A 284,956-nucleotide genomic window follows, 5' to 3' on the forward strand; every position below is an offset into this window, starting at 1 on the left:
AAATATAACACAAGATCCATGAAAAAATAGAGACGGATGTGTGTTTCTTTTTTTTAAAAAAAAACTTTGATATTGAAAAATTATTAGCTTATCAAAATAGGCTTTTTTTTATTATTATTATTCGAGCTTGAAAAAAGAAAAGAAAAGAAATTGAAAGTGACCTATAGGGATCTAAAAATCTTGAGAACTATTTAAATTTAAAGAAAATAGTATGATTAAAGAGGGGATTAGATTAGATTAGATTGAAGACCCCACCCACAATTAATAATTAAACAGCCTGCCTGCTTGTCTTAAGCAGTTATATGCCTATTTTCCCAATTCATATCACTATTAAATATATATATATATATATATATATATATATTTATAAACCAAATAATAATAATAATAATAATAATAATAATAATAATAATAATAATAATAATAATAATAATAATAATAATAATAATAATAATAATAATAATAATAATAATTGATATTTAAAAATATAGAAGAAGAAGAAGAAGAAAAAGAGGGAAAATGAAAAGGATATATTTGTTAGTGAATAGATTATTAATTAAGATTGGAGCCCACGCGGTTGTAATAAAGTTTGGCATTTCCATCATATTCTTAGGCTTCCAAATACCCCACACCACCACCCCCTTCCTTCCACTTAATTACACACTCAACTTCCATTCCTTTTTTCTAAACCCTAAACCCCCTCCATTTCCCCCCCACCCTCTTCCATACTTTTATAATTACTTCTACTTATTACATAAATTAACAAACATATGTATTGATGTTAATTGAGTTTTTTTTTCAATGCAATATTAATTATTACACTCTTTTATTCTAGATAAAAGTTTTAATTAATAAACTAACCAAAAAAGGTATTATGATCTAAACCTAATTATAATTAAAATTAAACTTAACTTCAATGTTAACGTCAATCTCATCTTGTTCCAACAATTATTTTCAATGTAAACAACAAATATGAAGCTTCAATGTTTGTTGACTTTGAAATGAAAATTTAAAAGTTGAGGAAAATCCAACTCCTTTGTAATTTCTCTTCTACTTCATTGTTCGTTTGGTACCATTTGTAATCGAAAATTAAAAAAGAACTATATCACAAATAAACTACGCTAGTTGTTTGGTATGAACGACATATATTTGATTTAGTTCGATTATGCACTTTTCTTTCCTTCTTTTGTTGGGTTCAATTTTTTTTTTTTTTTTATAGCAAAAGTTGAGAGACATTGATGATGACTAGAGAAAGAACAGTTGAAAAGGGAAACTAAGGGAAGTTCCTGATGTCTAGAAAGAATTTGCAAGAGGGAGATTAAAAAATTCATATCATGGAAATTTGAAATGAAAAGATAAAAAATAATGAGGGAGATCGAGAAAATAGAAATCAATTGAAAAATGAAAATCAACTCACTTCCACTAAAAAACGATGGTGTTTTTATTGAGTTGTGACTTGTGAATCGTTGATACTCAATAACAATGGCCAAATAAGAGATTATTGAAGAGCTCCATACCAATGACCATGAGAATGAGGTTCAAAGGGAAAAGAAAAGATGTGAAATTCAATTGGTAGAGGTGAAATTCAAAACCAAACTAAATAAAAAAAAAAAAAAAAGAATTTCTTATTATTTTAAATAGAAGTGAACCGAATATTTAGTAAAATTCGAATTTTTAGTATTCTCAATTTAATTCGACTTGGTTCACTTTAATTAGTTGGTTTTAATACTACTCAACCCATACATTTATAATGATATATATATATATATATTATAATTTTAAAAACTTAGTTGTGACAAAAACATTATATTATAATAATTTGATAAGATGAGAATGTGATGGAAGATTAATTACAACATCACAACCACTAAGAAAAGAAAAGAAAAGAAAAGAAAAGAAAAGAAAAGAAAAGAAAAGAAAAGAAAAGAAAAGAAAAGAAAAGAGAGTATAATATGCATTATGCAACACAGAAGGGTAGTAAAAAGAGGAATCTAAAGTTTCTTTAATAATGTGGGATATAAGGATTAAAATGATAATGTTATGTACAAAAGAGAGATAGCATTAGCACACACTAAAGTCTTTAAGGAAATAAATTAAAATTAAAATTAAAATAAAGAAGAAGGGGTCAAAAAGATTAATGACATTTGATTCTTTTGGTAATATATTATATTATATTATATATTAATTATCAAATAAATAAACCACTTTTGTTTTTGCTTTTAAAAAGGGAGTGTTTCAATATTCAACAATCTCCAAAGACTCTCATTAATTAAATTTCTCCTTTAGTGGTTTGGATTCACATTTGGTTCCCACTTTTTTCTTTTCTCTTTTAATATCTTAAAATTGAATCAATGAATAGTAATATTATTGTAATTAAAGAAATTAAAAATGGATCACGAAAGAATCTTCAAAATAGAAATGGGGTTGGAGGTTGGACATTATGTCTCATTCTTTAATTTAAAACTTTGGTTTTGTACTAAATTATGGTTGATATACACCATAATTAATGATTATGTTGGTTAATGCAATCACTTGTAAACCAAGCTAACCCCCCACCCCCTTTCCTATTTCTATGTTTTTCTCCTTTTCCCCCTTTTTCTTTTTCCCCCCTCTAAATTCGTTCATTTCCTCTCCATTTTTAAGTTAACAATGGTTTGCAAATAAACATTTTCTTTTCCATAACTAGAGATAGAATTCTATAACTTAAGTTCCAAGAGGAAAACATCATTTTAAAATAGTCAGATACATCATTTTCTATCAAACAAACTTTTGATTGTATAATAAGCTCGTCCGATCTTCTCTAGTTTGGTTTCTAGTAACCCTTTTCTATTCTTAATTAAAATGTTTATCCTATGACGACTGGAAAATGATCACGCCATTTTTTTTTCTTTAAACAAAATAGTCTACTGTAGTTAGATTTCAAATATATTTCAATGCATGTGTTATTGTTGTTTTCATTTATATTTTCTTTCAATTTAATTATCCTTATTTTTTTTCAAATTAATGATTGCTCTAGAACAACTAACAATAAGAACAAGGAAACTATTCAATCACGTTGTATTTGAAAAAAACAAAACAAAAATTTGTTCTAGAAAAGACAAATGAAAAGAAATAGAAATTTCTTTAAAAAATATATATGTGAAAATAAAATAGTGGAAGAAGAAAAATGAATTGAAAATGAATAGTTGAAATAGGCGTTTCGTAGGGATTTGCTAAGACAACATAACATAGTGTTGCTATTACAAAAAAGTTATTAGACACATCGTGTCTTTGCCTTAAGATAATTACGTCTTTTTATGGGACATAAAGTAGAGACCAATCCCATTTTATTTTATTTTTATTTCTTCTCTCTCCCTAAGAAAAATTAACCTATTGAAAGTCTATTCATATTTTTGAAATAAAAATTCAAAGTTAAACGACATTTTATAGAAAAATGGTTTAAAACGATAAAATTATTGAAAATATTTATAAATATAGTAAAATAAGGTATAGTCTATGACATATAAGCTATGATATTTTGTTATATTTATAAACATTTGTCTAGTAACTTATGTCACTTAAATGAAATCACCACCACGGAAAGGAATGACAACAATATTTATCTAGTAACTTATATTACTTAAACTTAGCATGCAATACTATATGAGTCAAGCGACATTAGTAATATGGTGGGTGTTTAAACACACTTTATTGATAACAATTTCCATACAACGCGTACATGGTTTACAAGATAACCTACTACAAACTTAAACATGACAGTGCAACACACTAGTCTAGGCGAACACATACTCAACGCCTAATATGTCTCTCACTCACATGTACACATAGAGTTAGCTTAGAATTAGAAACAACATTGATGGTTTAAGAACGATACAACAAATAACTTATATTAACAAATAATAAACTTAATTATTCAAAGATACTTTGAAACTCATAATTATGCAACATGCTTTGATTGTAATGCATAACTTAAAGAAATAATAGATTTACACAAATATTTCTTTTTAAGAAAGGTCACTCACAACACAAATGCGTAGGTTTTTCTTTAGATTTTCTTATCCTCTTATCAGTTTCTTGTTGCCTAACCAGCATGTGAAAACACCTAACTCTTCAGATTCCATCCTCCTCTTAATAATAGCACACTTCCTTTGCTCAACTTTCTTCCTACAACTTATGAAGGTTTTAATCCTATCTATACTAATCCATAACATTAATTAGTCATCTTAAAACTTCCCAACTTTGGTTCTTACTCAAAATGCCTAACAGTACTTTGCGGTTTGGCTTTCAACTTCGATCCATCATATCCCTTCAACGCAAGAGTTCTTGCCGCCTACTTCCAAAGCTTACAACGCTTATCTTCTCCTTTCCTTGGCAGGTATGTTACAAATTCTAGATGCCTGGCCCAACTTTCAGAATGTTTAACTCTTATGCAACACACTCGACCTTGGTGACAACTCATTCCAAAGCACAAGTGCCACAATTTTGCTATATTCTAAAACAACTTGGTTTTTTATAACATAATTCAATTAACTAAAAAGATGAATACACGACTCGTTTTCGACCAAATGACTTTTCAATCTCCATGTCCATTCCAATTATATATAAGAGGACAATTTTCATAATCATATCACAAAAATTTCTTACATTCACAATTGAAATTTTGAAAAGTTGTGTATATTTAAAAAAAAGTTTACATATATTTTGGTACACAAATTTGAATAAATGTATAGGAACAAACATAAGAATAATTAGATTGCATCTAACTTTAACCAAAGTCTTAGGGTAGGGAGATAATAGGCTAATAGTTAGGGTCCCACTTTAATAAACAAAATTATCATTAGGGATCTTTTTTTTGCATATATAACCCATCATGCTCTTCATATTGTTAACTAAATTTGAAAAAAAATACATTAATTTGATCATTTAAAATGCAACTACCTATTTCTTTATTAATGTTTTATTTAAAGAAACAATAATAATAACCAATAATGAAAATATTTTTATCATAACACCACAACTTCCTACTTTTCATATGAATTGTGGTCTCTCTCTCTATATATATATCCTTTAGAATGACTTAGTTAAATATGTTTGAAACTAAACCAAAATCAATAGTTTTTTCTTTTTTTTTTTTTTCTAAAGTTCATGACTTGACATGGAATGAAAATGATTTCTTTTTTAATTTTACAGAATGTGAGGAAAAAATAAATGTCAATCATTGTTGTGTCGTGTCGATCCACTGCCTTGAAAGTAAAATTCAACACGGCCTCAATACTAAATTGCATATACCAATTGCTCTCCAAGTTGTGTAGGTGTTGAGAGATACTCAACGACTCTTGATGCTCTCTTGATAGTAACTCTCGACACTCTAATCTTTGCATTGGGAGAGACTCAATCTCTTGCTGATTGTGTGAAGCTACATCTCTTTGTTTAATTGATTTTCTAATTCTATTTTAATTTCAAAAAACAAACATTGCCAACATTTCATTTTGATGTACAAAAAACAATTCACTCACAAAGTGTATATGTCAATTGCTCATGACAAAATATTTATAGTATTGAATATCATGTTAAAATTCCTATGTCATATATAAACACTTGAAATATTGTTGAACCTTAAACTATAGGAAAACCAAACCCAAGGTAAAAATCAATTTGAGAAAGCTCAACAAGTTTTAAAAAGGTACAAATTACCAACAAAAATATTTTCACTATATTTGAATTTTTTTTTTTAAAAAATTGTATTGAGATTTGAAATAAATCAAGAACATCATTATCCAAATTTACAATAACTTAACTCTCTATCACATGTATCATGTGATAATTTGTGTCTCATTAAATATTCAAAATATATTCATCAAGTATGTATAAGATATCGAAGATTAAAACTAATTAACGAAACTTCAACAAAATTATACATTTGTGGGACAACTTACTAGCCAAAATATATCATCAATAGGCTTGCAATTGAAATCTAAACGTCGATTTATATCACAACTACATCTGGAGAATCATTGTTTCACATTCAAATTATATGAACAAATCATCAAAATATCATCACTAACTTGGAAAGAAAAAGAAAACTACTATTGTATTTGATAATCAACAATCACAAAACCCATCACATATGCACATTTGACGATCAAAGTATAAAATCTCAAATCAAAGTTTTAAGTCAATTAGTAATGTTATCTCTCTTCAAGTCATGTCAACATCCCACTTTAAAAATAAGTGCATAATTATTTCTAGATTCCAAATATCCAAATATTTTCTTTTCATCTTGTCTCAAAATTTCTTCCAGACAAATTCTTTATTATCATCGATAACACAAACCAACGATCCAATTAAACTCATCAAAAAATAAATAATTACTTTAAGTTATATTTTAGAATCTTCAATTGATTTTTAAAATTGAATTTTTAAGAAAATTTGACTGTCGTCTCCATCATTCAAATTGACAGAAGATGAAAAGTTAACATGCTCAAATATTGTTTTTCCAAATTTCTGATCGAATCATCCCCTTAATTGGATGATTTAATCGAACAGATCACATATCAAAATTTAATTTCTTTAAATCACTTCCTAATTTGCAATGGAATTTTGCTTAATTTTAGATAAATTGGTAGCAATCTAAAATACAAAGAATCAATATTTCTAACGATCTTCACAATAACACATGAAACTTGATGAAGACAAAGGAATTGAAGGAGTTACCTATGAAATTCTCTCATTTTTGACTCAATTAAAGATGATTGATGGGTGGTGTTTACATTAACTCTACATATTCAAGAGAGCATTGAGATAAAGAGAAATAAGTCATAGACTTTTTCACCAATTTTTCGTAAGCCCCCACTTGAAACCATCTTTCCACCACCACCTAAGTTTGCTTAATTATTCTCAATTCCTTGTGAACAGTGACGTTGTGGCGATGGCGATGGCTACATCGCTACGACAAACGCCACCCAACTGAGAAGACTTGCCTCTTCTTCGCCGGAGATCACTTTACATATGCTTCGAATTTGATTGACATTCACTATAAATTTGAAAAAAAAAAACTTTTCTTTCAAATCGTCAATCGATTTTGTGTAGAGTTTTTATCGGACCATCGTGGAATTAAAATTAGATGCGATATAATTTAAAATCCATTTTTGGACCGATTATTTTGACTTCTGATTGTAATATCAAATTCATTCTAATCCTACAGTTTTCAATCCAAATATATCCTCTACCGTTTTGATGGTATATGATCTCAAGCTCTTTGTTCCACTGTGCATCTTCAAGTATTTCAATACCACTTTTGATTCTGAGTAATTTAATTACATCTCCAAACAACTTTTATATGATTTTAAAAGAGTTTTGGAGAGATGGGTGAATTCTGTGAAGACAAGGACATTTATTTTTGATTTGTAATTGGAATAGCAATGGGATGGGAAGTGTTATAATTAAGAAGGTCTCAATCTAAAACATCACCTTTTCTTCCCTTTAGGAAAAAAGAAAATGTAGGTGGGAAAGTTTGGTTACCAGCTTCTTTCTCTGACCACTCAAAGTTGCTCTCTTCTTGACTTTCTCTCTCTAGAAACCACATATATTTTCAATTCACAAATGACAATGAAACCTCTAATTAATCTCTCAAACTTTGTGGGGTTTTCCCATTTTTTCTTAGTCTTCACTCACTATCCCCATTGCACATGCCTTTGCATTACACCCCCTTATATTTAGTCAGAAATGGATGCATCAAAAATATCCCACATGCAACCTTTTTATATAATTTAATTTAATTTCACTAAAACATTATTGTACATAATTATTCTTAATTAATATATCCTCAAATAAATTTCAGTGTCAAATTCAAAAGTGTTTAAATTAAACTCCCCTATATATATATATATATATATATATATATATATATATATATATATATATATATATATAATAGAAAGTAAAAGGGTTAGGCAAGAATGTTACACTCATTATACTATAGAAGCAATAACTATATTTAACATTTAATGATTTGACTCTAAATTTTGAAAATTTGATTAATAAATTAATTCTAAGAGGTGAGTGAGATTAGATTAAATTAAATTAGGGAGACAAATATATTGCATGGAAGACCGGTGATTTGATCGATTATTCAAAAGGAAAGAAAATTTTAATTAACTTTTTGTGTTCAAATAAAAACAAAAAAACTCTTGAAATTCTAAGAAAAAGTTAAAGAATCTTTACCTAATATTAGCTTTCAATTCTTTACATTATACGACTTCCTGTTTAAAGTTGTTGTGCAATGGCCCAAAACCAAAATTATTATTATTATTAACTAAATAACAACCATTTGTATTTTTTTTTTTTTAATTAAACTCGTAAGATTTTAAATGGGTATATTTATTTTTAGATTAATTATAATTTTAACTTTTTCTTTTTATCTATTTAGCCTAAAAAAAACTCTCAAAATGAAAAAAATTAATCTACAAACTTTGAACTATTCAATCTTTTGAAGAAAGAAAAAAATACCATCCAAGAAGTTATGAGATGGAAGCATAGTGTAGAGCATATAGTGCCTTATCCACTAAATAAGTTTGGTTACATATACATATTCTCTATTTTAGATTTATAGTAACATTTTTTATTGCAAGATTTACGGTATAATTAATTATAATAGAATGAAGATTTGGCGTAACTATAAATATATGACATGGTCAAAGATGACAATGAAAAATTATTGCATGGAAAGAGAGTTTGTATTTGTATACAATTGGTCATTAGGGATTGTGAATATGTACAAAATTTGAGTTTGATCAATTACCCAAACAGTCACCTTTTTTTTTTTTTTGTCTTGCTTAAGTAGAATTTAGAGGAGAAATGTCATTAAACAAAAATACTTAACTTAGAAATAATTCATTGTCGGAATAGAAGAAATAGATCGTGGTGTTGAATTTTCGCAAAGTATTAAATTAGGTCTCTTTTAAAAGATTAAAAAGATTTCGATTTTAGAGTTTAGTTTAGTAGTGAGAGATTTTTTTGTGGAAAGTTTTTATCTTTTTTCCACTCTTAGTTCCTTCTTTTCAAATTACATGAAAAAAAATGAAAAACAAAACAAAACAAAAAACATTAAATGAAAGAAGGAGATAAATAAAAACAAGCTCGGCTGGTTTTATTATGAAGGCAGGCAGCCCACGTGGAAGAAAATTCAAAGATTAGATTTTTTTTTTTTTTTCTTTTAAAAGAAACACACAAGAAGAAAGAAAGAAATTATGTAGTTATAAAACAACACAATTAATAATAATTATTGATTAGAAGGTTTTGGGTATTTTCTAATGGGCTCTTGTGTGGCTAATACTCATTCAACTTGCAGTAAAAAGCAGAGTCATAATCAACCAAAGGTTTTAACATCTTAATTGAGATTACAAATTTAAGACCATAAGAAAGATGAGCTGTTTTTTTCTTTTTCATTCTCAAACTCTCTAATTGGAAATTACTTATATATGGAATTTGTTAACGGATCTTTGTAGGATTCTTTGTGTATGAATCATAGGATGTTAGGAATTGGCTTCTGTTAGGTTCTTGGCGGTTTCTGCTTTTTCTTCTTCACAAAAAGCAACAAATCTGTCAAAAGAAAACAGTGTCATTATATACATTTCTTATAAGAACTTCAACAACTGCCAGTCTGAAACCACATCTCTCTCTCTCTCTCTCCGTCTACTTTTTCTTCTCTCTCAAATTTGTGGAGTTCAGTTATGGAAAACCAACGTAGTGCTCTTCTGAGTTGGGCTTACTTTTTCCAAGGAAAGGTAAAAAAGCTTCTTCTTTTCTCACTATTTCTAGAATTTGGCTTCTGGGTTTGTTTCCAATTGTCATTTCTTAGGTGGTTGTGTGTGCTTTGAAACAGAATATTGAAGAATTAAGGCATTCGCTTTTCTGTGCGACTCTCGAGTTGGAACAAACGAGAGTTGCAGTTCAAGAGGAGCTAAGAAAGAGAGATGAACAGTTGATTCATCTCAAGGATCTTTTCAGCAAAGCCATTAGAGAGAGAGATGAAGCTAACGAAAAGTTTCAGAAGTTACTCATTGAGAAGCTTTTACTACAGCAGCAGCAGCAGAGAACAGACCCTCATTCAGGAATTTCCAGCATTGAAGATGAACCAAAGAAAGGGATTGATTCTATCAATGGCTTTTCCTTGTCGGATTGTGAAGAAAGCATTGTCTCTTCTCCTGCCATTGACCCAATTCCGCCACCACAGTTTCCTCCAGCTGTACCGCCACCGCACATCCAGGTGGAATTGGTTCCAGAGAAGCCATTGCCTGAGAAAGGCAAGCTCTTGGAAGCAGTGATGAAAGCAGGTCCTTTGCTTCAGACTCTACTTGTGGCTGGACCTCTGCCCGAGTGGAGACATCCACCACCACCACTCGAATCCTTCGAAATCCCACCGGTGACAATTCCATCGACACCTCCGTCGCAGATGCTCCGAGATTCTCCAGTTACCTTCAACGGCAGTAGCCACATTACCAATTGTGGAAACAGGAAAAGGGCCTTCTTGGAAGGCTCTGATTCTCCAACAGAGACGAAGTGTCAAAGGCTTGCTCCTTGCTGACCGCTACAAAGACAAAGGACAGCAAAAACATAATCATAGTCTAATATTAGTAAAGAGCTAATCAAGATGAAAAGAGAATTGGTTTAGTGGCTGATTTTAGTGGTTGTACAGAGGTTTATGTTATAGGTAAGAAACTCTCTTTCTACGTATGAGGAAGCTAAAACAGAGGAAGTCTCCCTCTACTTTCCCCCGTTCTGTCATCACTCTGACTGAGTTGCCTAGAGTGAAGTTTTTATGGCCACCCTTTTACTTCACACTCATCCTTTTCTTTTTCAAACTCCTGTGAAACGGAGTCAAATTTTTCCAGAATTGTTTTTAGCTATATTCTATTCCAATTCTGAGATTTCTCCTGTCTGATTTACTTTTCTAAAATTTCAGCAAAAACACATAATAAAACAAACCCACAAAACAAATTCTGTTCGCAAAAGTGTTGCAGGTTCAATTATAAAAACCATTATCAATAATTTGCTGGTGTATGTATCTCATGAACAACTTCAATATTACCTGTGCCTAACATGTATATCTAAATACATTAGAGGTGAATAAACATAGTGTCTGATCTTTGAGTTCCCAAATCTTCGGGACTACCTTGGGAGTACAGTGTGGGGGTTTATATAATAAAAAGAAATTTTACGTTCTAATTACAATGGTATGACGCATCTAGAGAGTTTCATCCATTTGCAAATGCAGAAAAGGAAGATATAAATTTACTTCAAAATCTTTGCCAGTTGACCTCAAATTGCTATACAAGAAACACAACAGCACAACCCCATGTGAAAGCAGGGCTGTTTCTACCCAAGTCAACAGGGAAGACTAAACAGTATACGTAGTTTGGCCTCTGATCATGACTGCTTTGATCAAACATTCATACCGGAGAACGCTTAGGTTCTTTGGTTATCGCTTCAGTCAGAGCTTCTCGAAGTTGAGAGCACATGTAGACAAAAGTCCAGGCTCGTCATGGAAAGGCCTAAAATCCAAAGATAACCTTGAGATGATATTATTACAAGAATACCAAACGGATCTTAACACTCATCTATTTGCAATTGTAGTGTCCCCTAGAAAGAAACATAATATACCATTCATAACGATTAAAGGTGATACAAGAAACAGCTCACGTAATATTAAGTTATATAATGTACAAGTGTCAAGAAATTCATTTCACATTTTTGTCTACATTGTTAAAGATGATTTCAGAATAGATGTGGGCCCATGAAGCTCTTAGCTCAACAGCAGGAAAACATTTTTATGCAATTACAAGGAGTATCGAGATTGGCTTAGCTAAAATCTGATCGTTTGAACCTGAAGCATACCCCCCAAGGCCCAAGCAAACATGACATGTGCGATGGCACCATGACCAAAGTCACCAGACAATGTAATTTGCCATTTGCCAATAATTATCCGATTGAAAACCGACCAAGCAACACTTTTAGGAGTTAAACTTCAATACTTAGTCGTCTTCATTGTCATCTTGATTGTTCTGGTGGTTGTGTTTCTGAGCATTATACATGTCGGCAACCTAATTTTAAAAAAGGAATTTGAGTTAGAAGTATTACACAACAGTATTGAAAATTTCATGGAACTAAAGCATATACTCCTTCAGAATTAAAAGAATCATAGATATGTTTTAAATATTTGGGATGCTTCAGTTTTCCTCTGGCTCGGAGATCTTGATTTTTCCTTTTTCCTATTTTTCCCCAACCATTCATCTATTGTCACTTGGACACCACTGGATAAGCTCTTTTTTTTTTTTTTTTTTTTTAATTTCCTTAGGTTTTTGAGAGGCTTTCTCCTTTCTACCCTTACGAGTTACTTGCCATTTCCTCCCACCAATTCCATCAATGCATCTTTTGCTCTTTCAGTTGGTTATTTTATCCATTGATAATTGTATCAAGGAAAATATGAATGAGGGTACGCAATAAGATTTACCTGCTCTGATGATGAGGCTTCCTCTGGATTTTTGTCTTTCCTCACACGAACAAGACGTGGAAATCGGAGAGAAATTCCCTTCAAACAGAAAATCAGAAAATCATGAATGGCTAAGAAAAAAAGGGCCTAAAGAAAGAATTGAAGAATAATGAGGGAGAACATTGCAAAGAGAAACTTGCTGGATACAACCTTGTCAGAGTCCACAATGCCGACTCCTGCACGATAAACTGGGCTAATAGTCAAGTCTGCTGCTTTAACCTCCCAAACCTGAAAGATGATCATTAGGAAAGGATAAATAAGAAGAGAACTCCAGTGACATTCAACTTCAACCATGCAAGTCCCAATTAAATTCGTTGACTTTAAGATATCTTTCAAAAGTCCTTTTAGTTCTTTCCATGCTATTTTCAGAATTCTCTTGTTGCAAAGAGGGAGAGGGTGCAACAAATACCTTAAATTCACGACAGGCACAATACCAAAAAGGGGGGTACGAAAACTCTGCACCACCCTCAAATAACACCATTGAAAGGGAATGAATTTTCAACCCAAACATATAGCATGATCTCAAGTGGAATTAGGCAACAGTAGTAAGAAAAGAGTCAAAAGTGAGATTTCAGGAAAGAACATTATTACCTCAGTTGGCTCAAACCAAACATCTGGATTGATTGCATCCCCATACCGATAATACGACTAAAATTGAAAAGAAAATGTTTAATTAAAAAGTAGAATCATATGGAAAATCCCATTATTCAAATATAACAGGAATTATACGGCAGACCTTTGGTTGAGGGATGACTTTAGAACGGAGACTAGCAGAACGTTCCTCAAGCATTGCTTCAGAAAAACCAGTTCCTACCGATCATCCAAACTCAATATTAGATAGCTGAAAATTTAAAAAAAAATGAACAAGCACTGACAGCTTCAATGGAACAACAAAGTTAAAGCATTCCTTATCCTTACCTATCTTACAAATACTTTGAAATTCTTCATTGTCATTATCATAACAGGCAAGGAGAAATGCACCATAGACACCTACAAATATATACAGGGGGTTATGCCAGAATAACAGAAGTTCATATATGCACCGAGTCCAGAAAATATACATACTTGTGCACCGATAGCTTGGATTCACAGAAAGAGAGCTATTTCATTTTAACTAATTAAAAGTCACATAGAATTAATGGGAATATATGCTAAAACTGCTTTCTAATTATAGTTATTAGTACCTGTACGTTTCCCACGGCCATGGAAAGCAGCAATTGGTACCAAATCAAGTGAATCCCCTATGCTGCAGTGTACAGGCATGCATAGGCATCCATAAAGCTCGATTGTGATTATCATACAACATTTATACACAGTACATGAAGCCCATACCTGTCAATGTAATCCTTCTTCAGTTTTAGCCAGTTATGAGACCTCTTGGAAGGCTCATAAGTGGCATCCCGGTTCAGTGTTTTGATGATTAAACCCTCACAGCTGCAAACTAAGATAATTAATAGAACTCGGGAAGAATAAAATAATCATACAAGAAAGCAAGAGAAAACACAATAAGATAAAGTTAAAAGTTATGAAACAAATACAAATGTTCAGTGTGTGAAATTTGAGAAGTAAAACACTCAAAATTACAGCTGGAATAATCACCCCTGAACTCAACCAGCAAATCAAAGTCTCACAATATTAAATATTTGCAACTGTAACTATTTCCTTATATAGTTCTGTTTGCCTTTACTATTCCCGAGGCATTTAACTCCATCATTGAAAGTTTTCCTTGTTTAAATATTTGCAACTGTAACTATTTCACAACAAGAATCTCCATTGTATATAGCAGTAACCGGTATAGTAATGATTGCCTGGACCTTTTCATTTTCTCAACTTGTTTCGTGTAAGTAGTATAGCTATATTTCCCATTTTGCAATGGAAAAATTCCAATAAGAAAGAACGCGGTACTGCATTTCCGTAATACAACTGATGAATTTCTTGACAATGCATGGTAATTTTAGCTTGAAATAATTTTAGTCACTTATCACTGATGTTTCAGTTTTTGACATCAGGTCCACTATACAGAAGAATGACATTTACATAAAGTACTATAGACCTAGTAGACCAGCGACCAGGAAAAGGGAACACACCTTTGATCAACCGATGCATCAAGGAACTTTTGTATTTCCTCGAGATCATTTGTTATTATTGCTGTGGCAAATTGAAAATATCCAGATTCTTCAATAAATGAATCGTAGAGAAGCTGCAAAGTACAAAACCTGAGATATAAATGATACAGCCATTTGCAGAGACCAAAACAAAGCATGTTAAAGCAAAAGGAATGTCTCATGATCTCAAGGCCGTGTTGTGATACAACTTAGATTGCAATATTGCAATCTTAGACAAAGCCGAACCTCTCTACAAGAGAGCAACGTGCATCCATTAGTTAATCGAATCATTCATGTTCCAAAAGTATTGTTCCAAACAAAGATAATGTTGAATGCTAAAAACCTGTGAGGCTAGATAAAGTGGTGAAAATTCCATATAACAAGAAATGGAACTTTAGTCATCAAAATCAATCCTTAATATCCTTAGTATAAAAAAATCATAAATAAATAAATAAACATAAAATGAATATAAAACACAGCAAAGCAGAAATGTTGGTAATCATCAATGTAAACTGTGAAACACGCATGCATGCATACAAGAAGAAACAAGAGAGATAAAAAATTTGTAACCATCAATTGAAGTTGGACAGCATGCATGCCTGCACACACGCAATGAAGGGAATAAATCTGAAACTGACAAAAATAGCAAAAATTCTACCTCTCGACGCGCATTAAGTTCTCTCTGGATAAGTGGTTGACCATCAAGATAGAGTAAATCAAAAGCAAATACACACACTTCAACCTTAATATCACTCACGGCCACATTCTTACGAGCTCGAGTACTCAGAATCTGTCACAAAGTTCAGAGGTCAGTGTTACACCCTAATCTATAGAAGGTAGAGAGGATGGCAAGCAATGTGATGAGAAGAAGATATCTACTATAAGTAGTTTTAAAATAGTTCTCCTCGGAAGAAAATTTTGAGATAGCTGGTTGTGGTGAAACTTAAAGTAAAAAGAAAATCAAAATTAAATAAAAATAAATAACTAAAAATCGCAAGTTTCCAGAAAAAGAGGATGATGAATGTGTCTAGAAGATCTATATTTTAGTAGCAAAGAAAGTGCTTTCAGACATTCTTGCACAATCGTTTCAATCGTCCCAAGTTCTGGCAGTTTCATGTGATCTTAATCCAATTTTTATGGCATAACAGGCAACAGCAACAGAGATATTCAAAAACCAAAAATAGATATTAAAAAGGGACCACTCCATATTTAAGATTAAAAAGACAACCAAAGACAAGCATATTCCACCATACGAAAACAACCCAATAACATATTGTACCTGAAAAGGTAGAATCTTTTGTTTTCCACGATCATAAGCAACAAGTTCACAATCCAAGATAAATGATCTTACAGATGGTTTCTTTATCCTGAAATACGCAGTAAATTCAAATCTTAATGGAATGCTCTAATAAAATATGAAATGTTTTAAAAAGCATAATGAATGCAGAAATGGGTGGTTGGAGAATCAAGATCAAAGTATTGCAACATATCCGACTTTCTGTAACTGGTTTCAACATAAAAAAGCAAAACAAAACAATGAAGGATGAAAATAAAGGACGAAATCAAAAAACACACTGAAGTGAGCCTTCAAGAGTTTCATTCAGCATTTCAAAGAAGAATAGGAAGTCCAAAACATATTATGTCAAGGTTCTAAACTGGCATCAGACATAAAAGGCCATTTGACTCATATAATTAAAAATGAACTGAAACTGCCAAGTCAGTCTACCTTGATACTGTTAGAACAACATCAGGGAACTTCCCAGTGTTCCGTTCAGCATTTCGACTGTATATCTCAACTGAACCATCTTCCATGTAATGTATCTGCATAGTGAGAGAGAAGACATTCCATGAGAATATTTAAGTAGCAGCAGAAAACCACATTTTTCAAGTTGTTCGTTCACTCACCTGGGCACGTTCCCCATCGTATTTGTATTCACAAGTAAATTCCAAACCCTGGAATTTATTTAAGATCTCAGACACTCCTTTTGTTGGTTTTGCCAGCATGGGTCCAATTGGAATTCCCGGTGTAAAGTTGCATGCTTTTGAAAGATTCCACACACCACCACTAAGAAGAGCAGGGACAAGTTTGTCATAAACTGGAAGTATAGAAAACACCTGCTTTACAATCTTAGAAGCCTGATGCAAACATAACGTTAGAACCTTCCAATTGATAAGAGAACATCATAGAGCACAGAAAATGGTGCTATGCAAGTAAAACAGAAGCCAAGCCAAGCTGTGTAGGTGTAGTTGAAAATGTGATACTTTAATGATAATAGCTTAGAGTCTCGGGACTAAAATAATGAAATTGTCCAAAAAGATTGTAGTGATAAAACGAAAGGATTTGTTCCCACAAACAAGGAGTACATGAAGTCACCTCTTCTAGAGGGGATTGAATATTCGGAGGTGGTGTTGAGTGCTTTTCAGCATATACAGCTGCTTGTCCTAATGCAGCTAAAAGAGTCTGCTCAGCAAGTCCAATTCGCAATTTTGTCTGCATGATACATGGCAAAAATTGGCAATAGAGAAAAGGAACAAAACATTACTTTTTAATTAAAAGAAGGTGACATTAATTCTAAGAAAGCTGAGACATAACCTGCAGCAATCTAATCAGATATAAAGGTTCACAGTCAGTGGCAGCAACAAGCAGTGACTTGATATGATTCTTTTTCTTCTCCTGACTATCCTTGCCAGATTCCTGAGAACAATTCAAACAGGTTGAAAAGAAAGTCTTTTAGAAAAAATGACTTTGAGACCATAAATTTACGGCGCAAAAAATGTATAGTAATTGAAGTCATTTTGTAATGCGATAATATTACAAAACAACAACAAGATTGCGATAATATTAGAAAAAATGCATAGTTTTTTAACTTAGGAAGAAGCTGAATTTACTAGATGGTAACTCCACACCACATAGTAATAGTTCATAGTCAAACTTTTTTCATTTTTATAGAAACAACTGGTTTCATTGACAAACAATGAAAGGATACAAGGACATCAAAAAAGACAAGCCCCAAAAGAGATCTCCACTAAATAAAGGGTTGTCAACTAGGTCGAACTAACCACAACCTAGTTTACTGGTTATACAATAAGCAACTGAAATCACAAGCATTACACACCTTAGCAATCAGTCGAAATGTGTCAAATACTTTGGCAATAGTTAAAGCATCGGGCTTTCGCATCATAGATTGAGATGAACGGCTTGCTTTAGCAACAAGACCCAAATCTCCCAATTCCTGTCAAACAACTGACACATTAAAATATAAAATGTTTGTCGTTCAAATAGCACGCAACTACAAACTCCTAATACACTAGGAAACAATGAATTGTCACATTCTTGAAACCCTTTGAAAACATTTTAAGTCTGATAAAAGAAAAGAAAAGAAAAGAAAAAGACTTTATCATTCATTCTTTTTCATTACAAACTCTGCAGAGCACGTTACGATGAATATAAATCCAATAATATGAATACGTAATAAATATGGAGGGCGAAGTCCAAAGGCCCCCTTACCTTGTACTGTTTTTTGACCTGTGCCTCTGTCCTCCCAAATGCCTCAGAAAGAGCTTTGATAATAGAAGCATCCCCAATCCCCAACTCAAGCCCTTCATGAGCTGGAGCAATCTTATTCGCCAAAAGATACACAGTGGCTACCAAGTCGTCGGGTGTAGTATCCATGACGGTCCTCAGCATGTTGCAGACTATATCGGTGATAGTAATCCTACTGGACTCCTCCGAAATCATATCGAAACCCAAACAAAGAAACAAAAAAGGAACACGTTCACCCTCTTTCCAACAAGCAACATTCTTCGAGTTGAAATCCTTAGCCTTCTTTTTCAATTCTGCAATAGAGCTCTTCAATTTCGCTGTTCTTTCTTGAACACTAGACGCACAAGTCTTGTTCCCAAACGGCCCAATCTTGGCTCCAACACCGCCACCATTATCCTGACCCAGCTTCGTTTCTCCCAAATCGACAACATCCAAATGAGTACCTCCATGATCGTCCAAATTTGGAATTGAACTGCCGCACTGCGATTCAACAGGCGGCGTTGACTCAAGAGCAAGGACAGAGCTAGGTTTCAGAGGAGGATCTAATGAATCAAGGGCTTTACGCTTCTTGGGAGAAGAATTAGCAGGCTTCTTCTTGGCAGCGGCACGAGCACCAGACATAAGAGCATCGAAGGCGGAAGGACGAGAAGACATTGGTGAAACCAAATTCTGAGATATGGGTTTGAAAGAGAAGGAAGGATTGTTGGAGAAAATGAGTTTCTTGAATTGGGGATGAGGCAATGTGATGGGGCGTAGATAGAAACATGAACGCAGAGAAAGCATCAAATTGCAGGTATCGAAAAGGAGAAGAAAGGTTTCAGCAAAGAGGAGAACAAGGCAATGGGGAAGAGATGAAAGAACTGAGAAATGGCGGGAAGGGTTTTGGGTTTCGGGTTTTCATTCGCCTTTTTTGTTTCTTCACTCGAACGGTATCGGAATCGATGCTTTGCTTATTCCGATATTGCCAGAGTGCCGATGATGGGCCGTAAATGGGCCTGCTTTTATACGAGCTATTCTTCTGAGTAAATGAGTCATTGAGGAATTCAAGCTCGAAGACAAAGAGAACCGGGCTTTTCCAATAAGCCTTTACTAAGGCTGGTAAAGGTCTGGCAGAGAGTATCAAGCGATGGTTAAGAAGCTGAAAGATAAAGATCTCTTTCCTTGCGCTCCTTCTAAGTGGCAGAATAAGGAATGAGCTGGAATGGAAGTGGTTGACACGAGAGCTCCTCTAAGTGTTCCAATCGGCGGAGCGACTCTCGGCCGAACTTTCAACATGCTTGGAGAGCCTATTGATAATTTGGGTCCTGCAGATACTCGCACATCAACAAAAGATGTGTTGCGAATATAGCAATTATATTCAAAATAATTAAGTATATAGTAATATTTTAAAAAAATTGCAAATATAGCAAAATCTGTCAGAATCTATCAATGATAGGAGTCTATCACTAATAGACCATGTAGCAAATATTGGTCTATTACTTATAAAACATAAGAGTCTATCAACGATAAAAGTCTCACTAGACTTTGCTATATTTGCAATTTTTAAAAAATATTACTACATATTAAATAATTATTCTAAAAATTGTTACCTATTATAATTACCCTTAAATAACTAAGGATATAACAAAAGTTTTTAAAAAATTGCAAATATGACAAATTTTAACTCCAATCCAAACTAAAAGAGGAAAATGTCCCGGCAGATACACTTCACGCTTCTGTCGCTTCGTATTTCGATTTCAAACATACTTCACGCTTCAGTCTTCACGTTTTCCTTCCACCTTCCAGTTTCTTCTCCTTTCTTTGTATTCCAATTTGGTTTTCCGTTGTCGGTGCCTTCGTTTTCCGCTTCGCTTCACGTTCTCGACTTCATCATCTACAGACTTCTTTGCTTTTCGTTATTCTCCACTTCAATTGTAAGTTATTTGTTTTTCTTTTGAAATCATAAGTTATTTTCGTAAGGTGTCTTTGTTTTCCGTTTAGTCGTAACTTGTTTGAAATAGATTTTTTTTTTCTTTTTCTATTTATTTGAAATCGATTTCTTCATTTTATGTTTGGTTCTGCTCTGTTTTTCAGTTTGTGTGTTGTTACTTAGGGTTTAGGGTCTAATAGTGATATATATATCACTGATAGACTCGAAGGATGTTTAGTTTGTTTGCGTTGAAATGTTATTAGATGATTTAGTTTAATGTAAATTTTTATGTGTTGTTTATGTTCTATCAGTGATATGTTTCTATTAACTTGAAAAGGATGTTTAACTTGTTTGTGTTAGATTGGTATTAGATGTTTTAGCTTAATCTGCATTTATTATTCGTTATTGCTTATGGTCTATCAATGATATGTTTCAATCCTTGATAGACTTAGAAGATGTTTAGCTTGTTTGACATGGGAAGTTAGTAGAAGCTCTAGTTTAATGTGCATTTTTTTTTGGTGATGTTTAAAGTCTATTCGTGATATGTTTCTATCACTGATTGATAGATTCGGAGGATGTTTAATTTGTTTGTGTTGGAATGCTTAATTTGTTTCTATCTTGATAGACTTTGAGGATGCTTAACTTGTTGATTTTGGATGTTAGTAGAGGCTTTAGTTTAATGTGCATTTTTTATGTAATGTTGCTTAGGGAATTGTTTTTGTCGATTTTTTTAAATAAGAGAAAATACATGGATATTCATACCACTGCTGATTAAGAAAAATATATACTCAGAAAAAGCTTTACATCAAGAGAAAATGCAAACTCGTTGATGAAGTAGTTAAAATATTGTCAAGAGAATGCCACAAACTTAGGAAACAACATTCTTAAAAACTTGGAAGATATTCTCTTTATTTACAAAACAATTAAAAAGAAACTAAAATATAATTAAACATAACAAGTTGAAAAACACATATGAGAAGAGTGCTATTGAATAAATTGAAGTCCACACCGTTGAATTTGCATGATTAATACATTTGAATTCAATAATTCAATGAAATTAGTTTTAGAAGTAAAATGTTTTAATATCAACCTTTTCTTGTTTACATATACTCTGACCCAATCATATAGTGAGAGAAAACTTATCCATCAAACACAATTTGGAACGTTGATACAGTGTTTGTCACAAAAGCTCAAATAATTGAGTTAACAAGAAAATCCATCTGGCAAGTAGGAATTTTTGCATCTAAATGTTACTTACTTCCCGGTGAATGTAATCCTCTTCCTATTTGTAAACATCTTTTCACCTAACCCTTTTATTTATAGGGTCCCTTTTGACATGGATTGAGGTGGAGTCGGGTAGCCAAAAGCCATGCCAATTTGTCGTGTGGCTCATTGCTCCATTGTCGCTCTTATTCTGTTACACTTTTGTCACTAGGTCTCAAAGTATCATATTACAACTTTTCTTTACGTAAAAAAAAAAAGATAATATTATTGATCAAACGATTCTTAAAATTAAAATATAAATCGTAAACAATAGATTTTTCCATGAAAATATGAAAATAAAATTATTTTAAAAAGAAGAACAAGACACGGACGTAACAAACATTTTTCATCATCAATGCCAAGGATACAATCATGAAGAAGCCAAGAGCACGTACTTCTTCAACTGAGTGTTGACTCCCACGCTAACGAAGCAAGTATGTATGTATGATGATGCGTAGTTCTACAAATAAAAACAATAATTATAACTAAAATCTACCATTCAGTGTAAAAGGAAAAACGTCTAATAATTATACAACTCAGTTTTTACATGTCAAAAAAAAAACATTTAAAATAGATACAACTACTAATTCAATAATATTTAAACAAAACAGAAGCAAAAAAAAAGTTAACTATCCAAGCTGTCAAACGAATAATTAGAATTTAGAATGTACTAAAAAACAATATCTAAAACAAATAATTCTTTCTCTTTGCTTTTTTTTTAAAAGAGTAAAATGATTAAGTAGGAGTTGCCCCAGTTGTGGGGTGCAAAAGAAAAACAAGGAATAAGAAAATAATATATATATATATATATATATATATATATATATAATATGTGTGTGTGTGTATTAAATAATTTTCTTGTTGTCTTTCCAATAACAAATGATTTTGTTTTAAAGAAATCAAATGAAAATTTGACTATATATGTTTTGAAGAAATCAAAATATCTGCTCGGCCATGCTTCTATTTGTATGTGATTGTTATTCTTATAAATAAATAAATGAATATTGACCAAGTGATTACAAGAAACAAAAGGATAAATATTGTCAAACAAACACAACGTTTCTTCATATTGTTAAGATTTTATGGGTTGTGGGTCAATAAAGTTGTATTTATATTCTATATGATAATTATGAAAAACTATTGTTATAGTGAACATGGATAAATATTTGACTTACCTTATTAACATATCCTTATTTTTAATCAATGATAGAGGATAATTTAACAAGGGTGATTAGATTAATCATTATTGAAGTTTTGGAGTAAATTTCATCAATAAAAATTTTAAATTACAAAATTAATTTTCAAGAGATAAGTACTTCCTAAATATATTTTTTTAAAAAATATTAATAAATTTTGATCACAAGTTAGACATTTTATTAATTTAAATGAATGATGGACGAAACTGAAATGGTCATCTAATCAAATTGTGCCATATGTGACGCTTATGCTAGAAAATTGAATAGAAGCAGAAAAGTACGCAACAACAAACCACCGCAAACAACACTGAAATTTCAAAGAGAGCGAAATGGGATGACCCACGATTTTGAGCGTATTTAATGAGGTGAATCTACAAGAAGGTTGGTTCCTTGGAGGAAAGGGTGCACCCAAATTCAAGGCGATCGTGCCCCCTGCCGTATCCACCATGTTGTTCATTGCCCTGCCTCTTTCCTGACAATTATTCCATTATGTCCAGCAATTGTGTTGGGAAAGCTTTGTTAACACAATTATTCAGTGACTCGACTTGCGCCGCCGCTGCTCCATCTGGGTTTGTTGCTCTTGTTCCCTCTTTTTATTTTCGAGCAAAAACGATGCTCTCAACGTGTTTGTGAAAAGTCCTCTTCATACTTCACAATCCTTTTGTCTTTTCTTTTGGTGATTTTCGAGCAAAGTGGGTGTGCATACTTTTTTAATCATTTGATTTGGCATTGCAAGTTTTCAGATTCAAGTGTTTTGGGGTCTTTTACCCGTATTTTGTTGGTTTCATAGAATCCATCCGAAGTACATCCATACCCATATGGTCATTTTTTTAAAGCATTGCATAGAAAAACTCATCATTTTCTTTCGGATCCAAAGGTAGAAACAAAACAAGTATAATTTAAAAGTGTACTTATGGTAATGGAGTTGAATTTTAACACTCTCAACAGTCAACTACTCCTGTCATAGTTTTGACGCTGGTGGAGTGGAGTAGACTGGTTGTTTCAAGTTTAAATTTTTACCGACAGTACAGTAGGTGCCAAGGAGAAGTCCAAAGCTACTGGACATTTGTACAGAAAAAAAGAATGGATTTTTGTATATACATATTTTTTTCCAAGGCGATTGAGATTTAAGAAGAGGCAACTAGGCAAGGTAAGCTAGCTACCTAATGGCGTTCCACAGAATCAGCCAAAAAAGAGAAAAGGAACGTAGAAAAAGAAGCAAAAAGGTAAGACCCCAGAAAATGAGGTGAGGCGTAAGATCTTCTGGTTTCGTTTCCGTCGCGTCCCTCTCAGTCCCATGTCACCACGTCTCTCTCTATCTGTAAAGTCGACGTCTTATATGATCCCAATTTTCTAAGCTGTCTCTGTACCATTGAGCAATAAACGCGGGCGAGCTTTCCTTCTTCTTCTTCTTCTTCTTCTTCTTCCTCCTATTCTCAGTCAATTTTACGCTCTACTTGTTCTCTTCGCATCAAAGATTCTTATTCTTTTCCTTTTATGATTGGCCTCTTTTCACTTTGGCTGCATCTTACTTGGAGTTTGCTCTTCCTCCGTTCTTAGATCTGGCAATGACACTTTCCAATTTGTTCTGCCATTTGTATTCTTAAAGCCCTCTTCTTCACGCATCCGAGGCTGACTGATCGCGACTTGTTTCATACAGGGTTTCTGTGATACTGTTCCAAAGGAAGCTAAAATCTTCAAATCTGCTAGATTGGTAGCCGCTTTGACGAGGGATTGATGAATATTGAGGTGCCATGGAGATGAGAATGAAGAAGTACAACCAACTCAGTCCCGAGAGGGCTAAGGTGTGGACTGAGAAATCGCCCAAATATCTACAGGTTCGGAAGGTGCCTGTAATTTACTATCTATGCAGAAATAGGCAGCTGGAGCATCCTCATTTCATGGAAGTTCCACTCTCATCCTCTGAGGGACTATACTTGAGAGGTATTGCCAAATCGAAATGTATAAGAATATGTTATGCCCTTCCTGTCCCAATGGATTTATATGCTTTAAAGTAGTTTTTGCCCAGATGTGATTAACAGGCTTAACGTTCTCAGAGGAAGAGGCATGGCTACCTTATACTCTTGGTCTTGTAAGAGGTAAATTATTTACAATATTAACGTTTACTTTCGCTTCTCTTTGGAGTATGATAAACGTTGGAGAGAAATAATCTGAAAACTCAGATGTTTCAGTTTCTGAAATGTTGAAATATAGCAGTATTCTTATAGTGCAATGTGTTGGGCCTAACTGTGCAGAAGCTACAAGAATGGATTTGTTTGGCATGATCTCTGTGAAGATGACCTAATTCTTCCGGCTCACGGAAATGAGTACGTTCTCAAAGGCTCCGAGCTGTTTGAAGAGTCCACTTCTAGTAAAGGTTAGTAAAAAAAAATTAAGGTAAAAGGTTTTGAAGACATACATAATCGGGGGTTTAAATTCACATCTGACATAACTTGAGAAACTAAACCGGGAAAGAAACTCACGGGTGATTATTTTGTTCTATTTCTCGTGGTAAAAAAGTGTTGAAAGAAAATTGAAAGTTAGATGTGTTTCACAGACCATTTCAGCTCCATTGGCAATGTGAATATTCAGCCACTGAAGCAATTACCTGATCCAGCATCTTCCCAGAGTCAGGACGATTCTTCATCGTCATCAAGCATGACCGGAAAAGAAATGAAAAATTCTCAAGAAGATGACCTCTCGCTGTCTGTCCTTCGGCCTGGTTCATCAAGCATGTCTCCAGATTCTGGAGGTGGAAAGAATTCATGGGGTGGTTGTCTTAGCTTGACAGAATACAAGGTGTACAAGACTGATGGCTTGTCTGATGCATCGACTCAGACTGAAGAAAATATTAGCAGACCTAAAACACGAGAAACTTGTACAAGGGGAGTTTCAACGGATGATGGGTCCCTAGAACTAGATTGTAGCCAGATTCTTAACAATGCGGCTTCAAATCAAAAGAAAAACTACGATGCTCCTCAGGATTCAGTTTCTCCGCCCACATTGTCCTCTAGTGCTTCCTCCTCAGGTGGGAAAACTGAAACGTTAGAGTCTCTTATCAGAGCTGATGCCAGTAAAATCAACAGCTTTAGGATTCTTGAAGAAGAAGAAATTCGGATGCCAACCAATGCAAGACTCAAGGCTACAAATGTGTTAATGCAACTTATATCCTGTGGATCAATATCAGTCAAGGATCACAGTTTCGGACTCATTCCATCGTACAAGCCAAGGTTTTCTCACACCAAGTTTCCCTCTCCATTATTCTCTACTACAGTGATGTTGGGAGAACTCAACTGCCTGTCTGAGAATCCTAGGATGATGGGCTTGAGGTTGGAAGACAAGGAATATTTCAGTGGTAGCTTGATCGAGACTAAAATGCTGCAAGCGGATGGGCTGTCAACTCTAAAACGATCATCTTCATACAATGCTGACAGGTTCTTTTATGTTCATATATTTTACTAATGTTAAATATTCTAACATCCACAAATTTGAAGCAATTTATTATTTTTATTTGTCTTCAATTCTCCTCATATACTTTGTGCCTTTCATGGCTTATGTGATAACAATGATCAAGCTTGCTCAATTAAGGCAGTGACATAATTGGAGAAAAATAACCGTTACCATGATTTAGTGGACAGGGGACCTAATTGTTCAGTGTAACATGCTGAAGACTAGTTGTTTTGATTGATGGAACCCTTGATCCATGCCTGCACTATTTTCTGTCGGCTTATTTTCTTTGTCCAATTTAATAGGATGTTAAAAAGTATAAAATTTGTATGCTACAATTTTGTGCTGTATAAAGCTTAAAGTTTGAAGAGAGATTATGCAGACTTAGCTAGCCAAGACTGGTGAACCAGCATCTCTGTCATGTTCTTTTACATTTTGAAGTAGTGCATAATAGATAGGGGAAAAATTCTCGTGTCTTCTTACTGTTACTTTTTGACCTTGTTTCTCATGTTAATGTTAGTAGATCCTTTGAAGCTTCATCTCTGTTTAATGATTAAGATCTCACTGTTATGGCTGCTTTCACCTGCTTCTCTGCTCTGCCCATAAAATGAAGATTTTGGGACTTATCTAATTGGCTTTAGTTGATCAGATGACGAATGTGAAAATTTACATGGATATCACCATCATAGCTTGCCACAATAGAATATGAACCTTTTGTATCTTTCAAATAGACGTTTGTACTTCATGTTTTGTGTGTATATGTATGCCAGCAGCTAGATTTGGTTGCCACCATTATATTTTATGTATATCGGTGTTTACTTATTTTGTCTTGTACAATACACATTAAAAGTCAGTTTATGGGATATGCGTGGTTATTTCTTCACAATATTTGCAGTCCAAGTTAGTTATGACTTACATAAGCTAATACTACAGGACATGTAAGCAATTGAGTTCAACTGAAGACAAGGATCAGGCAACCTCTAGTCGCTCCAAGTGCATTCCCCGGGCTATTAAAGCTTCACTAAGCAAGCAGACACGCAACGAGCCAATGAAGTCTCCTTCTTCTGATAGACCAAGAACTTCTTCTGATGGCGTTGATAGCTCTCGGAACATAAGCCCTACTACCTCCAATGATAGCAGCAAAAGGATTACAGAGCCTTTCTCCGGAAGGAAACAGTCTAAGAAGCTAGATTCCTTTCGAGAAGAGGAAGAGGATGTGATCAAGATCGAAGAAAGTTGAGTGCAGATTCACAATTTTCTTGATAGATTCTGAAGGTGGCGCTCTTTAGCCACCACGTTGGTGCAATCTTTGTTGACATTTAGTTCAATTCTTTTTTCACAGGCTTGCTTCAGGAGCTCGGGTTATAATCTGGTCGAAATCGACTTGCAATACCACGGATGTTGGCAGTACTTAGAGCACATTATGAACAACCAATGGATGCCTCATCTTTCGGCCAAGTTGAAAAAGCTCGTTCCCTCCAAGATCTTACTTTTGATCAGATCTACATCGAAATTCAATTGATGTTGATAATTTGTTGGTGGGGCCTTGGTGATTCTGTATATCTCTCAAGTGTAAAAAGGGGGAAAACCAACAGTCTTCAGCTAGAAGAGGGGCGCGCAGTTTGGCCTTGGACCAAGTCAGAGATTTTTTGAGTTGGTTGGCTTTTGCTTGTCAGGTCAGCTAAATATTAAATGATAAAATTGTAACTTTGCTTTAAACTACAGTTACCATCCCTTCTTTTGATGATCCCTTCTTTAGCTTTAGAATAGTTCCTGCAGGCAGAATCTGTAACAAAAAAAAAGAAAAAAAAAAGGCTAGGGAAGAGTGTCACCCCTTTTAATATATTATTTATAATTATTTACTTCTCTCTGGAAGCCTAAAACAAGTCAACTCGATTCCGTAAAAATGCCTGGAAATGGTTTGAATGAAACGAGTTACGAATCCTTTAAGAAACATTGGTTTGCTCTCTTCAAAGCAATAAGAGACATGAGTCTCCTCAAAAGCCTCATTTGGGTTATTTTAGGAGATACCCTTTTAAATGTTTTATCTAGAATGGAGAAATCTGTTCCTTCCTAGAACAAAAGAAACTTGGCTTCACGTGTGAGAAGCCTTGGAAACCGTGAGGGTTTTAGGTCTAAATTTAAGCCTGAGTAGATTTTCAGCTCTGGCTCTGCTTTGTGTGTCTGTTTGTATGAATTATGAAAGCTTTTTTCTTCTGAATTGAGTAGTGATAGTTGCAATAGGCATTCTGTCCTTTACTGTATTTAAGGCTAAAGTATAAAGGTAAAAAGATGCATTATTTGAACAGAGATTTAAATGCAAAATACATAGGGCTCATACAAAGTGTAAACGACAGCTATGTCAGGATAATGGAAACTGCGTAGACCGTAGAACTTTTTTTTAGCTAACACTATATTGTCGTACTGCACTCAAAAAACCTTTTGAATGTTAATATTTCAAATCTTTTGTGTTGTAATTTGAGTTGATTTTTCAGTTTCACTCTTCCTGTTTTATTATTATTATTATTATTATTATTATTATTATTATTATTATTATTATTTAATTGATTTTTTTATTTTGCTTCTCTGTCGTTGCATTTCTCTTTTTCTTGACAATAATGAAAGTAAGATAGAGAGAAGGAAAAAGTTTGAAAGAGTGAAATAATAATAATAATAACAATAATTTTGTAGGGTCGATAGACATAATAAATGTTTCACGGTACCAATTATAGTTATCACTTTATTGTAATGAATGGAAGGAAAATACTTAACTTGCCACTTGCTGCAACCCATTACACCTATCTATCTCGATACAACATTATTATGTGACAATTCTCTTTTCTTTTTTCAAAAAATGGTTTTAATTTAATCTTTTTTAATAAAAGAGGCAGAGTATTGGATTTGGTATATAAGTTAAGTTAGTTTTCATCTCTTCATGTACATCTCGTCTTCTCCCTGCTCTCTAATTTTTGAATGGATAAAACACCGTGAGAATATAATGATGATGGTGCATTCTTTTTTTAAAAAAAAAGAAAGAAAGAAAGAGAGGAATGATGATGTTAGCAATTGGAGCCAATTTCCTACTTCAATTAGAAAATTGGCAATTTTCCATTTCACACCAACAATTGAGCTCATAGGATCACCAAACTTATAATAATCGTAAAAGTTGAGCCAACAAATAATAAAATTTGAATATTGAACTTATATAATAAATGCTATTTATACAATTACATAAGTTTGAGGTTTTAATGATAGAATTTGGATGAGTTTGAGAGCTTAACATTTAATTTTGAAAGTTGGAGGATTTAATTACAAATATCATTATTCTTTATGAGTGGTTTCAATTTGTTATTAAAAAAGGTATTGTATTTAGTACTTCATTGTGCAGATGAGCTAGGTTAAGGAGATTCGAAAACTGTTTGTGGTTTTTGTAATCTATTATAACAACGGGGTTGTGTGTCTCCACAAACCTTTTAACACGAACTTATTAGACCTAACATAATGACACAACATATACATCTTTCTTGTTAGGTTGTTGTACTTAACATAGTACAACATTTACATCTTTTTCTTTAGGCCGTTGTGCATACATCATAAAAATGTCTCTTAAGAGGTGTGGAAAGAAAATATCATTTTATAACATGAAAATAGTTTGTAAATACAATAAAATTTAGGATATGCTCTCATGATCTAGTGATAGATTATATAGTTATATTAAGTTGTTAATAAGAGTTTATTAGTTATAAGACCAACCCCGTGCAAGTTTTGTTATATTTGTTATTTGCAATTTTTTAAAATTGTTGATACACAATTAGGGGTGTTTGGGGCAAAGATTATTCAATATTACAATAACCATATTTTTTTACGATAAATATTGTTTTGTACTTCCCAATTAACTATAATCAACATTATTTCAAAATTCTCCATTTATAGTATTTACTATTTGTTACAATTTTTACTAATTTACGTTCCTCATTTTTTTTTATATTGTTTACTATTTTCTTCTCAAACTAAACTAGTTAATACTTCAAACATACTATTATAACCTAAACTAAAATAATCTTCAATTTAAACACAAACTATTATAATTTAAATATAAAAACTTAAGGCTATAATAATTAACTTTTTGCTCCGACCGATCTCTAATTAAAGGCTCTAAGTGCTATCCATTGTAGATATAGGCAGTGAGAGAGAGACATGTCTCTTTGAATTGGTTGAACAGTTATACGATGCTTTCAAAGAAAAAGTAATAAGGAATAAACATGTCTCTATGGATTTAATCTCTACCCAATCAACAATCGTAGAGAACATGACAAAGTTGTCCAACCACATGCTACTGTCGTCTTTCTCATTCATTCTAAGATCATTTTTGGTTGTATAAAAAATGTTCTTTTTCTAAATAATAAATCCAAACATTAAATAAGTTTCCAATAATTAAATGATAAAGTTGATTTTTAAACAATAATATGCACAAGAAATTTTAAGATAAATACTATTTTAATCACTATATATTGAGTTTTGAGAAAATATAATATATAAATTTGTTTCCAAAGTTTATGATAAATATGCTAATAGATAATAAAAAGATTTTGAAAAAAAAAACTAAAAATAAACAAACAAACACTAATTAAAAGACTTAAACCTAATTTTATTGGTAATAAAATCTCTCTCAAACATTCCTTATTTAGTTGTTCCAATATATTTAAAACTTTTCAATTATATTCTCTTATTGAATGTGGGACATATCCACATTATATCTTGATAATTTGGCCTAACATGCTAGAAAAACATAAAAGAACAAAAACACAAAAGCCAAATGGAACCTTAAACCATTTAAGTCCAACAAAATTTCTATATACACACATGCCAGGTGGAATAATGTAGAACCATATGACCAAAACCTATCAGGTGCAGTAGTCTTATTATGGTTAACTCTCCTATAACCATTGGATTTTAGAGCTCATTTTTATTGAAGCAACGAATGTAGTTATGGGAAGGGCAACCACATCATGGCGAGCAAGACCAAGAATTTCTTGGTAGAACTCAATGACATAACTATATAATCTATAGAACAGATCCTAATCAAGTAAAGATCTTATCGAGAATTTCTTTCTTTGAATCTTCTTTTGGTAGAAAAGTCTAACTCACTATCTCAGGAACAGTTGTGGATGAGCAAGAAGCAGTACGTCTTCTTCCAATTGTTTGTTTGGTGTTGTAGGAGTTGCAATCCAAGCATTTATGAGCTACCACATGGAATTGAACTTCACCTTCTGCACCACAGTCATTACATAGAATCCACACCTGCTTGTATTTATGCAGAGTAATGTCATGACCAAGATTTATAATTCCCTCTCTCCATTTGCCTAAAGATTCACCAGTTGGTACATTTTCTTCATACTTCATGAGATGTTTTTTATAGCATTTTGACCTCTAATCTTCATTTTTGAATTTCATTTCAATCAGAATCAGTATGCTCTAATGTTTTGTTTTCAGATTTAAGCAATAGCATGAAAGAGAAATTGATTCTATTCTTTAAATCTCTTAAGAACAAGTAGAATGTTAAAACTAGAAAGTTGAGAGCATTGTTGAAAGGGTGTTACCTTCTTGTTTTTATATATATCAGGCATCGGAGTTGAAGCAATCTGCATTTATAGTTTAAGAAAAGAAATCAAGATATTGATGAATGATTTCTTAGTTCACATTATGCTGTGAGGAAATTATGAAAATAAGTAATATAATATGATTTACCACTTTATCAAGCTTTACCCACAACCTAGACATGTCACAGATTGACTTTGAGCAGACGGGGCAAGAGTACCTGAATGAAAATAAAACACATTGTAACCACTATTATAAATCATCTTCTACACAATCATAGACAAAGATATTTATACTTCTTGACCTTGCACCCGGATCATTTCAAACGAGATCAAGGGAAACGACTCATAAAAGTTCGATTATGGTTTCATTTTCAACTGCTTTTGGAGTGTCGTATGCAAATTTTTGTGGAGCTCCATCGTAATATCCTAAGGTTAAAAGCATTTGAAGTGTGATGTACTTACTGGAAATGCGATTCCATCTCCTTTGCACATTCCAAATGTATGGTATGGCCACAAGGTAAGACACTGATGTCTTTTGTTGTGTCAAATAGAAACTGCATTGAAGAATTTGGACATATTGAATCAATTATTGTTCGACCTATAGGCATTAACAAAAGATAATTGTGCATCAACTTTCCTTACCTCAAAGCATACAGGGCAGCTATGATGCATTGCTCGCTCGATGCAACGATGACCATCTTTCATTAATTTTGAATAGCAACATCCTGCGACAAACATTGCAAGAAGGCAGATGTTATTTTTGACCTTCTTATAACTATTTTATTCGTTTAGCTGTTCAGTTTTTGAGTTTGAGTTTTGTCCATCACTCACCACATGTCTTACAGTGGAAGAAATTTTCCTTCCCTCCAGTCCTACAAAATAGAATAAAGATAACATACTGATAAGCATAATCATTATTATCGTTATTATCATATTTTAAGAAGAAAGTTCTTGAATTTAAGTTCATTTCACAGAGTTTGAAGAACTCATACCTACAGATTCCACATTCATCACAATGATATTGACTTTTTGAAACCTGAAAGGGATCAAACTGAAGCAATTAGAAAGCAAACGTAGCCTCAAGGTTGACTAGGAGAATGTTTCTCAGCGAGTCAAAATTTCAGCAGAAACATGAAATACTACAGTTGATGATTAGAAGGCTCTTAAGAACGGTTTTTTAAGCGTTTAAAAAAATGTTTTGCATAAACATTGCTTTTAAGCAATTCGAGAGGCATTCCCAATATGTCCTCACTCACGTCATCATCAAAGAATCTGCATATGCTGCAGAAGTACTTCCCAAAACAGACTCCACAGTTCGAGCAGTACTGCTGAACCTGCTTGAAATAAAAAAGAATTCAACAAGTTAATCGTAATTATACCCATTTAAAGTTGTTTCTTAGTGTGTTTCAATTACAATGTCATTCTCAAGGAACTCACATCTTGTTCTGTATCACACAAGGAACAAATAACCTGCATGGTGCAATAAAAGACAACATACAATCAGTTAGTAGAAGAGATAAGATTCAACAGTTTCTTCAAGTAGTCTAGTCTAGCTTAAAGAACATTAGGACAACAATGCCAACCCCACATACTCTAAAATGATTAGATATTGTCCACTTTGGACGGGTGTTAAAATGGACTACTTTTCAAGTTTGTACAAAAGGCACAAAGACTCATATAAAGGCATGCATTATGCACAACTGATGAAACTTTATGGTGGCGCTTTTTTTGTTTTGAAAAGTAACAGGTTTGCTTCAGAAGTAAGTTATGGTTCTATGGAAATACCATCTACGTAAGTAATGTTCAAGCTTTTCTAAAAGTTCAATAATGCCAAAACTACCACCCACCAGAAATAAAGTCGCTTTTTCAAATTTCCCCAACTCAGATTGATTAAAGATCTACAATGCCATCTAGTGCAGATCGAATCATTGAACATAGAAATCAAATCAAGAACAGACCTGGTGGAAAGAAAATTAAAGTTCTCATTTCATAACCTTTTGGTTTTTTATTTTTGGTTTGAAAATTATGTTTAAAAACATTGACTATTTCTACTTATATGGAGTTCTCACAAAATTCAAGCAAAAAAAAAGTTATATATTTTTAAAATTTTAGCTATGAATTCAAATATTTCTGTAAGAACGTAAAAATTTTAAGAAATTATAAACAAATTTTTAAAAAACCAAAAACTAAAAAGTAAGACCTTGTTGGATAAACTACTCACGTTTTAGTATTTGGTTCTTTTAAATTTAAGCTAATAAAGGCCAATTCCACATAATATTTTTCCCCTAAAAACCAAGCCAAAGTTTTGAAAACTAAATAAAGTAAGCTTTCCATAACTTATTTTTGTTTCTAGAATTTAACTAAGAATTAAACAATTCTTTAGAAGTAAATCTGAGAACCAGAGTACAAAATCCAGGAGAAAACAAGCAGACATTTATAAACAGGAAACCAAAAACAAAATTGTTACCAACGAGACTTAAATGGATATCAAAACGAAACCTAAAATTTTGAAGAACATAAAATGAGAGTAAAGAAAACCTTCTGAATTTGATGGCGAGGAACATCATGTGGATCAAGAGTTTCCAATTCAAGTGAGTTCTAATCAAATCAACAGAAGAATAAGAAGATAAAAAGAAAACTCCAACACCAAAATCAATTACCAAAACATAATAAAAACAACCAACACTTAAAAAAAGAATAATAATAATAAAACCTTAGCTTCATTATGACAATGCCTACAATCAAAGACCTCATCACAACAGGGCGCTCTAATCTTACATCTCCTTCGATAATGCAAGCACCTAAACCACAAAAAATCTAAATTTGAGAAATTAAACAAGAGATAAAACCCAAATTGAAAACCCAAAACGTAGATCTCAACATTTTTCAAACAGAAATAGAAACAAACCCGAAATTCCCAGATTCCCGATCCTCTGCATATGTATTATGGGGTTCTGAAACTGTAGATTCAATGGATGATGATGATGATGAAGAAGAAGAAGAAGAAGAAGAAGAAGAAGATAATGAAGCCTGAATATGAATGTCCATTGTATTATGAAGCGGAGAGAAAATTGGTTGGCTTATGTTATACAAAGATTTGTAGTGCGGAGAGGAGCTGGGGTGGGGTTTAAACCGTCAGCAAGGGTACTTTCGGGATTTCGCTGTTACTTTTCTACGCGCCGGTGAATGTACCGAGACGATGAAAACGATATTATTATTTTTTCATTCTTGATGTTTGTACGATTTAAAATTGTTGTACGATGTCGATAAACACTCATATCCAAAGTTTCAAACATCTATAAATTTAAAGTTTCAAATATCCATAAAGTTTAACATTTTAAACATTATCCATAAATATTAGATAAATAATAAAATATCTATAATATAAATATAAATAAATATATATAAAAATTATTAATTCGGGTTGGGTTGGGTTGACCCGAATTTTTCAACCCCCAACTCGAGACCCAACCCAACCCGAAAAAAACCAAAATTTTTAACCCAACCCAACCCACATTTTAAACTAACCCAACCCAACCCATATAATATGGGTTGGGTAGTTCAGGTTATTGGGTTGTTCGGGTTATTCTTACACCCCTAATAACTTTCCTTTCCTTGGGTAAGTCAACGGGTGTCGTTTCGGACCTTTTAAAACGACTTCTACTAGAGTCATCAACTAAAACCTTTGTGTTTTCGTTTAGGTTGATCCGTTGAGCGTGGATTCGATCGAGGGGCATAACCGAGTATCAGGTAAGGGTTTTCCTACTACTGGACCTCGGATCGAGGCCGAAAACGTAGTAATCCACAGGGGATTACACGTTAGTGACTGTACTGAATAACTGTATGTGTGTTGACTGTTAAGCACTGTTATTATATTTTGTCTGATGTAAAGGTACTGTGACTGCTAACTGTAGATTGGGATTTTATGTTGATGGACCTTGAAGTTACGGTTCAGTATGTAGTAATCATTGGTCTGGATGTTGATCATGGAGTTTGGACGGGGAAGGACAGTGAGTCCGGTTTTGGTTGGTTAGTTGATTGGGTCTAGGGTTTTCCCTAATGGTGTGCGAATTGGTGATGCGTATAGCAACTGAGGGTGTAGTTGTTTAAACCTATACTATCTGACTGACAAAACCTATGGCGGAATTGTAATATGAATGCCGTTGGGGTGTGACTGTTGTAGACGGTTTAGTATGGACTGAGGGGTAACGGTTAGCTTCATCTATGGGGTAGTGTGCCTTACGGATATGTGCATCCTTCGGGAGCACTAGACTGATATGTGCATCCTTCGGGAGTACTAGACTGATGTGTGCATCCTTCGGGAGCACAAGACTGATATGTGCATCCTTCGGGAGCACTAGACTGATATGTGCATCCTTCGGGAGCACTAGACTGATATGTGCATCTTTCGGGAGCACTAGACTGATATGTGCATCCTTCGGGAGCACTAGACTGATATGTGCGTTCTACGGAACCACTAGACTGTTATGTAGGGTACCCCCGAATAGGAAGTTAACTGTTGTCCCCTAACGGGCCCAGTAGTGGGTCCCTTACTAGGTATGTTTATACTCACCCTTTTCTCTTCTTTAACTTTTCAGGTAAGGGCACAGCGAGGGGCAGACCGACGAGAGGCAGGAAGGACGCGTGAAGGCCATATGGACGCGTATGGTTTTCTTATCGCTTCCGCTATGTATTTTGTCAGAATATTTGACTTGTGATTTTGAACTGATAACTTGAGTTTTTATTTGAGACTTTTATGATTGATTTAAAATAGGGCCCGAAACTGTCTTTTTGTAATGTTTCTAATGCTTTTAATGAATCGTAACTGGTCCGTTTTAAATTTTATGTTGAATGGTCGAGTTTTGGTATTTGGTAGTGACCTCAGCTTAGTCCGGAAAGTTGGGTCGTTACAGTTGGTATCAGAGCCTAAGTTTTAGGTTCTGTAGACTGGCTTATAATGTGAGTGTGTTTTGTGTCCTTATGGCTGAAATGATCCTTGCCGCTCGTCAGGTACGCTCCCATGAAAGTATATGTATAACTCTACATGCATTACCTTACCTAAGTTAAACTGCAAATCCAATTACCATTTATTGACGAAAGGGATCGTTGGTGGTTGTTAGGGAAATGCCGCCCAGGAGAGGTGCACGTAGGGGTGGCCGAGGAGGCCGAGGAAGGGGAGTAGGACGCGTTCAGCCTGAGGTGCAGCCTGTAGCCCAAGCCCCTGACCCGGCTGCGCCAGTTACTCATGCGGACCTAGCCGCCATGGAGCAGAGGTTTAGACTCTTAAAGGGAATTGAATTCGATCAAGCTATCCATAAATTAGGTTTTTGAGTCTCACAATCAAAGAATTAGAATCTTATCTTTCATGATCGAAATGAAAAGAAATCGGGTAGAACGATGAACTAAGATCATAACCCGGTCATTCGAACTTCCTGCGGTAAGGAATGAAGACTTGAACTTTGCACTCTCTCCGAAGGATTCATCCTTATCTCTTATATAAGAGTCGCTTGGCTTTGCCCCATACTAATGTTAGTTAGACTTTTCAAAAAAGAAACTCCTCTTTTTGTTGCACTCCTTAACTTATAGGAGGCAAAGATTATAAGGGGTCTAGATGCTCAATGCAATATGAGTTGTCGTAGCGAGATGGGCCACTTGGGTTAAGAGTAGGATTCTTCAAAAATAAGGGTCAAAGAATATTGAGAAGTTAGCCCCAAAGAAGCAGAAGCCTCCGTCAGAGTCTGTGGTTGTGGCAGTAGTATTTCTTGTTAAGGTTTCGAAAGTTTGTTGTAAGAGCTTTAGGTGCTTTAGTAATTACAGCTGTCAACTCCTTCTAAACTCCTATGGAGCCTTATTCATTGATTATAGTACTTCTTCTTTCTTAATGATTGGCATGACAGAATGAAAGAGAATATAGGCGTTAAGGTTAGCCTATAAAATCCAATTAGAAAAATCCAAAACGGAGACAGCTTTCGACACCTATCGAGAGAGCCGAGGGATGAGTTCTTATGTTGTCGATTGAAAGAGATCATAGTGCTTAGGAAGAAGGATACAAGAAAGCTACTTTCGACCAATAGCGAACTCTCTTCTAACCTCTTTCGCAAGATCTCATAGTCACTGAACCTATGAAAGATCTCATTTCGATTGATCTTCCTCAAATTCTTCTCGTCCTCCCTCTAAAAAAATCGAGCTCCTACATAACCTCTCCTTCTCATTCTAACTCCACTCATGAATTATGGCTCTTTTGATTCTTCTTTCGTCCTATTCATTCCTCTTGGGATAGCTGCTTCCCCTTCCCCTCGAAGTCAAGCATATAAATACCTCGAAAGCTTATCTTGCACTTTTCTATCTCCTTCCCAGTCTTCTCAATTTCTGAGAGCCTTTGGTCTCTTCTTAATTTCATCATCTTTCTATGGATAGTCAGACTGATTTATGAAATATAACATTTTCTTCCGTGGGTCTCGTCAACTCCTTATGGAGCCTCCACCTTTGTACAAGTCGTCGATACCGCACGGCCTATATCGTTTATCTCCTTTGTTTATAGTGGTAGGGAGTCCCTAGCCTGGGGAGTTTGTCCCTCAACCTCACTAAGTCAACTCTCTCTCTCTCCTTTAATTGAATCTTGGATTGACTCCTAACCGCAGAATGCGTGCCTTTTTCCTTTTCCCTTTTTCTTCAAGTTCGGGATCTCCTCTTTAAATCCGCCGATACATGAGAGTGACTTCTTAGTCTTTCTCTGACCTTTCGGTGAAAAGAAATCAATGACTAATTAAGCTACCACGGACCGGGAGTGATTACTAACTCAATTTCCTTTGTCTATGTGCTTACTGAAAAGGTCAAGTAATCTAAGTGATCTCTCTCGTGGCCTCGCCCTTTCTCCCCCAATCTCAGGTGGGGTTCCCCTTCCTGGAGAATTCCTATGAAACTAAAATTGCCACACTACGAATTAAACTTCCTCAGCGACATCTCATTCCAAAGTTGCTACTTCTGCCGCGGATGAAACTGGAAAGAGAGCTCCTCCTTTTCTTTTTATATACCTCTAAGCCTCTGAATCTTTGATATACTTCTAAGCCTCTGAATCCAAGAAGGAAGTTTGAAGCGATTTGGCTTTCTTCCAGTAAAATCAAAGTCTTTTCCACCTTCCTTTTTTAGGCTTTCTTCTTTTGATTAATAGATTAGGCAACCACTTCCCTTGGGCAATAGCTGCACCATTTTTTCCACTTGAAATGCAATTAAAGCGAGGGGTGCCCCATATTCTATGCAGTACTAAAAAAAAAAAAGCTTCTCTCTCCTTTTAGTCGAGACCTCTACACTCGAGCCTTGAAGGAGGAAGACCGGACAAGGTATTTCTATAAAGGCATCCACGGATCACAAGATTATGTATTTCTACAACATATCCTATTTTGATCTTCTTTTTCTTTTCAGTCTCAGCGAATTTCTTCTTTGCACTGTAACGGGATCCCACTACTAGGTATATGAAGAATGGCTTTTTGGTTCAAATTCGCTCCTTGCTGCGCACCTAGGCTTTCTCCCTATATACTAGACTTCCAATAGGATAGTCGGACTCGTTTATGGAATTGAATTCTGATGATAGGCTTTCCTTCCGCGAAGTGGGGTTGAACTGAAACTTTCTTCATCTAAATCTTTCTTTCTAATTGATAGGCTTTCTCCCTTAAGTAGGTTTAGAAGGAGCATTCCACTGGTCATACTCTTGATCTCTACAAAAGAAAGAGAGATTCTCAGATTTTTAGGGGGCTATCCTTAATAACCTTCTCTTTGGGGAAGGAAGTACCAATCCTTGAATCAAAGCAGATAGAAAGAAATCCACTATCTTAGCAGCTTCAAAAGGGTTGTCATAAGGGAGAAAAGGAAACTCCTTACCCCTTCCCTACTTCACTTCTTGGCTTGAAGCACCTTTTTAGTTGTCTAAAAGTGGAAGTGTCTGAGTGCTCTCCCGAGAGGATGCTTTAAGATTGGCTTGAGGCTCTGCTTCCTTCTATTCTCCCTACGATGCCTCATATTAGAGACATCGTTTTCAGTTCATTGTCAGGTACCCATTCTTTCCTGCAAATCAGAGTTAGTGGTTGAAAGGATACCAGTAATAGGCCAGTTTCCTACCGTTGACCGATACTAGATTTCTGCATAAGATCAATAAGCGAGGATATTCCATACAAGGGTATCTCAGAAGAATAGTTTTTGGGGAAGTAGGACGCTTAAAGAATTTGAGAGGAGGTCTCGATTGAAAGGAGAGAAGCACTCTACTTCAAAGAAAATACGAGTTTGCTTTCCATAATCACTGAGATCTTTGGTCATGAGGTTTACAGAGTGAAGTTTCAGAACTCTACCATCCATGGAAGAAACCCTGCCTATTTATAGGGCTAGCAAGGTAAGCAGATGACATATTCAAGAGTCTAGTGAGAGAGTCCAACTAACTAGCGGTGGATCCATTGTACAGAAAAGAAAGGGAGAAAATGGCGGAATGCACCCAAGATCAAGAATTCGGTTGGAGCTCTAGATGTCGTCTGGAAACAAAGGTACCCTGTGGACAAGGAGAATAGGCACACCATCGTCCCAAGGCAGACTAAAGAAAGGCAATTGAAAGGCGTGAGAGATTAAATAGGAAACAGAAAGTAAAATCCTAAAGATACAATCTCTTACCCACGCAACTCATCCAGTGATTTTAATATGTACAATTGACATCATAAAGATACAATCCTTTAAGATGAGACATGATTATAAGTGTATGTATATGTATGTATTTGTCGAGTTCAACAAACACCACTGATATCGTTCATAACCAATCATGTATGGTTGAGAAAGAAAAAATTTGTACATATCATATCAATTTGTATTTAAGTTTTCTTTCTTTAAATTGTTAAATAGTATTTTAAAACATTAAATTTAAACTTTAACATTTTCAACTTTGCCATGTTGATTACAAGTAGCTCTAAACCTATCAAATTTCGAAAAGTAGAGTAAGCAAAAACCATTTAAACTTGTTTTTTTAGACTAAAATAATACATTTTAAAAACTTGGAATTAAACTATACTTTATATTAAAAGGGATCTTTTCAAAAATATAAAAAAAACGGCAAATATTTACACTCTATAGAACAATTCCAAAAACGAAAAAAGCTCAGGGTCCCATCGTGTAAAATACCAAAAATGCCTCGTCAACCACACCGTCAATAACGCGCGCTTAATATATTTGCGATCGTTTAGATTTGGTTATTGTTTGATACGCGATCGTTTAGATATGGATCGTTTAGATATGGTTCAATATATACGCGATCGTTTACATATGACTATAATTTATACACGATCGTTTACATATGGTTACAACGCGATCGTTTAGATATGGCTACAATTTATACGCGACGTTTAGATATGGCTACAATTTATCTTTTCAATTTCATCGTTTAATTTTGTTATAGGATCGTTTACTTTTTTTAAACGATCGTTTACATTTGGCTACTCCAATCTAAATGATTTTTTTCAAGATTCTTTATACCCGATCTTTTAGATTTTGCTATTTTATTGTACACAATCTTATACATAGTCGTTTAGATTTGGTTACCAAAATGTAAACGCGTAAAAAAAAGACGATGGAAAGAAATCGCAAAGAGGAAAAGTAGAAAGACGATGGAAAAAAATCGAAGCGAAAAAACGACGAGGAAAAGAAGAAAAACAATAGAAATATTAAACGACATAAATAAAGAATTGAAAAATAAGAAAAATGATAGAAAGAAAGACGAAATCGCAGGGAACACGGTGAAGACGAAATAATAAGAAGAAGACGAATGGCAAGGAAGAAAAAAAATGGAAAAACAAATCTAAAATATTTAAAAAATGATTACCTTTAAACTTTGTGAGAGGAATAGTAAATAATTTACGGTCTGTTATATAAGTTTTCCATATTAAAACATAATTTTCCAAAATAAAGATTACGAAAACCGGTGGGATTTTAAATACAAGTTCGCGCGCTAGGGCTGAAGCCCTAGCCGCATCCCCGCTATTTTCCCCCCATCTCTCTCAAATCTTCTTTGTCGCTCACCCATTTGCGATTCTTTCTCCTTAATTTCCAGGTTACTGAAGGATTCGAAGCGGTTTTCCATCCCTGTTTGGTCATTTTCAAGTTTCTATTCCATGGGTTCTTTTCAAGGGTACATTCTCTCTACTTTTGAGCTTGTTTTTGAGTATTTCGGTTATTTTGGAGTAGAATAGATGGGTAGGAATTTTTTTTTTGTGGATTTTTGCATTAGACATTTCGAATTTGAATTGGGAGGTAGATTGGCGTGACCTTTCTTGAGTTCATATGCGATTTGGGGCTGTTTCCTTTGTTTTTTGGGTTGTGCTTGTATGATGAGTTCCAAAACTAAAAGAGCTCGATCCGCACTTTCATCTGAAGGGGCTTTCAATCGCCATAAATTTATTAGCAAGGATGCTGCCGATGGGTATAAGAAACATGTTGTTAAGAGTAGTGTTATACCGGAAAGGGGCTTGGCTCCGTGCGAAGTTCATCAACCCCAACTATATCAGAATATTATGCAACGGGGTTGGTCTGATTTTGTGAAACAGCCTGAGCCAGCAGTGGTTTCCATTGTTCGCGAATTCTATGCTAATATGGTTGAGGGCAGTTCTCGATCGTTTGTACGTGGTCGTCAGGTTTCCTTCGACTATGGCACAATCAATCGGTACTATCACTTACCTAACTTTGAGCGTGATGAATATGCTATCTATGCCAGTGAACATGTGGATGTTCACCAGATCATTCGTGAGCTCTGCCAACCTGGAGCTGAATGGATTATTAATCCGGGCGAGCCGATTAGATTTAAATCATCAAACTTGACTGTTAGTAACCAAGTGTGGCACAAATTTATCTGTGCTAAGTTACTTCCTGTGGCTCATACGAGTAGTGTCACGAAGGAGAGAGCGATTCTTCTTTACGCTATTGCCACTAAGAGGTCTGTGGATGTTGGTAAAGTCATTCACAAGTCCTTATGCAACATCCGTAAGAGTGGCATGACTGGAGGACTTGGTCATTCATCTCTAATTACGGCCTTGTGTAGGAATGAAGGCGTCGTGTGGAACGAAAAGGAGGAGTTGGTTGACCCTAAGCCCATCATGGATAAGAATTTTATTATGGGAATTCCTGGTTGGAGTTTTGAGACCATGGGTGCAGGCCACTGTGATGAGACTGCTGGTGCAAGCCACTGCAATAAGACGCCTGATGCAGGCCACCATGATGAGCCAAGTGACCAGGATGAGGCAGAACCCATTCGAGAGGTACGGCAAACCCTGACCATTGATCTTCCTAGGCAGACACAAAGGCCTCTATCCCTTGATGAGCAAATTCAACGGTTGGAACGTCGTGTTCGCAGCTACCATAGGCGCTCAGAGGAAAGATTCGATCATCTCTACAAGTGTTTGTTTGCTCTGCATGATCGTGGAGTCATGCATGTGTTTCCCCCTCGCATGCAACCATACGTATCTTCAGATGATGATTCCTGAGACTTCTTTTCTTACAGGGCAGTGTTTTTTACCCCTAGTCATGTTGTTTGTACTCTTTATTTTGTAATTACTTTTATCTGTTCTTACTCCATTAAAGGTAGTGTAAAGTTTGAACATGGTTAGCTCTATTGTGCATGAAATTTAGTTATCACTAATACAGATTTGTTGAATGCAATTTTTGATATCTTGGATATTTTGATATTGATGCTGCATTATTTCATTATTTTTGTGATTATGGCAGAATTTATTCTTGATTCAGGTTGGATTTAAATTTTTCCTTGGACCCCCTTGCCATATTGTGGATAGTCTTGCTTGCCTACTTTTGGTTTAGAAAGCTTAGAACTGCGTTATATTGTCTAACTTTCGTTATGACTTTGAAATGCTTTAGAAACTGATTAGAAGGTTGATTGAAATGATAGTGATGTACACTTCAGAGAGTTGCTTTATTAATTCTCTATATCTCTTGATGTTGCTGTGCCATTTGCGAGTGAAGTGTCATATAGATAAATCTCTATATCTTTATTGTTAGTGAGGTATATATTGTCTTTCTCCCCTCGTCTCTCTGTTTCAATCAATCATTTGCAAAACAGAAGTTAGAAAGATCAATTTTGTTCAAGTACATCAAGAGAGTTTGTAACTTTCCTCTGCCAACATATTTTCATTTCAGCCACTATATGACCTATATTCTTACTTTTTCTCACTAATATACCTTAGCTTTGATTTTCAATAGAAAAACATTAATATACTTTGATTTAAAAAGGATGATGATGCAATTTTGACTCAATTATATTAGGTTCTATGTTTCATTGAATGTTTTGATGATTTTTGTTTGAAAAATTCCAGCATGGTAAACATGATAGATCGAAAAATTGAGTTAATCGAACTATCGGTGATCAGTCAAAGATAAGAAAAAGTTCAATCGATGTTAGATTAAAAAAATCTAAACTGTAACATTTTGAAAATTATCAAAGACTTAAATGACCAATGGTCAGTTTGTACTTTTTCATGGTCGAAGTTGATTTCGTCGAAAAATTGACTTCAACTAATCGATGTCCATCCCTATGAACGCATGTAAGAGTAATTATATAGAAGTAGATGAAATCAAGTAAGGAGGAGATGGAAATTCAAGCTCAAGTTTGAGGGAGTAGCATTGTGACTGTCACATGAACCAAGCAGCCCCTATAGGTAACACTGAACGTAACACCTTGGGTATGTTTGGCCATGGAGTATGTGGTGGCCCAATGGGGCCGGGGAGGAACACCATACAATCTATTGCAAGATTGATGACGCTTTGAAGGTCAAAAGGGTATGGTGGAAACATATCATCTCTATGTTTTGAAAGCTTTTCATTGCCATTTATGCCAACCCAGATATAAAGCTTGTGTCCTAGAGGATTTTCATTTATCATAATGACATTACTTTTTAGGATCTTATCGAAGGAAATTAATGGTCGAGTTTTTTTACTTTCACTGATACATTGATTTATGTAGGATCTCATTGCTTGGACATCTTAAAGGCACATGAAACTAATCCTGAATGGTTAGTGACACAGAGAAAGACTGAGATTGGTATCATTAAAGGATGGATCTGCACGTGTTTTTGTAGATTTTGCAGATTTTGAAAAGTACAAACAATAATAGAAAACACTCTCGAATGTGATTGAAGACATTCTAGTTTGTATATAATTCGTTTTCTCCATTACAGTGTCCATACAAAAGGAAATAAAAAATATGATGAACTTGCAATATGAGCTATCGTTTGAGAATTTGAACTTGTAACCGCCCATTGTAGAATGAGAAAAATAATAATGCTCTTGCTGTATTTTATATGATCCACACCGTGATCTTCTCGCTTCCGATTAAGAAAGTCGACGTTTTCGCACTACTACGGTTATATATGCCTTTTCATTTTCTTTAAACATTTGATGACACTATTCTAGTGATGATTGAACTTTTCTTGTGAAGATTGAACTTTAAGGAATTCAATATTTACTAAAGATTGAAATTTCACATGTAAAAGACACATTGTTGAAGAGAGAGAGAGAGAGAGGAGAGGAGAAAAAATGAAACATTTCTGACCTTCCATGGAAAGGTCCTAACGCTTGGCAGTCTAACCCTTTTATTTCTTTAGAAAAATATTTAAGTTCATCACAGAAGGGAGCTACACTAATTTGTTTGATCATTATCAGTTATGTGGCATATTCACCATCCATTTTTAAACATTTTAGTTTTCTTTCTTGGTTGTGTGTGATAAAATTGAGATTTATAGAGATGAATACATCTCATTATCCTTCTCTTCATGGAAAACGTTGAAGTAAAAATAATGCTTATGGGTCTTCTACATTATTTAAATATTTCAATATAGATTGCCAACTAAGACAGAGGCATACATTTCAAAATTAGTTTATAATTAAATCATACAATTAGAAGATTTTACATGCAACACAAATGTCATAATAAAACAAAGTCTTTATATATACTCTTTAAATAAATTTGTAATATGAACCCGACGGTATTTTCGAAGTACCCAAGCTTATCAAAATATGTAATGCACTCAAAGTTTTTAGGTCAAATGGATATTAGTGAAGACCTACTTAATATTATCCCTCTCAATGTTCGTCTACTATTGTGGAGTTTTAAAGGTTGTTAACCTTTTGTTCGATAGTTATAAAGATCTTACCTAAATTTCGTGTTTCTTCTATGAGAATACATTTTATGTCCATCGAGACAATTCTAAGTTATTTGTTTCTCTTATTTCTATTGTTGTTTTGATATAATTCTTTAGTTGATGTTATTTGTTTCTTAAAAAATTATTGTAGTAAACTCCATTGACATGATTGATGACAATCTAGACATCAATAAATCAAAACTTAAATATAATTAAATTACAAGGATAATGGTATTTTAAATGAATGTTTGAAAATAAAAATTAAAAAAAAAAATCATATTCAACACATTTATTTTTAAATGATTTTTTCTAAATGGATAACTTTTTTTTTGTTAGAACTTGAATTTAAATTACTATATTAATTTAATAAGTTGGGAATATGTTAACATTCACTTTAAATAATTAATAAGAAAGTTCCATGCAATTTTAAAATTCCAAAGCTTTTCAATTTCTCTTTTATTAATTATTCAATTAAAAGAGGTTGAAGATGAAGAGAACTTGTCTGGAAGATTAAAGAAATTCACATGGTAATACCTTTGAGTTTCTTTTATGTATTTTTTATTAATAAATGATATTAATTCAATTATTAGTTTTACAATTTAAAATTAATTATCAATGGTATATTTTGTTAATATATATATGAACTAAAGAATGAAACTAATTGTTCAAAACTTCCAAATATTTTTCGTGAATTCTAGCTTTTTAATATAAAAATAATAATAATAATATATAAAAACAAATTATCGAGAAGATAAAACGGTTGAAAATATTTACAAATATAGTAAAATTTTATAAATATAGATACTAATAAATCATTAAATCCTATAACAACCAATGATGAATAATCATATAACAACTAATGATGAATAGATTATGAAATTTTACTATAAATTTCAATTATAATCACAAAATTATATTGTGTTATTATTTACTTTCTACTTATATTTTTTTAGAAAATGTCAAAGTTTTAAGAATGAGTTTGAAGTAGTTTTCAAAATAGGGTAAATATTTTGTTAATTTTTCTATTTTTGTCAATTTCCCTTTTAAATTTTTGGTTTTAGAATTTCACTACTAATAATTTTTGTATTTTTTAAAAAAGATTTTTTATAAATATTTTAAACCATAAAATTGTTAAAAATATTTATAAATATAATAAAATATCAATATATTTGATAGATCGAGATAGACTACGATATACTATTACGATATACTATTATTTGTATCTATTTATATCATGATAGAACAATTGATTGTAATTTATACATGATGTTTTACAATATCTTTAAATATTTTGATTCGTTTCATTCTATTTAAAAATAACCTAAAATTAAAATTTATAAAAGAAAAAATTTCATTGGAGAAATTGTTATGGATACAATATATATATATATATATATATATATATATATAAAAGACAAAGCCATTATTAAAGACCGTTTTCTTAGACTCATTAAGAAATCGTAATTTCGGTTGGAGTTCATGAAAGAGAACTTCCACACAAATCCAATAGCAAAGCGTCAACGGCATACAATGCGTACGACTATGTATTTATTTCCCATTTTTAATTTCAAATACAAACAAACGATTGCTGAAGGTGAAGAAACTTCAGCTTCGATTTTGGTTTCTGTTTGTTTCTCCGGAAAAACATATATTCAATCTTTTCATTTTCTTCATATTTAAGGGCCCGTTTGATAACGTTCCTGTTTCTCGTTTCCTGTTTCTGTTTCTAATTTTTAAGAAACGAATTTGTTTGATAAAGTTTCCTGTTTCTTGTTCTCAAAATAATAAGGAACGTTTCTATTTTATCTAAGAATTTGTGGGAACAAAAAAAACAAGTTTCTCTCGTTTCGTTCCCATCTTTATTTCTTTTTGTTTCTCTTTTCCTCTTCCACTCGTCTTCTCCATTCTCTCCGGCTAGGCATCTCCCTTCTCCGTTTTGTCTTCTCTCCGGCTAGGTTTTCTCTTCGGTTTTGTCTTCTCTCCGGCTAGCTGTTCTCTTCGGTTTTGTCTTCTCTCGTCTAAGAAAAACGACTACAGATTTCTCTAAAAACCGCAACTTTTTGTGCTGGCGAATGCCCTTTACTCCTGCAGGCTTCGGCGTTTAGCAGTATCTATTGGGGTAAATCTTCTGGTATTCTGGGTTGGTTCTTCATTTTAAGTTCTTTAATTATTTTGCTTCCCGCCTTTCAAATTGTGTTTTATTGCCGTTATGGTAGCTAGTAAAGAATAGAGGATCATGATTCTTGGGCTATGTTCTTTAATTTCTGTATGTTTGTTCCTTCTTTATCTATTGGGGATGTTTTTAATGTTTACGAATTCGAGTATTATTGTTTTCAATTCTCTCCTGACATTGTCTTGTTTGATAAAATATTTGCTTATTAATATGCATGGTAGGTGTTTGATATAATGCCGCTTTGAATTGTTTTGCTTTCTGTCTTTGGCTTTCTTTTCAAGTTCAAACTCTTAGCATACTTTCTATCATACCTTTTTGAGAGTTGGGATGAGTTTAGGTATTTGATTTTTTTGTGGGCTTTTCCAAATCCTTGCCCATTGATCTTCGTTTCACTACAAGATGCTAGAGTCCTGCAATTGGATAATCTTCTCCTGTTGTTAGTTATTTTATGGGAAAATTAATGTTTGGACTGCAGATTGCAAGAAATGCTGTCTTTATGGTTTTTCTAAATTTAGTGAACTCGAATGAAACAATTTCTCTTCTCATGCTGAACATGATATATCAAATTCCCATTTCTGATGCTGATTTAGTACAAAAGTTCGAATGCTGTTGAATTAGATTTACCCGAGTTACATGTATTGGTTGCATAGAGATTTAATACTCAGTAAAACTTCAGTCCTGTCTTTGCCCACCAACTGAGATTTGAATTCAATTAGTCATGATTGAAACCAATAGCATACATCCAGCTGCTCTGTTTTCACCTTGGTTTGTTCAGTTCAAAGGAAAATTTTGGTGAAAACAGAAGTTGTTGAAAATGGATAGATCCTCCTGGTATGCTTAACAAGCCAGTATGGAATATGAATGCATCTACTAACTTCATTCTCTGTATAAAATATGAATGTTTAACATATGATATTTAACAGTACAGCTTCCAATTTCATCCAAAGACTTTTCTCTATCACTCCCATTTTTCCATCAACATCGTAATTAAATTGAAGGGAACCTAAAAGTCAAGAAGTTGGGAAGTCTCTTTGTAGTGTTGATATTTGGTCCACATGTATGGTTTTTGTTTTTTAGAAAACTGAAAAACATTACTTATTTGTGATGTATGTAAACATAGTGTTATTGTACAATGATTCCATGGAAATGTTAGAGAAGAGAACTGAATATAGAATTTGATTTCGAGACAAGAATGTTCAGTCTTCTTGACCAATATATCTAATTTGTTACTAATAGAACTTAAGTTATGATTTCTGCCATGACTTAATAATTTCATCATGAATGTTCATGAAACAGTATTTACAAAAATATATAAAAATCTATTAACTTGTCAATCTCAAAGCTTAATTACATAAATATATGTTGTTTAAACTATATATTAATTCTATTATGTTTTCTTTTGCTTTTGCAATTAGCCATGTTTGAACTGAACTGATATATGTTGTTTAAACTATAAACATTCTGTTTGTTTATTTTAATTTTGCCACTAATTTTTGGATTTGTCATTATGTAGAAAGGATGTCACAAAAATCAACTGAACAACTTTGTGTCGATGACGTTGTTGAGATTGATGAATTAAAAGGTGAGGGACCATGGTCAAATAAAAGTGAAACTTTGTTTGTAGACTTAATGGATGAAGAGGTTGCAAAAGGCAATCGACCAACTACAACATTTACAAAGACTAGTTGGAATTATATGAGAAGCCAACTAATTGCTAGTGCAGGATATAATTATTCTCACGATCAATTGAAAAATAAGTTTAACAAATTAAGACAAATGTACAAAGACTTCAAAAAGATATTGAGTGATATGACAGGAAATGGTTGGGATCCATTATTAGGTACCATCAATCTTGAAGAGGAGCAATGGAATGAGCTTTTTAAGGTATAATAGTTGCAGTTTTTTTCAATTGCTAATCATCTTTAGGCGAATAAGAGAGCTAAACAGTTTTCATTTTCTATAGGTGAATAAGAGAGCTAAAAAGTTTAGAAAAAGTGGTTGCCCACATTATGAAAAGCTCGTAAGGATTTTTGGAGATACTACTGCAACAGGTGTAAATGCTTGCCCATCAACAAGACTTATTTCAGATTCTGAAGATGAAAATGAAAATGATGTTGCAAGCAACACAAACGTTGGTGTTGAAGAGAATAATAAAGGAAAAAGCAAAAAACGATTTCGAAGAAAGAAAGACGAATTTGGCAGTTTCTTCTCATCATTCTTAGATGTATATGCGGAGAATGCAAAGAGAAAGAATGACATCCTTGAGAAAAGATCTTTTGGTTGTACATCTAGTCAAGTTGATGAGAGTCAAACATCAAACAAAAAAGATGATCTCCATGAAGAGTTGATGGAATGTTTAGACATTTTAAATACAATGGAGGATGTTGATGGAGAGGCTTATTCCAAAATACTGAAACTCTTGCACGGAGATCTTGCTTGGAGAAAGCTATTTTTGCGCATGCCCGATTCAAGGAAGAGAGATTTCATAAATAGTCTTTAGATGTCACTTAGGGATGTTTTAGGATTATGTCATTTACTTTTTAATATTAGACTTAAACATGGATTTTGTATGTTTGACTTTGAATTGATATGGACTTCAATTGACTTTATGGTTTGTGTTGTTTTTTAACATGGCTACGTTTGATGTATTGAGATGGATTATGTCATAAATAGTCTTTGATTTGTACATTTTTTGTGTTTGATTTAGGGATATACTAGTGAATTGATATGGACTTGATTCAAGATAATCATTCTGATGACGGTTTTGATTCTGACGACGATGATGATGGTATTTGCATCCTTTTTACTTTATTCTACATGAGCTTCAACAGGATACAATATTCAAAACAACCATGTAGAACCTCTGCACTGAGAGGACATGATTATGTGATTGAGTTGTTAAATGGAAACGATAGTAGATGTTTTGATTGTTTTAGAATGAAAAGAATTACATTCATAAGGTTTTGTGAAGATTTAAAATCAAAGACAAATCTGAAATCATCTAGGTATCTTACCGTTCAAGAAAAAGTTGCTATATTCTTATTAATCATATCACATAATGAAAGCAATCGTATAGCAGCAGAAAGATTTCAACATTCGGGTCATACTATTTCTCTAGCTTTTAACAAGGTTTTGAGGAAAGTTTGCAAGCTTGGTGGAGAAATTATTCGTCCACCCAATATGGACACTGTAGCAACGGAGATCGTATCAAATTCAAAATATTACCCTTTCTTTAAGGTAATGCCTTAACGTTTTGATTTATTTTCAGAAATATAATGTTTAGAAATATATTTATGTTTTTTTATTATCCTTTAGGATTGTATTGGTGCTATTGATGGCACTCATGTTGCTGCAAGCATTCCCCAAAATGAACAAATACCGTTTCGTGGAAGAAAAACTAACACAACATGGAATATAATGTGTGTTTGTTCATTTGATATGTTATTCACGTATGTCATGTCTGGTTGGGAAGGATCGGCCAATGATTCTCGTATACTCCAAGAATGTATCAAGAATCCCGAGAATAAATTTCCTATGCCTAAGAGAGGTAAGTAATTATGTGTTTTTCAAAACTTTAATTCCATATTTGAGTTTATGATAATTTTTTATTTGCTTTATTACATGCAGATCAATACTATCTTGTCGACTCAGGATATTCAAATATGCCAGGATTTTTAGCACCATTTCGAGGTCAAAGATATCATTTACGAGATTTTAGAGAAAGGAGACATCGCCCTCGAGGTAGAGAAGAAGTGTTTAATTATCGACATTCTTCACTGCGAAATGTCATCGAACGTTGTTTTGGTGTGCTGAAGGCTCGATTTCCTATTCTTAAGCAAATGCCTCCGTACCCGATCAAGACACAAAAATATATACCGATAGCATGTTGCACAGTTCACAATTATATTAGATTGAATGATCGTGAAGATGATCTTTTCAATGACTTTAGCAATGAATTAATGATCGTTGAAGATACACATAATTTTTCGGCCAATTTGCAGAGGGATATAATTGAATTAGATGTGAGTCGACAGCATTTACGAGAAATGGCCCGAGCGAGAGATGATATTGCAAATCAAATTTGGGCAACATTTGAAGGATAGATACAATTTTATGTTTATGTTATTTCTTTTATTTGTGCACTAGGACTTTTTGTATTAAATGATATAAAGTACTTTTGATAATTTTCATTTTTATGTTTAATGCAGGACATAAATTTTAACTTAATGTTTAATTGAATTACATGTGAATAAAATAAAAATAAATCTTGAAGATGAGCAATCAAACAAAACTATTAAACAATAAATAATAAAAACAGGAAACAAGAAACAGTTACCAAACACATTTTCTGTTTCTGTTTCTTTTTTTAAAGAAACAAGAAACAGAAACAGTTATCAAACATATTCCTGTTTCTTGTTCTAAAGAAAGAAGAAACAGGGAACAAGAAACAGAAAACAGGAAACAGGAAACAGGGAACAGAAATGTTACCAAACGGGCCCTTACATTTTGGAAGAAAAGGACTCACTTCCAAGTTTTACTCTCTCTTAATGTGGTCTCTTCCCCATCCATTGTTTTCCAACTAAAACCTCCAAATTTCTCTTTTGTGTATCAATCCTTTTCAAGTCGTAATTAATTGGAATTTGTCCCTTAAAAGACTCTTTATGTTTCAATAAAGAAGATAATCAAAATTTTATGAATAAAGAAAAATCCTTGCTTTTATTATATATCATCAATGCAAATGTTCGTCCCATATATAATAAAGGTTGGGATGAAAAGCCCCTATTCTAAACACACCCACATATGATTACAACCATTTGTAACAAACTATTTCTAGAAGTCTACGTTACATAAAATGAGCCATAGATAGAAAAGAAACACAAGACTAATATCAAAACTAATGGGCTGCCTTAACACTCCCTACAAACCAATGGCTGATGTATCAATAACTGTGAGTTTATTCTTTAACCTGTGAAATGATGTAGTTGACAATGGTTTGGTAAGAATGTCTACAATCTATTGAGAAGCTGGGAGATGATAAATTGAGATTTTCTTCTTTTGGACTAAATCTCGAACAAAATAAATATCAAGCTCAACATGTTTTGTTTTTTAATGTAAAATGGGGTTAGCACTTAAGTGAACAACACTAAGGTTATCACACCACAAAACTGGAGGTTGAGATAAGGTGATACCTAAGTCACAAAGAAGTAAATGAATCCATACTAATTAAGTAGCAAGAAGAGCAAGATACCTATACTCTGCTTCGGTACTCAATCTGGAATTAATAGATTGTTTCTTAGATCCCCAAGAGACCAAATTATTACCAAAATAGACACAGTAACCATATGTGGACTTCTTATTATCAGGATCAGATGCCCAGTCAGCATCAACAAAACCAACAATAGATAAGTTTGTAGAACATCAAAGGCATAGATAAGACACCTGTGAGATATCTCAAAATTCTTTTAACGAGTTTCCAATGTGGAAGTTTAGGAGAATGCATAAATTGACATGCTTTATTTACACTTAGATATTTCAAGATGTGTAAGAGTAGCATACTGTAAAGCTCCAACAGTACTACGGTACAAGTATACATCATGAAAATTTTCACCTTGATGAGCAAATACTAACTGTCCACTTACCATTGAAGTTGAAATAGGTTTTGCTTCAATCATTTTCGTCTTCTGCAATAGATCAGTAATATATTTTACTTGGGATAAGAACATACCTCCATTTGTAGGATACGATACCTCTACTCCAAGGAAATAACTAAGGGCTCCAAGGTCTTTAAGAGCAAATGCCTTGTTCAAAGCTTTAATTAGATCATTTAAAATCTTTTCAGAATCTCCCATAATGATAAAACATCAACATAGACCAAAATATAACAACATGAAGTAGAATTGATACGAATTAAGAGAGATGAGTCTGCTTTGGATGTCCGAAAGCCTAAGTTATGTAAACTAGAACTTAGCTTTTCATACCATGCTCGGGATGCTTGTTTTAGTCCATAAATAGCTTTTTGTAGATGACAAACAAGAGGACGAGAAGCTTTTGTTTCAAAACCATAAGGTTGTTCCATGTATACATCTTCTTCTAATTTACCATGTAAAAAGGCATTATTAACATCAAGTTGTTTAATAACCCATCCTTTCATAAAAGCTATTGTTAACAGCATACAAATTGTAACTAGTTTCACTACAGGGCTGAAGGTTTCATTGTAATCAATGTTTGGTGTTTGATGAAACCCTTTTGCGACTAACCGAGCTTTATACCTAGCAATTGATCCATTAGAATTTATTTTAATTTTTAAAAATCATTTAGACCCAACAGTTTTTTGATCATTTTGTTTCTGAGTGAGATTCCAAGTATTATTTTTCTTTAAAGCTAGAAATTCTTCATCCATAGCCTTCCTCCAATGAGGATGAATTAAAGCTTCTTTAGCATTAGTAGGTTCATGCTCAGTATAGTCAATTTAAAAAGACTTTATGTTTGAAAATACCACTTTTGCTTCGAGTTACCATTGGGTGAGTACTAAGACTTGAAGATTGAATGACATTGTCAACACTCTCTTCGGTTTATAATGGTATTGCATCATACCTTTCGCTGGTTGACTCTTCTCTTGTTTGAGTCGAAGTACTTGTCTCTAAATGATACATTATAGTAGTGTTATCAGTATTATCAGTAAATATTTCAGTATTGTGCCTTACTGCATTATGATTCAGAACTGGTTTATGGATGATGGATTGGACCAGAGGATTGAAGACATTATTTGTTGATGAAGGAATGCAATGCGATGAGAAAGAGGCTTAAGGAAAGGAATTTTCATAAAAAATAACATGTCTAGATATATAGATGCGACCATCTTGTGAGAGACATTTATAACCTTTATGAGAAGAGTTGTATCCAAGGAAAGTACAAGGTTTGGACCTGTAAGACAATTTGTGAGATTGATATGGTCTAATAAGAGGTTAACATTTACAGCCAAATACTTTTAGGGAAGGATAATTAGGTTTCCGACCAAATAACTTCTCCAATGGACTAAGTTGGTTGAGTATATGTGTGGGCAGACGATTGATAAGATACACACTGGTAGAGAAAGCTTCATCCTAAAAGGATAATGGTAAGGTGACTTGAGAAAGAAGAGTGAGACCCATGTCCATAATATGTTTGTGTTTTCTCTCAACAATTCCGTTTTGTTGTGACGTGTGAGGGCGTTAGTCTATGTTCAATGCCATGGTTGTTTAGATAAGGTATAAAAGTTTTGAATTCACTACCCCCATCAGTTTGAAGACTCATGATTGATCTACCAAGTTGTTTTTCCATGAGAGTTTTGAATTTTTGAAAAGCCGTGAATGCATCAGATTTGGATTGAAGAAATAAATCCAAGTATATCTACTATATGTATCAACAAAACTAATATAGTATCAAAACCATTCCTAGAAGTGTCAAAAACAAGGCCCCAAATATCACAAACAATGAGTTGTAAAGGATAGGTATATTGAGTATTGGAATTTGGAAAGGGAAGAGCATAAAGTTTGCCTAAAGCACATGATTCACATAAACTCATTTTATTTATATTAATATTGGCATGATGGACATGTTTCAAAGCATTTCGTATAATATTCGGGTGTGGATGGCCTAATCGCTTATGCCATACATCAGTAGTATTCACATGATACTTAGATAAAGTAGTAGTTAAAGCACTAGGATTAGTATCAGTAGCAGACTTCAGGGAACTTTGATGAGAGGATTTGAGATTGAACTGATATAAACCATCACAGAGATGTCCTTGGAGAAGTATTTGGCCAATTTCCTGATCCTTCACATAGCAAATAGTGGGATGAAATTCAAAATTGACATTGTTGTCTTTTGCAAATTGGGGCGACACTTATCAGATTCTTTGTAATGGAAGGAACATGAAGAAGATTTTTAAGAACTAAAGCCTTTGATGGAACAATTGAAGAGTTAAATTGCAATGAACCATAATGGAGTATTGGCAAACCTGAACCATTTGCTGCATAAATCTGATGTCCTCCACCATATTCAGATCCAGTTGATAAATTACTTAGGTTCTGAGTCAAATGATTTGTTGCTCCCAAGTCAGGATACCAATTACTATCAATGTTCATATCATAAGAAGCAACCATCACACTCATATGTGGATTATAAAAAGCATTAGTATATGAAAAATTAGATGAGTTAGCAGAATAACCTGAATTATGATTCTTTGGAGTATATCGAAAGTAACATCTATCAACAATATGTCCAAATTTTGTGCAAATTTGACACAAAGTCTTGTTTCTATTTCCTCTTCCTCCTCTATTAGATCTACCTTCCAACACGGTTTCTCTAATGATATTGAGAATTATTGCTTGTATACTGGAGATTGTTCGGACTTCCTTTGTGTGTAACCTCACCTTTTTTTTCCAATGATTGAATGTCTCTGTTTTGTGTAGTTACATTTACAGTAGGTAGGGAGACATCACTTGTAATCTTGCTTTCAATATGTGATTCTTGAGTCAATAAAAGTGACATAATATTTTGAACAAAAGGAGAATTAGTACGAGCAGAAATAACCGATATCATAGACTGGTATTCAGTTCCCAATCCAGCTAAAATGTACGGTATCTGATCATCAGTTGATATAGGTTTATTATTGAGGCTAAAGCATCAACACATTGTTGAATTTTAAGATAATATTCCTTTAAAAACATGACTCCCTTTTTTATAATATGAAGTTTATTTTTGAACTACATTGTTTGAGCTAAGTATTGAGAAGAGTAGATACCTTGTAGAGTTTTCCAGATGTACAATTAAGCATTTGATTCAAGATATCTTCATCCATTGAACCAAGAAGCCATGACGATATCAATCTGTCTTGCCTTTTCCAGATTTTATATTCAGGGTTCAAAATGCTTACCGTATGGGCAGATGAGCTTCCAGTTGCAGTCAATGTGTGGTTTGAAGGTGGGTTGATGTATTTTGTGGGTGATTCAGCGGTCGATTCCAAATATGATTCAAGATCATAAGCTTCAACCGCAGTAAGGATCTAAAATTTCCATAGTAGAAAATTGTCATCCCCGAGTTTCACAAGAGATATTTTCAATCCAGAGCCAAAAATTTTTGAGATGGATGATGGATCTCTGGATACATCTTCGCCAAGGATGGAGGAATCATTGCTGTTGCTCATTCTTTTCAATTGCGATGAGAACAGATTTCAGTCGAAGAAAAGAAAAAGGGGAAAAAAATAAAGATTTAAGGTCGTTTTACGTGATTATAATTTATGAATAAGGAAAAACCCTTGCTTTTATTATATATCATCAATCCAAATGTTCATCCAATATATAGTAAAAGCTGGAATGAAAAACCCCTATTCTAAACACACCCACATATGATTACAACAATTTGTAACACTCTTTCTAGAAGCCTACATTACATAAAATGGGTCATAGATAGAAAAGGAACACAAGACTAATATCAAAACTAATGGACTCAAGATATGAGCTTACTTTCTAATATTTGAGGTGTGCATATAAAAATTGAGAGCATTAGATCTTGAATCATAGTTGTATCGATGACATAGATGAATAAAAAACGAAGTAGACATGGGCCTTGCTCCTCAAAATGGGCCGGTCTAGAACTTTTTGGGCCGAATTAATAAACAATAAACAATAAACAAATGGGTTAAGGTTAAGGAAGGTTTAGGAATTAATTAGATTAATTAAAAGCCGTGAGTCAGAGGATGGAGAAGGGTTAATTGGGTTATGGCTTGTGGAGACATATGCCGAAAACGGTATTTCCACGTGGGAATAGTGTGTCAAACACGATTAATTAAGTTAATCAATAAATAATTAAACTCCCACAAGAAGCTCAACATTTACGACACAAAAATTTAGAAGCTTTTGATTAGAAAAAAGAGAGAAAAGGAATGGGTTTTTTACGCCGAAATTGAATGACCGGCGGCCAATAAAAAGCACAAAATGATGCACCGCATGATGAAACCCATACCCATACCCATACCAAATTCATTTCATTTCCCTTCAAGATTCTCTTTTTAAGTCAAAACTTCGACATCACAGGTGGCACTCCTTTTTCTTTTTTTTTTTTTTTTAATTTATTTTTATTATTTTAACTCATTTTTCCTTTTCTAATTTTATTACTCTCTCTTTATATTATTATATTTCTAATCACAATTTCAAGTTTTGTCAACTAAACTATATCTAAATTGTTAATACATTTCAACATCCCATACATATTATGTACATATCCATGCATATGTAGATATTAACTATGATTGGGATATGACACACAACTCAACCGTTTATCTTTTCAATCTTTGCATAACTTAATTAAGATATGGATCTTAATTAAAAGATGAAAGGTTTGATCTCACCTTCAAAAAAAGAGAACTTTTTAATCCTACGTAAGTTATACAAACACAAGTTTACAAAAGATACTTAGGTGTCATATTTGTAGTGTTTTTATGGACTTTTTCAAATATAGTAAATAAACTGAAATATTTATAAACTATAGCAAAATTTTGAATTCTATCAATAGTATAAACTGATAAACTTCTATCACTGTTTATCAATGTCTATGACAAAAGCAAAGCATCTCAGTGTTTATCAACGTCTATTATTGATAGAATATGAAATTTTATTATATTTTGTCAAATTTGTCATTTTGACAATTTCTCTTTAATAAATAACACAATTTCTGTCATATTCTATTTATATATAATTCTTATATTGTCAAAATAAAATATATTTTAGAACAACAGTGATAGAAGAATTCAATCAAAAACTTTATTATTCATTAACACATGATATATTAACGTTACTTGCTCATTTTAAAAGAATATAATCAATATTAAAATGGTAGAATTGTAAAACTATTCTAACGATATTCTTACTATAAAATACATTTTTAAACGTAAAAATTTACCACCTCTATTATATTTTGGTTGGATAAGCATTACGTGAAACTAATAATTTTACCAACGAAACTTTCATTTTTTTTTTTATAAAAAAATCAACTTCGACTTCCAACTAAGATATCTATTGATAATTATTCGTGCATAAAGTTTAATTGTCCATCTTACTTGTTAGTTTGACCATTTGAAGAATTCTACACACCTAACAATTGAATGGAATAACCATTAATTTCAAATGTAATCTTAATAAATGGTTTTTGAAATTTAATTGTAATTTATTACCAACAATATTTTTTTAACTAAATTTAAAAGATGGTGTTAAATGATACAATCAAAGAAAACTTTAAAGATTAAATCGGGGAATTGCAAAAAATAATAAATTTGACAAAAGTACTTACAAAATATAGTAAAATTTCAAATTCTATTGATGGGTGATATCGATAGACAGTAATAAAAGTTTATCAGCATCTATCATTGATATAATATCTAAAATTTTGCTGTATTTTATAAATATTTTAGTTTATTTTATTATATTTGAAAATGTTTCAATTAAATTAATATAATTAAAATTTGTTTTTATCAATAAAACTTTAAATTCTTGTTAAATAATTTATTATTATTTATTATTTATTTTTACTATGAAGGCATATATTTAGACTTGCAAGTTGTGAAATTGATAAATTCATACACATTCAAAATAATACCCGAACTTACCTTATACATATTGTTGAACCAACCCATTAAAAAGTAATAGATTTAAAAGAAAAAAAAAAGTTAATTTTCATTAATATAACCAACCACCCAAATATTTACGGTTCTTGTAGTAAAATAAAAAAGTCTATGAAATCAACCATTTTTTAAAAAAATGTTTCAAGTTTGCTTTTCTTTTCCATCTCTTTCTTCTTCTTCTCTTCTCTTCTTCCAATTTTTCTTTTATATTTCTTTGAAATCATGATTTTTTAGATTTAGCCGATCTTGTACCTAATATCTTTAAAAAAAATCATTTAGATTTGGCTAAATCTAAGACCGGGTAACCGTGTCAAATCTAAATGATTTTGTAGCTAAATCTAAACGATCTAACAAAATCTAAAAACAAAAATCGTGTGGTAGCCCCTTGTTGATTGGATATTTTTTGTATTTTTTATTATGGATCAGTGACTTTTTTCGTTTTCGAAATTGGTGTAAATATTTTGTCGGTTTGGTATATTTTTAAAAAAAACCCTAAAAAAAAACTATAGCATATTTGATTAATTTAATTTGCACCTACATAAGCCTTCCTCGAATTAAACCTTCCCAAGAACAAATCACACAAATTATATAATTATTCCATGTTTTTATTAAAAAGAAAATTAGTCTAAATTTTAAAAATTTGACATAGTTAATTAATTATTTAACATAACCATCCATTTATAGAGAAGCAAAATGACGAAAGCTAAGTTGACCTTTAGTTAACAACTTAATTAAGTATTATCTTTGAAGATGGAATTGATACTCATTTGTATTTATTTGTTATTATAGATCTAATCATTTCATTAAATTTTAATATTTTCTAATCAACTAATCAGTATGAGTTTATATGATTGGTTGAAAAAACACATGTCTTTCCTTCCCAATTTACCTTTAACTTAACTATCATCCGTTCACATTGTGGTAAATATGAAACTTTATATTGATAAAAGACATGGAAAATCAATCCACAACCTTGATGACACCATTATGTTATAGGGTTAGCCGGTTAGGGAAGTTATCCAGTTTGATTAAACAAGGTGCACGTAATTAGTTGAATTTAACGATACCGGAAAAAAAAACATGTTTTAAGTTGTTTCTAATCAACTGAATTCCTTGTTTTAAAATGAACTATTGTATGTGTTAAATTACAATATCAGTTCCAAACTTCTAGATGAGTATTTATTCATTATGTTGTTTAAACAAAAAAACTTGTTTTTAAAATTAGAAAGAAAATTTGAAAATTAAAGGAAAGAAGTTTTCTTAAAAATACATTTTGTTTTTCAAAAACAGAAAACAAAATCAGCTACCAAACATATATGATTTATGTTCTTAATAAATAAAAATGTAAAAAACAGAAAAAACAAAAACAAAAACAAAAAATTGAGGTGGTTACGAAACGAGAACTAAATTTTACACCTTATGAGTATTTTGTCTCTAACATTTTATAAAGTGTCTAATACATCGTTAAGAATTCGGTTTTGTTTCCAATAAACACTAAACGTTTATTTTTGTGTCGAATATGTCATTGTGTTGTTGACGAGTTTTTAACTTCACTAACTTACAATACACAAAGTTTAAAAGTGAGAATCATATCAAATATAAAATTAGGAAATAATTAAAGTAAACTTATCTCTACTGCATCACCCCCCAAACCCAAATTGGAAAGTTTCATATACTAAACTGGTATTTATTTAATTAATTCATTCAGCATAACATGTCATGAGTCTCTAATTTAATTAATATAGATTCCCCATTGTCTGTCTCCTGTTTATAAATTAGCCCAATAATCACTTTATCTTGATCCATCAAAAGATCAATTTACTAATTATAAAGTTTTGAAATGGAGCAATTTGGGAGGCATTTAATGACGGACATCAACGATCAATTTGAGCTCCAAGATTTCATCCATGGCGACAACTTTGATCGATATGTGAATCTGATTCGTGGAGGGAACGAAACTCCGATATTCAATAATAACTTTGATCTCGATTTTGTGAACGGTTGCTTGATCGAGGATCGTGTGGTGGATCAAAGCTTGGAATACATTGTAGATTCGAATATGGTGATGAATTCTGATCCAAATTCTCTGTTTAGTACATTGGAGAGTTTCAATAGCATCATGAAAGAAGTTGAAAACGAAGACGAAGACGAAGACGAGGACGAAAACGAGTCTGTAGAGAACTCTTCTTCAACAACTTCAAAGAAACCTAAGGCAGATAGAACAAGAACTTTGATTTCTGAAAGAAGAAGAAGAGGAAGAATGAAGGAAAAGCTTTATGCATTGCGTTCATTGGTTCCAAATATAACTAAGGTATCATCAATTAATACTTACATTCATAATAATCAATAAGCTTAAACAATACTTTTTAATTCTTTTTTTTTTTTTTAATTATTTACTTTTTCTTTTTAAGAAAAAAGAAATCAAAGAATTAAGCGAGGAATATTGTGTAGACGGATAATAAAATTGGATTACTAATAATTAGTGATCATGAAATAGTTAAAATCATTTTTCTCATGTTCAAAATTGTGAGGAACAATCAACCTACTCGTATCTTCACAATGATATGATATTGTCTACTTTTAGTATACTCCATCATGACTTTACTTTTCACTTAATCCTAAAAGGCTACATATCGATGAAGATAGTTGTTATCACTTATATATCAATAATCATTCTTTCATTTAATTGACGTGGAATTTTAGTTGCAATCTCAATAAAAATGATGTACGCATATAACCATTCAAAATCGAGTTTGGAATGAAATGAATGAAATAATAAAAGATTGAATGAATGATATGGAAAAAATGCAGATGGACAAAGCTTCCATTGTTGGAGATGCAGTGTTATATGTGAAAGAGCTACAAATGCAAGCCAAGAAGCTCAAAGCAGAGATATCAGTTTTGGAATCCTCAATCAATGAAACACAAAAAATTCATAGAGATCAAACCAAAAAGAAAATCATTCAAACTTCATATTCTGACCAATTCCTCCCCACCAAAATAATTCAGGTACATTTTTCAAGTTTGTAAGACAGAAATTTTTTCATGTTTTGTATTGAAGTTCTTGAAGCAAAGCGGGGTACTAATATAGAATTTGGGATGTATTTTCTTTTAAAGCTGGATGTGTTTCAAGTAGAGGAAAGAGGGTTTTATTTGAGGCTAGTTTGCAAGATGGGTGAAAGAGTGGCCATGTCTCTTTACAAAGTTCTTGAATCTCTCACCAACTTCATTATTCAAAGCTCCAATTTGGCTTCTGCTTCTGACAGATTCATTCTCACTGCTACAATTAATGTAATTACTTTTAACTCAAACAAATGATTGAGTCGGTTTGATATGACTTTTCAAATGTTCAAAAACGGTTTTTGAACACTTAAAAATCATTCCAATTGAATAGAGTGCTTATAATCTGTTTTATTTTGTAGGTGAGAGATTGTGAGGTGGACATGAATTTGCCAAATCTGAAGCTTTGGCTAACTGGGGCACTTCTTAACCATGGATTTGAGTTTTAATCACATCTTTCTCCATTTTTTCCATCTCTGTTTAACCCTTTAAACTGAGAATGTAACTATATTAATTGGCAACTTTGTATTTGAATTTTGAAATGGAGGGAGTTACAATGCATCGATGTGTACTTTCTCTTAAAAGATGTATTTTCTCAGAGATTTGACTTCTTAAATAATAAACTTTTTATTGAATGCACTCAATCCCAACTATTGTACATTTCCATTGTGCCACAGAAAAATACAAGACAATCAATCGTTTCTTTCTCCAAAGTTGAAGATTAAATTTTTGTTCTCACCATTGTTGAATTAAAATTTAAAAAGAAAAAAAAAACCATTACCTACCTATGCTTGATTTTGTATAAAGTACTCCAACATACAAGTTTGATAAAAGCTACACAATTTATACATCCCAATATAATAACTTCAAGAGCTAAATGAGAACACTTAATATCAACATCTCTTGTTTTTGTTGAATTTGAACTCCCAGATTCAACATGCAGTTGCAGTGAGGTCAGGAATTGTTGGTCAACAGCATGGGGTTGGGGAATTTTCGAGGAACATTGTTGGAATGGTCATTGCACAGTTGTGTTCCTTCGTGATGGAAGTTCATTATTTGGGAGGAGGAATCAACAGCAATGGGGAATGGTTCAGCTTTAGAAACATCTTTAAATTAACACAGTTGCGGGGTGAGTAATTGAGTATCCAACCTCTAGAGACGAAGGTCATGTCAATACCATTGAACCAAACTCACTTTGGCTCACTTAATTCAGAGGTTCTTCAGTTCTGTCACAACTCACAAGTAAAACTAACGACGATCAGATGCAATATGGAAAACCAATCCTTACCGGTTCTGGAATTGTATAATCCATCAGTGAAATTGATCCCACATGTCCGCTCCCCTCTTTGCTAATGTGTCAAGGATCAACTGTCAAGACTCTGGTAACAGTAGATTGATGGATCAATACAAAATCCTCCCTGCAATTGAATCATGATTTATGATGATAATGGAGAGTAGACCAGAGATATTAAACATGACTTTTGTCCAACAAAAAATTGCATTGCTCAAACGACACCAAAAGTATGGTTAAAGCATAAAACCCCCAACAACTCATTGACCACTCCGGCTAATCATACTTATAAATGATAGTTCATCACATTTATATGAATATTATCAACCAATGAGAAGCCACTTTCTACCAGGCCAGGAAGGAACTATCAATTGGAATAACTTAACAATAACATTGACAGATAGTTCAAAATTTCCAATAAAAGCAGGACCCAATCACCATATACACAAAACCCGCAAAATGCAATACCTGGAGGCTGGAAACATCTTAATAGGCTGGTCTCATCCAGTCTGGAAGAAGCAGCTCACAGTCACTGGGTATTTATTGTATGCGTACCATTGCGATAACCACCAAAGAGGAAGTATCCAGATAGACACTTCACATTTTACATCCCCAGTCATTGCTTGAGATATCTGTTGGTGACAAATCCAAGCAAAGAGTCCCACGTTAGAAAAGCTTAAATCATGTTATTAATGTCAAGTAAACTATTTCTAGTCACATAGATATATATCCTAAATTATGCAGGAGCAATACATGCAGATAACAGGAAGTCAGAAACACTAGGAGGAAATGAACAATCCGGTATAATACTTGGGTGAGCTTGTGAGTAAATAAAATAATATGAAAAAAAAAATCTAATTACCAATTTAGCATGAAAACATGCCTTACCAACACTTTGATGAACCTGGTAAAACATGCGTGCATCTCTTTTTTATTGAATGACTGAAACCCTTCACAGATGCAGGTCATACAGATCAAGCTTCCAATGTTTAAAAAAATTCTGATTATGTTTGAGATCCCTCATCTAGATTGCCAGACTTTGACAGGATCTGCAATGTTGTGCCCCCAATAATCCATGCAGTCGCTTCAGGTTGATGTTGAAGAGGGTTAAGAGGGTGAAAACTTCCATCCTCAAGTTGCACCCCATAGACAAATGGAAGCCGAAGTGTCAGAAAACTCTCGGGGGGCAAGACCACTTGGCATCCAAATGTGAACTGTAGTTTCTGCTGCCTTCCTGGAACAGAAAGGGGCAGACACGACTCCTGCAAGTAGAAGATCAGTCAAGGGTGTAATTGCACCAAATAACAACAATATACCATGGTGGCTGAGGAATGAAGCATGCGAAAAACTAATTACGATCGAGCTTGACTACAGAAACAAAATATTTAGAGAACTCTTCAAGAATCACTCGCGTAAAACTAGGAAAAAAAAATGCAATACAGCATGTTGTAACTAGAAGCAACTATAGTTTGGCTTCTTTTAATTGGAAGGGTAGATAAGAGAAGCTAGTTGCTGTAGCTCTACAAGGCCAAGGTTTTTTATGGCAAAAATTTGATGGGTTGTTGAAATTTAATATTATTAATTAGCAAAGCAAGTGTGGGTGAATTCCGGGAGAAATTTTGGTCTTTTTGTTGGTTTTTTATTTTTATCTTTTGTTAGAATTAGTGGGCTTTGCCCAAGGAAAGATTTACCCTAACTTCCTTTCTTTTTTTATCATAAGTTTGTTGTCTATTTATTTTTCCCTTTGTATCTTTTGTTGATATGAACGAATAATAAGAAAGTCAGATCGTGGTTTTTCTCCCGATACTTGTGTTTCCACGTAACTTAGTGTCTATTTTCTTTTACCACTTTTAATATGGTATCAAGAGCAGGGTAAAGAAGAAAGCCTAGACACGATTATTGATGAAACCCAAATAGAGACAAACAAGACAGCCGCCACCGCCATGGAAAAGTTGCTCCACCAGCTTCAGGGGCCGCCGGTGATCTGAACGAGCCCACCCTCAGAGCCAGCCTAGTGGAGGGAATGAGCTGCACGCGCCACACAGCCGACCTACTCCCAACCGTGGTCCTCTGTCCAGACGCAGCACCTTTTTGGTCAGCTGCACATCCACGTACCACTGCGGCCTTCATTTCACATGCTGCCCTCTTTTCGTGCACCATTGCATTTTGACCCTTTACAGCAGCCGCACTTCCGTGGTACCAAGATTAATCGACTCCATAATGAATTAGGGTTTGAAGTTGGTGAATCTTCGACACAATCCAAACACTGACTTGTCGATGTATTTCAAGAACTCGGTAACTTTGTTCCCTACTTTATCCTCAAATTATATAACTAGTTCTCTGGTACCATCTACAGGTGTCTTTCCAGAAGAGAAGCTGAATGACCAGAACTATTTTTCCTCATTTTCTTTCCCTTTTTATCATAAGCTTGTTGTCTATTTATTTTCCCTTTTGTGTCTTTTGTTGATATGAGAAAATAATAAGAAAGTCAGATCATGGTTTTTCTCCCAAGGTTTCCATGTAGCTCTGTGTCTATTTTCTTTTACCGCTTTTAATATATTTTAATATATATATAAAATAATTTTACATAACATTATTGTTTCTTTTGCCACCAATTCCTTATAGAAATAAATGCAACTCACAAGTCCTCACAGATGAATCTTCCCCGAGTGTATTCTTTGTAAATGCAGTGGTAGAGTATGGATCGGCCTCAGCCCTACCTTAGTGACCATTCACAATGAAATTTTGGTAATACCTGCTAGTCATTTTCACTTTGGCCATTCCATCAAGAATCTTAGATGGTTCAGAGCTGCTTTTGTGCGGTCAAAGGTTCAAGAAAAAAGCAAAGGTGCTTTAACTTAATGATAGTAGGTCTCTCTTGTGGGAAGTGTGGTTAGAGAGATATAGAGTCGGAGACGCTTTAAAAGGAGGAAAAGGTCTAGCAAAATATTTGGCATGGGACAATTTTTCTGGCCTTCTCTTGGGAAGTCTCATCTAATTCTTTCTAATAACTACTCCTTATCCTCCATTCAATTGGAGAGTCCTTTTGTAACTCCTTTGACTTTTTGTAAGGGCAGTTACACTCCTCTGTAAACATTATGGTTTTCAGTTAAATTTTATATTTCTGAGTGAAAGAATGTATTACAGAATATGGAATTCAGTCAACAAAGATTCAAAACATCTTTAAAGAGCTTTGGAAACTTCAAAATTTCTGAAGGGCCAATCTGGCTGCTATTCTGGAAGCGTACAGCTTGAATCAAAATCCTTTCCAAAGTCCTTGTCAATGGGAGTAAAGGAGTTTTTTCCTTGTAAAGCCAAGATTAATCCCATCAATGGTTTCCTAGGGAAAATGCTGATCTTCTCCTATAAAAAATTCGGAGCTAAAGTCACTAGATAAAGTGAAGTTTTTACTTCGGCACTATATGGGAAAACCAGTGCACTGCACAAGGTTCAAAAAGCAATTCTGACTCCAACCTTTAGCCAAATAGGAATTCTTTTCATTAAGGAGTGAGAAAGTCAAACCCACATTTTCGTTTATTGTTCCTTCACTTTGTGGCACAAATTACCTACTGAACCACTTCAAGCTGCCCAGGAGTCATCCAGCAAGTATGGAGCCTTCTTTCATCTCCTGCTTGGCAACATTTTCAGAAGGTTTAATACTTGTGGTCAGTTTTACCGCTGTGGTTTGAGAATTATTCTAAAGAGGAACAAAAGAAGTTCTCAGAAATCGATGTGCCGGAGGGGGGGGGGGGATGTGAAGGATCTTGCTTTCTTCTAATCACGAGATGGTATACTCAGTACTAAGAATTTTGTAATTTCTTTCATTTTCGGTCCATCCCAACTTGAGAGACTTTTTATGATAACCTTGGTTCCGTTACTTCTATACGAGTTGAGATTTCTTCGTCTCCTCTCTCTCGTACTTTCCTCCCAATAATAATTGCTGCATATCACAACAAGAGGGGGGGAAACTCCGATAAAGCAGTGACCAAAGCTGTAACAAATGCTTATTACTCAGTGGACAGACCATTGCAAGTTGATAGATTTGATAAGAGAAAATATAGAGAGAAACATATTTTCCATCCCGATTAATTTTGTAATGCTCAAGCCAAGTCGAACCCAAAGAGAAAAGCAAGGGCCTACTTGAAGTATAGTTAAAAAATGGGAACTTCTTTTTTTTTTTTTAAAGAACAATTTTTTTCATTGAGAAAAAATAAAAGAACGGGAACATGTTAAGATGTGGTAATAAGAAACTCTTTTCTCCTTGTCTTTTATAATCATAAATCAAAGAAGTGAGTGAATTTCGATCACATTGGAAGGCACCGCTTTCCCCCCTCTCAACTCCTAAAATCAGACATTAAAGAATGAAACAAACAAGAAATTTCACAGATCAACTAAATCTATTTTGGACTCTAATATAAATAATACATAGCTCAACATTTCAAGTTCCATCCTAAAATAATTAGGAATGCACATTCATAGAAAATCGGGACAAACCTCAAATTGTATCACTGGATGGGTAGCCAAAACTATTGGGAAGGGAGGTGTCACCTGGCATCACATTTCATGAGTTATTTTTTGGTTATTGATTAATCAAAAGAAAGCAGAATGATAAATAAGATGCTTATTTAGAACATGCTAGAAACTAAAATTATGAAAATTATACATTTCATCATGGAATGTGAATAGTCAAGAGCTTAGTATGCCATAGTTCAAAGTTTAAAAAGGTGAATAAAACAATAGACTCAATATTTATTTTCTCAAAAAAAGTAATTTCACGATGGAATTTACAAAGAGGGGAGAGGATCAAAACCCACTTCAGCTCTATCTAAGAATTTACAAATCGGTAGCATGTGTTTGGAAGTGCTTTTGAAATGATAAACGTACTCGAGCCATTCTTAAAAGCATTTCTCCCTAACAGAGTAACATAAAGTGCTTTGGGGAAAAGCAGAAAAATTGTAGTGCTTTCTGTCAAATGTCTCGTAAAGAGTGCTTTTAAGAATGTTAAACTGAACGTCAAACTGATAAATAATTGAGCATGTTAGAAAGCACATTTCGAAAGGCTGTTGCATCTTGCTCTTGCACTCCAAAGAACACCTTGGGCTGATGTTCTATTTCTATGACATTGACAATGCACCCAAACTTAACAGAATATTTTTAGCTTATTGCCTATTTAAAAATAAAGTCCACGTATATATGTAATGTTGATATACTATTAAGTTATGGTAATTCAATATAGTATTACTTTTACCACCTATACTCAAAAATATTTAAGCCAAATATTTTGAGGATAAATCAATCCTAATGAAAGCAATGATTTTAAGAATAAATTCTAAAAAGAAAATCAGTAAAAAAAAATTAAAAGGATTACTTGAGAGGGTGAAATAAATACATGAGATGTTATTTATTAACTTCTAGATGATTATTGTGTTTAGTACTACTTGGTTATTTATTTTCGTGCCTATTATCAATATTCCTTCAATTAAAATCAAGGCTTATCCCTCACGCTGCCTCGAGGTTTACGTTTAATCCTACAAAAGAAAGCCTTGCGACCATTTTAGGCTTAAAAAATACTAGCAATAATAGACGACCAGGATAAAAAGAACCAAGATAAGAATGCAAAAACAATAATCTCCTACAGCTTTTCCGCAGGTTCCCCAATGGTTTCAAAGAATCTTCTGTTCTTAGTCAAATCAATCAAAGGACACCAAAAATCAAAACCAATTTAAAGTTTATCGCATCATCAAAGAAAGCAGAAACTGGAAAAGAATAACACTGCTACAATAATACTTAAGAGAGAACTAAAGGCATTAGAGGGGAAAAAGAAAAAAAAAATTATAAAAGAATGGCATACCATGAAAATCCTTTGAAGTTGAGATATTGTGCCAGAGAACTTAACATTTGGGGGATCTTTTTCATTCTTTGAGAGCTTGCAATGTGGGCAGTTCATGAAAATTGGTAGGTCTCGGTTCAACATGGAGAAACCAGATCCATTGTCCTCACTGCCAATAGACTTAACACCTTTTTCTAGGTCCTTCATAGAATTGGAGACTGTTGCACTAACAGATGTCAGATTGTTTGCTGTCATTCTTCTAATGTTGTTTGACTGGTCATCTGAATACATGTTACCACCACTAACTGCATCCTTTAACTTATCTAAACTTCTTTCCTTACTTGAGCCAGTAGCATTTGCTACACTAACACTATCACGAGCTTTACCATGACGATCGTTTTTACCATATTTCAGAGGATCAACCATATTGCATTCAGCACCTTGTGCAGGAGTATGAGATTCTTTAATTGTGGCAAAAGACGATCCAAGTTCCTTAAGATGGTCAGGATTTAGTAGGAAGCGGTGCCCATGAGGGCACTCATGTTCAAAGCCAATATATACAAGTGTTTGCTTCAGAAGAGGGTTTTTAGTTTTTTCAAGACTATTAGCATTCATTGGAACTACATTAGTACCTACCTGTAGAAAGGCATCGCTATCTGAATGCTCATTGTTGCTAATCTCATTTGAGTTTTTTGAAAGCTTAATAACATTTTCCAAGTTCCTTGAGCCAAGGTTATCAACAGTAACATAGCCTCGTTCGTGACTATTAACAACCTTACTTTGCTTGATACGCTTATCAATATCTGATGAAGAATGTTTCCTCTGCTGGAGAGGTGGAAATCGAACATCTACACCTGACGATCCAGCCACAACCTCAGAAAAAGGTTTCCGTAGGGTAAAGTTGGGAAGGATTCTACCGCTTGTGCTTTTTTTATCTTCAGCTTTAGTGTTACCTGTGAAATTTCTTTCATTATTGATTCCAGGCTGTAAATCCCTAGCCTTCAGTTGTGCTACATCTGCCATCTTCGTGTTTACATTTACATTAGGTTCAACCTTAGGGTCTACGAGTGACTTAATTAAGGAACCATGCAACATTATATTATCTGTAAAATCGATTGGAGTCTTCCTGATTCGAGTACTAATTTTCCATTTGAGTAGGAACTTTTGAGTCAGACAAAATCCACTCTGGAGCAAACCTTTTGAAGGATCGTAGTACTTTGCACCACCAACTCGAATCAGAGTCCATGATGATGGTTGAATGGGTCCTGTCATGCTTACTCCTGGGAACTGTACAACTGGAAGAAAATTGTCACAGTCAGCAAAACGGTTGAAAGTAACATTTGCTGATTCAAAATCAAAAGGATCGGATCGTAGTCGTCGTGAACGGCCACAAGCACAAGCATGTAGGAAGACATATCCACTTGAATGATTTTTTGGCATGGTTTCTAAAGGCGAATCTCCATTCTCAGTGCTATGTCTCTGATGCATACATGGTTTTCCAGTCAGACTAATGGCATCACATAGTTGCCTCCCAGAATTCCAAATAGATTTGCATTCTTCCTCCAACCTTTTTGCGAAATGTTGCACTGCAGGTCCCTTAACCATTGAATGGAAAGCAAGTAAAGCCTTCTCCAGGTGGGCTTCATGCTGTGATGTAGGGTAACACGCAGGTAATTCTCTTAGATAAACCTCCTTTGCAGCTGGTAATGCTCTTTCACACCATGAAGTTGAAAACTTCATATTTAAACCTTTACCACTTTCCAACCAAGATACAGCAATATCTAAAGGATCCATACCCTTCAAAGCATTTCCCTCAATCGATGCAGAATGAATGTGCCGATGACGTGGTTTTCGTTTACTAATTTCCACTTCATCTATGCAACCACCTTTTGCAGAGAGAATTCCCTGGAGAATTTGTTGACTTGAAGACAACCAAATTTCCATACTTGGAAGTTCAGGAGTAGTAAAGGTTTTTCCAGATGCGACTGATGCCGCAGCTGCAGCAGCTGCAACAGCAACCATGCCAACCCCACCAGCTGAACCACTGCTTGCACTATGAACCATCCCACCTCTACCCCTTAGAATATCAGACTGTCGATAAATAAATTCCTTCAGAGACACTATATCCTCTTTGCTAGCACTTTGGCCAAGACTTTCAAGAAGAAGAGAATCAGAAGTAGTTTTTCCATTCAAAACATCTTCCACAAGGCTCGTGGCGAACTCCAGAGACTCGGCTGTATTATTTGCAGACCTATCCACCAGAACAACAGCTTTTGATGCATCAAGTGAAAACAAAGGTGCAGAACTTGAGGCGCCTCCACCTCTAGACCCAGCATGACTGGTGTCAGAACCAGTAAGCGTTCGACATTTCTTGATTAGAAAACGAATTTGTGCTTCAAGAGATGATTGCAATTTCTTCCTGAAACCACCTTCTGATTTGCTCACAGGACGGGCAAGCACAACTACAGATCCAGAACCTTTAACTGGCACATTTGGCCTAGATATACTGTCTGAACTTGGAGACTGATTAAGTGATGTTGTTTCTATTCCCTCCACATTGGAACTAATCATTGGGCCATCTAAGAAGTCATCAACGAAAATAAAAAGTATGACTGGAGTACACTGCCCAGGAAACAATGAGGTATAAGAACCTAAACCCGACATTACAGAGATGCCAGAGGCATTGCGTGTTAAGATAGAACCACTTCTAATTGGAGAAGAATTATTAGACACAGGTGCTGAAGCAACAGACCGTGAGGCAGATGAAGACTGCAGCCTAGATGGCAATGGTGGTGTAGCCCGAGATTTTACAAATGGAGTTAAAACATGCTTAGCAGATTGTAAAGCTCTAAACTTTTTCAAAATACTAGTATCAAACCGCGACCCCTCCTGAATATATATGATTACATGGCAAACCTGTACCAGTAATTGAGATAAATCATAACAATTCGAGGATACAGACAAACAATCCAATTCAAACGATCTTGAAGAAAAGAAATGAGAAATCGAAAAGCACTCACAGAGAACATAAAAAGCATTCCCTGAAGATCGCCAAAATCATGCTCTTGAATCTCCGAATCATAACCTGCTTCGGCATCAAACACGGAGCTCCTGTGGGAAGAAAATTGCAAAAAGAGAATGCCCCTTTCCTCCTCGTGGTAATAACTAATTCTTCGCCGCTTGAACCATTCTCGAACTTCCTCTTTCTCGACATCTAATTTCTTATCCAATTTACCGGACCCAAAGACATTGGAATCAATAACCCGATTGATGAGTTGAATCGAATCATCAGGTCTCCTTCCAATGAAACCGACGACAACGACAGTGTCGGAAAAGCGAGGAAGGGATGGCGAAGGCAAGGAAGGAGAAAACGAAGTAGAGGGTTCCGGTAAAGCAGAATGAGGAGGGAGAGGAGTTGGGGAAGGTGAAGAGGAAGAGGAAGTGGGAGTTGATAATGGTGGCGGCCGGATAAGTACTCGGACAGAGGAGGAATTGGGTACGTCCATGGATGAGAGAAAATTTTGAGCTTTCAGATGCAACTGAAAACTGCTTCACTGCTTTCACTTCCGATGACCGCCGAGGCGGGGAAACTTATTTTTTTCCTTTGCCCTTTTTGCCTCCTCAATATTTTCCTTTTACATTTCCTTTCCAAATTTATTTTTCTATGTTTTGATTTATGTTTTGTTATATTTTGATTTACTTTGCGCTATTTTATTATATTTTGATTTATTTTGTTATATTTGAAAACAAGATATTCATTATATACTGTAAATCTTACTTTATTATTGTTTAAATGTCGTTTTGGTAATTCAAAATTAAGTTAAATAAACACAATATTTTAAATATTATTTTAGTAAAATAATTTTTAGGTTGGAGAATGGCAAAAGAAACAAAGGATTGAAAGACTGAACCCATATTTGAGGATAGAAGTCAAAGCCAATGTCAATAAGTGAAACTCACTTGGACCAAAATACCATTATTTTAGTTTTATATTTTTAATTGTTCAGTCTTAGTTTCCATACTTTCAATGCATATTAAACTTATAGTTCATTATTCTTTTTCAATAAATCTTAACATTTTACTACAAATTTTTAAAATGTTTCACATACTTTATTTTTTTACATGAAAATTATTGTTATTGTTTAATCCATTTCAATAAAATTAAAATTTGAAAAGCTAAATTCAAGAATTATCGATAGACAATTACAATTTTGTCCCATTAAAATTATCAAATTGAAGTGGCTACACAATGGAATGGTAAATCCTTTATTCTTGTATTGGTGTGATTTGGATTGAGATATGAAACATTATAATCTAAAAAGGAACATGTTTAAACCGAACATCACGTATTTTGTCTTTCAAAATTTCGTAAGTTTGTAGGTTTTTTTTTTTTTTTTTGTCATTTTTATATAGTTACAATTATTTAAGTCAGATCGGATAAATTTTGTTATACACCAATAGGAAACTAAAAATTCCACAAGGAGTATGAATGACCTCCTACGGGAGCATTAATGAAAATGACCAAGGGTTAAAAAATGGTAAGAAAAATGTTCTTCACTAATGACAATTCCTCGTGAAAGTACTAACATGTTCTTAAAATGCTTGCAAGCATATATGTCACCAAGAATTCTCATTCATTCCTCTGGCTTCTTTCTCTCATTTCTCATCAACATTAATATGACACACTTTTTCCTTCTTCTTTTTGTATGTGTTTATAATCTTACTCATTCCTTATTCTCATTGTCACTCAACGATTCCAACAAGCAATATGGGAACAAACGAAGGAAGAAGAGAAAAATACACTAAGAAGAAGAGATGAACAAAGTTGCATTAGAACAAGGCGTAGAATATCAAAGAATTCAAAATAAAAAGGAAAAAAAGATTACTAGACGAGAGAGAACGAGACTAAGAGAAAAGAATTAGAATAATTTCGGTAATTTTAAATTGGACGTCGAAAGCAAATGACAAAAACAATTTTTTTTTCAAAAACATAGCTCAAATTTCATTTAGATCTTTCATCCCAAATGGCATAATTTCTCTAATTTCACATACACCACAAATATAATGATGACTGATTAAACGAAGTAAATTACAATAGGACTAAATATATAATTAAACTTCTTAAATTGAGTTTGAGATAAAACCTTTGAAGCCACGAGGGGTCGGGTCGGGGGCGAAAGAGACATGCCATATAAGCAGTTGGTTGCTGTAAAGTGGCACACGCATATCTACTGGAAGCCTCCATTTCCAATCTCCCATTATCCCATTATCATCGGCAGTTCCCCATAGCTAATGCAAGCAGTTCTTGCAGCTATGGCCGCACAATCCCTTCTCTCTGTTTCCCTTTCCAACTACATCGCATTGCCCCCATTCTCCAATTCTTCCTCTTCTCTTTCTCTCACCTCTTCTTTCCATGGCGCCTCTCTCAAACTCCCTCGCCACTCCCTCTCCCTCGCCGCCTCCGTTGCCCCCAAACCCCTTGCCGTCGTTGCCGCCTCCAAGAAAGCTGTCGCTGTCCTCAAGGGAACTTCCGACGTTGAAGGCGTTGTCACGCTCACCCAAGAAGACGATGGTCTGTACACTTCTTACCGATTAGTCTTTGGTTTACCCTAGCTGAGACTTGAGGAGGGTCTGAATCAATATTTAGTAATTTGCTTGTTTTTGGCTGTTTGAATTAAATGGGTGCAGGAATTGGAGTAGAAGTGGGTTTTTTTAAGCGTCTGGGTTATGAGATTGATATTGGCTTTGATTGAAATGTGATAAGTATAAAGTGGGTTCTTAACTTTTTGCCTGCATTTCGTTGTTCTTGACATTTTTTTTGTCCTGATGTATTGACACGCACATAAGTTGACTTTTAACTTCAGGAGCATGATTGTATTGATTTTATGACGTTTCCTTTCTCCTAGGATCTGTTGTAACTTTGTTTATTATATGACCAAAGAACTTGCGATGAGTCTTCCCCGTCCGAAAATTTCAATTTATAAGGCACAATATTAGTAATAGTAACAAAGGTAATACAATGAAGATGATAATGGTAATGATAGTAGTAGTACTAATACTGTGATGCTGAAAAATGTTGTATTGTTTCTAGGTCCAACATCAGTCAATGTGCGTATTACCGGGCTCACCCCAGGTCCTCATGGATTCCATCTTGTAAGTAACTGCACTGAGGCTGCCATCATCCATGGGCTTTGTTGCAAATTCAACCAGCTAGTTGAATTTCTGAAATGTTGTTTTAATCAATATCCCTTTGTATTTCTTTGTGTAGCATGAATTTGGAGACACAACAAATGGATGCATTTCTACAGGTAGTGCATGATCCCATGTTCATTTTTGAGCTAGATCTAGCATCAAGAAGTTCTTGCCAGTGCGGTTGTATTTTTGTACAATGTTTCTCATTTGTTGTTATTTATTATTTTCAACTGTAGGAGCACATTTCAATCCTAACAAGTTAACGCATGGTGCTCCTGAGGACGAAATCCGACATGCGGGTGACCTGGGAAACATAATTGCCAATGCTGATGGTATATGCTTTTCTTCTTTCCTCTTTGAAAGATGCTTCATTTTATGTTTCATAGATTCATAGCTTCTAATTCACCGTTCAATGTTTTTTGATATACAGGAGTAGCAGAGGCAACCATTGTAGATAACCAGGTGCGACTTTGAGTATTGTTTCTATTATTTCATCCATATATGTCATCAATCATCATCACAACTCACGTACTCAGAACTATTAATGTCTTTCACCATGAATGGACATAAGTAATAACTATTAATGCTGGTAGTGTCAGTGCTGCTGGTAGAGCCCTGTATGTATATTGTACATGCATATCTATCCATTCAGACTGCAGCTACCTTAGTATTAACAAATTTAAAACAAAATAATGTTCAAGCCTTTATTTTAGATCTGCCCCTCTAACATACCCAGTTATTAATTCTTTTATCTGTAGATTCCTCTTAGCGGCCCCAATTCTGTAGTTGGAAGAGCCTTTGTGGTACATGAGCTTGCGGATGATCTAGGAAAAGGTATGTTCCATTCATTGTTTCCGTTTAATTACATGTTTGACACATCCTGTTCTCTTGTCATTTGATCAACCTACTTAATCGATTTATCGAACAGAGATACCGACTAAGAGAATTAAATTAAATTAATTTCTTTTCTTGTTACCTTATCTTCTTTAAACTAAACTGATTAAGCTATTAGTACTATTAATTCAATTATGGAAAAAGAGATTTTAATTCTCTTTATAGATAGAGCCTATTAGCCATTGATAGCGACATTTGCATTATTTAACTGAAGTTTTCTTTCTTCCACTATCAAATTTAAATTTTTCTTCTGAATTTTTCTGGTTATGATTATGTAGGAGGTCATGAACTCAGTTTAACCACTGGCAATGCGGGTGGAAGATTGGCATGTGGTACGCAGACTTAAAGATCTTTTTTCCTCTCACAAGAGTCCATAGTTCCTTTTTTATCCACAACTTACATCTATATTTCTAAGATAGCTTAATTTGTTCAATTTAAATAAGTGATAAACATGGGTGAATAAACTTCATTGAGCACTTCCTCACAAATTTCATTCATATCTCGTATCATCCTAACCTCTGCTCAAAGATGCAAGGAGATCCATAGCTTCATTTAAAATATTTATTCCTGGTCTTTCTCATATCTGTTCTGCTGTTGAGTGTTAGGCATACCTCATGCCATGTATGTGATTTGTTAAACTAATTTCCTTTGAATTCTGATTGTACTCTGCTGAAAGATGCGTGAAGATTTATAACTTTATTTATAATTCTTAATCCAGGGCTTTCTCATATCTATTTTGTTTTAATGCATACCTCAGGCCATGTGTGTGATTTGCTAAACTAAGTTACCTTTGTATACCGATTGACCTCGGCTCAAAGATGCACGAAGATTTATAACTTTATTTAAAAAATTTAGTCCAGGGCTTTCTCATATCTATTTTGTTTTTATGTATACCTCAGGCCATGTGTGTGATTTGCTAAACTAAGTTATATTTGCATACTGATTGACCTTTGCTTAAAGAGATGCACGAAGATTCATAACTCTATTTAAAATTCTTTGTCCAGGGATTTCTTATATCCATTTTGTTGTTACATATACCTCATGCCATGTGTGTGATTTCTTAAACTAATTTATCTATGCTCAAAGATGCATGAAGATTCATAACTTTTATCTAGAATTCTTAGACTAGGCTTTCTTATATCCATTTTGCTGTCACGCCATGTGTGTGATTTGCTAAACCAAGCTACCTTCGTACTGATTGACTTCTGCTCAAAGATGCAAGGAGATCCATAGCTTTATTTAAAATTATTAGTTCAGGGCTTTCTCATATTCATTTTGCTGTTATCTATACCTCATGCCATGTGTGTGCATTTTAAGTTGCAAGGCAGGTAAGTGAGTAAAGTATATTTCAATTATCAAGCCCTTCGTTTAGGTAGATATGTGGTCTAAAATTATCTGCGCTGGCTATTGTTCTGCTCTGATAGCCTGGCATGACACTTTTCCACCTTTTTCTAGAAGACGTACTTTTGAATAGAAGCTAGAACCTACTCAAGTTTAAAGAGTTCTGCAGAATGAATCAGCATAATTCATGTATAACTGCTAATCTATTGCTTTGCTCGAGTGCCATTGACTGCTAATCTATTGCTTTGCTCGAGTGCCATTGACTGGCAAGAGTAAAATCCAGAAATTCCCTTTTAGCTTCTAAGATGTCTAAATATTGTTCACTTGGTAAAATATCAACCAGAATTTGTGCTAAACTGCTAATTGCTGATGCAACAGATTCTCAATCTTGTGAAAATCTTTGCAGGTGTTGTCGGTCTGACTCCTGTGTGATGGTGACAAACGAACTGTGTAGCCTATGAGGTCGGTACAAGGTATATGGAGGCACTATTATATTGTCAACGACTTCTCCACAGTCTCGAGTTTCTTTTCTTTTGTTCAGCACATAAATTGTAGTCTTGGGAAGACAGTTTCTTTACATACTTATTGATATCTGTTACTGTGCTTTCCATTAGCTGAATAAAATTGACTTGCTACTTGAGCTAATGTGTTTGAATAAAGATGTGTTAACTTTAGAGACTTGTGAAGAGATATGATGTTGACAATCCCTTTCACTTTGGTTGGATATCACACACCACAATCCTTTCCTCCATGTTTGAAATCTTTTAGAACTATAATTATTGAAATAACTAATTGCAATCCAATTTGAAGTTTAGTGTATGGATCCACTTGCAATTTAATTTCATGTGGATTCCAAGTACTTGGCTCCAAGTTCATTACATGTGAAGGTGGCAATCCTTTGTTGTGGATGAGACACGTGGAAGGTGTTTTTGATGGCAATGTAATTCTTGTTGGAAAAGCCAAACAAAACCATAACCTGCACTACCAAGCAACCTAAAATCCCATTTACATTACAAAAAAACAAAAATCTTAATAATAATAACAATAATTCAAGCAACCTGACCCTAATTAGGCAACCACTCATGTCCCCTTCATTTGTTCATAAACATTCAAACACTTTTTGTAGAACCAAAAAGCCCTTTGAATATGATTAAGACCTGTCTCCTTTTCCTTTTTGTTTCTACTCTCTTCTTCTTAATTTGTCAGTAGGATTAATCCAAACATACTCTTAATTTTGTGCAACTCGGTTCTAATAGACTTTAAGTACAAATTTAAGCATACTTTAACCAATCAAGATATCAACAGGATTTTGTAGAAGATTAGAAAATGAAGTAAAAAAAAAAAAAAAAAAAAGTGGAAGGAGAGGAGTAAACCGAAAGAAAGAAGAGAAGAGTATAGAAAATAGGTATGAGTTGCAAAGAAGAGGAAATGGAGTGTTTTTAAGTGAAATGGTTGCTTCAACATAATATGTGGTTGGAGTTACACTTCACGAGGGGGGCATGGAGTTAGATTCACGAACTGAAAGACAACCAAAGCCTAACTTTAGGCTTGCAGTTGGCTTCCAGTCATTTTCTTGCACGAATATTGCTATCATTACTCTATTTTTTCATACCATTCATTCTTTTTTTCTTATTAAAACAATGTTAATTTTTTATTTTTTTTAAAAAAGGATCACTCAAAGTTCTTTTTCAGTGTATATAAGTTGAGCAATTAGGAACAAAAAATCATTTTGGATTGATAGAAAAAAAAAGTGAATTATCGGTAATTTTAGATAGTCAAACTAAAGAAGGTTGAGGTTAAAATATAATTTTAGTCTAACTTTTAAGTTTGTCGACATTCAGTTTCTATATGTTTAAATATTCAATTTTTGTTTCCTAAATTTAGTTCATAACTACTATTTTTTTTTTATTACAGTATTAAAAAAAACATGAAAATTACATAAATAAATTTTGATACTTAAAAATATGGAAAGTAAAATTGAACCAATTTAAAAAAATAATAATTTAAACTATTTACAAAATATAGTAAACTTTTCAAATAAACGATAGAGAGTTTGATGCATTTTGATATATTTTGTAAATAACTTCGATATTTTACTATTTTTGTAATATAATTTGTGACGAATAATAGACGTAAATATAATTTGGATGTAATGCTTGGAATTTGTTATAACTGCCCCAATCTACTTCTCAAACTCATCAATATGACCTTCCTATCACACCCATACCACTAAGAATAGAGAGTAAAGGAATTGAATGGCATAAAGTGTTAAATTCAACTTTCTCATTTATACAAAAAACATAAATTAATTATATTATCAATTATATGAAAGCGCATTATTGATTTTCTTAGTCCGAAATTGGTACATGTTTTACTCTACTCTCAACAAATCTTCTACTAGTTTACCATATCAAAGGTCGATAGTTTCACCTTTCACTTTAACAATTATTAAAACAATTAAGAAAATTAAATAAAAAGAGGAAAAAAATGTATATCAACAAACTCCAAAGTCCTAAGAGTGTAGGATCATGAATTAGTTGGCTAAATAAAATTAAAATCAAAGTGATAAAACCATGAATTGGTGGGAGAGGTTTTCTTTGACTAATTCATTAGAGACATATAAGCATGAAAATCAATTAAATTGTCTTTCGTAAATCAAAATTTAATTAAGATCAATAAAAAGAGGGTTAGTTTAGGTTTAGTGATAATTAAATAAAAAAAAAAAAAAAAGTTTCAAATTAAGTAGTTGAGATCTAGTTAGAAGGACAAAAGAAAGTGGCTTGCACAATACTCTCCTTATTTGGCTATCTTATAAGATAAGACAATGGCTTTTGAGTAAAGTTATGAAGCATTTTGAAAAATGGGTCTCTCTCCTTTTATAAATATACACACATACTAATATATATAGAAATTAATATATATATATATTTACATTATTGAATTGGTTAAGTGTCTATAGATAAATGATTATAAAATTGGGTATGACTTTGTTACAAAATTTGGTCCTTTTTTTTAGAGTAAGCAAAGTCTCTATCCATATGCTTCAAAAATAAGATAGAAAAGTATACAACCACTTTTTTCTTTTTTCATATATCTCTCTAATAAAGATTAAGAAAAGAAAAAAAAAATGATTTTTTCATACTTTGGGATTATATTAAATTAAATGTCTACATGCATGTTTATAACTTTAGTTACTATCAAGCAACAACTGAGAATAACTTAGTCAAAAGGTCAAATTAATCACATCATCTTTGGTTAGTTTTTCAATTATATTTGGTATAGCTAACTTATAACAATTATAGTTTACTTATTTTCTTTTTTAATTAGATCAAAATTAAAAAATACATATCAAAAGTGATTACAATTAATATGCAGATTCAAAAAAAAAAAAATGAAATGAAACTTTAACTTACTCCTAAGCTAATTAACTATTTTGATATTATGATCGCTTGTAGTATATATATTATATAAAGAACATAAAGTTGTGAGAGCTCGACTTTAACTAAATCTATCTATATGTACGTACAAATACCAGTTAAGTTAAGTTCATTTTTATTACCATGTTGTATACCATTTAAAAGTTCATAAATTTAGAAAGGTTTAAACATAGAATTAGTTAGTGTTATGTTTGGGTTTGTATTTGACTGCAGTGAGTAAATCAATGAAGTTAATTATTGTATAGTACAATTAACTATATATATACCTAAACATTATGAAAAATCAAAAGTAATTTAGTTTAGTGATAACTTGGACATAATTCAATTGGTTAATAATTACCTACGCTTTTCAATATATTTTAAAAGAAATTAATTATATTTTAGAAAATATGTAGTAATTACTAATTAAAAAACAACTGTTTTATTACAAATTAGCAAAATTTGTAACTTACCCAAAATTAATCGAGTATCGATTATCATTTTAAGTGTGAAAACGTATTCAGAACTAAAAAAGAATTAGAGTATGTAGGCTATATTTATATATATAATGTTTTATATATATATATATATAGTGAGTAGTGAGTTAAGTGACAGCCAATCAAGAGAAAAATATTTATTTAGTGAGAGAATAGAAAAGGAAGTGGGTAGGCATATAGTTCAAGTTGGAAGAATGGATTTAGTGACAATTCACAAATACACTGACCTCACAACTTACAAAACTTGGAACCCATCAATATGAACAACCACTTCCCATTTTACACCAACATTAATTACAATCAAATCCATACATTTTTCAAATCCTAATTAATCTCTTTTAATCAAAATATTTACAATATTTAGTCTTTTTATCTGTTATTTATATATACATATATTTCACATTATATTATTATTGTTATTATTATTATTAGTTTGTAGAAAATGACTCATACCTCATCTCAGCTTAGGGTCCCCTCCCCAATAATGGTTATTTGATGCTTAATTAATGACCCCCCCTCTTTTTCATACTTATGTGGCTTTTGAGTTTTAAAAATTTATATGATATTACCATTTTTAAAATTATTATTATAATTAATCAAACTAAACCATGATATATACTATTTTCACATTATAAAAACTATAACAATGCGTTTGGAGCAACATTTTCGTTGAGTGGAACGAATTAGCTATTATAGTCTATTTATCGTCGATTAAGATTCTTAGTTTTTATAACTCACACTTAGTATAGAGAAAGCTATTTGAAAACACTTGTAGTAAAGATGGAGTTATTATAATTAAATCATAATAGTTTGTGTTTGAAACGTAGATTATTTAAGTTTGTGTTATAATAGCATGTGTTTGTGATATATATTATTTTAGTTTAAAAAGAAAATAGGGAATATTGTAGCAAAAATAAAACAATGATAAATGAGATTTTTAAATGTTTTTCATAGCTAATTGAAAATTTTAAAATAGTGTTTATTGTAATTAAAAAGTGATTATTACAGTCTTGCGGCCACTTGTTACTTACGATGTTTACCATTTTGTTTACAATGTGTTACTAACATCAATGTCTCATTGAGAGATTATACATTAGTATGTTTTCATAATTGATTAAATTCATTCAAGAAAAGAAAAGCTATATCTGAATCTAATTTTCAAAATGGAAATTATAAGATTTGCTTTGTAACTATTGAAATTTATGTTGGTTTAATTGCTTCATAAATTTTCAGTCATGAATTTTAATCCATTTCTAAAAAAAATAATAATTTTGAAAAATTAATGAAATTAGATAACAAAACATAAATAGTTGTTTAATTTGCAAGTTTATTTTCAAAAATTCAGAAATAAAAAATCGAATTGGTGTTACCAAAACGTCAATTAACGATTAAACCTTTTTCTTTTTTCCTTATATACACACATTTTTTTTAGATCTTTATAATTTTACCCACTTTTCATTTTCCTTTACGAAGAAAAATAAAATAAACAAATAATCAAATCATCTTTGCAAATCCACACAAACGATGGTTCCAAATATTCACGAGATGAAAGAGAAAAAAAAAAAGATAAAGATTCAAAATAAGAATAAAATTAAATATGATTTTGACCTCTCAAATTTTATCCAAATTCTATTTTCGAAACCATCTTTTTAAAAGTTGATTGAGTTTTATTATTCTACTTTTAATTTTGATCATTGAAATTTTATCAAACACTAATTAATCTAAAATTATCATAAAAAAAATAAGGCTTTGGTATTAGAACCACTCTTTATTATTAAATTCACTACAAAGAGAACACCTTCTCTATTTTCTGCCAATCCCATACCCCTTCTAATTTCACATCTTAATTAGGTATTTCAAATTTCATTAACTTAAAATTTTATATTAAATCAAAATTACCCATTATTTATTATCAAATAAGATTTTTTTTATATATATATAAAAAAAAAAACCATTTGATTAATTAGTTTAATCTTGTGGTTTAGTTTGGTATTAGTTCAATTCATTGCAACTGTTTTGACTTTTTTTAGAAACCAAACCCCATAATTGTTTCTGTTTATTTATTTATTCATTTATTACAACATATCATCACAAGAACTAGGAAATTTGACTACTAACCCAATTTAATTATAAGCTTGAAGGTTTCAGAACTTGAGTACGTTTAAGAAAAGTTTAGGATTGAACCCTTCAAAAGAATATAAATCATATGTACATAGTAATTTTTATTTCATTTATGTGCTTAATTATGATTTAGAAATATTAGTATATTGTCGTCCCACGAGCTGTTAGCTAGATCATGAATATATAACTTACAAGTGAAGACGACAACTATCTTTATTCTATTAGTATAAGATTTTTTGGAGTGATAATATACAAATTAAAAGCAAAGTCACGAGATTAATTTATACCTAAAATGGAAAATGTCATCAATATAATCCTTGAGAATTTAGTGGGTTGTCGTGTGTGATTAACCAACATCAAATAAAGATGTAGTGAAGCCTAACTCCAAAACAGTCACATAAGCAGTGTGCTCTAATAAAAAGAAGTTAGCCTAGATAATAATGTGTAGGTGAGATAGATGACTATTCAAAGAGATTCATTCGATAGAATTAATCGAGACTATTGGATATGTCACCACCATTAGGTTTAAACCCAAAGTTAACATTGAAAATATTTTATCCCTAACCTTAATTAAGAGTCCTATATCTTTATTTAGATAGAGTCAAAACAGATACTCTCGGGATTGCTTAATTGAAGTACATAAATCTAGGAAATGGAGAAAAATCTCTCATTTAGAACTTTATTAATCCAAAGTAACAAAAGCCTTAAAGCTATTGGTTGAGTTGGGTGAGCTTTGATTCTAACCCACTCAAAGTAACCCTCATTTGGCTGTTAGGCTTTGTGAGTTCTCTAATCATTTTTATATATATAGATATAGATATATATATTTATATAATTTTCCTATTTTCCCACAACCACCCAATTTATTTGGTTTACCATCCTCCATATTTCAGGCACATCCTCCCCAAAAAAATTTAAAACATATTTAAAAAAATTATTAAAAATATACAAAAACACACTCTTGGAATATGTATGTATAAATTGTTGCCTAATTTTCCATATATTATATAAATTTGAGTAAGTAGTGGTACTAAGGTGGAGCAGCTTAAAGTCAAGTATGAATTGAATTTGTATTTATGTACAACGCATCCATATTATACCATTGGGGGAAGACTTAATTAAATTAATTGGTGCCGTCTAATCATAGGGTTATGCTATCAAATAATGAAATCAAACCACATATATTTCATTTTATTTAATTAACTTATCTATTAATTACATCGATTTGATAAATAAACTAAGTGCGTAGAGGCGACTAACTTATTTTTTAGACGTAAGAGAAAGTATAAGATGAGAAGTCAATTCTAAAAGTAAAGTTTTGAACGTTGCACCATTCTAAATGAATAATGAGATATACAAGAAGCCAATTACTAGAGATGCCAATAAAGGATGGATAAAGAAATTGGACCATTGTGGTTTAATTGACCCGCCATGAATTTATAGGTCAACGTTGAGGTCAACTTGTCTCATATACGAACATTTTAACCATTCTTCTAAAAGGAGACGAAGGAAACGATCTAGATTTAGTCTCTTTATGTATATAGTATCAAGTATTACTGTATCGGTGTGTATGTAACAAACATTATACCAAAATGTCTTATCTTTCGACTGTTTTGCAAGTGACCATTTTCCTAAAATACAAATTTATCGTGATAAAGTCCAGTAAATTTCTTTAACTAGATTTTGCCTAGGGATAATTACTATGAATATTAAGATAGTTTGGTAATTCAATTGCCGAATCTTAAGGGTATGTATACTAAATAAACAAAACCAACTAATAATACTTTATTATATCAACTCCACTGGAGACTAATAAATATTTGGCTTTGTATTATTATTTATATTACGCTAATTAATCTATGTGTCAGACAATTATTGGTCAATAATTTGTTTTCAAAATTTTGATTAAGATAATTAGTTAGTTGGCGGTTTGAAAAGAAATTTGTTGCGTCCAAATTGGGAGTTGGGTCGACCCGGCCCAGCAAGAATCGGGTTCACATTAAGCTTCAAGCAAAGGTGGAAAAAAGTAATTGAAATATTATATATTTATATATATTTGTATGTACGTATGTATTTATATATTGCTTGAAAATTAATTTATGACATCATGCCTCTCATCTATAAAAGTATAAATCATAATATAAAACTTTAAATCGTGGGGGTTTCCTGTCCTAAAGTGAAATAGGCAATGGTTTAAATATGTCATTTTCTTTTTCTTTTTCTTTACTTTCTCTCTCTCAAGCATTTATTAATGACTATATCTTATTCTGTAACTTGTTTTGTACATTGTGTGAGCTTAATTTAAAAATGAAAGAGAAAAAAAGAAAAGAAAACTAATTAAATCATATCTACATTACTATCATTCTTCATTAAATTGGTAAAATTTGAGGAGTGTTGGACATGAAATTGATTTTTTTTTAAGAATAGTAAATTATTTTCAAAGTATTTATAAATATAATACAATATCAAAACGATACGTAAATATGAAAATTTAGAATCAATTTTTTGGAGTTTATTAATGATAAATCATTTTGTTAATAGAGGTATATCAACGGTAAAAATCTATCGTAACAATATATTAACTCTTTAAAAAAAATATTAAACCAACTTAATTATTAGTTATAAAAGTATTGTTCGTTACAATTACCTTATTTCTATTCATGAGGCTATCATGAAATACTTTTTAGGAAGTAAACAACTCCAACTCGTCCAACCTTAAACGACTCTCTTAATTAAACTCATTAACATATGAAATTTGCTTAGTTAATTAATTTCTCTTTATACTAAATGAATGAATATAGCATATACTTTACTTTAATATAGAGATTGAAAAAGAATAGGGAGAGTCTCCTCGCGGAAGTATATATTAATATACAATTCATCTACTTTAGAAAAACTTGATAGCACAATTGAGAAGGAAGGCAATGAAAATGAAACAAAGTCGAAAAGCTTATGAATAAATGTGAATTAGGGTTAGGTTATTGAAAGTTGAAGGCAGTACCAAAAGAAGAAGAAAGAGCATTGTAATATTATTATCACGAAGTCACATACGTATGGAACTCATTGAAACACACACACACACAAACACAAACACAAGAGAGAGCTCACAACCAAAGTCTCTCAAGCAATTTTTCTAAAAGAATAGTAATTAAAAAGGATGAGGTGGCGCATATAAAGGGCGTGAGAAAGCAGAAATTAAAAGTCATAAACACAAACCCCTTTAAACTCATCCCAACTAGCTTTTCTTGTTTCTTCGCCAATTTAGGTTGCCACTTCAAGCAACTAATTAAATTAATTAACACATTATAAAGATTTGTAGGTACCAAAATAAAATTACTTTGCTACATCTACTTATATATATATATATATATATATATATATATATATATATTATATAGTTGTTTCCATTAGTGTTATAAGTTGTTTTTTTAGCTTTTCTTTAGTTGAATTGAATTGGGAAAAAAAAAATATTTACACATTTTATCGAATTGGACGAAGATGAGTACAAATCGGAAATACCAAATTCTAAATACTATTTATCAATTATTTTTAGTTCTTTTATAATTTAAAAGAAAAAAGAAAAAAGAAAAAAGAAAAAAGAAAAAAGAAAAGTCACTACATACTGTTAACATTACATGGAACTCTTTTTTCTCTCACGAGTGGGCGGCTTTCAACCCTTCATTACTAATATTATAAATATTATATATACACACACACACCATTTCCTACTCTCTCACTCCTTACCTCTCTCTCTCTCTCTCTCTCTCTCTCTCTCTCTCTCTCTCTCTCTCTCTTACTTTTCTCACTTCAATCCTCACAAAAGTTTTGATTTTGATTGCTTTCATGGAAACCCCAGACGAGTTTATGCCTTCAAACCATCAAATCCATTCTATTCTTTCCCTTAAACGCCGCCGCCGTAACAAGCGTTTACGCCTCCTTTCTTCCCCTCCCGATACCACTTCTTCCTCCTCTTGCGGCGGCACCGACGAATTCCCCGCCCCTTCCTCTTCCATCTCCGGCGGCGACACCAATAATAACAATAATAGTCTCCTTCTTCATCATCATCATCATGACGATTATCATGAAATCAGTACTGAAGAGGAAGAAGATATGGCTAATTGCTTGATTCTTTTAGCTCAAGGAGATTCCGCCCACCGCCGCCCAACCCAAAATTTTCCACACCCTCTCAAAATTAATCCCAAGACATCATTCAATTTTGAGATGGCTAAAACCACCGCTGGATTTTATGTTTACGAGTGTAAGACTTGTAATCGGACTTTCCCTTCCTTTCAAGCCCTCGGCGGCCACCGCGCTAGCCATAAGAAGCCTAAGACCACGATGGTCACCGCCCTGGAGGATCAACCAGAAGAGCCACAATTGATCAAAATTGCGGCATCTCCCGTACAAATTCCAACCAAAACGGTGACTGCAGGAACGAATTATCAAACCCACAAGGGCGGAAAAGTACACGAGTGCTCTATATGTGGATTGGAATTCACTTCAGGTCAAGCATTGGGAGGACATATGAGGAGACATAGAGCTACAACAACCGCCATGTCAAGCGCACAACAAGTAGTCGTGGCTACGAACACGGAGGAGGATAACAATAATACTAATCATCATCGTCATCGTAGTAATTCCGATGAGAGGAAGGAAAGAAACATTCTAGAATTGGATCTGAATTTACCGGCGCCGGAGGAAGATCTCCGAGAGACAAAGTTTCAATTTACGGCAACTCCACAAACAATCGTCTTCTCATCACCAACACTTGTTGATTGTCATTATTGAAGAGAAAAAAAAAAAAAAGGAAGCAACCAACAACGATCCGGCCGGCCAAATATTGGGGGGGGGGGGGGGGGGGGGGTTAAATTGTGAATTGTGTTTTTTCATTTTTTTTATCTTAAATTTTCTTTTTAATTACATTTACTTATTATTATTATTATATATAGTGATTAAATATATTCTTTGAAGCTATATATATATATATATATATATATATAAAAGAAAAAAGAAATATTTGGTTATCTACCCATTGAAATTGAGTAAGAGTATGGTTAGTTGGGTGTGTCTTCTTATTTGGTTACCTCTTTTTCATTCATGAAAAGTGGGTGATTTTTTATCTCACTTTTTTTTTTACCTATTTTAAAAAAAATTAACAAAAAAGATTAAATCTTTTTTAAGAAAACAGTAAATAGTGAAAGAAAAAAAAAATTGTGATCAGATGGGGGTTAGGGTTTGGCAGCTCCACCACCAGATTTAAAAGCAGTGTCTTTTGCATATGCTTTGCTTCGCTTCTACATATGACTCTCACTCTTTTCTCTTTTAATTTTTTTGCTCTCTCTCTCATATTAAATGACAAAAAAAATACATGGATGGCAGGCTGAGTTGGTAACTAAGCTATGCCAAATGGATCCACCTGTCTGTCTGTCTGTCTGTCTCTCTCTCTCTCTCTCTCTCTCTCTTGGTGGGTTTTTCTTTTTTTTAAAAAAAAATGAAAAAAAGAGAAAAGAAGAAGAAGAAGAAGAAGAAGAGAATAGTACAGCTCAATTTTAGTTCTAAGCCTAACAGTTACACCTAAGTGAAGTGACCAACTGTATTATCCTATCCCTTATTATAGAAGGAAAAGCTACTTTTAAAACAAAACATAGGGAAAAGGGATGTGTTGGGTCCCACTTCCTCCTCCTTGGTGGGACCCTACTCCTTATGTCCCCTTCGTCATTCCCGATAAACACTCTCTCAACCTCTTTTCACCACATTGCCAATTGGGCTTGGATTGGATAAGTGGGCCTCCTCTCAGGTCCATTCCTTTTTGGGCCCACACCTTCTTCTATTTCTCTTTTTATTCTTTTTATTCCTTTTATTCTTTTATTTTATGGTTGGGTTTTGCCTTTGCCACGTATTTAGGTCTTTATCTACTTACTCCTTCCACCAACATTGGAGCACTGATTTTAGTATGCCTTTTTACTATTTTATCCATGTCCACACTGTGTTCTCATTTCTATTTTCTGTTTTATATTTCTTCAAAATTGAATTATGTGGGGGACGTGCATGCCATGAACACTACCAGAACTACTCGACTTGAGCCTACGTCAATTTGTTTAGATATCTACATTGTATCAACACATACATTTCTAAAGATAACATTGAATTTTCCTATCTCATGTATTGCTAAAACTAATAAAACGCATAAAGAGATATTGTTGTATATACTAGAATTAATCTCAAAGTATTAGTAGATATAACATAATGTAGTAAAATTTAGATCTAGCTCTTTGAAGTCTATCTACGATGGAGAAACCTCAATCCTTATCAAGCAATTGACTCTTTGCGTTGGATTTGTTGAAGCCATGCATTGCGAATAAACAATTGGTAGAACTTTGCAACTTGTTAGTGAACCCTTTAGAGCTAGCTAAGCTTTGGGTCTAATCGATGGGTAGAAATTGATCTTGCAACCTCGATCTTGTCTTGTCTTGTCTTGTCTTATGTACTTTGTGTTTTTCGCTAACTAAACTTGATCCCACCAGCCATATCATTGATAGGAGTTTTTGTTGCTAATAAATTTTGTTATATTTGTAAGTTATTTAAAAGTTTTACTGCATAATATACCTAATTATTTGTAGAAGCTTGTTCACAAGGTTGAAATGCAGTCAGGATTACTACGATAATGAGATCGTGAAGAGAATTGAGTTGAAAACAGTGAGAAAAGAACGTAATATGAGTTAGATTACAAATGGAATCAAAGTTCTCAATCTAAACATGACTTTGATAATACAACTCATTACAAACTCATTATATTCCAACGTCTCTCGCATCATACTCTTAAAAGTGTCATCCAATGCAATTATCCAAACATAAAATAAAACTTATTAACATTAGTGTTTGTATTCATCTCACTCATTTCGCATAAAAAAAATCAAATAATGTATCATATATGTCAAAGGAATGGAATGAAAGAGAAAGAGTTTAGCATTGATTCTCTTTGCATTTAAACACAAAGTTGTTATCCATAGGTTCATTATAACTCAATGCTCAATTATTTTGCAAAACCTATTGTGAGGATGATTGGACAAACATCTAATACAACTTTTATAGGTTGAGCTTTTGAATTAATTTCATTCACAGACTTAGGTGAAAGTTAGGAAAGCCTAACATATATATGTATGAATTGCATTTGTTTAGGGATTATTTTTTTATGGGTCCAAATAAAAGAAGAAGGTTCATGATTGGCACATGTTGTATCAACACCCTAAGCCCCCATCTTATCAAATAATATCAAAACTTTAAGTACTATGTAGATTTTACAGAACATAAAGGAAGGGTCACTATTTTAGAAGAACATGATTTGATATTGACATTATTATATATATATATATATATATAGGTGAAAACATTAGGTTGTTAAAAGGAAAAACATATGGCAGACTTAATAACAAATGAGAAGATGACAAGTGGACACTTTGAAGTTGTAACATCTGACAAAGAAAATTAAAATGCTTGGTCTGCTTGGGCTGGCAAATGCAATATTGGAACAATATTTAATGTTATATCGAGTAACACCAACTTTTTAGTTTCTTTCGGTATTTTTCACATTTATCAAAAAACTTAATCTTTTTCTTAAGAAATTTATAGTAATATTATGGGGAAAAAAAACCATACTCCCATTATTCATTACTTGACACAACGGTAACATTTAAAAATTATATAAAAAATCTCTCAAATCAATAGATCATTTAATAACGAGTCAATAATGTACAAAAAGTATTGATACTAGGATAGTACTAGTTTTTATCTCATCTCTTCGATACTTCATATCCACTTTGTAATTAACTCCATCTAAATTTTCAAATCTAATGTTTTATAATTAACAAAAAGATACTCAATGTTATAACTTACAAACTTGAACATATCAATCTCATACTTATTACTTAGTTACTACTGTCTCCTAAAATTTTTAACATATAATATTTAGAAAATAAAAAGAGGAAAATATAGTAAAACAGAAGTAATTAAAAGTAGAACCGACAAAAGAGAGCGGTTAAAATAAAGAAAGAGGAAGAGGAATAGATAAGTGGCTAAAAAGCAAATGGGTACAATCCGACCGACAACAGCTATGTTTTGCCGTCTAATTGTTTCAATATTTGGCCATCTCCTCCCAAAATCCAACCCAATAACTTTACATCTTTTTAAAAAATTTGGTTTAAAAAAGTGCATTTTTGTTAACAATGGTTTATATATTTTTCTAATTCATCTTTTTATTATATCAATTTAATTCTCAAAGTGAGCGATGATTGTATTAATTTAAACTTTAAATTTTTATATATGTATCAATCTAAATTCTCAACTTTCATAAATGTGCTTAAGTAAAATATAATGATGGTTTAAATTGATAGATGTATTTATGTTTTTAAGGTATTGTAAATGTTTAGGATTTAAATTGATACATTTATTAGTTTTGGGTTTAGATTGATACAACAATTCTCAACATTTTAAGTTTAAATTGATAAAATTATTAGTTCAATATTTAAATTGATATAGCGAAAATTTTTCTTTTTATTTTTTTAATATCATACTACCAACTTTAAGCAACCATCATTGGTTTAAGATTAAATATTGTTTTGATGTTTTATGTTCTTAACTATATTTTATCTCTACTTTTTCATAACTTTTAGTTTGGTTTCTTTATTTTCGATTTATTAACTATGTATAACGTACTTGTATTTTATAAAAAATGGTTGATTTTTGGGGCGACCGGGGATATAACATTTGAGTTTAAATTAATTAAGGATATAGCAAAAAATAAAAAAAATTGCAAATATGACAAATTTTAAATACAATCCCAAGTAAAAGACGAAAATGCCCTTGTAAGTAGATACATTTCACGCTTCGTACACTTCGTATTCCGATTTCGTCGGTCTTCACGTTTTCCTTCCATCTTCCACTTTCTTCTCCTTTCTTCGTATTCCGATTTGGTTTTCTCTTGCCGGTGCCTTCGTTTTCCGCTTTGCTTCACGTTCTCGACTTCATCATCTACAGACTTCTCTGCTTTTCGTTATTCTCCACTTCAATTGTAAGTTATTTGTTTTTCTTTTGAAATAATAAGTTGTTTTCATAAGGTATCTTTGTTTTCCGTTTAGTTGTAACCTGTTTGAAATAGATTTCTTTTTCTTTTTCTATTTGTTTGAAATCGATTTCTTCATTTTATGTTTGGTTCTGCTTTGTTTTTTAGTTTATGTGTTGTTACTTAGGGTTTAGGGTCTATCAGTGATATATAATATCACTGATAGACTTGAAGGATGTTTAGTTTGTTTGCATTGGAATGTTATTAGATAATTTAGTTTAATGTAAATTTTTATGTGTTGTCGTTTAGGTTCTATCAGTCATATGTTTCTATCAACTTAAAAAGGATGTTTAACTTGTTTGTGTTGGTTTGGTATTAGATGTTTTAGCTTAATCTGCATTTATTATCCGTTATTGCTTATGGTCTATCAGTAATATAGTCTATCGATGATATGTTCTATTAGTGATATGGTCTATCAATGATATGGTTTATCAATGATATGTTTCAATCCTTGATAGACTTAGAAGATGTTTAGCTTGTTTGACTTGGGAAGTTAGTAGAAGTCTAGTTTAATGTGTTTTTTTTTTTTTTTTTGTGATGTTGCTTAAAGTCTATGAGTGATATGTTTCTATCACTGATTGATAGATTTGGAGGATGTTTAACTTGTTTGTGCTGGAATGTTTAACTTGAATCTTGATAGACTTTAAGGATGCTTAACTTGTTTGCGCTAAGGTGTGTTAGTAAATGTTTTATAGTTTATGTGCATTTATTTCTGCGATGTTTCTTAAAAACTATCAATGATATGTTCTATCATTGATAGATTTGGAATATGTTTAGGGATGTTTAGTAGATACTTTTGTTTAATGTGCATTTTTTATGTGATGTTGCTTAAAGGTCTTTCGGTGATTGATTTCTATCACTTAGACTTAGAGGATGTTTAGCTTGCTTGCAATGGGATGCTAGTAGATACTTTAGTTTAATATGTATTTTTTATGTGTTGTTGCTTAGGGTCTATTGGTGATCACTAGTAGACTTGGAAGATATTTAGATTGCTTGCATTATGATATATATATTTATAAACTTTCATTCAATATTATCATTTCAGGTTGTTCAAGAAAAGAAAAAAAGATGAAAACTATGGAAATAGCGAAGAATGTTAAAAATGTTAGGCCGAAGATACAACTTAACCGATCAAAGAGAATGTTGGTGATTGCAGAAGACTAGAAAATTGCAAGAGACCTATTGATTTGTCCCTAGTTTGATTGCAACTCTCTCATCGAGTAAATGGATATTGTTGTATATTAGTTTTGTGAATATTTCATGATAGAAAAGATCAACGATAGACTTCACATTTTATTTGATTTTGTTATATTGATATAGAAAAGGTTGGACCACAAGTTGAACATTGCAAGTTATGCCTTTTATATTCTTAAATAGTTGTGACTTTTTAATTGATGTTAAAATCTATTAATAATAGACAGATAGACCATAACGGTGAAAGAATTGATTTTACATATTAATATAGAAAAATGTTGGATCACAGGTGGAATAATCATTGTAAGTTATGTGCCTTTGTGTTCCCATTGAGAAATTAGAATTATACATGTTGAATAATTGCAAATTATTATTAATGAGTGCATTTTATTGAGGAAAAGTTTTGTTAATATACATGTTGAAGTCTATCATTAATAGAAGCTATCAACGATAAACTTCATAGTAAAGTCTATAAGCAATAGAACTATCAACTAAATTAAACTCCATTATGACATTACTACTTTATAATAAAGTAACATGTATAGACTTGAAATGTATTGATAAAAAAAAGTGGCTTATTATCGAAAGGTTTGAGTCAAACAAATAGAAAGTATTTCCTTCTAACAAAAGAAAAAAAAAAAAAAGGCAACAACATAATGTCACATAATTGTAAAAATAATGGAAGTGTGCACGTTCTACGGTTGTGACCAGCACGACAACAATAACTACATTTTGAGTGACTTTTCTTTTCATCAATCAATCTTTTTTTTTTTTCATGGTCCTTTTGCTTGACCCTTGCAAACTAGAGGTAGTGTTACACTCATAACATTGAATAATCATAATTCTGAATTCCTGCAAAAAAAAAAAAAAAAAAAAACAAAAAACAAAAATATACCATTATCATCCTAGTGTGTAACACTCATTGCATTAATAAAAGATAAAGTCTGTCACTGACCGACTAATATCAGTGATGGACTAGGATACAAGTTTATCATTGATAGACTAGTATCAATGATAACTTAGAATTAATATCAGTAATGTAGGATACAAGTCTATCACTGATAGTCTAATATTAGATGTAGGATACAAGTTTATCACTGATAGACTAATATTAGATGTAGGATACAAATCTATCGCTGATAGACTAATATCACCATGCTCATACTACCTAGTCTAACTAACAGTGATAACTTGTATTCTTTTAACCTAAAACGTAAAATTGATAGAAAAATTCATAATATGTTCAATTCTACAAAGCCTCAAACCGATGAAATCCAATACAAGTAAACAAACACATTTTTTTATATAAAAATACTAGTAAATCATCAAATTGAATTGAACAAAATCAACCTACAAAGATGAAACTAGATCAAATTGTAAAAATTGGATGACGTCGAATGAAAAATTTAGGGAAGAATCACATCTGAAAACAAATATCTAACTGAGATGATGAACATAAATTGGATGAAAAAACTGGAAAACAAATCTCACATTTTTAAAGAAAATTTGATTACATACTAAAAAATTAATATCAAAACCATAACATTGACCTACCGAAGTAGACGCAAACGGAAAATTGTAGAAAATTGCTACTCGTCGAAAATCTTTGAAGGCTAAAAATTGTTGAACGCAGGACGACGATTGGTCGTTGGAGGCGAGAATGGAACGAAAAATCGACCAATTGAAAGTGAAGATAAAATTAGAAAAAGAAAAGAGAGAGGACGAATTGTGAAAGTCATAAAAAATTGATCAGATTTGAGAGAATAAAAAAATGATATATATATCAAGATCGTGGAGGAGAGAAAATCAAGCCATATATTTTTGACCTAAAATAGGGGTATTTTAGGGATATATTAAAAAGAAATAAAAGATTTGCTATTTTTGCAAATAGTTTATAAGGTTGCTATATCCTTTATATTTTATGCCGAGAGAGATATCCATTATAAATCCCCTTGATTTTTTTGTTTAGTCCATGCTCCTAAAAGTGTGTGTGAGAATATTTAGTCCAAAATAACATGTAAACTTTAGTTTAAGAATAAAGTATGGTTTGAGACGTTATATATATTTAAATAGTTATAGAATTATTTACGATTAACGTTCACTGAGTTGCTGTGGTGTAGTGGTTATCACGTCAGTCTTACACACTGAAGGGTCCCCAGTTCGATCCTGGGCAGCAACACTTTTTTCTGAAATGGATTCTTCAAAATATAGAATGAATAAGTTACATCTTTTCTTTAAAAGAGAATGTAAGATAGAACTAAGTGAAGATGAATCGATAAAGTCGTGTTTTAAATTTATTTGTCTAATTACAAGACCAACTTATAGGGATGGATATATGGTCAAGGCAAAAAAATAAGATTTTTAATAAACCATAGTTATAATTAGGTTCAAATTTTAAATATTTCAGGGGTGAATGTATAATACTTTTAACTATATATAAATTACAATTTGGAGATAACAATATTAACAAGGAATATAAGTTTATAGATTCTCAGAAAAACTCTATTTTGATATGATTCACCAACCTTTTGGTTTCCATTGTCCAATTGACAAATCTCTAACTTTCATAAAAAGTAAAAAAAAAATTGTTAATCTAATAATATTATTAATTTACATTAATATCCTAAGTTTATTGATATATATCCATGAAAATAAAACCCCAATGCCTCTATAAGACACCAATATTTCTATAATCTACAAAGATTTGATTTGTATATCAAGTGAACTACTCTATTGTTTCTCCATAAATGAGAAGAACAAGAATTCACGCAGTCTTCTTCTACATTGAAATAAAACAACAGATACATTTGGGAAACGAAGCAAAGATTCAAAAGAAATCACTTCTTGGTGTAAGTTTGATGGTCGGGTCCAACGTCTCGGGAGCCAGTGTTGATATAAGGACCTCGAAAAGTGGCCTGTGGTGGAAGCGGCTTTGTCGGATCTATAACTGGTTTTTTTGAAGACCTGAATCGTAATCCTTTTCAATGTTAACTTCTCCAAATTCATCCATTCATTAAAGGAATGAAACTGTCATTTACTTACGCCATGTAAAAGGGAAATGCTAATCCAGCAGATGCAAAGGCTATCAGCCCAACGGCAACAATCAAATTCCGACGCCGTGTCATCAAGTTTTCTATGAGAGAACTGAAAAGAAATCTACAGAATGAGTAACAATTTCCAAGTAATCCAATCTAATCTCACTTTTCACGGTAATTCTAATTTATTGGCCAAAGAGGCAAAGAAATGAATTCATCATTCAATTTGGATAACTTCAAGAAAGAGAAAAAGAGCTACCACCCCTACACATAAATGGCCCTAATCATTGAAATAGTGTTCTTGCTTGTTTGAATAATCCTCGATACAGAAGAAATAGTTCAGGAATTACTAAATATTCCCCTACAGGAGTGCATCCAAAAAGATGATTTGATTGCATACCAAGGAGTCAAAAACTAATAGCAATATAAAGGTCTATTTGGATTGAGTTTTTAGGTACTAAAAAAAAGTGTTGATAAGTGCAAAGGAAGTATGTTTAGGCGATTAAAAAGTTGATACAAAAGAAGTATTTTTAAGCGATTAAAAAGTTGATTCAAACAGACCCTAACTCTACAATGGGCAAGTTAACAAAACAAATAAATTGGCAAATTTACTAGATTGCTTACCTCTTTTTTGCTTTAATAAATAACAGTTATTTTGATTTTGAAAAGTTCAACAAAAAGGCCTCAAGTGCATATCATCAGCTAAAAAGAAAAGGGAAAGAACAAAACACAGGAGCCAAGACAGTAAGGAAAAAGAATAGAAACATTTAGATGTATAACTGGAAAGGCAGATAGCAATTGATATTCTGTAAACTTAACCTACAAAGAACTTTATCATACAAGAACCACCAACCACCTTGAGTTGACAAGAAGCAGGAAATGCTTTACAGAAATCAAACCAAAATTTCTCGCCCACACACCTCAATATGAATGATTTGAAACAAGCGTGTCAGATACTCTAACTTCGAGAATATTGTGAACACAACGAGGATATCATAATGAACAAATTCCATAATTAATCTACCCAACATGAGATGGGATTATGTGAAATGACAACTTCTGAAATCCTGATACATTCTCAATTAATGACCAAGAAAGCTAAATAAGAACCTACAAGTACTAGAAAATCATAGCACTTCAGCAGCTAATCTTAAACTGAGAAACTTAAGCCTCAATCTCCATGGACACATACGCAAATCCAGATACAAAAGAACAGATGTTCGAACACAAAGCAGCAATTTGTTCCGCTAACTAACGCAAATTACAAATATTTGCCTAGTTTGTCCACATAATTGATCATGAAATTCATACATTTAGCAGGTATAAAATCTATCCATGGGGCGAAAAAACATTAAAATCGAATGAAACAAATGGCAATTAAAGCAACACCAAAGGAATCGAGAATGAATAAAAAAAACGTAAAGTAGAAAGAAAACCGTAGATGAAAAGTAGAAGAAGATGCGGAGGTTACCGAAGGAATCGAGGTTGAGAGTGATAAGCGAATGAAGTGAAGAGGAGGTTCTTGAAAGAGAAAACAATGGGAACTGATACGGAAAAATGAAAATTGTTGATCCAAGGGGTTCAGCCCTAAGCCATCCCAAGCCCCTGGAAATTAAATTCTGAAATACGGGTGTAAAAACTCGAACCGGTTGGTTGGGTTTGGTTCGGTCGGTTCGGTTCGGATTGGATCAACTTTCATTGAAGGATCAATTTTCATTAAAGTTCGAATAGAAGAAGAAGATCCCTCCCCTCTCTCTCTCTCTATGATCCTGTGAAGAAGAAGAAGAAAAACATAAGAGTGCACAATCGAGAAAAACAAACTCGACCGATACCCAATTTATTTTTTTCTCAATAAATTTTATTAGACCAACATAACAATGAAAAAAAGATATTTTCTAATAGATCTCAAACTATTCAAAAATAAAAAAATTGTTGTAACTCGTAAATAGTTTGACTCATTCTTCTATATATTTAAAAAGATCTCTTCTTTAACATTAAATAAATAAATAATATGTTTTTGATCCAGGTGTTTAGTCCAAAAAATTAGAACATAGTGAAGGAGAAATCATACAAAATGACCCAAAAATAAAAACACGTCACTTTTTCTAATTGAAATTTGTTGGAATCAAGACCTTACACATTTACCTATGATTTTTCTTAAAATACTCACTTTCCCAATTGATTTTAAATGTAACTAAGGTTTGAAAATTAATCTGAGAATTCAACAAAAAAAAAAAATATAACATAGCCTTGCTTTGAGATAATACTAAAATTCAATTTTAATTATTATCCTTCCAATATATCTTAAATACGGTTGACTTTTTTGTTTAAAAGAATTGTAAATTAATAAATTTCTATAAATTTTGAAACATATTTTATTTTTAGAAAGAATTTGGAAACATATTTATCTTGCATATAAATTATTATTATTATTATTAATTAATCAACTTTGACCAGACTTCAGATTTATTAAAAGTAAGGTAAATAAAATTTAATGTTTGAAAATATATAAGCTAAAATGGAACACATCTCTAAGTATAAAAATTAAAATAATCAAATTTAGAAGCATGAGTAGAGATTTGTAAACTCCAGCCTAAAGAAATTTGTAAATCTTCCAAGTAAAAAACATCAATTTTAGACCAGAATTTCACTGACTTCCTAGATTTTATAACTCCTCCCTTCTTACCATTCAACTTCTTATCCCAGTCATCTCTAAAATCCTAGGGTTTAATAATAATAATAATAATATGGGACTACCCAACTTGAAATTAGAGGTTTCATTCCAATCTCCTCATATTATTAAAATAATAATAAAAGAGAAATAAAAATAAAATGAGGATTGGGGCGGGAAATTTTGTTGGCCATACCATTGACCGGCTCACCCCAAATTTATGACTAAAAAATCTTTACCAGTCATTCACACTCTCGCCAGAACGAAACCCCACCGAAACTCCGATCCAATTTCCATCATGTCAACGCCCCACCGGTCACTCCCGTCCAACGCTTCTCCCGAAACCCTAACCCTAACCCTAACACTAACCCAACCCAACAATCAAACCGATCAACTTCATTTCACCGACGAAGACGAAATCAATCTCCTGAAGTCCTACCTCCAAATCTCCAGATCCGAAAACCCCACAAAGAATTCTCTCCCCACTCTCGATTCTCCGGCCTTCGACCGCCTTCAGACCGCCGTCGGCCCCAAATTCTCACACTCCGTCATCGCCGATAAGCTCCACCGCCTCAAACTCCTGTACCACAAATTCGCAAGAACAAAGTCCTTCATCAAAACTCCTCACCAACGTCAGATCCTCGACCTCGGCCGCAGCATCTGGGGAAAATCCCCCACACCTATAACAAGAAAACCACAGGTAATTTCACCTTCAAGGATACTTTCACGAAGAATCAAACAGAGATCAAGCACTAGAAAAGAAGGGGTTGGGGTGGATATTGATCTGAAGAACTTTCCTGTTCTTGTGGCTGAATTTTCTCAGCAGTTTCCGGGGAATGGGGTGTGGAGAGAAGGGCTGAGGAGAATGGAGGAGAAGAATTTGAAGGATATGAATGAGAAATGGGTTTTGTTGCATATTGAAGGGGCTGAGCTTAAGGCAAGAAGGGCTGCTTTATTAAAGCAGCAACTTAAGAACTACAGAGACTAATGAAGATGTGAATTAGAATTATGATTTCTTTTCTGATTTGTACAATACATAGTTACAGAAAGAGAGCATTTTCTTATTGTCAATGTTGTTGTGTTGTTCCTTGTCTTCGATTATGAAGTTATGGTAGAACTTAGAATAGGTGCACTTGTATTGTATGATTGTATTGTTATTAAATCAGCAAGGTAAAGATTTTTTACCAATGCAAAATGTTGCCAAGAGATTTAAGTTTGAGATTTTTTTTTCTTTTTTCAAGGCTCTAACACAGGTTCCTAATTAGAATTTCAACTCAAAGTAATTATGCTCTTAATAAAAAAGTTTGATTGGTGCTACTAATTTTCACTAATTCAACCAATAATTTTATTGGGTGATTTGCAAAATGAAAACCAAACCTAATATCTTCGGAATCCTGTCATTCTGGTAACAAAAAATGGCTCGTGCAGAATGTTCTTATTTACAATTCATTAATTGAACTGATAGCATTCATTTAAGGTAAAAAATGGTAAAGCCAGGATGTCCTATTTGAGATGAAGATGAAGAATAAAAGAACAATGCTGCAGCAAGTAAATTAGGAAAGCATACTAAATCAAGATTTGGAGGAGATCTAACCTTTTCAATACTCAGGCCGTTGAGATTTATTTATACCGTTCCAATCTCTTTGGCCTAAATCATAAACCAAAGAATTTAAAACAAAATTCACACCATCCAAATGATAGATGTATGTGGCAGAAAGCAGTTCGCTAAAGTGGTACAAATTCTCAAGACTGGATGTTGCAAAAATGAAGAACTAGCATACACCCGTAAAAGAAAAGGAGCAAGTTCATGATTCATAATCAATAAAATCCATCGTTTGTTCTAAAAACCATAGAATTTGGAAGTCACACAGCCATAAAAACAATTCACCTCTGCACAGAAAGTTAAGGATCAAGATCCATAAAACCCATGTTTGCTTCTAAATTCAAGAAATTGCAGTGTCCAGCAAAGATACAGGGCGTATGCATATATATAAGCCTCCTCTACAAACATACAGAGTTCAAGTAAACATAGAAACTCCTGCCGATTTTCTAAGCAAGAGAATTGACCACAGACACCAGGATATTTCATTTTAACACCATTATATGCTTATGACTGAATATTAACTCCTTTCTTTCTGGATAGTAGCACTTCACAAAATCAGTAAAACGAAGCAATCATTTAGCAGCAAGCGCATTTAACGAAGCAATCATTTAGCAGCAAGCGCATTTTGTTGAGTGCGATTCTCCTGCTGCTGTTGGTAGTTCAGGGGCCTCCTGAATAGCATGATATGCGGTTCGGGACGATGAATAGCATAGTGCACCCACCCACGACTCTGCTGAACTCCAATTGCACGCCATTCATTCTGCACATAAGATTAAAGGGCTAAAAGTATAACAAAATGCTTCCATGAAACGAGTAGTAAAACAGATTTGAAAAGCATCCTTTTGTTTCGAACAATGATAACTTGAGTTCAAGACGAAAGCCAAGAAACTCATAAGACATCGATGGTATGATAATGCTCCTATGCTTATGCCCAACAGAAGCGTCCATTGCTCACTAATTGCATAGAGAGAATTGCAAGATTGGAAAACCAGAAGGGGTCTAGTCTAATGAATAAGTCATAAGCCCTGGATTCTCAATCCTTTTTCATACAACTTCTATGCGAAATACTCATAAGCATGGTTACAACTTCATGCAACCATCAGCCAAATCAAAGAGAGAATATCAAGACCATATGAAAATATAAAAGATTAAAAATAGGGGAAAAAACTGTCCACGGAATAATAACTATTTCTTAAGGTCTCAAGAGTGATACCTAAACCTGATATAAGAATTCAACTACTGAACTAAGTTTCTTCCTAATCAATAAGAGAACACTTCCGTTCGTATCAAAATCGAAACACATAAATTTGAAACTAAGAAAACAAAATCGCTTACTTCCGAGAGCAGACGATTCTTAGGAAGCAACTTTGCGACTTCGGGTGGGAGAACCACGTGCCTGCACCAATCAATCCATATAGACATTGAAGACAAAGAACGAACGCTTCCAAATCCAAACAATTCTTCAAGACTGCGAGTAACAATGGAGTTGGAAACTGAGAGTAAGAACACAATACCTGTACTCATAAATGTCGTCGAAGTACTTCTCAGAGTACTGAATCTGACCCATCTATCACTGAGTGATCTTCGTCTTCCAGAGAGAATTACAATACAACGAAGCGGATTCAATGGTTTTGATCGCGGAAATGAAGCAACGTACGAACAGTGAACTGAAGGCTCAACTAGGGCTCCAGGATCCGACGAAATGGTATATTATTTATATAAATACGCTCGATATGAAGTAAATGAAATTCAAAGTTGGCCAATCATTTGTAGCCACGTGTATCGCAGTAAGGAATTTTCTTTTTCTTTTCAATTTATAGTATTATAGCTGATGGAAAGTAAACGGAACTCAAATTTTCTTCCCTTCCTTAATAGCTTCTAAATATGTTCGTATACAACTTTTAAAAGTTTAATTTTGAATGTTGTACTCACTTTCAAATTAAATTTTTTTTTCATTTTGAAAACTATTGTTTTCCAATAATAGATCTTTTTTTTCGACCAATTAATAATGATTTCTCTACAGATATTATCAAGAGGAGAACATAATACCAAGTAACATAACTTTGTAAAAGCTGAAAGTTCACCTGGATTAAAAAAGAAATATGATTTCTCCATTGAAAAAACCTTGAATTAAGAAGCCCTAATGAGCAAACTAATTTCACACTAACGCTTAAGTCAGTTTTTCAATTTAATTTTATTGCAGTTAACTTAGCAGATTTTAACTTGAAGATAAATGACATGTCTTCCATAAGTTGGAAGGTTCAATTCCCCCTATCACGAATGAATTACTATTTAAATATTAAATTTGAACCAACAAGAGTAACCCATTCATCTTACTAACAGAACATCCTTTTAGGACAATAATTTAAAACAATGGCAAGCAGAACGTTTTCTACACATTTGACATTGATATTAAACTACCAACCCAACATTTATAACTGCTATATTCAATTTCCCTCTTCTTCTACCCACAATCATGTTCAAATCTAAAACATCCATGATCACAAATTCAAAGAATTATACCCTCTGGATGCAAAAAAAAAAAAAAAAAAAAAAAAAAAAAAAAAAAAAAAAAAAAAACACAAATAAAGTCGTAGCAAAATACACTAAGGATTTTAAAGCCGAGGACAAAATTTTGGAAAGCTTCCTTTACCCAAACACTTTCTTTCGCCACAAGCCTTCACCAAACTACGTACCTTTTCTGTTTTCCCTTCTTTTCTCCTTCTGTACACTAGCAAAAAGATTTGGTTAACCCTATCATATTTATCAGGGTTGTATGACCATTTTTCTGTACACCCAACAAAAAAAAGAGAGAAAAAGCAACACCCCTCCCCTTCCCTCCCTATGTATAGATTTCATCAGGGCAAGTGGGGTTGCTTCATTTGCTTTCCACTGCAAAAGAATATCATCCAGTGTCAGATACCTAAGTTCTACTATGTTTCATCTTCAGCTCCCTGGGTTTGCTGTACTATTAATTACACGATATTTCGGTACTGCTTTTCGCAACATCGACGTCCCTTGGAAGACCATCATTTGGTAATGTCTCTTGAACTCCATTACCTTCAACAAAAATACACAAGTTTGTCAACACACCACTCCATGCTTTTTTGCTTCATAACACGCAATTTTCTATTGTGAAGATTAATGTATACCTCTTCAGGAGGCAACTTGCTAAAACCAAACTTGTTGATCCACAACGACTCTGCTTCGTCTGCAGCTGGAAGAACTAGATTCTTTACGTTCAAAAATCCTAAGAACCTCTCGATGCATGCATACAAAGATTGGAAGTAGCCCTGGAATAGTCTTCTTAATGAGCTACGCAGGTTCATTTCTCAATGAAAGAGGAAAATCTTTTTCAATGTGAAGAACAGATGATAGCTACCTGTCCTTGAAAGTTGGTTTCTGTCGCTACTAAAGGAAGCTCCGCTACTTCAGCCCCAAATATTCGAAATATTCCAGCAGACACAACAGATTCACTACAAGAAAAGACAAAGATTAACTTCAAGTGATAAGATTCCAAAAATAAAACGCAAACTTCAGAAATTCTTACTTCACTGTTAGAACTGCACAGTATATCCCACCAAATTCTTGACCCCGGATGTTCCTCCTGCACGGCATAGAAGTGCAGAAGATTACTCTCAACAATCACTATATTTCACAACTTCATAGCAAGATGCAGAAACCAATCATTGAGAGAATTAGAAGGGGAAAACAATGAGTACAATTCTTTACCCATAAAGCATTGACGGAATGAAGTCTCTCCCAGAGGCTGAGTCAACAATCGGATCAAAACAATCCTGGATTTATGGGCAAAAAACAAAATAGTTGGCAAGCAGAAGTAAAAGGAATAAAGAGGCCCACAAAACAATTCATATTTATCAGTGCGGCTAAAATTGATAAACTATAGCTTCCCTTTCTAAAGGATGATTGCTAATGATAGTCACTCACATGGAAAATAGAAACCGCCTTCGAAAGCAATGATCTAGTTTCATCAGAAGACAGCATTTTCCAATTGAGGACCCGCCATCTTATTTCAAGACCTTTTATGTTTGCTGAACCCTGGTCTTCAATCTTTTTCTGAACAGAGACCAAAATAGACTCAGGCAGCTTCTCTCCTCCTAAAACCACCAACTTCTCCAGGGCACAATGTATCCTGTTACACTCCAGACAACAAAACCATTTTCCTTGAGGAAGTTCCTGCAAGAACAGTTGTATCGAGATTTTAAACGTCAGATCACAACATTTACCACTCAAAAAGAAAACTGCAGAGAAAGATGGAATAGGGGGACACCTTCAGATCTTCCATGTTGTTTTCCTTCAAGCAACCAACATGAAACTCCTTCTCACACTGGAAAAACATTGCCATTTGGTACTTCACAGTTAGCGAACAGTGGTAAAAAAGATTCTTTTCATTATTAACAAAAAATTGCTGAACAAAATAAACCTTCGAAGAATAATACCTGATCACAGAGAATAACAGTTCGAGGACCAAACCCTGACTTGCTAAAGTCGTGGCATCTACAACAATTGAGATTACCATTTAGAACATTTTAAGAAACATTAAGAAATAAAAACCAAATATGTAACAAATATTGAGGTGCAAAATGTGAAAAATAAGGCTCCTCCGAAGGAAGAAATATACCTGCATAATGCACATCCACCAACTTCCACTTCCATAGTTTTGACAATTCGAATGCATCTCGTTGTTATCTCTTCAATAGGATCAACACCAGCAACCCTTCCAGCGGCAACAGCATTGGCATTGTGCTCCACAAATTTTTCCTTTTGGAACAAATTCTGGCAATATTTGCAGTACCAGGTACCAGTAGGGATACATGGTAAAGGAACACAATCTGAATTGGCCAAGCACAAAACATCAAATGTAAATGTATATTGTTAGAAATAATGGGCTTCGGTCATGTTGAAAGTCCAAGAGAAGTTACACAATTTACTTTACCCTATTTTTATTATGTTAATTAGGTAAGTGCTCTTTATAAATACTTCCTCTTTGTACCTTTATAAGTATTAGAAAATAATAGAATTATTAGAACCTATTTTTTCTCCCTTTACTAAAGTTTCCACGTAAAATTGTGTTTGTTCTTCATCTCTACTTACATTATCTTGTGATTTTCTTCCTTATCTTGTGATCTATACATACTATAGGAGGAATCTCAAAAAAGAAGTCGAGTCTTCTACTATTCAGACGGCTCCAATCAAGGATTTGAAATCAATAAAAGATCAAGATATGACTTATTCCATTAACTCACATAGTAATAACAGAATGAGTGAGAATGACAAGTTCGAGAAGAATTCAACTGACTCGCGTACTTATAGTAAGGTAAGTGAGAATGACGATTTCGAGACAGCTGTTCTTGAAGATATGGATGAGCAGGACAATATTGATGGGACCATTATAGACAAAGAGAACAGAATTGATGAGAATGAAGTTGTTGCAGAACATATTGAAAACGAAACTAAGTCGACCATTCAAAAAATACCAGTAAGTATAATCCATCTCTTGATCTTCTTATTGCACTAAGGAACAGTATTGTCCCGTACATAGCATTCCATCTCTAATTATCTATCATACGAGAATCTATCACCACATTTTAAAGCTTTTATTCCATCTCTAATTATCTATCATACGAGAATCTATCACCACATTTTAAAGCTTTTACTACCAGCCTTGACTCTACCATAATACCCAAAAGTAACCACCTTACCTTAGAGTGTATGGAGTGGAAACTGCTGTCATAGAAGAAATAAGAGCCCTAGAAAGGAAGAAGACCTGGGATCTCTGCACACACTCTAAGGGACACAAGATTTTCGGATGCAAATGGGTTTTTACATTCAATTACAGAGCAGATGATACCCTTGACAGACATAAGGCCAAGCTAGTTGCAAAAAGATTCACTCAGACTCGAGAGATTGACTATTCAGAGACTCTTTCTCCTATAGCAAATTTGATCACTATTAGAGTTTTGTTGTCTGTTACAATGAATAAGGATTGACTTGTATATCAACTTGAAGCTCAATTTAATAATCAGGTTTGGAAACTTCAAAAGTCTTTATACAGGCTAAAACAATCACCAAGAGCGTGGTTTGACAGATTTACCACTTTCATCTAGTCTCAGAAGTATAATCAGGAGCACTTCAATCACACCTTGTTCACCAAAGTCTTAGGACAAGAAAAATTGTAATATTGATTGTCTATGTCGATGACATTGTGCTATTTGGGGATGACACTAATGAAATCATTCAACTAAAGAAGAAGATGGTGTTTTAGTTTAAAATCAAAGACTTGGAGAATCTGAAGTACTTTCTCATAATGGAGATTGCTAGATGTAGAGAAGGCAACTCAGTGTCTCAAAGAAAGTACACCCTTGATTTATTAGCTAAGACAGGTATGCTAGGATGTCGTCCTGTTGATACACCCATTGAGTTCAATGTTAAACTCGAAACTTCAGGTTATAGGGTTCCTGTTGATAAAAATAAATATCAACACCTGGTAGAAAAGCTGATTTATTTATCTCACACTAAGCCTGACATCTCCTATGTTGTGAGCACCGTCAGTCAGTCCAGGTGGCACCTTATGAGGACCACATGGAGACTCTAAGGTATTTAAAAGCAACCGCTAGTAAATGTCTTAAATTCAAGAAGATTGACAGAAGATGTGTTGAAGCTTATACTGATTCTAACTGGTAGGATCTATTGTTGATAGAAAGTGCACCTCAAAATACTGTACTTTTGTGTGGGGCAATCTTGTGCTTGAAAAAGTAAGAAGCAAGTAATTATGAGTAGAAACAATGCTAAAGTTGAATACAAGGCTTCGAGTTTGGGGATCTATGAGGAGATCTAGCTCCAAAAGGTATTGTCTGATCTTTGTCAAGACTATGAGGTGCCTATGAATCTTTTCTCCGATAACAAGGCAGCCATTAGCATTGCTAATAACCTCATCCAACATGACAGAACTAAAAATGTGGAGATTGAAAAACATTTTATCAAAGAGAAGCTTGACAATGGTAGCATCTACATTCCTTACATACCCTCAAGCCAACATATTGTTGATATCCTGAGAAAGGGGCTCCTCAGACAAAGCTTTAATTTGTTTGTTAGCAAGTTGGGTCTTTGATGTTTACGTTCCAACTTGAGGGGGAGTGTTAGAAATAATGGACTTAGGTCATGTTGAAAGCCCAAGGGTAGTTACGTAATTTACTTTGCCATATTTTTATTCTATTAATTAGGCTCATGTTGCCTATAAATACTTTCCCTTTGCATATTTATGAGTATTACAAAATAATAAAATTATCAGCCCCTAGTTTTTCTCCCTGTACTAGGGCTTCCACATAAAATTGTGTTTGTTCTTCGCTTCTACTTTCAATATATATACTTGCCGCATGGGGAATAACTATATTCTACATTACCAAGTGTTGTAATGCATAAATGCAACAGCAGTACATTATTTTGAGCATGAGATTCATATTCATGAAAGAGTAATCAGTCAACAAATATACCGACAGAGGATGAGAGAGAGATCTCAAAAATTCGTGAGCAAACTACCATAAAGATACGACATTGTTAATAGGAAGAGTAATCACCTCTATGGAAAGACCTTGGACAGCCATCACAACACAGCAGATCCCCTCCATCTGCACAAATGCTACACAAGTCATCGTTATCAGTCAACGAGAACTTCCGGCCTTTTGATAGAGAGATGGACAACTCATGCAAAGACACCCCATTTGATGTGTAAATGTGCAAATATCTGCAAAGGAGGGTACACTATGCCAAGTCAATGTAAAACCAATTATATACACTAAACTACACTATATTGTAAACAAAACTTTTGTTTCATTCAAAATATTTCTGTTTTTCATGTACAATGAGGTTTGAAAATTACTAAAAGCACAAGATGGGTAAGATACATAATTACTTAAAAGTTGGCTTGGAGACATTATTATTTCTCTTAGTCTTCTTTATTTCTTTTCAATTTTTAGAACATAACATTTGTTAGCTATTTTTTATAAGAACATAGACGTTTGGGAACTATTTCTTCATTCTCGTTTCTCAATCCTAAAAAACACTCCAAATACTATATACAACTGTTAGAAAACAACAAAATCTAGTTTCTTCTTCTCATTCCAATTGTCAATATAAAGAAAACATTATCTCACCATTTCTCACCTGTAAATTGCATAAATAATGTTTTTATAATATAACTACAACAGTAAAGGTTAGAATATTTTATATTTAAAATTTAATTATCATGAAGGCTTAGAATAGAGTTAACAAACAGTTTTTTCTTAGTTTTCTATTAAAAAACCAAGAAACAACTAACAATGTATGTCTGTTTCCCTTTTTAAATGAGAGAAAAAAAAGAGTAATTTGAAACAAGAAAAGAGATCGTGAACACAGTGGTCCTCTATAAGAACGTGATGTTGTCCTTTCACTATTTTAATCATATAAAAAATGCAGGATAAACTACATCAAAATGAACTAGACAAATACTCACGGTTTCCGCCTTGATGCCCAACCAGCATGAGCTTCAAATTGTGAGGGACTAACCTACTCATTAAGCAGAAGCCAAATCAAAACTCTAGTAAACCTTGACGATCAGAAATGTTTCAGCAGAAGAAAACTACCTCAGAGTTGCAGCAGCTACAAAAGATACCAAATCCCTTTTTATACCCAACCAACAATTTCTGCAAAATAAGAATAAGATGAAAAAAGAATTAGATGAACTATTCATAAAATGAAAATTATTAGTAAGAACTAATTGGTCACTAGTCTATAATTAAAAATAAATAAATGATGAAAAGAAATATGAAATACCTGCCCACGGGCATAGTATGCAACTTCAGTTCCATCAGGTAATATATCTTCCTCAAACACTAACTTATGCAATCTTAGATCCCTGTTTAAAGAATATCAGGAAATGTCGATGAGATAAACTATAACGAAAAGGAAATAAATAGAGCACATCCAAGTGGCACAAGAATTTAGTAAGGAACAAATCACTAACTTTCTAGTTATTCTTCCATGACTTTTACCACGAGTCGAAACACTCTTCGATATAGCATCAGATGACTTGGGAAGTACATTTGGTTTTGGAGTTCTGCCAAAAACAGACATAAGAAATATAATTTTAGAATACATCAGAGCAAGAAGTACAATAGCGGTTCAAGATAAAATATGCTACATTTTGAATTTTGATTCCAGAAACCAATAAATCATAAAACATAATGAGATGATCCACCCAAAGCTCTTTCCTGTAATAGTGTGATAAGGATAGTAAATCTATTGCCTAGAAATACATGCAATAGAGTATGATTTCAAGGAATTTATATAAAGTGAGACAACCAAAATTCTACAAATTAATACTGACGTTTCATATCATTGTTAAAGAAAGTCTGTGATTCCAAAGAGAAGAAAATCCATCCATTTACATAAGCATTAGCAAACCATAAGAACTTCATGAGGTCGAGTTTGAAAGGGCAAACAGAGGTGTAATAGATAATAGTAATACTGGAAGTAGCAACAAACAGTTCTTTCACCGCCATGAAATTCACCCAATGAAATAACACATTCAATAAAACATAGAAACGACATGTACCATTGAGAATCTATATAATTTAAATAATTCTAGAAAATTGATGATGGAGACTAAAATAGTTCTTATTCTTTGACTGAGATAATATTGAACCTGCTTCCTTTTTTCATATCTACGACTTTAGTTCATCTTTGGTGCGATTTATTCGACAAAAAAGAAAACCCTAAACCCTACCCATCGTGTCATATTCCAAATTCTAAATGCTAGTTGATAAAAATTTCCAAAAGCATTAAATGAAGCTAAGCATTGCTAATTACCAAAAAAGTAGCAACCTTTGTTTATATTGTTGTCACAAAACACTAAATGGAAAAAGCATCAGGATCAGTAAAACACCTGTCATTACTAAAGACTATAGGAATGGGGCTGGGGCTGGGGCTATCCAGAGGCTTCTTTGAATCCACGCATGAACAGCAAAGTAGCATGGTATTACCAGTGTCTGATTCAGGAATTCGACCTACAATATAATGAGTTAAATATGTAAACATTTGACTGTTGGGTGTAGCAACCAAGTAGAGGAACTTCATGACAAGCTAACCAGAAATAAAAAGCAACCTTTGCAATTCAAGCAGATAGCAGATCTCTTTACCAAGGAACGACCAATTGCACTTTGGATGAATTCTTCTGTCTGGTCAAAAGAAAAATTTTGGCATGCATTCATGATATCCCGGAGGGTATTCCCAGTCTCCAAGTAAATGTACTCCGGTGGACGTTTATTTGAGCTACCGGCATGTAGTTCAAATAAAGTAGGAGAAACAACCTGCATTATTCAGATATGGATTAAAAAAAAATCCTCGAACATTTTCATATGCCTAACCATAAACAAAACTCACCTCCTTTCCTTTGCAGTTGTTACAAAAACAAATTATCCCAGAGCCACTGATTACTCCTCCAAGCCCAGTTTCTCCTAGTGCTTTGATCTACAATGAGTCAGAAGAAGAAGGTAAGACAAAAAAGACACTTTAGTTGACAAAAATTGGAAGCAAATACAATTTGAACCAATACCTTAGAACCCCTGATGTATCTAACTCGAAGTCCCTCCAAAATACCTGTATCCAGAAGGTCTTTTAACTTCGCGGGAAACTTCTTAGCAGACACTTTCTTCAGCTTTGTCTTTCCGATCTTTATCGGAGGTGTGGCTAAAGGGCCAGGAACATCCTCAGGTTTGGTTTCAGTATCATTCGTGATAACTTGCATTGCCACACCCGTAGTACATTTTGAAAGATGTTCTAAGGACGTGGGCTCCACATTCTGTTTTAAGGCCGAACGAGTAATCCTCTTGCGAGGCTGCTGAACCATCTTCTTTCCCAACTGACCATTAACAACAATGATCGATTCCGAACCGTTCGCTGCTTCCTCTGAGGAAACATTTTTACCCACCTTCCCTAAATCCGCACATGTTGAAGGCTCTTCAGATTCATTCCTCAAGGTTTCCTTAGATTCCTCCTCACACGAGGGATCCACTTTTTGATCAACCAATTCCCTGTGTATTGCTAAATCCACAGTACGATGGCTGCTTGGATCCTCATTATCCAATAGTTCCTCCTTCGATTCTTCTATACGAATAGCATCCAATGTCTCGTCCTTAGTTCCAGTATCACCCGTAGATTCATCAATCTGACTCTTGGGTTCTTCATCGCTTATAAGGTCTACAATATCACTCTTGGCTTCCTCTTCACTCATTGAATCCGCCATGTCCTCCATTATCTTCACCCTCTCCACCTCCCCCACCTCACAACTCCTTAACTGGGCAGCCTCATCCGATTCATCATCTTCCTCCTCATCCTCGTTGGCTTCCATCGTCACTAACCCCTTTAACCTCTTCGGGGTGGGACTCTCCGGAATCCCATTTTGCAACTTCCTGGAACGAGTCCGACCTAATGACCCACAAATCGTCGATTGAACTTTCAAAGCAAATGCAAACTCACGCTTCAGACCAGTCCGGACCCGTGATAACACCACGAATTCATCGGGAGCCGTACCGTTCGCCATATACCATATAGATCAATTAACGCCCCCTTCAAATTATCCCACTTATACAGATTTCAAAAATGAATTTATCAAACTCCCTAAAACAAGAGCACAATAACCGTAACGTAATACATCCCTGACGCCTGTGATTGATTAGATATCAATGACGTTACCAATCGGATAATCCCAAATAAACAAACCAATTATGATTTCATTCTTTTGATGAAATAACGCAGCAGATAGAAGTACGTGAGAGAAAAAAAAACACACGCAAACTCAAAGAAACGAAACAAAAACTAGGGTTTGCTGGACGTCGGGATTTGAGATTTTGGGTTAAGGAAGAAGGAGAAAAGAATGGAGGGCACTGAGTCGGTTTCTTGGAAGAAGGTAAAACGAAAAAGGGAGAAGACAGAACAAATTTTTTCATAATACCGAATATAGCCTTAGAAAAACGACGGCGGAAAATGGTTAGGGTAATTAAAACGACGTAGTATGGTTGAATGTTATTGAGGGTAATTTGGTAAGTGAAAATAAACAGAAACGCAATTGCTTCGACCACGCAGCTCCACGTTGTAAAATAAATATTTATTTATTTTTGTGTGAAAAGAAGGTTTTTGAAAAACGAGAATTTTCGCGGCTTAGACCTGAGAGAGGATCTTTACACACACATAGAAAGAATCGCGTGCCAGCCAATCACAGCTTGCCAAATATATTTTTTCTTTTTTAATTTTCTAATATCCGCCGTGGAATTCGCGGGAGATTTACCGGAACTGGGCCGGATTCACAGTTGGGATGTATAAGGCCCATTTCATGAATATATGAACGTGAACCGTCGTGGTTCGGCTCGGTTTACTCTATAACCGAAATGTCTTGAGTTGGCGTCCACTCGAACCAAAACCGCTCCCGGTTCGGATATTGGCCTTGCATCTACCTAAACTAATTTCCTTTAACGATATTAAAGCTAAAACGGTTCAAATAGTCTGATGTGGTTCGACCGATGTTGTAAATATGTTGACTTCTCTTATTATAGGTTTGGGTTAAATATATTTTTCTCCTTCTTGCCTAAATAAAAACGAACAGCTATTCTCACCTCGTTTATTAATGTGTTACGTGTGTAGATTGTTGTATTCAAATTTATTGTGTGTATCTATAACTGTGTTGTATAATGTGTTGTTTAAAGAATATGTGTTGTAATATTGAAATTGTAATACTTGCGACGTGTTTCATAATGGATTTGTTTTCAACTTTTGAAATTTATGCTTGAATTTTTCTATATTTTTCAATCATGGTTGTCAGTTGCCGTGTAAACACACTTGTTTTTTAATATAACAATGGTAAAGAAGATTCATATTACAAACTTCATATTAACTAACATACATATACAATAATCGATTAGTTGTGTTACGTTCTTTTTAACTTTCAAATAAAAACTTAAAGTTTTGTTTGAATTAAAAGAAAGATAGCGATATTTCTTTTGACAACTTTAATTTTAAGATTGAAATTCTTGTTGTTATCAATTGAATTTAATGATGTTGACCCAACTCCATTCTTTTATCTATACAGAAAGGAAAATAATTTGGATTTAAGATAGAATTTTATTGTTGTCATTCAAAATCCATGGACTACTTCGATGGTTTTGGCTTTCTACAATCAATTAATTTGCTTTAATCTTATCAGTAATTTATTACCCTATAAACTCTAGTATTAATGTATGACCTAATATATTTCTTTAGCATGTCATTATATACATGTAATATGTACACTCTACCTTGTTTCAATTCATGTTTATGTTGATCTCAATTATTGCATACTTGGAACAAGTGTTGAATTGAAATATGAATATAATAATATAAAAAAAGCGCAATTCAACGATAATAATTAATTACGTACTTAATTAAAATTAGATATTCAAACCATTCATACTCGTTTATTGGTGCTTTCTAAAATTTATTTTTCAAAATTAAATCATTCCATCAACCGGTTTTGATTAAATAAAAAAAATTTCATCTTCAAATATAGAATAATAAACCAAGATATTTATAAGATATAGCAAAAATATTAGATTTTATCGGTATCTACTCATTATTGCTAAAAATGGTCGGAAAATATTAAAAAAAAAAAGGTCATTTGTTTTATTCTTTTATTAGAGTATTTTTATCATCCAATATAATTTGACATGCAAATCAAACTCAAACCCATGCAAGATAAACTTCAAATTTAGTACGTAATTTAATTACTAATTTTATCTTAATATTCAATAACTACGGTTAAATCTAACCATCCTAACAAATTAAAATACAACAAAAAATGATTACCACACTCTCATATTTCAATCTCTAGAATAAAAAGGTAAAATTTAAATAGAAAACTTTACTAGAATTAGCTCTAAACAAATTTATGGTATATATATCGATCAATCAATTTTAACTTTTCTATAAAAAAAACACCAAAAACCGATAAAGAAAAAAAGACATGAGATTCAACTATCCATTGATTGCATAGTTCGATTGATCAAAACGACTCTTGATGACTTTATGTACACCTACCTTTGAGTGGTGGTAATCAAGACAAAATATGAATACTTTTTAACAAAATAAAACACAATCAAAGTTAAAAGAAATAGAACCAAAAAAAAGTCGATCTTCAAAAAAGGACAACAAAACCCACCACTTCAAAAATCTCAATCCTTCCTTATTTCTCTTAATTTATTAATTTATTTATAAACTATTTCCCTTTTATTAACAAACCCAATCAAAGTTTCCAAAAAAAACAAAATTAAACAAAAACATTGCACTCAAATTTCCATCAGAGAAAGACGTCACAAATTCACATCCAATAAACATACACTACAAATTCAAAGCCACAACAAAAATGCATATTTATTTTGTTTATATTTTATTTCATATTTCAAACATTCAAATCAACAAGTAGTGATAATAATTAGCATTAAAAAAAAAGAAAAAAGAAAAAAAAAAGGATAATCAACCTGGGAACTGAGAGGAAATTCCAAAGGTATAAAAATGCCAAAAGGATTGAATTGCCCTGCAACCAATATAGACTCAGCTTGCTGCTCGTGCTTGGCTGCCACTTTAAAGTTTTCCTCCGCCACCTCAGGCCGCCGTGACCCGAGATATCTATCAATTAAAACATTATTGGGTAATCATAATGAGGCGGCAGAGGCGGTGGGGGGGGGGGGCGGCGGTGGCGCCACCGGAGGATGTGTTGGAAGAAGAGAGATTGTTAAAAAGGGTGAGAGGGAATTAAAGTGGGTTTGTTGTAGAGTTATTGGTTTGAAGCATCTTCGAGGGTATATGCGTAAGTTCATGGCATGGAAAGGGGAAACGGGCGACTTGTCGCATCGGTCACTTCTGTTCCCCATATAGTTTAGAATGTAATTGAGAAAAATAAATGGGGTTTCAAAGGGTCGGTCCGGTCACCCGGTTGTCACTCATTATTCGGGTTTTGTATTTTCAAACACAAGATTGTCTACTCACGTCACGTGCGCTATCTCCCAAACTCAACTTACCCGAACCTGCGCATTCTCCTTATTGTCTTTTTTATTCCTTTTAAATGGAAATTTAAAACTAATTTTAATTTATTCTCCTTTTCTTTTCTAAACATTTAATTCCAAATATATATATATCAAATTTTTGTTGGAGCTTTTTTCGATTTAAACTTTAAATTGATTGACTTTTGATAAAAAAAAAATTTCATATAAAATGGATAAGAGAGTTAGAGTATATATATATCCATGGAACTTAAAAGATTTGTCTAGATTGTCATTTTGTTGATGATCATCTTTTTATATTTTCACAATAGTAAAAAGTAGTATTATTATCCCACCATTTCTTATTGAGAAAAAAAGAGTTAAAACACGTGATTTCCACAATTTTTTTTTCTAGAAATGCTAAAAAATATAAGAGTATTAATACATTAAGCAATTCATGAAAAAGGTTTTGTTTTTCTTATTTCTTTTTCTAATAGGCGTGTCTTTCTTTTTCTCTCTTTTTTTCTTTATAGATATTTTTCTTGTATAACTTTGTAGGATTATAACATAGAATCTTGATGGTTAGGATTAGGATTTTGATTTTTCTTTTTTAATAGTAGAATTTTAAAATGTTTGTCTTTTTAATAGTCCTACAATCTAAGTTGTTTGGATTTGGATAGTAGATTATTTGAATTAATTAGAGATATTTTGGTCAATCAAACTAATAATTTCTAAAATTTACTTTGCCATTTTTATAAGGAAAATTATATGAACAGTTAAAAAAGAAACGATTTACAAAATATAAGTAAGAAAAAAAAAAAGAGAATTTGAAAATGTCAATTTTTATAATTCTAATACTTTTTCCCATTTTTCAAATTGAAACATTTTATTTGCCCATTTCTCTGGTGGGCCGAATTTTCTTTACTTTCTTAAACCCAAAACTTTCAGGAAATTCGACGAAGCCTAATTATGTGTAGAAGGGCTTTAGGAAAACAACAAATAATTCGTTACGGCCCGTTATTAGAGAAAGTATGGGCCAACTAAGGTCCATATACAAGTTATTCACGGTTAGTTTCGGGCGACAAGTCGCGGCACCCACCATTATGAGCTCAGACGACACGTAGTTTCAGTAAAATTACTGGATTGGGCAGTTAGTGGATAGACGATGCATTTTCTTTATTCAAGTTGAAAGTTCAATTCACTATCTCTTGTTAGTACTAAAATGTCCTACATCAGAAACGTAACCATTTTAATTCCACACAAATGAAAACTTTAATCGACATTTATTGAACAGAAAAAAAAAAAAAAACTAATCGTTTCTATATTTCGAGTTTAATTTTCATTTGGCATCTCGTTGAGTTTTAGTTTTTATTTAGTTATTATATTCTATATTTTACAAATTTACCGAAGGATGTTAGTAATGCTCACCTTAGTATGTTTCATTAACATTAATTTAATTAATTTAAAATATTTATGATGTAACATTTTCTTAATTAATAATAAAAAGGTTAAAAAAAAAAACGAGTTGAGTCAACTATTAGTAACTCATTTATTTATTTTAAAGTTGTTAGTGTATGATAACAATAACTTATTGAAGAGTGAGTATTTATCGAAAAATCAATGTTAAAAATGTAAGCACTAAAGTTTTCAATCGAAAGAAAACTCAATACTCGAGTTAAAAAAAGTAATATTTTAAGACATAAACAAAATAACAAGTAAAACTTAAAATCACGAATACATATATAACATTTTGAAACATACGAGCAAAATTAATGAAATCCATACTCAAAATTTTGAGGTTCAAAAGTATATTTTATTGTTAATAAATTGCTAAAAAATAAAATTTAATGAATAAAGAGTAATGTTGAAAATTTAAAAGAAAGATATGAGGTAAAAATGACAATAAAGATGTGAAAATGAACGGCCATAACAATCACCTATAGATGTTTCAAAAATTTAAAGACTAAATTGAACAAAAGTTTAACGTAAGTTAAATTAAACATTTTGATTATAAGATCAAATTCATCCTAATATAAATTTAAAATAATTTTAAAACATAATTTTGTTATTATTTTTTCAAATGTTCATTTGGTACTCAAGTAGCAAACACATTTTTTTCCAACATAGCTTAATGCTCTAACTACAACTTGCAAGTGAAGTTACAAGTACTACTCTTGCTACTTTGTCAAAATTATAAACACGAACTTCAAACTAATAATATATTGAATGACGCTTTTAAACACAATTTCGGTAATAAACACTAATGGAAGGGATCAAAGCTTACCCATTTTTTTTTTTGAATAAGTTCATATTTGGTTATATCTCTATCTTTTATATATATGGTGAAACTACATCTAACAATTCATTACTCCAAACATAGATTTACTAACGTTAATATATTCGATAGGCCAAAACATTCTATACTTTCTAGTTAAAACAATATGTATAGATAAAAACTCAATTTTGTAACATTTTGATGAATAAAATACAATTAAAAAGAAGTTTTAAATGAATGCATACAAGTAACACCTTATCTATGCATATTCCATAAGTGATAAATTCTTTTGTTTGTTTTCTACACCATTTGAATTCCTTTTATTTGATGTAAATGATAAAAGTGAGAAACAAAGACTGGTGCTATCGGAAATCAACAACTATTTGCTATTCTAAAATGACGTTAAATAAATGAAGTAAAGAGATTCGAGAAGTGTGTGTTCGTAAGGGATGAGTGTCGCCAGTCACGCCCGTGTCGTCGCAATGGCAAGTGATCGGTCGGCCACTTCTCACAATCAAATCCGGAGTGTTTTGTCGCCAAACGCGTGGCCGTATATATTGCTAATATTTGTTTTGTTTTTATTATTATTATTATTATTATTATTACTATTATTATGATTTGACTAATCAAATCCCCATTTTCTTTTTCTTTTTTTTTTTATTCCTTTTTACCCATGAAAATAAATAAATAAATAAATAAATAACTCATAATACTTTTCCTTTTTTCCTTTTTTGATTTCCACCTCTCAACTTTCTTGTTCATCCGTACCAAAATAATTATTATTTTTGTTTGGTTTGAAACAAATAAAATGTGCTCAAAATCAGAAGTTGTATGTAATTACATTTGTCATTTGTTGAGCAATTTTTATATGAGTTTACCATATAAAATATTAAATACTCAAACGAAATCTTATTAGTAAAATTATTGTTACTTTTTTTACAACAAAACATAAGAAAATTTGAACTTTTAAGAAATATAAATCATTTATGTTTACGTTAATAAAATTTAAAAACAAACTTTGTTTATGCTAACTAAATATTTGTGAGAAAACATTATTAAAACAAGTAATAACATCCACATTGTTTCATTAATTAAATAAATATCGTTGTACTAAAAGTAACATAAATTTAAGTATAAATTAATACATAACTAAATTGGCATATACATATTTAAAAAGATTTTTATGTTAAGAAAAACACTCATAATTGTCGTAACAAAATTTATAAAAATTTAAACTTTGATGGCTAAGTTTATATTTTTTTTTCTTTTATTTCATCAACTTAAAAGTACAAAAAAAAGTTTAGATCTAACATATAGTTATGACCTTATTGTACTCTTCGTCCTTTCCCTTTTTATAATCCATGCATTGTCAAATCTTGATTGATATCTATAATATGTTTTGTATGATACTCACTTTTTATTAACAAATGGAATCAAAACACACTCACACACACAACACACGAAATTAATAAAGGAGAGGAAAAAAGAAAATGATAGGATATCAATTCTAGAATAATAATGTGGCCAAAATGAAATGCGTAAATAATACCAATTCTCATTTCTTTTTTCCTTTTTATTTTTCATTTTTCAATAGTAGATATGAAATCTATTAAATCAAATAAAAATAAATAAATATATATGTATGACTTGCCACATCAGCAAGTACAACATTCATTCATATTCCATATGATCATATTTATAAGTAATTTGCCCCTCAAAGTATCATTATTATATATATATATATATATATATATATATATATATATAAGTATGTATGTTGAATTTTTACTTATTATAAAAAGTTTGGCAAAACATATAAAGATATCAAAATATTACGAAATTTTCCACCCTTAGAGGAAGAGTATAAGTTAACAATTGGAAACATACCAAAAAAGAACCGATGTATACTTCAAATCTCTACCTTTAGTTAAAATTATAAATTCGTATGTGGTACATTATTGCATTCCATCTATTAAATATTATTTAAAAACAATTCTTTTTCAATTACTTTACCTAAATTAATTATAGAGAGATTTGACTCAATAACACATCCTATGACCTAATATATGTCAAGAAAGAAAAAAAACATATAGATGATTAATGATAATTTCTTAAAAAGAAAACCAATAATGAGGGTTAATAATATAAAACTATACATATAGTATAATTTTGTTTAAAACAAAACACATTTTTCATATTTAAATTTCCTTGATTAGCATAGAAAGCACCACTTTGCTGAAAGAAAACGAGGGGTTTGGTTCCTTAACTTGTAATGCATCAACCAAAAAAATAAATTGTCAACAAAACAAAAATTAGAAAACTAATTAAGGCAAAAATAGGGAATGCTACTTTTTAATTTTTTATTTTTGGAAAATGAATGATATAGTTCTTACTATAGAAGCTAAAAATTAAAAAAAAGAAAAGAAAAGAAAAAAGGAAATTAAAAAGGGGTTGTTGGTTGAGGGTATAGTTTAGTTTGCTTGCTTTTTTCCCTTTCACTTTAGCTTCTTTCCACTCATTTCCATAAACATCAAATTTTAGGTGAGAGCTGAGATGAAAACAAAAAACAATTAAATAATAATAATGGTTGAGAGAAATTGAAGTCCCACTAATTTAATGACACTTAGCTTCAAATTTGATTTTATTAATTAGAGGGGAAAAAAATAGGTCATGAGAGTCTATCTATGTGGTGTGTGTGTGACAAATTTGTGAGATGATAATTTATTAGTGAATAAGCAATGCAAATTAGGTATAAATACTAAGAATGTTTTTGAGGGATTATTAAGGTCTTTTAATTATTTTATTAATGGCTTTAAAACTTGGGTTAGTCTCCTAATTTGGGAAATATATAATGCATATAATTTCCCCACACTTTAACTAATTTAGTTTACCAAATCAAAGCATACTTTATTAACAATTCCAAGGCCAATTTTTTTTAGCAAACCCTTTATACCTTACCAATGATCATTTTCTTTTTCTCACTTTAATTATTGATTGAAACCCATTTTAATCCTTTTTGGATCATATCTCACTTTGGCTCTCAACATTCTTAGCAAACTATGACAGCCCGTTTATTTTCTTTGATAATTAATTTGTACTATAATTGGTTTATTTAGATATTACAAGTTCACACATTTTATTTAGATTAGTGAAGGTTGATCTAAAGGTGTGCATTTCTAGCTCAACCTCAGTTAAGGATGGACAGAGGAGATTGGTTTGGGTTTTTACCAAAATCCATCTCTTTTCAAGTCTAAATTGGCCATAATAAGCTTTGCTCGTCAAACATAGGTCGGTTGTGGCCTCATCCTTAGCCAAGATTGAGGCTAATTTGGTTCAAAATCTGTTTTATCCTCTTGGTTCAGTTGCTTGTCTCTTTGTTGTAACTTTTTCTATCGGTACTGCGATTAATTTTTCTCTTGTTATATATATATATATGTTGTTAATTTTTACCTTTGATTATAGAATCCACCTGCAACATGTTGTTATCTAAATTTGTAATAATTTTGATTAATATCAAACCACAAAATTTAGCATCAATGTGATGCTTTCCATCGATGTTGCTTGGACGATCAACATAATAAACCTTGGGCTTTTGACTCACAGCAATAGCCAAAAAATAAAAGACATTTTTGAAGGAAAAGTAGTAGGTTGTTGATTAATTTGTCAAATAATTTTACATAAAAAGACTTGTAAATCAATTATGGTTGGGTAGAAGTCCATGGTGGCATGAAAAAGAAATAACTTTTTATTACTCTTTTCTCTCCCATTTTTTAACCAAAAGTTTGTATTATATACGTTACAAAATCAAAAATCATTTTATAGGATTGCGTTAACTATAATAAGCGATCGATATATTTATCACAATTTAGCAATAAGATCGTATCATTTTTACTTAGAAGACAATGAATATTATCATTCACTATGCAACGACAACGACATACATTAGACAATAACAAAAACATAATTATTTTCTCTTCATTTAAATACATTCCACCCAATAGATCTTATAGATGTGCTAATTTATTTTTTAGCCCAAAGAGGAAGCAAAGTTTGCTAGTAAATAACAATTGAAATTCACTAGTTAAGATCTAATAAAATATGAATAACAAACACGTTGTTTTAACTAGTTAAAAGATATGAAGAATAAGGTAAGTCGTTGTTAGAATGGTCTAGAATTAATCATATACACAAAAGTGAATGATTATTGATTAGATATGTGAGGGATGTACCTACTTAGCAATGTTCTCTTTTAACTTTTGATGAGTTAGCCTCCTGAAAGAGAAGCAATATGTCTGATAAGCAAGAAAATAATTTGACGTTTAATGGGCCTAATTTGGGGGGGCACATACCCTACAAAGTTTTGTCATACAAATAATCAACAGTAGTAGTAATTTCTTAGTGCCTTTTCTTAACAAATTAAGTTGCAACAAAATGGATGTATTATTATTTCTAGATCATTAATAATATGTTTAACATATTCTTAATCCTTTAACTTAAGCATCTAAAGCTAGATTGAAGTTGTTAAGCATGTTCAAAAAAGGATAGAAAAATATTTTCGATGAGACTACCTACAATACGATAGATATAGCTATTCAATCTAATTACTAGATGTACGAGAGAAAAGTATTTTAGATTAATATCCACTCTTATTTAAGGAACAATTATTTTTTAACCAACATTCAACGACCGTTATCCGTAAGTCACATTGAATATATTTTCTTTTAAAAAGATAGTCACGATAATCATATGAATTAATTGAATCCTAAGACGTAAGATATACTAACTATTGATCTTTTTCTTAATTATTAGATATGCGACACAACTCATAAGGAATGATAATTAAATATCTAACAATATGAAGTTAAAAAATATTTGTTATGAAATCGATAGGTTAAGAAAACAAAAAAAAGTAAAATAGTATAAAAGCAACACAGATTTAGATTATTTACTAACAATGTATTAACTACGCCCACATAGAGATGGAAAGCCAATTTATTAATAAAGAATAATTCAAAATACAAAGCAACAGTAACTCTAGGGTTAATGAGTTTATATATAACCCATTTCTCTAAATCCCTGAGATCAAAATCGTGAATAATATAAATATACAAGATTACTACATATTGATCGAGGCATTCCTAACAAACCAAGATTCAAAACTTATGATGTGCTATAATGTAATTATTTTTTTTTTCAATTATAACTTTTTATCTTTAAATCAATATCATAATACCTTAAAAACTAACCTAACATTGTACAATCCACATCATCGTTATAAACCCGAGTTGAAGTTTATTAGTGCTATCTTTTTTAGAAAGAAAAGGGGAAGATGGGGAGATTTAGTTAATTAATTTGTAGACCCATAAGAATTTAACCATTTCCTCATGGGGGTATTTGAATTTGTTAAGGATATATATGATATAAATAAAAAAGGGCAAAGGCATATGGGCAGAATGTGAAGAGAAGGACAAAGCAAAGGTCCATATGTATAATAATTATATAAAGAGTGTGAAAGACAGGCAACCTAACACCCAAATAAGTGTTATTTGCTACCAATTAACCCTTTCTATCTTTATCTTATTGTCTCATTGTTCTTTGTATAGACACTCCTTTTTCCCTCCACAACATATTTGTTCTTTTGTAAATTGTCATTTCCACTTTATAATAATTGATCACTATTAATTCATTATATTGTTGGAGTAAAATTTGACCATAGAAAATGGTAGTGGTTCAATAAAAATGAAGAGAAAGTTAGTGAATTTAGACAACTAAAATGTTTTTTTTTCCTTTAATAATATTAATCGTATAAATTGGAACAAAAAAACATTACCGAATTGGATTTGGTTAACTATGTAGTTTTTAGTTTGTTAGAATTAAGCATCCTATTCCTGAATTTCTTGCATTATAATAATCTACTTTTTATTACGTGGTTTTTGTTTTTGAAATTTGGATTAAGCTTACAACTTTCTTACTTTTAGAAAAGTACAAATCATTATAAGCAAACGGGAAGATATAAACTAAATTAAGAAAAAGATGAAATGGTTATCGAATCACATCTAAACAAAATATTGCTTTCATTTATTACCTATCCCATCAATGTAGATTTTGGAAAAATTATGTGGACTAGAATATCGTAGAAGTGTGCACACACACCAACAAGATTAGGTTTTAAACACGCAAATAGATGTCCAAATTTTGGAGAATGCAATTACAAATTGATTTGATTCATATCTCACGTGATGAAATATAGATTCTCGAAATTTCATGAAAAAAATAAATGCAAATTTAAGACTAAAGTTTATTCATATATATATATATATATATGATACATCTAAAATTAAGAATAGTGGATAAGAAATTATTTGTTGGAATCATAATGTGACTACATAACAATCCATAAAGGAAGAAGTCAATTGGGTAATTTAGGGTTTGTGTTTAGATTTTTTTGTTTGTCTTTCTCATCAACATGGATGATCATAGTCTCATAATCAATCAATCAACTAGCTAGCTAGTTGCATTTATATCATATATATATATACATATTCTATACCAAACTACATGGCCTCCATAAATTTTGTGGTTTTAATATTTTGGATGAATTTTTGTTTAAATTCTTATTCTAATTTTTGTAGTCCCTAAGCCTCAATTACGTATAATCAAGGTCATGTCTGTTTTCCTAAAAATGTAATCCATCAATATTAATTTGAAAAGTTAGTCCTATTTTTTATTATGAAATTTGTCGTTGTTTATTGATGTTTGTAATCGTAATGAATTGTAGGAGTCCCACTACAAAATACATAAACATTAATAAATGCAATCTATAATTGTAAGTAAGGCGAGAACAATCTAATTATCTTTGAAAATTATGTAGGACCCATCGGTATTTTTTTAAATACCTTGAAAAGATTATATATTAATTTTTTTAGTATGTATTTGTCTACAAAAGTTAACATTTAAATTATTATATATGTTGATCTATTTTTTCTAGTATAACAATCATGAAATTATTTAGTGATAATGTAATCCAACTCCGTTCTTTTCTTATTTAGTGATAATGTAATCCAACTCCGATGTTTAGAAAAGAAGTGATTTAACCATTATACTACAAGGAGAATATAATCACATTTTGCCACACACCCTCCATGTATATTTAATTATACACTACACAAACTCTAAACCTAACACTAGCAATTAAGACACCAACAATAATAAACTTTCGTGGGCTTAGCTTAAAGAATAAAAGTTTGAATTCCACCCCCATAATTACATTGTTATAATTAGAATTTTTAAATTAAATGTACTCGATTTCCAACCTCAATATATTTTCTAGTTTAAAATTACATTAATTAATTAATTAATTTATTTAATCTTTAAACTTTTTAAAATCTCTAATTCATTTCTAAACTTACAACTTTATATCTTTCTAATAAAAACCTTTAAATTTGGAGTATAATAAATTGAATTACGAAAAAAAATATTTTAAATAAATAAAATATTTACAAATATAACAAATTTCAGAATTTATTGATTGATAATAGACATCGATAAATTTCTGTCATTATTTAACAATATCATTTATAAACGCCGATAAAAGTCTCTATTATAATGTCTATCACTAATAGATTATAAAATGAGATATTTTCAAAAAGAGTAAAAATATTGAAACTATTTACAAAGTATAACAAAATTCATCATACTCTCTATAGTTCATTAGAAAATTTTGTTATACTTTTTTTGTAAATAATTTTTTTATGTTGTTCATAACAATTTCTCTTATAAAAGTTTGTTGTATTTATAAACATTTTAGTTAATTTTATTAGATTTGAAAACAACCCAAAATGAACGCAAACTTAAAGATACATTATCTACATTTTTACTTTAATCTTTGAGGTTTTATTATATAAAAAGTTGACAAACTATTTATATTTCATATAACAAAATCATTAAAGAAAATAAAATTTATTATCCTTAATTTTTACGTGATCATAAATATTTTATTTTTAACAAATTACTCATAAGTATATATAGACATATATATAATAAGTTGAAATATTTAAATAATGGGTGAAGCAAAGCCACGGCGCAGTTGTAAAAAGCAATAAAATGAAAGAAAAATAAAATAAATAAAATAAAGGTGTGTTTTTATTAGGGATGGGGTCGACATTGTATTAAGAGGGGAAACACAAAGGAGAATGGAATGGAAAGTCACAAACAATTAATATTTAAGCCAACTTAGAATAATTTTATATAGTTGGAAAACAAAAAAGAGAAGTAATTAATAATAAAAAGAGTGAAAAAGTTAGGTTTGAAAAAAAGAGAAAAAGAAAAAGAAAGTAATTCCATGGGTTAAATTAGAATTATGATTGGGTGGCCAACTTTTTATTTTCTTTAATGATTAAAATAATTAAGCAAAGCCCTATTATGAACTTTTGGTCGCACCCCAATTATTTAAATAGACAGCTTTTGGCTAAACTTAGGATAAGATATTAATTGTATTCATAGATTTCATGCACTATATCATATGCTTCCTCTTTCTTGGAAATAAAGTTGGTTTCATAATTAATATATATATATATATATATATATATATATATTTGTGTTTAGGTTTTTTGTGGGACTTTGTTATGAGTTAATTATCTTTACAATGTTTTTCTTTTTTATATATACTTTTTTCTTTTAAAAGATAATCATTTCCTTTTTAAATAAAATATCATTTTAATCTATGTTTTTTCAATAGATAGTGAAGTAATTTTACATGGAAAAGGTTTTTAAATATTAATTTTAGAAAGTTATATCTACTTCATTGAAAAAGTTACAAAAAAGAAAAAAATTAATTATACTTTGTTTTTGATGATGTGTAAATATTTCGTCCATTTTATTATTTTTTAACCGTTTCCTTCTTATTATTACTTATTTTTAATTTTTGATTTTTTTCCAACTATTTGTATTGTTATATATTGGGTTTTATTTTGTGTGAGAATTATTATTATTATTATTGAATCAATATCAATAAAAATGAATTTTGAAGTATTAAAGAAGCTATTTATATTGCCGAGAGAAAAGATTTTCCAAAAAGTTACTTTTCACTTAATTCTTTATGTACAAAAAGATGTTTTATAAATAAACATCAAAATTTTCTCTGAAATTATTTTGATTGTTCGTCAAATATTTCAATTTTTTTTTCTCTTCAAAATTACTAGTTTTCAAAATAAAGAGTTAAACTAAACACACCATAAATTTAGATAATTTAAAATATAGAGGAGAATTAAACCAAAGTTAATGATATAAATGGAAATGTATTTTAATCATTAAATTTCATGGGTGGAGTGTTGAGTGAGTAAAGTGGGATCGTATGGTTTTTGGTGGAAAATAAGTTTGCAAGAAATAATAATAATAATAATAATAATAATAATAATAATTAATAATTTAATGGGTAGAATTTTGGAGGATTATTATTTTGAATTTAGTGGTGTGTGTTGAGAAATTAGTGCAAAGAGTTTGAAAAACAGCAGACAATAAAAGGGAAATTGATTTTGACCTAAGTCTAGGGGAGTGAATGTGATCACATTCTACAAAAGTTATCATTTAGTGGTTTAAATGATAAAATCCTTCTTACTATTCTAACCATTATTTCTATTTATCTTAATTATTGGGAATAATTCTCCAACCAAATAAACTTCCTCAAATTAATAAAATTTAAATTTAGTATATATTGTTAACAACCAGGAGAGTTGTATAGTTGGAATTGTCATTGTTTATTAGTTTAAATATCAAACACTACACAAAATAGTGATTTCAATTAATTAAATGGATAATTATTAAAGAAAGTAACGAATTATGTTCATGTTCACAAATTTATCGAAATACTCAACTTCATTTTGACAAAGTAAAAACCAAGTTATAATTTTCTAAGGATGAAATGATAAAAAAAGATAAAGAATAAGAGTATGTTTCATGCTTTGAAAAGGTTTCATTTTGACCCTTAATTTTTTTTTGTTTCAATTATTGTAACAAATAAATAATATGAAGAAGCTAAAAAAAGAACAATCAAATGAAAAGAAAAAAAAAAACAATAAAAATCGCAAACTAAAGAGAATGTGATATCTAGAGTTACACTAAGTTTAAAATGAGTTGAAACCATCCCTAAAGATCTCTCGAGAGAGCTAATATAACAATTAATATGTGAAATTTGGAAGACATAAGTGAGAATGTTATATCACATGCTTATTAGAGCATTAAATCTTTTGTCCTCAAATACATATAAGTGTCAGTTGAGTTAAGCTTTTGTCGTTAATTATACGTTTTAAGTTTAAATAAATGATATTATAAAATTTGAAACCAAGTCATAGATGACGTTATATATACCTTTCTATTTTTACCATTAAATTGTCACACCCAACTTTAAAAAAAAAAAATAAAAGTTAAATAGTAAAAGAATTGATAGAAATAAAACTTAGTTCTTGCTATTATAATATTATGATCGGTGACAACAAAAATTTTATCATAAGAAAAAAAAATCTTATAAATCATATAAATATATTCATCCTCCATTGTGTGGTAGGTTTTTTGAGACCTTCCCCCTTTGACCAAAGAGAACTATATCATAAGATAAGAATTTGAGAAGCTTTTAATAATTAGCCCAACATTTATAATACTTTTCCCCTCCTAAATTTATGTCTTTTTCATACAATATTGTTTAAATATGTCTCTTTTAAAAGAAAAATATGAAAACCATAATCATAGAGCTAATAAAATTATAGAGAGAAAAAAAAAAAAAAATAAAAATAAAAAACAATTAAAAAAAATGATAACCCTAATTTTCTGTACCACCAAAAAAGAAGAATTCAATGACCCTCACAAACAAATAATAAAAGGACAAAAAATGGCTATGGCTAGCTTCAATGTGCCACTTGCTCAATTATAGTGCTAACATTTTATTTTTCAACTCAATTTCCTTGACTAATTCATAACTACATCAAAGTGATTTTTACATATAGTTAAAATATTCAAAAAAATTGATATAAAATGAATATGGTAATATAGATATGGTATGCCACTACTAATGATGTTATATATTAATATTATTATATCATATGGTGTCATTAGTGCATTAAAATGTCTCAACCGGACTGAATGAATCCCATGTGGTGTAAGGCTTCATGATTTAATTTCAAAGTTATTTTATTCTCTCTCCCAATAAAATGATTTTTAGGATATCTTTTTTGGTTTAGTTTCCCTCTCAATTATTCACACTCATAATATTAAATAAAACAATAACAAAAAGGAAAATTAATTGTATGTGACTTCACTACCGACAATTCCTTGCAAACCGGAGCGACGTGTCGGACGACGGTTGGGAATTCAATTTTTTTCTTTTTTTTCTTTTAATTTATTTTATTTACTTACTTTCTAGTTAATTTCAAGATTTGGAACCTTTCCATAAAAGAAATTACTCCTTTTTCTTTTTTTATATTTATTTTGGTAAGTTTCAACAAAGGAAAAAAATCTACTGATCGACATTTTCTTATGTTTATGTTTGTAAATATTATTACTGATTCTAAAATGAAGAGACTAAAATGTTAATAATTAATTTATTTTCCTATTTTTTTCAGTTAATTTGAAGAATCTGAAGGTTCGATAAAAAGGGAAAAAAAAGAAAATATATATATTTTTAAACTTGGAGGAAAAGGACTAGTGCCACGTGGAAGGGGTGATATGGCGTTTCTCTAAATATTATAGACGTTAGAATTACGGCAAAAAAAAAAGGATTCTGGGTAAGAGGGAACGAAACGGTGACGTGTTGCGGGTTTAATATTTTAGAAGTCGCCGCTCTTTTTTCTCTCTCTTTGTAACTTTCTATACAGCTTTAGATTTCGTTTCCTTTACTTAGAAACCATAGCCAAAGGGCTTCATTCCTACGTTTTTCTTCCTCTTCTTCTTCCTCTTCTTCTTCTTCTTCTTCTTCTTCTTCTTCCCTTTTCTCTGCATTTCATCTCTTTCCAGATCACTACAAACCGTAAGTCTTAGTTTTCGAATCGATTACATATTTCTACCTTTGCGTTTTCACCACTTCTTCTTCTTTTTTCTTTTTATTATTATTATTATTATTCTGATGGTGATGATTATGATTATGATGTTTATTGTTTGGTTGAGATTGTTGATTTTTTTCGTGTGGATTTGTTTATTTGAGTTGTTTGTGAGATTGAATGTGGATTCGATTTTGTGTTTTGGTCGACGAGGAAGGCGGGGAAATGAATGTAAAGGAAGGTTGGAATCTATTGGTTTTGATAATTGGATTAGAAGAAATGGTGTTTCTGTGATGGAGTGTGTATTTGGATTTTATTTTTTAATCTTCTGAAGACTAGTGTGTGTGTGTGTAATGGTGGAAAATTTGGGAGTCAAACACCATGTTTTATTTGTATAATTCTTTGAAATTTCTAGGTAATTGTTAGGGTTGGGATGATAGATTGACTGATTAGACTTTAATTTACCAAAATGTTTCTGTGGTGTTCAGTTTGTGGCTATTTCTTATCTCGTTGAGGTTGAAATATTAGAGTAACGGATCTTTATGGTTTTTGATGCAGTGAAATTGAGGAGTCGATGTACATATGATGAGTTTTCTCAAGGCTGGTGGATTCAATGCCGGAGAGAATCAAGGATTGGACAGTATTTTCGAAAGTAGAGATCGAAGAGGATGGCCGGGTAATTCTTTCTGAAGATGAGGAACATGGGAACAGTCAGTTCACGGATGCAACGATACTGATATTTATTGAATCATTAAAACTTTAACTTCTAATAATAAGTTCGTGCCTATTTATGTGTTTTCAGTGACGGGTTGAAAGATTAAATTAATAGTGTGTTGAAAAATGGCTATTGCCGGTCTACATAATGTTTCTGTTCTTGATTCTTCATTTCTTAGAGAGTCTCAGTCTCAAGCATCAAGGCAGTTAGGGAATGAAAGTAGTGTAAGCACCCGGGCATCCTCTCTTCGACGAATATGGAGAGGACTTGAGGATGAGCAAGTGGTGAGAAGCACGCAGGAGAGCATTAGTGAAAGATCTACTGATCTCTCAAGAACTGAAGCAGCGGAAGGTCGAAGTACTGTACAGGGTGATGATTCAGAGAACATGGGGATGAATATTAGTGAGAATGATATTGACACTTGGTCTGACGTACAGACTGTTTCACAAAATGATGATGAGGAGTCTGGTGAATTTGGGGTTGTTGAGAGGGAGAGGGTTAGGCAAATTTTTAGAGAATGGATGAATAGTGGTGTGGGGGAACAAACACCTAACGTTTCCCAAATGAATAATGGCTCAAGGGCAGAGTGGCTTGGTGAAACAGAGCAGGAGAGGGTGCGAATGATAAGGGAGTGGGTGCAAAAGAATAGCCAGCAGAGAGGCACTCATGGTGTAAATGGGGAAGTCCAAACTGCTGAGATTGGTGCTCAGGTTGCACAAAGGTCGGATGGATTAGTTGGAAGCCAGAATGAAGGCCGGATCCAGCATGCTCGGAGGGGTATTCGCAGGTTATGTGGCAGACAAGCTCTCCTTGATATGGTCAAGAAGGCTGAGAGAGAAAGACAAAGGGAAATTCAAGTATTGTCAGAGCAACAAGCTGTATCAGGCTTTGCTCATCGCAACCGCATTCAGGTTAGACAAGTTCTCTTCCTTCTTTTCCTTTTCACTATTCCAATTAGTTTTTCGTCCTTTGCATGCATTGGATAATTTTGTTCTTCCCTTGCTTGTTGAAGGTGACAAAACACCATTTTTTTATGCCGTACATAGTCTAAAATTTTTCTACTAACATGTTTATTAGAGTTGATTTTTTTTTTTTCCTGTTGTTTCTTTGAGTGCCCATAAGTATCAACACTGACTATTCAATCATGGGATATTACTTTGCAGTCACTACTCAAAAGTAGATTTTTGCGAAACAGTAGATTGACCGTGAATGCAAGATCTGTATCTGTTGCAGAATCTGAGTTAGGCCTTTTAAGGCGAAGGCATACGGTCTCTGGCTTGAGGTACTTCTGACACTTTATGCCTTGTTATTGGGACTCATGATGATTATTTTTCTACTTTAAATTACCGAAGATCTGTAGTATTATTTTTGGACATTGTACTTGTACCCTTCAGGGAACTTTTTGCTACCTTGCAACAGAGGAACACCCAAACCATTTAATTTAGTGTTGGTGGTGTTAAAGTTTCCTAGAATGATTTTCTTAATCTCTTAACTGGATTACAGATTTTTCTCATTCTAAAGTTGGTATTATACATTCCCCAGTCTCTTTCCTGAACAGCTCGACTGAAGATCTTACCCTGCTAAATCCTATTTTTCCAATACTTTATGGTTGGGTATGTAAGAGAAACTTTGAGAACGAAAATCTAGTGTCAACTTACTGCCAAGTAAATTGCTATCAGTATTATCTGTCATCAATGCCACTCCAATCATCATTGCTATGTAAGATGAAATTATTTAATGTCTAGCGACTTTCTTAACGTTTACTACAGTCTTAGGAGGTTAGTTTACGTATAACCAAGTCATGAAAATAGTGCTCAATTTCATATGAGATCGTATATTCCCACTCCAGAAGTTACAAGGTTCACTACCTAGAGCTTGTCTTTGTTATGTTTCTAAACTCTTTTTCTGCATTAGTGTTAACACTGATGGACATTGCTTGTTTTCCTCATTGGCATTGCCGCATTGACTTCATTACAAGTCAGGAAACTCAAATCTAAGCACTGGGCATTGGGGATTAAGCGTTATTATATTCAACCAGAAATCTTAGGTCCAAAGTTCTCTACCTGCTTAGAAGACTAACATTTGATTACTGCTGCTGAATGTTGTGAAGTTGAGTAACAGTTAGCTATTCTGAATATTACGAAAAGTCAACTAAGCAAAAAAAAAAAAACTAATTCACTCTATTCAGAACAAATTCATGTTGTGTTTCCTTCAGTGTCAACCTTGAATTTTTCCTGATTGTTTTTCAGTTAAGTTCACTGGCAACCTGACCTTTTTGTTTATTGTTCTATAATGTTGGAAAACCTGTTCAGCTTTTACAATAGCAATGATATTGTGACTTTCTTTGAAGTAGGGAAGGATTCTTCTCCAGATTGGACAGTTCTGTCCAAAGTCAAGCTAGTAGCCGGCATTCCGACACCACCTCTAACAGTGATGATGGCGATTCTCTAACTGACCTGAATCGTACTGGGAGTTTTGAGGTCCTAGATGATCTTCGTGAACATTCTGGGATCATTAACGTGGAAAGTCACGAAGGCTCTCACAGCACTGGTCTATCTGAAGTTAGGCCTGATCTAGAAGAAAGTACCTCTGAAGCTAGGAAAGAACCTGTTCCTGTGGTAGAAAGTTCTGAAGAACAGGTTGCTGAGAGTGGTTTAGCCAGCCAAACAGCAGATATCAACTCTACGGAGATGAGAGATGATTCAGGTCAAGGTATGAGAAGCATTTTACAAGAAACTGCCTCAAATCTTTTATACCGTGAAATTCCACAAATCGATGGTGAGGATCATACTAGTGTACTGGATACTGAACCTTCCATTCAACAAGACAATACTCGTGATGAAAATGTTCATGATGGATCAGTATTAGATCATTCGGAAAGATCTCAAGACAATGACCTCGAAAGTGTAGATCCACATGAATCTAATACTCGTGATGAGCCGAATGAAGACCTAGGTACAGTAGTTGAGCCAAATGATCGGCAAGCATCTGGTTTTCAACATGATGAATGGGAAAATAGCATTGAAGAAGATATAAACGAAACTCATTTGGAAAGTATTGCTACTAATTGGTCCGAAGAATTCTTGAGTACGACATATAGAGGAGATATTCATCTGCAAAATGCCCCTGAAGCATCCCATGAAAATGCTATCTTTGTGGAGGATGTGCCGAATTGGTTTGAAGGCCTTCCCAATCGAGAAGCTACATCAAGCCGAAGGTTGGAGACCTTTTATTTTCCTGAAGATGATAATGCGCATAATGGGGAAATCAGAGAACTTTTAAGCAGGTATTATAAAATTTATTCACCGACAACATGTCTGTGCTGTATTCAGACCTTTCTAAATGATGAATTTACATGTGACCTGTTTATTAATTATGCAGGAGAAGTGTTTCTACTCTTCTTAGCAGTGGTTTCCGAGAAAGTCTTGACCAGTTAATACAATCTTACGTAGAGAGGCAAGGTCATGGTACCGGTAACAGGGATATGGACGAGATGATGCCTCCTTATACATCTGCTGAGCAAGAGCAAGAGCATGATAGGCAGAGTGAAGGTCAAGCGGGTTCTGTTGAGAGTCATTCACTTGCTTTGCCTCTGCCTCTGCCACCTACATTGCCCTCTCGGCAACTTTGGGATAACGAGTTGAGCAATGGTAGTTGGTCACGACGAGATTTCCGTCAGCAATTTGGAGCTGTATGTCTCATCATTTTTCTCTTGTCTTTTTAGGTGAAGTCAGTAGGATGCAAAGGAAATTTTAAAAAAAAAAAAAGAGTAAAAATGCAAATGTCAATGCTAAACCATTTATGAATAGTGATTCTTTAAGTCTATTTAGAAATTAGAATCAGTGCGATTGACTTTTTAACTTAATCGCTGTTATCATTTTTTCTTCTTCTTTAACTTATCTCTTTGCTGGATTTTCAGGATTGGGAAATCATTAACGATTTGAGGATTGACATGTCGAGGCTGCAACAGAGGATGAGCAACCTACAGAGAATGTTGGAGACATGCATGGATATGCAACTCGAGCTGCAGCGCTCAATAAAGCAAGAAGTTTCTTCTGCATTAAACCGAGCAGCTGGTTCAGAAGGTTTGTTTTCATTCTTAATGCAGCTGAATTCTTTAGTTTATATCATTTAGGCTTGGTCAATTAATGGCCTATGTGGACCCCACCCTACCAAAAAAGAAAAAAGGAAAAAGAAATAGTACTTCATTCGTAACCTCCGCATACATGTGTTTGGGCCCTGAGCAGCTCACCCTATATTTCGGGCTCTAATTATAATAGATAGTAAAATGATATGGTACACTTTTCAATGTCATCGACTGATTGCATATCACCTTCACAGAGATGTTTGAAGACAGTTTGCCTGATGACGAACCCAAATGGGATCGAGTAAGAAAGGGAATTTGTTGTATATGCTGCGATAACCATATTGATGCTTTGTTGTACAGGTAAGTCCAGCAAACTTTCTGTCTCTTTTGGTGTGTTTATCTATGGTCCCAAGTTTCGCTTAACTTTATATATTCTCTCATTTACAACTTGTAGATGTGGGCACATGTGCACATGTTCAAAATGTGCTAATGAGTTGGTCGACGCTAGGGGAAAGTGTCCGATGTGTCATGCGCCCATTCTAGAGGTGATTCGTGCTTACTCCCTATGATGACTTAGATGACAATAATGGAAAATGAGATTACTTACTAGTGATTCATTCATCTTCATCCTCTTGTTCCGTCCCGGTTGCCTTACTGATTCTTCTCGTCCTGATTTGCTATACATATAAAGTTTATTTGTACGGTGATGGACGATTGAAATAATATATGATGTGAGCTTTGTAATTGATTCAAATCTGGCCAGAATAAATGTGTTGAGTGCATTTAGAAACCTTATTTAGGGGGGAATTTTGAGGCTTTGCTAATTGCCAATGTTGTTGAATCTTGATGAAACTTACTTTTCTAACTTAACTCCCTACACAAGTCTCTTGAGAGCTCTTCACTTTTTTCTTTTACCTCGTGGATACGCTTTATATTAAATATTTTGATCATTTTGTAGAAAGAAATTGAGTGTGACTGATGAATTGAATTGGTCAATTCAAACAACCAAAAATAGTGATCCCATGCTCTATCTTCTAGGGTTCACTTTGTTTTGTTTGTTTATTTATTTTTGGTGAAGCGTAAAACTACTTTAAATTATATTTTCAAGCTTTTCAATGATAAAAATTAAGTTCCTAGATTGAATGCAAGTATTAAAAATGGAATATCAAATTTATATCATTACATAAATAATGGTATATGTTTAAGGATTCTATTTTCATCGTTTATCATTTTTAAAAGTAGTTTTATTAAAGGGGCCTTTTTAAAAATATAAAAAAGCGGCGAAGTATTTACATTTTATAGAACAATTTCGAAAATGGAAAAAATTCAGAGGTCTAACATGTAAAATACAAAAAATGTCATATTAACAATGCGTATCGTTTATATTTGTTTTTTCAATCTTATTGTTTAATTTGTTACACGATCGTTTAATTAATTGGATTATACGATCGTTTAGATTTGAGTACACGATCATGTCAAATCTAAACCATTTTTTTCAAAATTTGGTATAAATGATTTTTTTTCACAATTTGGTATAAATGATTTTTTTCAATATTCTTTATACACAATCTTTTACTTTTGTTACCCTAATTTAAATGTCATCCGATTTGGTTACTTAATCTAAATGTAAAAAAAGAAAAGAAGTCATCCGATTTGGTTACTTAATCTAAATGTATAAAAAGAAAAGAAGAAAGACGATAATATAAGAAAAGGAAGAAAGAGGGAGAAAGATATGTGCGCACCTAAAAAAGAGAGAAAAACAAAAAAGACGATAGAAATAAATAGACCTAAATCTAAAAAAGGACTAATTTTACGAGTTTTAATACATAGATCGTAAATATTTTTTGTTATATTTATGAAAGTTTTTTTTTATTAAATCCTATTGAAATATTAAAATATTAGGTTTCATTGTAAAAATATTTTACAAATTATTGAATATAGTTTTGAATGTCTTGGTTTTAAATGTATCCAAATATATAGGATAATCAATGTTCGAAGAAAGTTTAATGTATGTCTCTAACTTTACCAAATTTGTATATAGAAATAGAAAATAAATAGTTATCCAAATTTATCAATTTTGTATATAGAAATAAAAATTAAATAGTTACTTAAAAATACCAATTCACAGTTTCATATTCTAGAAGGTCTCCAAAGATTTGGCATGCAATAGGTTGGTATCACATCATCACATGGATCATCCAATTCACATTTTCTCATTTAAAGTTTTGCCGAGAAAGTTACCCTCCATTGTATTGAAAAGAAGCACAAAGTGTGGCAAATCCAAGATGATATGTCCTTCCAAATAAAATTCTAAGATCTACAAGCTTATTTATGTCGTAAACACTACCATCAAGAAGAAGATTAGAATTGATTATATGATTGAATGAAATACTATATTCTACTTTAATCCTACTTGACTCAAACACCATACTAACATATAGATCTTTCTCTTTTATGAACAGTCTTTTTTCCTCTTTAAAACACACTTCTTGTCGTTGGTACCAACATACTGACGACAAACTGACTGCTTTAGAAAAAAGATTTCTCACCCTTCTATAATTCAATTCACATCAATTAAGAGCATGGGTATAATGTAATGAGAAAATTGAAGTAAAAATTCCACGAAGAAAAAGACGACACTACCCCTATTCTACCCTTCTAATTTTAGAAACAAACTATCAATAACTTTTGCCAACGTCAGATTTCCTTCGGTAACTTTACATGTACACGTGTGTCAGAAAGTCAGCGTTCTTCCCAAGGAACCTCTCCCAGCAAAGTTGGACCAACTGCTGCTCCTCCTTAAGCCACGTGTCCCAACCTCCACACACGTGTCACCATCTCTCACCGTCCATCTTCCTCCTGACGCCGTCCCGTCGAATTCCGTCGACCGGCAAACGGGGCAAGAGACGTGCGAGAACAGCCACCTATCGATGCAATCAGGATGAAACACGTGTCGACAGAACGGTATCGTTTTAACCCTCTCCCCCGCCTCAAACTCGCTCAGACAAATCGGACAATCCACTTGAAGCTTATCGTCGCAACGATAAGAAGAAACCGGAAGCGACCAAACGACGGTCCGGTCCAGACCATTGGCAGAGGAAGTCGCCGCCGTATGCGGCGGCCGGAGGGGCGGCGGTGGAAAAGGGTAGCGGCGTTCGGCGAAGCGGCGGATGTAGATGGAAAAAATGGTGAAGAGGAAGAAAAGGAGGAGGAGGGTGAGGAGGATGAAGGCGGTTTTCAGGTTGAAGGGTGGGAATAATTGGGAGAATTTGAAGGAACGAGAAGAAGATGGATTTTGGGTTGTGGTTTCAACTTCAAGAGGAAGATCGGGGGATGGTAGATTCACGTAATCGGAAGCTTCCAGAAGAAGCTTGCGGTGGGAAAATTGGGGTTTCATGGTGAAAATACGGCGGCGGAATATGGAGAATGAGAGGTTGAGAGGAGAGAGAGAGAGTGGCGGCGGGGGATTAGAAGAGAAGGGGAATTTGGATAAGGGCCGTTGAAGAGATGTATGACGTGGACTTTTGGGAGTAAGTCCTAAGCTCGGGTCCCACCCAAACTTGATCGGAAAAGTGTATTTGGTGTTGAGGTTTCAAGATCATAGCGATATTACACTATTAAGATTGGTTGGAATGTTGCAAACGTAATTAAGAATATTCAGAGATGTATGTCAAATTTAGGAAAAATTATCATGTTAAAAATTGCAAAAATTCAGTATTACTGATCATACTCAAAGACTTTTTATTCAAACTTAGATTTTAGATTACATTTTATTATAAATTCATTTAATCTAATAAATCGTTTAAGTTAGTCATTGAATTAAAGACAAATATTTTAAATACTAATTAAGAATGTGTAGGGGAAGCTCTCTATCCTATTTCCTTTCATTATTGTCATGTTAGTATCATTAAGAATAACATGGACTTACAAAATAAATTATTACATTAATATTTAATGATGTATGACACTATGATTATCTCAATCTCTATCGTATGAAAAATATACAAAAATAGAGAATGTTTGTATTTCCATTTTATCCCTACATTTTTTTAATACCTATTTTACTCTCATTTAAGAATCTTCCTATTTTTAGTAATTTTTTTCTTCATCTCATAATAGTAATAAAACGTTCAACTTATTTTTCCTTTTTTTTTCTTACGTGGTAAAAAATAAAACGGCCAACGTAATTACTAGTACTCACGAGTAAACATTTTTATAATAATAATAAAAAAAGTCTAGAAGAATAGCCAAATTCAAATCAATTTGAAAAACAATCCACCCATAAAGCATAATAAATTCCATATGTAATTTCAAAAAAATCAATATTTTGTACGAGAATAAACCTACTAAGTTGTAACCTATTACACATCCACTAACCCACTCCCAATAAAGCATAATATCTTCAATTAAACCATAAATACGGGGATTCATCGTCCCCATCCCTATGAACACAAATTAAAATTAAATGTAATTAATTAAGATTAGTAACCCTAAACCCCCAATTAAAAAAAGAAAAAAAGGAAAAAAGCATAAGTTAGAAAATCCAACCTTAATCCGTTGTCAATCCGTGTCCTTAAACGGAGTCTTAGGTAACATTGTCTGTTTCCATTGTTTCTTGTTCTGTCTTAATTTGCGTTTGCCGGCGTCCCCTTCATCTTTTGTTCTCATTTTCCAATGCCATATTCAATCTTAATTATAAATAAATAAAATGCTTTCATCAAATTAAATTATAATTAAAAAAAAAAAAATCTGAATTCTCTCTCTAATGGGTGAGAAACTCTTTCTTCTTCTTCTTCTTCTGATTACTGTTTCTTCTTCTTTGTTTCAATTTGGAATTTCCGATACTTCTCGCAAATCTGGAGATGGAAATGAAGAATGGGGTTATGTTCAAGTTAGACCCAGTAAGCCAGTTTATCATTTTTTTTGTATATAAAAAGTTTAGTTAGTAATTTGAATTTTTTGAATTAAATAGATTGTCGATTAGTTATATAACAAAAGTTTGGTGTGTTGTTCAGAAGCACATATGTTCTGGTGGCTTTACAGAAGCCCTTTCAGAGTGAAGGATGCTTCTAAGCCATGGCCGACCATTCTTTGGTTACAGGGCGGCCCGGTGAGCCCTTCCTTTTTTCTTTTCTTTTCCTTTCCAATTATAGAAAAATAGAAACAAATTTTATTTCTTGGGTTGAAGATTTTTTTTTTCATTCGAATGATTTTTTCTCTTTGTTGAGAAATCATTTTAATGAATTTGTATTTTCTTTTTAGCTCATCAGTATGCATGAGATATTTTATCTTCTTGGCATTAAGTTTTCCATCATTATGTTAGCTTGAGTTAATTAATAATTTAAAATGTTCTTAGAGTAATGTGATGGAGATGTCATGTGTTCAAATATTGAAGAAGAATGATGTGGGAGTTTTCTTTTTCCCCTCGTCTATCTTTGGAATCTGTGAACTTAATCACATTTTCGGCGATTAAGCTTAATTTTGATAAGTTTTTTACTTTTGAAAAATAAACTTTTTTTTTTTTTTAATATAGTTTTGGGTTTAAAGGTTAGAAATATGCCAACTACCATAAAAATAAACATACTTCTCAGAAATCAAAAAGAAAAAAAAAAAAAAAGAGAGATAGTTATAAAAGAAAAGAAAAATTATAAAAGAGAGAATTAATATCGATTCGGATGTAATAAATTTTGGCTAATGATAAGAAATCTAGAACGTGAGATATATTTATTTTATTACTTAATGTATACCTAGATACTTTTAGTATTTTAGATATGTTTTAAGAATTTTTTTAAAAAGGCAGGGAGATATTTAGTTGATAGAATTTGTACAACCAATAAAGATATCAATGTGTTTATTTTTAATTTGAAATGATAATTAATATTAGGTGTAAAGAATGATAGACCAAAATCAGAGTTATTGGACGAATTAAGGATGGTTAATAGAAAAAATTTAAATCAAACAACTCTAAAATTATTTTAAAGAATAAAATTGACCGACCAACTTTTAACTTACTGTATGTATATGTGTGTGTAAAAGATCATTATATTCCTAACAAATGATTGAAATATATTAAACAGGGTGGGTCAGGAACGGGGTTTGGGAACTTCCTAGAAATAGGGCCGCTCGACTCCAACTTAAAGCCAAGAACCTCAACATGGTTACGAAAAGCAGACCTTTTATTTGTGGTAATTCATTTACTTCTTTTTCCATTTTAATTTAATCAATCAATCAATCAAATTATTGCATTCTTGTTTTTGGTTTTCTTCCTTTGACAAACAAATTATTATTTTTGTTTTTATTATTTAATTATCGAGATGTTGAAATAGGATAATCCTGTTGGGACCGGATACAGCTTTGTAGAGAGTTTAGGACAATTTGCGAAAAGTGATTGGGATGCAGCGGACGACATGACGACTTTGCTAACTAAGCTTTCCAACAACACCATCAACCTAAACAACACTCCTTTTTACATCTTTGCGGAGTCTTACGGTGGAAAATTCGCCGTTACTCTTGCTTTATCCCTCCTACGCTCCATTCGAGCTGGCCATTTGAAGCTTAATCTCCAAGGTACTTTTTATTTGTATACGAAATTAAGGTGATCGTTAGGTCAGTTTAAGTATTTCCAGTTTTTTTTGTTTTTTGTTTTTTTAAATAATGATGTCGATTTATAATCTTTTTTAAACTAGTCTCTCCTTATCTCCATTGACCACGACTTGATTTTTCGGTTTACCATACTCATCTCTATCTAAAATTGAAATTTGTATATCAATTATTTGGACTATAAGTAAATCAAATATATTATTTCCCTTATTTTATAAATTTAGAAAGAAAACAATAAGTAAATCAAATATATTATTTCCCTTATTTTATAAATTTAGAAAGAAAACAGAGAGAGAGAGAGAGAGAGAGAGAGAGAGAGAGAGAGAGAGAGAGAGAGAGAGAGAGAGAGAGAGAGAGAGAGAGAGAGAGAGAGAGAGAGAGAGAGAGAGAGTTTGTATAATGGAGAATTTGAAAAAAATAAAATGCAAGCATGTGGTTTTATTCTTTTGTGTTAGAATCGTATAAATATGTTATCTTAAATATTATATTGCTTTGGTAGGTGCCACATAAGAAAAGAACTACTATCCTTTTTATATCTTACCTTATACATACAAATAAAGTAAAACTTAAAAAAAATTCAAACTATGCTTTAAGAGTAATTTTTTTTTCTCTAAATGGAAAGAAAGAAAAATAGAAAAGCTAATTTAGAAATTTATATTTTTCCTTCCAACTTAATTAACTAATTAATAGCATGGGATTTTGTTTTGAAGGGGTGGCCCTAGGAGACAGTTGGATATCACCCGAAGATTTCACGGTTGGTTAAAATTCACAAAATATTCAACGTATAACAAAATTTCAGATTCTATCAATAATAAACATTAATAGATATTCTATCAAATCAGTGATATTGATAGATAAGGATAGAAGTCTATCTGTGAAAGAATCTAAAATTTTGTTAAATATTTTAATTATTTTATTATTTTTGAAAATACTTTTTATCCACGTATAATTGAATATTAATAATTTTTTTTTTTAAATCGTCATACAGTTTTCTTGGGGTCCTCTTCTCCATGACCTTTCTCGGATCGGCAGCATCGCACATCAGATATCCAATCAGTCAATCTAAACTCACCCTTTCTTTTTCTTTTGTTACAATCTTTATTTAATCGATCATCCAATTTATTTAATGTCAAAACAAGGTTTATAGTTTTAGTGTTCAAAAACTAAGAAAAAAAACAAAAGATAAAAAACAAACAAATAGTTATTGAATGTAAATTTAATTATTTATCAAAAAAACGTTTTTAAAAAACAGGTTGGCTTCGGAGATCAGTGACCAAATTAAAAAGGGAATGTACGAAAATGCAACACTTTTGTGGAGTAGTTTTGAGAATTTCATTTTGGCGAAAAGCAACCGCGTGGTATGTTTTTCATTTCCTTTCCCATATTATAAACTATTCGGTTGATAATATTTGTGGTGGAGAATTTAAATTTATATTACGCTATATTATATATCTTATTTCTTTCTCGAAGTTTTGTTATATACGTTAATATTTTGAGTTTAACCGTTATGTTTGGTATGTACCCGTTGGCAGGATTTCTATAACTTCATGTTGGATCTAGATTTGGATCCAGTAATCTCAACAACAAAAAGCTTAGAATCAAATAGCATTAATTCAGTAAGATTAAAAGGAAGAAAATCTTCATTCTTTGGTTACAAAAATTACAAGCCAGGTGGTGAAGGAAACTTAGAAGCTTTGATGAATGGCCCAATTAAGCAAAAACTCAAAATTATACCACCAGATGTCACGTATGTAACTAAACTATATACCATTTTATTATTATACATATACCTCTTTTAAATTAATGTAGATATATAATTTCATTACAAATATAATTATAATTTGAAAACTATAGATGAGAACAAATCGGAAAATAAATTCTAAAATTGCTGATTAGTAAATTATGGTAAATTTTGTATGCATAGATGGGGAGGTCAATCGGACAAAGTGTTGGAATTTTTTACAGCAGAGTTCATGAAACCAAGGATTAAGGAGGTATTAACCAAACTGTTTTTGTTTCAATACAACTTTTACGTCTTTTATCTTTTCTCTATCTTTGTTTGACTAGGTTGATGAGTTGCTTGCGCAAGGTGTCAATGTCACTATTTACAACGGTCAAGTAAGTATTTTATTCACGATATGTGGAGCGGAGAAATCCAATCTCCAACTTTCACATATGAATATGTCAATTGAACTTGACTCATTTAGACAATAACATGTCTTATTTAATGTGTTATGTATATACATATTTGGATGATTTTCTTATTAATAATATTTTCTAACTCTTGTATATGGATTTAGGCTAATAATTTCTTGTTAAATGAGATTTAATGAGAATAATGACAGTTAATTGGATTGTTTTTTAGGTTGATCTTATTTGTTCTACCAAGGGAGCAGAGGCATGGATCAATAAACTCAAGTAATTTCTCTTTTCAAATGATTTATCCCTCTGTGTTCAAATTAATAATAGTACAATAATTAAGTATGATCTAAGCATGTATCTTGATTCACATTTGTGACATAGCAAAATAACAACAATTTTTAACCTGGAATTTCTTACCACATATATGACAAGTTTCAATTGAACTACAAGATAAGTAGAGACAACACCAAAATATTCTTTATGGTAATATTTTTCAAACTATGATTTATTATTATTATTATTATTTTTCCAATTAAGGTGGAATGGACTAAAGTCATTCTTAAACACACAAAGAACTCCTCTATTTTGTGGGAAAGAGAAAGGAACCAAAGGCTTCACTAGGTCACACCAAAATTTGAATTTCTATTGGATCCTTGGAGCAGGCCATTTTGTAAGTTATATACTCACACATGTATATTCTTTTATTATATCAAACATTACTTAACTCTTATTACTTATTTATGACTTATAAATAATTATATGTGTAGGTTCCAGTTGATCAACCGTGTGTGACATTAAACATGGTGGGTGCAATCACACAGTCACCAGGCTCTTGATCTACCTATTTTTAACGACGGGAAACAAAATGAAAAAGAAAAACACATATTTTCTATTTAGAATATAATAAAGCACATAGCTTAATTAATTATAGATAAGAAAAAATGAAATGTATTTAATAAATGAAACTTTTTTTTAAGTGTATTTGTTTTAAATAATAGAAATCTTTCATGTAATAACTTGTCATAAATAACTTGAAAGAATAGTTTATATATACCTAAATTGTACACTGTTTATATATAAATTTTTTAATAGTAAATTGATCACGAGAAAAAGTTAACAAAATATTGTTGTAAGATTACAAAAGAAGAGTTGTGTTGGACCTAATCCTAAATAACTATGAGATTGATTGTTGTTATCAAATAAGATTTAGGGTGAAAACACAAATAGGAATACAATACATACCAATCACAAAACAAACAAATTTAAAAGTTTTCTTTGCCAATAAAGCTTCTGTCATGTGTTTAATAAATTTAGGAAAGCGTAAGCAAAGCTAGCATCCACTTTTTGCTCCCCAAGGTTAATGGAAGGACTTCTGTCCAAATTATATGTCCATTTACTCAATTTGTAGTCCCCTTTCAAGGTTTGAGTTCATATGTCCTCTTCCCACTTCAAGGTTTATCAATGTGGGACAATATTTGTTACTTTGCTATTTGAGCCAAGCCCAATAAGTCATTTCCAACAATCCCCCACAAATGACTGTAGCAGCAAAGTTTCTGGGTAGCCGAAGAAGAATGAGATTTGTTCTGAGCATAGAAGAGATATTAAACTTAGGCACCAATATCCGAAGATTTGAATTGATGCGTAGTGAAGTAAGGCAACAACCTTGTTTAGAGGGAGTGAATTATATCTTGAACTCCTTGTAACACTTGGTTGAGACCCTTACGACACGCTCTATCTCTAGTAAGAACCTTTGTTTCTGCAATGTAAAGTTGTGCCTTTATGGCAATGCACATAGATCGAAACTCGGGTCGTAGTGAGAGCTCTAGAAAGAGACCTTTAAACTCTTTCATAGAAGGCGACCCCACCTTCACTGTCAAATTATATGCTCCATCAAGTTTTCCAAGTCAAACCACTCAAAAAGAGCTTGGGAGACTTTAATATTATCCATACCGACTATGGACCCAGAAAAGGTTTTGTATCATCCATCTAGTCCATTTAAGGACTGGCCACACAATGGGCTATGGACCATTAAGTCTATCGCAACAGACCACCCAATAAGAGGCTATAGACCATCAAGTCTATCCAATAGACCACCCAATTATCAAGTGCTATGGATCTTCGAAGGGCTTTAGGCCCATGTTCACAGAGGAATCTAGGACCACTTTCCTTGTCAGTCCTTTGGTTAAAGGATCAACCAAGTTCTTCTCAAATCGAACAAATTCCAAGGAAATGGTTCCTTCCTTTAGCAGTTGTTTTACGACTGCATGCCTAAGACGTATGTGTCTACTTTTACCATTATGAACACTTTTCTTGGCAGTACATATCGCAGCTTGCGAATCACACTGTATGGACACAGGTACAGATGTCCCCCACAATAATACATCTCCTAGTAGATTTTTGATCCACTCAGGCTCCAGTCCTGCCAACTCTAATGCTATAAACTCGGATTCCATCGTGGATCTAGCTATACAAGTCTGTTTTGCAGACTTCCAAGATATTGCTCCACCTCCGAGCAAAAATACATACCCACTAGTGGAGTTAACCTCATCATTATCTGTGACCCAGTTTGCATCACAATATCCTTCTAATACGACAGGAAATTTGTTGAAGTGTAAACAGTAATCTATCGTTCCTTTAAGATATCTCAATAGATGGTGTAAAGCATCCCAGTGGTATCTATCCTGATTATGTGTATATCTACTCAATCTACTGACAGCATATGCAATATCAGGTCTAGTGTAATAAAACACATAACTTAATTAATTATAGATAAGAAAAAAAAATGAAATGTATTTAATAAATGAAACTTTTTTTAAGTGTATTTGTTTTAAATAATAGAAATCTTTCGTGTAATAACGTTGTATAATGTAAATAACTGGAAAGAATAGTCTATATATATATATATATATATATATATATATATATATATATATATATATATATATATATTTGTAAATTGATCACGAGAAAAAGTATATATTTGTAAATTGATCACGAGAAAAAGTTAACAAATATTGTTGTAAGATTACAAAAAATGAGTTGTGTTGGACCTAACTCTAAATAACCATGAAATTGATCGTTTTTATCAAATGGGATTTAGGGTGAAAACACAAATAGGAATACAATACATACCAATGACAAAAAAAAAAAAAAAAAAAAAAAAAACGTTTATTAAATTATACACGTCTTTATTTTTAACTAAACTCTTTTATTTATAAACTAAAACATAAAAGTAACAATGCATTTCGATAAATATACTAAACTGTCTAATAATAATATGTCTTGTTATATATATGCTTAAAATAAATGTCGTCCAACGTAGGTATCAAGATGATGTTGGATTATCAATCTAGCATATGTTGAACATGAACATGTTAACTATCAAACTAAATAAGCTTAAGTTAGAAATATATGCGTACGTGTATTAGAAGATAAAAGTAACTGTGATTAAAAAGAACAAACATTTGTTAACACTACTACAGAAATTGCCTCTCTTGACGGTTTTAAACTGTCAAGAATGATTATTCTTATTCTTGACGGTTTTAAAACCGTCGTTGAATCCAGTGTCAAGAAAGGCAATTTTCTTGACAGTTGTAAAAAACATCAAGAATTGTTAACGTTGACAGTTTATAACCGTCAAGTTTCAATTATTCATGACAGTTTAGAACCGTCAAGATTATAAGTTTTAATGACAGTTTAGAACTGTCAAGAATGTGACAATGAATGACAAAAACCGTCAACAATATGAATATTCATGACATTTTGAAACCGTCAAGAGTGCATTTTTCATGACATTTAATAACCGTACAAAAAGTGATTGTTTATGACATTTTGGAATTGTCAAGAATTTCGTTGTTTATGACATTTGCAAACCGTCAAGAAATTTATTGTTCATGACATTTCAGAACCGTCAAACAATTTTTTATTTTTTTAATTGTAATTTATTTATTAGTTCCTATATTATGCTCCCATTGGTCCAAAAATTCAACTACATATAAACGACAAATATACATCAAATATAGTTTGAAAATTCAAACATAAATATGCACTAGAACAATTCCAAAACTTTAACATATATTAACATTTTACCATATATGTATCAACATTTCGAAAACTTTACATATTTGTTCGATATTGTCATATACAAAACATTACTTCTCTTTTACTTTTTGCTTTGGCAAATAAGTATAGATAAAAGCAACCACTAATTACATCCACACCTACATAAATACATAAAATTATATATCAATATATGATTATGAAATACTAATAATAATCAATTAAGCAAATAAGTATAGATAAAAGCAACCATTAATTACATATAAAAAAAAATGCTTCACAAACCCAAGACATAAATTTGGACTTCAATTTCAACCTCTTAAGCATACACTCCAAACATAGACCTTTTAAACTTAGACTTCCTGAACTTGCACCTCAAACACAGTTTTCTTAAACCCAAAACTAGGCTACGTACCAAAAGCACAAGTTCAGAATTCTAAACCTACATGTCAAACCCCCATACGATCAGTTTAATTGTGTTTTGTTCTTTTAGATTATCAAGTACAAAAGTTTTGATTGGTCATTAAACTTGTGAATTGACAATTTTAACTTTGGTCCAATCTAAATGCTTAACCATCGATATGGAAGGAGTCATTTGGGAAAAAGAGGAAAAACAAGTATAACTTAAAAGCACAATAACATGATCAGTGTAGTACCTGTGAGGTAACAAGAACGATAGCATGACTAAGTGCAAATGCATCATATGGACTTTCACATTGAGAAATGATCTGAAATATCAAAAGGAAGTTAGAAGCTTCGAGACATTGGGCCAACTACGTGAAGAAAAGAAGTTCTATAATATTTGATGTTCTTACATATAAGGAAAATAAAAATGAAGCAAACGAAACCATGATAAATTAACAGTTTATGATCCAATAACAATAAGAACTTGGGAATACAGTAACTTAAAATGTACCAAAAATGCTTACGGATCTTGCCTAATGTTCGTATTGATAATTGTCTGCACAACAACAATGTAGATAGGTAAGAGTGTAATGTAGCATACATATTAATATTTTTCATGCATTTTCAGATTGGAGCATTTGTAGCATCTGATAAAATACATTGGCAAGTAAGTTGCTAAAAACAAGTGGAAAGAAATTGAGAAGAGTTTTGAGAAAAATTTTGGAGATACCTCAACACTTGCAGATCCTATTGTCTTAGATCAACTTATTGCACAAATGGATTCTTGAAACCTTAAAGAACTAAGAAAAACTAACAAAAAAAAAAAAAAAAAAAAAGAAGCAAAAACCATAAACATAAAGCCATTATGAAGCATAAAGCCATAAACATAAAGCCATTATGAAGCACATTCAGAACTCTCAAACGAAACTAAAAAAGATAAGCATGCAACACACAATGAGGAGGGAGTCAAATATACAAAAACCTTTATAGATATTTGAAATTCAAAGAAACTCATCAATAAGCTAGATCTAATCCAAAACTTTATATCAAACTAGAGTTTCAAGCATAACATCTACTTCAGTTGTAAAAATTACCTGTTGATTGTCATTAGATTGTTATGAGCTCCATTCCATGTTAGATGTAGCTTCATCCGGTGCTTTAAAAAAAAGTCTTTGAAACAAGGCATAGTGATTTTTAGGTTACCTATAATCTTTCAAAAGAAATTAATAATGGCTTTAAACTGTTAATGATGTTCCTTCTTTCAATTTCACCTGCTGCAAACTGTTGTAAATCTCTCAAAATTGGTAATGGATTCAATATGTTATACCAAGAATATACTCAACAATAAATGAAGCTGTAACTCAACAAAGAAGCTCAGTGGAATGAGAAATCGTTTATTATATAGGCTCACGACATAACTTCATTAAAAGTTACGTCCACTGCCCGTAACACATCAAAGTCTTCTGTTATCATAGCTTCATCTCCATCTAAATTAAATGTCATAAACAGAGGAAAATGTATTGCATTATTGCCAATTACCAAACTAAACTACATTATAACAAGTCTAATATACTAAGTTAAAAATAGGCTTCAGTGTGTGTAATATTTATATCATTGATAAAAAATCTCACTAAAATTGGCTAAGATTATTTGAAATATCATCATAAGCCCATAGAATCAAATCCACAGTCTAAAAATTGGAAAGATGTGAAGATAATTTAGTAAACCCCGCAGATAACATAAAGCAAGTAAAAAATGAGATAAGTTTCTAAGACATAATTATTCAGTATGAAAGATATAGTTCAAACTTCATAGGCGTTCTCGTCACTTCGATATGTTTTTTCTTTAGACCATCCTTGTAACGACCCAACTTTCCGGACTAAGCTGAGGTCACTACCAAACACCAAAACTCGACCATTCAACATAAAATTTAAAACGGACCAGTTACGATTCATTAAAACATTAGAAACCTTACAAAAGACAGTTTCGGGCCCTATTTTAAATAAATCAAAAAGTCACAAAATAAAAGTATCAAGTCACCAGTTTAAAATCACAAGTCAAAATATTCTGACAAAATACATAGCGGAAGCGATAAGAAAACCAGACGCGTCCATATGGCCTTCACGCATCCTTCCTGCCTCTCGTCGGTCTGCCCCTCGCTGTACCCCTACCTGAAAAGTTAAAGAAGAGAAAGGGTGAGTATAAACATACCCAGTAAGGGGCCCACTACTGGGCCCGTTAGGGGACAACAGTTAACTTCCTATTCGGGGGTACCCTACATAACAGTCTAGTGCTCCCGAAGGATGCACATATCAGTCTAGTGCTCCCGAAGGATGCACATATCAGTCTAGTGCTCCCGAAGGATGCACATATCAGTCTAGTGCTCCCGAAGGATGCACATATCAGTCTAGTGCTCCCGAAGGATGCACATATCAGTCTAGTGCTCCCGAAGGACGCACATATCCGTAAGGCACACCACCCCATAGATGAAGCTAACCGTTACCCCTCAGTCCAAACTAAACTGTCTACATCAGTCACATCCCAACTGCATTCATATCACAGTCCCGCCATCGGCTTTGTCAGTCAGATAGTATAGGTTTAAACATCTACACCCTCAATTGCTATATGCATTACCAACTCGCACACCATTAGGGGAAAACCCTAGATCCAATCGACTAACCAGCCCAAAACCGGACTCACTGTCCTTCCCCGTCCAAACTCCATGAACCACATCCAGACCAGTGTTTTACTACATACTGAACCGTAACTTTAAGGTCCATCAACATAAAATCTCAATCCACAAATAGCAGTCACAGTATATTTACATCAGACAAAATATAATAACAGTACTTAACAGTCAACACGCATACAGATATTCAGTACAGTCACTAACGTGTAATCCCCTGTGGATTACTACGTTTTCAGCCTGGGCTCGGGGTCCAGTAGTAGGAAAACCCTTACCTGATACTCGGTTATGCCCCTCGATCGAAATCCACGCTCGACAGATCCACCTAACGAAACACGAAAGTTTTAGTTGATGACTTTAGTAGCAGTTGTTTTAAAAGGTCATCCGTTGACTTACCCAAGGAAAGGAAGCTATCTCCAACCAGGCCTGCCGCGGAATCCGAGAACTTAAGCGTCAACTCTGTACTACCTTCAAGGGAGAAAAGTAGGGCCATATCTTAATCCAACATTCAAACTCGAATCGGACGAGGTAACATTAGGGAATTCATCAAAACAATCCTTACCGAAGACTCACCGTGAACCGAAGTGGAGGAAGGAAGGCTTAGGTGGCTCGGCTCGGCTTGGTTCTCGGCTCGGCTCGGCTCGGCTCGGCTTGGTTCTCGGCTCGGCTCGGCTTGGCTCGGCTCGCGGCTCGGCTCACTCGGCTCGCGGCTCGGCTTGGTTCGGCTCGCGGCTCGGCTCACTCGGCTCGCGGCTCGGCTTGGTTCACGCGGCTCGCTCGGCTCGGCTGGAAGCGGTTTCGGGTCGGGTCAGCTTGGAACCGGGTCGGGTTGGCTTGGAACCGGGTCGGGTTGGGCGAAACGGGCAACACGGTTTTTGGAGGGCTTTCTCTCTTCCGACGACGGCGGCGTTCCCCTCTGTGCTCTGTCGGCGTCGGAACACGAAATGATGAAGGAGAGGATGCCGGCGGTGGTAGAAACGAAGAGAGAGAGATGGAGAAGCGTCGGCTGCCGGCGGTTGGAGGCGAAACGGAAATGGATGGAAGCCGCGGCGATCGTCGAAGGCGCACGGATGGCGTCTGTGTTCGTCGGGTGAAGGAGCCGAAGAGAGGAAGAAGAAGGGGAAGGAGAAAATAGCGGCGGCGCTTCGTGAAGGCAGACGGGCTGTCAGGCGAAGAACGGAGGAAGAAGAAGAAGATGTCGGGGGGAGGGGCGGTGGACGCGCGCGGCTAGGGTTTCCTTCTCCCTTTTATTTTTTATTTTTAAAAAAAAAAAAAAATATATATATATATATATATAAACAAAATAAGTATAAATAAATATTAAAATTATTAATATTAAATAATTTAAAATAAATAATAATATATATATTAAATAAAAATAATAATGATAATACAGTAATAATAATAATATATTAATAATATTAACACTAAATAAATAATAATTTAATATTATGTAATAATAATGTCATTGTTTAATAATATTACTATATTATTAAATAATAATAATAATTCTAATATTAATATTATAACAAATAAAATAAATATTAATAATAATAATATAATTAATATTATATTATTATTATATCAACTCGCACTTTTACATAACACGAGAAAAATTTTACCTTAATTTTTCGGAGCGTTACAATCCTAACATTCACAGTTTAAGCCTTCAGTTTTGGTATATGCAAGCAAAGCCAAAACAATTAATTAAAGAGGGAGAAAGAAGAAGCTTTTTGGCATACCATCCCTTAAGAAACTTGACTGTTATTTTGGCGATGGGGCGGCATACTGCGGTGGTGCCATCATCGGTAACCCTTGATAATATCCTCCTGCAAATAAATCCACACCACCCAAAATTAGTAAATCAAACAAAACGTAACAACAAAATTACCAACTGATCATAGCTTAACATACCTTGAGGAGTTTCTGTGATGCGCGACTGAGGAACGTCGGGCAATTTATGTGATGTGTGGTCGAGGAACGTACGTCTGGTACATCTGTGATAAGCGGCTAAAGAATGTACGAGGTGGTCATCTCTGATGCGCGGCCGAAGAACGTACTAGATGGTCGTATGTGTGATGCGTACGAGGTGGTCGTCTGTGGAACGTACGAGGTGGTCGTCCGACAAGAAGAACATTTGCCAAGCAGATTGATCAAACTGGTGGTGGACATTGCGAGGAGACCACAGCAGCTTGAGCAGTTCGATTGAGAACAGGCGGATGAACTTATGGTGGACTGAAAGCGAAAGAGAAAGTGGAAACGTGTGATATCTTGTGGCGACGGCGAAAACTGATGGCAGACGAACTTGTGATGAACTTGTGGCGGACGTTCAAGCAGACAGAAAAGGCTTGATGAGATCGACTGGAAACGCTGCCAATGGGTCGAAAATATGGACAAAAATATGGGATTGGAAATGGCGACTTGATGTTGTTGTTTCCGTCGAAGAGAAATAAGGGGGGAGTTAGGGTTTTTTAGAAAATTTGGGGGAAAAGGAAATTCGCGAAAGTTAAATTAAAAGAGGGAAAGTTTTAATTGAATGAGTTAAAAATATATATTACTTGATATTTTTTAGATGTCAAGTAATTAAAGTTATTCTTGACGCTTTTAACCTGTCCATTATTTAAATCAAATAAATAAAAACTATGGGTTTTTTCATCTTTTTTATTCTTGACGCTTTCTTATTAAAATTGTCAAGTATATCAATTATACAAACGTCAAGTATTGTCTGTTTTTTAGTAGTGAATAGAGAAAAATAAAAAAAGTCAGAGAAGATCTCGAGGGAAGAAATACAGACAACAAAATTCTCATAGAAGTCGCCACCGTCCCGGTAGCCGAAAAAGAAGAAACCAACAGAAGATGCGATTGATCATCAGGAATAACGATCGATTTGGGGGAAAAACGAAATTGAGAAAAATTGATGAAATACTTCAAATATCGAACCCTAGATTTTGCACAAAAGGATACTGCACGACGGCGACGGAGCGACTTCGACCAAGCTGAAGAAGAACAACACTCGGCGACGGAGCGACATTCGAAGGATGACGTTTGGAAGATGGAGCGACGCCGACGAGTTCACAACGACACACGCGAAGAAAGTGAAGAAAAAATTGGGGGAGGCGGCGAGAAGTTTGTAAATTTTGAGAATTTTTTGGGAATTTTGATTATTAAATATTTATATTAAAATAATATTTTTTATTTAGAAATTACTTAGTAATTCTTTACGTTTTTAAAACGTCAAGAAATTTGGAAAATAACTTCCTCCGCCTTTTTCTAAAAATTCTTGACGTTTTAAAACGTCAAGAATTTAATTGATATAACTTGACGTTTTTAAAACGTCAAGAATTTAATCAGTATTTCTTGACGTTTTTAAAACGTCAAGAATTTAATCGGTATTTCTTGACGTTTTTAAAACGTCAAGTATAGTTACATATTATTTGACATTTGAAAAACGTCAAGAATGTGGATTTTATAAAAATTCATGACGTTTTAAAAACGTCAAGAATTTAGAAGATAATCCTTAACAGTTTATAACCGTCAAGAAAAAATTCATATTTTTTGACGGTTTAAAACCGTCAAGAATTCTAAAAATTGCCTACCTTCCGCCTTTTCATCAAAATTCTTGACGGTTTTTCTATTAAACCACCCCTTTCTTGACGTTTTTACCAAAAACCGTCAAGAAAAAAAAAATACAACCATCAAGAAAGCCTCTTTTTTTAGTAGTGTAAAAAGAAAAAAGAAAACAACAAATTTAAAAGTTTTCTTTGCCCATAAAGCTTCTGTCATGTGTTTAATAAATTTAGAAAAGCGTAAACTTTGCGTTATTAGTTTGAATAAAAGCAGAGTTAGCATCCACTTTTTAACTCAACAATCACACATCTAAAGTATATAAAAAGTGGCCAAATAGCATCCTTTGCCTAATGTGTTTCTTAAGTTTTCTATTCTAGTTTTTATCTTAATTTTTTTACTTTTATTTAGTCAATTATGTTTTTAATAAATAATTAGTTTATTAAATATTTACAACTTACTCCCTCTTTACCTTCTAAACTCACGGAAGTTTTCTTCTATTAGTTTTTAATATGTAAATAGTAGAGAATCAATATAGAGATACACTAATGTGTTACATGAGCACATGCATCTAAGTATTACTCTTTATTTTATTTTTTAGTTATAAACTCCATAACATTATAGATGCTTCTTAACTTGTACCATAAATTATCTCTCTAATAATAAATTATTCTTATTTGATAATAGGAGTTCGATAATGAAGATCTTAATAATTTCTATTAGTCGGAAGGAAACATCATGAATTTGCTGCTCCCATAACTCCTCAGCAAAATGGAGTAGTGAACGAAAAAATAGAACTTTACGAGAAATGACTCGAGTTATGATACATGCCAAAAATTACTTTTGAATTTTTGAGCCGAAACTGTTAACACAGCATGTCATATTCACAATAGGGTCACTACTCGATCTGGACATTCATCTAAGTATTACTCTTTACTTTAGTTTCTATTTATAAACTCTATAACATTATAGATGCTTCTTAATTGTACTATAAGTTATCTCTCTAATAACAAATTGTCTTTATTTCGTGAATTATTTTATTATTATTATTATTTACTTTAATTATTATTAGTATTATTATTATTATTATTATCATCATCATTTACCTTTATTATTAATATTAATATTATTATTATTATCATTTACCTTTATTATTATTGTTATTATTGTTATTATTGTTATTATTGTTATTATTGTTATTATTGTTACTACTCTTATTGTTACTATTACTGTTATTGTTATTACTGTTACTACTCTTATTGTTATTGTTACTGTTATTACTGTTATTACTGTTACTACTCTTACTATTACTGTTACTGTTATTACTGTTATTACTGTTACTACTCTTACTATTACTGTTACTGTTATTACTGTTATTACTGTTACTACTCTTACTATTACTGTTACTACTGTTATTACTGTTATTACTGTTACTACTCTTACTATTACTGTTACTACTGTTATTACTGTTATTACTGTTATTACTGTTATTACTGTTATTACTATTACTACTGTTATTACTGTTATTACTGTTATTACCGTTATTACCGTTATTACCGTTATTACCGTTATTACTGTTATTACTGTTATTACCGTTATTACCGTTATTACCGTTATTACTGTTATTACTGTTATTACTGTTATTACTGTTATTATTATTATTATTACTCCTACTGCTACTACTACTACTGCTACTATTATTATTGTTATTGTTATTAATTATTATTATTATTATTATTTACTTTTATTGTTATTATTAGGGATCTTTTAAAAAATATAAAAAAGCGGCAAAGTATTTACACTATATAGAACAATTTCGAAAATGGAAAAAGCCTAGAAGCCCAACGTGTAAAATATAAAAAAAATGCACCGTAAACAATGCACGTAATATATTTGGTAACGCGATTTGGTACATGATCGTTTAGATTTGACTAATTTGTTACACGATCGTTTAATTAATTGGGTTACACGATCGTTTAGATTTAAAATATTTTTTTTCAAAATTTTGTATACCAACGTTTATGTTTTTTTTTTCAAATTTGATAGAAATAATTTTTTTTTGAATATTTTTTATACACAATATTTTATTTTTTGTTACCCTAATTTAAATGTCTAATTAATTTTTTCAAGATTCTTATACAATACACCATCATAATCTAAAAGTAAAATAAGAAAAAAAGATACAATGCATGTAGTGAATGTAAAAGACAGGAAAAAGAAGAAATAGGAAGAAAGATATGCGCACACTACTACAAAACTATGGTTAGTTGACGCTTTTTAACTGTCAAGGAAACCATGGTTTACTTGACGCTTTTCAATGTGTCAACTAATCCAGTGTCAAGAATCAAGAATAAGGAAGGTTTACTTGACAGTTTTTACGTGTCAAGTATAAATATTTATACTTGACATTGAAAAAGCATCAAGTATATACTTGATAGTTTTTATGCGTCAACTAATCCAGTGTCAAGAATAAGGGGTTTATTTTTTACAGCTTCGAAGTGTCAAGTATAATTATACTTGACATTTAAAACACGTCAATTATGGAATTATACTTGACAGTGTTTATGTGTCAAATAATCATGTGTCAAGAATAATAGGGTTTTATTTTTGACATGTTTTACACGTCAAGTGAAATTATACTTGACAGTTTATAAGTATCAAGTATATAAGGTTTGTTCAAACAAAAAATTATATATTATGAAATATCAATATATTTTATCATTCACTTGTTTTGAAGTCCAACAATATTAAAATACACATCAATTAAAAATTTAAAATCAACTCAAACTTTCCATCAAAGAAATTGCATAGATATATCAATAAACCACATATATAAGTTGGTGATTATATAGTTAATTACCTAAACTTTCCATCAAAACTAGTTCAAACTTCTAACAATAGCCTAAACTTTCCATCAATGTGTCGATATATAAACAAAATATATATGTAGCCTAAATGTGTCGTTACCATATCAAAACTAGTTCACCTATATCCCACTATCAACAAAACTAGTTCACTTATATATTCAGTATATATCAACAAAATAACAATAAAACTAGTTCACATATATCCAGTATGAACAAAATTTGTCTATCTAACCCAAAAAGAACTTAGTTATGACCATTTCACATGTGGCCACCCAAAAAATCAGCAAGCTCCATTCGTACTTCGTCCAACTCAAGTTGACTGTATGAGTTAAATAAAAAATATCCACACAACTTTAAAAAAAAGAAAGAAAGAAGGAACTCAAAATTATAAATAACCCGTAAAGCAATAAAAATCAAAATTAAAAATGTCTCAAAAAAGACATTGCACAACAAATAACCAAATGAAAATAATTCACAAAAACTTCCACACATTAATAAAACTAAAAGAATGTCACAAAATTAAGAAAAACGAATCTAACATCCAAAAGAAAGAAAAATGAATCTAACATCCATAAGAGGGGAGGGAGGGATTGAAATTTTCAAACCCCATATATACCAATAACAAATGCCAAAAAAGAAAATAAAATCTACCATCTAATGGGTAAGATTTAGAACTTAAAAGAAAATTAAAAAAACCCAACTAAAGTAAAATTAGAAGACACATATCTTCTATTAAGGTAAAGTTAAGGTAATATAGAAAATTTGATTCCCGGACAATCAATTTTTCTTAAATCACCTTAAAATTACCAAGCTAAAAAAAATAAACCTAAATAAAAAATGGAACAAATAGACATCACACATAACCAAGAAACGAAAAAGAGTACCCCAAATTTCATAACAATCCATATATAATAAAAAATGCAAGCAACCTAAAAAAAATATACCTACATTAGAAAAGAATAAAGAGACATTGCACAACAAAAACAAAATACAGAAACACACAATTTCAAAAGAATCCATAATACAAAATATATCCAACAGAAATAAATCTAAATTCAAATATACATAAATAGGCATCACACAACAAAGAACTAAAGAAAATACAACAGCAAAATATGAAAAAAAACATTATGGAATGTTAAATCACCAAAATAAATGTAGTGGGGATAGAAGTACATTAGAAAAAAAATAAATTCTACATTCGTTCAAAGAAAAAAAAGTATAACCAAGTAAACAAAAACAAGGAAAGAAAGAAAAAGAAATTAAAACAGAGAATACCAAAAGAAAAAAGTGTCCACATAAAAGAAAAAAAAAAAAAAAAGAAAGAGAAGAAACTCAAAATTAAAAATTATCCATAATAATAAAAAATTAATTATAAATAATCACATAAAATCACAAAGAAAAGAAAAGGAGAAAAGAAGAAAAGAAAATTATAAATAATCACTTAAAATCACAAAATTATTTATAATTAAAAATGTCTACATGAAATCACAAAGAAGAAAAGAAATAGAGAAGAAACTCAAAATTATAAATAACCCATAATGCAATAAAAATCTAAATTAAAAATGTCTCAGAAAAGACATTGCACAACAAAAACTGCCACACATTGATAAAACTGAAAGAATGTCACGAAATTGAGAAAAATGAATCTAACATCCGAAAGAAAGAGTAATTATTTGAACAAATCTAAAAGTCCAATTAGAAGACATTCAGAACTAAAAAGAATGCCACATAAAAGAAGGGAGGAAGGGATTGAAATTTTCAAACATTGTATGCAAATAACAAATGCCAAACTAAAAGAATGCCATAAAAAAGTGGAGAGGGAGGGTTTGAAAATTTTCAAACCCTGTATATAGGTGCAGATAACAAATGCCAAAAAAGAAAATAAAATCTACACTCTCCGGCAAGAAATAAATATAATGAGTAAGATTTAGAATTTAAAAGAAAATTAAGAAAACCCAACTAGAGTGAAATAAGAAGACACGCATGTCTTCTATTAAGGTAGAGTTAAGGTAATATAGAAAAATTGGTTCCCGGACAACCAATTTTTCTTAAATCACCTTAAAATTACCAAGGACACTCTCCAAAATCAAAATAAATGATAAAGGAATATATACATAAATCACACAGGAAAATTTCCAAAATATTAAAGAAAACAAACAGAAAAACCTGATAAGGAAAGTAGGTGAGGTTTTTTACCGTAGCAATCTTTGATTTCCTTAGCAGAAATCTCCACAGAATCTAGGTTCTTTGGAAGCTTTATTTACTTTTCTATCTTTAAACATGAGAATGTGGAGCTGCAAAGAACATATATACACATATCAGCTAAATATTGCTCAAATAGATGGAGAAAAATTGATAGTTATTCAATAATTGGTTCCATCTTCTAATTCTTTATTTTCCTTCATAGGATCCACCTTTTAGGCATATCAGGAGTTCCACCCATGCTGCTTCTCAAAATTTTCTAGCTCAAAGTGCCATGCCTGCAAAGGCCACTTGAAACTTGTTTGGGTCATGTACTCAACCAAAGTTTTCTGCATTCAAACCAACCAAACACCCATAGAAAACTAAAAATCAAGATATCAAGATAATTTCTAGTTGAAACAAGAAAAAAGAATTATCTTCCTTACTCTTAATAAGCCTAAATAACTGAGATGAATTAAAGATAGAAATTGAAACACAAATACCCGATTATTTTGTGTATCAGCATCAAATTCCTTGTAGATTAATATAGTGATGAATGCCACCAACAAAACCCAGAGCAATAGAAACTTGGGCCTTTTTTATTTCCAATATGCTCATTAAACCTTACAGCCACCGAGGGGTGGCTCTCTGCTGCAGCATCTTCATACTCATCCCCAATGGTTACTTTCTACCTTTTCTCTCTCCCTTCTTCCTCCTCTATCTCCTTCCTTAATAATCTCATATTAAAGTTACACAGACACACAAACATAAACAAACTTTTTCTGGAAAAAAAAACCAACAATTCATTCGAAAACCCATTTCAACAACCATGTGCGGATTTAAATGCAAGCAGAAAACTAGAAAATAACATAAAATACACATCTAAAGTGAAACTAGAAGACACACATGTCTTCTATTAAGGTAGAGTTAAGGTAATATAGAAAAATTGATTCCCGGACAACCAATTTTTCTTAAATCACCTCAAAATTACCAAGTCTTAAAAACAATAATACAATTACTTTTTCCTAATTTTCCAAACCACTTGCCTAACACTATTTCCAGAGGTGGCAAGTATGAAAGTAAGGGAGCAATGGTATTGAATCAGTTAAACAGAGGTGGCAGGTATGAAAGTAAGGGAGCATTGGTATTGAATCAGTTAAACATAAGCGTGAGCGAGTGACAAGCGAAAGTAAGCCTGAGCGAGTGACAAGCAAAAGGATAAATTTCAGAACAATCCATAAAACAAAATTCAAACAAGCTAATAAAATAATGAACCTAATTTAAAAATGTCTCGTAAGGAGACATTGCAAGCTGAAAGAATAAATTTGAATTAAAAATGGCTCATAAAAAGACATGGCACAACAAATGACCAGAATGAATAAAAGAAGAAAATCAAAGTTAACAATCCATAAAACAAAATTCAAACAAGGTAATAAAATAAAGAACCTAATTTAAAAATGTCTCGTAAGGAGACATTGCAAGCTAAAAGAATAAATGTCTCTTAAAAAGACATGGCACAACAAATGACCAGAATAATGAACCTAATTTAAAAATGTCTCGTAAGGAGACATTGCAAGCTAAAAGAATAAATTTAAACAAAAATGTCTCATAAAAAGACATGACACAACAAATGACCAGAAAAAAAAAAAGAAGAAAATCAAACTTTCAGAACAATTCACAAAACAAAATTCAAACAAGCTAATAAAACAATGAACCTAATTTAAAAATGTCTCATAAGGAGACATTGCAAGCTAAAAGAATAAATTTAAATTAAAAATGTCTCATAAAAAGACATGGCACAACAAATGACCAGAATAAAGAAAAGAAGAAAATCAAAGTTTCATAACAATCCACAGAACAAAATTCAAACAAGCTAGTAAAACAATGAACCTAATCTAAAAATGTCTCATAAGGACACATTGACAAAGGACCGAAAAAAGAAAAAGCAAAAACTCAATTTCAGAACAATTCACAAAACAAAATTCAAACAAGCTAAGGGAGCATTAGTATTAAATCAGTTAAACATAAGCGTGAGCGAGTGACAAGCAAAAGGATAAATTTCAGAACAATCCATAAAACAAAATTCAAACAAGCTAATAAAATAATGAACCTAATTTAAAAATGTCTCACAAGGAGACATTGCACAAGCTAAAAGAATAAATTTAAATAAAAAATGTCTCATAAAAAGACAGGGCACAACAAATGACCAGAGTAAAGAAAAGAAGAAAATCAAAGCTTCAGAACAATCCACAAAACAAAATTCAAACAAGCTAATAAAACAATGAACCTAATTTAAAAATGTTTCATAAGGAGACATTGCAAGCTAAAAGAATAAATTTAAATTAAAAATGTCTCATAAAAAGACATGACAAAACAAATGACCAGAAGAAAGAAAAGAAGAAAATCAAACTTTCAGAACAATTCACAAAAGAAAATTCAAACAAGCTAATAAAACAATGAACCTAATTTAAAAATGTCTCATAAGGAGACATTGCAAGCTAAAAGAATAAATTTAAATTAAAAATGTCTCATAAAAAGAAATGGCACAACAAATGACCAGAATGAATAAAAGAAGAAAATCAAAGTTTTAGAACAATCCATAAAACAAAATTCAAAGAAGCTAATAAAATAATGAACCTAATTTAAAAATGTCTCGTAAGGAGACATTGCAAGCTAAAAGAATAAATGTCTCATAAAAAGACATGGCACAACAAATGACCAGAATAATGAACCTAATTTAAAAATGTCTCGTAAGGAGACATTGTAAGCTAACAGAAAAAATTTAAATTAAAAATGTCTCATAAAAAGACATGACACAACAAATGACCAGAAGAAAGAAAAAGAAGAAAATCAAACTTTCAGAACAATCAAGAAAACAAAATTCAAACAAGCTAATAAAACAATGAACCTAATTTAAAAATGTCTCATAAGCAGACATTGCAAGCTAAAACAATAAATTTAAATTAAAAATGTCTTATAAAAAGACATGGCACAACAAATGACCAGAATAAAGAAAAGAAGAAAATCCAAGTTTCATAACAATCCACAAAACAAAATTCAAACAAGCTAATAAAACAATGAACCTAATTTAAAAATGTCTCGTAAGGAGACATTGCAAGCTAAAAGAATAAATTTAAATTAAAAATATCTCATAAAAAGACATGGCACAACAAATGACATGAATAAAGAAACAAAGAAAATCAAAGCTTCAGAACAATCCATAAAACAAATTTCAAACAAGCTAATAAAATAATGAACCTAATTTAAAAATGTCTCGTAAAAAGACATTGCAGGCAGAAAGAATAAATTTAAATTAAAAATGTCTCATAAAAAGACATGGCACAACAAATGACCAGAATGAATAAAAGAAGAAAATCAAACATTTAGAACAATCCATAAAACAAAATTCAAACAAGGTAATAAAATAATGAACCTAATTTAAAAATGTCTCGTAAGGAGACATTGCAAGCTAAAAGAATAAATGTCTCATAAAAAGACATGGCACAACAAATGACCAGAATACTGAACCTAATTTAAAAATGTCTCGTAAGGAGACATTGCAAGGTAATAGAATAAACTTAAATTAAAAATGTCTCATTAAAAGACATGACACAACAAATGACCAGAAGAAAGAAAAGAAGAAAATCAAACTTTCAGAACAATCCACAAAACAAAATTCAAACAAGCTAATAAAACAATGAACCTAATTCAAAAATGTCTCCTAAGGAGACATTGCAAGCTAAAAGAATAAATTTAAATTAAAAATGTCTCATAAAAAGACATGACACAACAAATGACCAGAAGAAAGAAAAGAAGAAAATCAAACTTTCAGAACAATCTAGAAAACAAAATTCAAACAAGCTAATAAAACAATGAACCTAATTTAGAAATGTCTCATAAGGAGACATTGCAAGCTTAAAGAATAAATTTAAATTAAAAATGTCTCATAAAAAGATATGGCACAACAAATGACCAGAATGAATAAAAGAAGAAAAATCAAAGTTTCAGAACAATCGATAAAACAAAATTCAAACAAGGTAATAAAATAATGAACCTAACTTAAAATTGTCTCGTAAGGAGACATTGCAAGCTAAAAGAATAAATGTCTCATAAAAAGACATGACACAACAAATGACCAGAATAAAGAAAAGAAGAAAATCAAAGCTTCAGAACAATCCATAAAACAAAATTCAAACAAGCTAATAAAATAACGAACCTAATTTAAAAATGTCTCATAAGGAGACATTGAAAGCTGAAAGAATAAATTTAAATTTAAAATGTCTTATAAAAAGACATGGCACAACAAATGACCAGAATAATGAACCTAATTTAAAAATGTCTCGTAAGGAGACATTACAAGCTAAAAGAATAAATTTAAATTAAAAATGTCTCATAAAAAGATATGACACAACAAATGACTAGAAGAAAGAAAAGAAGAAAATCAAAGTTTCAGAACAATTCAAAACCAAATTCAAACAAGCTAATAAAACAATGAACCTAATTTAAAAATGTCTCATAAGGAGACATTGCAAGCTAAAAGAATAAATTTAAATTAAAAATGTCTCATAAGAAGACATGACACAACAAATAACCAGAAAAAAGAAAAGAAGAAAATCAAAGTTTCAGAACAATCCACAAAACCAAATTCAAACAAGCTAATAAAACAATGAACCTAATTTAAAAATGTCTCATAAGGAGACATTGCAAGCTAAAATTATAAATTAAAATTAAAATGTCTCATAAAAAGACATGACACAACAAATGACCAGAATAAAGAAAAGAAGAAAATCGAAGATTCAGAACAATCCATAAAACAAAATTCAAACAAGGTAATAAAATAATGAACCTAATTTAAAAATGTCTCATAAGGAGAAATTGCAAGCTGAAAGAATAAATTTAAATTAAAAATGTCTCATAAAAAGACATGGCACAACAAATGACCAGAATGAATAGAAGAAGAAAATCAAACTTTCAGAACAATCCATAAAACAAAATTCAAACAAGCTAATAAAATAATGAACCTAATTTAAAAATGTCTCATAAGGAGACATTGCAAGCTGAAAGAATAAATTTAAATTAAAAATGTCTCATAAAAAGACATGGCACAACAAATGACCAGAATGAATAAAAGAAGAAAATCAAAGTTTCAGAACAATTCATAAAACTAAATTCAAACAAGGTAATAAAATAATGAACCTAATTTAAAAATGTATCGTAAGAAGACATTGCAAGCTAAAAGAATAAATGTCTCATAAAAAGACATGACACAACAAATGACCAGAATAAAGAAAAGAAGAAAATCAAAGCTTCAGAACAATCCATAAAACAAAATTCAAACAAGCTAATAAAATAAGGAACCTAATTTAAAAATGTCTCATAAGGAGACATTGAAAGCTGAAAGAATAAATTTAAATTTAAAATGTCTCATAAAAAGACATGGCACAACAAATGACCAGAATAATGAACCTAATTTAAAAATGTTTCGTAAGGAGACATTACAAGCTAAAAGAATAAATTTAAATTAAAAATGTCTCATAAAAAGATATGACACAATAAATGACTAGAAGAAAGAAAAGAAGAAAATCAAAGTTTCAGAACAATCCAAAACCAAATTCAAAGAAGCTAATAAAACAATGAACCTAATTTAAAAATGTCTCATAAGGAGACATTGCAAGCTAAAAGAATAAATTTAAATTAAAAATGTCTCATAAAAAGACATGACACAACAAATAACCAGAAGAAAGAAAAGAAGAAAATCAAAGTTTCAGAACAATCCACAAAACCAAATTCAAACAAGCTAATAAAACAATGAACCTAATTTAAAAATGTCTCATAAGGAGACATTGCAAGCTAAAATTATAAATTAAAATTAAAATGTCTCATAAAAAGACATGGCACAACAAATGACCAGAATAATGAACCTAATTTAAAAATGTCTCGTAAGGAGACATTACAAGCTAAAAGAATAAATTTAAATTAAAAATGTCTCATAAAAAGATATGACACAACAAATGACTAGAAGAAAGAAAAGAAGAAAATCAAAGTTTCAGAACAATCCAAAACCAAATTCAAAGAAGCTAATAAAACAATGAACCTAATTTAGAAATGTCTCATAAGGAGACATTGCAAGCTTAAAGAATAAATTAAAATTAAAAATGTCTCATAAAAAGACATGGCACAACAAATGACCAGAATGAATAAAAGAAGAAAAATCAAAGTTTCAAAACAATCGATAAAACAAAATTCAAACAAGGTAATAAAATAATGAACCTAACTTAAAATTGTCTCGTAAGGAGACATTGCAAGCAAAAAGAATAAATGTCTCATAAAAAGACATGGCACAACAAATGACCAGAATAATGAACCTAATTTAAAAATGTTTCGTAAGGAGACATTACAAGCTAAAAGAATAAATTTAAATTAAAAATGTCTCATAAAAAGATATGACACAACAAATGACTAGAAGAAAGAAAAGAAGAAAATCAAAGTTTCAGAACAATCCAAAACCAAATTCAAAGAAGCTAATAAAACAATGAACCTAATTTAAAAATGTCTCATAAGGAGACATTGCAAGCTAAAAGAATAAATTTAAATTAAAAATGTCTCATAAAAAGACATGACACAACAAATAACCAGAAGAAAGAAAAGAAGAAAATCAAAGTTTCAGAACAATCCACAAAACCAAATTCAAACAAGCTAATAAAACAATGAACCTAATTTAAAAATGTCTCATAAGGAGACATTGCAATCTAAAATTATAAATTAAAATTAAAATGTCTCATAAAAAGACATGACACAACAAATGACCAGAATAAAGAAAAGAAGAAAATCGAAGCTTCAGAACAATCCATAAAACAAAATTCAAACAAGGTAATAAAATAATGAACCTAATTTAAAAATGTCTCATAAGGAGACATTGAAAGCTGAAAGAATAAATTTAAATTTAAAATGTCTCATAAAAAGACATGGCCCAACAAATGACCAGAATAATGAACCTAATTTAAAAATGTCTCGTAAGGAGATATTGCAAGTTAAAAGAATAAATTTAAATTAAAAATGTCTCATAAAAAGACATGACACAACAAATGACCAAAAGAAAGAAAAGAAGAAAATCAAACTTTCAGAACAATCCACAAAACAAAATTCAAACAAGCTAATAAAACAATGAACCTAATTTAGAAATGTCTCGTAAGGAGACATTGCAAGCTAAAAGAATAAATTTAAATTAAAAATGTCTCATAAAAAGACATGGCACAACAAATAACCAGAATAAAGAAAAGAAGAAAATCAAAGCTTCAGAACAATCCATAAAACAAAATTCAAACAAGCTAATAAAATAATGAACCTAATTTAAAAATGTCTCATAAGGAGACATTGCAAGCTTGAAGAATAAATTAAAATTAAAAATGTCTCATAAAAAGACATGGCACAACAAATGACCAGAATGAATAAAAGAAGAAAAATCAAAGTTTCAAAACAATCGATAAAACAAAATTCAAACAAGGTAATAAAATAATGAACCTAACTTAAAATTGTCTCGTAAGGAAACATTGCAAGCTAAAAGAATAAATGTCTCATAAAAAGACATGGCACAACAAATGACCAGAATAAAGAAAAGAAGAAAATCGAAGCTTCAAAACAATCCATAAAACAAAATTCAAACAAGGTAATAAAATAATGAACCTAATTTAAAAATGTCTCATAAGGAGACATTGCAAGCTGAAAGAATAAATTTAAATTAAAAATGTCTCATAAAAAGACATGGCACAACAAATGACCAGAATGAATAAAAGAATAAAATCAAACTTTCAGAACAATCCATAAAAAAAAAATTCAAACAAGCTAATAAAATAATAAACCTAATTTAAAAATGTCTCATAAGGAGACATTGCAAGCTGAAAGAATAAATTTAAATTAAAAATGTCACATAAAAAGACATGGCACAACAAATGACCAGAATGAATAAAAGAAGAAAATCAAAGTTTCAGATCAATTCATAAAACTAAATTCAAACAAGGTAATAAAAAAATGAACCTAATTTAAAAATGTATCGTAAGAAGACATTGCAAGCTAAAAGAATAAATGTCTCATAAAAAGACATTGCACAACAAATGATCAGAATAATGAACCTAATTTAAAAATGTCTCGTAAGGAGACATTGCAAGGTAATAGAATAAATTTAAATTAAAAATGTCTCATTAAAAGACATGACACAACAAATGACCAGAAGAAAGAAAAGAAGAAAATCAAACTTTCAGAACAATCCACAAAACAAAATTCAAACAAGCTAATAAAACAATGAACCTAATTCAAAAATGTCTCATAAGGAGACATTGCAAGCTAAAAGAATAAATTTAAATTAAAAATGTCTCATAAAAAGACATGACACAACAAATGACCAAAAGAAAGAAAAGAAGAAAATCTAACTTTCAGAACAATCGACAAAACAAAATTCAAACAAGCTAATAAAACAATGAACCTAATTTAAAAATGTCTCAGAAAGAGACATTGCAAGCTAAAAGAATAAATATAAATTAAAAATGTCTCATAAAAAGACATGGCACAACAAATGACCATAATAAAGAAAAGAAGAAAATCAAAGTTTCATAACAATCCACTAAACAAAATTCAAACAAGCTAATAAAACAATGAACCTAATTTAAAAATGTCTCGTAAGGAGACATTGACAAAGAACCAACTAAAGTGAAACTAGAAGACACAAGTTTTTTATTAAGGTAGAGTTAAGGTAATATAGAAAAATTGATTTCCGGACAACCAATTTTTCTTAAATCACCTTAAAATTACCAAGAACGCTCTCCAAAATAAAAATAAATGATAAAGGAAAAAAGCAATAATATATACAGAAATCACACAAGAAAAATTCCAAAATATTAAAGAAAATGAATAGAAAAACCTGAGAAGGAAAGCATGTGAGGTATTTTAGATCTCCACGAATCATCTTTTGAAGCTCCATTTACTTTTTCATCTCCAGAGAAGCATTTCACATCTACATTAGAATATGGTGCTGCAGCAATGTAAAGAACATATACACATATCAGCTAAATATTTGCTCAAATAGATGAAAAAAGATTATCGAGGAAGAAAAATTGGTTCCATATTCAATAGGGGGCTGCTGCATCTTCAGACTCATCCCCAGTCTTTTCTACCTTTTCTCTCTCCCTTCTTCCTCCTCTATCTCCTTCCTTAATAACCTCATATTAAAGTTGCACAGAGACACAAAAATAAGGTCACTTCTGAAAAAAAAACCAACAATTCATTTGAGAACTCCATTTCAACAACCATGTGTGTGTTTAAATGCAAGCAAAAAAACTAAAAAATAACATAGAAGACACAACTAAAGTGAAACTAGAGGACACACATGTCTATTATTAAGGTAGAGGGGTAAGGTAATATAGAAAAATTGATTCCTGGACAACCTATTCATCTTATATCACCTCAAAATTACAATGTCTTAAAAACAATATTACAATTATTTTTTACTAATGTTCCAAACCAAGCCAACACTATTTCCAGAGGTGGCAAGCATGAAAAGTAAGGGAGCATTAGTGTTGGATCAAATAAACATAAGCGTGAGTGAGTAAGAAGCAAAAGGGTATGCATTTTTGTTTTCAAATTCTCGGTCATATCACATTTCAGCAATGAAACTTCGTTCATCCAAAACAAAAATCCTCCATGATAATATGGTGAACTAAATAACATAAGTTTCAGAGTTATGGGAGATTAAAAACCTTGCTAATTGCTTAATCTCTGAATGTCAAGGAACCCAGAACACCTGCCAGAGCAGAACATGCTTCTTCCAATTGAAAGAACATTATTCAGTGTATTTTCTGATTATGTCCTGAATGCAGTAGGAAAAATAATAGGAAGTTGCAATCAAGCTAAGGTTTGTTGCATACAGCAACAACTTAAATGGATAACCCACAAAATGCATCCTATTCCTATCTTATGCCTACTACATCGCTAACAAGACACTTGTTTAAATTAAAAATGTCTTATAAAAAAACATGACACAACAAATGACCAGAAGAAAGAAAAGAAGAAAATCAAACTTTCAGAACAATTCACAAAAGAAAATTCAAACAAGCTAATAAAACAATGAACCTAACTTAAAAATGTCTCATAAGGAGACATTGCAAGCTAAAAGAATAAATTTAAATTAAAAATGTCTCATAAAAAGACATGACACAACAAATGACCAGAAGAAAGAAAAGAAGAAAATCAAACTTTCAGAACAATCCAAAACCAAATTGAAACAAGCTAATAAAACAATGAACCTAATTTAAAATGTCTCATAAGGAGACATTGCAAGCTAAAAGAATAAATTTAAATTAAAAATGTCTCATAAAAAGACATGGCACAACAAATGACCGGAATAAAGAAAAGAAGAAAATCAAAGTTTCAGAACACAAAATTCAAACAAGGTAATAAAATAATGAACCTAATTTAAAAATGTCGCGTAAGGAGACATTGCAAGCTAAAAAACATAAATGTCTCATAAAAAGACATGGCACAACAAATGACCAGAATAATGAACCTAATTTAAAAATGTCTCGTAAGGAGACATTGGAAGTTAAAAGAATAAATTTAAATTAAAAATGTCTCATAAAAAGACATGACACAACAAATGACCAAAAGAAAGAAAAGAAGAAAATCAAACTTTCAGAACAATCCACAAAACAAAATTCAAACAAGCTAAAACAATGAACCTAATTTAGAAATATCTCGTAAGGAGACATTGCAAGCTAAAAGAATAAATTTAAATTAAAAATGTCTCATAAAAAGACATGGCACAACAAATAACCAGAACAAAGAAAAGAAGAAAATCAAAGCTTCAGAACAATCCATAAAACAAAATTCAAACAAGGTAATAAAATAATGAACCTAATTTAAAAATGTCTCATAAGGAGACATTGAAAGCTGAAAGAATAAATTTAAATTTAAAATGTCTCATAAAAAGACATGGCACAACAAATGACCAGAATAATGAACCTAATTTAAAAATGTCTCGTAAGGAGACATTGCAAGGTAATAGAATAAATTTAAATTAAAAATGTCTCATTAAAAGACATGACACAACAAATGACCAGAAGAAAGAAAAGAAGAAAATCAAACTTTCAGAACAATCCACAAAACAAAATTCAAACAAGCTAATAAAACAATGAACCTAATTCAAAAATGTCTCATAAGGAGACATTGCAAGCTAAAAGAATAAATTTAAATTAAAAATGTCTCATAAAAAGACATGGCACAACAAATGACCGGAATAAAGAAAGGAAGAAAATCAAAGTTTCAGAACACAAAATTCAAACAAGGTAATAAAATAATGAACCTAATTTAAAAATGTCGCGTAAGGAGACATTGCAAGCTAAAAAACATAAATGTCTCATAAAACGACATGGCACAACAAATGACCAGAATAATGAACCTAATTTAAAAATGTCTCGTAAGGAGACATTGCAAGTTAAAAGAATAAATTTCAATTAAAAATGTCTCATAAAAAGACATGACACAACAAATGACCAAAAGAAAGAAAAGAAGAAAATCAAACTTTCAGAACAATCCACAAAACAAAATTCAAACAAGCTAATAAAACAATGAACCTAATTTAGAAATGTCTCGTAAGGAGACATTGCAAGCTAAAAGAATAAATTTAAATTAAAAATGTCTCATAAAAAGACATGGCACAACAAATAACCAGAATAAAGAAAAGAAGAAAATCAAAGCTTCAGAACAATCCATAAAACAAAATTCAAACAAGGTAATAAAATAATGAACCTAATTTAAAAATGTCTCATAAGGAGACATTGAAAGCTGAAAGAATAAATTTAAATTTAAAATGTCTCATAAAAAGACATGGCACAACAAATGACCAGAATAATGAACCTAATTTAAAAATGTCTCGTAAGGAGACATTACAAGCTAAAAGAATAAATTTAAATTAAAAATGTCTCATAAAAAGACATGACACAACAAATGACTAGAAGAAAGAAAAGAAGAAAATCAAAGTTTCAGAACAATCCAAAACCAAATTCAAACAAGCTAATAAAACAATGAACCTAATTTAAAAATGTCTCATAAGGAGACATTCAAGCTAAAAGAATAAATTTAAATTAAAAATGTCTCATAAAAAGACATGACACAACAAATGACCAGAAGAAATAAAAGAAGAAAATCTAACTTTCAGAACAATCGACAAAACAAAATTCAAACAAGCTAATAAAACAATGAACCTAATTTAAAAATGTCTCGTAAGGAGACATTGACAAAGAACCAACTAAAGTGAAACTAGAAGACAGAAGTTTTCTATTAAGGTAGAGTTAAGGTAATATAGAAAAATTGATTTCCGGACAACCAATTTTTCTTAAATCACCTTAAAATTACCAAGAACGCTCTCCAAAATAAAAATAAATGATAAAGGAAAAAAGCAATAATATATACAAAAATCACACAAGAAAAATTCCAAAATATTAAAGAAAATGAATAGAAAAACCTGAGAAGGAAAGCATGGGAGGTATTTTAGATCTCCACGAATCATCTTTTGAAGCTCCATTTACTTTTTCATCTCATGTGAAGCATTTCACATCTACATTAGAATATGGTGCTGCAGCAATGTAAAGAACATATACACATATCAGCTAAATATTTGCTCAAATAGATGAAAAAAGATTATCGAGGAAGAAAAATTGGTTCCATATTCAATAGGGGGCTGCTGCATCTTCAGACTCATCCCCAGTCTTTTCTACCTTTTCTCTCTCCCTTCTTCCTCCTCTATCTCCTTCCTTAATAACCTCATATTAAAGTTGCACAGAGACACAAAAATAAGGTCACTTCTGAAAAAAAAACCAACAATTCATTTGAGAACCCCATTTCAACAACCATGTGTGTGTTTAAATGCATGCAAAAAAACTAAAAAATAACATAGAAGACACAACTAAAGTGAAACTAGAGGACACACATGTCTATTATTAAGGTAGAGGGGTAAGGTAATATAGAAAAATTGATTCCTGGACAACCTATTCATCTTATATCACCTCAAAATTACAATGTCTTAAAAACAATATTACAATTATTTTTTACTAATGTTCCAAACCAAGCCAACACTATTTCCAGAGGTGGCAAGCATGAAAAGTAAGGGAGCATTAGTGTTGGATCAAATAAACATAAGCGTGAGTGAGTAAGAAGCAAAAGGGTATGCATTTTTGTTTTCAAATTCTCGGTCATATCACATTTTAGCAATGAAACTTCGTTCATCCAAAACAAAAATCCTCCATGATAATATGGTGAACTAAATAACATAAGTTTCAGAGTTATGGGAGATTAAAACCCTTGCTAATTGCTTAATCTCTGAATGTCAAGGAACCCAGAACACCTGCCAGAGCAGAACATGCTTCTTCCAATTGAAAGAACATTATTCAGTGTATTTTCTGATTATGTCCTGAATGCAGTAGGAAAAATAATAGGAAGTTGCAATCAAGCTAAGGTTTGTTGCATACAGCAACAACTTAAATGGATAACCCACAAAATGCATCCTATTCCTATCTTATGCCTACTACATCGCTAACAAGACACTTGTTTAAATTAAAAATGTCTTATAAAAAAACATGACACAACAAATGACCAGAAGAAAGAAAAGAAGAAAATCAAACTTTCAGAACAATTCAAAAAAGAAAATTCAAACAAGCTAATAAAACAATGAACCTAATTTAAAAATGTCTCATAAGGAGACATTGCAAGCTAAAAGAATAAATTTAAATTAAAAATGTCTCATAAAAAGACATGACACAACAAATGACCAGAAGAAAGAAAAGAAGAAAATCAAACTTTCAGAACAATCCAAAACCAAATTGAAACAAGCTAATAAAACAATGAACCTAATTTAAATTGTCTCATAAGGAGACATTGCAAGCTAAAAGAATAAATTTAAATTAAAAATGTCTCATAAAAAGACATGGCACAACAAATGACCGGAATAAAGAAAAGAAGAAAATCAAAGTTTCAGAACACAAAATTCAAACAAGGTAATAAAATAATGAACCTAAATTAAAAATGTCGCGTAAGGAGACATTGCAAGCTAAAAAACATAAATGTCTCATAAAAAGACATGGCACAACAAATGACCAGAATAATGAACCTAATTTAAAAATGTCTCGTAAGGAGACATTGCAAGTTAAAAGAATAAATTTAAATTAAAAATGTCTCATAAAAAGACATGACACAACAAATGACCAAAAGAAAGAAAAGAAGAAAATCAAACTTTCAGAACAATCCACAAAACAAAATTCAAACAAGCTAATAAAACAATGAACCTAATTTAGAAATGTCTCGTAAGGAGACATTGCAAGCTAAAAGAATAAATTTAAATTAAAAATGTCTCATAAAAAGACATGGCACAACAAATAACCAGAATAAAGAAAAGAAGAAAATCAAAGCTTCAGAACAATCCATAAAACAAAATTCAAACAAGCTAATAAAATAATGAACCTAATTTAAAAATGTCTCATAAGGAGACATTGCAAGCTTGAAGAATAAATTAAAATTAAAAATGTCTCATAAAAAGACATGGCACAACAAATGACCAGAATGAATAAAAGAAGAAAAATCAAAGTTTCAAAACAATCGATAAAACAAAATTCAAACAAGGTAATAAAATAATGAACCTAACTTAAAATTGTCTCGTAAGGAGACATTGCAAGCTAAAAGAATAAATGTCTCATAAACAGACATGGCACAACAAATGACCAGAATAAAGAAAAGAAGAAAATCGAAGCTTCAGAACAATCCATAAAACAAAATTCAAACAAGGTAATAAAATAATGAACCTAATTTAAAAATGTCTCATAAGGAGACATTGCAAGCTGAAAGAATAAATTTAAATTAAAAATGTCTCATAAAAAGACATGGCACAACAAATGACCAGAATGAATAAAAGAATAAAATCAAACTTTCAGAACAATCCATAAAAAAAAAATTCAAACAAGCTAATAAAATAATAAACCTAATTTAAAAATGTCTCATAAGGAGACATTGCAAGCTGAAAGAATAAATTTAAATTAAAAATGTCTCATAAAAAGACATGGCACAACAAATGACCAGAATGAATAAAAGAAGAAAATCAAAGTTTCAGATCAATTCATAAAACTAAATTCAAACAAGGTAATAAAATAATGAACCTAATTTAAAAATGTATCGTAAGAAGACATTGCAAGCTAAAAGAATAAATGTCTCATAAAAAGACATTGCACAACAAATGATCAGAATAATGAACCTAATTTAAAAATGTCTCGTAAGGAGACATTGCAAGGTAATAGAATAAATTTAAATTAAAAATGTCTCATTAAAAGACATGACACAACAAATGACCAGAAGAAAGAAAAGAAGAAAATCAAACTTTCAGAACAATCCACCAAATAAAATTCAAACAAGCTAATAAAACAATGAACCTAATTCAAAAATGTCTCATAAGGAGACATTGCAAGCTAAAAGAATAAATTTAAATTAAAAATGTCTCATAAAAAGACATGACACAACAAATGACCAGAAGAAAGAAAAGAAGAAAATCTAACTTTCAGAACAATCGACAAAACAAAATTCAAACAAGCTAATAAAACAATGAACCTAATTTAAAAATGTCTCAGAAAGAGACATTGCAAGCTAAAAGAATAAATATAAATTAAAAATGTCTCATAAAAAGACATGGCACAACAAATGACCATAATAAAGAAAAGAAGAAAATCAAAGTTTCATAACAATCCACTAAACAAAATTCAAACAAGCTAATAAAATAATGAACCTAATTTAAAAATGTCTCGTAAGGAGACATTGACAAAGAACCAACTAAAGTGAAACTAGAAGACACAAGTTTTCTATTAAGGTAGAGTTAAGGTAATATAGAAAAATTGATTTCCGGACAACCAATTTTTCTTAAATCACCTTAAAATTACCAAGAACGCTCTCCAAAATAAAAATAAATGATAAAGGAAAAAAGCAATAATATATACAAAAATCACACAAGAAAAATTCCAAAATATTAAAGAAAATGAATAGAAAAACCTGAGAAGGAAAGCATGTGAGGTATTTTAGATCTCCACGAATCATCTTTTGAAGCTCCATTTACTTTTTCATCTCCAGAGAAGCATTTCACATCTACATTAGAATATGGTGCTGCAGCAATGTAAAGAACATATACACATATCAGCTAAATATTTGCTCAAATAGATGAAAAAAGATTATCGAGGAAGAAAAATTGGTTCCATATTCAATAGGGGGCTGCTGCATCTTCAGACTCATCCCCAGTCTTTTCTACCTTTTCTCTCTCCCTTCTTCCTCCTCTATCTCCTTCCTTAATAACCTCATATTAAAGTTGCACAGAGACACAAAAATAAGGTCACTTCTGAAAAAAAAACCAACAATTCATTTGAGAACCCCATTTCAACAACCATGTGTGTGTTTAAATGCAAGCAAAAAAACTAAAAAATAACATAGAAGACACAACTAAAGTGAAACTAGAGGACACATGTCTATTATTAAGGTAGAGGGGTAAGGTAATATAGAAAAATTGATTCCTGGACAACCTATTCATCTTATATCACCTCAAAATTACAATGTCTTAAAAACAATATTACAATTATTTTTTACTAATGTTCCAAACCAAGCCAACACTATTTCCAGAGGTGGCAAGCATGAAAAGTAAGGGAGCATTAGTGTTGGATCAAATAAACATAAGCGTGAGTGAGTAAGAAGCAAAAGGGTATGCATTTTTGTTTTCAAATTCTCGGTTGCAAATTCTCGGTCATATCACATTTCAGCAATGAAACTTCGTTCATCCAAAACAAAAATCCTCCATGATAATATGGTGAACTAAATAACATAAGTTTCAGAGTTATGGGAGATTAAAAACCTTGCTAATTGCTTAATCTCTGAATGTCAAGGAACCCAGAACACCTGCCAGAGCAGAACATGCTTCTTCCAATTGAAAGAACATTATTCAGTGTATTTTCTGATTATGTCCTGAATGCAGTAGGAAAAATAATAGGAAGTTGCAATCAAGCTAAGGTTTGTTGCATACAGCAACAACTTAAATGGATAACCCACAAAATGCATCCTATTCCTATCTTATGCCTACTACATCGCTAACAAGACACTTGTTTAAATTAAAAATGTCTTATAAAAAAACATGACACAACAAATGACCAGAAGAAAGAAAAGAAGAAAATCAAACTTTCAGAACAATTCACAAAAGAAAATTCAAACAAGCTAATAAAACAATGAACCTAATTTAAAAATGTCTCATAAGGAGACATTGCAAGCTAAAAGAATAAATTTAAATTAAAAATGTCTTATAAAAAAACATGACACAACAAATGACCAGAAGAAAGAAAAGAAGAAAATCAAACTTTCAGAACAATCCAAAACCAAATTGAAACAAGCTAATAAAACAATGAACCTAATTTAAAATGTCTCATAAGGAGACATTGCAAGCTAAAAGAATAAATTTAAATTAAAAATGTTTCATAAAAAGACATGGCACAACAAATGACCGGAATAAAGAAAAGAAGAAAATCAAAGTTTCAGAACACAAAATTCAAACAAGGTAATAAAATAATGAACCTAATTTAAAAATGTCGCGTAAGGAGACATTGCAAGCTAAAAAACATAAATGTCTCATAAAAAGACATGGCACAACAAATGACCAGAATAATGAACCTAATTTAAAAATGTCTCGTAAGGAGACATTGCAAGTTAAAAGAATAAATTTAAATTAAAAACGTCTCATAAAAAGACATGACACAACAAATGACCAAAAGAAAGAAAAGAAGAAAATCAAACTTTCAGAACAATCCACAAAACAAAATTCAAACAAGCTAATAAAACAATGAACCTAATTTAGAAATGTCTCGTAAGGAGACATTGCAAGCTAAAAGAATAAATTTAAATTAAAAATGTCTCATAACAAGACATGGCACAACAAATAACCAGAATAAAGAAAAGAAGAAAATCAAAGCTTCAGAACAATCCATAAAACAAAATTCAAACAAGCAAATAAAATAATGAACCTAATTTAAAAATGTCTCATAAGGAGACATTGCAAGCTTAAAGAATAAATTTAAATTAAAAATGTCTCATAAAAAGACATGGCACAACAAATGACCAGAATGAATAAAAGAAGAAAAATCAAAGTTTCAGAATAATCGATAAAACAAAATTCAAACAAGGTAATAAAATAATGAACCTAACTTAAAATTGTCTCGTAAGGAGACATTGCAAGCTAAAAGAATAAATGTCTCATAAAAAGACATGGCACAACAAATGACCAGAATAAAGAAAAGAAGAAAATCAAAGCTTCAAAACAATCCATAAAACAAAATTCAAACAAGGTAATAAAATAATGAACCTAATTTAAAAATGAAAGAATAAATTTAAATTTAAAATGTCTCATAAAAAGACATGGCACAACAAATGACCAGAATAATGAACCTAATTTAAAAATGTCCCGTAAGGAGACATTACAAGCTAAAAGAATAAATTTAAATTAAAAATGTCTCATAAAAAGACATGACACAACAAATGACTAGAAGAAAGAAAAGAAGAAAATCAAAGTTTCAGAACAATCCAAAACCAAATTGAAACAAGCTAATAAAACAATGAACCTAATTTAAAAATGTCTCATAAGGAGACATTGCAAGCTAAAAGAATAAATTTAAATTAAAAATGTCTCATAAAAAGACATGACACAACAAATAACCAGAAGAAAGAAAAGAAGAAAATCAAAGTTTCAGAACAATCCACAAAACCAAATTCAAACAAGCTAATAAAACAATGAACCTAATTTAAAAATGTCTCATAAGGAGACATTGCAAGCTAAAATTATAAATTAAAGTTAAAAATGTCTCATAAAAAGACATGGCACAACAAATGACCAGAATAAAGAAAAGAAGAAAATCGAAGCTTCAGAACAATCCATAAAACAAAATTCAAACAAGGTAATAAAATAATGAACCTAATTTAAAAATGTCTCATAAGGAGAAATTGCAAGCTGAAAGAATAAATTTAAATAAAAAATGTCTCATAAAAAGACATGGCACAACAAATGACCAGAATGAATAAAAGAAGAAAATCAAACTTTCAGAACAATCCATAAAAAAAAATTCAAACAAGCTAATAAAATAATGAACCTAATTATAAAATGTCTCCTAAGGAGACATTGCAAGCTGAAAGAATAAATTTAAATTAAAAATATCTCATAAAAAGACATGGCACAACAAAGGACCAGAATGAATAAAAGAAGAAAATCAAAGTTTCAGAACAATTCATAAAACTAAATTCAAACAAGGTAATAAAATAATGAACCTAATTTAAAAATGTATCGTAAGAAGACATTGCAAGCTAAAAGAATAAATGTCTCATAAAAAGACATTGCACAACAAATGATCAGAATAATGAACCTAATTTAAAAATGTCTCGTAAGGAGACATTGCAAGGTAATAGAATAAATTTAAATTAAAAATGTCTCATTAAAAGACATGACACAACAAATGACCAGAAGAAAGAAAAGAAGAAAATCAAACTTTCAGAACAATCCACGAAACAAAATTCAAACAAGCTAATAAAACAATGAACCTAATTCAAAAATGTCTCATAAGGAGACATTGCAAGCTAAAAGAATAAATTTAAATTAAAAATGTCTCATAAAAAGACATGACACAACAAATGACCAGAAGAAAGAAAAGAAGAAAATCTAACTTTCAGAACAATCGACAAAACAAAATTCAAACAAGCTAATAAAACAATGAACCTAATTTAAAAATGTCTCAGAAAGAGACATTGCAAGCTAAAAGAATAAATTTAAATTAAAAATGTCTCATAAAAAGACATGGCACAACAAATGACCATAATAAAGAAAAGAAGAAAATCAAAGTTTCATAACAATCCACAAAACAAAATTCAAACAAGCTAATAAAACAATGAACCTAATTTAAAAATGTCTCGTAAGGAGACATTGACAAAGAACCAACTAAAGTGAAACTAGAAGACACAAGTTTTCTATTAAGGTAGAGTTAAGGTAATATAGAAAAATTGATTTCCGGACAACCAATTTTTCTTAAATCACCTTAAAATTACCAAGAACGCTCTCCAAAATAAAAATAAATGATAATGGAAAAAAGCAATAATATATACAGAAATCACACAAGAAAAAATCCAAAATATTAAAGAAAATGAATAGAAAAACCTGAGAAGGAAAGCATGTGAGGTATTTTAGATCTCCACGAATCATCTTTTGAAGCTCCATTTACTTTTTCATCTCCAGAGAAGCATTTCACATCTACATTAGAATATGGTGCTGCAGCAATGTAAAGAACATATACACATATCAGCTAAATATTTGCTCAAATAGATGAAAAAAGATTATCGAGGAAGAAAAATTGGTTCCATATTCAATAGGGGGCTGCTGCATCTTCAGACTCATCCCCAGTCTTTTCTACCTTTTCTCTCTCCCTTCTTCCTCCTCTATCTCCTTCCTTAATAACCTCATATTAAAGTTGCACAGAGACACAAAAATAAGGTCACTTCTGAAAAAAAAACCAACAATTCATTTGAGAACCCCATTTCAACAACCATGTGTGTGTTTAAATGCAAGCAAAAAAACTAAAAAATAACATAGAAGACACAACTAAAGTGAAACTAGAGGACACACATGTCTATTATTAAGGTAGAGGGGTAAGGTAATATAGAAAAATTGATTCCTGGACAACCTATTCATCTTATATCACCTCAAAATTACAATGTCTTAAAAACAATATTACAATTATTTTTTACTAATGTTCCAAACCAAGCCAACACTATTTCCAGAGGTGGCAAGCATGAAAAGTAAGGGAGCATTAGTGTTGGATCAAATAAACATAAGCGTGAGTGAGTAAGAAGCAAAAGAGTATGCATTTTTGTTTTCAAATTCTCGGTCAAATCACATTTCAGCAATGAAACTTCGTTCATCCAAAACAAAAATCCTCCATGATAATATGGTGAACTAAATAACATAAGTTTCAGAGTTATGGGAGATTAAAAACCTTGCTAATTGCTTAATCTCTGAATGTCAAGGAACCCAGAACACCTGCCAGAGCAGAACATGCTTCTTCCAATTGAAAGAACATTATTCAGTGTATTTTCTGATTATGTCCTGAATGCAGTAGGAAAAATAATAGGAAGTTGCAATCAAGCTAAGGTTTGTTGCATACAGCAACAACTTAAATGGATAACCCACAAAATGCATCCTATTCCTATCTTATGCCTACTACATCGCTAACAAGACACTTATTTAATTAGTTTGCATTGTACAAATGAAGTAGAGTACAATTACAACTTCAAGCCCAACTATGTTCTACGGCCAGTTTTAGAAATTGAATAACTTTGGCACAACCTTTGTTTGCCTTTACTTAAAATATTAGAATCTGTGTCCTCTCCACTTTATTTAAACTTTGGTATGATATTATTGTTAAACCACTTAATCATCCAAAAGCTTAAGCTGATGGGTTAAGATAAATTTAATATTAAATCATCTAGCATTCACCTCACTTTTGAACATAGGACCTCCTAAACTATCTACTGATCACTTTTGAACATAGGACCTCTTAAACTACCCACTCTAGACCATGTTAAATCACCAATTCCCCCAAAAACTTATGAGGTAAATGTAATACTATATCATCTAACCATTTATGCTTTTGACAATAAGCAGTGAGTTTACTGAAATTGAATGATCAATCCAGAAAATGAAAATGAAATTGGAAGTAGAAAAAAAGTGGAAGGAAGAAAAATACCCCAAAAGTTCTAAATGCAATATGATCATAACAAATTGTATCATCATGAACAGATCGAACAAGCTCCAAAACGGATTTTTCAGTGGAATTCCGACTCAGATAAACAGCCTCCATGCTCGCCAAAACATTCCTAAGAAAGGATTTGGCTCCCTACCAACATACATCACAACCCACTTCAAAAACAATGGAATTAACTCAAAGAACAACACAACAGAACAAGAACTCTAACCATCAATAACAAAAAAATCAACCTTAAACCCTTGATCCGAGCAGTCCATTGGGAGGGTTCAGCACTGGACATGATCGAGAACAATGGGTTCCCAGCCGCAGGTTTCAGCATCCACGAAGATTTTCCAAGGAGGGAAATGAAATTTTTGGAAATGTGTAGTGAAGAAAAATAAGGTTGAAAGGATTTGTTTGGAGAGTGGTCAAAATTCTGGCCGGTGAGGAGAAAAAGAAAGACCATGGGGTTCCATTTCCAGGGATTTTTGTTAATGATTGTACGAAGAACAAAGAGATTGTGAGGACATTTAAGGGTAACGACACAAATGGCAGAATGTTAAATTCAAAAAGAAAATTACTTTCGTTGTGATCGAGTAGTACTTGCCCCATCCTTGAAGGCCTTTCTTCTTTCCGAAGTTCTCAGTGCAATTCGTGGAATTTCCGAGGAAATAAGCTCTGCTTTCATCGGCAATTCAGGAAACTCCTCGATTCCTTCAACCTAGACCAATATCGAATAAGGAAATATCAAAATTAACTTTCAAAAACCCTAGAAAAATTTTATTTACTTCATAACACAGTATAATTATGTTATACGCTTCAAAATCGCCAAAATCACAAGATTGTACTACCGAATCAATAACTGATTCCGGTACTCATCTATCACCGTACAAAAACCCCTCGATTCCTTCGGCCTATACGAAGGGCAAACAATCCAAAATCAGAAAGAAAAAAGAATTTGAACAAACAATCCAAAACCAAAAGATACAGGAAAGAAGACGACTCATGGATTGAAGATCGAGCAGCAAGAGCGTCGGCCATGGCGACATTAGTGATATTGGCCGGAATCTTATTCCTCTTACCTAGGGCTTGGATCTCTCTCCTTGACAAGGTATGAAAATCGATGGCGAAAGGAAGATAAAATTTCCGTTTGCATTGAAGAAATTTTGACGCTGCCATGGCCGGGTGAAAATTTCTTCAACCCAGAGAAAATTTTGACGGTGCCACAAAGAAACGAAGCGATCTGATGAAGTTGACAAGTGGAAGGGCTTTAATTAGGATGATCTTAGTGAAATATGACCGTTAAAGCTTGAATTTTGAATTTTAAAATGATGGGCTTAAGCCAATGTTGTCAATGGGCTTCGGTTTACTTGTTCTTTTTTTTTCTTCTTTGTTGTGACCGAAAATTAACGAATATAATATATTTTTAATTTTTAAAGTTAAATATTATAATATAAGAAATTGCATTGCACATCAAATTATTGATACAAATATTTTAAAATATTAGAAAATGTTACTGATCAAATATGAAATTAAATAATTATCAAACAACAAGTTTTTCCATATCTTCCGTTTTCATGTCAAAATCATTTTCAACAAATTTTTTTATTATATATATATATCAACAAATCAAATGAATCTTGAATATCTATTTAGATAAGGCGAAGAACTTATAATCTTTATCAATAGTGTTAATTATTCATAAAGATATAAAAAAAGTATTTTGCAAAAAGACATTTTAAGTAAAAAGAGTCTGAGAAAAGGTATTGTAAGGAAGTTTTGGAAAAAATAAAGAAGAAAAAGTTTCTGAAATAAAAGAGAAAAAAAAAGTTTGAGAAAATTTTTTGAAAAAATCAAATTAAAGCTAAGTGCTAAGTAAATGTTTTCTAGAGAAGTTTTTTTAAAAAACAAAATTGGTTGAGAGAACATTTTGGAAAAACCACAGTAACATTTAAAAAAATGTTTGAGAAAATATTTTGGAAAGGAATTGAGTGAAAAAAGAGTTTAAGAAAAGGTTTTTAAAAACTTTTTAGAATGTGTTTGGAGGGATAGTTGTACCTAGTAATTTTTTTAAAAAAAAGATTTAGGTACAATTGATTTTAAGCAATAAATTTTTGTTTGGTTCCAAAATTTAAAAATGATTTTAAATATTTAAAATTGATTTTCATTATGTTTGGTTGTATTAGAATTATTAAATTATATTTTGGATCTTTTATGGTATATTTGAAAAATGTCACGTTAACCAAAACTTCCAGCTAACTTGTAACGTAATAGGCATAAATAACTCTTTTATATTATAGAAACTATATAGATCGAAGATTTGCTCACGTAATTTCCTTGTAAGATATAGATCAAATCTCTTTAGTTAAGTTGCAATTAATTATTCGGTTAAGAACAAAATGAGCTTACTTTGCCACGAGCTTTCATTCAATTCTAAATGTGAGAGATTTGATCCACATATTTACAATTATTTTGTACCAAAAACTAATCAAGTTCAAAATGTCCTCTAACAAAGAACCGAGAAGCCAATATGAAATCAAAAAGCTATGGTGCTTCCATTTATTTACATTCACATCCACTGTTGATTTATAGAGGAAGAACATATTAATGGGTGTGGTTAACCAATAATAGTATAAAACTTATCTCCAAATTATTTACCATCTCTTGTGGTCCAAATTCACAACATTTTCCAAAAAAATTTTAGGATAATTGGAATATATAACACTTTTAAGACTAATATGTAATTCTCAAAGTAGAATAATTATAGTGTATATCAAAAGCTTATAGTGTAACACTTTTAACCAATAAGTGTATATCAAAAGCTTATAGTGAAAAAGGAATAATTCTCAAAGTAGAATCTGATTCTTTACGATATATTGGACGGAAATGATAATATTCTTAATTGATTTCTTCTTTTTAAGAAAAGCTTAATTAATCACTGACGTGGATGTAGATAAATTAAATGTAAACTCTCTCACACTTAATTATTACTATTACATTAGGTTTTGATAACTTTCCTTACTTGTGATATTGATAAGAGCAAAGATTAGTCTGTATGCTTTTGGAAGAGTAATTTATCACATTAATGAAACATATATATTGCACGTGGATTTAAGCCAATAATAGGAAGCAAGAAAATCGAAGAAACCCCATTTAACATTCCATCACAATCTCATAAATTCCTTAAATCAAATGCAAAAAAAAAAAAAAAAAAAAAAAAGAAAAAAAAAAGAAAAAAAAGAATGAATGCCAAAACCAAAGTTAATTAGAACCTAAAAGAAAAATGTTAGCATAGTGTCCAACAAAGCCTCTAAATCAAAAACAACACACGTATATATAGAATACGTTGAGAGTGATGCTAGAGGTGCCACATATGCTATAGCGTGCGGCCCAAAAATCATGTAGGATCATTGCATGTTGGGGTAGTATTGCGGAGCTAGGCTCTATTGTATTATGTATTTAAGCATCTTATGATGTCGTGCAACATTATCTTTAAGAGCAAATTTTGTCATTTTGACCTACATAAAACCTCATATGCTCAATTAAGATTCAAACAACTCAAAATTTAACCTTGAATTGTCCATAACACTCTAGAAATGCATGATGTGCTCAAATTTCTATGAATATAAACATTTAACGCCATTAATCTTCCTAAAACATAACAACCAAAATAGCTTGCTTTAAAAGCGAAAATTAAATTTTCAATTTCACATAATATAAATATATACATTCTAAAATTTAAAATATTAAATATTGTATATAGAGATACATATTATAAAATAAATAAACATGCATATTCAAAAAGTTTGAAATAAGTAAATATTACATAAATGAAAATTTAAAATTGAAATATCATTCAACCATATAAAAATTAAAAAATAGTCAATAATGCACCATATGTTGATTTCGTTGAGGAATCAAAGAATAAATACTTTTTCAAAAAAAAAAAACATGGAGAGACTATACCTTCGACTATAATTTTTTTAAGTTCAATCCAAATTTTATAAATGTTCTTTAAGGTTGAAAATACAAAAACATGATTAATTATAAAAAAAAAAGTCTGAAAAAGATTGGAAATAAGAATTGAATGTAAGCACTCAAGAGAAGTAGTATATGAAAAATATACTTTTTTCCCATATGCATATACATGTAATACATATAACTTGATTTTGTCGATTTTGTCAAAAAAACCTCTCTCTCATTCCTACGACCTTGCATACTTTTCTTGCCTCTATCTATTTGTTAAAGTATGGATAAGTGTGTTCATGCAAAAACTCTTAGGAAACACAACAAAAAAAGAAAAAAAAGAACAAGTAAACCGAAGCCCATTGACAACATTGGCTTAAGCCCATCATTTTAAAATTCAAAATTCAAGCTTTAACGGTCACATTTCACTAAGATCATCCTAATTAAAGCCCTTCCACTTGTCAACTTCATCAGATCGCTTCGTTTCTTTGTGGCACCGTCAAAATTTTCTCTGGGTTGAAGAAATTTTCACCCGGCCATGGCAGCGTCAAAATTTCTTCAATGCAAACGGAAATTTTATCTTCCTTTCGCCATCGATTTTCATACCTTGTCAAGGAGAGAGATCCAAGCCCTAGGTAAGAGGAATAAGATTCCGGCCAATATCACTAATGTCGCCATGGCCGACGCTCTTGCTGCTCGATCTTCAATCCATGAGTCGTCTTCTTTCCTGTATCTTTTGGCTTTGGATTGTTTGTTCAAATTCTTTTTTCTTTCTGATTTTGGATTGTTTGCCCTTCGTATAGGCCGAAGGAATCGAGGGGTTTTTGTACGGTGATAGATGAGTACCGGAATCGGTTATTGATTCGGTAGTATAATCTTGTGATTTTGGCGATTGTGAAGCGTATAACATAATTATACTGTGTTATGAAGTAAATAAAATTTTTCTAGGGTTTTTGAAAGTTAATTTTGATATTTCCTTATTCGATATTGGTCTAGGTTGAAGGAATCGAGGAGTTTCCTGAATTGCCGATGAAAGCAGAGCTTATTTCCTCGGAAATTCCACGAATTGCACTGAGAACTTCGGAAAGAAGAAAGGCCTTCAAGGATGGGGCAAGTACTACTCGATCACAACGAAAGTAATTTTCTTTTTGAATTTAACATTCTGCCATTTGTGTCGTTACCCTTAAATGTCCTCACAATCTCATTGTTCTTCGTACAATCATTAACAAAAATCCCTGGAAATGGAACCCCATGTCTTCCTTTTTCTCCTCACCGGCCAGAATTTTGACCACTCTCCAAACAAATCCTTTCAACCTTATTTTTCTTCACTACACATTTCCAAAAATTTCATTTCCCTCCTTGGAAAATCTTCGTGGATGCTGAAACCTGCGGCTGGGAACCCATTGTTCTCGATCATGTCCAGTGCTGAACCCTCCCAATGGACTGCTCGGATCAAGGGTTTAAGGTTGATTTTTTTGTTATTGATGGTTAGAGTTCTTGTTCTGTTGTGTTGTTCTTTGAGTTAATTCCATTGTTTTTGAAGTGGGTTGTGATGTATGTTGGTAGGGAGCCAAATCCTTTCTTAGGAATGTTTTGGCGAGCATGGAGGCTGTTTATCTGAGTCGGAATTCCACTGAAAAATCCGTTTTGGAGCTTGTTCGATCTGTTCATGATGATACAATTTGTTATGATCATATTGCATTTAGAACTTTTGGGGTATTTTTCTTCCTTCCACTTTTTTTCTACTTCCAATTTCATTTTCATTTTCTGGATTGATCATTCAATTTCAGTAAACTCACTGCTTATTGTCAAAAGCATAAATGGTTAGATGATATAGTATTACATTTACCTCATAAGTTTTTGGGGGAATTGGTGATTTAACATGGTCTAGAGTGGGTAGTTTAAGAGGTCCTATGTTCAAAAGTGATCAGTAGATAGTTTAGGAGGTCCTATGTTCAAAAGTGAGGTGAATGCTAGATGATTTAATATTAAATTTATCTTAACCCATCAGCTTAAGCTTTTGGATGATTAAGTGGTTTAACAATAATATCATACCAAAGTTTAAATAAAGTGGAGAGGACACAGATTCTAATATTTTAAGTAAAGGCAAACAAAGGTTGTGCCAAAGTTATTCAATTTCTAAAACTGGCCGTAGAACATAGTTGGGCTTGAAGTTGTAATTGTACTCTACTTCATTTGTACAATGCAAACTAATTAAATAAGTGTCTTGTTAGCGATGTAGTAGGCATAAGATAGGAATAGGATGCATTTTGTGGGTTATCCATTTAAGTTGTTGCTGTATGCAACAAACCTTAGCTTGATTGCAACTTCCTATTATTTTTCCTACTGCATTCAGGACATAATCAGAAAATACACTGAATAATGTTCTTTCAATTGGAAGAAGCATGTTCTGCTCTGGCAGGTGTTCTGGGTTCCTTGACATTCAGAGATTAAGCAATTAGCAAGGTTTTTAATCTCCCATAACTCTGAAACTTATGTTATTTAGTTCACCATATTATCATGGAGGATTTTTGTTTTGGATGAACGAAGTTTGATTGCTGAAATGTGATTTGACCGAGAATTTGAAAACAAAAATGCATACCCTTTTGCTTCTTACTCACTCACGCTTATGTTTATTTGATCCAATACTAATGCTCCCTTACTTTTCATGCTTGCCACCTCTGGAAATAGTGTTGGCTTGGTTTGGAACATTAGTAAAAATAATTGTAATATTGTTTTTAAGACATTGTAATTTTGAGGTGATATAAGATGAATAGGTTGTCCAGGAATCAATTTTTCTATATTACCTTACCCCTCTACCTTAATAATAGACATGTGTGTCCTCTAGTTTCACTTTAGTTGTGTCTTCTATGTTATTTTTTAGTTTTTTTGCTTGCATTTAAACACACACATGGTTGTTGAAATGGGGTTCTCAAATGAATTGTTGGTTTTTTTTTTCAGAAGTGACCTTATTTTTGTGTCTCTGTGCAACTTTAATATGAGGTTATTAAGGAAGGAGATAGAGGAGGAAGAAGGGAGAGAGAAAAGGTAGAAAAGACTGGGGATGAGTCTGAAGATGCAGCAGCCCCCTATTGAATATGGAACCAATTTTTCTTCCTCGATAATCTTTTTTCATCTATTTGAGCAAATATTTAGCTGATATGTGTATATGTTCTTTACATTGCTGCAGCACCATATTCTAATGTAGATGTGAAATGCTTCTCTGAAGATGAAAAAGTAAATGGAGCTTCAAAAGATGATTCGTGGAGATCTAAAATACCTCACATGCTTTCCTTCTCAGGTTTTTCTATTCATTTTCTTTAATATTTTGGAATTTTTCTTGTGTGATTTCTGTATATATTATTGCTTTTTTCCTTTATCATTTATTTTTATTTTGGAGAGCGTTCTTGGTAATTTTAAGGTGATTTAAGAAAAATTGGTTGTCCGGAAATCAATTTTTCTATATTACCTTAACTCTACCTTAATAGAAAACTTGTGTCTTCTAGTTTCACTTTAGTTGGTCTTTCTTTTTATTTTCTTTTATAAATCACACATGTGTGTCCTCTAGTTTCACTTTAGTTGTGTCTTCTATGTTATTTTTTAGTTTTTTTGCTTGCATTTAAACACACACATGGTTGTTGAAATGGGGTTCTCAAATGAATTGTTGGTTTTTTTTTTCAGAAGTGACCTTATTTTTGTGTCTCTGTGCAACTTTAATATGAGGTTATTAAGGAAGGAGATAGAGGAGGAAGAAGGGAGAGAGAAAAGGTAGAAAAGACTGGGGATGAGTCTGAAGATGCAGCAGCCCCCTATTGAATATGGAACCAATTTTTCTTCCTCGATAATCTTTTTTCATCTATTTGAGCAAATATTTAGCTGATATGTGTATATGTTCTTTACATTGCTGCAGCACCATATTCTAATGTAGATGTGAAATGCTTCTCTGAAGATGAAAAAGTAAATGGAGCTTCAAAAGATGATTCGTGGAGATCTAAAATACCTCACATGCTTTCCTTCTCAGGTTTTTCTATTCATTTTCTTTAATATTTTGGAATTTTTCTTGTGTGATTTCTGTATATATTATTGCTTTTTTCCTTTATCATTTATTTTTATTTTGGAGAGCGTTCTTGGTAATTTTAAGGTGATTTAAGAAAAATTGGTTGTCCAGAAATCAATTTTTCCATATTACCTTAACTCTACCTTAATAGAAAACTTGTGTCTTCTAGTTTCACTTTAGTTGGTCTTTCTTTTTATTTTCTTTTATAAATTCTAAATCATACTGAATTGTGGGTTACAAAAGATTGAATAATCCACTATTATATTTATTTCTTTTTATTTTGTTTTCGATGTTTTCGATGTCTTACATACTCTCGATTTTGGTAGTTTCATTATTTTATATTATTTCTTTCATGTGGACATTTTTTCTTCCTCTGTTTTTTCTTTTTTCTTTCTTTGTTTTTATTTACTTAGTTGGTCGTACATTTTTTTTCTTTGAACAAATATAGAATTTATTTTTGTCTAATGCAGTTGTGTCCCACTAAATTTATTTTGGTGATTTAACATTCCATAATGTTCTTTTCATTTTTCTGTTGTATTTGTTGTATTTTCTTTGTTTCTGTGTTGTGCGATGTCTATTTACGTGACATTTTTAATTCAGATTTATTTCTTTTAGCTTCTTGAAATTTTGAGTTTCATTTTTTCTTTTTTCGATTTTTCGTTCTGTGATGTCTTTTTATTCTTTAGCTTGCTTGCATTTTGTATTGTAAATGAATTGTTCTGCAATTTTGGGGTTCTCTTTTTCTTTTATGGGTCCTTTGTTGTGAGATATCTGTATATTACAAAATTTAGGTTTATTTTTTTTTAGCTTGCTTGCTTTTTGTATTATCTAAGGATGGTTTTGAAATTGAGCTTTTGCTTTTTTGGGTCCTTTGCTGCGCAATGCCTTTTAGAACACATTTTAATTTTAACTTATTATTTTAGTTGGCATTTTTACATTATTGATTATTTTGAAATTTTGAGTTTCTTCTTTTTCTTTTTTGGTTTTTGCTGTGCGATTTCTTTTTATGAGATTTTTAATTTAGATTTATTATCTTTTAGCTTCCTTGATTATTGGATTGTTCTGAAATTGAGTTTTTGCTTTCTCTTTTATCTCTTTTATTGGTTCTTTGTCAATGTCTCCTTATGAGACATTTTTAAATTAGGTTCATTGTTTTATTAGCTGGTTTGAATTTTGTTTTGTGGATTGTTATGGAACTTTGATTTTCTTCTTTTCTTTATTATGGTCATTTGTTGTGCCATGTCTTTTTATGAGACATTTTTAATTTAAATTTATTCTTTTAGCTTGCAATGTCTCCTTATGAGACATTTTTAAATTAGGTTCATTGTTTTATCAGCTTGTTTGAATTTTGTTTTGTGAATTGTTTTGAAAGTTTGATTTTCTTTTCTTTCTTCTGGTCATTTGTTGTGTCATGTCTTTTTATGAGATATTTTTAATTTAAATTTATTCTTTTACCTTGCAATGTCTCCTTATGAGACATTTTTAAATTAGGTTCATTGTTTTATTAGCTTGTTTGAATTTTGTTGTGTGGATTGTTCAGAAAGTTTGATTTTCTTCTTTTCTTTCTTCTGGTCATTTGTTGTGTCATGTCTTTTTATGAGACATTTTTAATTTAAATTTATTCTTTTAGCTTGCAATGTCTCCTTACGAGACATTTTTACATTAGGTTCATTGTTTTATTAGCTTGTTTGAATTTTGTTTTCTGGATTGTTCTAAAAGTTTGATTTTCTTCTTTTCTTTCTTTTGGTCATTTGTTGTGTCATGTCTTTTAATGAGACATTTTAATTTAAATTTATTCTTTTACCTTGCAATGTCTCCTTACGAGACATTTTTAAATTAGGTTCATTATTCTGGTCATTTGTTGTGCAATGTCTTTTTATGAGACATTTATTCTTTTAGCTTGCAATGTCTCCTTACGAGACATTTTTAAATTAGGTTCATTATTTTATTAGCTTGTTTGAATTTTGTTTTATGGATTGTTCTGAAGCTTTGATTTTCTTCTTTTCTTTATTCTGGTCATTTGTTGTGCCATGTCTTTTTATGAGACATTTATTCTTTTAGCTTGCAATGTCTCCTTACGAGACATTTTTAAATTAGGTTCATTATTTTATTACCTTGTTTGAATTTTGTTTTATGGATTGTTCTGAAAGTTTGATTTTCTTCTTTTATTCATTCTGGTCATTTGTTGTGCCATGTCTTTTTATAAGACATTTTTAATTTAAATTTATTCTTTCAGCTTGCAATGTCTCCTTACGAGACATTTTTAAATTAGGTTCATTATTTCATTAGCTTGTTTGAATTTTGTTTTGTGGATTGTTCTGAAATTTTGATTTTCTTCTTTTATTCATTCTGGTCATTTGTTGTGCCATGTCTTTTTATGAGACATTTTTAATTTAAATTTATTCTTTCAGCTTGCAATGTCTCCTTATGAGACATTTTTAAATTAGGTTCATTATTTTATTAGCTTGTTTGAATTTTGTTTTATGGATTGTTCTGAAGCTTTGATTTTCTTCTTTTCTTTATTCTGGTCATTTGTTGTGCCATGTCTTTTTATGAGACATTTATTCTTTTAGCTTGCAATGTCTCCTTACGAGACATTTTTAAATTAGGTTCATTATTTTATCACCTTGTTTGAATTTTGTTTAATGGATTGTTCTAAAAGTTTGATTTTCTTATTTTATTCATTCTGGTTATTTGTTGTGCCATGTCTTTTTATGAGACATTTTTAATTTAAATTTATTCTTTCAGCTTGCAATGTCTCCTTACGAGACATTTTTAAATTAGGTTCATTATTTTATTAGCTTGTTTGAATTTTGTTTTACGGATTGTTCTGAAACTTTGATTTTCTTCTTTTATTCATTCTGGTCATTTGTTGTGCCATGTCTTTTTATGAGACATTTTTAATTTAAATTTATTCTTTCAGCTTGCAATGTCTCCTTATGAGACATTTTTAATTTAGGTTCATTATTTTATTCGCTTGTTTGAATTTTGTTTTATGGATTGTTCTGAAGCTTTGATTTTCTTCTTTTCTTTATTCTGGTCATTTGTTGTGCCATGTCTTTTTATGAGACATATTTAATTTAAATTTATAATTTTAGCTTGCAATATCTCCTTATGAGACATTTTTAAATTAGGTTCATTATTCTGGTCATTTCTTGTGCCATGTCTTTTTATGAGACATTTTTAATTTAAATTTATTCTTTTAGCTTGCAATGTCTCCTTATGAGACATTTCTAAATTAGGTTCATTGTTTTATTAGCTTGTTTGAATTTTGTTTTGTGGATTGTTCTGAAAGTTTGATTTTCTTCTTTTCTTTCTTTTGGTCATTTGTTGTGTCATGTCTTTTTATGAGACATTTTTAATTTAAATTTATTCTTTTAACTTGCAATGTCTTCATACGAGACATTTTTAAATTAGGTTTATTATTCTGGTCATTTGTTGTGCCATGTCTTTTTATGAGACATTTATTTTTTTAGCTTGCAATGTCACCTTACGCGACATTTTTAAATTAGGTTCATTATTTTATTACCTTTTTGAATTTTTTGTTCTGAAAATTTGATTTTCTTCTTTTTTTTTTCATTCTGGTCTTTTGTTGTGCCATGTCTTTTTATGAGACATTTTTAATTTAAATTTATTTTTTCAGCTTGCAATGTCTCCTTATGGGACATTTTTAAATTAGGTTCATTGTTTTATTAGCTTGTTTGAATTTTGTTTTGTGGATTGTTCAGAAAGTTTGATTTTCTTCTTTTCTTTCTTCTGGTCATTTGTTGTGTCATGTCTTTTTATGAGACATTTTTAATTTAAATTTATTCTTTTAGCTTGCAATGTCTCCTTATGAGACATTTTTAAATTAGGTTCATTATTGTATTAGCTTGTTTGAATTTTGTTTTATGGATTGTTCTGAAATTTATCCTTTTGCTTGTCACTCGCTCACGCTTACTTTCGCTTGTCACTCGCTCACGCTTATGTTTAACTGATTCAATACCAATGCTCCCTTACTTTCATACCTGCCACCTCTGTTTAACTGATTCAATACCATTGCTCCCTTACTTTCATACTTGCCACCTCTGGAAATAGTGTTAGGCAAGTGGTTTGGAAAATTAGGAAAAAGTAATTGTATTATTGTTTTTAAGACTTGGTAATTTTGAGGTGATTTAAGAAAAATTGGTTGTCCGGGAATTAATTTTTCTATATTACCTTAACTCTACCTTAATAGAAGACATGTGTGTCTTCTAGTTTCACTTTAGATGTGTATTTTATGTTATTATCTAGTTTTCTGCTTGCATTTAAATCCGCACATGGTTGTTGAAATGTGTTTTCGAATGAATTGTTGGTTTTTTTTTCCAGAAAAAGTCTGTTTATGTTTGTGTGTCTGTGTAACTTTAATATGAGATTATTAAGGAAGGAGATAGAGGAGGAAGAAGGGAGAGAGAAAAAGTAGAAAGTAACCATTGGGGATGAGTATGAAGATGCTGCAGCAGAGAGCCACCCCTCGGTGGCTGTAAGGTTTAATGAGCATATTGGAAATAAAAAGGGCCCAAGTTTCTATTGCTCTGGGTTTTGTTGGTGGCATTCATCACTATATTAATCTACAAGGAATTTGATGCCGATACACAAAATAATCGGGTATTTGTGTTTCAATTTCTATCTTTAATTCATCTCAGTTATTTAGGCTTATTAAGACTAAGGAAGATAATTCTTTTTTCTTGTTTCAACTAGAAATTATCTTGATATCTTGATTTTTAGTTTTCTATGGGTGTTTGGTTGGTTTGAATGCAGAAAACTTTGGTTGAGTAACATGACCCAAACAAGTTTCAAGTGGCCTTTGCAGGCATGGCACTTTGAGCTAGAAAATTTTGAGAAGCAGCATGGGTGGAACTCCTGATATGCCTAAAAAGTGGATCCTACGAAGGAAAATAAAGAATTAGAAAATGGAACCAATTATTGAATAACTATCAATTTTTCTCCATCTATTTGAGCAATATTTAGCTGATGTGTGTATATATGTTCTTTGCAGCTCCACATTCTCATGTTTAAAGATAGAAAAGTAAATAAAGCTTCCAAAGAACCTAGATTCTGTGGAGATTTCTGCTAAGGAAATCAAAGATTGCTACGGTAAAAAACCTCACCTACTTTCCTTATCAGGTTTTTCTGTTTGTTTTCTTTAATATTTTGGAAATTTTCCTGTGTGATTTATGTATATATTCCTTTATCATTTATTTTGATTTTGGAGAGTGTCCTCGGTAATTTTAAGGTGATTTAAGAAAAATTGGTTGTCCGGGAACCAATTTTTCTATATTACCTTAACTCTACCTTAATAGAAGACATGCGTGTCTTCTTATTTCACTCTAGTTGGGTTTTCTTAATTTTCTTTTAAATTCTAAATCTTACTCATTATATTTATTTCTTGCTGGAGAGTGTAGATTTTATTTTCTTTTTTGGCATTTATTATCTGCACCTATATACAGGGTTTGAAAATTTTCAAACCCTCCCTCTCCACTTTTATATGGCATTCTTTTAGTTTGGCATTTGTTATTTGCATACAATGTTTGAAAATTTCAATCCCTTCCTCCCTTCTTTTATGTGGCATTCTTTTTAGTTCTGAATGTCTTCTAATTGAACTTTTAGATTTGTTCAAATAATTACTCTTTCTTTGGGATGTTAGATTCATTTTTCTCAATTTCGTGACATTCTTTCAGTTTTATTAATGTGTGGCAGTTTTTGTTGTGCAATGTCTTTTTAGATTTTTATTGCATTATGAATTATTTATAATTTTGAGTTTCTTCTCTTTTTCTTTTCTTCTTTGTGATTTCACGTAGACATTTTTAATTATAAATAATTTTGTGATTTTAAGTGATTATTTATAATTTTCTTTTCTTCTTTTCTCCTTTTCTTTTCTTTGTGATTTTATGTGATTATTTATAATTAATTTTTTATTATTATGGATAATTTTTAATTTTGAGTTTCTTCTCTTTCTTATTTTTCTTATTTTTTTTCTTTTATGTGGACACTTTTTTCTTTTGGTATTCTCTGTTTTAATTTCTTTTTCTTTCTTTCCTTGTTTTTGTTTACTTGGTTATACTTTTTTTCTTTGAACGAATGTAGAATTTATTTTTTTTTCTAATGTGTTTCTATCCCCACTAAATTTATCTGTTTTTCATATTTTGCTGTTGTATTTTCTTTAATTCTTTGTTGTGTGATGTCTATTTATGTATATTTTAATTTAGATTTATCTCTGTAGGATATATTTTGTATGATGGAATCTTTTGAAATTTTGTGTTTTTGTTTTTTGTTTTTGCTGTGCAATGTCTCTTTATACTTTTCTAATGTAGGTATATTTTTTTAGCTTGCTTGCATTTTGTATTATATATGGATTGTTATGAAATTTGGGGTACTCTTTTTCGTTTCTTGGTTATGTGTGATGTGTATTTGTTCCATTTTTTATTTAGGTTTATTTTTTTTAGCTTGGTAATTTTAAGGTGATTTAAGAAAAATTGATTGTCCGGGAATCAATTTTTCTATATTACCTTAACTCTACCTTAACAGAAGATATGTGTGTCTTCTAATTTCACTTTAGTTGGGTTTTTTAATTTTCTTTTAAGTTCTAAATTTACCAATTAGATGGTAGATTTTATTTTCTTTTTTGGCATTTGTTATTGGTATACACGGGGTTTGAAAATTTCAATCCCTCCCTCCCCTCTTTTAGATGGCATTCTTTTAGTTTCGACTGCATTTTAATTCAAATTTATTTCTGTTGGATATATTTTGTATGATGGATTCTTTTGAAATTTTGTGTTTCTATTTTTTGTTTTTGTTGTGCAATGTCTCTTAATTCTTTTCTAATGTAGGTATATTTTTTTAGCTTGCTTGCATTTTGTATTATATATGGATTGTTATGAAATTCGGGGTTCTTTTTTTCGTTTCTTGGTTATGTGTGATGTGTATTTGTTCCATTTTTTATTTAGGTTTATTTTTTTTAGCTTGGTAATTTTAAGGTGATTTAAGAAAAATTGATTGTCCGGGAATCAATTTTTCTATATTACCTTAACTCTACCTTAATAGAAGATATGTGTGTCTTCTAATTTCACTTTAGTTGGATTTTTTTAATTTTCTTTTAAGTTCTAAATCTTACCCATCATATGGTAGATTTTATTTACTTTTTTGGCATTTGTTATTGGTATATACGGGGTTTGAAAATTTCAATCCCTCCATCCCCTCTTTTAAATGGCACTCTTTTAGTTCCGACTGCATTTTAATTCAGATTTATTTCTGTTGGATATATTTTGTATTATGGATTCTTTTGAAATTTTGTGTTTCTGTTTTTTGTTTTTGTTGTGAAATGTCTCTTTATTCTTGTCTAATTAATGTAGGTATATTTTTTTAGCTTGCTTGCATTTTGTATTATATATGGATTGTTATGAATTTCGGGGTTCTCTTTTTCGTTTCTTGGTTTTGTGTGATGTCTATTTGTTCCATTTTTTATTTAGGTTTATTTTTTTTAGCTTGGTAATTTTAAGGTGATTTAAGAAAAATTGATTGTCCGGGAATCAATTTTTCTATATTACCTTAACTCTACCTTAATAGAAGATATGGGTGTCTTCTAATTTTACTTTAGTTGGATTTTTTTTAATTTTCTTTTAAGTTCTAAATCTTACCCATCATATGGTAGATTTTATTTTCGTTTTTGGCATTTGTTATTGGTATATACGGGGTTTGAAAATTTCAATACCTCCCTCCCCTCTTTTATATGGCATTTTTTTAGTTTCAACTGTATTTTAATTTTGATTTATTTCTGTTGGATATATTTTGTATTATGGATTCTTTTGAAATTTTGTGTTTCTGTTTTTCATTTTTGTTGTGCAATGTATCTTTATTCTGTTCTTTTCTAATGTATGTATATTTTTTTAGCTTGCTTGCATTTTTTATTATATATGGATTGTTATGAAATTCGAGGTTCTCTTTTTCGTTTCTTGGTTTTGTGTGATGTCTATTTGTTCCATTTTTTATTTAGGTTTATTTTTTTTAGCTTGGTAATTTTAAGGTGATTTAAGAAAAATTGATTGTCCGGGAATCAATTTTTCTATATTACCTTAACTCTACCTTAATAGAAGATATGTGTGTCTTCTAATTTTACTTTAGTTGGATTTTTTTTTAATTTTCTTTTAAGATCTAAGTCTTACGCATTAGATGGTAGATTTTTGTAACGACCCAACTTTCCGGACTAAGTTGAGGTCACTACCAAATACCAAAACTCGACCATTCAACATAAAATTTAAAACGGACCAGTTACGATTCATTAAAACATTAGAAACCTTACAAAAGACAGTTTCGGGTCCTATTTTAAATAAATCAAAAAGTCACAAAATAAAAATATCAAATCACCAGTTCAGAATCACAAGTCAAAATATTCTGACAAAATACATAGCGGAAGCGATAAGAAAACCAGACGCGTCCATATGGCCTTCACGCATCCTTCCTGCCTCTCGTCGGTCTGCCCCTCGCTGTGCCCCTACCTGAAAAGTTAAAGAAGAGAAAGGGTGAGTATAAACATACCCAGTAAGGGACCCACTACTGGGCCCGTTAGGGAACAACAGTTAACTTCCTATTCGGGGGTACCCTACATTACAGTCTAGTGGTTCCGTAGAACGCACATATCAGTCTAGTGCTCCCGAAGGATGCACATATCAGTCTAGTGCTCCCGAAGGATGCACATATCAATCTAGTGCTCCCGAAGGATGCACATATCAGTCTAGTGCTCCCGAAGGACGCACCTATCAGTCTAGTGCTCCCGAAGGATGCACTTATCCGTAAGGCACACTACCCCATAGATGAAGCTAACCGTTACCCCTCAGTCCATACTAAACTGTCTACATCAGTCACATCCCAACGGCATTCATATTACAGTTCCGCAATAGGCTTTGTCAGTCAGATAGTATAGGTTTAAACATCTACACCCTCAGTTGCTATACGCATCACCAATTCGCACACCATTAGGGAAAACCCTAGATCCAATCGACTAACCAACCAAAAACCGGACTCACTGTCCTTCCCCGTCCAAACTCCATGAACCACATCCAGACCAGTGTTTTACTACATACTGAACCGTAACTTCAAGGTCCATCAACATAAAATCTCAATCCACAATTAGCAGTCACAGTATATTTACATCAGACAAAATATAATAACAGTACTTAACAGTCAACACGCATACAGTTATGCAGTACAGTCACTAACGTGTAATCCCCTGTGGATTTCTACGTTTTCAGCCTGGATTCTGGGTCCAGTAGTAGGAAAACCCTTACCTGATACTCGGTTATGCCCCTCGATCGAATCCACGCTCAACAGATCCACCTAAACGAAACACGAAGGTTTTAGTTGATGACTTTAGTAGAAGTCGTTTTAAAAAGGTCGGAAGCGACATCCGTTGACTTACCCAAGGAAAGGAAGCTATCTCCAACCAGGCCTGCCGCGGGACCCGAGAACTTAAGCGTCAACTCTGTACTACCTTCAAGGGAGAAAAGTAAGGCCATATCTTATTCCAACATTCAAACTCGAATCGGACGTGGTAACATTAGGGAATTCATCAAAACAATCCTTACCGAAGACTCACCGTGAACCGAAGTAGAGGAAGAAAGGCTTAGGTGGCTCGGCTCGGCTCGGCTTGGACTCGGCTCGGCTCGGCTCGGCTCGGCTCGGCTCGGCTCGGCTTGGTTCTCGGCTCGGCTCGGCTTGGTTCTCGGCTCGGCTTGGTTCTCGGCTCGGCTCGACTTGGTTCGGCTCGCGGCTCGGCTCACTCGGCTCGCGGCTCGGCTCACTCGGCTCGCGGCTTAGCTCACTCGGCTCACTCGGCTCGGCTCGCTCGGCTCGCTCAACTCGGCTCACGCGGCTCACTCGGCTCGGACTGGAAGCGGGTTTTGGGTCGGGTCAGCTTGGAACCGGGTCGGGTTTTTGCAGCGCGAATCGGGCAATCACGAACGGTGGCTCTCCGGCGTCCGACGACCGTGGCGAACGACAGCTGGGAGGCGTTACAGGAGACGGAGACGAAGGCGGAAGAGAAAAAAAATCGGAGGGGTGCGGCGGCGTCGGGCGAATTGAAACCGAGAGGAGATCCGAAATGGATGGGGAGTCGCGGCGGACGACGGTGGCCGAGGCAGACGACTACCACACGGACGGAGACGGAGGAGCCGGCGGCGATGCAGAAACGAGGAAGAAAGAGATGGAGGAAGAAGAGAAAAACGGATGGGGCTCGGGTGGCTGCGGCGCGACGTGAGGAAGACGAACGAAGAAGAAGAAAAATTTGGATGGGGGTGCGGCGCGATTTAGGGTTTCCGTCTCTCTTCTTTCTTTTTATATATATATATATATTATATAATAATAAATATAACTAATAAATAAATATTAATATTAATTAATCATATTAATAATAAATAATAATATATATTAATCAAAGTAAATATAATTTATAATAACATATTACTATTAAATAATTATAATAATATTAAATAATAATATTAATATTTATTTTAAATAAATAAAAAGAAAATATTAACATTAAAATTGTAATAATAATTCCCGATAATAATAATATAATCAATATTATATTATTATTTTATCGATTTACAAAAAGTCAAATTTTCGAACAATTCACTTACAAATGCTAAAATTTTACCTCGAACTTCGGGGCGTTACATTCTTCCCTCCTTAGGGAACTTTCGTCCTCGAAAGTTTTATTCCTCGAACAGCTCGGGATAACGGGATCTCATGTCATCTTCTCGCTCCCATGTAGCCTCTTCTACCCGGTGATTCCGCCATAAGACTTTAACCAGGGGAATTTCTTTATTCCTCAACGTCTTCACCTCTCTAGCAAGTACCTCAACGGGTCGTTCAACATAGCTCAAGTTTTCATCAATCTCCAGTGGCTCGTAATCCACTACATGGGATGGATCTGGCACGTACTTCCTCAACATAGAAACATGAAACACATCATGAACTGTCGAGAGTGATGGGGGCAACGCCAAGCGATAAGCTACAGGGCCAATCCGCTCCAGAATCTCAAATGGCCCAACAAAACGGGGACTCAGCTTTCCCCTCCTTTCAAAACGTAAAACACCTCTCATAGGTGCTACTTTTAAGAACACCTTGTCCCCTACCTCAAATTCAAGATCCTTCCGCCTCACATCTGCATAACTCTTCTGTCTACTCTGAGCGGTATGCATGCGTGATCTAATCTTCTGAATCGCTTCGTTAGTAGACTGAACTAACTCAGGGCCCATCAATCTCTGCTCACCTACCTCACCCCAGCAAACCGGGGATCTACAACATTTGCCGTACAGGGCCTCAAATGGTGCCATGCCTATAGTAGCCTGATAACTGTTGTTATAAGCAAATTCCATCAAATGTAAGTGGGAGTCCCAGCTACCTGGAAATTCCAATGCACACGCTCGCAACATATCCTTTAAAACTTGGTTCAGACGCTCAGTCCGACCGTCAGTCTGTGGATGGAAAGCCGTACTAAAGTCCAACCTCGTGCCCATAGCAGCCTGCAAACCCTTCCAGAATTTGGAAGTGAAACGGGCATCTCTATCAGAAACAATCGACACTGGCACTCCATGTAATCTCACTATCTCAGACATGTACAACTGTGCCCACTTACTAGCAGTATAGGTGGATTTACCCGGAACAAAGTGCGCTGATTTAGTAAGTCTGTCCACCACAACCCAAATCACTGTAAAACCCCTCAGAGTTCTCGGTAGCCCTGTAATGAAATCCATGGACACGTTTTCCCACTTCCATTCCGGTATGCTCAAGGGTTGTAATAAACCCGCTGGTTTCTGCCTTGGTGCCTTAACCTGCTGACACACCAAGCATTTACTAACAAATTCTGCTACTTTTCTCTTCATGCTACGCCACCAATAAACCCGCTTCAGGTCCTGATACATCTTCGTATTACCTGGGTGCATGGAAAATGGGGAACTGTGAGCCTCAGATAATAATTCTGTCTTAACCGCACTAACTGACGGCACACAGAGGCGTCTCTCGAACAAAAGTCCACCATCAGAGGATAATGAGAACTCAACCGCTTGCCCTGCCTCTGCTAGGCCACGTTTCTCAACCAGATAAGGATCGTTACTCTGAGCATCAATGATCCTTTGCCTCAAAGTCGGCTGTACCGTCAACTGGGCTAACTGCATAGTAACTGCCCCCACTGACACTGCAATCTCATCTCGCTCGAGATCCCGATGCAATGGGGCCTGTCGGGTAATAAGTGCTGCCGAATGTGATATCTTTCTACTAAGAGCATCAGCTACCACATTCGCCTTGCCTGGATGATACAGTATCTCACAATCGTAATCCTTCACTAACTCAAGCCACCTTCGCTGTCTCATATTCAATTCTTTCTGAGTAAAGAAGTATTTCGTGCTCTTATGATCCGTGAATATCTGTATCTTTTCACCATATAAATAATGCCTCCATATTTTCAAAGCAAAAACCACTGCTGCCAACTCTAGATCATGTGTAGGGTAGTTCTGCTCATGACTCTTCAACTGACGGGACGCATAAGCGACCACCTTACCCTGCTGCATCAAAACACAACCCAAACCCTTCTTGGAAGCATCACTATAAATCACAAAACTGTCGGATCCATCAGGTACAGTAAGAACCGGTGCGGTAACTAGCTTCTGTTTAAGGTTCTGGAAACTGTCCTCACATGCCTTGCTCCAAACAAAAGGAACTCCCTTCCTGGTCAACTGAGTAAGAGGAGTAGCTATACGAGAAAAGTTCTCCACAAACCGTCGATAATAGCCCGCTAAACCCAGAAAGCTACGAACCTCACTGACTGTGGAAGGTCGGGTCCAACCGGTGACTGCCTTTATCTTAGCTGGATCCACAGAGACCCCAGCCTTAGAAACCACGTGACCCAGAAAAGACACCTGCTTCAGCCAAAACTCGCATTTCGAGAACTTTGCATACAACTTATTATCCCGAAGTGTTTGCAAAACCATACGTAAATGCTCCTCATGTTCGGCCTCTGTCTTGGAGTATATCAAGATATCGTCGATAAACACGATCACAAAAGTATCTAGGAACTCCCTAAACACTCTGTTCATCAAGTCCATAAATACCGCCGGAGCATTCGTCAAACCAAAAGACATCACAATAAACTCGTAGTGTCCATATCTGGAACGAAATGCTGTCTTCGGTACATCCTCATCCTTAATTCTCAGCTGATGGTATCCCGACCGAAGATCAATCTTAGAGAACACTGTGGCTCCCTGTAACTGGTCAAATAGATCGTCAATCCTGGGCAAGGGATATCTGTTCTTTACGGTTACTTTGTTCAACTCCCTATAGTCAATGCATAGACGCATCGATCCATCCTTCTTCTTAACGAATAAAACTGGCGCACCCCAAGGTGACACGCTCGGTCGAATGAATCCCTTATCAAGCAATTCCTGTAACTGTACCTTCAGTTCTTTCAGTTCTGCGGGGGCCATTCTGTAAGGGGCTCTGGATATAGGAACCGTGCCCGGCTCCAACTCTATGGCAAACTCAACCTCTCTGTGAGGAGGTAACCCTGGAAGTTCCTCAGGAAAAACGTCCGGATAGTCCCTCACCACCGGTTCTGACGACAGGGATACATCCGCCTCTCTAGTATCCACCACACTCGCTAAGATACCCCAAGTACCCTGACTGAGCAGTTTACTGGCCCTGATGGCTGAGATTACCTGAGGCAACGACTTTGACCCTCCTCCCTTAAATTTAAAACTGGCCATCGAGGGAGGGTTAAACGTTACCTCCTTACGTGAACAATCTATGCTGGCGTGGTTAGCGGCCAACCAATCCATACCCAGGATTACATCAAAGTCCAGCATATCCAGAACTATCAGCGTTACTTCAATCACATGGCCTGCTATCTCAATCTGGCATGCTTTCACCTTTTCCTTCGACAACATACATCCCCCGGAAGGAGTAGATACTGATAGAACATGGTGTAAGGGCTCTACCTCTAAGCGGGCATGCAACACAAATGCGGAAGAGATATAAGAATGTGACGAACCCGAATCAAACAAAACTAAGGCGTAATGCCCCAACACTGGGAGCGTACCTGTCATTACTGTGCCTGCCTTCTCAGCCTCAGTCTTGTTGGTAGCAAAGACGCTACCCTGATGTGGAGCACCTGCTCCCTGATTCTGTGCGATCCCCGTGAGTCTCAACGGGCATCTATCAGCTGTATGACCCTCTTGCCTGCACTTAAAGCAGGTCCTGGTCCCGAATAAGCAACGGCCCAAATGGTGCTTCCCACAAGTGGTACACAACGGCTTTCCTCTGGCAGCCTCCCCTGCCTCAAAAGGTTTCTGCTGGAAGCTGCGAAACTCACCACCTGATCTGAAATTCCACTGTGGTATTGGAACAAGCTGCTGCTCAGCCTTCCTCTTCTGTCCCGATGTCGAACCTCTACCAGCGGTCTTAGACGAGTTAGCCCTCTCCTGTAAACTGAGATCCACTGCCAGGCGCAGTGCATCGGCATGAGTAGCGGGTCTGAAAGCTCGGACCAAACCCTGAATGTCCAGTCGGAGGCCTCTAACAAACTTATCAGCTCTGGCCGCCTCGGTCGCTATCATCTCGGGAGCGAAGCGGGATAACATGTCAAACTCCGCATCATACTGCTCCACTGTCATGTCACCCTGCTCTAAGTTCAGGAACTCCTGCCGCTTGGCATCTCTCAAACTAGCAGAGAAGAATTTCGCATAGAAACTCTCCTTAAACTGCTGCCACGTGATCTGGCTCACATCACCACCTAGCATTCTCTCTGTAGTCTCCCACCATGCAGTACCTCTGTCAGTCAACATAAAAACAGCACACTGAACTTTCTGGTCTTCAGGGCATTTCATGTAACGAAATATGGTCTCCAAGGACGATAACCACATCTGAGCCCTGGTGGGGTCCTCCAAAGACCCATCGAACGTCGTGGGATTATACTTCCTGAAATCCCTCAGGTGCTTAGCCTCTGCTGACAACTGATCCGGCACAAACTGGGGCGCAACTGGTACTGGAGCCGGAGCTGGAGCAGGAGCTGGTGCTGGAGCTGGCGCCGGAGTTGGCGAGGCAGGCTTCTGCTGCTCCCGCATCTACATAATCAAATCTCTAAACCTCTGCTCCATGGCGGCTAGGTCCGCATGAGTAACTGGCGCAGCCGGGTCAGGGGCTTGGGCTACAGGCTGCACCTCAGGTTGCACGCGTCCTGCTCCCCTTCCTCGGCCTCCTCGGCCACCCCTACGTGCACCTCTCCTTGGTGGCATTTCCCTAACAACCACCAACGATTCCTTTAGTCATAAATGGTAATTGAATTTGCAGTTTAACTTAGGTAAGGTAATGCATGTAGAGTTATACATATACTTTCATGAGAGCGTACCTGACTAGCGGCAAGGATCGTTTCAGCCATAAGGACACAAAACACAGACTCACATTATAAGCCAGTCTACAGAACCTAAAACTTAGGCTCTGATACCAACTGTAACGACCCAACTTTCCGGACTAAGTTGAGGTCACTACCAAATACCAAAACTCGACCATTCAACATAAAATTTAAAACGGACCAGTTACGATTCATTAAAACATTAGAAACCTTACAAAAGACAGTTTCGGGCCCTATTTTAAATAAATCAAAAAGTCACAAAATAAAAATATCAAATCACCAGTTCAGAATCACAAGTCAAAATATTCTGACAAAATACATAGCGGAAGCGATAAGAAAACCAGACGCGTCCATATGGCCTTCACGCATCCTTCCTGCCTCTCGTCGGTCTGCCCCTCGCTGTGTCCCTACCTGAAAAGTTAAAGAAGAGAAAGGGTGAGTATAAACATACCCAGTAAGGGACCCACTACTGGGCCCGTTAGCGAACAACAGTTAACTTCCTATTCGGGGGTACCCTACATAACAGTCTAGTGGTTCCGTAGAACGCACATATCAGTCTAGTGCTCCCGAAGGATGCACATATCAGTCTAGTGCTCCCGAAGGATGCACATATCAATCTAGTGCTCCCGAAGGATGCACATATCAGTCTAGTGCTCCCGAAGGACGCACCTATCAGTCTAGTGCTCCCGAAGGATGCACTTATTCGTAAGGCACACTACCCCATAGATGAAGCTAACCGTTACCCCTCAGTCCATACTAAACTGTCTACATCAGTCACATCCCAACGGCATTCATATTACAGTTCCGCCATAGGCTTTGTCAGTCAGATAGTATAGGTTTAAACATCTACACCCTCAGTTGCTATACGCATCACCAATTCGCACACCATTAGGGAAAACCCTAGATCCAATCGACTAACCAACCAAAAACCGGACTCACTGTCCTTCCCCGTCCAAACTCCATGAACCACATCCAGACCAGTGTTTTACTACATACTGAACCGTAACTTCAAGGTCCATCAACATAAAATCTCAATCCACAATTAGCAGTCACAGTATATTTACATCAGACAAAATATAATAACAGTACTTAACAGTCAACACGCATACAGTTATGCAGTACAGTCACTAACGTGTAATCCCCTGTGGATTTCTACGTTTTCAGCCTGGATTCTGGGTCCAGTAGTAGGAAAACCCTTACCTGATACTCGGTTATGCCCCTCGATCGAATCCACGCTCAACAGATCCACCTAAACGAAACATGAAGGTTTTAGTTGATGACTTTAGTAGAAGTTGTTTTAAAAAGGTCGGAAGCGACATCCGTTGACTTACCCAAGGAAAGGAATCTATCTCCAACCAGGCCTGCCGCGGGACCCGAGAACTTAAGCGTCAACTCTATACTACCTTCAAGGGAGAAAAGTAGGGCCATATCTTATTCCAACATTCAAACTCGAATCGGACGTGGTAACATTAGGGAATTCATCAAAACAATCCTTACCGAAGACTCACCGTGAACCGAAGTGGAGGAAGGAAGGCTTAGGTGGCTCGGCTCGGCTCGGCTCGGCTTAACTCGGCTTGGTTCTCGGCTCGGCTCGGCTTGGTTCGGCTCGCGGCTCGGCTCACTCGGCTCGCGGCTCAGCTCACTCGGCTCACTCGGCTCGGCTCGCTCGGCTCGGCTCACGCGGCTCACTCGGCTCGGACTGGAAGCGGGTTTTGGGTCGGGTCAGCTTGGAACCGGGTCGGGTTTTTGCAGCGCGAATCGGGAATCACGAACGGTGGCTCTCCGGCATCCGACGACCGTGGCGAACGACAGCTGGGAGGCGTTACAGGAGACGGAGACGGAGAGGAAGAGAGATATGGTGGCGGAGACGAAGGCGGAAGAGAAAAAAAATCGGAGGGGTGCGGCGGCGTCGGGCGAATTGAAACCGAGAGGAGATCCGAAATGGATGGGGAGTCGCGGCGGACGACGGTGGCCGAGGCAGACGACTACCACACGGACGGAGACGGAGGAGCCGGCGGCGATGCAGAAACGAGGAAGAAAGAGATGGAGGAAGAAGAGAAAAACGGATGGGGCTCGGGTGGCTGCGGCGCGGCGTGAGGAAGACGAACGAAGAAGAAGAAAAATTTGGATGGGGGTGCGGCGCGCGATTTAGGGTTTCCGTCTCTCTTCTTTCTTTTTATATATATATATATATATATATATATATATATATATATATATATATATATATATATATAATAATAAATATAACTAATAAATAAATATTAATATTAATTAATCATATTAATAATAAATAATAATATATATTAATCAAAGTAAATATAATTTATAATAACATATTACTATTAAATAATTATAATAATATTAAATAATAATATTAATATTTATTTTAAATAAATAAAAAGAAAATATTAACATTAAAATTGTAATAATAATTCCCGATAATAATAATATAATCAATATTATATTATTATTTTATCGATTTACAAAAACTCAAATTTCCGAACAATTCACTTACAAATGCTAAAATTTTACCTCGAACTTCGGGGCGTTACAATTTTATTTTCTTTTTTGGCATTTGTTATTGGTATATACGGGGTTTGAAAATTTCAATACCTCCCTCCCCTCTTTTATATTCTGTTTTTCGTTTTTGTTTTGCAATGTATCTTTATTCTATTCTTTTCTAATGTATGTATATTTTTTTAGCTTGCTTGCATTTTGTATTATATATGGATTGTTATGAAATTCGGGGTTCTCTTTTTCGTTTCTTGGTTTTGTGTGATGTCTATTTGTTCCATTTTTTATTTACGTTTATTTTTTTTAGCTTGGTAATTTTAAGGTGATTTAAGAAAAATTGATTGTCCGGGAATCAATTTTTCTATATTACCTTAACTCTACCTTAATAGAAGATATATGTCTTCTAATTTTACTTTAGTTGGGTTTTTTTAATTTTCTTTTAAGTTCTAAATCTTATCAATTAGATGGTACATTTTATTTTCTTTTTTTGCATTTGTTATTGGTATATACGGGGTTTGAAAATTTCAATCCCTCCCTCCCCTCATTTAGATGGCATTCTTTTAGTTCCGACTGCATTTTAATTCAAGTTTATTTCTTTTAGATATATTTTGTATTATGAATTCTTTGGAAATTTTGTGTTTCTGTTTTTTGTTTTTGTTGTGCAATGTCTCCTTATTCTTTTCTAACGTAGGTATTTTTTTTTTAGCTTGCTTGCATTTTATATTATATATGGATTGTTATGAAATTCGGGGTTCTCTTTTTCGTTTCTTGGTTATGTGTGATGTCTATTTGTTCCATTTTTTATTTAGGTTTATTTTTTTTAGCTTGGTAATTTTAAGGTGATTTAAGAAAAATTGATTGTCCGGGAATCAATTTTTCTATATTACCTACCTTAATAGAAGATATGTGTGTCTTCTAATTTCACTTTAGTTGGGTTTTTTTAATTTTCTTTTAAGTCCTATGGTAGATTTTATTTTCTTTTTTGGCATTTGTTATTGGTTTATACGGGGTTTGAAAATTTCAATCCCTCCCTCCCCTCTTATGGATGTTAGATTCGTTTTTCTTAATTTTGTGACATTCTTTTAGTTTTATTAATGTGTGGAAGTTTTTGTGAATTATTTTCATTTGGTTATTTGTTGTGCAACGTCTTTTTTGAGACATTTTTAATTTTGGTTTTTATTGCTTTATGGGTTATTTATAATGTTGAGTTCCTTCTTTCTTTCTTTTTTTTTTCTAGTTATGTGGATATTTTTTATTTAACTCATACAGTCAACTTGAGTTGGACAAAGTACGAATGGAGCTTGCTGATTTTTTGGGTGGCCACATGTGAAATGGTCATAACTAAGTTCTTTTTGGGTTAGATAGATAAATTTTGTTGATACTGGATATATGTGAACTAGTTTTATTGTTATTTTGTTGATACTGAATATATAAGTGAACTAGTTTTGTTGATAGTGGGATATAGGTGAACTAGTTTTGATATGGTAACGACACATTTAGGCTACATATATATTTTGTTTATATATCGATACATTGATGGAAAGTTTAGGCTATTGTTAGAAGTTTGGGCTATATAACTATGTAATCACCAACTTATATATGAATGATAAAATATATGGATATTTCAAAATATATAATTTTTTGTTTGAACAAACCTTATATACTTGATATCTATAAACTGTCAACTATAATTTCACTTGACGTGTAAAACATGTCAAAAATAAAACCCCATTATTCTTGACACAGGATTATTTGACGCATAAACACTGTCAAGTATAATTCCATAATTGACGTGTTTTAAATGTCAAGTATAATTATACTTGACACTTCGAAGCTGTAAAAAATAAACCCCTTATTCTTGACACTGGATTAGTTGACACATAAAAACTGTCAAGTATAAGTATATACTTGATGCTTTTTCAATGTCAAGTATAAATATTTATACTTGACACGTAAAAACTGTCAAGTAAACCTTCCTTATTCTTGACACTGGATTAGTTGACACATTGAAAAGCGTCAAGTAAACCATGGTTTACTTGACAGTTAAAAAGCGTCAACTAACCACAGTTTTGTAGTAGTGTGCGCATATCTTTCTTCCTATTTCTTCTTTTTCCTGTTTTTTTCATTCACTACATGCATTGTATCCTTTTTTCTTATTTTACGTTTAGATTATGATGGTGTATTGTATTAGAATCTTGAAAAAATTAGTTAGGCATTTAAATTAGGGTAACAAAAAATAAAAGATTGTGTATAAAAAATATTCAAAAAAAATTATTTCTATCAAATTTTGAAAAAAAAAACGTAAATGTCGGTATACCAAATTTTCAAAAACAATGTTTTAAATCTAAACGATCGTGTAACCCAATTAATTAAACGATCGTGTAACAAATTAGTCAAATCTAAACGATCATGTACCAAATCGCGTTACCAAATATATTACGCGCATTGTTTACAGTGCATTTTTTTTTATATTTTACACGTTGGGCTTCTGGCCTTTTTTCATTTTCGAAATTGTTCTATATAGTGTAAATACTTTGCCGCTTTTTTATATTTTTTAAAAGATCCCTAATAATAACAATAAAAGTAAATAATAATAATAATAATTAATAACAATAACAATAATAAGAACAATATCAATAATCAAATATAATAATAAATAATAAAAATAATAGAAGTAAATAATAGAAGTAAATAATAATAATAATAATAGAAGTAAATAATAATAATAATAATAATAATAATAATAATAATAATAATAAAGGTAAATAATAATAATAATAATAATAATAATAATAATAATAATAATAATAAAGGTAAATAATAATAATAATAATAAAATAATTCACGAAATAAAAACAATTTGTTATTAGAGAGATAATTTATAGTACAAATTAAGAAGCATCTATAATGTTATAGAGTTTATAGATAGAAACTAAAGTAAAGAGTAATACTGTAACGCCCCAAATTTTCGAGATAAGCTTTTACCGCCTTATTTAATTTTAGGGAATTTTAAATTTAGGATTTATTTTTGAAATTCTGGAATTTATGGTTGTAAATTTATATAATAATAATAATATAATAGTAACCATATTATTATTATTATTATTGTTTATTATAACCTTTATATATAAATTAATATTAATATTATCTTTATTTATTATTATTAATATTATTATTATCATTAATTAATTATATAAAAGTTAATGCATATATATATAACAATATTTTGTTTATTATTATCATTAATTAGAATTAGTAAAGTTAATATATATATACATTTAATGATATTTTATTTATTATTATTATTATTTTTTTAAAATATTATTATTATTATTAAATTCCTTAACTTAATATATATATATATATATATTTAAAAAAAAAAAGGAAGAAGGAAACCCTACCGCGCGCGAGCCCCATCCATTTTCGTTTTCTTCCTTGCGCCGCCGCACGACCCCGAGCCTTCTTCTCCATTCTTCCGACGGCCATCTCTTCCTCTTCATTCTCTTCTCCTTCCGACCGTGTCCGCCACCATCTCTCTTCCTCTCCGTCTCCGTCCGTGTGGTAGTCGTCCGCCTTTGTCTCCGTCGTCGGAATCTCACCGCCGCGGCTTCCTACCATTTCGGGTCTCCTCTCGGGTTCAAACACCCGAACGCCGCCGTGCATCCTCCGTCCCACCGTATCCGCCGTCGCCCTCCGCCGCGTGGAAGTAGGGCCAGTCGTCGGACAAGCTGCGAATCATCCCGGTCGTCGAACGCCGAAATCCGTCGTGCGTGGTTGCTCCGGTTTCAATCGGACCCGACCCGAATCGCGAATCCAAGCCGCGCCACAAGCCGCGCCACGAGTTGAGCCACGAGCCGAGCCGAGAACCAAGCCGAGTTAAGCCGAGCCGAGCCGAGCCGAGTTAAGCCGAGCCGAGCCGAGAACCAAGCCGAGTTAAGCCGAGCCGAGCCGAGCCGAGCCGAGAACCAAGCCGAGTTAAGCCGAGTCGAGCCGAGCCGAGCCGAGCCGAGCCGAGGCCAAGCCGAGCCGAGCCGAGTTGAGCCGAGCTGTGAGCCGAGACCAAGCCGAGCCGAGCCGAGAGTGAGCCGAGCCGTGAGCCGAGGTCAAGCCGAGCCGAGCCGAGCCACCTAAGCCTTCCTTCCTCCACTCCGGGTCACGGTGAGTTTTCGGTAAGTATTGTTTTCGATGAATTCCCTAATGTTGCTACATCCGATTCGAGTTTGAATATTGGAATAAGATATGGCCCTACTTTTCTCCCTTGAAGGTAGTAAGGAGTTGACGCTTAAGTTCTCGGGTCCCGCAGCAGGCTTGTTTGGAGATAACTTTCCTTTCCTTGGGTAAGTCAACGGGTGTCGTTTCGGACCTTTTAAAACGACTTCTACTAGAGTCATCAACTAAAACCTTTGTGTTTTCGTTTAGGTTGATCCGTTGAGCGTGGATTCGATCGAGGGGCATAACCGAGTATCAGGTAAGGGTTTTCCTACTACTGGACCTCGGATCGAGGCCGAAAACGTAGTAATCCACAGGGGATTACACGTTAGTGACTGTACTGAATAACTGTATGTGTGTTGACTGTTAAGCACTGTTATTATATTTTGTCTGATGTAAAGGTACTGTGACTGCTAACTGTAGATTGGGATTTTATGTTGATGGACCTTGAAGTTACGGTTCAGTATGTAGTAATCATTGGTCTGGATGTTGATCATGGAGTTTGGACGGGGAAGGACAGTGAGTCCGGTTTTGGTTGGTTAGTTGATTGGGTCTAGGGTTTTCCCTAATGGTGTGCGAATTGGTGATGCGTATAGCAACTGAGGGTGTAGTTGTTTAAACCTATACTATCTGACTGACAAAACCTATGGCGGAATTGTAATATGAATGCCGTTGGGGTGTGACTGTTGTAGACGGTTTAGTATGGACTGAGGGGTAACGGTTAGCTTCATCTATGGGGTAGTGTGCCTTACGGATATGTGCATCCTTCGGGAGCACTAGACTGATATGTGCATCCTTCGGGAGTACTAGACTGATGTGTGCATCCTTCGGGAGCACAAGACTGATATGTGCATCCTTCGGGAGCACTAGACTGATATGTGCATCCTTCGGGAGCACTAGACTGATATGTGCATCCTTCGGGAGCACTAGACTGATATGTGCATCCTTCGGGAGCACTAGACTGATATGTGCGTTCTACGGAACCACTAGACTGTTATGTAGGGTACTCCCGAATAGGAAGTTAACTGTTGTCCCCTAACGGGCCCAGTAGTGGGTCCCTTACTAGGTATGTTTATACTCACCCTTTTCTCTTCTTTAACTTTTCAGGTAAGGGCACAGCGAGGGGCAGACCGACGAGAGGCAGGAAGGACGCGTGAAGGCCATATGGACGCGTCTGGTTTTCTTATCGCTTCCGCTATGTATTTTGTCAGAATATTTGACTTGTGATTTTGAACTGATAACTTGAGTTTTTATTTGAGACTTTTATGATTGATTTAAAATAGGGCCCGAAACTGTCTTTTTGTAATTTTTCTAATGCTTTTAATGAATCGTAACTGGTCCGTTTTAAATTTTATGTTGAATGGTCGAGTTTTGGTATTTGGTAGTGACCTCAGCTTAGTCCGGAAAGTTGGGTCGTTACAGTTGGTATCAGAGCCTAAGTTTTAGGTTCTGTAGACTGGCTTATAATGTGAGTCTGTGTTTTGTGTCCTTATGGCTGAAATGATCCTTGCCGCTCGTCAGGTACGCTCCCATGAAAGTATATGTATAACTCTACATGCATTACCTTACCTAAGTTAAACTGCAAATCCAATTACCATTTATTGACGAAAGGGATCGTTGGTGGTTGTTAGGGAAATGCCGCCCAGGAGAGGTGCACGTAGGGGTGGCCGAGGAGGCCGAGGAAGGGGAGCAGGACGCGTTCAGCCTGAGGTGCAGCCTGTAGCCCAAGCCCCTGACCCGGCTGCGCCAGTTACTCATGCGGACCTAGCCGCCATGGAGCAGAGGTTTAGAGATTTGATTATGCAGATGCGGGAGCAGCAGAAGCCTGCCTCGCCAACTCCGGCGCGAGCTCCAGCGCCAGCTCCAGCACCACCTCCTGCTCCAGCTCCGGCTCCAGTACCAGTTGCGCCCCAGTTTGTGCCGGATCAGTTGTCAGCAGAGGCTAAGCATCTGAGGGATTTCAGGAAGTATAATCCCACGACGTTCGATGGGTCTTTGGAGGACCCCACCAGGGCTCAGCTGTGGTTATCGTCCTTGGAGACCATATTCCGTTACATGAAATGCCCTGAGGATCAGAAAGTTCAGTGTGCTGTTTTTATGTTGACTGACAGAGGTACTGCATGGTGGGAGACTACAGAGAGAATGCTAGGTGGTGATGTGAGTCAGATCACGTGGCAACAGTTTAAGGAGAGTTTCTATGCGAAATTCTTCTCTGCTAGTTTGAGAGATGCCAAGCGGCAGGAGTTCCTGAACGTAGAGCAGGGTGACATGACAGTGGAGCAGTATGATGCGGAGTTTGACATGTTATCCCGCTTCGCTCCCGAGATGATAGCGACCGAGGCGGCCAGAGCTGATAAGTTTGTTAGAGGCCTCCGGCTGGACATTCAGGGTTTGGTCCGAGCTTTCCGACCCGCTACTCATGCCGATGCACTGCGCCTGGCAGTGGATCTCAGTTTACAGGAGAGGGCTAACTCGTCTAAGACCGCTGGTAGAGGTTCGACATCGGGACAGAAGAGGAAGGCTGAGCAGCAGCCTGTTCCAGTGCCACAGCGGAATTTCAGATCAAGTGGTGAGTTTCGCCGCTTCCAACAGAAACCTTTTGAGGCGGGGGAGGCTGCCAGAGGGAAGCCGTTGTGTACCACTTGTGGGAAGCACCATCTGAGCCGTTGCTTATTCGGGACCAGGACTTGCTTTAAGTGTAGGCAAGAGGGTCATACAGCTGATATATGCCCGTTGAGACTTACGGGAAACGCGCAGAATCAGGGAGCAGGTGCTCCACATCAGGGTAGGGTCTTTGCTACCAACAAGACTGAGGCTGAGAAGGCAGGCACGGTGGTGACAGGTACGCTTCCAGTGTTGGGGCATTACGCCTTAGTTTTGTTTGATTCGGGATCGTCACATTCTTTTATCTCTTCCGCTTTTGTGTTGCATGCCCGCTTAGAGGTAGAGCCCTTACACCATGTTCTATCAGTATCTACTCCTTCCGGGGAGTGTATGTTGTCGAAGGAAAGGGTGAAAGCATGCCAGATTGAGATAGCAGGCCATGTGATTGAAGTAACGCTGTTAGTCCTGGATATGCTCGACTTTGATGTAATCCTGGGTATGGATTGGTTGGCCGCTAACCACGCCAGCATAGATTGTTCCCGTAAGGAGGTAACGTTTAACCCTCCCTCGATGGCCAGTTTTAAATTTAAGGGAGGAGGGTCAAGGTCGTTGCCTCAGGTAATCTCAGCCATCAGGGCCAGTAAACTGCTCAGTCAGGGTACTTGGGGTATCTTAGCGAGCGTGGTGGATACTAGAGAGGTCGATGTATCCCTGTCATCAGAACCGGTGGTGAGGGACTATCCGGATGTCTTTCCTGAAGAACTTCCAGGGTTACCTCCTCACAGAGAGGTTGAGTTTGCCATAGAGTTGGAGCCGGGCACGGTTCCTATATCCAGAGCCCCTTACAGAATGGCCCCCGCAGAGCTGAAAGAACTGAAGGTGCAGTTGCAAGAATTACTTGATAAGGGATTCATTCGACCGAGCGTGTCACCTTGGGGTGCGCCAGTTTTATTTGTTAAGAAGAAGGATGGATCGATGCGTCTATGCATTGACTATAGGGAGTTGAACAAGGTAACCGTAAAGAACAGATATCCCTTGCCCAGGATCGACGATCTATTCGACCAGTTACAGGGAGCCACAGTGTTCTCTAAGATTGATCTTCGGTCGGGATACCATCAGCTGAGGATTAAGGATGGGGATGTACCGAAGACTGCATTTCGTTCCAGATATGAACACTACGAGTTTATTGTGATGTCTTTTGGTTTGACGAATGCTCCGGCAGTGTTTATAGACTTGATGAACAGAGTGTTTAGGGAGTTCCTAGATACTTTTGTGATCGTGTTTATCGACGATATCTTGATATACTCCAAGACGGAGGCCGAACATGAGGAGCATTTACGTATAGTTCTGCAAACACTTCGGGATAATAAATTGTATGCAAAGTTCTCGAAATGCGAGTTTTGGCTGAAGCAGGTGTCTTTTCTGGGCCACGTGGTTTCTAAGGCTGGAGTCTCTGTGGATCCAGCTAAGATAGAGGCAGTCACCGGTTGGACCCGACCTTCCACAGTCAGTGAGGTTCGTAGCTTTCTGGGTTTAGCAGGTTATTATCGACGGTTTGTGGAGAACTTTTCTCGTATAGCTACTCCTCTCACTCAGTTGACCAGGAAGGGAGCTCCTTTTGTTTGGAGCAAGGCATGTGAGGACAGTTTCCAGAACCTTAAACAGAAGCTAGTTACCGCACCGGTTCTTACTGTACCTGATGGTTCTGGCAGTTTTGTGATTTATAGTGATGCTTCCAAGAAGGGTTTGGGTTGTGTTTTGATGCAGCAGGGTAAGGTGGTCGCTTATGCGTCCCGTCAGTTGAAGAGTCATGAGCAGAACTACCCTACACATGATCTAGAGTTGGCAGCAGTGGTTTTTGCTTTGAAAATATGGAGGCATTATTTATATGGTGAAAAGATACAGATATTCACGGATCATAAGAGCTTGAAATACTTCTTTACTCAGAAAGAATTGAATATGAGACAGCGAAGGTGGCTTGAGTTAGTGAAGGATTACGATTGTGAGATACTGTATCATCCAGGCAAGGCAAATGTGGTAGCTGATGCTCTTAGTAGAAAGGTATCACATTCGGCAGCACTTATTACCCGACAGGCCCCATTGCATCGGGATCTCGAGCGGGCTGAGATTGCAGTGTCAGTGGGGGCAGTCACTATGCAGTTAGCCCAGTTGACGGTACAGCCGACTTTGAGGCAAAGGATCATTGATGCTCAGAGTAACGATCCTTATCTGGTTGAGAAACGTGGCCTAGGAGAGGCAGGGCAAGCGGTTGAGTTCTCATTATCCTCTGATGGTGGACTTTTGTTTGAGAGACGCCTCTGTGTGCCGTCGGATAGTGCGGTTAAGACAGAATTATTATCTGAGGCTCACAATTCCCCATTTTCCATGCACCCAGGTAGTACGAAGATGTATCAGGACCTGAAGCGGGTTTATTGGTGGCGTAACATGAAGAGGGAAGTAGCAGAATTTGTTAGTAGATGCTTGGTGTGTCAGCAGGTTAAGGCACTAAGGCAGAAACCAGCGGGTTTATTACAACCCTTGAGCATACCGGAATGGAAGTGGGAAAACGTGTCCATGGATTTCATTACAGGGCTACCGAGAACTCTGAGGGGTTTTACAGTGATTTGGGTTATGGTGGACAGACTTACTAAATCAGCGCACTTCGTTCCGGGTAAATCCACCTATAATGCTAGTAAGTGGGCACAGTTGTACATGTCTGAGATAGTGAGATTGCATGGAGTGCCAGTGTCGATTGTTTCTGATAGAGATGCCCGTTTCACTTCCAAATTCTGGAAGGGTTTGCAGACTGCTATGGGCACGAGGTTAGACTTTAGTACAGCTTTCCATCCACAAACTGACGGTCAGACTGAGCGTCTGAACCAAGTTTTAGAGGATATGTTGCGAGCGTGTGCATTGGAATTTCCAGGTAGCTGGGACTCCCACTTACATTTGATGGAATTTGCTTATAATAACAGTTATCAGGCTACTATTGGCATGGCACCATTTGAGGCCTTGTACGGCAAATGTTGTAGATCCCCGGTTTGCTGGGGTGAGGTAGGTGAGCAGAGATTGATGGGCCCTGAGTTAGTTCAGTCTACCAACGAAGCGATACAGAAGATTAGATCACGCATGCATACCGCACAGAGTAGACAGAAGAGTTATGCAGATGTGAGGCGGAAGGATCTTGAGTTTGAGGTAGGGGACAAGGTGTTCTTAAAGGTAACACCTATGAGAGGTGTCTTACGATTTGAAAGGAGGGGAAAGTTGAGTCCCCGTTTTGTTGGGCCGTTTGAGATTCTGGAGCGGATTGGCCCTGTAGCTTATCGCTTGGCGTTGCCCCCATCACTCTCGACAGTTCATGATGTGTTTCATGTTTCTATGTTGAGGAAGTACGTGCCAGATCCATCCCATGTAGTGGATTACGAGCCACTGGAGATTGATGAAAACTTGAGCTATGTTGAACAACCCGTGGAGGTGCTTGCTAGAGAGGTGAAAACGTTGAGGAATAAAGAAATCCCTCTGGTTAAAGTCTTATGGCGGAATCACCGGGTAGGAGAGGCTACATGGGAGCGAGAAGATGACATGAGGTCCCGTTATCCCGATCTGTTCGAGGAATAAAACTTTCGAGGACGAAAGTTCCCTAAGGAGGGAAGAATGTAACGCCCCAAATTTTCGAGGTAAGCTTTTACCGCCTTATTTAATTTTAGGGAATTTTAAATTTAGGATTTATTTTTGAAATTCTGGAATTTATGGTTGTAAATTTATATAATAATAATAATATAATAGTAACCATATTATTATTATTATTATTGTTTATTATAACCTTTATATATAAATTAATATTAATATTATCTTTATTTATTATTATTAATATTATTATTATCATTAATTAATTATATAAAAGTTAATGCATATATATATAACAATATTTTGTTTATTATTATCATTAATTAGAATTAGTAAAGTTAATATATATATACATTTAATGATATTTTATTTATTATTATTATTATTTTTTTAAAATATTATTATTATTATTAAATTCCTTAACTTAATATATATATATATATATATTTAAAAAAAAAAAGGAAGAAGGAAACCCTACCGCGCGCGAGCCCCATCCATTTTCGTTTTCTTCCTTGCGCCGCCGCACGACCCCGAGCCTTCTTCTCCATTCTTCCGACGGCCATCTCTTCCTCTTCATTCTCTTCTCCTTCCGACCGTGTCCGCCACCATCTCTCTTCCTCTCCGTCTCCGTCCGTGTGGTAGTCGTCCGCCTTCGTCTCCGTCGTCGGAATCTCACCGCCGCGGCTTCCTACCATTTCGGGTCTCCTCTCGGGTTCAAACACCCGAACGCCGCCGTGCATCCTCCGTCCGACCGTATCCGCCGTCGCCCTCCGCCGCGTGGAAGTAGGGCCAGTCGTCGGACAAGCTGCGAATCATCCCGGTCGTCGAACGTCGAAATCCGTCGTGCGTGGTTGCTCCGGTTTCAATCGGACCCGACCCGAATCGCGAATCCAAGCCGACCCGAACCGGAGACCGAGCTGAGCTGCGCCACGAGCCGCGCCACAAGCCGCGCCACGAGTTGAGCCACGAGCCGAGCCGAGAACCAAGCCGAGTTAAGCCGAGCCGAGCCGAGTTGAGCCGAGCTGTGAGCCGAGACCAAGCCGAGCCGAGCCGAGAGTGAGCCGAGCCGTGAGCCGAGGCCAAGCCGAGCCGAGCCGAGCCACCTAAGCCTTCCTTCCTCCACTCCGGGTCACGGTGAGTTTTCGGTAAGTATTGTTTTCGATGAATTCCCTAATGTTGCTACATCCGATTCGAGTTTGAATATTGGAATAAGATATGGCCCTACTTTTCTCCCTTGAAGGTAGTAAGGAGTTGACGCTTAAGTTCTCGGGTCCCGCGGCAGGCTTGTTTGGAGATAACTTTTAGGGGTGTAAACGGGTTGGGTTGGGTTGGGTTGAGGGACATTTCCAACCCAACCCATATTTTCGGGTTGGTTGAGTTGACAACCCGAATAACCCATATTATATTCCTAACCCGACCCAACCCAACCCTTAAAATATGGGTTGGGTTGTCGGGTTGTATTATTATTTTTTCATTCTTGATGTTTGTACGATTTAAAATTGTTGTACGATGTCGATAAACACTCATATCCAAAGTTTCAAACATCTATAAATTTAAAGTTTCAAATATCCATAAAGTTTAACATTTTAAACATTATCCATAAATATTAGATAAATAATAAAATATCTATAATATAAATATAAATAAATATATATAAAAATTATTAATTCGGGTTGGGTTGGGTTGACCCGAATTTTTCAACCCCCAACTCGAGACCCAACCCAACCCGAAAAAAACCAAAATTTTTAACCCAACCCAACCCACATTTTAAACTAACCCAACCCAACCCATATAATATGGGTTGGGTAGTTCAGGTTATTGGGTTGTTCGGGTTATTCTTACACCCCTAATAACTTTCCTTTCCTTGGGTAAGTCAACGGGTGTCGTTTCGGACCTTTTAAAACGACTTCTACTAGAGTCATCAACTAAAACCTTTGTGTTTTCGTTTAGGTTGATCCGTTGAGCGTGGATTCGATCGAGGGGCATAACCGAGTATCAGGTAAGGGTTTTCCTACTACTGGACCTCGGATCGAGGCCGAAAACGTAGTAATCCACAGGGGATTACACGTTAGTGACTGTACTGAATAACTGTATGTGTGTTGACTGTTAAGCACTGTTATTATATTTTGTCTGATGTAAAGGTACTGTGACTGCTAACTGTAGATTGGGATTTTATGTTGATGGACCTTGAAGTTACGGTTCAGTATGTAGTAATCATTGGTCTGGATGTTGATCATGGAGTTTGGACGGGGAAGGACAGTGAGTCCGGTTTTGGTTGGTTAGTTGATTGGGTCTAGGGTTTTCCCTAATGGTGTGCGAATTGGTGATGCGTATAGCAACTGAGGGTGTAGTTGTTTAAACCTATACTATCTGACTGACAAAACCTATGGCGGAATTGTAATATGAATGCCGTTGGGGTGTGACTGTTGTAGACGGTTTAGTATGGACTGAGGGGTAACGGTTAGCTTCATCTATGGGGTAGTGTGCCTTACGGATATGTGCATCCTTCGGGAGCACTAGACTGATATGTGCATCCTTCGGGAGTACTAGACTGATGTGTGCATCCTTCGGGAGCACAAGACTGATATGTGCATCCTTCGGGAGCACTAGACTGATATGTGCATCCTTCGGGAGCACTAGACTGATATGTGCATCTTTCGGGAGCACTAGACTGATATGTGCATCCTTCGGGAGCACTAGACTGATATGTGCGTTCTACGGAACCACTAGACTGTTATGTAGGGTACCCCCGAATAGGAAGTTAACTGTTGTCCCCTAACGGGCCCAGTAGTGGGTCCCTTACTAGGTATGTTTATACTCACCCTTTTCTCTTCTTTAACTTTTCAGGTAAGGGCACAGCGAGGGGCAGACCGACGAGAGGCAGGAAGGACGCGTGAAGGCCATATGGACGCGTATGGTTTTCTTATCGCTTCCGCTATGTATTTTGTCAGAATATTTGACTTGTGATTTTGAACTGATAACTTGAGTTTTTATTTGAGACTTTTATGATTGATTTAAAATAGGGCCCGAAACTGTCTTTTTGTAATGTTTCTAATGCTTTTAATGAATCGTAACTGGTCCGTTTTAAATTTTATGTTGAATGGTCGAGTTTTGGTATTTGGTAGTGACCTCAGCTTAGTCCGGAAAGTTGGGTCGTTACAGTTGGTATCAGAGCCTAAGTTTTAGGTTCTGTAGACTGGCTTATAATGTGAGTGTGTTTTGTGTCCTTATGGCTGAAATGATCCTTGCCGCTCGTCAGGTACGCTCCCATGAAAGTATATGTATAACTCTACATGCATTACCTTACCTAAGTTAAACTGCAAATCCAATTACCATTTATTGACGAAAGGGATCGTTGGTGGTTGTTAGGGAAATGCCGCCCAGGAGAGGTGCACGTAGGGGTGGCCGAGGAGGCCGAGGAAGGGGAGTAGGACGCGTTCAGCCTGAGGTGCAGCCTGTAGCCCAAGCCCCTGACCCGGCTGCGCCAGTTACTCATGCGGACCTAGCCGCCATGGAGCAGAGGTTTAGACTCTTAAAGGGAATTGAATTCGATCAAGCTATCCATAAATTAGGTTTTTGAGTCTCACAATCAAAGAATTAGAATCTTATCTTTCATGATCGAAATGAAAAGAAATCGGGTAGAACGATGAACTAAGATCATAACCCGGTCATTCGAACTTCCTGCGGTAAGGAATGAAGACTTGAACTTTGCACTCTCTCCGAAGGATTCATCCTTATCTCTTATATAAGAGTCGCTTGGCTTTGCCCCATACTAATGTTAGTTAGACTTTTCAAAAAAGAAACTCCTCTTTTTGTTGCACTCCTTAACTTATAGGAGGCAAAGATTATAAGGGGTCTAGATGCTCAATGCAATATGAGTTGTCGTAGCGAGATGGGCCACTTGGGTTAAGAGTAGGATTCTTCAAAAATAAGGGTCAAAGAATATTGAGAAGTTAGCCCCAAAGAAGCAGAAGCCTCCGTCAGAGTCTGTGGTTGTGGCAGTAGTATTTCTTGTTAAGGTTTCGAAAGTTTGTTGTAAGAGCTTTAGGTGCTTTAGTAATTACAGCTGTCAACTCCTTCTAAACTCCTATGGAGCCTTATTCATTGATTATAGTACTTCTTCTTTCTTAATGATTGGCATGACAGAATGAAAGAGAATATAGGCGTTAAGGTTAGCCTATAAAATCCAATTAGAAAAATCCAAAACGGAGACAGCTTTCGACACCTATCGAGAGAGCCGAGGGATGAGTTCTTATGTTGTCGATTGAAAGAGATCATAGTGCTTAGGAAGAAGGATACAAGAAAGCTACTTTCGACCAATAGCGAACTCTCTTCTAACCTCTTTCGCAAGATCTCATAGTCACTGAACCTATGAAAGATCTCATTTCGATTGATCTTCCTCAAATTCTTCTCGTCCTCCCTCTAAAAAAATCGAGCTCCTACATAACCTCTCCTTCTCATTCTAACTCCACTCATGAATTATGGCTCTTTTGATTCTTCTTTCGTCCTATTCATTCCTCTTGGGATAGCTGCTTCCCCTTCCCCTCGAAGTCAAGCATATAAATACCTCGAAAGCTTATCTTGCACTTTTCTATCTCCTTCCCAGTCTTCTCAATTTCTGAGAGCCTTTGGTCTCTTCTTAATTTCATCATCTTTCTATGGATAGTCAGACTGATTTATGAAATATAACATTTTCTTCCGTGGGTCTCGTCAACTCCTTATGGAGCCTCCACCTTTGTACAAGTCGTCGATACCGCACGGCCTATATCGTTTATCTCCTTTGTTTATAGTGGTAGGGAGTCCCTAGCCTGGGGAGTTTGTCCCTCAACCTCACTAAGTCAACTCTCTCTCTCTCCTTTAATTGAATCTTGGATTGACTCCTAACCGCAGAATGCGTGCCTTTTTCCTTTTCCCTTTTTCTTCAAGTTCGGGATCTCCTCTTTAAATCCGCCGATACATGAGAGTGACTTCTTAGTCTTTCTCTGACCTTTCGGTGAAAAGAAATCAATGACTAATTAAGCTACCACGGACCGGGAGTGATTACTAACTCAATTTCCTTTGTCTATGTGCTTACTGAAAAGGTCAAGTAATCTAAGTGATCTCTCTCGTGGCCTCGCCCTTTCTCCCCCAATCTCAGGTGGGGTTCCCCTTCCTGGAGAATTCCTATGAAACTAAAATTGCCACACTACGAATTAAACTTCCTCAGCGACATCTCATTCCAAAGTTGCTACTTCTGCCGCGGATGAAACTGGAAAGAGAGCTCCTCCTTTTCTTTTTATATACCTCTAAGCCTCTGAATCTTTGATATACTTCTAAGCCTCTGAATCCAAGAAGGAAGTTTGAAGCGATTTGGCTTTCTTCCAGTAAAATCAAAGTCTTTTCCACCTTCCTTTTTTAGGCTTTCTTCTTTTGATTAATAGATTAGGCAACCACTTCCCTTGGGCAATAGCTGCACCATTTTTTCCACTTGAAATGCAATTAAAGCGAGGGGTGCCCCATATTCTATGCAGTACTAAAAAAAAAAAAGCTTCTCTCTCCTTTTAGTCGAGACCTCTACACTCGAGCCTTGAAGGAGGAAGACCGGACAAGGTATTTCTATAAAGGCATCCACGGATCACAAGATTATGTATTTCTACAACATATCCTATTTTGATCTTCTTTTTCTTTTCAGTCTCAGCGAATTTCTTCTTTGCACTGTAACGGGATCCCACTACTAGGTATATGAAGAATGGCTTTTTGGTTCAAATTCGCTCCTTGCTGCGCACCTAGGCTTTCTCCCTATATACTAGACTTCCAATAGGATAGTCGGACTCGTTTATGGAATTGAATTCTGATGATAGGCTTTCCTTCCGCGAAGTGGGGTTGAACTGAAACTTTCTTCATCTAAATCTTTCTTTCTAATTGATAGGCTTTCTCCCTTAAGTAGGTTTAGAAGGAGCATTCCACTGGTCATACTCTTGATCTCTACAAAAGAAAGAGAGATTCTCAGATTTTTAGGGGGCTATCCTTAATAACCTTCTCTTTGGGGAAGGAAGTACCAATCCTTGAATCAAAGCAGATAGAAAGAAATCCACTATCTTAGCAGCTTCAAAAGGGTTGTCATAAGGGAGAAAAGGAAACTCCTTACCCCTTCCCTACTTCACTTCTTGGCTTGAAGCACCTTTTTAGTTGTCTAAAAGTGGAAGTGTCTGAGTGCTCTCCCGAGAGGATGCTTTAAGATTGGCTTGAGGCTCTGCTTCCTTCTATTCTCCCTACGATGCCTCATATTAGAGACATCGTTTTCAGTTCATTGTCAGGTACCCATTCTTTCCTGCAAATCAGAGTTAGTGGTTGAAAGGATACCAGTAATAGGCCAGTTTCCTACCGTTGACCGATACTAGATTTCTGCATAAGATCAATAAGCGAGGATATTCCATACAAGGGTATCTCAGAAGAATAGTTTTTGGGGAAGTAGGACGCTTAAAGAATTTGAGAGGAGGTCTCGATTGAAAGGAGAGAAGCACTCTACTTCAAAGAAAATACGAGTTTGCTTTCCATAATCACTGAGATCTTTGGTCATGAGGTTTACAGAGTGAAGTTTCAGAACTCTACCATCCATGGAAGAAACCCTGCCTATTTATAGGGCTAGCAAGGTAAGCAGATGACATATTCAAGAGTCTAGTGAGAGAGTCCAACTAACTAGCGGTGGATCCATTGTACAGAAAAGAAAGGGAGAAAATGGCGGAATGCACCCAAGATCAAGAATTCGGTTGGAGCTCTAGATGTCGTCTGGAAACAAAGGTACCCTGTGGACAAGGAGAATAGGCACACCATCGTCCCAAGGCAGACTAAAGAAAGGCAATTGAAAGGCGTGAGAGATTAAATAGGAAACAGAAAGTAAAATCCTAAAGATACAATCTCTTACCCACGCAACTCATCCAGTGATTTTAATATGTACAATTGACATCATAAAGATACAATCCTTTAAGATGAGACATGATTATAAGTGTATGTATATGTATGTATTTGTCGAGTTCAACAAACACCACTGATATCGTTCATAACCAATCATGTATGGTTGAGAAAGAAAAAATTTGTACATATCATATCAATTTGTATTTAAGTTTTCTTTCTTTAAATTGTTAAATAGTATTTTAAAACATTAAATTTAAACTTTAACATTTTCAACTTTGCCATGTTGATTACAAGTAGCTCTAAACCTATCAAATTTCGAAAAGTAGAGTAAGCAAAAACCATTTAAACTTGTTTTTTTAGACTAAAATAATACATTTTAAAAACTTGGAATTAAACTATACTTTATATTAAAAGGGATCTTTTCAAAAATATAAAAAAAACGGCAAATATTTACACTCTATAGAACAATTCCAAAAACGAAAAAAGCTCAGGGTCCCATCGTGTAAAATACCAAAAATGCCTCGTCAACCACACCGTCAATAACGCGCGCTTAATATATTTGCGATCGTTTAGATTTGGTTATTGTTTGATACGCGATCGTTTAGATATGGATCGTTTAGATATGGTTCAATATATACGCGATCGTTTACATATGACTATAATTTATACACGATCGTTTACATATGGTTACAACGCGATCGTTTAGATATGGCTACAATTTATACGCGACGTTTAGATATGGCTACAATTTATCTTTTCAATTTCATCGTTTAATTTTGTTATAGGATCGTTTACTTTTTTTAAACGATCGTTTACATTTGGCTACTCCAATCTAAATGATTTTTTTCAAGATTCTTTATACCCGATCTTTTAGATTTTGCTATTTTATTGTACACAATCTTATACATAGTCGTTTAGATTTGGTTACCAAAATGTAAACGCGTAAAAAAAAGACGATGGAAAGAAATCGCAAAGAGGAAAAGTAGAAAGACGATGGAAAAAAATCGAAGCGAAAAAACGACGAGGAAAAGAAGAAAAACAATAGAAATATTAAACGACATAAATAAAGAATTGAAAAATAAGAAAAATGATAGAAAGAAAGACGAAATCGCAGGGAACACGGTGAAGACGAAATAATAAGAAGAAGACGAATGGCAAGGAAGAAAAAAAATGGAAAAACAAATCTAAAATATTTAAAAAATGATTACCTTTAAACTTTGTGAGAGGAATAGTAAATAATTTACGGTCTGTTATATAAGTTTTCCATATTAAAACATAATTTTCCAAAATAAAGATTACGAAAACCGGTGGGATTTTAAATACAAGTTCGCGCGCTAGGGCTGAAGCCCTAGCCGCATCCCCGCTATTTTCCCCCCATCTCTCTCAAATCTTCTTTGTCGCTCACCCATTTGCGATTCTTTCTCCTTAATTTCCAGGTTACTGAAGGATTCGAAGCGGTTTTCCATCCCTGTTTGGTCATTTTCAAGTTTCTATTCCATGGGTTCTTTTCAAGGGTACATTCTCTCTACTTTTGAGCTTGTTTTTGAGTATTTCGGTTATTTTGGAGTAGAATAGATGGGTAGGAATTTTTTTTTTGTGGATTTTTGCATTAGACATTTCGAATTTGAATTGGGAGGTAGATTGGCGTGACCTTTCTTGAGTTCATATGCGATTTGGGGCTGTTTCCTTTGTTTTTTGGGTTGTGCTTGTATGATGAGTTCCAAAACTAAAAGAGCTCGATCCGCACTTTCATCTGAAGGGGCTTTCAATCGCCATAAATTTATTAGCAAGGATGCTGCCGATGGGTATAAGAAACATGTTGTTAAGAGTAGTGTTATACCGGAAAGGGGCTTGGCTCCGTGCGAAGTTCATCAACCCCAACTATATCAGAATATTATGCAACGGGGTTGGTCTGATTTTGTGAAACAGCCTGAGCCAGCAGTGGTTTCCATTGTTCGCGAATTCTATGCTAATATGGTTGAGGGCAGTTCTCGATCGTTTGTACGTGGTCGTCAGGTTTCCTTCGACTATGGCACAATCAATCGGTACTATCACTTACCTAACTTTGAGCGTGATGAATATGCTATCTATGCCAGTGAACATGTGGATGTTCACCAGATCATTCGTGAGCTCTGCCAACCTGGAGCTGAATGGATTATTAATCCGGGCGAGCCGATTAGATTTAAATCATCAAACTTGACTGTTAGTAACCAAGTGTGGCACAAATTTATCTGTGCTAAGTTACTTCCTGTGGCTCATACGAGTAGTGTCACGAAGGAGAGAGCGATTCTTCTTTACGCTATTGCCACTAAGAGGTCTGTGGATGTTGGTAAAGTCATTCACAAGTCCTTATGCAACATCCGTAAGAGTGGCATGACTGGAGGACTTGGTCATTCATCTCTAATTACGGCCTTGTGTAGGAATGAAGGCGTCGTGTGGAACGAAAAGGAGGAGTTGGTTGACCCTAAGCCCATCATGGATAAGAATTTTATTATGGGAATTCCTGGTTGGAGTTTTGAGACCATGGGTGCAGGCCACTGTGATGAGACTGCTGGTGCAAGCCACTGCAATAAGACGCCTGATGCAGGCCACCATGATGAGCCAAGTGACCAGGATGAGGCAGAACCCATTCGAGAGGTACGGCAAACCCTGACCATTGATCTTCCTAGGCAGACACAAAGGCCTCTATCCCTTGATGAGCAAATTCAACGGTTGGAACGTCGTGTTCGCAGCTACCATAGGCGCTCAGAGGAAAGATTCGATCATCTCTACAAGTGTTTGTTTGCTCTGCATGATCGTGGAGTCATGCATGTGTTTCCCCCTCGCATGCAACCATACGTATCTTCAGATGATGATTCCTGAGACTTCTTTTCTTACAGGGCAGTGTTTTTTACCCCTAGTCATGTTGTTTGTACTCTTTATTTTGTAATTACTTTTATCTGTTCTTACTCCATTAAAGGTAGTGTAAAGTTTGAACATGGTTAGCTCTATTGTGCATGAAATTTAGTTATCACTAATACAGATTTGTTGAATGCAATTTTTGATATCTTGGATATTTTGATATTGATGCTGCATTATTTCATTATTTTTGTGATTATGGCAGAATTTATTCTTGATTCAGGTTGGATTTAAATTTTTCCTTGGACCCCCTTGCCATATTGTGGATAGTCTTGCTTGCCTACTTTTGGTTTAGAAAGCTTAGAACTGCGTTATATTGTCTAACTTTCGTTATGACTTTGAAATGCTTTAGAAACTGATTAGAAGGTTGATTGAAATGATAGTGATGTACACTTCAGAGAGTTGCTTTATTAATTCTCTATATCTCTTGATGTTGCTGTGCCATTTGCGAGTGAAGTGTCATATAGATAAATCTCTATATCTTTATTGTTAGTGAGGTATATATTGTCTTTCTCCCCTCGTCTCTCTGTTTCAATCAATCATTTGCAAAACAGAAGTTAGAAAGATCAATTTTGTTCAAGTACATCAAGAGAGTTTGTAACTTTCCTCTGCCAACATATTTTCATTTCAGCCACTATATGACCTATATTCTTACTTTTTCTCACTAATATACCTTAGCTTTGATTTTCAATAGAAAAACATTAATATACTTTGATTTAAAAAGGATGATGATGCAATTTTGACTCAATTATATTAGGTTCTATGTTTCATTGAATGTTTTGATGATTTTTGTTTGAAAAATTCCAGCATGGTAAACATGATAGATCGAAAAATTGAGTTAATCGAACTATCGGTGATCAGTCAAAGATAAGAAAAAGTTCAATCGATGTTAGATTAAAAAAATCTAAACTGTAACATTTTGAAAATTATCAAAGACTTAAATGACCAATGGTCAGTTTGTACTTTTTCATGGTCGAAGTTGATTTCGTCGAAAAATTGACTTCAACTAATCGATGTCCATCCCTATGAACGCATGTAAGAGTAATTATATAGAAGTAGATGAAATCAAGTAAGGAGGAGATGGAAATTCAAGCTCAAGTTTGAGGGAGTAGCATTGTGACTGTCACATGAACCAAGCAGCCCCTATAGGTAACACTGAACGTAACACCTTGGGTATGTTTGGCCATGGAGTATGTGGTGGCCCAATGGGGCCGGGGAGGAACACCATACAATCTATTGCAAGATTGATGACGCTTTGAAGGTCAAAAGGGTATGGTGGAAACATATCATCTCTATGTTTTGAAAGCTTTTCATTGCCATTTATGCCAACCCAGATATAAAGCTTGTGTCCTAGAGGATTTTCATTTATCATAATGACATTACTTTTTAGGATCTTATCGAAGGAAATTAATGGTCGAGTTTTTTTACTTTCACTGATACATTGATTTATGTAGGATCTCATTGCTTGGACATCTTAAAGGCACATGAAACTAATCCTGAATGGTTAGTGACACAGAGAAAGACTGAGATTGGTATCATTAAAGGATGGATCTGCACGTGTTTTTGTAGATTTTGCAGATTTTGAAAAGTACAAACAATAATAGAAAACACTCTCGAATGTGATTGAAGACATTCTAGTTTGTATATAATTCGTTTTCTCCATTACAGTGTCCATACAAAAGGAAATAAAAAATATGATGAACTTGCAATATGAGCTATCGTTTGAGAATTTGAACTTGTAACCGCCCATTGTAGAATGAGAAAAATAATAATGCTCTTGCTGTATTTTATATGATCCACACCGTGATCTTCTCGCTTCCGATTAAGAAAGTCGACGTTTTCGCACTACTACGGTTATATATGCCTTTTCATTTTCTTTAAACATTTGATGACACTATTCTAGTGATGATTGAACTTTTCTTGTGAAGATTGAACTTTAAGGAATTCAATATTTACTAAAGATTGAAATTTCACATGTAAAAGACACATTGTTGAAGAGAGAGAGAGAGAGAGGAGAGGAGAAAAAATGAAACATTTCTGACCTTCCATGGAAAGGTCCTAACGCTTGGCAGTCTAACCCTTTTATTTCTTTAGAAAAATATTTAAGTTCATCACAGAAGGGAGCTACACTAATTTGTTTGATCATTATCAGTTATGTGGCATATTCACCATCCATTTTTAAACATTTTAGTTTTCTTTCTTGGTTGTGTGTGATAAAATTGAGATTTATAGAGATGAATACATCTCATTATCCTTCTCTTCATGGAAAACGTTGAAGTAAAAATAATGCTTATGGGTCTTCTACATTATTTAAATATTTCAATATAGATTGCCAACTAAGACAGAGGCATACATTTCAAAATTAGTTTATAATTAAATCATACAATTAGAAGATTTTACATGCAACACAAATGTCATAATAAAACAAAGTCTTTATATATACTCTTTAAATAAATTTGTAATATGAACCCGACGGTATTTTCGAAGTACCCAAGCTTATCAAAATATGTAATGCACTCAAAGTTTTTAGGTCAAATGGATATTAGTGAAGACCTACTTAATATTATCCCTCTCAATGTTCGTCTACTATTGTGGAGTTTTAAAGGTTGTTAACCTTTTGTTCGATAGTTATAAAGATCTTACCTAAATTTCGTGTTTCTTCTATGAGAATACATTTTATGTCCATCGAGACAATTCTAAGTTATTTGTTTCTCTTATTTCTATTGTTGTTTTGATATAATTCTTTAGTTGATGTTATTTGTTTCTTAAAAAATTATTGTAGTAAACTCCATTGACATGATTGATGACAATCTAGACATCAATAAATCAAAACTTAAATATAATTAAATTACAAGGATAATGGTATTTTAAATGAATGTTTGAAAATAAAAATTAAAAAAAAAAATCATATTCAACACATTTATTTTTAAATGATTTTTTCTAAATGGATAACTTTTTTTTTGTTAGAACTTGAATTTAAATTACTATATTAATTTAATAAGTTGGGAATATGTTAACATTCACTTTAAATAATTAATAAGAAAGTTCCATGCAATTTTAAAATTCCAAAGCTTTTCAATTTCTCTTTTATTAATTATTCAATTAAAAGAGGTTGAAGATGAAGAGAACTTGTCTGGAAGATTAAAGAAATTCACATGGTAATACCTTTGAGTTTCTTTTATGTATTTTTTATTAATAAATGATATTAATTCAATTATTAGTTTTACAATTTAAAATTAATTATCAATGGTATATTTTGTTAATATATATATGAACTAAAGAATGAAACTAATTGTTCAAAACTTCCAAATATTTTTCGTGAATTCTAGCTTTTTAATATAAAAATAATAATAATAATATATAAAAACAAATTATCGAGAAGATAAAACGGTTGAAAATATTTACAAATATAGTAAAATTTTATAAATATAGATACTAATAAATCATTAAATCCTATAACAACCAATGATGAATAATCATATAACAACTAATGATGAATAGATTATGAAATTTTACTATAAATTTCAATTATAATCACAAAATTATATTGTGTTATTATTTACTTTCTACTTATATTTTTTTAGAAAATGTCAAAGTTTTAAGAATGAGTTTGAAGTAGTTTTCAAAATAGGGTAAATATTTTGTTAATTTTTCTATTTTTGTCAATTTCCCTTTTAAATTTTTGGTTTTAGAATTTCACTACTAATAATTTTTGTATTTTTTAAAAAAGATTTTTTATAAATATTTTAAACCATAAAATTGTTAAAAATATTTATAAATATAATAAAATATCAATATATTTGATAGATCGAGATAGACTACGATATACTATTACGATATACTATTATTTGTATCTATTTATATCATGATAGAACAATTGATTGTAATTTATACATGATGTTTTACAATATCTTTAAATATTTTGATTCGTTTCATTCTATTTAAAAATAACCTAAAATTAAAATTTATAAAAGAAAAAATTTCATTGGAGAAATTGTTATGGATACAATATATATATATATATATATATATATATATATAAAAGACAAAGCCATTATTAAAGACCGTTTTCTTAGACTCATTAAGAAATCGTAATTTCGGTTGGAGTTCATGAAAGAGAACTTCCACACAAATCCAATAGCAAAGCGTCAACGGCATACAATGCGTACGACTATGTATTTATTTCCCATTTTTAATTTCAAATACAAACAAACGATTGCTGAAGGTGAAGAAACTTCAGCTTCGATTTTGGTTTCTGTTTGTTTCTCCGGAAAAACATATATTCAATCTTTTCATTTTCTTCATATTTAAGGGCCCGTTTGATAACGTTCCTGTTTCTCGTTTCCTGTTTCTGTTTCTAATTTTTAAGAAACGAATTTGTTTGATAAAGTTTCCTGTTTCTTGTTCTCAAAATAATAAGGAACGTTTCTATTTTATCTAAGAATTTGTGGGAACAAAAAAAACAAGTTTCTCTCGTTTCGTTCCCATCTTTATTTCTTTTTGTTTCTCTTTTCCTCTTCCACTCGTCTTCTCCATTCTCTCCGGCTAGGCATCTCCCTTCTCCGTTTTGTCTTCTCTCCGGCTAGGTTTTCTCTTCGGTTTTGTCTTCTCTCCGGCTAGCTGTTCTCTTCGGTTTTGTCTTCTCTCGTCTAAGAAAAACGACTACAGATTTCTCTAAAAACCGCAACTTTTTGTGCTGGCGAATGCCCTTTACTCCTGCAGGCTTCGGCGTTTAGCAGTATCTATTGGGGTAAATCTTCTGGTATTCTGGGTTGGTTCTTCATTTTAAGTTCTTTAATTATTTTGCTTCCCGCCTTTCAAATTGTGTTTTATTGCCGTTATGGTAGCTAGTAAAGAATAGAGGATCATGATTCTTGGGCTATGTTCTTTAATTTCTGTATGTTTGTTCCTTCTTTATCTATTGGGGATGTTTTTAATGTTTACGAATTCGAGTATTATTGTTTTCAATTCTCTCCTGACATTGTCTTGTTTGATAAAATATTTGCTTATTAATATGCATGGTAGGTGTTTGATATAATGCCGCTTTGAATTGTTTTGCTTTCTGTCTTTGGCTTTCTTTTCAAGTTCAAACTCTTAGCATACTTTCTATCATACCTTTTTGAGAGTTGGGATGAGTTTAGGTATTTGATTTTTTTGTGGGCTTTTCCAAATCCTTGCCCATTGATCTTCGTTTCACTACAAGATGCTAGAGTCCTGCAATTGGATAATCTTCTCCTGTTGTTAGTTATTTTATGGGAAAATTAATGTTTGGACTGCAGATTGCAAGAAATGCTGTCTTTATGGTTTTTCTAAATTTAGTGAACTCGAATGAAACAATTTCTCTTCTCATGCTGAACATGATATATCAAATTCCCATTTCTGATGCTGATTTAGTACAAAAGTTCGAATGCTGTTGAATTAGATTTACCCGAGTTACATGTATTGGTTGCATAGAGATTTAATACTCAGTAAAACTTCAGTCCTGTCTTTGCCCACCAACTGAGATTTGAATTCAATTAGTCATGATTGAAACCAATAGCATACATCCAGCTGCTCTGTTTTCACCTTGGTTTGTTCAGTTCAAAGGAAAATTTTGGTGAAAACAGAAGTTGTTGAAAATGGATAGATCCTCCTGGTATGCTTAACAAGCCAGTATGGAATATGAATGCATCTACTAACTTCATTCTCTGTATAAAATATGAATGTTTAACATATGATATTTAACAGTACAGCTTCCAATTTCATCCAAAGACTTTTCTCTATCACTCCCATTTTTCCATCAACATCGTAATTAAATTGAAGGGAACCTAAAAGTCAAGAAGTTGGGAAGTCTCTTTGTAGTGTTGATATTTGGTCCACATGTATGGTTTTTGTTTTTTAGAAAACTGAAAAACATTACTTATTTGTGATGTATGTAAACATAGTGTTATTGTACAATGATTCCATGGAAATGTTAGAGAAGAGAACTGAATATAGAATTTGATTTCGAGACAAGAATGTTCAGTCTTCTTGACCAATATATCTAATTTGTTACTAATAGAACTTAAGTTATGATTTCTGCCATGACTTAATAATTTCATCATGAATGTTCATGAAACAGTATTTACAAAAATATATAAAAATCTATTAACTTGTCAATCTCAAAGCTTAATTACATAAATATATGTTGTTTAAACTATATATTAATTCTATTATGTTTTCTTTTGCTTTTGCAATTAGCCATGTTTGAACTGAACTGATATATGTTGTTTAAACTATAAACATTCTGTTTGTTTATTTTAATTTTGCCACTAATTTTTGGATTTGTCATTATGTAGAAAGGATGTCACAAAAATCAACTGAACAACTTTGTGTCGATGACGTTGTTGAGATTGATGAATTAAAAGGTGAGGGACCATGGTCAAATAAAAGTGAAACTTTGTTTGTAGACTTAATGGATGAAGAGGTTGCAAAAGGCAATCGACCAACTACAACATTTACAAAGACTAGTTGGAATTATATGAGAAGCCAACTAATTGCTAGTGCAGGATATAATTATTCTCACGATCAATTGAAAAATAAGTTTAACAAATTAAGACAAATGTACAAAGACTTCAAAAAGATATTGAGTGATATGACAGGAAATGGTTGGGATCCATTATTAGGTACCATCAATCTTGAAGAGGAGCAATGGAATGAGCTTTTTAAGGTATAATAGTTGCAGTTTTTTTCAATTGCTAATCATCTTTAGGCGAATAAGAGAGCTAAACAGTTTTCATTTTCTATAGGTGAATAAGAGAGCTAAAAAGTTTAGAAAAAGTGGTTGCCCACATTATGAAAAGCTCGTAAGGATTTTTGGAGATACTACTGCAACAGGTGTAAATGCTTGCCCATCAACAAGACTTATTTCAGATTCTGAAGATGAAAATGAAAATGATGTTGCAAGCAACACAAACGTTGGTGTTGAAGAGAATAATAAAGGAAAAAGCAAAAAACGATTTCGAAGAAAGAAAGACGAATTTGGCAGTTTCTTCTCATCATTCTTAGATGTATATGCGGAGAATGCAAAGAGAAAGAATGACATCCTTGAGAAAAGATCTTTTGGTTGTACATCTAGTCAAGTTGATGAGAGTCAAACATCAAACAAAAAAGATGATCTCCATGAAGAGTTGATGGAATGTTTAGACATTTTAAATACAATGGAGGATGTTGATGGAGAGGCTTATTCCAAAATACTGAAACTCTTGCACGGAGATCTTGCTTGGAGAAAGCTATTTTTGCGCATGCCCGATTCAAGGAAGAGAGATTTCATAAATAGTCTTTAGATGTCACTTAGGGATGTTTTAGGATTATGTCATTTACTTTTTAATATTAGACTTAAACATGGATTTTGTATGTTTGACTTTGAATTGATATGGACTTCAATTGACTTTATGGTTTGTGTTGTTTTTTAACATGGCTACGTTTGATGTATTGAGATGGATTATGTCATAAATAGTCTTTGATTTGTACATTTTTTGTGTTTGATTTAGGGATATACTAGTGAATTGATATGGACTTGATTCAAGATAATCATTCTGATGACGGTTTTGATTCTGACGACGATGATGATGGTATTTGCATCCTTTTTACTTTATTCTACATGAGCTTCAACAGGATACAATATTCAAAACAACCATGTAGAACCTCTGCACTGAGAGGACATGATTATGTGATTGAGTTGTTAAATGGAAACGATAGTAGATGTTTTGATTGTTTTAGAATGAAAAGAATTACATTCATAAGGTTTTGTGAAGATTTAAAATCAAAGACAAATCTGAAATCATCTAGGTATCTTACCGTTCAAGAAAAAGTTGCTATATTCTTATTAATCATATCACATAATGAAAGCAATCGTATAGCAGCAGAAAGATTTCAACATTCGGGTCATACTATTTCTCTAGCTTTTAACAAGGTTTTGAGGAAAGTTTGCAAGCTTGGTGGAGAAATTATTCGTCCACCCAATATGGACACTGTAGCAACGGAGATCGTATCAAATTCAAAATATTACCCTTTCTTTAAGGTAATGCCTTAACGTTTTGATTTATTTTCAGAAATATAATGTTTAGAAATATATTTATGTTTTTTTATTATCCTTTAGGATTGTATTGGTGCTATTGATGGCACTCATGTTGCTGCAAGCATTCCCCAAAATGAACAAATACCGTTTCGTGGAAGAAAAACTAACACAACATGGAATATAATGTGTGTTTGTTCATTTGATATGTTATTCACGTATGTCATGTCTGGTTGGGAAGGATCGGCCAATGATTCTCGTATACTCCAAGAATGTATCAAGAATCCCGAGAATAAATTTCCTATGCCTAAGAGAGGTAAGTAATTATGTGTTTTTCAAAACTTTAATTCCATATTTGAGTTTATGATAATTTTTTATTTGCTTTATTACATGCAGATCAATACTATCTTGTCGACTCAGGATATTCAAATATGCCAGGATTTTTAGCACCATTTCGAGGTCAAAGATATCATTTACGAGATTTTAGAGAAAGGAGACATCGCCCTCGAGGTAGAGAAGAAGTGTTTAATTATCGACATTCTTCACTGCGAAATGTCATCGAACGTTGTTTTGGTGTGCTGAAGGCTCGATTTCCTATTCTTAAGCAAATGCCTCCGTACCCGATCAAGACACAAAAATATATACCGATAGCATGTTGCACAGTTCACAATTATATTAGATTGAATGATCGTGAAGATGATCTTTTCAATGACTTTAGCAATGAATTAATGATCGTTGAAGATACACATAATTTTTCGGCCAATTTGCAGAGGGATATAATTGAATTAGATGTGAGTCGACAGCATTTACGAGAAATGGCCCGAGCGAGAGATGATATTGCAAATCAAATTTGGGCAACATTTGAAGGATAGATACAATTTTATGTTTATGTTATTTCTTTTATTTGTGCACTAGGACTTTTTGTATTAAATGATATAAAGTACTTTTGATAATTTTCATTTTTATGTTTAATGCAGGACATAAATTTTAACTTAATGTTTAATTGAATTACATGTGAATAAAATAAAAATAAATCTTGAAGATGAGCAATCAAACAAAACTATTAAACAATAAATAATAAAAACAGGAAACAAGAAACAGTTACCAAACACATTTTCTGTTTCTGTTTCTTTTTTTAAAGAAACAAGAAACAGAAACAGTTATCAAACATATTCCTGTTTCTTGTTCTAAAGAAAGAAGAAACAGGGAACAAGAAACAGAAAACAGGAAACAGGAAACAGGGAACAGAAATGTTACCAAACGGGCCCAATATCCACACCGTTGCTTCTTCTTCTTGTTCATATTCGCTGAAGAGGAGATAATATCAAGGTCTAATTTCTGTCTCTTCTGGTTCTTCTTCTCTTTATTCATTTCATATATTGCTTCTTCTTTATAATTCCATCCAATTACTTTTCCTACGCTTATCAACATTCATATCAATTTTTGTTATCAAACGATTAAATTTATCTAAACTCATAAACTTAAGCTTTTGGTTTCAATAGCTTATTTAAGATGATATTAGAACGGGTTTATAAGTAAATTCTGTGTTCGAACTCTAATTACCTTCGCGAGCTTTAACCTTTTAGGTCATTTGGGGCTAAGAAGTTGAATTCAACCAATTTATATATTTATCCAATCCATATTACATCATTCGTTGGGTTTGGTTTATATGTGGAATGATTTCCGAAGCCTCCATTTGTAATTGGTCAGATTATCTTTGGGTTACATTGATTTGGTCATACATACATTTCTCGCAATATACTTGAATAATTGGAATGCTACTACTTTTCCAATGCATTTCGCTTTCTGTAACAACAGACGTTTCTTGCAAAGATTTCTTTAATGCCAAAAATTTAGTCTCCCCAACTTATTATATTTCTATCCAGTAACTATCTGTTTGTGTTGTGTAATCATATATACTCCATTTTTTAAAAAATAATTAAAATTAAAATACAATAAGGGGAATTTTTTTGTTATATAAGGCTTTCTTTGCAACAAATGACAAAGCATGAAACATTTTTCATAAATAGTCAATCAGCCATGAGGTTTCCTATGTTTTCTTCCCCGTGGATTCCTTTTTTACTTTTTGTTCTTTCAACCTCTGTTGTAACTTCTTTGCAGCATAATAGATTCCCAAGGCTTAGTCCTATTGGTGAAAAGTTTCTGCATCATTCTCGAGCTTTGTATTCGCTTCCTTCGGATGATTTCAAGACTTATTATTACAATCAAACACTTGATCATTTCAATTATAGACCTGAAAGCTACACAACATTCCTTCAAAGATATATAATCAACTTCAAGTATTGGGGTGGTCCGAATTCGAGCGCACCAATTTTTGCTTACTTGGGTGCTGAAGCACCAATAGATGGTGATTTAAATTTTATTGGGTTTTTGACTGATAACGCCATTCAGTTTAATGCTCTTTTAATTTATATTGAGGTAAAGTTTAACTCAAACAAATCTTCTAGATTATATTTTAGAGTTACTAAAGTCTAAAGACCGTTTGTCATCTTAACAGCATCGGTACTATGGAAAATCAATTCCATTTAGATCAAGGGACGAAGCATTGGGCAATGCAAGCACTCTTGGATACTTTAATTCAGCACAAGCGATAGCTGATTATGCTGCCATTCTTATACATGTAAAAAAGGAGTTTCATGCTAATTATTCTCCTGTAATTGTTATTGGTGGATCATATGGAGGAAGTAAGTGGTTTGACAGTAAAAATACACAAATTCCATAACAAATTACATCCAATTTTTAACATGACAATGTATGTATTTTTTATTTTTCAGTGTTGGCTTCATGGTTCCGTCTTAAATACCCTCATGTAGCACTAGGAGCTCTTGCATCTTCAGCTCCAATCCTTTATTTCGACGATATCACACCACAGGATGGATACTATTCTGTGGTCACCAAAGACTTTAGAGTAAGATTTTGGAAGTTTCACATACTTTTCTTTTTAAGTCAGTTCTTTATGTTTTAAAACAAAAATATGGGGATTGTAGGGTCTCAGTGAAACTTGCTACGAAACTATTAAGAAATCGTGGTCAGAGATTAAAACAGTTGCTTCTCAGCCGAACGGTCTCTCCATTCTCGACCAAGAATTCAAAACATGCCGGTAACAAATTATGCCTCTTCTCCAAAATTCAATGAAGTTATACATTGTTGTACTTAACATCTGTTTGTTTCGTTTTGTCTGCTTTGTTTTTTGCCTTCTCCTATTCCCCTTTTCTAGTCCTTTAAGAGGATACTTTGAGTTGGAAGACTACTTGTGGTCCATGTACGCCAGTGCAGCTCAATATAACCATCCGCCTAAATATCCAGTCACGAGAATATGTGATGCCATCGATGGAACTTATTCTGTAAATGGAACACTTAGCAAAATAGCTGCAGGGGTATTTGCTTTCAGAGGGAGTATCTCCTGTTATATTAATGAACCCAGAAATGAAACAGAAACTGATGTAGGATGGAGATGGCAGGTACTTTTTTTTTTTAGATACATCAGTATATAAAATGAACCAAATTAGAGCTTCTTAATTTTACGTGTATGTTTTCTGATAGTAAATTGATCACCGGAAAATTTAACTCACATTTTTAGCCTTCCTTGAGTCAAAATTTTAAGTTTTAGCCTCAAGACTTATGCCTTCGTTGAATCATATATAAGAGGCTTACACCTCTCATATATAAGAGGCTTAAAATCCACATGCCTTCGTTGAATCATATATAAGAGGCTTACACCTCTCATAAAGAAGCTTACGCCTTCATGGAAAAACGTGGAGGCTTAAAATCTACATGTCTCGTCTAATGATTAGAAAAATAATAATGATTTGCCAAGCTTCTCAAAAGAATATTAAGGTTTGAGATGTAACAGTTTGAATTAGGACTACTTTTACTGTTGTGAAGGCAAGAATTTATATTATAACTCAATCCTAGTAATGATAATAGTAGTGGTAGTGATGATAAATATTTCTTTTATAATTTTTGATTTAGTGTAATTTGTGGGGTGCATTTTCTCATTTTCTGTTCACTTTTATATTGACAATCATGTTTACCAGTACTTGGTTGTACCAATTTAGAAGTTCTAGAATATTTTTTTATGACGCCTCATACCACCTTGCCTCTTCAAAAGGTAAAGCCTCAAGGCCACCTTTAGGAGTTAAACATTGGGATTCTCTTTTGTAATACTTTGTGCGATCAATGAAATATTATTTTTTTCCCTATAGAAAAGACTGTTCATACACTGAAGAGCTTGGTCTTGTACTTAGTCATGCAGTGAGATGGTGATGCCAATAAGTTCAGATGATGATATGTTTCCACCATACCCTTTTGACCTTCAAAGCGTCATCAATTATTGCAATAGACTTTATGGTGTTCCTCCCAGGCCCCATTGGGCTACCACCTACTATGGAGGCCATGTATGCATTTCAATCTCTCCCTTCTCTTTTTTAATAGGAGACTCTTCTAGTTTGTTTGAACAAAAGTTTTTCCTTATGTACATAAAAGGAAGTTTGCTGTCTTTCTAAATTTTTAAACTGTAGGATATAAGACTCGTCCTTCAGAGATTCGGGAGCAACATAATTTTTTCCAATGGACTCAAAGACCCTTACAGTATTGCCGGGTAAACAAAGCAGGAACCCTGATTTATAAACAGATGAAGATGATTAGTTTTGCTTGGCCTTAAGTATTTGTCTTTCTCTGACTCCAGGGTATTGCACAGCATATCAGACAGTCTCCTTGCGGTGCATACGACAAATGGTAATGCATTCATCTCTATGTTTTGAAAGCTTTTCATTCTCATTTATGCCAATTGAGATATATAGCTTTTGTGTTTTGGAGGGTTTTAGTTGATTGGTTTTACCATCTGCTTTGGTTTTTTCTTTCCCATTGATTCACAGTTAAAACATCATTGCCTTACCATAACAGTATAACACTAGCAATAATTGTTAATAGTTGTATTACAATAGCATCACTTTTGAGTTTGTTTGACACCAAATAAACCGCAGGTTGTTTTCATATATAGAAGAATGAGTCAACTTATATATAAATATAGCAAAATGTCTCTATCTATCGGTGTCTATCATTGTCCATCACTGGTATACAAAGATATTTTGCTATATTTGAAAATATTTCCGAACATTTTTTCAATTAAAAACAATTCTATAGGGAAATCAATGGGCGAGTTCTATTATTCTCACTGATACATTTTGGTTTCTGTAGGATCTCATTGCTTGGACATCTTAAAGGCACATGAAACTGATCCTGAATGGTTAGTGACACAGAGAAAGACTGAGGTTGGTATCATTAAAGGATGGATCAGCGAGTATTATGCAGATTTGAAAAAGTACAAACAATAGAAATCACACCCAAAGGTGATTGAAGACATTCTAGTTTGTAAAGAATACCTTTTCTGCTCTTCAGCACCATTATACAATATCCACACTACACAAAAGGGAATGAAAAACCTGATGAACTTGTAATATGAGCTATCCGTTTGACGAACTTGTAACGACCCATCATAGAATGAGAAATAAAAGATTATTGCTGTATTTTATATCCTCTTTGTAAGCTTCTTGCTTCTGATTAATAAAGTTGACGCTCTTGTGCTCTGCTTTTACATTTTCTTTGTATGTCTGAAGGCACTGTTCTAGAGCTTATTAGATCATACATGAAGAGATTGTGATTTTAGAGCAAAGGTAACATTTGATGAGCTTTGACATACTCAAAAGAAAAAAGAAAATTGATTAACAAAAAAGAAAAATGGATGGAAACTGTAGTAGTAAGTTGTCATTTGATGACCTCCTCCTCTGACATATGCCTTTTTCTTCTTGGTGCCCAAATTTCAATAGTCGGCTTCACTTCTGGCTTGTAGATTGTTTCTCGGAAAAATACAAGTTTTTCATTTTCAGTATTATTCATTAAACAGGCACAACATCTTTTTTTTGTTCAACGGAATCCAACCATCAACTTTTAAGATGCTAATTAGTGCAACTAAGCTATGCTTGGATCGACAAACACATGCACTGATGCTTCATGATATCTAATTGTCTTGTGAATGCAGCATATTCATGGAGGAGAAGGAATCAAGGTTGAATTTCTCTCTTATAAGTCTTTTTCTTACATTGAATTCATTTCGTGTTCATACAAACAATTTATGATGCCATCCTATTGTTTTCTGTTAAAATAATAATAATAACAACAATAAATGTAGCATTTTGATTGGTCATAATGTTGAACGATTTATAAAAGACTATTCTAATTTCTTTTCATTCTCCATTTGATTGTATGTATAACAGTATAGTTTGTGAAGTTTCCAATTGCAATTATATTGATCTACATGGACTTGGTCAGACATATTTCTCCAATTTCTTAAACTTATATGAGAAGATTAGTCTCTTTAAGTATGCTAACTTCCACACATTTCACTTTCATCTGGGCAGCCAATGGCCAATCTTTAATAAGAACAGGACCACATACATTTTTGCAAAGACTTTCTATTGCACAAACTTGGTCTCACCTACTAACTATATTAATATCTGATCACAATTAATTGTAAGTTGAAGCTTGTTTCTCAACCGTTTGATAATTATCCTTTTTTGTTTATATTAAGATTAAGCTTTCTTTGCAATAAGTGACAAAGCTTGAAAGATAGTCATAACAAGCATTCTGGCATGAGGTTTCCAATGTGTTCTTCCCCATGGCTTCCATTTCTACTTTTATTTCTTTCAAACTCTGTCACTGCTTTCCAGTTTAGAATCCCAAGGCTTAGTCCTATTGGTGAAAAGTTTCTATATCATTCTAAAGCTTTGGAATTACCTCCTTCTGATGATTTCAAGACATTTTATTTCAATCAAACTCTTGATCATTTCAACTATAGGCCTGAAAGCTACACAACATTTCCTCAAAGATATATAATCAACTTCAAGTACTGGGGCGGTGCAAATTCGAGTGCTCCAATTCTTGCTTACTTGGGTCCTGAAGCACCAATAGATTCTGCTATGAATGCTATTGGGTTTATGACAGATAACGCTGTCAAGTTCAATGCTCTTCTAGTATACATTGAGGTAAATGCCAACTCACACCGGTCTGCGGTCTTTAATCCATTTTTGTTGTTATAGAGTCTTAATAAGTAGTTATGGTCTAAAATCTATGCCATCTTGCCAGCATAGGTACTATGGAAAATCAATACCATTTGGATCAAGGAAAGAAGCACTAAGAAATGCAAGCACTCTTGGATATTTTAACTCAGCACAAGCAATAGCGGATTATGCAGCCATTCTTATTCATGTAAAAAATGAGTTTAATGCTAAGTATTCTCCTGTGATCGTTATCGGTGGATCATATGGAGGAAGTGAGTAATTTATCATTCAAAGTCCTTGTACTTCTTAATATCAATTACCTAACAAGACATTATCGTTCAAAGTCCTCGTACTTCTTAATATGGATTACCTAACAAGACATGTATATATCTTTTGTTTACAGTGTTGGCTACATGGTTTCGTCTTAAATATCCTCATGTGGCACTAGGAGCTCTAGCTTCTTCAGCTCCAATTCTTTACTTCAACGATATCACACCACAAAATGGATACTATGTTACTGTCACCAAGGATTTTAGAGTAAGAAGCTAAATCCTTCGTCCCTTCCTTGTTTCATGGTTAGCTTTTTTGTTTTGGAACTAATATGTAAACTGAATTGGCAGGAAGTCAGTCAGACTTGCTATGAAACTATTAGGGAGTCATGGTCTGAAATAGAAACAGTTGCCTCTCAACCCAATGGCCTTTCTGTTCTTGACAAAGAGTTCAAAACATGCAGGTAGTGAATTCTGCGACTCTTGTTTAAATTCAATGAAGTACATTCACTCATCTTTGTTTTGTTTTTATTTTTCATCTCTCCTCTGTTTATTTTCTAGTCCTTTAAGAAGTTCCACACAGCTGGAAAACTACTTGTGGTTCATGTATGCAAGTGCTGCCCAATACAACCACCCCTCCAGTTATCCAGTCACCAGGATCTGTGATGCCATTGATCGAACTTATTCCAATGGAACACTCGGCAAAATAGCTGCAGGTGTATTTGCTTATAGAGGAAATCTCTCTTGTTATATTAATGAGCCCATAAATACAACTGAAACTACCGTAGGCTGGCAATGGCAGGTAAGATTTCTTAATATGTGAGCCCTCTGGTTCACATATCTATTTTTCTTACACTGAATTGATCTCACTAGATAACTCACTATTATTATTAATTTGATTACATGGAGAAGGAAAGAAAACTTTGTCCTGTAGGTTTGATAGGTAAAAACCCAGCATATATGGAGAGTTGTATTGGACCTCCTTCACCTTCTACGTCGTCTTGTCTTATTAGAGAAGTGCTAGTATACCTCCTAACAAGGAAACGCTCAAGAACACACAGGAAACTCAAAATCACTCAATTATGGAAATATATAGAAATGTGTTGTAATATCATAGGGTTAGTCTCTCCCAAATTTCCGAAAGAAAATCCCATAAAGTTCTTCCCCCCTGCTCTCAACCCACTCTCTCTCTCTCTCTATTTTTAACTAAAAACCTTAACAAAACTACTATCTAATTACTAGTATATCCCTTGTAATAACCATAGTAATGATCCTAATATTTTTCCCAAGGGGGTCTTACAAGAAGATGCAAAATAGAAAATAGGTTTCCCTAATCTCTATTTCAATCTTCTTTATGGAAGGAAAAAAAAAGATCATTGACATTATTTTGGAAATTAGTTTTTATGTTCTATTGCACATAAGTTTTGAAGATGAAAAAAATAGAATAAAATCTCAGCTCATTCTTAATCTAGATATGATTGATAACACAAGAATGGCTTGTTTTTCTTTTGACAAAGCCAATCAAATTACATATGGATCTCAAAGTATATAATGCAGAAGATCATGATTTGTTTATATACTAAAAAAGCTTCTTCTTATACTCAGCGATGCAGTGAGATGGTGATGCCAATAAGCACATCCAATGATACTATGTTTCCACCACGAACGTTTGACCATGAAAGCTTCAGCATTTACTGCAATCAATTATACGGTGTTACCCCTAGGCCTCATTGGGTTACCACCTATTATGGCGGCGATGTATGCATTTTAACTATTCTCTTTTCAACACAACGATCTACTTTTCTATAGGAAAAAAAAATGATTTCCTTATCTGTAAGAATTACTTACTTAATTATGTTTATTTTTTCTTTCTAAATTCAAATTGCAGGATGTACATCTCATTCTTCACAGATTTGCTAGCAACATTATCTTTTCCAATGGACTCAAAGATCCTTATAGTATTGGCGGGTAAACACGATAGGAATCTGTATTCATAACAAATAAAAGGATTACCTTTTACTTGGCCTTGATTATATCTCTCTTTTTGACTTTAGAGTATTACACAATATTTCAGACAGTCTCCCAGCAGTGTATACAGCAAATGGTAATGCCTTGACCTCTATTTGTTATGCAAGTTTATCATTGTCATGCTATTCCTGTTTTAAAACTTTTTGTGTCTAGAATTTTAATCCATTGGCTTTACTTATTGACTTTTTAGTTTGTTTGCCACAAAAAAGAATGCTAGAAAAAATATACCAGGAAATTTAGGCTGGCATCGGATTTTGTTCTAACTAATACATTTTGAATTATGCAGGGTCTCATTGCTTAGACATCCTAAGTTCAAATAGAATGGATCCAGAATGGTTGGTTACACAAAGGAAGACTGAGGTTCGTATCATTAAAGAATGGATCGATAAGTATTATGCAGATTTGGCAAACTACAAAAAATAGAAAACATCGATGGCGAACAAAAGGAATTCAAGTTTGTAAATATTGATTTTCTTGCTCTTTTTCATTGTACAGTACCTATACACAAGAGAATGAAAAGCATGATATGTTGTGATTCCATCAAAGAATAAGAAATAAAATGTTCTTACTGTCCTTTTCTGCTGCGTTTTCTGTTTCTCTTTAAGCTTCTAGCACATTTGATGCTATCAAGATCTTAAGATTTTCTTTAAGGATCTTAAGGTTACAATTTTTTCTTTTACTTAATTTGTCTGAAGACACTATTCTAAAACTAAATGGAACCAACAAACTGAGAACCTTGAACTGGTTTTAAGAACAAGATAAGTAAAAGTTTGACAAGGGACCACAATTTTATTGCACATTTGGAAATGATGCTGTTGAGAGTGTCTTTTTCTGGCACTTGAAGCATGTTATGCAGATGAAAGCTCTACAACTTTCTCTCCTGCAATCAAATCAAGTCAACAATTTCACCATGTTGCTTGCTTGCGGTCAGTGGATGATTCGTTCATCCAAATGTTAATGGACAACAAAGAGAGATAAAATGATTATTTGTTTTCCAACCTTTTAACTTCATAATCCCTTAAACTAAGAGGTAATACTTCAATGGAAAATCTTGGTTGTACTCCCCAGTTACTATTAGTGACAAGTTGTGACTATTTGATCAAAAGTCAGTTTGAAAATCAGAACAAACTTGAGGGAAACTTTTTGTTATATAAAGGAGCTCTTTGTTTGAGAAAACCAAGGCCAAGCATTACCGAAGCAAACATCCTACCATGAGTTTTCCCATGTTTTCATCATCCCCATGGGTTCCTTTTATACTTTTCATCCTTTCAAACTGTGTTACTGCTACACAGTATAGAATCCCAAGGCTGAGTCCAATTGGCAGAACGTTTCTACATAATGCTGAAGCTATATCTTCATCTATTTCAGATGATTTCAAGACATTTTATTATAATCAATCATTGGATCACTTCAACTATAGGCCTGAAAGCTACACATGCTTCCCTCATAGATATATAATCAATTTTAAGTATTGGGGTGGAGCAAATTCTAGCGCTCCGATTCTTGCCTACTTGGGTGCTGAAGGTCCACTAGAAGGCGATTTGAACGCTATAGGATTCATGACTGATAATGCTGTTCGATTTGATGCTCTTCTTGTTTATATCGAGGTAACGACTTCCATGAATTCATTTAGTCCATATGCTTTAGAATTTTAACATAATCTTTTTTTGGTCTAACACTTGTTTTCTCATTAGCATCGATATTATGGGAAATCGATGCCTTTTGGATCAAGAGAAGAGGCACTTAAGAACGCAAGCACTTTAGGGTATTTCAGCTCGGCTCAAGCAATAGCAGATTATGCAGCTGTTCTTCTACATTTAAAACAGAAGTATCATGCTAAAGATTCTCCTGTAATCGTTCTTGGTGGATCATATGGAGGAAGTAAGCAACTTATCATTCAAAATCTCCAAACTCTATTGCATCCTTTATGTATATAATTACATAACATATATATTATGTATACAGTGTTGGCTGCATGGTTCCGTCTTAAATATCCTCATGTGGCACTAGGAGCTCTTGCATCTTCGGCTCCAATTCTTTACTTCGAGGATATCACGCCACATAATGGATACTATTCTATCGCCACCAAAGATTTTAGAGTAAGATCCTAGAATCATGCATCATCTATTTCATCTTGTAATGTTTTGAAAAAAAAAATGTGACTGAATTTGCAGGAAGTTAGTGAGACTTGCTATGAAACTATTCGGGATTCGTGGTCAAAAATTGAAACAATTGCTTCTAAGCCTAATGGACTTTCCATTCTTAGCAAAGAGTTCAAAACATGCAGGTATTTGAATGGTTTCCCATATCCAAATTTAGTGAAGTTAAGCAAAGCTGTATTTTTCATGTCATTTGTTTTGTTCTCTTTCCTTGTTTTAGTCCTTTGAATAGTTCCTCTCAACTGGAAGACTATTTGTGGTCTATGTATGCTGGTGCAGCCCAATACAACCACCCACCAAGATATCCAGTCACTAGAATCTGTGGTGGCATTGATGGAGCTTCTCCTGGCAGTGGAATTATTAGCAAAGTAGCTGCAGGTGTATTTGCTTATAAAGGAAATCTACCCTGCTACAACATTGGGCCGAGAAACGATACTGAAACCGACGTAGGATGGAGATGGCAGGTAAATCTTTCTTCAAAACATCAATATATGAGTAATAAACCAGGAAATCCTATTCAATTCAATTATGGAAGTTGTTATTAGTGAGATTACATGAAAGGAAAATTAATTTAGTGCCGATTTACAAGAGAAAAGCATGTTAAAATTTGTCTCTGACCTCCTTTGCATGGCCAACAGAGATCTACTTGTCTTATCAGAGGAGATGTAAAAGAGGATTCATTAATCATTATATCCCCTTCTTTTTATTCATTCTATTAGTACTTTTGACTTTTGATTTCTACATCTATGAATGCTGGTGAAATTATAGAAATATAATCCTTAAAATTTGTTGAATCAAAACATTTCGGTTTAGTTTGAAACTTAGTAGTGAAGATTATGATTGTTTCTACACTGAAGAAGCTTCTGTGTATTCCAGAGATGCAGTGAGATGGTGATGCCAATGAGCACAAGCAATGATACTATGTTTCCTCCCATCACTTTTGACCTTAGAAGCTTCATAGATTACTGCTATCAGTTATACGGCGTTTCTCCGCGGCCTCACTGGGTCACCACCTATTATGGAGGCAATGTATGCACTTCAACCATCTCTCTCATTTTTTGACTGACAATATAGGTCCCGTTTGATAACTATTTCATCTTTTGTTTTTTGCTTTTGAAAATTATACCAGTTTCTCACAGTTTATGGTTAGTTTTTCAATTTAAAAATACACGTTTGAATTCTAAACCAAATTTAAAAAACAAAACAAATTTTAATTTTCAAAATTTGGCTCGGTTATTGGAGACGTTTTAAAAAGTAGGCAAGGAAGCGAGGAAGCTATAAGTAAACAGTAGAAGTAGGGCTTATAAGTTTCATTTTAAAGAAAGAAAATGATAAACAAAATGGTTATCAGATGCATTGAAAACAAATTTATTGCAAAAATGGCTTTCCTTTCTCCACTCTTTCTTATCTCCATTCAAAATGCAGGACATAAAACTCATCCTTCAGAGATTTGGCAGCAATATCATTTTCTCCAATGGACTCAGAGATCCTTATAGCAGTGGCGGGTAAACAAAACCAAAGTCCCTGATACGTAAGAGCATGTTGGAAGTAATTTTAAAATAGTTAAAATATTTTTTTTCATCAACAAAATTATACAAACATGCCTTTAATAATTCAAAATCAATTTAGTACTTGGTTTTACACTTAGCTCAATTTTCATACCATCAAAATTGACTTTAAATGATTAAAAAGCATTTGGAAACAATCTTAAACATAGCAAAAATGATTTTAACCATTTCAAAATCACTCTCAATGATGTCATAACACATAAAGAAGAACAATTTTACTTGGGCTTAATCTCACATTTCTCTCCCTATCTATGACTACAGAGTATTGCAAAACTTATCTGACAGTCTTCTTGCAGTTCATACACTCAATGGTAACAATCTTCTTCTTTTTTGTTTTCAGTTTCATTTTTGTCTTTCCTCATTGACTCATAGTCATAAATTCTTTCTTCTTTTTAAGATGATTTACTTTGAATACTTCAGGTTCCCATTGTTTGGACATTTTACGAGCAAACGAAACCGATCCCCAATGGCTAGTGGAACAAAGAGAGAAAGAGGTTAGCATCATCGAAGGATGGATCAGTCAGTACTATGCTGATCTTGAAAAATCCAAAAAAATAGACTAAAATATTTATATACAAAATGGTGATGAAGGGACAGGTTACTTTTGAAAGAATGTTATTTTTGCTTCTCTTCATCATCATCAAACAAATCCAATAAAAATGAGAGAAAAATCCTCACATGTATGCCACTAGAGATAAATTTATGAACTTGTATTGTCTTAGCTTCATCAAAGATTGTGAAAAGTCCCTTGATTCTTAATAATTGGTCCTGTCTTAATTTATTCCCTATTTAGAACAACATAAGAAAATGATGGTGTTGAAAGCATCCTTCACTTAACACTTGAGAAAAATGAACCACAAGCAAGTCAACCATTCCACTGGTTTTAATGGATGCCTCTACTTAGTGGATGACTCATAACTCCAGATTGGTCACCGGTTTACTATTAGTCAAATCACTGATTGAACCATCAATACTAAACAGGGAGTAAATAACAATACAAGAGTTTGTAAATAGGATTTCCTGCACGCTCACTATGTCAAAGTACCGACCGACCTAAAAGCTTAAGCTAATATGTTATGGTAAATTTAATTATATCAACAATTAACATTTAAATTTTTAATTCTGAGTCTAATATGTCTATGTCTAGGTCCTAAACTTTCAATTTTTTATCCTAGTAGGTTCTTTAGCTTTGAAAGTATCAAATATGTCCTTGAACTTGCAACTCTGCATCTAATAGCTTCCTCGAGAAATTCGATATCTTTTCAAATTAACTAAATAAATAATTTAAGGCTCGTTTTGGTAACCATTTTGTTTTCTAAAATTAAGCATATAGATACTACTTACACCTCCAATTTCCAACTTTGTTATCTATTTTTTACTAATAATTTAGATAACCAAGAAAAATTTTAAAAACTAAAAAAAAGTAACCTTTAGAAATGTGTTTTTTGTTTTAGAAATTTGATTAAAAATCCAACCACTCTACTTAATAAACTTAATAAAGATGCAAATCATTGTAAATGATAAGGAGAACCTACTTAATTTTCAAAATCCAAAAAGAAAAAACAAAATGGTTACCGAACGGGATCTTAAACATCTAAGTTTTAATGGATTGAACAACCAATAGAGATGTGATTTCCTTTTTTAATGATAGTATGGAAGGAAGAATGTAGCAATTAATTAATATTGGTAGAGGAAAGTGATTGAACTACTCCCATAACACAAATATCAGTGGATCAACACTCACTTTGCCTAGAAGCTGCTTTCTCTTATTTATAGATACTCCTTTTTTTCCCAAGTGCAATTTATTTTCCTTCCAAACAACTTTGCATTTCAAATATTCTCAGTAATGTTAGAAAAAGAGAGAAGGTTTCCAAAGGAAAGGTTTTTGAAGTTGATTATATCCTCACATAGTGCTTCCAGCAGCATGCCAGAGATCATTATTGCAGTGCTCCACTCAAGAGCAGGAAGTTAAAGTTTTTTTTTTTCTCATAATGTTGTAATTCAACCCACTTCATTCTGTCCTAGAGTTGCTTACACACTATGTATCTTCTAAGAACCCATAAACCATCATCTCAAAGAATATTGTGTATATTGTCAGTCCAAATGTAGCCCATTCTTTTATCATTTCAAATCATCAAGATGCCTCTACGGGGTAGGGGTATGGGAGTTTTGGGTTTGAAATTAAACAATTGTTCTAGCTGTTCAATTCCATGGGTAATCAACTTTGTCATTTGGTTTAAAAATACTTTTATTTTTTCAAAAGAAACATATTATTCCCTTTAATTTTTTCTAATACATTTCGGAACTGTTCTTGGAGTTTGCATTTGTTAAAAACCTAGATTGAAATCAGAAATTAGAACTTGAAACGCATGTATCAGTTATCCGAAACAGTGTGTTAGTATTCAAGTCACAAATTATGTTCCAGGTCACCACCACAATCTTTACTCAACCTTTCAAGTCTTGGTTTTTGTTCAACATTCTAACAGTTTTTCAAATTTTACCGAAAGGGCTGGGGTAATATTGTGACTTTGAAAGAGTAGCAATATTTTTTAAATAAATGACAAAGTTCAAGAGTATTTTATGTAGTTTAGACGTAATATTATACGCAAGCTTGTTTAAAAATGAGTTTATCATTTCATCTCATCGAGTACGTGGCAAGCTTTCTACTTGTAAATGGTATGGTTGTTAATCATTTGTTCCATAGAATGATTTGGACAGACTTCATCAAATAATACATTCAAAAAATTCTTACAACATTCCAACAAAATAGCAATTTGATTGTGTAAACTACTCAATAGAAAAATGGAAGATTTATAAAAAAGTATCGTTCCATGACTTTGTTGTCTCAAACATATCAAACCAACAAACAAAGTGACAGGATATCAACTTTCCCTACAAATTAAATCGCTTTTTTAAGCACTTAAAAGGTGATTCAAACACTTTTTGACGATCAAAAGTTTGTCAAGAAAGTGATTTGGGCAAATGTTTTCTTTGGAAGATAACAGGATGAGAGAATGTTAGGAATGATTTTACCAAGTTTAAGAAGTTGGAAACCAGAAATATACTAACAAACTCATCGACTTCTTGGGACCAAAAACTAATTGTTGTATTGTTTTAGGCGATGATGGCTTCACATACCACGCTTCCTTCCATTCACTCAAATTGTGACCCAACCCTTTTGCTGCCCCCACAAACTAAGGTTCATAATGTTTGATCAATATCTCTCCATTTGCTTTCATTTATCTTCTTCTTCTTTTTCTAAATGAATTTTTTGACTACTTGGATCATGTTCTTGTTAGATTATCCATTTAAACTTCTATTATCTCTCACTTCAATTGTTTGACAGAAAAAAGACTAAATTTATGAAACTATAAAAAAGGTTAAATTTATAAAAAAATTCAATAGTTTAGGAATATTTGTAAAACAAAACTTTAACGGTGTCCATCTAAAACTAACTTTAAGGGTTTTTTTTTAACTTTTTTCGAAAGTTTAGGGCATTATTTAACTTTTGAAAATTTAAAGATATTTTTTACACAAACATCAAAATTGAGTGGGCATTTTTTTATAATTTAGTAAAATAATAATAATTTGTGTTGTTTTATCATATAGATCGTATCATATTTGTTAAAGGAACGAGAGAAAGAAGAGAAAGAAAATGTGTCTCATGTTGCCTTCTAGTTTCTTGAGCTTAGGTTAAGTCTACCAATTCATAATGAAAATTGGTATCATTGTAAATAGGATTTCATTGATACATCGCTCGTAATGGATTTGAATTGTGAATGTAATTTGATTGATTTTTATTGTGTTTACTTAAAATTACGTATATGTCAAATATATCATTACATTTATCATTACCGTTATCGTTTGACCCTAATAGTAACGATAATGGTAGAGGTAATTTGACAATAAATGTCACATATTTGTAATTCTCATACTATTACAATAATAATATTTGTGACTATAATGATAAAGATAGTGGATCTTGTATAATTTTCACACACAATCAAATCGATCACACTCCATTCCTCGATTACATTATGCATTTTATTCATAATTTTGGAAGCAGATCCTATAATTCATTGCAATTGCAAAACACAGGTAAACAACAACATAATCAACTAGGACCCATTTTTCAAATTAAAATGATAGATTATGTTTCATGTGGCATAAACGTTGCTTAATTAGAATGGAATTGACAACATATGGTAATGGGTTTTTTTGTAGGATTTAGATATATAGCCTGGTTTATGATACATACTCCACAAGTGTTCTAATCTTAGATATATTTCACTGCTAGATTTACTCTTGATTTTTGGACAAAAGTAACCTTAACACTCATTTTCTCTTAATAAAGTTTCTAAATATTTACTATTTGATTATATTAAAAAATCAATCAAAAATGTTTTTAAATATTATCAAATACGATTTTGCAACTAATAAATATATATATATATATATATTTTGCAACTACTATGGTTATTAGTTAATGTGTATTATTATATTATTCGACTTATATGGTATTTATCCTTCATTTAAGAAATTTTGTTTGTTAAATATATTTCCCATTTGATTTTTATTATGCACATTTCTTTTCTTGTTTTTCTCAACCGAGCATTCATTTTTTTTGTAAGATACATTTACATTGGTGAAGAAAAAAATCACGAATATAACGCCATATATATTGAAAAAAGTTATAAGATCATAAATTATATGCAATTAAAAAAAATATCATGAATATACCTCATTATATTTAAGACATATAATATAACAAAATAATTAAATACCTATTGCAATGATACATTATTGAACACATTATATATGAGAAAAAGATATGTGATGAGAAGTTATGTAATAAAAAAGGTTATGGTAAATATATGCTGACATTATATATTTTGGACATGTACTACGAAAATGTTGCAAAACAAAAAGATACACAATGCAAAACTAGATAAAAGGAACGCTTTGTTTTAAAGAAAACGTTGGGAATAATTGTAACTAAAATGAAATGACAAATATGTTTAACCAACAAAATCCCTAAGATAAATGGATAAATACCATATAAATTAAATAATATATACACATACAGTTGAGAAAAAAAAATAAATTTTAGAGAAGGGATTATATATTATTACAAAAATGTATTTTTCGTTTGTTTTTCTTTTAAGTCTCTCGCAATGGCTTATAAGACAACTGAGCCTAACATTTTTAAAATAGCCAAATTCTATTTATGCAAAAAGGATAAAAACCTGATTTAGGTTGCAGTATAACAAGGTGTATAAGATTAGGTTAGTAGGCAGTCTAATTTTTCTAAAACAAAAAATACCACCACTTAACAAATATAAACTTTTTAAAATGTAGTAAAATAAATTAAAATATTTATAAAATATAGTAAAATTTTGGATTAATAGAAACCAATAAACTTTTATGGTATGTTTGGGGTGAGGTTTTAGGAGGAAAAGGATTAGGAAATTGGGCCAAACCGTGTTTGGCCCAAGGGTTATGATAAAGGGGGATTAGGATATCCTAATCCCTAAATAACCCTATCTTATCCTATTTTTACTTTTTTACAACCCTACATTACCCTACCCAAACAATCCAATCAAAAATTTATTATTGTTTTTTAAATTACTACAATCATAACTCTTCTCCCAAACACATATTACCATAACACTACTATCATAATCCCTCCTCCAAACACATACCATCATAACACTACCTTTCATATTTTCTCTCCCAAACACATATTACCATAACACTACCAATAATAATCTATTCCCCAAACACATATTATCATAACACTAGGATTATCATAATCCTAGGATTATTATAATCCTTTTCCTCCATAACTCTTTCCTTCCCCCAAACACACCCTTAATATTGTCTATTAATATGAGTTGGTGTGCTTTTATTGATATATATTTTTTAAATAGTTTTTCGTATTTATAATTTTTTAAAAAGTTTTCTGTTATTGGGCTAGCTCAAAGTGTCAGAACTTTTGTACTTGGCCCAATATGAATCCATAAATGGGCCAACAGTCGTTACTGTTGGGCTTAGTTAGGCCAGGCCCATAGTTAACAATTCGTATTACACGAGGAATCAACATCCAGCCACCGCTAGTAACTCAGAAGCAGCAACATTCCGTTCCATTTCCAGCGGCGTTTCGAGATGACCGTACAGTTCTCCGATTAGGGTTCATTTGTCTGTTTTGCATTTGAAGGGGAAAAAACTGATTGAGAAGCTGAATTGATCAGAGATATGTTTGGATTGAAGCGATTAGTGCCTCATGCTTGCTCGATTCGAGCTTCTTTAACAATGCAGCTCTCTGTTTACGAGGAAAAATTCCTTGTTTTTCCTTCGCAGCATTTAGCTCAGCTGACTTCCAATCGATTCCTCGACATTTATCAGGTACCTTAATTGCTTTTAGACCTCCATTAGGGTTTTCTTCTTCTTTGTTGGCTTTTGGGACAGAGAATTTTACTTTTGTTGGTTGAAAGATACCCAACTATGTATAGCCCACAAATCCGATATGAATTTATTAAAATGATTGTGTTCGGGTACAAAGGGGTGATGTTTAAGATTAAGATTCATTTTTCGGGATGTTTGCAGCTTGGAAATAAAACAGCCATTGAGAAAGAGCGCGCTCGGCTGTAAGTTTCAGTATTATGTTATCGGCAGATTTTTAGTGAGACCGATAATTATCAGCAAGCTTTGTTGATTTAAATTGTGACCCAGTGCAGATGAAATTAATAGAGGATACTTTGCCGATATGTCAGAGCTAAAGAAACATGGGGGAAAGGTAGGACGAGATAGTTTTAAATGTTATGTAATCTGTTTTATTGGATTTTTAATTCAACGTTGATTTTGAAGATTGCAGCTGCTAACAAGATTCTAATCCCGGCTATGGCTGCTGTAAAATTTCCGGAGTTTGAAGTGAGTTATTCTGATGGTAAAACGTTGAAGCTACCGATTAAATCTGATGTGAATGTGGTTGAAGGCAATAGTTCGCCATCGGGCTTGCCAATAGCCACATTACTTTGTCTATCTTTCAGAGCTAACTCCCAGGTTAGTTTTGGTTTTATTATGGTTGGTTGTGTTGGTTTCTTCGATAGATAGAACATGGAGTAATCTATACAAATCTATAATGTACTAGCAAACATTGACATTATCATATAAATAATTGGGATTTAAGATTAATGTCACTTTCCATTCCCAGCTATTATCAGAGAAATTTGAATATTCGGTAACCTTGAAATTGGATAAAATACAATTGTATGCACTCTGAGTAATCTTTGGAGACAGCCTACTTTATTCTAGACTAGTGGCCTAGTGGCTGCCAAGTTGCCAACATTTGGATCGATGGCCTAAAAGTTATTAGTTTTGAATTAAATCTTAGTGGTTGGGTGCTACGAGTTTACTAAATTAATGAAGAACGGGAGAGTTGATTGTCTTCCTTCTCTTCACTTTTTAAGGAAAAAAAGTTCTCTCTGTTAAAAAGTGATCTTGTTCCATTTTTGTTGTCTACTTGCATAGTTGCATGCACTAAAATAAGCTTGCCTACTTCATATACAAATTTCGATGCTGTTTGGGAATGGAATTAAAAAGTTCCCACACTTTTTTAAACTACAGTTTGTTCTTTAATATAGAAAACTTATTTATACAGTTATTAATCTATAAACAGTGAAAGATTCTTTTCTTAGCCCAATACAAACTGTTCCTTAGGAAATACATCAAAATAGCGCCTTTATTTCCATTCTTTACTTCCTTTTATTGAAAAATTGGAACGGGAAACTTTTATCAGACTTAGTCAGGTAGGCTTGCATATCGTTGGTTTGATCAAAGAAAAGATGCACTTTGGCGCTATCAATAATCATCACATCTTCATTTTACCTTTACAGGCCATGATTGATTCTTGGAGTGCTTCTTTTCTCAATGCCTTTTCTAGTTCAAACAATGTCCAGTTGTATGAGGTAATGTAACTCCACATTCAATTATATTTGGTCCATTGGTTGCTAATTTTGCTGGTTGATTGAATAAACAATATGAAATGACCGTTTTCTATTGGAATTTAAAACTTAAGCCTGCTTATTAGGATGCAGTTCCTGTTCTATGTATCTAGATAATACTACAAACTTGTCGCTTTACTAGTCGCATATAACATTGGAACTGATCAGCCTTTTTAGAAACTGAGTCGAGTCCATAATACGAAGATTTTGTTTGCCAGCTGAACGCTAATGGTGTAATGCATACATGAATTCCGACCCAGCTCTAACTAGAACTTTCATTTGTAAGGTTTCATTTATAGATTCATGGTTCTTATGTCGAAGTCCAATTAAGAAACTTCTTCTTCGGCTAATGAGGAAATCTAGTGGCAATGCACAAAATGATTCACTTCAGAGGCAGATTGTATACTCATTTGGCGACCATTATTACTTCAGAAAGGAGCTAAAAATACTAAATCTTCTCACTGGGTATGAGTTACTTCATTTTTTCTGTTTCCTCCTCTAGATTATCCAATGAACTTAAAAGTCTGCACAATTGTTCTTCGTGAAAATCTTTACTTGCTTAGGTATATATTCCTGGTAGATAAACTTGGTAGAATAAGATGGCAAGGCTCTGGATTGGCAACTGAAGAAGAGGTGTCATCTCTTCTTTCATGTGCATCACTTCTTTTGGAAGAGAAATGAGGTAACTGACAATTTATCTGTTCTTAACCCATTTCACTTTTAGCAAACATGGAAAGTTCTTTCTATTTCTTAATATTCACATTGGTAGTGGTTAAAATAATAAATAAATAAATAAGAATTAATTTTATCTTTTCAATGTATTTCAGCAGTTATCCTCCATAAAATGATTCGCCTCCAGAAGTTCTGTTCTACGACGATGCAGGAAAAGTTACCAAAATAATAGTATCTATGAATAAAGATGAGTTTGAAATGCTGTGAATTTAAACCAAGATTTTGTGCGAGCTTAGTCTCTTGAAAGTAAACAATATCAGTGGACAAGATGACTGTTTTGTTTTGTTTTTTTTTTTAATTCTCCCCAACAATTGTGGCTAGCTAGTGGTTGAATTATCAATTTTTGTAATGGTAGTTAGATGTCTTATTTGAGGTCTTTTTTATTACATAAATGTATTTGGATGTAGATTATTATGGTTTAGATTATAATAGTTTGTGTTTGTAGTTTAGATTTTTTAATTTGAGATGGAAATGGTAAATACTGTAGTAAATAATATGAATGCCAAATATAAAAATTATAGCAAATAATAATAAAATGATAGAATGTCAAATAATAAAATAGTGAATACTATAGTCCTACATAATATTTACTACGCAGTTATTATAGTCCTACATAATTTTTGTCTTAAATAGGTGTTTTTCTTTTACTCAATTGAATTAGAAAGCAATTCGAGATTTACAATTTAAAAGTCAAACTTCAAATGCCCAAAATGTTAAGTATTGTTCACCAACATGAGTTTACTAGAGTTATAAAATTAACTCAACACAACTCTAGATATTAGGGTTGATTGAATTATTTTAACAAATTTATCCTAACTCAACTTAGCTCTCCAATGTTTTTAATGATTATACACGTCAATGACGACTATTCTTGCACTTTAGTGATATTTGAAAGATTGCTATCATGTGGCCACTCTTAGCTTTGGCAACCGCCTTTAATGACAGATTTCAATGGGAATTTGTCTTCCATGATTAACTTTGTTGACAAAGACCCTTGAAGACAATCATCAACTGTTATTTCAACGGGAGCTTGTTAATATCCCTTCTAGTGTTCAATTCCAAAGGCAAAAGCCTCTAGTGGTAAGTTTCAACGATGACCTCAGGCATCCAACTTTAACCACCAACTTTAACAACTTATCGGGTTAACCATCTACGGAAAGGATTTGAGGAAAAATAATTGACTAGTCACATCACATACTAGAAAGAGGTATTGTTTGCATCAACTCGATATTGTCAAAATAACTTATTCTTTTCCATGTTTGAAGATTTGTTATACTCGAAAATAAAAATAAAAGTAGAAATAGAAAATAAAGGAGATTCAGTTCTCCTTATCTTTTTCTAAACAGACTATTGTTTTGTATACTGGTCATGTCTTTTTAACATGTAAATAAATTATTAATGACATTTTTTGTTGTAACTTTTAACTCAAATTATATAAACTCAAACTGTATGCGTAAGTTGTAACTTTTAACACAAAATGGGTTGAGTTTTTCAAAATCTTTGGGGTTGTTTTAACCTCCTTAGTTTCAAAGTTCGAATTTGCCAACGAAAAAAGAGAGCCTAACACATTGAGTTAGCAATAGTGTTTAAACTTCTATAGAACCGACTAAGTTCATCTGAAAGAATTTACAACGCAGCTATGACAAATTCTGGTGGAAGAATATAATATCAATGCAAGAAACCAATGGAAAAAAGAAAAGGAAGGAAAAATAAAAATAAAAAGGGAGACAACGTGCGATAATGCGCACAGCAGCCGCACAAACGGAACTTCGGCGGCTCAATGGCTATAACTATACAGTGAAAGAATGACAAATCTAATCTTCTAAACAATACGCTATGAGTGGAAGAAGCTGGTGAAGATGTATAATTGAACAAACAATACAAAAATGCTTAAATTTAGAATAAATCTATCAGGTTGATTCTGCATAGAGCCACTGTCACTGAACTGCCCTGCATTCACATATTCACTCTTTCCAGTCTTGGTTGCTGTAGAAACATTTACTGACATTGAACCTAATGTGGAGAAAAGAAAACATGTGCTGTTATAGTTGAAAGTTGAAATTTAAAACAAGGTAGAAGAATAGAGGTATTGTTGCTATTGAGAAAACAACTTGTTTGAATTGACTTTTTAAGTGGAGCTCCTAAGAAGAGTGTTTTCAAGCACTTCAAAAGTCGGTCCAAACAGACTCAAAGACAACTATGAGTGAAACCATGATCTAAGTAACAAGTTGAAGGAAACTCTAATTAGAATTTGGAGTGGTTGAATTATATTTCATGGTACAAAAACCTAGTCAAACATCGATGTAGTATAAATGTATAATGAACCAGTGTAGTTGAGTACTTGAGAGTTTAAAAACTTAGTAAAAGAATCTGGTGGCCACAATCTATATCGTTATATCTTAGAAAGATGATTTAAAGATGGTTGTGGAAACTCACAGTCATAGTTTGTCCATCCAATTCGTTGATTAGCTAAATCGTAAATGAAGATTTTGTCTTTCAGAACAAGGTCTGCCCCCAAAAAGGAAAAAAAAAAACAAAAAAAGAAAGTGAGATGCAGTGTCAGTATTTCACGTTAGAAAATGATCGAAATTTTAAATATGTATATATATAAACCTATATGCTATATAAAAAAGAATTCTGAACTCACCTCCTAAAATTGTAATCCCTTGACCTGGAATTTTCTGGAAACCAATGCACCAAACGGTAGTACCACCCTGTAATGAAATATTTGTCAAACCCAATTCCATACCAGGATAGAAGATTGAGCAACAAAAGTATATTTGTCTAGAATTGTTCTCTTTAAGTCTTTAACGATCCTTAACTATGATTTGAGAAAGGGGTCTGAGTCGGCAGGTTAAGGACAAATTGTCTACAACGGTTCAACTGCTGTGAAACTGTAAATGTCCAGACAGTGAAGTGAAAGCTATGAACTTACAACGGAGTTCTGTTGTATGAGGTAGTCTTGGGCTGTTAATACCAATGATGCACCACCGGCAAAGTTTAAGCTAACTTGTGGAAATATATCAGAGACACTGAGATTGAAAATAACGAGTCAGACTCCTCACAGTAAACTTAAACTTCATAACAGAAAAATGTAGATTGTAAATTAAATCAACCTGGAGGAGGTAACGTAACACCGATTTCCCTTGAGGACAACTGACTGTGTCGATTGTGAAACTATGTTCGTAACCTGTGTTTAGAGAAGAATGAGAGAAATAAATCTATGACTAATTAAAATCCATTAAAAATGCAAACCCTATTCCAAGATTAAGTCTACTTCAGCTATCCTATAATGGAAGATAAGATGTGTAACAGTGAACTATGATGATAAATAATGAAACATCATAAAGGGATTTGGTCACTTGAACAATAAGAAACATCTGAAAGTAAGACTCACGGCAACAACAAAAGCGTTATAAGCTTCCTCAGCAAGGTATGCCAAAGTAGTGCCAGAGTCAATTATGGTTCCCTGGCTATTTGATGTGGAAAAGACAGCCGGACTGATAGGCAATACTTGACCATTGACGGAGATGCTTTGAAGATTCAAGTTATAATGGGGCCTGAAGCCAACAACAATTTGAAACCACGTGCTTTCAGAATCTATGTTATCCAAACCTCCAAATACTCGAATAAGCTTACAGTGCTTCAAGTTATAACATTTTAATTATAAGTTAACTAAGTTAATGATAGACACCCTAGATAAAGATAGTGAAAATGGATCAGATATACGGATGTGAAATGAAGGGAAGCAAAAAACTTACTGTGATGGGACTAGAGGAGTATAAACAACATTTGGCTCCACAATCTCACCAAGGACCAATATTCCCCCACCACTATCATCTCCTTTCAAGCAGTGAGAAAACACTTTCGGTGCAATTCCTCGTGAAGACAGTTGCGAAATTACAGACAGGTCCTGTTGCCCAAACCCAAAGATTCCATCAACTGCCCTGTCTGACTTAGTCAAGTCTCCAGTCTGTGATGTGCTACACCTGTTTAATAATTGATGATCCACCAATCAAAAGAGTTGGTCACACGACTCACAACTCACAACTCACGAGTACAAAAAAATATAATTAGGACAGTTAGTTTTGGAATGAAGCATAAACTCACCCAAACATAACTGAAGCTGAAGAATTTGAGGTCACAGAACTATCAACTACTACATCAAGATGAATCATGTCCATAACATAATATCCTGATGTTCCACTACCATCTCCGTATTGGAAGACATAAGCACACTGATTGCTCTGGCCGAAACAGGCAGAATCGGAGGACTGAACACCAAGAGCACATATTTGGTCCGAACAAGATACCAAAGAAGCTGTTGTTGAGCTACCAGGATCAAAGAAATTGAGCTGAATCTGTGAGGCAAAAACAACTGAATGTAAGACAAATTACAGCAAAAGGGTTAGGGGTTAGGTAACAATGCCACCAGTTTATAACGGACTAAAAACTTATGATAACACGAAATAACCTGGAGCCCACTAGTTGCTGGACAGCCATTGCAAGAGTTGCAGCTAACCCACAAAACATCACTTCCAGTATCGATCTGCACATAGAAATCCTTTGGAGGATTACCTAGTTGCACTCTAGTGTAATAAAGCCTGTATAAGAACCACAAATTTCGGCCAACCCAAAATAATGAGATAAACAAAGGCAATTAATGCATAAGAAAGAGAACTCGATATTTTCAATAGAAATATCAAATCACGAGTAATGACCATGATGATACATAAATATATCCAGGAAAAATAAAATCAAACTCGTCAAGTTCTTCTAAGCTGAAATTGGGGAAAAGGAGAATACACAAAATAACAGACCAGAGGTTCATTCATTTGAAAAAAATCAACAATAGAGCATAAATCCCAATTACGGTTCTAAAATTAAGAACGACCGGTCAAAATAAGAAAGGCAAACAAACATTCCAAATAGAGACTAATAGCACAAACTGAAAAATAAAAAGGGAAAAACAACAACAAAAGAGAAAAAAAAAGAAGGATCCGTTCCCTTTCCTTACCCAACGAGAAATGGGTCGTACGTTCCTGCAACAGGAAAATCAATAACACCACCAGAAGACTGCAACATTCTACCATGTCTCACCCGGTCCCGACCACGGAGATGAGCAATTTCCACGCCGTGATTAGTCGGAAAAGCCCTCTCTAGTGTCAGTGTCGCCGGAAAACCACACAAAACCGTTGCAGCCTGAACCAACACCACTAGAACACCCACCGACACTCCGGCATAAACAATCCGACCCATTGCTGAATCTCTCCCTAGCTCGTCTTGAAATTTCAATACCACCCACCAGAGAAACCAATTAAATACAGAGGAAAGAAGGAAAAAAAAATACAAAAATCAGAAGACAAGGACGAAGAGAACAAGGGAGAAAGAACCAAGGAGGACAAATTTGCCGAAGTTCATCCTAGAGAGAGAGAGAGAGAAGGAATGTCGTGTAATGTAGAGAGAGAAAGGAAAGGTGGAAGGAAGAAGCTAAAACAGAAGTTTCGGTGAACAAATTAGGATTACGCTTATAGAATGCTCTGTCACAAAATCATCAAATTTTTCATTCTATTATTTCTACCCTATCATTTGATATCTATATAAATATTATTATTATTTAATAATTTTTATATAGTTTTTGTAAGTTAATATTTTTTTTTTAGAAAAGAAAGAAAAAGGAATCGTTTTTAATTGTTAGTTACTATTAAGCTTTGTTGCTTTATGCAGTCTTCGGACTTTTCTTCTGCCTCATTTTCTGTTGGGTAAACGTAAAACAAACATTATTTCTATTTTGATTTTTCCATCTCGTCCTTTAAAACGCCGTCGTTTTCTGTTCCTTTATTTTTCTTATCACCTGATTCTTATATTCCCTCTATTTGATTTCAATATTTAAAGTACAAATAAAAATAGAAAATTTTTAAAAATAGGACTTTTTGATAAAATGTTTTCCTTAGTAGAAAAATTAAATGTAATTTTTTTTTTGTCTTTTACAGTTTGTCAAATTTTTTAAATTTTGAAAAAAATTTAATAAAAAAATTATTTTAAATGATAAAACTTTTAAAAATATTATAAATAATTGATAGTAGTTTAATCGGTCTACTTAATATTTTGTAAATATTTTAGTTTTTTATGTTATATGTAACAAAAAAACCGAAATAGATTTTCTGTTGGATTTAATTTTAATTTAACATTGTTATTTAAAATATAAGTTTTAATTATATAGATACGTGATATATATAAAATCTTAGAACTTGGTCTTTATCCCAACAAGAAGAATCATCGTAGATAGCCGAAATAAATGAAAACATTTACAAAATATATCAAAAACTAAATAGATTTGAGTCGGAATAATTTTATTATATTATATAAATAGTTTTAATATTTTATTATTTTTGAAAATTTCTCTATTTAATCAAGTTATGAAATAAGTTGAAGAACGATGTGCAATCAAGATCGATACTCCGACTCGTGTTTTTGTGAAGATTATATAGTTCTTATGGTCTTTTAAAATGTATAAATCTTACACCACCTACCAATTAATTTGTTTTGTATTCAACTTTTAACAATATTTTAAGAACTCAATGCAAGTTTTACCAACTAAATAGTTTTCTTTTTAGAAAATAAATAGTATAAGTTCATTTACGTTTTTTCTCATTTAACTAAAAAATCAAATATTCTGTCTAAACATATTTTTAAAATGGTAAAATAATGAAACAAAGTACATCAAATTCTTTCTAATCAAAATTTTAAAATTATAGTAAAAACAATAAACAAATACAAATGTTAAAATTCAACAACTAAAAGTTACAGTAGATGAACTAAATGAGACTTAAATGTTTAATTTTAGTTAATTTTATGTTTTAAATACTTTTGATCTTTTTCTTTTCAAATGCTTGATCTGCCACAGAGAGGGATTGGCATTTTGAAGTGAATTTTTGGATACTTTTATTTGAATCTTTGCAATAAAGTGACAAAAAAGAAATTGGAGATACTAATCATTGTCTTATATGAAATTTAAGAAATGTCTCTATAGAGAGAAATTTGTGATCTTAAAGCTTGATTGCCTTTAATTTACCCACTTTTATTTGTAAGTAATTAAATACATGTTTTATTATTTTGAAAGTTGCAAACCAGCACATTTTTTTCTTACACAAGTATGAAAATAAGAATTAAATCTCGAGTTCTCGTAAAAGATTATAAATATCAATTTTCATCAATTGAGTTGTGCATATTTTACCTCTAACTGATGTTAAGAATCAAAAAATAATTGTATAATATAACTAAATTCAAACTTCAAAATTGTTTTTGATTCACTTTTTTAAATTTAAAAGCTTTGTCATACTGCTTGTATTATCGGTCAAAGTTACAAAGATCGTTATTAATTTTATTTCTTCTCGATTTGAATTTTTCTCATCGTGCTGGTCATTCTCTAATTTATCTTTCTCCATTCATTGTCGAATAACACTACAAAATCATTGTTGTTCACCGTCGAAACGTTACTTCGAATGTCACATGAAAACGTGAGATAGAGAAAAGAAACCAAGATCAGATTAAGTGAAAAAGAGGAGATCCAAGATATATAAGAGATCGAGAGATGGAGAAGAGCGAGAAAGGTAATCCAGTGTGCACAAAGTTTCATTTGATAGTTCTACTTGAATAGGAAGGAAATAAAATGTGTATATATATATATATTATATTTTAGACGGTTTATCTATTGAAACTATAAGTTAGAATCAAGATTCAAATTCACATAGATCATTTCAAGTGTGTGTTTGGTCCCGATGTAATTATATGTACGAACCATACGTTAAAAATAACCATCACCATCATGGGCATGGATCAAATTCCATGGTCCCTACGGACATGGAAATGGGAATCCCTCATGCCTTAAAATGGAATCCCAAACATTTCTCACAAGGGAAAGCCAGAGGGTCTAATTAGTTTTATATAGAATATTTTCCTTCTATCTTCTTATTGTTTTAAGTTCAAACAACATTAAAAATAAACATGTATTCATTAATTAAAATATAGTAACTCAATGAAAAAAAAAATGTGAAACTTCATAGTCTATAAATAATAAAGATTGATAGAATCTATTATTGAGTGATGGATTAAATTTGAAATCTTACTATATTTTATAAATATTATTATGTATACTTTCAATATAAATTTAAATTAATATTGTATTTGATTGAGTGTTGGCGTGGTTTCTAAAGTTAGTGTTGTTTTTATTTATGTGTCTATGTTATTCTTTTTTATTTTAATTACTCTAAGCGGGAAGAAAATTGAATGATTCACATTTGGAACGTTGTTTTATCCATTAAAAGAAGAATATTGAATTTGACTATTTCTTTTTAAATATTGTTTAAGTTTGCAAGTCATTTTCTTCCTTTCCATTTTTGAAACTCTTTAGATTTGATATCTAGAAAACATGGTTTACAATATAGTATATATATATTAGGTATGCAATTAATTTTCCTAATAATGGAGGCAGTATTGGGGAAGAAGAGCATGAAGACCAATTCTCCCAACAAGAAAAAGAAAAAACTAATTCAACCATACATATATATTGTGACATTTGGGACAGTATATTCAAAACCTTTCTTTTATTAAAAACAAAAATGCAAATACAAAAATTGATCATTATATGTAATTGTAAATTTGATGTGTTTGAAGTTAAGAGGAAGTGATGTAATTAAATGTTCTTTAGTTGTTTCTTTTTTGTGAGACTCGAAATTGTATTACGTATTTTATATATTCATAAATGGATTGTAAGATGTGTATTCTAAAGTTGAGTTCACTTGATATAATTTACGGATGGTAATAAATAAATGCAAAGCTAAGATCTCATTTGATAACAATTTTACATTTTAAAATTTAACAAAAAAAAAAAACGATAGTTTTTTAATCACTATATTCTGAAGTTGAATTCATGACCAGTTCAATACAATGCTCTTATAATTGAAATTTTTTATCCGTAATTTTTTCTTTGTTGATTCATGTGTTTCCAATTTTATTGTTTTTTTTTATTACATTCAAATGCACATTTGAATTTGTTGTGAACCATGTTTGTATTTTCTATTTGTTTATATTTTTCTTAAAGGAAAGGAAAAAAGGTAGGGTTTGGGTAAGGTGCGTTCTTTAAGGAGTAGGTCCAAGTCGTTGTTTCTTAATTGCTAAGTTTTCAGTAAGAATTCACTTTTTCTTCTCTTTGTAATTAAAAAAAAAAAAACTTCCTTTTTCCATCTTAGAAGCCAAATAAAATAGAGGTTATTAATCCCTTAGTAAAGTTTGAAACGCTTAATTTGTTGTTATGGAGCCCTAATGCTAATATACTACATGATTATGTAATTCAATTGACATCTTATAAGAGAAAAAGTGGTTCGAATATCATACCTTCTGACAATTTTATTTAATTTTTGAAAACCATTTGATATTTATATATTATTGTTTCTTATTTATTCAAAATTTTTATAACTTTATAAGTGTATTCAAATAAAACATAATATAAAGTTTAAATTGATATATTTATGAAGGTTTAAAGATCAAATTGATACGGTTATTAGTTTATGGTTTAAAAATATACGATCTCTAAAATTCAAGTTTTAAACTGATATGTTAGTTTAAATTTTAAATTGATATAAACTTTAAGAAGTATAAATTGAGGTTAAAAATTTGATTATGCGAAAGCATCAGTTTAAAAACATGTTTAATAACATTTTCGTTTATTAATTTTATTGCTTGCTATTTCTGTTTTCATTTTTAAAGAAACAAACTTGTTTATGACAAACTATCCCATTTTGTTTCTAAGATTTGAGAAACAACATATTTTGTTTTTATTCCTTTTTTTTTTCGGTTTCTTTTATTTTTGTTTCTTTTGATTTTAATATGTTTTTTTTTTCTTAATAAAATGGTAGAAGGAGTTAATTCAAATCACGGATTTGCAAAATGATTCTAAATTATATCTAACTTAACTTTAGATTAACGGAATACTAACGACTGTTAAAGCTATTTAGTGAAGAGGTGAAACTATCGAACAAATTGGCCTTTGGCAAATTAGAAAATTATTTAAAATTTTAATTTTTTCCAAAAAAAAAAACCACTTATAGAAAAATAAAACAGTTTAAAATGATAAAAATGTTCCAAAAACCCTAGCAGGTTTTCTTCTTCTACGATCTCTCCGCTATCCATTGCCCAAATTTGATTTACTCAATTTCTTAAAATTTTCTTTCGTTCTCTTAAATGGATTGTGTTCTTTTTTCTAGTTTCTTAGAAGCTTTGTTTCTTCTATTTCAACTACAACTTTTGGTGAGCTATAAAGATCTTGGTTGTGGACAAATCCCAAATCAGTGCTTGGAAAATATTCCTCTCTACTCAATTGAAGTATCTTAATCAATGGCCAACCTTCTTCACTCTGCTTTCCGACCTCAGTGTTTCTTTTTGTTGGGTATTATATTGAGTGACCTAATTAACATATTGTTTTTGCTCAATTGAACGTTAATGGTGTGGAATTACGAAGAGGAGAAATATTCGGTGGGGGTAGAAGATTACGAAGCCCTACAATACCTAAAACACATAATAGAAAATGGAAGAAAATCTTAACAAATTGAGGAAAATGGAATGGGTAAAAGAAAACGTAGAGGAAGAAAGTGATTTTAGGGTTCTTTTAGAATATTTTGTTATTTTAAGTTTTATTTAATGTTTTTATTTAAAAATTAAATTTTCAAATAATTTTCCAATTAATCAAAGTCTAAGTTAAATTAATGAATTAATTAGTCATCTCTTCTCCACAATCTTGCCATCCTAAGTTTAAAGTTAACTTAGTGACCATTTTAAATCATTTTGTAAACTCAAAGGCTTAAAATATATCTTTTAAAACCCGAGAATCAAACATACATTAAACACCAAAAATCTGGAAGACCAAAAATGCATTCTACTTTTTAATATGTTAATTATTTTTTTAATTTTAAAATTTAAATTTACGAATAAGATGTTTAATAGACTATGGAATGTAATAAATTATATAAACTTTTTGACTATTTTTTTTTAATATTTAACCTATGAAATTTTAAAAATAGTAAAATAGTGAAACTCTTATAGCAAAAACTATATCAAACTCTCTTTAGTCTTTTTTTTTTTTTCCTACATATTGAAAATAGTTTTATTTTTGGCTATCCATGACAATTCTCCTCCTAATATATGACATATCTTTTTTATATGTTATATTTTTTTTAAAAAAAAAAAACAGAAAAAAGCTATCAAACACGTTTCAATAAAAGTTATCAAATATGTTAATAAAACACGGAAAATCAGGAACAAAAAACAAAAAACCACTATGCCGTCAAACGGGTCTCTGGTAATTAAAACTTTTTTTTTTCCAGAAAAAGCATACCTAATGCATTTTAAACAACTAGTTATTTAAAAATCTTTCCAGAAAATTTATTTTGTTCAAAATTATTTCTTAAAAAATATTGAGATTATCAAAATCGTAATTACGTTTGTATGAATAAGGTCAAATTTATTAAGGAACCATCGAGACACGTGCCCTCTCACATTACCAGTTTTATATTTTAATATTAATTTTAAAGTGTCAGATACAATTACTAAATAATGTTTTATTTTAAATAAAATATGGTTATAGTACAGTAGTTGTGTCTCCGATCTTACGACTAATATGTTGTGGACTATTGTTTAACAAATTATGATTTGTAGTTAAATATGTAAATAAATATTATATATGACTAAAAGATCTTACTGCCATTTACTTTCTAAATTTCAACACAATTATAGATTGAATGCATAGCAATTATCTCAAATGATTAATTTCATTTTTATTTAACCTTATAGAATTGCTCATTTTTTATTTAAACGAAAAAGACTGATTTGTCATTTCTTGGTCGATCATTGAATAAAACGTAAACACAAGTTGAGTAAGGGCTTGTTATTGTTCGTCTACAAATATCCAAATTTTGATGCCTAATACCCCATAGATAGTTCGAACTGGATAGCAACAATAATCAATTTTAGCTCGAATGGTTTGTACAGGAACCCGTCCTTCTCTGATCCATTCGACACGTGCAATTTCTTTTCCGTCTATACGTCCGGCAATTTGTACTTGAATTCCCTTTGTACCCGCCTGTTCAGTTAATTCAATAGCTTTTTTCATTGCTTTGCGAAATGAAACTCTATTCTTTAATTGTCCGGCTATAAATTCTGCGAGAATATTAGGGTGTCCATAAGGGTTTCCTATTCTTGTAATTTTATTGTAGAAATTTTTTGGCTCAATGATTGGACCATGCAAACTAGAAATACCTTTTCTTCGATAAAGGAAGAGATTACTCGATCTATTTCCGTATCACTCATGATATATATAATAACTTGGGCACCCGTTTCAAATGCATATCCCATTTTTGCACAACAGGGTTATGAAAATCCACGAGAAGCAACCGGCCGTATTGTCTGCGCCAACTGCCATTTAGCTAATAAGCCCGTGGATATAGAGGTTCCACAAGCGGTACTTCCTGATACTGTATTTGAAGCAGTTGTTCGAATTCCTTATGATATGCAACTAAAACAAGTTCTTGCGAATGGTAAAAAGGGTGGTTTGAATGTGGGGGCTGTTCTTATTTTACCCGAGGGGTTTGAATTAGCCCCCCCCCCCCCCCCGATCATATTTCTCCCGAGATTAAAGAAAAGATGGGCAATCTTTCTTTTCAGAGCTATCGTCCCACTAAAAAAAATATTCTTGTGATAGGTCCTGTTCCTAGTTAGAAATATAGTGAAATCACCTTTCCTATTCTTTTCCCGGACCCTGCGACTAAGAAAGATGTTCACTTCTTAAAATATCCCATATACGTAGGCGGAAACAGGGGAAGGGGTCAGATTTATCCCGACAGGAGTAAGAGTAATAATAATGTTTATAATGCTACAGCAGCAGGGATAGTAAGCAAAATAATACGAAAAGAAAAAGTTATAATCTATAAATTTTAGAATTTATACATTTAATATCATTTCTTTATTAAATTTCCATTTTTCAGTATTGAGTATTAATATAATTCATTATAAAGAGTTAAAAAAGGGGATTTTCTTTAAAATATAAAAAATTAAAAACTATTTACACCCATAAACAAAACTTCCAAATGACAAAATTTATTATACTTTTATGAAATATAATTTTTTTTATCAAATATACTATTTTAACAATTTCCTTTATAAAAAATCATAATTGTTTTACTATATTTTTCATAACGGCTAAAATTACTAATAAAATTATTTTAAAATAGAAAATTATTATTCAGTGAAATAAAGTAACGTTAAAAATATAGGTTTTAAATTTAAGTATCAAATTAAAATAAAATTTAAAATTTAAAATCCTAAATATGCAAAAGAAATGAAATATAGATACTAGATTGAAATCAAATTTAAAATTAAAAAAAAAAGGTGAAAACCTAACATTTCAAAATCAAAAAACGGAATAGAAATTAAATCAGCAATTTAGTAATAAATAATATATTTTATTTTAAAATGTATTAAATATATATATATATATATATATTTATTATCATACATAAAATGAAACACTAAAGTCGATTTAGAAGTTATCCGACAGAATGGAGGTGGCTTGAACTACTAATTTCAAAAGAACACACCTTCTAACTAAAATAATCTCAACAATGTTATTATTTTAAAAGTATGGCTTCAACACTATATATATATATATATATATATATATTATTAGGAAAAGAAAACGTTGATCATCTTTTCAAAATTAATTTTGTTATTTGGAAAATAAATAAATATATAGTAAAATAAAAATGTTGAAAAGTTGAGACGCACTCAGTGACTGGTGCCAAAGATGCTATGCGGTCTACTTTGGCAAACCCCAATGCTCAATCATTTCAAATTTTACTTTCCATGGTCGGTCAAGAAATAAACAAACAAATTTAAAAAAAAAACCCTTCCATTCAATTCCCTATTTCCTACACATTCTTGATTCTCCCTACCTTTACACAGTCGCCTTGTTAAAGTATTACCTTGTGGGCCTTTCATGTTTGCGTTCATTAGAATATACAATTTAAATTTATATAGGATTGACCAATTGATGAATCGTAAGGGTTTAGGGCAATAACTTGGTTATTGTAGTCTTTACTATAATTGGGTTTAAATTATTTTAGTTTAGATTATAATAGCGTATATTTGGAGTAGTGTAACGTCACTACAAGAATTTTTGGATCTCATAACGAAGTTTCACACAGTCGGGAGATAGGGCCTCTCCCGATGCCAAAGTTAGAGCATTAGGAGCTATAGTAACTCCCGACGTATTAAGAAAGTGTTGGGAGTTGTTGGTGGAACTGTTGACGTTACCAATAATATGTCAACAGTTCTCATTTAAAATCCCTTATCTAATCTGTTTTACAGATCTACGAAGAGGGGTTAAAGAGAGAATGAAAGGTTTGTGAATAGAAGATTGAAGAGAACGAACAACGTGATAACCCACCACCGTCGCTCCTGCCATCGTCGTCCTCGTCGCCTACCTCGTCTCTTCTGGTAAGTTTAAGCTATATTTACATTTTGCCCTAATTTTTCTTGAAGCATTCTTGCAGATTTGATGTTTTTCTTTGTTTCAGGGTTGCAGGGTCTGTCATTCTTAAGTTTTGCATATTGGCATTCTTATAGCCATTACTAAAATCATGCAATGTAATTCTTTCTTGATATATGGAGAAAATATCTGACCTTAGAAGCTTTAGATCATCGTTTTTATGGGCTCTTAACTATGTAGTGTGATTATCAGTCTATTAGAAGAACAATGCTACTAATTGTACAATTGTATGGTATGTTTGCTTGAACTATTTTTTCACACAAGCAATTCAATCTTCTCAATGATTTTTGATTTCTTGCAGAAGAGGAATAAGAACTATTGCATCGAAATTAAAAAAAAAAAAAAAAGATAATAAACAAACCCCTAATGCCATACGACATCAGGAGTTCACCATATGTAGCGTCGGGAGTTCTACGATCTCCTAACGCTTCATTTCATGGTGTTGGGAATTTTTTCCCAACGAATAACTCCCAACCTTGGTCTCAATAGCGATTTGTGTGTCGGGAGATCCTTTTCCTACGCATTTTCATACATCTCCTAACGTCTTTATACATCGGGAGATCTTCCATTTTTTGTAGTGTGTGTGTTTGGAATTGTTTGGGTTAAGAACTATTTAATACTATATATAATCACATTATTACTATGGTACATATCATTATATGGTCCATAATTAACTACAAACACTATTTCAAAACAACGATGAAACCATAGATTTTATATAGGAGTCACTATATGGCACTAGGGTTTGAAACAAAGTTAGGGCATAGGGGGTTTTGAAAATTCCAAACACCTTCTAGTTTGAGGAAAAAAAAACAGTGAACAGTTATAATAACAAATAAAAAAATAATAAAAAGTATAAAATAGTAAAAAATGTGTTGAATAATATATTATTTCATTGAAAATTACAAAATAATATTTTGTCATAGTTAAATTTGGATTATTTTCTCTCAAAGGTCGGCTAATTTTTTAAAAAATTTAAATTTGTTAAAGAGTTATCTATTTAATGTTGTTTCAAACTTAGTAAGTAAATAAATAAATAAAGCTTTTAAAAATCTAATGATGGGTTCAAATCCATTTTAAAAATCTATTAAAAGTTGTTTGGTTGATGAATTTAATGGGGTGTGGGAATATACTTCGGACATCTCAAACATGGTTATGAGTCTATTTTCATTTCCATCGAGATCTTCATTTATTTTTCTTCCTCCTTAATTCTCTCTCGTCTTCCTCATCCTCTTCAACGTTTTCCTGTCTTTTTTACTCTTTCTTCTCTCTTTGTGGGCTTAATTTAATTCTCCTTCTCAACCGTAGGTGTATGAGGAGATCATATTTATATCATATCACATTTCCTTCTCTACCTATTATAATATTTCTTTTTTATTTAAATCATTCCCACACATAAACCCAAAAAATTAAGAAAAGAAAGTGGCCGGCGGGGGGCCTAACTTAATCATGATGAACCACAGTCGATCTTTGCTAAAGAAAAAGTTCATATCCCAATCCAGATCGCCACCTCCTCAGAGCTTGAGGTCTTGACCGTTCGTGTCCATAATGGAAGAGGAATTGGAGTCGTCATGAGACCACAGCCGTCGGCTAACTCTCATCTGTCCACAAACACCGTGTAACCAAGAGTGAATATAAGAAAAAACCAATACGATAACTTTTTATCCATATCTCTGTCTACATTTATACTATATATACAGAAATTTTCTAACTACATTTTACCTTTTTATTATAACTTTTTGTTTCTTTTTAGTGGCAATTTTGTCCGACAGTTTTAATATTTATGGTTATTTTCACATTAACAAGATATAAGTTACATTTTCTTTAACTTTTCATCTTTTTATTATAACTTTTCTTAAAATCTTAAAATTTTCTCTCCAATTAATTATGTCATTTAAATTTATCCAAATTCACTCACATTTTTCTCTATCATTTTATCTTCGGTCTCCCAACTATTCTCATTTTCTTATCTCATATTAACTATTTCTTATCTTTTTCAACCTTTCAAATTCTTCATTTTCAAAATTTTGGATATAAATATCTCGTTCTTTGTTTTTATTTTCACTCATGTTCACAAGTCATAACAAAATGACAAGGTGAAGAAGAAAAGGCAAATCAAATTATACTTTTTTATTCTCTTCTATTTTTTATATAGAACTATGCTTGTGTATATTTCTTCATTTATGAATTTCTTTTTAGTACAGAATGGAAGGAGGAAACTTGAACTACCAACTTCGTGCTTGACATGTAGATATGTCTATGCGCTTTATGTTTAAGTTATGTAATATTAATAATCATTTTTTCCCTTCACTAAACAAATATAGTAAAATAGTTTACATCTTTTTTTCTTTGTCCTATGCCTAACAATTTGACTTTAATTGTTGATTTTATTTTCAAAACTTTTTTTTTTCTTTTCAAAGAAAGTTTAAATTTGATATTTAAATTTTGGATCATATGTCAATAGGAAAGGTAAAGTATTGACGCAACATAGTGCTATTATTAAAACAAATATAGTCTTAATTGACCAAAATTATGGTTTTAGTTAACAACTAAGTATAGAATTTTAGTCGGACTTATTCTTAATACCTCAATGGATAGAATTTTCAAAGTTATAAAATTCTTCCAACTCCTTTGTTTCAATGCAATCTTAAATGCATTAAATTAGTATCAGCTCATAACTTTTAACTTTAACCTTATATTACATGAAATAATGGGAGAAAAAGAAATGTTTGAAGATTTTTAATTACGATTAAATTTGTAATATAATGTAATCTAAAACTCATAATCTAGTTTAGCAATTTGGACTCGGTTGTAATATAAAAATTACTTCGTTTCAAGAATGTTCAATTCAACCATCATTTTCACAGTTTTCAAATATCATAACTTTGTTTTTGTTTTGTTTTAAGTTATTTGTGCTTTCTAATTCTCTAATTGTGATTACATTTGATTGACTAAACAAGCAAAAATTAGAAAATGTAATTTTATTTAAATTATTTATAAAAGAAACTATTTAAAATAAACTTTAAAATAGAGAAACTTTTATAAATATAGCAAAACACCAAAGTATTTACGGTTCGTATAACAAAATCTACAAATTAGCTATTTTTTAAATATTGCAAGTTTGTCCTTCCATCTTTCTTTTCTTCTCGTCTATTTCTTTCATCCTCGTCTTTCTTTTTTTTTTTTTTCTTTTTACAATTTCTTTTCATCATCTTTCTTATTTTTCAATTCTTTATTTACGTCGTTTGATCTTTCTATCGTTTTTCTTCTTTTCCTCTTCGTTTTTCTTCTTTTCCTCTTCGTTTTTCTTTTTTTCCTCTTCGTTTTTCCATTGTCTTTCTACTTTTCCTCTTATTTTTTTTGCTACGATTTTTTTCCATCGTCTTTTTTTTTTTTATGTCGTGTACAAAAAATAGTAAAATCTAAAAGATTGTGTATAGAGAATCTTGAAAAAAAATCATTTAGATTGAAGTAGCAAAATGTAAACTATCGAAAACAAACAATCGTGGAAAAAAATAAAAGATCATGTGTATAAAGAATCTTGAAAAAAAAATCATTTAGATTGGAGTAGTCAAATGTAAACCTAAAAAAATAGAATATTGTATATACAAAATCTTGAAAAGGATTGGAGTAGCCAAATGTAAACGTGTAAAAAAAAATAAACGATCGTGTACGAAATAATTAAAAAGAATTGTATACTAAAATTTGAAAGAAAAAAAAATCATTTACATTTGGGTTCCCAAATTTAAACGATCGTGTAACCAAATATAAACGTAACCAAATTAAACGATCGTGTAACAAAATTAAATGATGAAATTGAAATGATAAATTGTAGTCATATCTAAACGATTACGTATAAATTATATTCATATCTAAACAATCGCGTTAGAGTGTAAATATTTTATCATTTTTTTTATATTTTTGAAAAGAGTCATTTAAAATATATCAAATAGTTGGTAAACGCTTTAATTTTTTTCAAAATAGTAGTTTTAAGATTAAACACTAAGCACACCCTTAAACTCCACATTTTGAAGATAAGATATAACTTAAGTAGGAAAAACCGTCCACATTGTTGTGACAAGAAAGTGTTGTTTGAATTAAATTAATATTTAAACATAAAAAATCAAAACTTGGTGGGCGTAAAGTAAGCTAGTTTCGAGGAGAAGCAACGACGACGTTTGGTGGAGAATAATTGGTATTTTTTTGGTTGGTAACCAAACCTCCAATGTCATGCTCAAATTGGAATGACGGACTCCCATTCTTTACTATTTATTATTATTATTATTATTACTAAAGTTATCCTAAACAATAGCGTTAATAACTTTTATCATAGTGATATTAATCAATATCAATAGAAGAAATTTATAATGTTACAGTGATATTAATAAATATCAATAGAAGAAAATGATCATCATTATCCTTATTGTTAGTTGAGTATGCTCATGCAATCTTTGAAAACTATGCATGTGGATGGATGTTTTGTTTCTAACAATTTTTTTTTACATTAAATGGACTATGAATTTATTTTATTTATTATTTGACATATAAGTTTTATCAAGTGAACGATTAGTTATTTGATGGCGCCAATTTAAGGAGAGTTAGAACATCCTAAAAATAGGCCAAAGTATGGACAAATGCATTAGCATCGTGTAGAACATATATGAAAAACATCGTTTTTGAACGAAACTACCAAATTCATAAATCCATATACAATCTTAATAAAAAAGACATAGACATCCTTATTGGTCCAATCAAACTAAATGGGAGGCAACCCTATCGTAACCTCAATTCAATACTAGTTCCTATTTTATGACTTCAAATAAAAAGCAAGAGCTCCAACAAAAAGATGAGATGAGATGAGAGTATAATTAAATTCACAACATTTCTCGATGATTAACTCACGAATAAAAACAACGATCGATAATGCACCATAGCCCACAATCTACGATCCTAAAAAAGAAAAAACACATTCTTCTTTCAAACTAGGTGTGTTCAATTAATCCGACAATTCGAACTACCCAATCCAATTATAACAATTTGTTATGCTCTTTTCATATTGAGATGGATTCGAGTTATATTTTTAAAAACCTAGATTAACCCAATCCGACACGGATTTCTAATTTTATTAAAATATATATCACAACTTATAAATATTATAATTCATGCATGTTATTATGATTTTTTTTTTAATTTGTAATATATACGTTAGATTTTGATATTTAACATTTAAATTTCATTTGAGTTTTATATAAAATTTTGGTTGTTAAATACAACCAAGTATTTTAAGTTAATAAATAATACACTAAAAAAGAAAAGAAAAGAAATAAATAATTTAACAATCCAACCAATTCTGGTTATTTGAGTTGTTGACTGACCCAAAATTGGGGTTGCTACAAAAAAAATCTTTCAAACCCTAATTAAAAAAAGTAAATTTATAATTTATATTATCACTGACATAATACTCCATTTTTATTAAGTTTTACGTGTGTTTCTTTTGAACGTTTTTTTTCACACAATCATTAGGTATTAAATATGTCTAAATCAATTTGTCATGCTTCGAAGCATGAAAAATACAGATCGAGGCTCTGACATATTTGACAAATTTTTTTAAATAACTCAATTTTTATTTAAACTCTTTTAATAGAAAAGTTTAAAATACGTATGAAAAGATTATTTCGACCGTTGTCGTACATTCAAATTTGTTTAAGATAATTTACTTTTTAAAAATTCATTGGAATATTTGGAAGGTTTTTGTATAACCCCAATATCTTTTGTTGGGTGGGAAGGGGATGTAAAGAAATGGTTAGTTTGGGTTTTAACTACTGTAGTCTAAAATATAATGTTTTATTGCAAGTTTTACTTAATGTTGTCAAATTTTTTCATAAATGTCCTAGTGGGCTTTAATTTTACATGAATGTAGAGTCCAAAAACCGAACTACCAATATTTATTATTAATAAAATATTAAAAAAAATGAAATAAGGAAAGTGGACTAAGATTTGTATTTATTAGATATCCTATGTAAATATGGTATATGATTAATTCTATTATAAAAATATTATAATCAAAATTACCCATAATTATTTTTATTGGTGATTTTATTAAAAAATTCTTCATTCCGTCCGTTCTATCTCTCCGTCTATTCTTTCTTAATACGTTCACCTCCTTCAATTTTTTTCGGTGAGTAAGGATTTATGGTTATATACAAGATTTGTTAGAGTATATGAAAATTATATATTATATCATGTAGTACATGCTTTGTAAAATTTTTAGGATACATGAAAAATATATAGTAGTTCGTACTTCGAAGATTTTATAGGGTATATGAAAAAATATATAGTATATTATGGTATATGAAAAATATAAAACGTGGAAACGGAAATGTGAAAAAATTAGATGAAATTTTGAGATATTTGTGTAAAATTATCTCTAAAGTAGGTGATTTCTCTAAATATTTATTATTATTATTATTCCATCATAATTAATTTTAAAACACATAATAATCTTTTAAATCGTATATGGCGGAGATGTGATGAAGTTGGTGGTGCAAAATTTGACTGGATCTTTGTTCTTCGTCGAGGTTGAAGACAATGCCCCCATTTGTGATCTTAGAAGTCAAATAACTGCTCACCTATGCAAACTCACTTCTCACCGTTTGATATTCATTCACGACCATGATCCCGAACGTTCCATCTCCCAGGGCGATGATGGAATCTCACTTGTTGATTTTGGTTTACGGCTTCCACATTTACATCTTTTTCTGTTTCCTCGATGATTAATGATGGTGATGACATTAAAACTCGCCGATTCTTCTTTATTTATTCCTCCAGTGCCATGTAAAAATTGATGATGTTTTACAGGTGATAAAAATAATATCGATAATTTGTTATACAGTTAAATTTAATAATAAATTGTTTCCATATTATAAGAAATTTTATTTGATAATAATTTTAAATCTATGATAAATGATAACGTAATATTGAATATAATTAAAATTGTATATTAATTATTAAGGTAAGTAAAGAAGTAATAATTACCTAATAAATTCAATACAATATTTTATTAATAATTATGATAATATTATAATTATTCTAAAAGCATAAAAATATAGGCAATACTAATTAAGATAATAAATAAATAAAATTTATTAGCAAAATTAGATATTTTCTATAAATTTTTCTTGCCGTAATGGTTTTGGTAGGCCTGTGATCTTTAGTTGGCCCAAACTCATAATAAGATAAGCTGGCAGCCCATCCAAAGGATTGTGTAAACAATGGATCTTAGGACATTGACAGACAACCATATTTGTGATATTAGAAGAACGAGTCATCAAAAATAGAATTCTATTGATATTGATGGAATTTTATTAGTTATAAAATATAATATTTTATAATTATTTTTAGCAGTTTTATTATTTTTGATGATTTTTCTATAATATTTGTGCACTTTAAAACATATGTATAATGTTTACAATTTTTTTTTTTAACTTAGGAACTATCTAATAATTTACTAAATAAGGATATAGTCAAATGATTTTATAATTTATAACTCAATAGTCTGCTTACCACATTTTTCAACTAACAATTTGAGACCGTTTTATTTGTTTTCTACAAACTATCGAGTATTTTTTAAAAAGAAAAACAAATTTTTTCAATAATTGATTAGACAAATGTCAAACTCAATACTAACTAAAACATACCGTCTCGTATTTTACAAGACTAGAATTATCTACTCGTTCCGTTAAACAAATTTAATTAATAAAACTCAGGCTAGAATGTTACAACCTATAGTCTATCATGACATTGATATTAGCAATAGTAAGATTCGGTGTCAATTTAATAATTTATAGGTATTTTATTTTGTTCGTAAATATTTTAACAAATTTTATCATATGCTATATCCCTATTTTTCTTGAAAACAACAATCCTACATTTTTTATAAATTAATAAACTATAAAATTGACTTGTTTTGTTCAAATAAAAAATGATAGCGATTTGTTTCATAAAGAAAAGACCAATAGCAATGATTTATAATATACTATATTATCATTATTAGTGTTGGACGTATTTGATAATAACAAATAAAGGAATTAAAAAAAACTATAAAAAAGAATAAAATATAAACTATTTATACTTTATAACAAAATTAATTTTTTAATAAAATATAAATAATTTACAATTTTTTTAGAAAGTTCGCGAAAATAGTAAAAAACTTTAAATTCAATACAATTTTTTGAAAATGGAATGGTAGAAAATTTAAAAACAAAAAACTTTATATAACTTTTGATATGTTTAATTGTTTGTTTTTATGTATTATTATTATTTTAAATTATTTGTGAAGAAACATCCTCTTAATAAATGTTGACATTTCCCATAAAAGAATTTTAAAGAATGAATAAGATTGATTAAATTTGAAGCTAAAAGAAAAAAAAAATTTATAATCGTACTTGTATTCACGACAGTCCAATCCATCAAATCACTGAATTATCATATTAATCTTTTTCGAAGAAAAGAAAAGAGAAAAAGAAAAACTATCTTCATATTCATTTCTCCGTTTTCCTCTTTCCCGGCAATAACAACACACCGAATAAAACCCTAATCGCGGTTGTCGCTATAGCACGACCCAAGCCCTACCTCATCGTCTCTCTCAGATTTACCTCTGAAATATCCATTTTTACCAAGGATATTACTGTTCTCGTTCTCCCACAACTTCTTTCTCTAATCTTCGTTTGTCTTGTCAATGGCGGAGGCTCGGAACGGCGATCGGAGCGAGGAAACTGATTACACATCGGAAGACGAAGGGACTGAGGATTACAGGCGAGGAGGGTATCATGCTGTTCGTGTTGGGGATACTTTTAAGAATGGTTGTTATGTTGTTCAAAGCAAGCTCGGTTGGGGTCATTTTTCCACTGTGTGGTTAGCTTGGGACACTCAGAAATCGGTATGTTTTTTTTTTTTTGGGATTTGAAGTTCTAGTTTCTTTTTTGTTTTTTGTTAGAAGTGAAAATTAGAAGGAAAGTGACATATTTGAGAGATGTTGAGTGCACATTGGAGAACTAGTTGGTGGGATCTATGAGGTTGATTACTAGAATCAAGAAAAGTTATATACAAGAATTCTGTTTGTGTTAATTTTCTAGAAGTAACGTACGAGAAAAGGATTATATCCCTGCCCTCATCACAATGGAGTGTTTTCTTTTGAAGATTCAGAGTCAAATTTGAAGTTTTGAACTTAACCTCTTGCTCTCAATGATAACTTTTGTTGGTAGCTGTTGTGCTTTATGTGTCCTGGTCTTACTAATTTTATATCGCGCTCTTTCTTTACTTTACTGTTTCTTGAGGTGCTCAGTTTAAAGCTATTTAGTAGTCTCTACACGGTTCCAATACAAGCACTTGATATTTGCATTCTTTATTTAGTTCTTTAACAACACGAGAATTTTATTGTTTGTAGCGTTATGTAGCTTTGAAAGTTCAAAAGAGCGCTCAGCATTACACTGAAGCTGCGTTGGATGAGATTAAGATTCTTAAGCAGATTGCAGAGGGAGATATAGAAGACAAGAAGTGTGTTGTGAAGCTTTTGGATCATTTCAAGCACTCTGGCCCAAACGGGCAGCATGTTTGTATGGTTTTTGAGTACCTTGGAGACAACTTATTGACTCTTATTAAGTATGCTGATTACAGAGGGATTCCTCTACACATGGTGAAGGAAATTTGTTTTCATATTTTAGTGGGATTAGATTACTTGCATCGGAAGCTTTCAATTATACATACAGATTTAAAGCCAGAGAATGTATTGCTTCCTTCTATGATGGATCCATCTAAAGATCCTAGAAAATCAGGAAATCCTCTCATCCTTCCAAACAGTAAGAATAAAACTTCGACTAGTTCTGATGCTTCAAATGATGTTAAGAGCTACAATGGAGACCTTACCAAGAACCAGAAAAAGAAGATAAGGAAACGAGCTAAGAAGGCAGCCCAGGGGCGATTGGAGAAGGAAACTGTTGAAGAAGACATAGATGAAGAAGACCCTGCAAGAGCTGGCACAGAAGATTTAGATAATGGGGTTAAATTAAATGGCGGTACAACCAAAACTCATAAAGATGGTGCTGTGAATGATGCTGATACAAAAAATGCTGATGATTTGAAGGATGCTGGGCCAGGAAAGAAAGGTCAGAGGAAAATGAGCCGAGAAACAAGACGGAGACTGCTGGCAGCTGCTGATCTTAAGTGCAAGCTGGTTGATTTTGGAAATGCATGTTGGACATACAAGCAATTTACTAATGATATTCAGACACGGCAGTATAGATGTCCTGAGGTTATTCTTGGATCTAAATATTCGACACCAGCAGATATGTGGTCATTTGCTTGCATTTGTTTTGAGTTGGCCACTGGTGATGTTCTTTTTGATCCACACAGTGGTGACAATTATGAAAGGGATGAGGTAATGTTAATAATCCTTCTTGTTCTTTTATTACTTTTATGGTTATTGTTTCTCCTAAACTCTGTAGTTCTTAACTGTAACTTGTTAATTGAATCCCACCTCTTATGTGGAAGCATTGTTCCTACTCATAGTAAATATCACATTTTCAGTTATCTGAAAAGCATCCTGAAAAGTTGTTTGCTACTGTTGTTTGTGTTTACAATGAGTATGATTTGATTCTTTGAAACGTTGTTCTGCTGTACCTGTTTGTACGGCATAATGTAGAAGTTCATAATGATTTATTTATTTTTATACGTCGAGGCTTAATTCAGTTTCAACTATGTTATACACTGAATAGGCCTAACAATAATTTGCGAAGGCCGTCTTTCGAATAATTTTATGAATTTTGGTTTTAACTTAATGTGTTTCTTTCTGATCTTCTAAACCATAATGTGGCTTGATATCTTCTCATCTCAGAAAATGGTATTTCCATTAGTTCGTACTCGTAGGATGTATGCTTTGCTGACCCCTCTCCTTTTGTATTTGTGGGGTTAATAATAGTACGAGACAGTATGGTATTTGTTTCTTATTTTTCAAAAACAACCTATATCCATGTGGTGTGCCAAACATCGTTGGTATGTGTGTCAGAAAACGGCAAAACAAAGCTATGCTAAAACAGCAAAACAAAACTGTGCTAAGACCGTCAACTTATTGCATGGATGCTCTCTTCCGTAAGTTTAATTCTGGTATTTATTTATTTCACAGGACCATTTAGCATTGATGATGGAGCTTCTTGGGGTGATGCCCCGCAAGGTAAGTTACAAACTTACAAATGCCGTGCTGTCTTTCTTATATATGTGACCTATTGATATTTTTCAACTACTCTAATCTTTTAGTCAAATAAGAATATGTTATCTCATTTATTGTGGAAATATATATCAACACAGATTGCATTAGGCGGTCGGTACTCGAGGGACTACTTCAACAGATATGGAGAGTTGAGGCATATTCGTCAGTTGCGCTTTTGGCCTCTGAATAAGGTGCTGACTGAGAAGTACGATTTCAGCGAGCAAGATGCTAACGACATGGCAGAGTTTCTTACTCCTTTATTGGATTTTGCACCTGAAAAGAGACCAACAGCAGCACAATGTCTTAGCCATACTTGGCTCAGTTCTGTCCCAAGAAATCTCGAGTGTTCTGTATCAAGCCATCAAAATCAGCCGGTAGATCAACCTGCTTCTATAAAAGTAAGTGAGAAGGATGAAAGAGAAGCCATGGAGATTGGAATGGGAAACATAGCTATCGATGGAACTTCAAAATCCACCTCATCGAAATTGACGTGACTAGAGATGTAATGTACGACGTTTCAGGTTATATGTGTTGTGCAATGTAGTGTACTGGTTTGCAGGTCAGGTTTCTGTTGGAGTTGGAAGCATTCATGGTCCGTGTTGTTTCAGTGTTGTCCTACATGCCAATGCCATCGTGTTTT

General features: G+C 32.9%; 26 protein-coding genes, 3 long non-coding RNA genes and 3 other non-coding genes across 54 annotated transcripts in view; 19 read left to right on the forward strand and 13 right to left on the reverse strand.

Moving 5' to 3' along the window:
- Positions 1 to 9,457: 9,457 nt before the first annotated feature.
- On the forward strand, positions 9,458 to 10,940 carry LOC103503032 (uncharacterized). The gene is made up of 2 exons (XM_008467180.3): positions 9,458 to 9,785; positions 9,884 to 10,940. Exons 1-2 carry the CDS (start codon positions 9,732 to 9,734, stop codon positions 10,583 to 10,585), a joined length of 756 nt encoding a protein of 251 aa, XP_008465402.1. The 5' UTR covers positions 9,458 to 9,731; the 3' UTR covers positions 10,586 to 10,940.
- LOC127151729 (uncharacterized) lies at positions 9,602 to 11,449 on the reverse strand. Its single transcript, XR_007824886.1, has 2 exons — positions 11,297 to 11,449; positions 9,602 to 10,588 (listed from the first exon to the last, which is right to left on the reverse strand). It is a non-coding gene; the product is annotated as an uncharacterized LOC127151729 (long non-coding RNA).
- A 231-nt stretch (positions 11,450 to 11,680) lies between these two features.
- Positions 11,681 to 19,168, reverse strand: LOC103503033 (DNA ligase 1). 2 transcript variants are annotated; one of them, XM_008467181.3, is made up of 17 exons: positions 18,164 to 19,163; positions 17,772 to 17,888; positions 17,249 to 17,350; positions 17,030 to 17,146; positions 16,561 to 16,791; positions 16,382 to 16,476; positions 15,935 to 16,022; positions 15,314 to 15,445; positions 14,638 to 14,750; positions 13,883 to 13,984; positions 13,735 to 13,796; positions 13,469 to 13,540; positions 13,287 to 13,360; positions 13,142 to 13,198; positions 12,701 to 12,778; positions 12,512 to 12,589; positions 11,681 to 12,101 (listed from the first exon to the last, which is right to left on the reverse strand). In XM_008467181.3, exons 1-17 carry the CDS (start codon positions 18,980 to 18,982, stop codon positions 12,033 to 12,035), a joined length of 2,406 nt encoding a protein of 801 aa, XP_008465403.2. In that variant the 5' UTR covers positions 18,983 to 19,163; the 3' UTR covers positions 11,681 to 12,032. The 2 variants fall into 2 exon arrangements, with proteins under 2 accessions (XP_008465403.2, XP_050947729.1); XM_051091772.1 differs by lacking the exons at positions 11,681 to 12,101; positions 12,512 to 12,589; positions 12,701 to 12,778; ... (1 more) ...; positions 13,287 to 13,360; positions 13,469 to 13,540 and adding an exon at positions 13,622 to 13,650 and having other exon boundaries at positions 18,164 to 19,168.
- Positions 19,169 to 22,792: 3,624 nt separating this feature from the next.
- LOC103503034 (protein SOSEKI 3) lies at positions 22,793 to 27,880 on the forward strand. Of its 8 annotated transcripts, none has more exons than XM_051091776.1 (8): positions 22,793 to 23,136; positions 24,128 to 24,214; positions 24,279 to 24,511; positions 24,597 to 24,666; positions 24,823 to 24,944; positions 25,125 to 26,001; positions 26,948 to 27,249; positions 27,357 to 27,880. In XM_051091776.1, the coding sequence occupies exons 3-8, from the start codon at positions 24,322 to 24,324 to the stop codon at positions 27,380 to 27,382; spliced, it is 1,587 nt and encodes a 528-aa protein (XP_050947733.1). In that variant the 5' UTR covers positions 22,793 to 23,136; positions 24,128 to 24,214; positions 24,279 to 24,321; the 3' UTR covers positions 27,383 to 27,880. The 8 variants fall into 8 exon arrangements, with proteins under 8 accessions (XP_050947733.1, XP_050947731.1, XP_050947735.1 ...); XM_051091774.1 differs by having other exon boundaries at positions 24,177 to 24,214; XM_051091777.1 differs by lacking the exon at positions 22,793 to 23,136 and adding an exon at positions 23,163 to 23,793 and having other exon boundaries at positions 24,177 to 24,214.
- A 2,929-nt stretch (positions 27,881 to 30,809) lies between these two features.
- On the reverse strand, positions 30,810 to 34,823 carry LOC103503036 (E3 ubiquitin-protein ligase RZFP34). Of its 2 annotated transcripts, XM_008467194.3 has the most exons (12): positions 34,523 to 34,823; positions 34,328 to 34,415; positions 34,153 to 34,212; positions 33,052 to 33,084; positions 32,871 to 32,948; positions 32,607 to 32,650; positions 32,446 to 32,486; positions 32,257 to 32,339; positions 32,077 to 32,168; positions 31,763 to 31,832; positions 31,615 to 31,656; positions 30,810 to 31,315 (listed from the first exon to the last, which is right to left on the reverse strand). In XM_008467194.3, exons 1-12 carry the CDS (start codon positions 34,660 to 34,662, stop codon positions 31,154 to 31,156), a joined length of 933 nt encoding a protein of 310 aa, XP_008465416.1. In that variant the 5' UTR covers positions 34,663 to 34,823; the 3' UTR covers positions 30,810 to 31,153. The 2 variants fall into 2 exon arrangements, with proteins under 2 accessions (XP_008465416.1, XP_008465417.1); XM_008467195.3 differs by lacking the exon at positions 34,153 to 34,212 and having other exon boundaries at positions 34,523 to 34,817.
- A 6,735-nt stretch (positions 34,824 to 41,558) lies between these two features.
- Positions 41,559 to 43,296, forward strand: LOC103497996 (uncharacterized). Its single transcript, XM_008460446.3, has 2 exons — positions 41,559 to 41,773; positions 42,019 to 43,296. The coding sequence occupies exon 2, from the start codon at positions 42,156 to 42,158 to the stop codon at positions 43,119 to 43,121; it is 966 nt and encodes a 321-aa protein (XP_008458668.1). The 5' UTR covers positions 41,559 to 41,773; positions 42,019 to 42,155; the 3' UTR covers positions 43,122 to 43,296.
- A 4,325-nt stretch (positions 43,297 to 47,621) lies between these two features.
- Positions 47,622 to 50,648, forward strand: LOC127151730 (L10-interacting MYB domain-containing protein-like). Its single transcript, XM_051091781.1, has 3 exons — positions 47,622 to 47,907; positions 49,475 to 49,845; positions 49,925 to 50,648. The coding sequence occupies exons 2-3, from the start codon at positions 49,480 to 49,482 to the stop codon at positions 50,459 to 50,461; spliced, it is 903 nt and encodes a 300-aa protein (XP_050947738.1). The 5' UTR covers positions 47,622 to 47,907; positions 49,475 to 49,479; the 3' UTR covers positions 50,462 to 50,648.
- Positions 50,649 to 50,688: 40 nt separating this feature from the next.
- On the forward strand, positions 50,689 to 52,064 carry LOC127143975 (uncharacterized). Its single transcript, XM_051079287.1, has 4 exons — positions 50,689 to 50,749; positions 51,080 to 51,198; positions 51,277 to 51,508; positions 51,589 to 52,064. Exons 1-4 carry the CDS (start codon positions 50,689 to 50,691, stop codon positions 52,062 to 52,064), a joined length of 888 nt encoding a protein of 295 aa, XP_050935244.1.
- Positions 52,065 to 53,474: 1,410 nt separating this feature from the next.
- Positions 53,475 to 53,810, reverse strand: LOC107992154 (uncharacterized mitochondrial protein AtMg00810-like). The gene has a single exon (XM_017047893.1). It carries the CDS (start codon positions 53,808 to 53,810, stop codon positions 53,475 to 53,477), a length of 336 nt encoding a protein of 111 aa, XP_016903382.1.
- Positions 53,811 to 61,357: 7,547 nt separating this feature from the next.
- LOC103503037 (transcription factor FER-LIKE IRON DEFICIENCY-INDUCED TRANSCRIPTION FACTOR) lies at positions 61,358 to 63,324 on the forward strand. Its single transcript, XM_008467196.3, has 4 exons — positions 61,358 to 61,931; positions 62,432 to 62,629; positions 62,738 to 62,911; positions 63,043 to 63,324. Exons 1-4 carry the CDS (start codon positions 61,461 to 61,463, stop codon positions 63,127 to 63,129), a joined length of 930 nt encoding a protein of 309 aa, XP_008465418.1. The 5' UTR covers positions 61,358 to 61,460; the 3' UTR covers positions 63,130 to 63,324.
- LOC103503038 (uncharacterized) lies at positions 63,289 to 73,445 on the reverse strand. 2 transcript variants are annotated; one of them, XM_008467197.3, is made up of 6 exons: positions 72,822 to 73,445; positions 69,823 to 72,717; positions 68,466 to 68,519; positions 64,860 to 65,233; positions 64,440 to 64,603; positions 63,289 to 64,098 (listed from the first exon to the last, which is right to left on the reverse strand). In XM_008467197.3, the coding sequence occupies exons 1-4, from the start codon at positions 73,305 to 73,307 to the stop codon at positions 64,976 to 64,978; spliced, it is 3,693 nt and encodes a 1,230-aa protein (XP_008465419.2). In that variant the 5' UTR covers positions 73,308 to 73,445; the 3' UTR covers positions 63,289 to 64,098; positions 64,440 to 64,603; positions 64,860 to 64,975. The 2 variants fall into 2 exon arrangements, with proteins under 2 accessions (XP_008465419.2, XP_050947739.1); XM_051091782.1 differs by having other exon boundaries at positions 64,855 to 65,233.
- A 1,508-nt stretch (positions 73,446 to 74,953) lies between these two features.
- Positions 74,954 to 78,902, forward strand: LOC103503040 (superoxide dismutase [Cu-Zn], chloroplastic). 4 transcript variants are annotated; one of them, XM_008467200.3, is made up of 8 exons: positions 74,954 to 75,373; positions 75,893 to 75,954; positions 76,070 to 76,109; positions 76,230 to 76,325; positions 76,424 to 76,455; positions 76,752 to 76,827; positions 77,166 to 77,219; positions 78,635 to 78,902. In XM_008467200.3, exons 1-8 carry the CDS (start codon positions 75,094 to 75,096, stop codon positions 78,658 to 78,660), a joined length of 666 nt encoding a protein of 221 aa, XP_008465422.1. In that variant the 5' UTR covers positions 74,954 to 75,093; the 3' UTR covers positions 78,661 to 78,902. The 4 variants fall into 4 exon arrangements, with proteins under 4 accessions (XP_008465422.1, XP_050947740.1, XP_050947741.1 ...); XM_051091783.1 differs by having other exon boundaries at positions 74,967 to 75,373; positions 77,169 to 77,219; XM_051091784.1 differs by having other exon boundaries at positions 74,985 to 75,377.
- Positions 78,903 to 87,999: 9,097 nt separating this feature from the next.
- On the forward strand, positions 88,000 to 89,286 carry LOC103504378 (zinc finger protein ZAT5-like). Its single transcript, XM_008468757.2, has one exon. It carries the CDS (start codon positions 88,106 to 88,108, stop codon positions 89,048 to 89,050), a length of 945 nt encoding a protein of 314 aa, XP_008466979.1. The 5' UTR covers positions 88,000 to 88,105; the 3' UTR covers positions 89,051 to 89,286.
- A 7,393-nt stretch (positions 89,287 to 96,679) lies between these two features.
- On the forward strand, positions 96,680 to 96,753 carry TRNAV-UAC (transfer RNA valine (anticodon UAC)). The gene has a single exon. It is a non-coding gene; the product is annotated as a tRNA-Val (tRNA).
- A 505-nt stretch (positions 96,754 to 97,258) lies between these two features.
- LOC103503042 (uncharacterized) lies at positions 97,259 to 100,621 on the reverse strand. Its single transcript, XM_008467204.3, has 4 exons — positions 100,477 to 100,621; positions 99,081 to 99,378; positions 97,617 to 97,718; positions 97,259 to 97,538 (listed from the first exon to the last, which is right to left on the reverse strand). Exons 3-4 carry the CDS (start codon positions 97,697 to 97,699, stop codon positions 97,412 to 97,414), a joined length of 210 nt encoding a protein of 69 aa, XP_008465426.1. The 5' UTR covers positions 97,700 to 97,718; positions 99,081 to 99,378; positions 100,477 to 100,621; the 3' UTR covers positions 97,259 to 97,411.
- Positions 100,622 to 102,182: 1,561 nt separating this feature from the next.
- On the reverse strand, positions 102,183 to 103,589 carry LOC103503041 (cyclin-dependent kinases regulatory subunit 1-like). 2 transcript variants are annotated; one of them, XM_051091786.1, is made up of 4 exons: positions 103,398 to 103,589; positions 103,219 to 103,279; positions 102,478 to 102,643; positions 102,183 to 102,445 (listed from the first exon to the last, which is right to left on the reverse strand). In XM_051091786.1, the coding sequence occupies exons 1-3, from the start codon at positions 103,448 to 103,450 to the stop codon at positions 102,488 to 102,490; spliced, it is 270 nt and encodes an 89-aa protein (XP_050947743.1). In that variant the 5' UTR covers positions 103,451 to 103,589; the 3' UTR covers positions 102,183 to 102,445; positions 102,478 to 102,487. The 2 variants fall into 2 exon arrangements, with proteins under 2 accessions (XP_050947743.1, XP_008465423.1); XM_008467201.3 differs by having other exon boundaries at positions 102,183 to 102,643; positions 103,398 to 103,588.
- A 627-nt stretch (positions 103,590 to 104,216) lies between these two features.
- Positions 104,217 to 113,869, reverse strand: LOC103503043 (uncharacterized). 2 transcript variants are annotated; one of them, XM_008467206.3, is made up of 18 exons: positions 112,496 to 113,869; positions 112,324 to 112,410; positions 112,046 to 112,250; positions 111,827 to 111,947; positions 110,906 to 110,998; positions 110,716 to 110,797; positions 110,526 to 110,585; positions 110,396 to 110,448; positions 109,482 to 109,648; positions 106,526 to 106,736; positions 106,344 to 106,401; positions 106,175 to 106,231; positions 105,832 to 106,080; positions 105,616 to 105,680; positions 105,434 to 105,490; positions 105,266 to 105,359; positions 105,036 to 105,100; positions 104,217 to 104,943 (listed from the first exon to the last, which is right to left on the reverse strand). In XM_008467206.3, the coding sequence occupies exons 1-18, from the start codon at positions 113,480 to 113,482 to the stop codon at positions 104,940 to 104,942; spliced, it is 2,715 nt and encodes a 904-aa protein (XP_008465428.1). In that variant the 5' UTR covers positions 113,483 to 113,869; the 3' UTR covers positions 104,217 to 104,939. The 2 variants fall into 2 exon arrangements, with proteins under 2 accessions (XP_008465428.1, XP_008465427.1); XM_008467205.3 differs by having other exon boundaries at positions 105,036 to 105,176; positions 112,496 to 113,864.
- Positions 113,870 to 131,060: 17,191 nt separating this feature from the next.
- Positions 131,061 to 136,933, forward strand: LOC103503044 (uncharacterized). 2 transcript variants are annotated; one of them, XM_008467207.3, is made up of 8 exons: positions 131,061 to 131,239; positions 131,808 to 132,875; positions 133,128 to 133,246; positions 134,315 to 135,250; positions 135,346 to 135,655; positions 135,884 to 136,049; positions 136,306 to 136,411; positions 136,506 to 136,933. In XM_008467207.3, exons 2-8 carry the CDS (start codon positions 132,090 to 132,092, stop codon positions 136,618 to 136,620), a joined length of 2,538 nt encoding a protein of 845 aa, XP_008465429.1. In that variant the 5' UTR covers positions 131,061 to 131,239; positions 131,808 to 132,089; the 3' UTR covers positions 136,621 to 136,933. The 2 variants fall into 2 exon arrangements, with proteins under 2 accessions (XP_008465429.1, XP_008465430.1); XM_008467208.2 differs by having other exon boundaries at positions 131,064 to 131,239; positions 134,318 to 135,250.
- A 1,485-nt stretch (positions 136,934 to 138,418) lies between these two features.
- Positions 138,419 to 139,607, reverse strand: LOC107992155 (RING-H2 finger protein ATL57-like). Its single transcript, XM_017047894.2, has one exon. It carries the CDS (start codon positions 139,446 to 139,448, stop codon positions 138,786 to 138,788), a length of 663 nt encoding a protein of 220 aa, XP_016903383.1. The 5' UTR covers positions 139,449 to 139,607; the 3' UTR covers positions 138,419 to 138,785.
- Positions 139,608 to 140,810: 1,203 nt separating this feature from the next.
- Positions 140,811 to 145,915, forward strand: LOC103503045 (serine carboxypeptidase-like 51). Its single transcript, XM_008467210.3, has 13 exons — positions 140,811 to 140,952; positions 141,067 to 141,161; positions 142,129 to 142,236; positions 142,378 to 142,618; positions 143,362 to 143,405; positions 143,640 to 143,707; positions 143,904 to 144,009; positions 144,184 to 144,398; positions 144,576 to 144,645; positions 144,719 to 144,769; positions 145,017 to 145,069; positions 145,331 to 145,463; positions 145,561 to 145,915. The coding sequence occupies exons 1-13, from the start codon at positions 140,817 to 140,819 to the stop codon at positions 145,627 to 145,629; spliced, it is 1,389 nt and encodes a 462-aa protein (XP_008465432.1). The 5' UTR covers positions 140,811 to 140,816; the 3' UTR covers positions 145,630 to 145,915.
- A 4,711-nt stretch (positions 145,916 to 150,626) lies between these two features.
- LOC127144125 (small nucleolar RNA Z152/R70/R12) lies at positions 150,627 to 150,736 on the reverse strand. The gene has a single exon (XR_007815746.1). It is a non-coding gene; the product is annotated as a small nucleolar RNA Z152/R70/R12 (small nucleolar RNA).
- A 106-nt stretch (positions 150,737 to 150,842) lies between these two features.
- Positions 150,843 to 150,928, reverse strand: LOC127144123 (small nucleolar RNA R11/Z151). The gene has a single exon (XR_007815744.1). It is a non-coding gene; the product is annotated as a small nucleolar RNA R11/Z151 (small nucleolar RNA).
- Positions 150,929 to 169,592: 18,664 nt separating this feature from the next.
- Positions 169,593 to 183,095, reverse strand: LOC127151731 (uncharacterized). The gene is made up of 4 exons (XR_007824887.1): positions 182,643 to 183,095; positions 182,392 to 182,541; positions 177,477 to 177,586; positions 169,593 to 169,812 (listed from the first exon to the last, which is right to left on the reverse strand). It is a non-coding gene; the product is annotated as an uncharacterized LOC127151731 (long non-coding RNA).
- Positions 183,096 to 187,030: 3,935 nt separating this feature from the next.
- Positions 187,031 to 188,836, forward strand: LOC127151732 (uncharacterized). Its single transcript, XR_007824888.1, has 5 exons — positions 187,031 to 187,223; positions 187,354 to 187,493; positions 187,638 to 187,822; positions 187,924 to 188,073; positions 188,714 to 188,836. It is a non-coding gene; the product is annotated as an uncharacterized LOC127151732 (long non-coding RNA).
- Positions 188,837 to 226,982: 38,146 nt separating this feature from the next.
- LOC127151733 (uncharacterized) lies at positions 226,983 to 228,720 on the forward strand. Its single transcript, XM_051091788.1, has 2 exons — positions 226,983 to 227,197; positions 227,443 to 228,720. The coding sequence occupies exon 2, from the start codon at positions 227,580 to 227,582 to the stop codon at positions 228,543 to 228,545; it is 966 nt and encodes a 321-aa protein (XP_050947745.1). The 5' UTR covers positions 226,983 to 227,197; positions 227,443 to 227,579; the 3' UTR covers positions 228,546 to 228,720.
- Positions 228,721 to 234,858: 6,138 nt separating this feature from the next.
- On the forward strand, positions 234,859 to 235,974 carry LOC127151734 (L10-interacting MYB domain-containing protein-like). Its single transcript, XM_051091790.1, has 2 exons — positions 234,859 to 235,269; positions 235,349 to 235,974. Exons 1-2 carry the CDS (start codon positions 234,904 to 234,906, stop codon positions 235,883 to 235,885), a joined length of 903 nt encoding a protein of 300 aa, XP_050947747.1. The 5' UTR covers positions 234,859 to 234,903; the 3' UTR covers positions 235,886 to 235,974.
- A 591-nt stretch (positions 235,975 to 236,565) lies between these two features.
- LOC103497995 (uncharacterized) lies at positions 236,566 to 242,233 on the forward strand. The gene is made up of 12 exons (XM_051079289.1): positions 236,566 to 236,622; positions 236,701 to 236,932; positions 237,013 to 237,407; positions 238,738 to 239,055; positions 239,135 to 239,321; positions 239,412 to 239,545; positions 239,625 to 239,737; positions 239,855 to 240,098; positions 240,885 to 241,034; positions 241,158 to 241,237; positions 241,325 to 241,374; positions 241,837 to 242,233. The coding sequence occupies exons 1-12, from the start codon at positions 236,566 to 236,568 to the stop codon at positions 241,971 to 241,973; spliced, it is 2,097 nt and encodes a 698-aa protein (XP_050935246.1). The 3' UTR covers positions 241,974 to 242,233.
- A 329-nt stretch (positions 242,234 to 242,562) lies between these two features.
- LOC103497994 (uncharacterized) lies at positions 242,563 to 250,481 on the forward strand. 3 transcript variants are annotated; one of them, XM_051091789.1, is made up of 10 exons: positions 242,563 to 242,704; positions 247,413 to 247,599; positions 247,687 to 247,873; positions 247,958 to 248,091; positions 248,167 to 248,279; positions 248,372 to 248,615; positions 249,028 to 249,180; positions 249,577 to 249,656; positions 249,981 to 250,030; positions 250,140 to 250,481. In XM_051091789.1, the coding sequence occupies exons 1-10, from the start codon at positions 242,685 to 242,687 to the stop codon at positions 250,280 to 250,282; spliced, it is 1,311 nt and encodes a 436-aa protein (XP_050947746.1). In that variant the 5' UTR covers positions 242,563 to 242,684; the 3' UTR covers positions 250,283 to 250,481. The 3 variants fall into 3 exon arrangements, 2 of the variants coding, with proteins under 2 accessions (XP_050947746.1, XP_008458663.1); XR_001763805.2 differs by lacking the exon at positions 242,563 to 242,704 and having other exon boundaries at positions 246,706 to 247,599; positions 249,577 to 249,682; positions 250,140 to 250,231; XM_008460441.3 differs by lacking the exon at positions 242,563 to 242,704 and having other exon boundaries at positions 246,706 to 247,599.
- On the forward strand, positions 243,177 to 246,566 carry LOC103497993 (uncharacterized). The gene is made up of 9 exons (XM_008460440.3): positions 243,177 to 243,680; positions 243,781 to 243,967; positions 244,099 to 244,232; positions 244,316 to 244,428; positions 244,526 to 244,766; positions 245,570 to 245,722; positions 245,853 to 245,932; positions 246,019 to 246,068; positions 246,279 to 246,566. Exons 1-9 carry the CDS (start codon positions 243,288 to 243,290, stop codon positions 246,413 to 246,415), a joined length of 1,488 nt encoding a protein of 495 aa, XP_008458662.1. The 5' UTR covers positions 243,177 to 243,287; the 3' UTR covers positions 246,416 to 246,566.
- A 5,341-nt stretch (positions 250,482 to 255,822) lies between the features above and the next one.
- LOC103497992 (uncharacterized) lies at positions 255,823 to 258,903 on the forward strand. Of its 4 annotated transcripts, none has more exons than XR_007824889.1 (8): positions 255,823 to 256,124; positions 256,326 to 256,366; positions 256,452 to 256,515; positions 256,587 to 256,781; positions 257,615 to 257,686; positions 258,009 to 258,187; positions 258,303 to 258,404; positions 258,550 to 258,903. XR_007824889.1 is itself a non-coding variant. In XM_008460436.3 (8 exons), exons 1-7 carry the CDS (start codon positions 255,975 to 255,977, stop codon positions 258,401 to 258,403), a joined length of 819 nt encoding a protein of 272 aa, XP_008458658.1. In that variant the 5' UTR covers positions 255,823 to 255,974; the 3' UTR covers position 258,404; positions 258,550 to 258,903. The 4 variants fall into 4 exon arrangements, 2 of the variants coding, with proteins under 2 accessions (XP_008458658.1, XP_008458659.1); XR_007824890.1 differs by having other exon boundaries at positions 258,553 to 258,903; XM_008460436.3 differs by having other exon boundaries at positions 258,286 to 258,404.
- Positions 258,904 to 260,022: 1,119 nt separating this feature from the next.
- On the reverse strand, positions 260,023 to 264,021 carry LOC103497990 (aspartic proteinase 36). Its single transcript, XM_008460435.3, has 10 exons — positions 263,472 to 264,021; positions 262,929 to 263,058; positions 262,565 to 262,815; positions 262,216 to 262,443; positions 261,852 to 262,014; positions 261,571 to 261,644; positions 261,390 to 261,486; positions 261,102 to 261,168; positions 260,891 to 260,962; positions 260,023 to 260,467 (listed from the first exon to the last, which is right to left on the reverse strand). Exons 1-10 carry the CDS (start codon positions 263,711 to 263,713, stop codon positions 260,289 to 260,291), a joined length of 1,503 nt encoding a protein of 500 aa, XP_008458657.1. The 5' UTR covers positions 263,714 to 264,021; the 3' UTR covers positions 260,023 to 260,288.
- Positions 264,022 to 281,548: 17,527 nt separating this feature from the next.
- Positions 281,549 to 284,956, forward strand: part of LOC103497989 (uncharacterized) — a 4,047-nt gene continuing 639 nt past the window's right edge. The window contains exons 1-4 of one of the 2 annotated variants that reach the window (XM_008460434.3): positions 281,549 to 281,991; positions 282,499 to 283,488; positions 284,233 to 284,280; positions 284,415 to 284,956. The exon at positions 284,415 to 284,956 is cut by the window's right edge and continues 219 nt beyond it. In XM_008460434.3, the coding sequence (XP_008458656.1) occupies positions 281,791 to 281,991; positions 282,499 to 283,488; positions 284,233 to 284,280; positions 284,415 to 284,810 (1,635 nt within the window). In that variant the 5' untranslated portion in view covers positions 281,549 to 281,790 and the 3' untranslated portion in view covers positions 284,811 to 284,956. The remainder of the gene's footprint in view (positions 281,992 to 282,498; positions 283,489 to 284,232; positions 284,281 to 284,414) is intronic. The other variant, XR_539517.3, reaches the window with a different exon arrangement.

The sequence above is a fragment of the Cucumis melo genome, chromosome 11 (genome assembly GCF_025177605.1).
Source record: "Cucumis melo cultivar AY chromosome 11, USDA_Cmelo_AY_1.0, whole genome shotgun sequence".
NCBI classification, from domain to species: domain Eukaryota; kingdom Viridiplantae; phylum Streptophyta; class Magnoliopsida; order Cucurbitales; family Cucurbitaceae; genus Cucumis; species Cucumis melo.

What these genes read in the sequence shown, in the direction of transcription:
- LOC103497995 (XM_051079289.1), top strand. Translation starts at nt 236,566, where the DNA reads ATGGACACTGTAGCAACGGAGATCGTATCAAATTCAAAATATTACCCT. An exon ending in ATTTCCTATGCCTAAGAGAG is followed by an intron (nt 236,933 to 237,012) that starts GTAAGTAATTAT and finishes TATTACATGCAG; the next exon opens with ATCAATACTATCTTGTCGAC. An exon ending in GGGATATAATTGAATTAGAT is followed by an intron (nt 237,408 to 238,737) that starts GTGAGTCGACAG and finishes ACTTCTTTGCAG; the next exon opens with CATAATAGATTCCCAAGGCT.
- LOC103503042 (XM_008467204.3), bottom strand. Translation starts at nt 97,699, where the DNA reads ATGACACGGCGTCGGAATTTGATTGTTGCCGTTGGGCTGATAGCCTTT. An exon ending in GCATTTCCCTTTTACATGGC is followed by an intron (nt 97,539 to 97,616) that starts GTAAGTAAATGA and finishes ATTACGATTCAG; the next exon opens with GTCTTCAAAAAAACCAGTTA.
- LOC103497993 (XM_008460440.3), top strand. Translation starts at nt 243,288, where the DNA reads ATGAGGTTTCCAATGTGTTCTTCCCCATGGCTTCCATTTCTACTTTTA. An exon ending in CTGTCACCAAGGATTTTAGA is followed by an intron (nt 244,233 to 244,315) that starts GTAAGAAGCTAA and finishes CTGAATTGGCAG; the next exon opens with GAAGTCAGTCAGACTTGCTA. An exon ending in CCGTAGGCTGGCAATGGCAG is followed by an intron (nt 244,767 to 245,569) that starts GTAAGATTTCTT and finishes TCTTATACTCAG; the next exon opens with CGATGCAGTGAGATGGTGAT.
- LOC127143975 (XM_051079287.1), top strand. Translation starts at nt 50,689, where the DNA reads ATGGACTTGATTCAAGATAATCATTCTGATGACGGTTTTGATTCTGAC. An exon ending in AATATTACCCTTTCTTTAAG is followed by an intron (nt 51,199 to 51,276) that starts GTAATGCCTTAA and finishes ATTATCCTTTAG; the next exon opens with GATTGTATTGGTGCTATTGA. An exon ending in ATTTCCTATGCCTAAGAGAG is followed by an intron (nt 51,509 to 51,588) that starts GTAAGTAATTAT and finishes TATTACATGCAG; the next exon opens with ATCAATACTATCTTGTCGAC.
- LOC127151730 (XM_051091781.1), top strand. Translation starts at nt 49,480, where the DNA reads ATGTCACAAAAATCAACTGAACAACTTTGTGTCGATGACGTTGTTGAG. An exon ending in AATGGAATGAGCTTTTTAAG is followed by an intron (nt 49,846 to 49,924) that starts GTATAATAGTTG and finishes CATTTTCTATAG; the next exon opens with GTGAATAAGAGAGCTAAAAA.
- LOC103497994 (XM_008460441.3), top strand. Translation starts at nt 247,204, where the DNA reads ATGAGTTTTCCCATGTTTTCATCATCCCCATGGGTTCCTTTTATACTT. An exon ending in TCGCCACCAAAGATTTTAGA is followed by an intron (nt 248,092 to 248,166) that starts GTAAGATCCTAG and finishes CTGAATTTGCAG; the next exon opens with GAAGTTAGTGAGACTTGCTA. An exon ending in CCACCTATTATGGAGGCAAT is followed by an intron (nt 249,181 to 249,576) that starts GTATGCACTTCA and finishes TTCAAAATGCAG; the next exon opens with GACATAAAACTCATCCTTCA.
- LOC103503040 (XM_008467200.3), top strand. Translation starts at nt 75,094, where the DNA reads ATGCAAGCAGTTCTTGCAGCTATGGCCGCACAATCCCTTCTCTCTGTT. An exon ending in CATAATTGCCAATGCTGATG is followed by an intron (nt 76,326 to 76,423) that starts GTATATGCTTTT and finishes TTTGATATACAG; the next exon opens with GAGTAGCAGAGGCAACCATT. An exon ending in CAACCATTGTAGATAACCAG is followed by an intron (nt 76,456 to 76,751) that starts GTGCGACTTTGA and finishes TTTTATCTGTAG; the next exon opens with ATTCCTCTTAGCGGCCCCAA.
- LOC103503038 (XM_008467197.3), bottom strand. Translation starts at nt 73,307, where the DNA reads ATGGACGTACCCAATTCCTCCTCTGTCCGAGTACTTATCCGGCCGCCA. An exon ending in AACTTCAAAGGATTTTCATG is followed by an intron (nt 68,520 to 69,822) that starts GTATGCCATTCT and finishes ATGTGATGCCAG; the next exon opens with GTGACACCTCCCTTCCCAAT. An exon ending in ATCCAGTGATACAATTTGAG is followed by an intron (nt 65,234 to 68,465) that starts GTTTGTCCCGAT and finishes TTCTACTTGCAG; the next exon opens with GAGTCGTGTCTGCCCCTTTC.
- LOC103504378 (XM_008468757.2), top strand. Translation starts at nt 88,106, where the DNA reads ATGGAAACCCCAGACGAGTTTATGCCTTCAAACCATCAAATCCATTCT.
- LOC127151733 (XM_051091788.1), top strand. Translation starts at nt 227,580, where the DNA reads ATGCAACGGGGTTGGTCTGATTTTGTGAAACAGCCTGAGCCAGCAGTG.
- LOC103503033 (XM_008467181.3), bottom strand. Translation starts at nt 18,982, where the DNA reads ATGCTTTCTCTGCGTTCATGTTTCTATCTACGCCCCATCACATTGCCT. An exon ending in AGGTCAAAAAACAGTACAAG is followed by an intron (nt 17,889 to 18,163) that starts GTAAGGGGGCCT and finishes GTTGTTTGACAG; the next exon opens with GAATTGGGAGATTTGGGTCT. An exon ending in TCAAAGTATTTGTAAGATAG is followed by an intron (nt 13,361 to 13,468) that starts GTAAGGATAAGG and finishes GATGATCGGTAG; the next exon opens with GAACTGGTTTTTCTGAAGCA.
- LOC107992155 (XM_017047894.2), bottom strand. Translation starts at nt 139,448, where the DNA reads ATGAAACCCCAATTTTCCCACCGCAAGCTTCTTCTGGAAGCTTCCGAT.
- LOC103503044 (XM_008467207.3), top strand. Translation starts at nt 132,090, where the DNA reads ATGGCTATTGCCGGTCTACATAATGTTTCTGTTCTTGATTCTTCATTT. An exon ending in CTCATCGCAACCGCATTCAG is followed by an intron (nt 132,876 to 133,127) that starts GTTAGACAAGTT and finishes ATTACTTTGCAG; the next exon opens with TCACTACTCAAAAGTAGATT. An exon ending in ATCAGAGAACTTTTAAGCAG is followed by an intron (nt 135,251 to 135,345) that starts GTATTATAAAAT and finishes TTAATTATGCAG; the next exon opens with GAGAAGTGTTTCTACTCTTC.
- LOC103503036 (XM_008467194.3), bottom strand. Translation starts at nt 34,662, where the DNA reads ATGGACATTCATATTCAGGCTTCATTATCTTCTTCTTCTTCTTCTTCT. An exon ending in CGGGAATCTGGGAATTTCGG is followed by an intron (nt 34,416 to 34,522) that starts GTTTGTTTCTAT and finishes TTTGTGGTTTAG; the next exon opens with GTGCTTGCATTATCGAAGGA. An exon ending in GCTGCCCTGTATGCTTTGAG is followed by an intron (nt 32,169 to 32,256) that starts GTAAGGAAAGTT and finishes TCTTCAATGCAG; the next exon opens with TTTCTATTTGACACAACAAA.
- LOC127151734 (XM_051091790.1), top strand. Translation starts at nt 234,904, where the DNA reads ATGTCACAAAAATCAACTGAACAACTTTGTGTCGATGACGTTGTTGAG. An exon ending in AATGGAATGAGCTTTTTAAG is followed by an intron (nt 235,270 to 235,348) that starts GTATAATAGTTG and finishes CATTTTCTATAG; the next exon opens with GTGAATAAGAGAGCTAAAAA.
- LOC107992154 (XM_017047893.1), bottom strand. Translation starts at nt 53,810, where the DNA reads ATGGGAGATTCTGAAAAGATTTTAAATGATCTAATTAAAGCTTTGAAC.
- LOC103497992 (XM_008460436.3), top strand. Translation starts at nt 255,975, where the DNA reads ATGTTTGGATTGAAGCGATTAGTGCCTCATGCTTGCTCGATTCGAGCT. An exon ending in ACAATGTCCAGTTGTATGAG is followed by an intron (nt 257,687 to 258,008) that starts GTAATGTAACTC and finishes TTCATTTGTAAG; the next exon opens with GTTTCATTTATAGATTCATG. An exon ending in ATACTAAATCTTCTCACTGG is followed by an intron (nt 258,188 to 258,285) that starts GTATGAGTTACT and finishes TTACTTGCTTAG; the next exon opens with GTATATATTCCTGGTAGATA.
- LOC103497990 (XM_008460435.3), bottom strand. Translation starts at nt 263,713, where the DNA reads ATGGGTCGGATTGTTTATGCCGGAGTGTCGGTGGGTGTTCTAGTGGTG. An exon ending in CAGCAACTAGTGGGCTCCAG is followed by an intron (nt 262,816 to 262,928) that starts GTTATTTCGTGT and finishes TTTGCCTCACAG; the next exon opens with ATTCAGCTCAATTTCTTTGA. An exon ending in ATAACGCTTTTGTTGTTGCC is followed by an intron (nt 261,645 to 261,851) that starts GTGAGTCTTACT and finishes CTCTAAACACAG; the next exon opens with GTTACGAACATAGTTTCACA.
- LOC103503034 (XM_051091776.1), top strand. Translation starts at nt 24,322, where the DNA reads ATGGAGATGAGAATGAAGAAGTACAACCAACTCAGTCCCGAGAGGGCT. An exon ending in TGAGGGACTATACTTGAGAG is followed by an intron (nt 24,512 to 24,596) that starts GTATTGCCAAAT and finishes GTTTTTGCCCAG; the next exon opens with ATGTGATTAACAGGCTTAAC. An exon ending in TGTGATCAAGATCGAAGAAA is followed by an intron (nt 27,250 to 27,356) that starts GTTGAGTGCAGA and finishes CTTTTTTCACAG; the next exon opens with GCTTGCTTCAGGAGCTCGGG.
- LOC103497996 (XM_008460446.3), top strand. Translation starts at nt 42,156, where the DNA reads ATGCAACGGGGTTGGTCTGATTTTGTGAAACAGCCTGAGCCAGCAGTG.
- LOC103503045 (XM_008467210.3), top strand. Translation starts at nt 140,817, where the DNA reads ATGGGTGAGAAACTCTTTCTTCTTCTTCTTCTTCTGATTACTGTTTCT. An exon ending in TTATGTTCAAGTTAGACCCA is followed by an intron (nt 140,953 to 141,066) that starts GTAAGCCAGTTT and finishes TGTGTTGTTCAG; the next exon opens with AAGCACATATGTTCTGGTGG. An exon ending in AAGCAGACCTTTTATTTGTG is followed by an intron (nt 142,237 to 142,377) that starts GTAATTCATTTA and finishes ATGTTGAAATAG; the next exon opens with GATAATCCTGTTGGGACCGG.
- LOC103503032 (XM_008467180.3), top strand. Translation starts at nt 9,732, where the DNA reads ATGGAAAACCAACGTAGTGCTCTTCTGAGTTGGGCTTACTTTTTCCAA. An exon ending in CTTACTTTTTCCAAGGAAAG is followed by an intron (nt 9,786 to 9,883) that starts GTAAAAAAGCTT and finishes GCTTTGAAACAG; the next exon opens with AATATTGAAGAATTAAGGCA.
- LOC103503041 (XM_051091786.1), bottom strand. Translation starts at nt 103,450, where the DNA reads ATGGGTCAGATTCAGTACTCTGAGAAGTACTTCGACGACATTTATGAG. An exon ending in GACGACATTTATGAGTACAG is followed by an intron (nt 103,280 to 103,397) that starts GTATTGTGTTCT and finishes TGATTGGTGCAG; the next exon opens with GCACGTGGTTCTCCCACCCG. An exon ending in AGAATCGTCTGCTCTCGGAA is followed by an intron (nt 102,644 to 103,218) that starts GTAAGCGATTTT and finishes TCTTATGTGCAG; the next exon opens with AATGAATGGCGTGCAATTGG.
- LOC103503043 (XM_008467205.3), bottom strand. Translation starts at nt 113,482, where the DNA reads ATGGCGAACGGTACGGCTCCCGATGAATTCGTGGTGTTATCACGGGTC. An exon ending in GATACATCAGGGGTTCTAAG is followed by an intron (nt 112,411 to 112,495) that starts GTATTGGTTCAA and finishes GACTCATTGTAG; the next exon opens with ATCAAAGCACTAGGAGAAAC. An exon ending in ACAACATGGAAGATCTGAAG is followed by an intron (nt 106,081 to 106,174) that starts GTGTCCCCCTAT and finishes CTGTTCTTGCAG; the next exon opens with GAACTTCCTCAAGGAAAATG.
- LOC103503037 (XM_008467196.3), top strand. Translation starts at nt 61,461, where the DNA reads ATGGAGCAATTTGGGAGGCATTTAATGACGGACATCAACGATCAATTT. An exon ending in TCCCCACCAAAATAATTCAG is followed by an intron (nt 62,630 to 62,737) that starts GTACATTTTTCA and finishes TTTCTTTTAAAG; the next exon opens with CTGGATGTGTTTCAAGTAGA. An exon ending in TTCTCACTGCTACAATTAAT is followed by an intron (nt 62,912 to 63,042) that starts GTAATTACTTTT and finishes TTTATTTTGTAG; the next exon opens with GTGAGAGATTGTGAGGTGGA.